This window comes from Pristiophorus japonicus, chromosome 9, assembly GCF_044704955.1.
Source record: "Pristiophorus japonicus isolate sPriJap1 chromosome 9, sPriJap1.hap1, whole genome shotgun sequence".
In the NCBI taxonomy this organism is placed as follows: Eukaryota; Metazoa; Chordata; class Chondrichthyes; family Pristiophoridae; genus Pristiophorus; species Pristiophorus japonicus.
The window spans coordinates 219,437,438-219,706,702 of NC_091985.1; the positions used below are offsets into that span (position 1 = coordinate 219,437,438).

Genomic DNA, 269,265 nt, shown 5'->3' on the forward strand with positions numbered 1-269,265 from the left:
ATTATAAACATATACATTCATTACAACTTTATTTTATATTTTCCCCATCAGTTGTCCATATCATAACTAATATTTTTCTGGTATTATTATTCTCAAAGCAAAATACTTCATTGAGCCAGTATAAATATGATATTTCTTCCACCCAGAACACAAGACAAAGTGCAGGCAGCTCCTTCTCGCATACAGTAAGTACATTATCACTCACAGAGCGCAGAGACACAGAACTGACCTCAATCCTGTTATCACAGGCAGCAGAAGCTGTCAGTCCAACAGTGATCCGAAGTGGCTGAGTTTCATTGTGAATCTTACAGCCACACAGAGCGGTAGGATCAAATGCTGTTTCACTATTGAAACATATCACATTCATATACCAGATACTGAAATATACAGAATAAAACCCACACTTGCACACCAGAAACTGATGGGTATAGATTAAACCCACACTCATCGACCAGAAACTGACAGGTACAGATTAAACCACACACTTTTTACCAGAAACTGATGGTTACAGATTAAACCCCACACATAGACCAGAAACTGACAGGTATGGGATAAAACCAACACTCAACTACCAGGAACTGACAGGGACAGATTAATCCCCACTTTCACATATCAAAGACTGAAAGGTACATCTGAAAACCACTCTCTCATACCAGAAACAGACAGATACAGAATATCACCCACACTCTCACACCAGAAACTAATAGGTACAGATTAAAGCCCACAATAATAGACCAGAAATTGATAGGTGCAGATTAACCCCACACTCATATACCAGAAACTGATATGTACAGATTAAACCCACACTCACATACCAGAAACTGACAGGTACAGATTAAACCCCACATTCGCATACCAGAAATTGAAATGTATAGAATAAAATACACACTCACATATAAACTGACAGTTACAGAAAAAATACACAGTCACGTACCAGAGACTGACAGGTACAGATTAACTCCACAGTCATATACCAGAACCGAGAGGTACAGAATAAACCCACACTCACCTAGCAGCTGATAGGTGCAGATTAACCCACACTAACATACCAGAGACAAATGGATACAGAATAAACACCACACTCAAATACTAGGGAGTGACAGGTACAGATTAAAACCCACAATCACATAACCGAAACTGAGAGGTAGAGAGTAACCCCAACAATCATATACCAGTAACTGACAGGTACAGATTAAATGCCACATTCATATACCAGAGATAGACAGTTACAGAATAAAATGCACACTCTCATACTATAATCTGACACCATCAGTTCCGGTGAGATCCAGACCACAGTGCGCCTGCTGCTGCTGCCCGGGGAGCTGGCCAAGCACGCCATGTCGGAAGGGACAAAGGCGGTGACCAAGTACACCAGCTCCCAGTAAAACTCCACGCTGTCCTGAGAGAACAAACCAGAAACACAACGGCTCTTTTAAGAGCCACCCACATCCTCTCTGAAAGACCTAAAGCGCATCACCCTTTAGACTCAATTTACTGTAATTATTTCCTGAACAAGTGTGTTTGGGAACCTTTGCAGTTCCAGCTGTGGATTTAGTTTTGAATTCTCATAAGCAGCTTCACTGTCTGGTTCGACGTTAGGACCGCTGTTGAATTTCCCGCCATTCATGCTACAAACACGATTCCTTGACGCTCATTCCCATTTACAGTGCCTGCCGAGGAATTAAGAGCTTGTTTAGGGAATGAGGCTCAGATTTCAGTCATTCTCTCGCAAGCCCTTTACAAGTTTATTTTTCAATTCCTGTTACGGTCAATCCGTTTATTAACCCGGGACTCCCTGCAGTGTAAAAACCCAGAATGGGAGTTTGTACAGAGACCAGAACGGGAGCAGTGTGAACATTCTATCCTTCTTCCCTTTTCACAGAAGGGCTCCCAGTTCTGGTCTCACTCCCGCCTATGCGGAAGATCAATCCATGATTTGTGATTCCCAACTTTTACACAGTTTGAGCTGGAATGTGCCCTGTTACAGAATCAGTGGGGATTGATTGCCATCTGTTGCAGACAGATTGACAGTGAACGCGAATTTAATTTTGATTGTAACAGCCTGGAATTAGTAAGGGAAATATGGAATAAAATAAAAGGAAGTAAAACCTGTTTGTAAACCTTTGGCTAATGGTGCATTTATTAACATAATCCGCACTTTAAAAAATTATTGGCGGTGTTTTTGAAATTAGTAATCGTTCGAGGTGTGACTGTTGAGGACAGTAATTTCCGCCCTCGTTTCATTGGTGGTCTCAACAGACAATGGGTAAGGCGAGAGATTAACATTCAGCGGCGATTTCAGTAAAGAATCATCATGACTGGAGAGGAGGTAAAGGAGGCAAAAGACTGGGTAAAGGCAGAGCCAAAGTGCTCCGTAATAACATCCAGGGCATCACCAAACCAGCCATCCGCCTCCTGGCTCGCCGTGGCCGTGTCAAGCGGATCTCGGGCCTGATCTACGAGGAGACCGTGGGGTGCTGAAGGTTTTCCTGGAGAATGTGATCAGGGATGCGGTCACCAACACTGAACACGCCAAGCGCAAGACGGTCACTGCCATGGATGTGATGTACGCTCTGAAACAGAGCCGCACTCTCTATGGATTCGGCGGCTGAATAACGTGACCCTTTCCCCCAAACACAACACAAAGGCTCTTCTCAGAGCCACCCACCTCCTCACAGAGAGAGCAGTGATTTGGGGAACGGGGGCGAGATAGTTGATTTACATTTTGTTCTGTATAGATATGTTTTTTGCCAAGATCTATATTGTGGTGTTGGGTGTTTTAAATCATCATATACACGATGGACAGAATGTCCTTTTAGTCTTCAAATCATAGACATTTACGGGGCATTCCAGATGAAGGTAATACTGAAAAAACTAATGTAGTTAGAACATAAGAACATTAAAAACATAACATAAGAAATCGGAGCAAATGTAGGCCATACGGCCCCTCGAGCCTGCTCCGCCATTTAATACGATCATGGACTCTGGTCTACTTCCCTGCCCCATATTCCCTTATCATTAAGAAACTGTCTGTTTCTGTCTTAAATTTATTCAATGTCCCAGCTCTCTGAGGCAGCGAATTCCACAGATTCACAGTCCTCAGAGAAGAAATTTCTCCTCATCTCAGTTTTAAATGGGCGACCTCTTATTCTAAGATTAAGCCCTCTCGTTCTAGTTTCCCCTAGCAGTGGAAACATCCTCTCTGCATCCACCTTGTTAAGCCCCCTCATAATCTTATATGTTTCGATAAGATCACACCTCATTCTTCTGAATTCCAATAAGTAGAGGCCCAACCTACTCAACCTTTCCTCAAGTCAACCCCCTCATTCCGGAATCAACCGTGTGAAACTTCTCTGAACTGCCTCCAAAGCAAGTATATACTTTTGTAAATATGGAAACCAAAACTGCATGCAGTATTCCAGGTGTGGCCTCACCAATATCCTGTACAACTATAGCAAGACTTTCCTGCTTTTATACTCCATCCTCTTTGCAATAAAGGCCAGATTCCATTGGCCTTCCTGATCACTTGCTATACCTGCATACTAACCTTTTGTGTTTCATGCACAAGTACCCCCAGGTCCCGCTGCACTGCAGCACCTTGCAATCTTTCAACATTGAAGTAATAACTTGCACTTTGGAAGAAAAAAATCAAACAGCATGACCTCACACTTTCCAATATTATACTCCATCTGCCAAATCCTTGTTCACTCTCTTATGTCCTTTTGTAGAATTTTTGTGTCCTCCTCACCCATTGCTTTGTATCGTCAGCAAACTTGGCTGCGTTACACTCGGTCCCTTCTTCCAAGTCGTTAATATCGATCATAAATAGTTGGGGTCCTAGCACTGATCCCTGTGGCATCCCATTGGTTACTGATTGCCAACCCGGGAATGAACCATTTATTCCCACTATCTGGTTTCTGTTTGTTAGCCAATCCTCTATCCATGCTAATATATTACCCCCAACCCTGTGAACTTTTATCTTGTGCAGTCAGTAACCTTTTATGTAGCACCTTGTCAAATGCGTTCTGGAAGTCCAAATATACCACATCCACTGCTTCCCCATTATCCACCCTGTTCGTGACATCCTCAAAGAATTCCAGCAAATTTGTCAAACATGACTTCCCCTTCATAAATCCATGCTGTTACATCCATGTTACAGCAGTGACAGATAAGAAAGGTGTTGAATTAAACGATGGGAGGAAGGCAGCATCAGGGCGGAAGGACAGTGAGGGTCCCTTGCCCTCATAGAAGGACTCCCAAGTCCTGATCAGAAGTGACCCTCAGGCAATCTCGGTAACAAACCGGTCAATGTCTCGAACATGTAGAAATGTAGATCGACAAACACAGCTGTTCAGATTATTGAATGTATATATGGAAAAAAACGTGAATGAACCTTCCTCATAAGTCCGGCCGTCATTAACCATTTTTGCCTGAGAGCAGAATAGAAACATAAAGAACGGATTATAAATCAGGAGGGGATGTAATTGATGACCTAATTTAAGAATTTGAGATTGTGGCGAGCAATAAATCTGATTGAATGTTTAAAGAGACCAATCAGAGAGATAGAGAACAATGGAAATTGACAACGTGGCCAATGAACCAATCACAGTCATTGCCTTCACTTATCCCTCATAAGCATAAGGTTGTGGGCGGAGTGTGAGGCTGCCTATATAATGCGAGCCCGGAACAAAATTTCCTTCATATCTACGTGACTGAACAAGACGATGCCTGAGGAAAAGAAGCCAGCTTCGAAAAAGGTTGCAAGAAAGTCATCAAGAAAACATCACCAAAGGGCGGCAAGAAGCGCCGAAAGTCGAGGAAGGAGAGTTATGCTATCTACATCTACAAAGTGATGAAGCAGGTTCACCCCGACACCGGCATCTCCTCCAAGGCCATGGGCATCATGAACTCGTTTGTGAACGATATTTTCGAGCGCATCGCGGGTGAGGCTTCCCGCCTGGCCCATTACAACAAGCGCCGCACCATCAGCTCCCGGGAGATCCAGACCGCCGTGCGCCTGCTGCTGCCCGGGGAGCTGGCCAAGCACGCCGTGTCGGAAGGGACAAAGGCGGTGACCAAATACACCAGCTCCAAGTAAAATTCCACGTTGTCCTGACAGAACAAATCCCAAACACAACGGCTCTTTTAAGAGCCACCCACAACATCATTGAAAGAGCTGCACAATCACATCTCCCTTTAGACTGAATTTACTGTAATTATTTCCCGAACAATTGTGTTTGAGAACCTTTGTAGTTCCAGCTGTAGATTTAGTTTTGAATTCTCATAAGCAGCTTCACTGACCGGCTTGACCTTGGTGTCGCTGGAATTTCCTTCAGTGAATAAACTACAAACACGGTCCCTGGTCGCTTTCCCTTTGTTCTCAGACCCGTTCATTCACAGCGCCTACCGACGAATTTATTTTTGGGGGGCAGGGAAACTCTGATTTCAGTCACATTCTCACTCAAGCCCTTTTCACGAGTTTTTTTATTCCGTTGCGCTCAGTCCGTTTATTAACCCGAGACTTCCCGCAGTGTAACGACCCAGAATGGGAGTTCTTAGAGACTGGAACAGGGGCAGTTTGAACACCCTGTCCCTCTTCTCTTTTTACAAAAGGACTCTCGGTTCTGGTCTCACTCCCACAGCAGCTCCTGTGAAAAGAAGTTCACTTTTACAAAGATTGAGCTGGATTGTGTCCCGTTACAGAATCAGTGGGGACTGAGTCCCGCCCGTTTCAGACAGTTTGAACCTGAAGCCGAATTTAATCCTGATTGTAACAGGCTGGAATTTGCAAGGGGAACATGGAATAAGACAAAAGGAAACAAAAAGTGTTTTGAAGTATTTGGCTAATGGTGAAGTTACTAACATAATCCGCAATTTTAACAATTTTTGGCGGGATTTTTGAATTTAAAAAATCGTTAGGTTCTGGCTGTTGGGAACCAGTAATTTCCGCCCTCCTTTCATTGGTGGACTAGACAGACTGTGATTGGTCATCGGAAACAGCCAATGCAATCCACGACAGAGTGACCAATCACAAGTTTGCTCCCTGCATCCCTCCAGAAGGTATAAGAAGGGCAAATATGGGAGGAGTTTCTCATTCCTTGTCTGAACCTGCGGATTGTGGAAATGTCTGGAAGAGGAAAAACCAGCGGTAAAGCTCGGGCCAAGGCCAAGTCTCGCTCCTCCCGGGCCGGACTGCAGTTCCCTGTGGGCCGTGTTCACAGGCTCCTGCGAAAGGGGAACTACGCTGAGCGTGTGGGTGCCGGAGCCCCGGTCTACATGGCTGCTGTGCTCGAGTATCTGACCGCTGAAATCCTGGAGCTGGCCGGCAACGCGGCCCGTGACAACAAGAAGACCCGCATCATCCCCAGACACCTGCAGCTGGCCATCCGCAACGACGAGGAACTCAATAAGCTACTAGGAAAGGTGACCATCGCTCAGGGCGGGGTGCTGCCTAATATCCAGGCTGTGCTGCTGCCCAAGAAAACCACCACTTCGTCCAAGACCAAGTAAAGCAGACAAGATATAAACTAATAACCCAAAGGCTCTTTTCAGAGCCACTCACAGTATCTGTGAAAGGGCTGCTTACTGTCTTAATGGAGACCTTCAGTTCAGGTACCAATAAATTGGTCTATTTCAGACCTGTATGCGGGAGTTCCTGGTATCTGCATTATGGTTTTCTGCTCACACAAACTGTTCTAGTTAGGAGCTAATAATTAAACTACAGTTGTCAGAGACTCAAAAATTGTATAAATAGCGCAACCGGTTCCCTAAATATTATTTAATCTTATCAATGAAAGCTGTATGAAGAAAGTCGGCGGTTATTAAAAGGGCCTAGTTTAATTCTGGTCTGGTTTGAGAGTTTGAATGCTGGTTCTGTTCCCGGGATCTCCGGTCGTTCCGTGCTGTGTATTTCTCTCCTCAGCCGGTCAGTTTAGGCCTACACTGAGCAGCCAAGCGCAAGACGGTCACTGCCATGGATGTGGTGTACACTCTGAAACGGCAGGGCCGCACTTTCTATGGATTCAACGCGACCCTCTCCCCCAAGCACAAAGCAAAGGCTCGTCTAAGTGCCACCCACCGCCTCACGGGGATGCAGGGAGGTTGATATAGTTCATTTACATTTTGTTCGGTATAGATATATATTTTTCGCCAAGGTCTATACGTTTTAAATCAGCATATGCACGATGGACGGAATATCCTTTTAGTTTCAGAATTATAGACATTCATCATAGAAGCATACAACACGGAATGAGGCCACTTCGGCCCATCGTGTCCGTGCCGGCCAACAAAAGGCTATCCAGCCGAATCCCACTTTCCAGCTCGAGGTCCGTAACCCTGCAGGTTACGGCACTTCCAAGTGTACGTCCAAGTAGTTTTAAATGTGGTGAGGGTTTCTGCCTCTACCTCCCTTTCAGGCAGTGAGTTTCAGACCGCAGCCACCCTCTGCGTGAAGATATTTCCCCTCTAAATCCTCTATCAATTAATAGAAATTTATGCCTCCTGTGCTAAGGGAAATAGGCCCTTTACGGCACAGAAGGTACGGCATATTCCAGGTGAAGGTAACACTGAAACAACTAATGTAGTGACAGATAAGAAAGGTGTTGAATTAAACGGTGGGAGGAAGGCAGCATCAGGGCGGAAGGACAGTGAGGGTCTTTTGCCCTCATAGAAGGACTCCCAAGTCCTGACCAGAAGTGACCCTCGGGCAATCTCGGTTACAAACCGGTCAATGTCTGTCGAACATGTAGACATCTCGATCGATAAAGAACAGAATATGGCTCGGGAGGGGATGTAACTGATGACCTAATTCAAGAATTTGAGATTGTGGCGAGCAGTAAATCTGATTGGATGTTTAAAGAGACCAATCAGAGAATTACAGAACAATAGAAATTGACAACGCAGCGAATGAACCAATCACAATTGTTGCCTTCACCCATCCCTCATTAGCATAGGGCTGTGGGCGGAGTGTGGGGCTGCCTATATAATGCGAGCTCCGAGCTAAGTTTACGTCATGTCTGGGTCGGATTGAACAAGACGATGCCTGAAGAGAAGAAATCAGTTACTGCCAAGAAAGGCGCCAAAAAAGTGATCAAGAAAACACCACCGAAGGGCGGTAAGAAGCGCAGGAAGTCGAGGAAGGAGAGTTACTCCATCTATATCTACAAAGTGATGAAGCAGGTTCACCCCGACACCGGCATCTCCTCCAAGGCCATGGGCATCATGAACTCGTTTGTGAACGATATTTTTGAGCGCATCGCGGGTGAGGCTTCCCGCCTGGCTCATTACAACAAACGATCCACCATCAGCTCCCGGGAGATCCAGACCGCCGTGCGCCTGCTGCTGCCCGGGGAGCTGGCCAAGCACGCCGTGTCGGAAGGGACAAAGGCGGTGACCAAGTACACCAGCTCCAAGTAAAACTCCACTCTGTCCTGATACAACAAACCAGAAACACAACGGCTCTTTTAAGAGCCACCCACAACGTCTCTGAAAGAGCTGCACAAACACATCACCCTTTAAACTCAATTTACTGTAGTTATTTCCTGAGCAAGTGTTTGACAACATTTAAAGTTCCAGCTGTAGATTTAGATTTGAATTCTCAGATAAGCGGTTTTACTGTCCGGTTCAACCTTAGCTTCTCTGATGAATTTCCCTCCCAGTAAACTGCACACACTGTCCTTGGCCGCCTGCCAATGAATTATGATCTTGTTTTAGGAGGTGATACTCAGACTTTAGTCACCTCATTCTCTCTCAAGCCCTTTACAATATAAAAAAAATTCTAGTTCGGGTCAACCCGCTTATTAATCCGAGATTCCGAGTGCAACAGCCCAGACTGGGAGTTCTTACAGAGACCAGAACAGGGAGTTTGAACCCTGTGTCCCTCTTCTCTTTTCACAGAAGAACTCCCAGTTCTGGTCTCACTCCCGCCTGTGCGGAGGATCGATCCATGATCTGTGATTCCCAAATTGTACAAAGATTGAGCTGGAATGTGTCCCGTTACAGAACGTATGAAACTGAACCCGAATTTAATCCTGATTGTAACATCCTGGAATTTTGAAGGTAATACGGAATACGGCAAAAGGAAATAAAAAGTGTTTGGAAATCTTTGGCTAATGGTGAATTTATTAACATAATCCGCATTGTAAAAATTATTGGCGGGGTTTTTGAAATTGAAGATTCGTTGGAAGTCGAACAGTAATTTTCGCCCTCTTTTCATTGGCGGGCTAAACAGACGGTGATTGGTCAGCGGAAAAGACCAATGAAATCCACCTCAGAGCGACCAATCACAAGTTCGCTCCCTGCATCCCTCCAGAAGCTATAAGAAGGGCAGATGTGGGAGGAGTTTCTCATTCTTTGTCTGAACTTGTGAATCGTGGAAATGTCTGGAAGAGGAAAAACCGGCGGTAAAGCTCGCGCCAAGGCCAAGTCTCGTTCCTCCAGGGCCGGACTGCAGTTCCCTGTGGGCCGTGTTCACAGGCTCCTGCGAAAGGGGAACTACGCTGAGCGTGTGGGTGCCGGAGCCCCGGTCTACATGGCTGCTGTGCTCGAGTATCTGACCGCTGAAATCCTGGAGCTGGCCGGCAACGCGGCCCGCGACAACAAGAAGACCCGCATCATCCCCAGACACCTGCAGCTGGCCATCCGCAACGACGAGGAACTCAACAAGCTGCTGGGAAAGGTGACCATCGCTCAAGGCGGAGTGCTGCCGAATATCCAGGCTGTGCTGCTGCCCAAGAAAACCACCACTTCGTCCAAGACCAAGTAAAGCGGACAAGATTTAATCTAATAACCCAAAGGCTCTTTTCAGAGCCACCCACAGTATCTGTGAAAGGGCTGCTTACTGTCTTAATGGAGTCAGAGCCCTTTAATTCATGTACCGATAGGTTGACCTGTTTTAGACCTGTAAACATAGAAAATAGGTGCAGGAGTAGGCCATTCGAGCCTGCACCACCATTCAATAAGATCATAGCTGATTATTCCCTCAGTACCCCTTTTCTGCTTTCTCTCAATATCCCTTTAGCCATAAGGGCCACATCTAACTCCCTCTTGAATATATCTAACGAACTGGCATCAACAACTCTGCGGTTGGGAATTCCACAGGGTATCAACTCTTGAGTGAATAAGCTTCTCATCTCAGTCCTAAATGGCTTACCCCCTTATCCGTACGCGCGAGTTTTCAGTTCCCGGTCTCTGCATTACGGTTCTCTGCTCACACATACACTCTTCCCGTTAACAGCGAATAATTGAACTACAGTTGTCACTCAACAATTGTATAAATACCGCCACTGGTTCTTTAAATATTCTTTAATCTGTCTGAAAACGAGAGAGTCGGCGATGATGAATTAATGCAGTAATAAAAGGGCCTAGTTTAATTCTGGTCTGGTTTGAGATAGTTTGAATGCTGATTTTGTTCGCGGGAGCTCTGGCCATTCCCGGGTTGTGTATTTCTCTGCTAACCCAGTCAGTTTCGACCGCACTGCATCAGCGAGCGATGTACACATACAGAACCCGGGTCCATTGCAGTGCTTCCCAGATCTGCCTGCCCCCATTCTCCGGCAACACCGAATGGGGAAATCTGTGCTCTGCCCCGGGGAACTTGGGGTCAGAGCGACGCAAAGCCGATGTCAGTTTCCGAAAATATTAAAGGGCTCATCAGTTAATCGTCAATAACTCCCATGTGAACCGAGCTGGTATATGAACACACGAGCAGTAATCAGTCCCACACCCTCTGCCCGTCCCTACAATGGGTTAATGAACAACACGAAGCTCTGGTTACAGGAGATCGCAGCTCTTTCCTTTGCTGATTTGGTGGCTCTGAAAAGAGCCGTTGTTGCACTTGGTGCTGAAGCTTCGAGCCGAGGCAGGGAGAGTCTAGGCGCGCTCCCCGCGGATGCGGCGGGCCAACTGGATGTCTTTGGGCATGATGGTGACTCGCTTGGCGTGGATGGCGCACAGGTTGGTGTCCTCAAAGAGCCCCACCAGGTAAGCCTCGCTGGCCTCCTGCAGGGCCATGACGGCCGAGCTCTGGAAGCGCAGGTCGGTCTTGAAGTCCTGAGCGATCTCCCGCACCAGGCGCTGGAAGGGCAGTTTGCGGATCAGCAGCTCGGTGGATTTCTGGTAGCGGCGGATCTCCCTCAGAGCCACGGTGCCGGGTCTGTAGCGATGAGGCTTCTTCACTCCGCCCGTTGCCGGAGCACTCTTCCGGGCCGCTTTGGTCGCCAACTGTTTGCGAGGAGCTTTCCCTCCGGTGGATTTGCGCGCTGTCTGCTTGGTCCTGGCCATTTTCTGAACGGATCTCAACACAATCTGGGATGCACGGACTGGAAATGCAGAGCCTCCTTTTAAAGTGTGTGAGGGTCCGCCCCGGGGCTCTGATTGGCTGCAGCCCGACCGCCAATCAAGTTTGAACCAAGCACCAAGAGTGAAAATGAAGGGCGGGGAATACTGGGCCCTGATTGGCTGAACTGAAACTGACAGTTGGTCAATTTCAAAAAGCCCGCCGATTTCAGAATATCAAACAGAGATTAAATAAAATCTAATTTCCCGCCAGCAATTTAAGAATCCCGCTCTTTATAACGGCAATTGTGCCCCATTGTAAGTCACCAATCCCATTCTGCCACATTCCGGTTTGAATTCTGTTCCATTCCCTGATAAGTCTTGTACCGGGCGGGAATAAATCCCCGGTCACTGCTTCCTGTAAACATAAAGTCCCGCATCGATTCCGCCAGTGCCGTCCCTTTTAACCGATTCTCACACAGAAACCTCACATGACAGGAATTATCTGTGAGGGGAGACTGTAATGTCTGGGACTGTGTATCCTGCCCGGTAGTTGTGACTGTCAGCCGGAGTTTTTGATCTCTCATATTTACAATAGTTGTAAAATATTTAATAATTTCTACAGCGACTACACTCCAAAAGTACTTCATTGGTCTTGTTCATTGGATGTGGTCCTTGCGGCTGAGGGGGGTCGGGAAGTGGAGGTGCTGGAGTGGGTGATCAGCTGTGATCTTGTTGAATGGCGGTGCAGGCTCGAAGGGCCGAATGGTCTATTCTACTCCTGCACCTATTTTGTTTCTATGTCTTGAGACGTTCGGTGGTCGTGAAAGGCGCTACATAAATCCAAACCTTTCTTTCCATTAATTAAACAGCCGAAACCATTTCCCAACCCAACTGTGCACGCTCCGATCCCCAGGTCGCTGCTCTCTCTGTGAACCGGTGGGTGGCTCTTAGAAGAGCCTTTGTGTTGTGTTTGGGGGAAAAGGGTCGAGTTATTCAGCCGCCGAATCCATAGAGAGTGCGGCCCTGCCTTTTCAGAGCGTACACCACATCCATGGCAGTGACCGTCTTGCGCTTGGCGTGCTCAGTGTAGGTGACTGCATCCCTGATCACATTCTCCAGGAAAACCTTCAGCACCCCGCGGGTCTCCTCGTAGATCAGGCCGGAGATCCGCTTGACACCGCCACGGCGAGCCAGGCGGCGGATGGCTGGTTTGGTGATGCCCTGGATGTTATCACGGAGCACTTTACGGTGCCGCTTGGCTCCGCCTTTACCCAGTCCTTTGCCTCCTTTCCCTCGACCAGACATGATAATGACTCTTCAGTTAAACTGCCGCTGAATGAGAAGTGAATTGCTGCCGGATCCTTTTTATAGAGCCGGAGCCGACCTGACTGAGAAAGCGCAGAGTGAGAGAGGCGGGAAGGGGAGGAGACAGAGTTAAGATTGACAGACAGAGCAGTGAGCGACCTCTGATCTTCCAGCTCCGCCTCCAGCTTTCTGCAGCCGCCAATTTCAAACCGTTTTCCGACAATAGAACCGAAACAGACTCGGAATTTATATTTAAAGCTTCCAGGAACCTGAAGCTTTTAAATAAAGTCCCGTTACAATTACTTTTAAATAAAGTCCCGTTACAATCAGACCTTGTTCCATCTCCCCACATTTCCTCTCACAGACGGGTTCAGCAGTTTACAAGCACCTTATTCCAGCTGATTTGGAGAATGTGGTGTTTGGGGTTTGAGTTGTGAGGCGGGGTATCTCCGCCAGTATCACCGTCTCACAGACTCTCCCCCTGAAAATGACAATGAGCAGGAACTAAGACTGGAACTGAACACATCCCCAGTTAGTGAGGCCCAGGCCGGACATCCCATTCTCTGTGTGTTTTATTGCAGACACTGGGGGAGGGGTGGGTGCAGCCAATATCAGCGAGTCACCAGGGATCCTGGCTCCATATTCAATGATTTCTGTCCGAAATCTGAGCCCGGCCCCGGGACAGGGATCATTTGATTCGGGGATCAGCTCTTTTCTGAGAGGTGTGGGTGGCTCTGAGAATAGCCTTTGGGTTCAGATGTTTACAAGTTGCACTTTTTATTTACTTTTTGAGCGCTGCTTTCTTGGGTTTTGCTGATTTGGCCTTGGCCCTCGGTTTTTCCACCTTTTTGGCCACCTTCACCTTTGCGCCCGAGGTCTTCTTGGGGCTCTTGGTCTTCGCCGCTGCCGTCTTCTTCCCAGCCGCAGCTTTCGCTGTCTTTTTTACTGTTGGCGCCTTCTTGGTGTTCGTTTTCTTGGCCGGAGATTTCTTGGCTGCTGGTTTCTTGGCCGGAGATTTCTTGGCTGCTGGTTTCTTGGTCGGAGATTTCTTGGCTGGAGATTTCTTGGCTGCTGGTTTCTTCACCTTCCTTCCCACTTTCCCCTGGTTTTCCTTCTTAGCGACTTTGAAGGAGCCCGAGGCGCCCGTGCCCTTCGTCTGCACCAGGAAGCCATTTGTCACATTCCTCTTGATACTTAACCTGATCTGGGACCCGCGCTTCTCCACATCCACGCCTTTGGCCGCCAGAGCCTTCTTTATCGCGGCCAGGGACATCCCCTTGCGATCGCTGCCATCGGCCACAACCTTGAGGATCTGTTCGCCCAACGTGGGGCCGGCTGGCTTGGAGCGGGGAGTCGCCTTCTTCTTCTTGCTGGGAGCCTTGGTTTGAGCGGCGGCGGCAGGAGGAGCCGTTTCAGCGGCTGCAGTGTCAGTCATGTCCGCGACTCTGTGGAAAATCTCTCTGACAGTCAGAGCTCGGTCAGAAAGGAAACGGGAGGCGGCGGCACAGAGCAACTTAAAGGCAGCGAGCGGACGGGGCGGAGATTCCTGCTGTCAGCTCCCCGCCCCTCCAGCCTCTCTGTGTTTCTCTCTCCTCATTAACTGTCCGATTCCAATTCAACCCGGGCCCTCCAGATTCCCAGACTGGCCTCTTTCTGTCCCGAACCGGGATGTTTGTTGTCGAGAAAGCTTCCTCCGAACTGAAGGCAGCAATTTGGATTTAAACCCGTTTCATTGCTGCACTGATCGCGCTCTCTCACCCGATCGCGGACATTTTCTTCGTTTTTCGATTGAAATTTAAAATCACTTCAAACTTGACGTTTAATTCCCACTTTAGACCTGAGCAGGGCAGCAGGGCGATCCTGTGACAGGGAAATCTTTGAATTTTACACAAGAGGGACTCTGGAATCCGGCGATGAGACGGACACACAAACACAGTGACATTAGTCTCACCGGGCCGCCCCTTTAACACACTCTCATCACACAATGTTCACATCTGCACATTCACAGCACAAACTGTCCCAGATTTACAGCTCCCAGCACAGGGTTTCCTCTCCGCTCGGCCTGTGCTGCCGATTCTCGGGGTTAGTTGTAGTTTCCCAGCTCAGTAAGTGTTAAACACTCTGAGGTCGGCGCTCCTCAGTGTCTGTTCCCCAGATTCAGGGGCAGGAGCCAATCACAGCAGTGGCTGGCTTAACTCATATCTGCTGCTAAGTTATTACATTGTTCGCACGCAGAAATATGTTTGATTAACGTGAAAATAGAAATTATGAGTTCACCGCCCCTCCACCCTCTCTTTGTCTCTCTCTCTCCTCCGAAAATGAGGGACATATAACAGTAACTGGTGAACTATCCATACCATGCTCACCACCCAGAGATGGCTATCAGAGAGAGCGACAGAGAGACAGACACAGAATCAGTCTTAAACTCCCTAACTGTGTCTCCATATTACGCTCAATAATAGTATCAATCATTCATGTACAGCACACCGAAAGAGAGAGAGACAGACACATTATCAGTCTTACACTTGGTATCAGTGTCTCCATATTACGCGCAGTAACAGTGCCACACCGTCATGTATAGCAACAGAGAGAGAAACAGAAACAGTATCATAGAAACATAGAAAATAGGTGCAGGAGTAGGCCATTCGGCCCTTCAAGCCTGCACCACTATTCAATATGATCATGGCTAATCATGCAACTTCAGTACCCCATTCCTGCTTTCTCTCCATACCCCTTGATCCCTTTCGCCGTAAGGGCCATATCTAACTCCCTTTTGAATATATCTAACGAACTGGCCTCAACAACTTTCTGTGGTAGAAAATTCCACAGGTTCACAATTCTCTGAGTGAAGAAGTTTCTCCTCATCTCGGTCCTAAATGGCTTACCCCTTATCCTTAGACTGTGACCCCTGGTTCTGGACAACCCCAACATCGGGAACATTCTTCCTGCATCTAACCTGTCCAATCCCGTCAGAATTTTATATGTTTCTATGAGATCCCCTCTCATTATTCTAAATTCCAGAGAATATAAGTCTATTCTATCCAGTCTTTCTTCATGTGTCAGCCCTGCCATCCCGGGAATCAGTCTGGTGAACCTTTGCTGCACTCCCTCAATAGCAAGAATGTCCTTCCTCAGATTAGAAGACCAAAACTGTACACAATATTCAAGGTGTGACCTCACCAAGGCCCTGTACAACTGCAGTAAGACCTCCCTGCTCCTATTGTGTTGTACTCATAAGTGTTTCCACATCACGCGAAATAACAGAAACCCGCCTTCACAGACAGTACAAGAGAAAGGGGAAAGCGACAGAGAGAGAAAAGTGGGCTGAGAGAGAGAGAGAAAGAGAGAGACAGGGGAGTGCGAGGCAGGACGGTGAGACACAGAAACATGCACAGTATCAGTTCTAGACTGACCTGTGAGGTCCAGTTTTATCCTGAAAGATCCCATTGAAGAGACAGAAGATGCAGTCCCCTCTCTCACTGATATTGTACCACAGACAGACACATTATTAGTCCCACACTGCGGGACAGTGTCAGAGAGTGAGAGAAACAAGGTCCCACATTTAACCTTCGCTTGCCTGTTGTACTCTCTCTAATCTTGCAGCTCAGGGCCGTTCGGTATTACTCTCAGTGACCGAATGTTTCACTCTGATTAAATTAAACTGGGACAGTTTCTGTCAGATATTAACTCCTGCACAGTTCCAGCAAACACTCCTGCTCCCTCGTCCCTCCGATGTTTCTGCAGGATTGCTTTGTGAGGACAGGCTCACGAAGAGAAAAATCCCTGCACGGAATGATCCCAAATTGAGTATCTCAAAGGGGCAAGGCCCCCAGCTTTAAACATTCTCTGTCCTTGCCCCCCAGGCCCAGTTCCTTTGCTCAGATTCTGATAAAAGTAAATCGAGAAAAGTGCACTTTGCTTTTTGAAGGCTGAATTATTGCAGAGCTGCGCATGCGCGAATAAGCCCCGCCCCTCGAGTCGATTTCCAGTGAGCAGAAGAGCGCATGCGCCCTCCCCGCTCCCAGCCCTGCCTGTGAGCGCCATTCACTCAGTGAGCGGAAGAAGATGGTTTAAACAGCCAGGAATGGAGACTTCGCGGCCCCGGGGTAAGGCAGCGAGCAGTAGCCTCCTTACAGCAGCACATCGCTTTGGGAGCGTGTCCGCAGATGGGCTCAGAGATCGGCACTGAGTCCGGGGGAAGTTCAGGGGGAGTCGGGGTCTGTGTGTAACAGGCGGAGTGGAGCAAGAACTGGTCTCAGTGCGTGGAGTGAGTGGGGGAAGGGAGAGGCCATTCTCGGGCTGTGTGTGGACAGCGTGTGTCCCGGGTAAGGGAGACAGAATGGGAAGGATCTGCTGTTGACAATCATTGCTGCTTTCTCTCTCCAAACCAGTAGTAAACGTTCCTGCTTTAGTTCCAGTCTCACCGTGTTTGTTGTCATTGGACAGCGAGCAGTGGAAGCAGAGCCGGACACTGAGGATTTATACAAGGAGCATCTATTGCAGGCACCGGGTGAGAAATGTGAAGGACATGTTTTAAACAGCGGCTCTTTGTTTTTGGTTGAACGGTTAGTGCCCTGGGAGAGGAGAGCAGCAATCTTGGCTGTGTAAAAGTCCGTGCTCCATCGGGTCGTCCCATTCCTGAAACAGGGCAGGGGTTGGGTTGTGTCTGGATGTCAGTAAATTGCTGTAAATCTGCCCAACACACCTGGTGTGCAGAAGCCGAGTGCTGCAGTACTGGAGTGGAGTCAGACACTGACACTGTTTGTATCGCTGGCTTCCCTTTGTGAATGTTCATAATGAATATTAATTGAACGATTACATTCATCACTTTAGTCTTTTCTACCTCTCCTATTCTTGAATGATCAGAGATACCTTCTCCTCCTACAGGCATGGAATTGAAGGAACTGGAACAAATGTGAAGTTTCCTCCACCTGAGACATAAGGAACAGTGCAACCAGCTCCTTCACACACACAGTAGGTACGGTACCGATCACAGTGTGCGGATACACAGACAGGTTATCCAAATTAAACATGTTTGTGGTGCTGAATGGCCTCCTCCTATTCCTGTGTAACAGGCCCGAGGGGGCTGATGGCCACCTCCTGTTCCTAAATTAACAGACTGGAGATACTGAGTGGCCTTCTCCTGTTCCTAATGTAATAAACACGAGGGTGTTAATGGCCTCCTCCTGTCCATATGTAACAAACTCTAGGGGCAGATTGACCTTCCCCCTGTACCTATGTTTCGGGCTAGAATGGGATGAATGGCCTCCTTTAGTTCTTATGTAACAGGTTCCAGGGGCTGAATAGCCACTTCTATTCCTGTGTAACAGACTCCAGGGGCTGAATAGCCTCCTCCAGTTCCTATGTAACAAGTTCGAGGGGCTGAATGCCCTCCTCCTGTTCCCATGAAACAATCCCGTGGGGATGATTGTCCTTGTCCTATTCCTATTCCTAATGTGACAGACCCGGGGGGCATAATTGCGTCATCCTATTGCTTTTTAACTCCAGTTGCTGAATGGCCCTCTCCAGTTCCTAATGTAATCCGCTCGAGGAGCTGAATGGCCTCCTCCAGTTCCTAATGTAATAGGCTCGAGGAGCTGAATGGCCCTCTCCTGCTCCCATGTCACAGGATCAAAGGGCTGAATGGCCTGCTCATGATCCTAATTTAACGTGCTCGGGGGGCTGAATGTCCTCCCCCAGTTCCTATACAACATGCTCGGGGGGCTGAATGTCCTCCCCCAGTTCCTATACAACATGCTCGAGGGGCTGACTGTCCTCCCCAGTTCCTATGTAACATTCAGGAGAGGCTGAATGGACTCTTCCAATTCCTCTGTAACAGGCTCGAGGGGCTGAATGGCCACCTCCTGTTCCTGGTTAACAGTTCCGAGGGGTGGAATTGGCCTACTCCTGTTCCTATGTAACAGACCCGAGGGACTGAGTGGTCTTCTCCTGTTCCTAATGTAAGAAGTTCGAGGGAATGAAAAACGTCCTGCTGTTCCCATGTCACACAATCAAAGGCTGAGTGATCTGCTCATGTTTCTAATGTTAGAGAGGCTGAATTTCCTCTTCCCACGTAACAGAATGGAAGGGCTGAATGGCATACTCTTGATCCTATCTAATAGGCTCGAGGGGAAGAATCCTGTTCCTGTCTAACAACTCTAGGTGCTGAACAGCCACCTCCTGTTCCTGTGTAATGTTAGGTGGGATGAGTGGCCTCCTCCAGTTGCATTATAAGATGTGCGACTGGCTTATTGGCCTCTTCCAGTTCCTATAACATTCTCGGGGGGGGCTGAATGGCCTCCTCCAGTTCCTATGTAACATGCTTGAGGGTCTGAATAGCCTCCTCCTATTCTGATGTAAAAGGTTCCAGAGGATGGATGACTTCCTCTATTCCTGTGTAACAGTATCCAGTCGATGCATTGCCTCCACCAATTCCTTTATAGCAAGGCTAAGGTGCTGAATGCCCACCTCCTGTACCTATGCAACAATCTTGAGGGATTGAATGGCTGCCTGTTCATTTGTAACAGGTTGGAGGGGCTGAATGGCGTCCATCTATTCCTGTAAAGCAGATTCCAAGGTTGAACGGTCAACTCCAGTTTCTAATGTAACAGAGTCGAGGGGCAGAATAGCTCACTGTTCCTATGTAACAGGGACTGAATGGCCTCCCCCTGTTCCTTTTGTAACAGGCTCGAAGGGATGATTTGCCTCCAGGTTCCATGTGCTCCTCAAATTCCCAGATCCAGGGACTGTTCTTCCCTGTTGTTTTGGAAATAGCATCGGGCAGTAAACAGGAGCTCAATGCTTCTTGCCCACCAGCTCTCTGATCGGGCTCCTCGCGCTGATTATGTTTTCTCATCTCGCTCAAACGTCCCCAAATGTTGCTTTCTTTTCCATCACCTCTAGAGTTATTAGTCAAGTTTACATCGAGCAAATCGTGATCTCACCAGTAACAGCACTTTCCCGATGGTTATCCACGAGGCTGCTTCTGACAATTTCTTCTGCGTAAATGTTAACCACCGTAAGTAACTGAAAAGCTTAATTTCTACAGCAACAACAAACACTTGCATTTATGACAGATACAGAGTGAATCCCACACTCACGCACTGTACCACAGACTGTCAGATACAGAATAAATCCCACACTCACTCACTGTACCACAGACTGACAGATACAGAATAAATCCCACACTCACTCACTGTACCCCTGACAAATATGGTTTATATAACGTATTAATAGCTCGTCTCTACTCCAAATATTTTTGAATCACATTTGTCCACTATAATGTTAAAAACTGTTGTCTGTTGGGGCTGTCTCTGATCTGTAAATTTCACAGATATAGGATAAAACACACTCTCACATACCAGAAACTGACCGGTACAGAATAAAAGCAACACGCAGATATAGAAACTGACAGATACAGAATAAATCCCACACTCACATACCAGAAACTGACAGGTACAGAGGAAACACACACTCGCTTACCCCAGATTGAGAGATACGGAATGAATCCCACATTCACATAGCACAAACTGACATATAAAGGTAAAAATCCACACTCAGATACCAGAAACTGACACCCCACAAATCTACCACAAACTGACAGGTACAGAAAAAAAACACAATCGCATCCCAGAAACTGAGAGGTACATATTAATTCCTACACTCACATAGCAGTAGCTGAAATAAAACCCACATTCACATAGCAGAAACTAACAGGTATAGAATAAAACCCACACTCACATATCAGAAACTGATGTACACAATAAAACCCATACTCACATCTCAGAAATTGACAGGTACAGAATAAACCCCATACTCGCATATCAAAACTTGACAGGTACATGATAAATCTCAAATCACATAGCAGATACTGACAGGTACAGAATAAATCTCACCTTCACCGCCAAATCTGACAGGTACAGAATAAAATACACACTCAGATAATAGAAACAGAGAGTTACAAAATAAATCCCACGTTCACATAGCAGAAACTGACAGGTACAGTATGGAACCCACACCCACGTATCTGAACAATAATATGCAAGTAAAACCCATACTCGCCTATCGGAAACTGACAGGGTAACATACACACCAGAGACTACGGAATGAGTAGAATAGTTTAGGCACTCTTACCCCAGTGTCAGGCTCACACAATCGTTGTTTCAGTAATTCGGATGATAACTAACATGTTCTCAATGTGGCCCATTTAATTAGTGATAAAAGCAACTTGCGAAACAATCCCATTTTTGCTAATTTAATTTGAGACAAAAAGATGGTCTGAGCGTGTGCTAAATACATGCTGCTCCTCTCCTCCCCACACAGTGTTTAAACTGACGGGAAGGGCCCAGGCGAGCTCCCCTCCTCCAGCTCTGTCAGCGGCTGCCGTTTCCTCTGTGCTGGGCTGATGATCGTTGAACACATCAGGGAGCGGAGATATCCCGGGCCCGAGTAAGGGAGCAAACAGCAGCCTCCTTACAGCAGCTCATCGCATTGGGACTGTGTCCACAGATGGGCTTTGAGTCGGGGTAAGTTCAGCGGCTGTCGGGGGCTGTCTGTAAGAGGCAGAGTAGAGCAGGAACTAGCTCTGGAACATGGAGTGAATGGGGGAAGGGAGAGGCCATTCTTGGGCTGTGTGTGTACAGTGTAAGGTAACAGAGAAAGTAAATCACCTCGCTCTTTCAAATCATTGCTGCTTTCTTTCCCCAAATCAGTAATGAATGTTCCTGATTCAGTTCCAATCTCAGTGCTTGTTGTTCTTGGACATTGAACAGTGGAAACACAGCCTGAGAGTGAGGATGTGAGGAGTGTCACAAAGTGCATCTATTGCAGGCACCAGAAGAGGAGTGTGAAAGGAGACATTTCAAAAATGGGTTATTTTGTTTTGGTGCGTTGAATTCTCAGAACCGTGTTGCTGGTGATCGAGAGATACATTGTCGTTCCCTCAGATACATCAGAATCCGGTCACTGTGACATTCTGTTAATGACACAGGCCCTCAACTTGGTTTCAATAGAATGAGAACAATTGTTGTACAGACTAGGTACCTGTGATTATATTCCAGGAAGGAATTCAGAATTTTACAGGTAGCCTCATGGGAGTGGGAGATATAAACCTGGACTGTGCCAATCGGGTGGTCCCATTCATGGACCAGTGCTGGGTTTGGGTTGTGTCTGGATGCTGATAACTTACTATAGAACCATCCTACACACCTGGTGTGGGGAATCTGAGTGCCGCTGCACTGCAGTGAGATCAGGCAATGACACTGTTTGTATCACGGATTCCTCTCTCCAGATACTTTACTTTATTACAAACAAACGCATTGTAATAAATAACTTTATTTTTATATTCTCTCCATATTCTGTCCATATCATAACTAATAGTGTTCTCCTATTATTATTCTCAGCAAAATACTTCAAGCCAGAATAAATGTGATCTTTCCTCAACCCGGAACACAAGGAACAGTGCAGACAGCTCCTTCTCACCCACAGTAAGTACATTATCACTCTCCGTGCGCAGAGACACAGAACTGACTTCAATCATATTGTCACAGGCAGCAGAAGCTGTCAGTCCCACAGTGATCCGAATTTCCAGAGTTATATTATGAATCCCACAGTCACTTGGAGTAGTACAATAATATGTTATTTCAAAATCCAATCATATCGCACTGAAAGGCAGACCCAATTTCACTCCCTTACTCTCACCCACGATCAGTTAGACACTGACACGGTGTCAATCCACACTGGTGTCTGTACACTGACTCTCAAACCCAACAGCTAACTTACAAGAGCAGAGAAACGGAGGTAATGGACTGAACGAAACCTCCTCCTGAGACAGTCATCGATAATCTCAAACTATCATCCGCCTACAGCAGGTGGAGACGGAACCAAATCCAACACTCACACAGAGCAAGAATAGCTCAGTACAAGAGACTGTCAATTACATAATGAATCTCACACTCACACACATCACCAGTCTAACAGATACATAATCAATCCCACACTCTCTCACATCACCAGTCTAACAGATACATAATCAATCCCACACTCTCACACATCACCAGTCTAACAGATACATAATCAATCCCACGCTCACACACAACACCAGTCTAACAGATACATAATCAATCCCACGCTCACAAACAATACCAGAGGCTGAGAGAAACATAATGATTCATACACTCAGACACATTGAATGACAGATTGAGAGAGAATCACAATCACTTCCAGTACCTGAGATTGACTGACTGACAATGAAACCCACATTCCCATACCAGGCCCTTACAGCTACAGACAAATTCTCACACTCACATTCCAGAGACAGATAGTTAGTGAACTCCACAGTCATTCACCAGAAACTGACAAGTACAGAAAAAACACTTTTGCTTTCCAGAGACTGATAGATACAGAGTAATACCCACACTCACATGCCAAAGACTGAGAAATACAGACTAAAAACCACACTCCCATAACAGAAACTTACAGGTGCTGATTAAAACCCTTACTCAAATATCAGAAACAGATAGATACAGAATAAAACCCACACTCACTTCCCAGAGATGGACTGATACAGAATAAAACACACAGTCACATACCAGAGAGTGACAGGTAGAGAGTAAAATCAACATTCACCTGAAAGTGACTGACTGATTCAATGTCAAACCCACAATACCACAGCTGTACCAGACACTTAAAGGCACAGAATGAAATCAACATTCATATAGTCATTGACAGGTACAGAAAACATACACACATTAACATACCAGTGACAGACAGGTAGAATGTGGTAAACTCCACACTCACATAACAGAAACTGTGATGTATAGAATATAACTGCACTCATAACAGAAACAGACAGGTACAGATAAAAAGTGCCACACACTCACACAAGAGACTGACAGGTACAGAGTGAAATCTACATTCACACACTTGAATAAAACACACGTTCACATAACATGCAACTGACAGGAGGAAAACCCACATACACATCCCAGAGACTTACATTCACAGAATAATACTCACACTCACATACCATAGACTGATGGATACAAAATAAAACTCACACTCACGTACAAGAAACTGCCAGGTACAGATTAAAGCCCACATTACCTGAAATTGATTGAGAGTAAAACCCACACTTGCCTACCAGAGATTGAAATTTACAGATAAAATCCACACCTATACCAAAAACTGAAAGGTCAAGAGTGTGAAAACCACACTCGCACACCAGTAACTGACAGATACAGATTACAACCCACACTCACATATCAAACGCTGAAAAATAAAGAGTAAAACCGCGCTCACAAAGAAAATCAACACTCAAATACCAAAAATTGATAGTGCCAGAGGAAAACCCACAATCGCAGAGTAGAACCAGATATGGACAGATTAAAATGCACACTCACATTTCAGAAACCAATAGGTACAGAATACAGCTTGCATTCACATAACAGAAACTGACTGGGATAGAGGAATCACAAACTAACATACCAGAGACTGACGAGAATAGAGTGAAATCCACACACACACCAAAAACTGTTATATACAGAGAAAAATTCACACTCACATACCATAGACTGAGAGATAGCGTGTAAAACCCACACTCGCATATCAGAAAATGACAAGGACTGTGTAAACCCAACACTTGCATACCAGAGAATGAAAGATACAGAATGAACCCCACACTCACTTACCAGTAATTGACAGGCACAGAGTGAAAACCTCTCTTCCATACCATAAACTTACAGATATAAAGGAAAAGCCATACTCGCTAACCAGAGATTGACAGATACAGAATAAATACTACACTCACTGGTGGGCAAAGTCTATAGCTACATTGTTAATCAAGAAATAATGGAGGCTTGTAAAAAAGGAACGGGAATAATCATGGGCAATTTTAATCTTTAGCCTTGAGGAAGAATTCATCGTGTGTATCTGGGATAGTTTACTTGAACAGTACTTTGTGGAACCATTCAGGGAGCAGGCTATCTTAGATCTGGTACTGTGTAATGGGAACATAAGAACATAAGAAATAGGAATAGGCTATTTGGCCCCTCGAACCTGCTCTGCCATTTAGTAAGAACGTGGCTGGTCTGATCATGGACTCACTTCCACTTCCCTGCCCGCTCCTCATAACCCTTTATTCCCTTATCGCTCGAATATCTGTCCATCTCCGCCTTAAATACATTCATTGGCCCAGCCACCACAGATCTCTGGGGCAGAGAATTGCACAGATTTACAACCACCTGAGAGAATAAATTTCTCCTCATCTCAGTTTTAAATGGGCGACCCCTTATTCTGAGACTATGTCCCCTAGTTCTAGTTTCACCCTATGTGTGGAAATATCCTCATTGCATCCACCTTGTCAAGCCCCCTCATTATCTTATATGTTTCAATAAGACCACCTCTCATTCTTCTGAACTCCAATGAGTATTGGCCCAACCTACTCAACCTCTCTTCATAAGTCAACCCCTTCATCTCCGGAATCAACCTCGTGAACCTTCTCTGAACAGCCTCCAATGCAAGTATATCCTTTCTTAAATACGGAGACCAAAACTGTACACAGTACTCCAGGTGTGGCCTCACCAATACCCTGTACAGTTGTAGCAGGACTTCTCTGCTTTTATTCTCTATCCCCCCTTGCAATAAAGGCCAACATTCCATTTGCCTTCCTGGTTACTTGCTGTACCTGCATACTAACTTTTTGTGTTTCATGCACAAGGATGCCCAGGTCCCTCTGTACTGCAGCACTTTGCAATTTTGCTCCATTTAAATAATAATTTGCTTTTTAATTCTTTCTGCCAAAGTGGACAACCTCACACTTTTCCACATTATACTCCATCTGCCAAGTGTTTGCCCACTCACTTAGCCTGTCTATATCCCCTGCAGATTTTGTGTGTCCTCCTCACAACTTGCTTTCCCACCCATCTTTGTATCATCAGCAAACTTGGCTACATTACACTTGGTCCCTTCATCCAAATCATTAGTATAGATTGTAAATAGTTGAGGTCCCAGCAACGATCCCTGTGGCACCCCACTAGTTACTGTTTGCCATCTGGAAAATGACCTATTTATCCCGACTCTCTGTTTTCTGTTAGTTAGCCAATCCTCTAGCCATATTACCCTCAACCCTGTGAACTTTTCTCTTGTGCAGTCACCTTTTATGTGGCACCTTATAGAATGCCTTATGGAAACCCAAATACACCACATCCACTGGTTCCCCTTTATCCACTCTGCTCATTACATCCTCAAAGAACTCCAGTAAATTTGTCAAACATGATTTCCCTTTCGTAAAAACATGCTGACTCTGCTTGACTGAATTATGCTTTTCCAAATGTCCTGTGACAGATGTTAGGCTAACTCGTCTTGTAACACTGTTGTGAATCACCTTGGGACGTTGGACTACATTAAAGGTGCTATATCAATAAAAGTTATTCTTATTATTGTTATTAATAAAGGAAAGCTGCAGGTTTGTTTGCCACCACCGAGATTCATCAAGATGTAGAGCGCATGCGTGGCCATCTTTGCAAAACAGCAAAGTGTGGGCGGGGCTACACGGTCCCAGTGAACCCAGCCAGAGTCAGCACCTTCAGGGGAGGAGAGGGAGGGGAACCAGTGAGTGTAGAACTGAACCCTGACAGAGTCAGCACCTTCAGGGGAGGGAGAGGGAGAGGGGAACCAGTGAGTGTAGAACTGAACCCAACCAGAGTCAGCACCTTCAGGGGAGGAGAGGGAGGGGAACCAGCGAGTGTAGAACTGAACCCTGACAGAGTCAGCACCTTCAGGGGAGGGAGAGGGGAACCAGTGAGTGTAGAACTGAACCCAGACAGAGTTGGTGGTGAAAACTGGTAGTGGAGAATACGGTGTCTTCAGACGTGCGATGTGTTTGAATTTCAGCACAGGGAGGACGGAGAGTGTATGGGATGAGGATTTACAGCTTTGGAGGAACAAGAGAGGCAAGAATGTTCCATGGATTCTACAATTGTCTGTTCTGAATTTGTGTCCTGTACTTGCAGTAATGGTTTCTGTAAACTCCTTTCCAGGGTATTAGAAGGGCAGGATTTGCAGACTGGAAACTCAAACCAAACTTCGCATCAAGTTCTGACTGAATCACTCGATTCCTCAGTGTCGAGGAAATATTTAGCTTAAATTAACTCAGGCGGAGACTTTCAGAAGTGCACTCCGAGAGAATTTATTTTTAAAAAGCGAGATATATCTTGGAGAGCCTGCTTGGACCGTACCAAGGCAAAACTCTGCTGTACAAGCAAATTGTCCCTATCTTTATACAGAAATTGAATACAGAAATAGAAAAGGAATCTTATTCATTAGTCCCGCGAGTACAAAGGTCGTCTCGGGAGGTACACACTCTATCTGTCCTTGCATAGTTTCTCTCTGTTCACAGTCTGATAAGCAGAATAAAAGGAGACTCCCTTTTAATACCAGATGGTCATTTAATTGCATCTCTAAGTTTCAAGGCTAAAAAAGCGTGGCTATTTTTCTAGTCCTATTATTTCTTTAAGCATAACAAAAACAGAATTTAACCCTTCCCTTTTCCATAAGCCATAGATTCATAGATTCTTTCTTCCACAATTCCCTCCTTGTTGATCTTTTTATTTTTTAGATCAACACAATTTCCTGTATTCTCTTCTTGAGCAAAAGTGGGTGTATACCCTTCAGGATAGGGTCGCATTTGGAGATATTCGTCTTCATCAACCTTTTCCTCTAAGCGACTTAACCTTCCTTTCATGTATATACCTTTTCTTTCTATTTCGGAGAGCAGGCCTATTACTTGACTAATTACATTTTTTAATTTTATCCACATTCCGCAAAGGATTATTAATAATACAAGCATAATCACACCTACGATTACTATGGGGTGTATAGCAAGCTTCAGTACTGCTGTAATCCTTCATCCCAGGCATTTCTGATTTTTATATCTTCCCCTACCAGTCCTCCGACGGCCTGGATTTTATTTTGTAGGGTCTCGATATCCATGGAGTTCAATGCTCCTATTCCTGCTCCCACTCCACCTAACACAGTCTCTAATACATCCCGTTTCTTTCTTTGGGGTCTTTCTTTTTCAAAAGATACCTTAACACTGGTTGTGTGGCAACCATCTTCTTTCTTTGGGGGATATTTAATTCGTATTGTTAGATTTAATACACCTGGGGATCTTACCACTGGGATGCAAGTGGTCAGTATCCTTTTTAGATGTCCCGGGTCTTGGTCTTCTGGGTGGCCGGATTCTTTTACTGACCATTTTACCACAAATGGGTCTCCTCCATTCACCGGGGTGTTATTCATGCACAACATCCGCTGCCCTTCTACCACCATACTTGTATATGAATAACGGAGGAAGTCTTTTCTCTCGTCCGGCCCTCCTATGTACCCCCATCTCTTGTTTTTCCTCGTGCTGTGGGTACACTTCATCCACACATCGGCCTGGTATTCTATGAACAACTGATATCCTTTCCCCAATATAAACTGGAACTCCCCTCTTTCTTCCTTCATTCCACATGCCTCACATCGTGCCGTAAAATTCCCTACCTTACAACTTTCCCTTCCATACTCTTCCTTCTTTTAGGACTTCTTCCTCCTGCCGGGAGTTCCCTGTCGCTAAAATGATCAGTATACCTAACGTCCATTTATAATTTTTCCAAGAGTCCCATCCCATCTTCCCTTTCTTGTTTGTTTCTATACCACTCTTGAAATAAGTCGTTACAATAACAACACGTCCACACGATAGTAACAGTGACCCAAATAATAAAGGCCCAAACTGGCACACAAATGAGCTCTGACATCTGTCCGTGAATTTTGGGCAATATTTTCAAGTCCAAATATTTAATATAAGAGCAGGTACAGTTCTTCAGCGAGAAGATGGCTGTTTTCTTAGTCGAGCGACCGTAGTATGTCCTGGTTCAATGCCTTTTCCTTCGGCTGTAATTCGTCGGGGAAATAATATTTACAGCGGGTTGCATGCACCCAGTTCGGGTGCTTTTCCAACTTCAAAGTGGTTCGTGTTGTGAGAATTATCTGATACGGTCCTTTCCACCTAGGAGAAAAGGATTCTTTATTTAATGTTTTTACTAACACTTGATCTCCAGGTCTGAAAGGGTGCATATTTCCTTCCGACGGGGGCACCTGTGTCTGCTTTATTTGTTCATGCAGACTTCTTGCTATTTCACACATGGCCTGAGCATACTTTAGTGATTTTTCATCATTCCAAATTAATGCTATTTTTTCATCTGCCAGTGGTGGTTTTACGCCAGTAGGCATTGGTCTTCCCAATAAGGCTTCATGTGGTGTGAAATCAGTGTTTCGGTTTTTCTGGTTTCTCATTGTATACAATACTAATGGTAAGGCTTCTGGCCACTTCAGTCCAGTCTCCTGACATACCTTGGTAAGGGTAGATTTTATTATCCCATTTACTCTTTCTACCATTCCCGAGGACTGTGGCTGATATGGTATATGTAACTTCCACTGGAACCCTAACGCTTCTGCAAGGTTTTGCACTATTTTTCCGGTGAAGTGGGTTCCCCTGTCACTGTTGATTCCCATAGGTATCCCATATCTTGGTACTATTTCTTTAAATAGAATTTTTACTACTGTTCGGGCATTTTCAAAGGGCATACTTGGTTGGGGTAGATGATCATATCCAGCAGGTGTTTTACCTCTGTTATTTTGTTGACAAATTTGGCATGTTCTAGCAACTTTCTCAATTACTACTGTTATTCCTGGTGCATACCACTGTGCATTAATAGCATGTATCATCCCTCCTTTGCCCATGTGAGCCTGACCGTGTGCTAGGCGAGACAGGGGCAAAAATAGAGATCTAGGGCAAACAGTTCGCCCATCAGGGTGAAACCAAATGTCATTTTTTAGAAAACAACCCTGGTTTTCCCAAGTTCTTCCTTCCTGCATGGTAACTTGTTGTTGGGCTGTTTTAAGTTGTTGGATGTCAAGTACCTGTGGAGGGGAAACTGAGACTGCTTGAAGGCAGTCTGCCTGTGCCGAAGCGGCCTGTTTGGCTGCTTTGTCAGCCCTCCTATTTCCTACTGATACTTCATCCTCACCGGTTGTGTCAGCTGCACATTAGATAATGGCTATCTTACTTGCCAACTGAATGGCGTCTAATAGATTAAGCACCAGTTGAGAGTGCTTAATATGCTTTCCACCAGAGGTGATAAAGCCTCTGTTTTTCCACAGTTGTCCAAAATCATGGACCACACCGAATGCATATCTAGAATCAGTATAGATATTAGCAGTATGATCTTTAGCTATTATACAAGCTCTAGTGAGGGCAAACAATTCAGCAGCCTGAGCCGAGGTTCCGGGAGGCAGGGCGAATGCTTCAACAGTTTCGTGGGGATTTACAATAGCATAGCCTGCCAAAAACAAATCATCCGACGGCCTATGTGATGATCCATCCGTACAGAGAATAAGATCAGGATTGTCCATGGGCTCTGTGAGCAAATCTGGTCTTGGTAAGGTGGCTACTTCCACCGTTAACAGACAATCATGCTGGTCTGGATCCTCTACTTCTTTAGTAGGGAGGAAGGTGGCTGGGTTCACTACCGGTGCACGTCGAAAGGTATAGTTAGGGTGTGACAGCAGTAATACTTCATAACCTGTTCTTCGAGACGCTGTAAAGTGTTGTGTGGCAGCTGAATTCAAAAGTAATAACACAGCATGGGCTGTAATGACAGTACATGGATGATCCAAAACAATAGGTACCGACTTTTCCACCATGACCGCAGTAGCAGCTACAGCACGTAGACATGCTGGCATTCCCCTTACTACTGGAGGCAGCAAAACCGAATAATAAGCAACTGGTTTATTTCCCCCACCATGTTCTTGGGTTAGTACTGCTGTTGCAAATCCTTCTTTCTCATTCACATACATCTGAAAAGATTTACCATAATTCGGAAGTCCCAACGCCGGAGCATTAGTAATGGCTTTCTTTAACTGTTTAAATGCCTCCTCTCTCTTTGGGGTCCACTCCACCTTGGGTGGGGCATCATTTAGGGCAGCTGTTCTTAGGACCGCATCCCATTCTCGATAATTGTCTGAATTCTTTCTGGTCCTAGCTGCCTCTGCCCTTTAGATATGTGAAAACCCAGGTACTGGACTTGAGTCTGACAAAATTGTAACTTTTGTAATGACACTCGGTGCCCTCTTTCACATAGGTGCTGTAACAGTTTCAGGGAATCTTGCATGCATCTGTATCCGTGGCTAGAAGCCACAAGCAAATCGTCCGCATACTGCAGCAGTAAAGACTGGTCTGATAATGAACAGTCTTCGAGGTCTCTTTTTACTGCTGCTGCATATACTGCGGGGCTTTCGGTGTATCCTTGGGGCAACCTGGTCCATGTGTACTGCTGCTTCTTGTGGGTGAAAGCAAACAGATACTGACTTTCTTGATTTAACGGGATAGAGAAAAAAGCTGAACACAGGTCTATTACAGTAAAGACAGTTGCTGTTGGTGGTATAGCAGATAGTATAATGTTGGTGTCCGGTACCACAGGGGTGATAGGGACTACTATCTTATTAATAGCTCTCAGATCTTGCACAAATCTCCATTCATTCGGCCTATTAACCTTTGGTATGGGCAGTATCGGAGTGTTACACGGGCTCTGTGTCTTTTCGAAAACTCCTTGTTCCAACAATGCAGAAATGACTGGCTCTATCCCATCTTCTGCCTCTGGAGGCAGTCTGTACTGCCTAATGCTTGGTAACACAGCGTTCTTTATCAATTGTACCCGATGGGGTACTGCAGAATGTACTTGCCCAACATGATTCTTATGCTTTGCCCAAAGTTTAGGAGATACTTGATTCAATGCCATTGGCAGCTTAGGTTGTTCAGGGGGTTGCTGTTTTTCAAAAGTGGAGGCATGATTTTTACCTTTCCACTGGAGAATCCCCCTGGTGCAGGTGACAAATTCTATCTGAATATTTTACAATTTTATTACTGCCCAAGGTTGATAGCCGTGTTGCTGTTTTTCTCTTTCTATTCCTACAATCATCGGACCCATATCTTTAGGTTTCGCTGGCGGTTTTACAGCCAATGTCAGATGGGGTGTCGAGTTCTCTTCTCTATACCGCTACTGCTGTAAGAGTGTCAAATCCATGGCTACCCCCAATCCTTCTGGTCCAAAATAAATGCGGGGCGTAGCTTCTACTATTTCTTCTCTATTTAAAAAGGATTGTACCAAACACTGGTAAGTTTCAGCTTTTTGGCGAGTGTACCAGGCTGTACAGTGAAGCTGAACTGCCTCAAAGCTTGTCAAAATTATATACATCAATTCTTCAGTATTAGAGTCAAATTTAGCTTTTAAGTTTTGTATAACTTCATGTATCAAGGGGGAATAGAAGTTGCCAATCAATTGCCAACAATAGAGGGCAGCCTTTTCTTTGTTATCCTCCCTTTTCTCTTCTTTAATCCCATTAAAGAACTGCTGAATATTATTTGGAGGGAGCTCCATGAACATTCCTTCCTTTGTGCAATAAATTGTGGCTCCTAGTTTGCACAAAGTCTGTCTTCCCAATAAAGGGAGCGGTGTTGTTTTAGAGACTATCAAAGTCTCATCATTAACTGATTGACCTTCAATTATCAATTTGGTAGGTTCAGATAAAAATTCTTTCATGGGGATACCGGCCACACCCATACTTAAGACGGTGGTGTTGCTGACAGGTAATCCCACAGAGGATGGTACAGAAGACATAGTAGCACTGGTATCCACCAGGAATTTCACATAAGTGTCTCCTATTTTTACTACTGCCAGAGGGTTTTCTTCTATGTCTGCTGATAAGCGGAGGGCTGCCGCCTGTACCACTAAGCCTCCGGGGCATCCCTATGCTGATTATTCTGTGCCTGTCCTCGTCCCTTTTGCTGATTTACTGACCTGTTTTAGCCTTATTTTCCTTATAGGTAAATAGTCCCTCTCTATCCATGTTAGCCAGTACTGTAACTGTCTCTTTCCAACTTTTTCCTTGCCAGTCTAAAACCCTTATTTTGTATGTTCTTGCTTGTTGTGGCAACATACAATTTAACAAGGTTTGCACTGCCAAAGGTTCATTTTGATCCATTGGTATTCCTGCATGCTCGTCCCAACTATTTTTCCATCTGCCTGCAAAATCTATTCTTCTGCTTTCTGCAAGCAGCGGGTGACTTCCCCTATATCTCCATGCTTTTTAGCTCCCTTTAATATGGCATCCTTGCCCCGGTGCTGCAACCAATGTTCCCGGGACTCATTTCCTTCTATTTTCCCGCCAATCTCCGTTTTCGCCGGCGGGTATAGGGAACATATCTTTTACCCCTTGCCAAGAGGACCCATATGCTGCCTGCAGTAATAATTTCACATCTCCGGGGAGGGGGTTATAAATGGTACAGGTTTGCTCAAGCCAGTTGTGAAAGGCTACTGGCTTATTAACAGGATTAGGGGCAGCTGATATCATATCCCGAGCTTCTCCCGGTGTCCAGGGCTTTAGGACAGCCATTGTTCCGATCATTACACGGGGGGCTTGTGTCGTGGGGGTAGTGGAGGAATCGGCCTGTCTTGTGGTATTCCTGGTATTCATTCCTGGGGCAGGGGTTGTGCTATCATCCACGACTCCTCCCCCCCGCCCCCCGTCTCCATTTTCATTTTCTAGTGGGTTTTGTGGATTTTCTGGTGTGTTTTGTGGATTTCCTGATGGGTTTTGTGGATTTTCTCGTCGCCTAGAGGCCTGATCCAGCTGAGCGGCCACTATTTCTATAATCTCCTGCCAATCATCCGGCTTGGTGGTTGGAAGACGGGGGTATAAGCCGACAGGAGAAGCGGTCAAAACCGGGGCACTCGGGGGGCTGTAAGAGGGAGGGGGCTTCTCCTTACCCTCCTCCTCTTTCTTTTTATTTTTAGGGGGCTGGTGCCTCTTTGCCACCTCTGTCCATTTTTTAAAACAATTCTCCATATAATCTTTATCCCAAGTGGGGTCCCCCGCCCCATTTTTGGTGGTCTGTCTCCATTCCTCAATTAAGGACAATTTAAAACTTCCTCCATATGGCCAATCCCCATCAGACCAACCGTACAAATCGCTACTAAACATTACCGCGTATCTGTCGTATCCTGTTTCTTTAATTACAGTGTCCGCCGGCGAGCCGGGCGGCACAATGGGATCTCCTACCTTCTCTCGTTGCTTTACTACCTTACTGATTCTTTTCTCAGTCTTGGGATGTACTTTCATTCTTTCAGTTGAGAGGTCGTCCTTCTTTCCTTTTCTAGGAGCTGGGCGCAAGCACCCTGCTCGACTTGAGCCGTTTCCCATTCTGCCGGGTGCAACGTCTCGCGATCTTTTCTGAAATGAGAGTTAGGACAATCCTACAAAATATACAATAATTTACAAAGCGCTCACCGGTGTTCTCTTTTCTGCTCAGCTCGGGGTCTCCTTTTGCCTTTTTGTTATTTTAGCTTCTTTGTGGTAGCTACCTTATGCCTCACCCCCTCCAGGGGATCTCGGCGGCCTGTCCCCCTTTCAGCTAGGACGGCCTAGGCACCTTCCTCCTTTCAGCTAGGAAGGTCCTTAAAATTCCTCTTTTCTCTTTAAAAGTTAAATTTAGTTCTTTTGGATCTCGTTTTTTTTTAGAGATCCTGCCGGACTACGCCAGAATCTGTCAAGGAAATATTTAGCTTAAATTAACTCAGGCGGAGACTTTCAGAAGTGCACTTCGAGAGAATTTATTTTTAAAAAGCGAGATATATCTCGGAGAGCCTGCTTGGACCGTACCAAGGCAAAACTCTGCTGTACAAGCAAATTGTCCCTATCTTTATACAGAAATTGAATACAGAAATAGAAAAGGAATCTTATTCATTAGTCCCGCGAGTACAAAGGTCGTCTCGGGAGGTACACACTCTATCTGTCCTTGCATAGTTTCTCTCTGTTCACAGTCTGATAAGCAGAATAAAAGGAGACTCCCTTTTAATACCAGATGGTCATTTAATTGCATCTCTAAGTTTCAAGGCTAAAAAAGCGTGGCTATTTTTCTAGTCCTATTATTTCTTTAAGCATAACAAAAACAGAATTTAACCCTTCCCTTTTCCATAAGCCATAGATTCATAGATTCTTTCTTCCACACTCAGGACCTGAATATCATCGGACTTTGAATGCTGAAGGAGAAATGTTTGTCTGTTTTGTCTGTGGGAATAGATTTCAAACATCAGTGTGACTGGAGAAGCACTGAGACACACACACCCGAGTGAGATTGTTCCAGTGCACTGACTGTGGAAAGAGCTTTAACCAGTTTCACAGCCTGAAAAAACATCGCACCATTCACAGCGGGAAGAAACCATACATGTGCTGTGTGTGTGGATGAGGCTTCAACTGATCGCCCAACCTGGAGAGACACAATGACACCCACACCACGGAGAAACCGTGGGAATGTGGGGATTGTGGGAAGGGATTCAATTACCCTTCTGATCTGGAAGTTCATCAGTGCAGTCCCACCGTGGAGAGACCGTTCACCTGCTCTGAGTGTGGGAAGAGATTCACTCATTCATACTACCTGCTGATACACCAACGCATTCACACTGGGGAGAGGCCGTTCACCTGCTCCATATGTGGAAAGGGATTCACTCATTCATCTGACCTGCTGACACACCAACGCATTCACACTGGGGAGAGGCCATTCATCTGCTCCACATGTGGGAAGAGATTCAGTACCTCATCCAACCTGCTGGTACACCAGCGAGTTCACACTGGGAAGAGACCGTTCACCTGCTCTGAGTGTGGGAAGGGATTTACTCATTCATCCCACCTGCTGGTACACCAGCGAGTCCACACTGGGGAGAGACTGTTCACCTGCTCGGAGTGTGGGAAGGGATTCACTGTGTCATCCGACCTGCTGACACACCAGCGAGTTCACAAGTGACTGCAGGGGTTAGATTCTGCTGTTGTTGCTGCTTTTATTCACATCCTAATGAACAGTGTTCATTCTGTTAGTTAGTGTTTGTTTCTGCTGATAACCCTTCAACTAGGCAGGAGTTTAATATTTTGATATTTCAAATAACTGTTGTTACTTGATGTCTCCAAGATAAGAGGAGACCAATTAATGACCTGTTTCTGACTGCTCCATTTTTGATTGGGGCGGAGGAGCAGTGAGAGATCGGGGCCCAGGAGCGTCGTGAGGTGAGGGTTCGGGGCCCAGAAGAGGCGAGGGCCCAGGGGCAGCATGGGCCAGCCCACACTGCGATCTATGGATAGTAGGAGCATATGTGTGCACTAGGTCCGTGCAGCAGAGTCTTGGTTAACCCTTGCCACTGGATCAAGACCGAGCTCTGTCAAGCCTATGTGGTGGCTGGTGTACAACGGCCACCCCATGTTAAAAGAATCCATGCACAGGCATTTTCCACCCTTCAGCATGGAGTTTGGGACCTAGAATGTCAGTTCCCTCATTGAAACACCTGTGAACTCATGTATTTTTGGTGTGGAAGTGGGTCATCCTCGATACGAGGGACGGCCTAATAATATACTATCATTTTTGAGCCTTTTCTCCTTTCTGACTCCAGATTATTTCAGTTCTCAGACCTTCGGTTACTCTCCGGGAAAAGTCCCAGCTTTCCATACCTTCCAGAGTGCCTCTCCTAGCCTTGCTATCCAGGGAAGGTATCGGTAACACGCCCGAGATCACTGAACACAAAACCCAGTCTGTTAATCACTTTCAGTTGCTGGACTTAGTATGTGCCTCACAGCATCTCTCTCACCTTCGATGTGTGATTGGGGCATCACGCCTCAAACCTGGGTTCAATTTAAATTTGAATCCATTCAGCAATTGTATTTAAAAAAAAAAACTACATTCAAGTATACAGATCACATCAAATAATTGGCAATGATTTAGTGTCAACAAGATGAACAAGTAAACACATCACGGCCCACTACTCCAGCTCTATAATCACAGGAGAAAGTCTGTTATCTTACTCCTCAAGTGATAGAGAAAGATCAGGACTCTAAGAACATCTAGAATCTGTTGTAAATATATTTCAAATCCTCACTGGTACAACCTGTCTATCTCTTTTCAATTGAAGTGAATGGAAGATGAGGAGGGGTTAGAGAGTAGGGGTGAAAGAGGAAATGGGGGTGAGGAGGGTTGGAGAGGAGGGAGGGGGTTTGGAGAGTAGGGGTGAAAGGAGTTGCGGTGAGGGGTTTGGAGAGTTGGGGTGAGGGGGGTTGGAGAGTAGGGAGGGGGATTGGAGAGTTGGGGTTAAAGAGGAGTTGGGGTGAGGGAGGGTTGGAGAGAAACATAGAAAATAGGTGCAGGAGTAGGCCGTTCGGCCCTTCGAGCCTGCACCACCATTCAATAAGATCGTGGCTGATCATTCAACACAAGACCACTTTCCTGCTTTCTCACCATACCCCTTGATCCCTTTAGCTGTAAGGGCCATATCTAACTCCCTCTTGAATATATCTCACGAACTGGCCTCAACAACTTTCTGCAGTAGAGAATTCCACAGGTTAACAACTCTCTGAGTGAAGAAGTTTCTCCTCATCTCGGTCCTAAATGGCTTACTCCTTATCCTTAGACTATGGCCCCTGGTTCTGGACTTCCCCAACATCAGGAACATTCTTCCTGCCTTTAACCTGCCCAATCCCGTCAGAATTTTATATATTTTTATGAGATCCCCTCTCATTCTTCCAAACTCCAGTGAATACAGGCACAGTCGATCCAGTCTCTCCTCATATGACAGCCCAGCCATCCCTGTACTCCTTCAATAGCAAGAATGTCCTTCCTCAGATTAGGAGACCAAAACTGAACACAATATTCCAAGTGAGGCCTCACCAAGGCCCTGGACAACTGCAGTAAGATCTCCCTGTTCCTATACTCACATCCTCTAGCTATGAAGGCCAAAGTACCATTTGCCTTCTTCACCGCCTGCTGTAGCTGCATGTCAACTTTCAATGACTGATGTACCATGACACCCAGGTCTCATTGCACCTCCCCTTTTCCTAATCTGCCTCCATTCAGCTAATATTCTGCCTTCCTGTTTTTGCCACCAAAGTGGATAACCTCACATTTATCCACATTAGATTGCATCTGCCATGCATTTGCCCACTCACCTAACCTATCCAAGTCACCCTGCAGCCTCCTCACAGCTCACACTGCCACCCAGCTTAGTGTCATCTGCAAAGTTGGAGATATTACACTCAATTCGTTCATCTAAATCATTGATGTATATTGTAAATAGCTGGGGTCCCAGCACTGAGCCCCGTGGCACCCCACTAGTCACTGCCTGCCATTCTGAAAAGGATCCTTTTATCCCGACTCTCTGCTTCCTGTCTGACAACCAGTTCTCTATCCACATTAATACATTATCTCCAATACCATATGCTTTAATTTTGCACAGTAATCTCTCGTGTGGGACCTTATCAAAAGCCTTTTGAAAGTCCAAATACACCACATCCACTGGTTCTCCCTTGTCCACTCTACTAGTTACATCCTCAAAAAATTCTAGAAGATTTGGCAAGCATGATTTCCTTTTCATAAATCCATGCTGACTTGGACCGATCCTGTCACTGCTTTCCAAATGCGCTGCTATTTCATCTAAATAATTGATTCCAACATTTTCCCCACCGCCGATGTCAGGCTAACCGGTCTCTAATTCCCTGTTTTCTCTCACCCTTTTTTAAAAAGTGGTGTTACATTAGCTACCCTCCAGTCCATAGGAACTGATCCAGAATCGATAGACTGTTGGAAAATGATCACCAATGCATCCACTATTTCTAGGGCCACTTCTTTAAGTACTCAGGGATGCAGACTATCAGGCCCTGGGGATTTATCGGCCTTCAATCCCATCAATTTCCCTAACACAATTTCCTGACTAATAAGGATTTCCTTCAGTTCCTCCTTCTCACTAGACCCTCAGTCCCCTAGTATTTCCAGAATGTTATTTGTGTCTTCCTTCCTGAAGACAGTGCCAAAGTATTTGTTCCATTGGTCTGCCATTTCATTGTTCCCCATTATAAATTAAACTGATTCTGACTGCAAGGGACCTACGTTTGTCTTCAATTTCAGGGGTGAAACAGGAGTTAGGCTGAGGGGGGGGGGGGTTGGAGAGTAGGGATGAAAAAGGAGTTGAGGTTAGGGAGTTGGAGAGTACTAGTGAAAGAAGAGTTGGGGTGGAGGGTGAATGGAGAGGAGATGTAACGTAGGAAATGCCGCAGCCAATTTGTGAACAGCAAGATCCCATAAGCAGCAATGTAATGATGACAAGATAATCCATTCTCAGTGATGTTAGTTGAGGGATACACATTGGCCAGGACACCGTGGAGCACTCCACCTGATCTTCCTCAGAATCGTGGCCGTGGGATCTTTTACATCCAACTTAGGGACTAGACAGGGCGTTGGTTCAATGTCTCCTCTGAAAGATGGCACCTCTGACAGTGCAGCACTCCCTCTGTATTGGCACCTGGAGTCTCGGCCTAGATTATGGGCTCGGGTCTCTGGATTGGGAATTGAACCCCCGATCCCCAGACTCAGGGCCGAGAGTGGTACCACTGAGCCAAGGCTGACATGATCTGTTCCCTGTTCCCATTACACTAGACCGTGCCTGTGTTATTACACTAACCCCACCCATTCTTACTGCAGTGGACCTTCACTGTGTTATTAGATATTCGGCAAAGCATTTACTACAACAACAAAACAACCAGAACTTACATTAATATAGCGCCTTTAATGCAGTGAAACATCCCACAGTGCTTAACAAAATCGATTCAATAAGAAAACATTTTTGACACAGAGCCACAGAGAAAGATATCAGGACAGATTCTCAAAAGTTTGATCGAAGAGGTAGTTTTTAAGAAGAATCTTGAAAGAGGAGGTGGAGATTTAGGGGGAATTCCAAAACTTAGAGCCTCGGCAGCTGAAGGCACGGCCGCCAATGGTGGAGCGATTAAAATCGGGGATGACCAAAAGGACAGATTTGGAGGAGCAGAGAATTCGTTGGGTTGTGGGGCTGGAGGAGATGACAGAGATAGGGAGGGGCGAGGTCATGGAGAGTTTTGAAACCAAAGATTACAATTTTAAAATTGAGGCTTTGCTTAACCGGGCGCCAATGTAGGTCAGTGAGCACAGGGGTGATGGGTGAATGAGAATATAGCAATAGGTCCTGACTTGCACACACTATTAGATGAGACCCAATCTTTGTTTGAGTGCACTAGATACTGCCTGTGTGATCATCACACAAGATCCAGCCTTGTGTTCAGTATAACACGAGAGTCTGCCTCGTTATTATTGGATCCAGCACTGTCTTTGTTACTCTCACAGTGGGCCATGCATTTGCTGTTATTACTCTGGACCCTGTCTCCACTCTTATTGTATGAGACCCTGTCTCTGGAATTGTTACACTAGACCTGGCCTCTGCGATGATTGGAAAATAACCTGCCCTTGTTGTTCCAGCTCTAGTGCACGCCTCTATTATTATAACTATAGATCTTGTCTCTGTTGTATTCAATGGAGTATGTTTCTGATATTGTTAAAGTAGACCCGGCTTCTGTGAGTGTCACACTATCACCTCTTTCAGTTATTGCAAAAAAACTGTTTCAATTATTAAAGACTTGTTTCTAGTGTAAAACTAGGCCTTTCTCAGTTATTAATGCACTATACCCTGTCTCTGTTTATATTACCCTAAACCCTGTCTGTTTATATTATACTAGACCCTGTCTCTGTTTATATTACACTAGGCCCTGTCTCTGTTTATATTACACTCGGCCCTGTCTCTGTTTATACTGCACTCGGCCCTGTCTCTGTTTATATTACACTACACCCTGTCTCTGTTTATATTACACTAGACCCTGTCTCTGTTTATATTACATTGGACCCTGTCTCTGTTTATATTACACTAGACCCTGTCTCTGTTTATATTACACTAGACCCTGTCTCTGTTTATATTACACTAGACCCTGTCTCTGTTTATATTACATTGGACCCTGTCTCTGTTTATACTGCACTCGGCCCTGTCGCTGTTTATACTGCACTCAGCCCTGTCTCTGTTTATACTGCACTCGGCCCTGTCTCTGTTTATACTGCACCGGCCCTATCTCTGTTTATACTGCACTCGGCCCTGTCTCTGTTTATACTGCACTCGGCCCTGTCTCTGTTTATACTGCACTCGGCCCTGTCTCTGTTTATACTGCACTCGGCCCTGTCTCTGTTTATACTGCACTCGGCCCTGTCTCTGTTTTTTGACACTCGACCATGTCTTAGTTATTGCGGCACTAAACAATGTCCACAAATATTGGCAATGGTTTGGGAGGAAACAGTGAAAGTAACAGTCAAGAAACAGAAGACTGGAGACAGAAATAGAGCAAATTTTGCTGGATAGTTGCAAGTGTTGCATTCCTTTCCAAACGAAGGATAGAACCAGTGAGAGAATAAGAGATTTATTAACCTCACGGCAGGTTTAGGTACAGCTTCACTTTTACCATCACTGGCACCAATCATCACACACCGGAGGTAAATCTCAGGAGCTTCTGTGTGATGGTGAGGTGATCACTGAACAATAAAGCTCAGAGACTGGTGGGGGGTTGCTCATTATCCTCGGTGTGATTTAATCCCTTTTCCCACTGAGTACTGCGGACAGATATGGTCAGTGTGACATCACTTTCTAAACAAGAGACACACAAGACAATGGGTTATCAATCAATGGTAAAAGTATTAAACACTCTGCAATTACATTTTACATAAAAGGAAATACAATGCTGGAAAAGAATTGCTGAAGAGAATAATTTATCTCTGGGGAATTGACTAGCAAACATTAAGAATGATGTGTTTTGTTTACACACACACACACAAATATATAAATTATAGCAAAGACAGTGTGTGTGCTCTTTTCCATTGTTCTGCTACACCCGAGGTGTTATACTTTCTGTGGACTTTAGGAGCCTGCGGCAGCCCATCCGGCAGTGCTTACTGGGTCAGGATATAAAGAGACCGAGCACTGTTCCTCCTCCCACTGCCTGGGGGAATGGGTCAGATATTTAAAGGGGCAGGGACTCCCCCTTTCTTTGCATATTTATAGTTAAAGGGACAGTCCAGTTTATCTTGGGGTGTCGGAGGACTTCACCAACCGAGCTCCCATTAACAGTCGCTCCCTTCTGTACTGTGCGGCGATTGTAAAGCTGTCTATTTCAGTTACTTAAGCCTTTCTAAATTGTGCTGGCCCAATAGGGTGAGCCCGGCTGGCCCAATAGGGTGAACGCTTGCTGGCCCAATAGGGTGAGCCTGGGTTGGCCCAATAGGGTGAGCCTGAGCTGGCCCAATAGGGTGAGCCTGAGCTGGCCCAATAGGGTGAGCCTGAGCTGGCCCAATAGGGTGAGACTGTGCTGGCCCAATAGGGTGAGCCCGGTCTGCCCAATAGGGTGAGCCCGGTCTGGTCAAATAGGGTGAGCCCGTGCTGGCCCAATAGGGTGAGCCCGAGCTGGCCCAATAGGGTGAGCCTGGGCTGGACCAATAGGGTGAGCCCGAGCTGGCCCAATAGGGTGAGTTTGGGCTGGCCCAATAGGGTGAGCCTGGGCTGGACCAATAGGGTGAGCCTGGGCTGGACCAATAGGGTGAGCCCGGGTTGGACTAAAGTCAGCAGACAACAATCAATACAACAAGGCTCCCTTTCAGGGGCCACTGACCTGGGCATAAACATGTGTCCAATCAAACTGACAGACAGCCTGAAGCCCCGCCCACCCCTTGTCCCTGCCCAAAGGACCGCGCATGCGCCGCGATACCCGCCCTGACCAAGATGGCGGAAGCTGAGTCCGCTCCCCTGCCCTGACCAAGGTGGCGCCCGCTGAGCCCGCTTTCCCGGGCGCTCACTAACTGGGCCTGGAACCGGTGGGCAAATACAGGGCCTGCAGGCTGTGATTCGGGGCCTGGGGCTGAGCCCGGATGTGTGTGAAGCGGATGGTGCGGAGTGTTGTCTCTCGGGCCTGGGCCCGCACTCGGTGTGTGTGAAGCCCACGTCCCCCCCGGGGTTTATTAACCCATGGAACTATTTGTACTGCACTTTTTTGACTGACAGGCAACAAGCCCCGCCCCCTCAGAGAACTGTGGAAGTTGGGTCATTGAATAAATTTAAGACAGAAATAGACAGTTTCTTAACCAATAAGGTAATAATGGGTGATGGGGAGCGGGCAGGGAAGAGGACCTGAGTCCATGATTGGATCAACCATGATCGTATTAAATGACGAAGCGGGCTCGAGGGGCCATTTGGCCTACTCCTGCTCCTATTTGTTATGTTCTTTATGTCAAGCTCCCGCCCCCCCATCTCCCCCCCGCCTCCCGGACCAAATCATTCCATGCAGATGGTGCCGAGAAGCAGGACTGGGGAGGCATGCACGTGGACGGGGGTAAGGCACTTTGGCTGGGGGGGCATGCATTTGGACTGGGGTAAGGCACTTTGGCTGGGGGGGGCATGCATTTGGACTGGGGTAAGGCACTTTGGCTGGTCCTTGCTGACTTCTGGGCAGCTCTGTCCTGTGTTGCTTCAGGAAGTCAAAGTGGATCAAGTTACAATTTGCAAAGTCAGTGCGACCTTGCGATGGGCTGTTCCAGTTACACATTCCTGTGAAACTTCAGGGTGTGGCTTATCCTCCAAGGGGACCAATTAAAGACAAAGGGAGGAGCATGGTGGCCATTTTTGCAGTACAAATAAGCGCGTCCTTTATTAACCTGCTCCCTCCCTCCGCCCATCTTTCACCCGCTGCCTCACCCAATGCGCATGCTCAGCTCACACTGCCCGGCTGATTGATGGCAGCTCCCGACCAATAGAAGAGCGGGGGCGGAGCTGGAGGAATGGGCAGGCAGTTGGCCATCCAACCAATTGGAGTGTGTGTGGGCCGGGGCTTGTGACCCCCGATGGATGGGGCTGAGCCCGGATCTACCTCATTGGCTTAAACTCTGCCCCATTGTTAAAGCTGGTTTCTCTCAAACTGCAGGAGGATACTGGACCTTTCTGTTGTGATTTTAAACAGATGGAACCATGTGAGGTGGAGGAAACATTGCAGCATTTGGTAGTGAAATGGATTAATTCAGGCTGGACAGTGGGTATTATTTCAGGAAATAACACAGTGTAGATGTTTCTGTTTAAACAGATGGAACCCTGTCGTGGAACAACCACGCTTCTCATGTTCTGGTCAACCATGTGCGCAACAAGTGTCGTCATCTGGAGGAGCTCAAGCTCCGGGTTTCGGAGCTTGAGCAGCAGCGAGTGTCACTGCATCTGTGAGACTGAGAGCTGCGTGGCTAGCACCTTCCAGGAGGTCATCACCTCGCAGCATAAGAGTATGCAGGCAGAGAGGGAATGGGTGACTGCCAGACAGACATGGAGGACCAGGCAGGTAGTGCAGGAGACCTCGAGTGCATCTCACTCTCTATACTGGTGGTTCCTCAGGGAGTACAGTCAAGTCCAAGGCTTCATGGGTGGCTCAACTGTATGGGAGAGGGGGGAGGTGCACGGTTAGGAAGGCAATATTGAAAGGGGCTTCAATAGTTCCGGGGACAGACAGGCCTTTCTGCGGCCGCTGACATAACTCCAGGACGGTAGGTTGTCTTCCTGGTGCCAGAGTCAGGGATGTCATTGAGAGGCTGCAGGACATTCTGAGGGGCGAGTGTGAACAGCCAGATTCCTGAGGGGGTGGGGACTGTACAAGCCGGATAAGGTCACATCTCAACAACGCCGGTACCCTTACCTCCCTGGGGGTTTGCTAATACAGTTGGGGAGGGTTTAAACTTGCTTGGCAGGGGGATGGGAACCTGAGTGTAGATTCAGAAGGGAGAGAAGCAAAGCTTGGAAATGGGAACAGAAAATTCCTCAATGAGTTTGGTAGGCAGAGGCTAGAATATCAACCACAAAGGAGTTTGACAGTGCTTAATGGTACACACTTCAATGCAAGAAAGACTAGGGAATAAGGCAGATAAGCTGAGGTGTTGTTACAGCAGTGAGGAGGGATGATATGTTGGCAGGATCATCAAATGAGGCCATATGTGTTGAACTGATAAACAAAAAAGGGGCAATCACAATGTTGGGAGTGTACTATAAACAGTCAGAGGGAGATAGAAAAGCAAATATGTAGGAACATTTGAGAATTAGGCAGCAATAGTCGGAGATATCAACTACCACAGAATCAGAGAAATTTATGGTACAAAAGGAGGCCATTCAGCCCACTGTGTTTGTGCCGGTCAAGAAAGAGCTATCCCGCCTAATCCCACTTTCCAGCTCTTGCTCCACAGCCTTGTAGGTTATGACACTTCCAGTGCATATCTAAGTATGTTTCAAATGTTGTGAGGGTTTCTGTGTCTACCACCCTTTCAGGCTATGAGTTCCAGAGCCCCACCACCCTCTGTGTGAAAAGTTTCTCCTCAACTCTCCTCTAAAGCTTCTACCAATTACTTTAAATCTGTGCCCCCTGGTAATTGACCTCTCTGCAAAGGGAAATAGGTCAGTTCAGAGAAGGTTCACGAGGTTGATTTCGGAGAAGGGGTTGTCATGTGAAGATAGGTTGAGCAGGTTGGGCCTATACTCATTGAGTTTAGAAGAATGAGAGGTGATCTTATTGAAACGTGTAAGATTCTGAGTAGGCTTGACAGGGTTGATGCAGAGAGGATGTTTCCCCTCATGGGGGAATCTAGAACTAGGAGGCATAGTTTCAGAATAAGGGGTCGCCCATTCAAAACGGAAATGAGGAAGAATTTCACTCTCGGAGGTTCGTGAATCTTTGGAATTCTCTACCCCAGAGAGCTGTGGAGGCTGGGTCATTGAATATATTTAAGGTGGGGATAGACAGATTTTTGAATGATAAGGGAGTGAAGGGTTATGGGGAGTGGGAAGGGAAGTGGAGTTGAGGCCAAGATCAGATCAGCCATGATCTTATTGAATGGTGGATCAGGCTCGTGGAGCCAGATGGCTTATTCCTGCTCCTATTTGTTTGTCTTATAGAAACATCGAAAATAGGTGCAGGAGCAGGCCATTCAGCCCTTCTAGCCTGCACCGCCATTCAATGAGTTCATGGCTGAACATGAAACTTCAGTACCCCCTTCCTGCTTTCACGCCATACCCCTTGATCCCTCGAGTAGTAAGGACTTCATCTAACTCCCTTTTGAATATATTTAGTGAATTGGCCTCAACTACTTCGTGTGGTAGAGAATTCCACAGGTTCACCACTCTCTGGGTGAAGAAGTTTCTCCTTATCTCAGTCCTAAATGGCTTACCCCTTATCCTTAGACTGTGACCCCTGGTTCTGGACTTCCCCAACATTGGGAACATTCTTCCTGCATCCAACCTGTCCAAACCCATCAGAATTTTAAACGTTTCTATGAGGTCCCCTCTCACTCTTCTGAACTCCAGTGAATACAAGCCCAGTTGATCCAGTCTTTCTTGATAGGTCAGTCCCACCATCCCGGGAATCAGTCTGGTGAATCTTCGCTGCACTCCCTCAATAGCAAGAATGTCCTTCCTCAAGTTAGGAGACCAAAACTGTACACAATACTCCAGGTGTGGCCTCACCAAGGCCCTGTACAACTGTAGCAACACCTCCCTGCCCCTCTACTCAAATCCCCTCGCTATGAAGGCCAACATGCCATTTGCTTTCTTAACCGCCTGCTGTACCTGCATGCCAACCTTCAATGACTGATGTACCATGACACCCAGGTCTCGTTGCACCTTCCCTTTTCCTAATCTGTCACCATTCAGATAATAGTCTGTCTCTCTGTTTTTACCACCAAAGTGGATAACCTCACATTTATCCACATTATACTTCATCTGCCACGCATTTGCCCACTCACCTAACCTATCCAAGTCACTCTGTAGCCTCATAGCATCCTCCTCGCAGCTCACACTGCCACCCAACTTAGTGTCATCCGCAAATTTGGAGATACTACATTCAATCCCCTCGTCTAAATCATTAATGTACAATGTAAACAGCTGGGGCCCCAGCACAGAACCCTGCGGTACCCCACTAGTCACTGCCTGCCATTCCGAAAAGTACCCATTTACTCCTACTCTTTGCTTCCTGTCTGACAACCAGTTCTCAATCCACGTCAGCACACTACCCCCAATCCCATGTGCTTTAACTTTGCACATTAATCTCCTGTGTGGGACCTTGTCGAAAGCCTTCTGAAAGTCCAAATATACCACATCAACTGGTACTCATTTATGTTCGGATGTCATTCCTATCCACTCCATCTGGGACCCTTATAATTTTGTACACAATTAAGCCTACCCTCAGCCACCACTCTTCCAAAGAAAACAACACCAGCCCACCCAAACTTTCTTCATAGCTCAAATTCTTCAGTCCAGTTAACATCCTCGTAAATCTCCTTTGTACCCTCTCCAGTGCAATCACATCGTTCTGGGGACTGGGAGAAATTTAGAACTCAGCAGAGGAGGACAAAGGGTTTGATTAGGGCAGGGAAAATGGAGTACGAGAAGAAGCTTGCAGGGAACATTAAGGCGGATTGCAAAAGTTTCTATAGGTATGTAAAGAGAAAAAGGTTAGTAAGACAAACGTAGGTCCCCTGCAATCAGAATCAGGGGAAGTCATAACGGGGAACAAAGAAATGGCAGACCAATTGAACAAGTACTTTGGTTCAGTATTCACTAAGGAGGACACAAACAACCTTCCGGATATAAAAGTGGTCAGAGGGTCTATTAAGGAGGAGGAACTGAGGGAAATCTTTATTAGTCGGGAAATTGTGTTGGGGAAATTGATGGGATTGAAGGCCGATAAATCCCCAGGGCCTGATGGACTGCATCCCAGAGTACTTAAGGAGGTGGCCTTGGAAATAGCGGATGCATTGACAGTCATTTTCCAACATTCCATTGACTCTGGATCAGTTCCTATCGAGTGGAGGGTAGCCAATGTAACCCCACTTTTTAAAAAAGGAGGGAGAGAGAAAGCAGGGAATTATAGACCGGTCAGCCTGACCTCAGTAGTGGGTAAAATGATGGAATCAATTATTAAGGATGTCATAGCAGCGCATTTGGAAAATGGTGACATGATAGGTCCAAGTCAGCATGGATTTGTGAAAGGGAGATCATGCTTGACAAATCTTCTGGAATTTTTTGAGGATGTTTCCAATAAAGTGGACAAAGGAGTACCAGTTGATGTGGTATATTTGGACTTTCAGAAGGCTTTCGACAAGGTCCCACACAGGAGATTAATGTGCAAAGTTAAAGCACATGGGATTGGGGGTAGTGTGCTGACGTGGATTGAGAACTGGTTGTCAGACAGGAAGCAAAGAGTAGGAGTAAATGGGTACTTTTCGGAATGGCAGGCAGTGACTAGTGGGGTACCGCAGGGTTCTGTGCTGGGGCCCCAGCTGTTTACATTGTACATTAATGATTTAGACGAGGGGATTAAATGTAGTATCTCCAAATTTGCGGATGACACTAAGTTGGGTGGCAGTGTGAGCTGCGAGGAGAATGCTATGAGGCTACAGAGTGACTTGGATAGGTTAGGTGAGTGGGCAAATGCGTGGCAGATGAAGTATAATGTGGATAAATGTGAGGTTATCCACTTTGGTGGTAAAAACAGAGAGACAGACTATTATCTGAATGGTGACAGATTAGGAAAAGGGAAGGTGCAACGAGACCTGGGTGTCATGGTACATCAGTCATTGAAGGTTGGCATGCAGGTACAGCAGGCGGTTAAGAAAGCAAATGGCATGTTGGCCTTCATAGCGAGGGGATTTGAGTACAGGGGCAGGGAGGTGTTGCTACAGTTGTACAGGGCCTTGGTGAGGCCACACCTGGAGTATTGTGTACAGTTTTGGTCTCCTAACTTGAGGAAGGACATACTTGCTATTGAGGGAGTGCAGCGAAGGTTCACCAGACTGATTCCCGGGATGGTGGGACTGACCTATCAAGAAAGACTGGATCAACTGGGCTTGTATTCACTGGAGTTCAGAAGAGTGAGAGGGGACCTCATAGAAACGTTTAAAATTCTGACGGGTTTGGACAGGTTGGATGCAGGAAGAATGTTCCCAATGTTGGGGAAGTCCAGAACCAGGGGTCACAGTCTAAGGATAAGGGGTAAGCCATTTAGGACCGAGATAAGGAGAAACTTCTTCACCCAGAGAGTGGTGAACCTGTGGAATTCTCTACCACAGGAAGTAGTTGAGGCCAATTCACTAAATATATTCAAAAGGGAGTTAGATGAAGTCCTTACTACTCGGGGGATCAAGGGGTATGGCGTGAAAGCAGGAAGTGGGTACTGAAGTTTCATGTTCAGCCATGAACTCATTGAATGGCGGTGCAGGCTAGAAGGGCTGAATGGCCTGCTCCTGCACCTATTTTCTATGTTTCTATGTTTCTATGTTCCTGTAATGTGGGGACCAGAACTGTGCAAGTACTCTACCTAACCGTGGCCTAACTTGTATTTTACACAGTCTGAGCATAACCTCCAGAATCTGGAACTTACTACCTGAAAGAGTGCTGGAGACAGAAACCCTCATTGCATTTACAAAATTACTTGGATATGCATTTGAAGTGTCATAACCTACAGGGCTACGGACCAAGAGCTGCAAAGTGGGATTAGGCTGGATAGCTCTTTTTCAGCCACACAGACACGATGGGCCAAATGGCCTCTTTCTGTGTTGTAAACTGCTATGATTCCATGACACCAATCTCCTCGTGTCTGATATAAACCAACCCCACAGTCACTGACACCAATCTCCTCGTGTCTGATATAAACCAACCCCACAGTCACTGACACCAATCTCCTCCTGTCTGATATAAACCAACCCCACAGTCACTGACATCAATCTCCTCCTGTCTGATATAAACCAACCCCACAGTCACTGACACCAATCTCCTCCTGTCTGATATAAACCAACCCCACAGTCACTGACACCAATCTCCTCCTGTCTGATATAAACCAACCCCACAGTCACTGACACCAATCTCCTCCTGTCTGATATAAACCAACCCCACAGTCACTGACACCAATCTCCTCCTGTCTGATATAAACCAACCCCACAGTGATTGACACCAATCTCCTCCTGTCTGATATAAACCAACCCCACAGTCACTGACACCAATCTCCTCCTGTCTGATATAAACCAACCCCACAGTCACTGACACCAATCTCCTCCTGTCTGATATAAACCAACCCCACAGTCACTGACACCAATCTCCTCCTGTCTGATATAAACCAACCCCACAGTCACTGACACCAATCTCCTCCTGTCTGATATAAACCAACCCCACAGTCACTGACACCAATCTCCTCCTGTCTGATATAAACCAACCCCACAGTCACTGACACCAATCTCCTCCTGTCTGATATAAACCAACCCCACAGTCACTGACACCAATCTCCTCCTGTCTGATATAAACCAACCCCACAGTGATTGACACCAATCTCCTCCTGTCTGATATAAACCAACCCCACAGTCACTGACACCAATCTCCTCCTGTCTGATATAAACCAACCCCACAGTCACTGACACCAATCTCCTCTTGTCTGATATAAACCAACCATCATCATAAAAGTCAGTCTCTTGGAGTTGAGGATGACTTGCTTCCACATTAAAAATTAGATCTCAGTTGTCTGTTAAGTCCAATGCGGGAGCTCCAGTCTCTGTCGCAGGTTGGTCAGACGGTGGTCGAAAGTACGTTGGTTGAAGTGTCGGTTTGTTGCAGTACATGGGTTGTTGTTTGCTCCTTCCGCCGTATGCGCTTGGTCTCTGCTTACTCCTGGTGATGAGACTCAAAGTGTTCAATGCCCTCACGGACTATTCTCTTCCATTTTCAGTGATCTTGTGCCAGGGATTCCCAGGTGTCGGTGGGGATGTTGAACTTCTTCAAAGAAGCCTTGAGGGTGTCCTTGAAGCGTTTCCTTTGCCCCCCTGGGGCTCGCTTGCCGTGTCGAAGCTCCAAGTAGAGTGCTTGCTTTGGGAGTCTCGTATCGGGCATATGGACAATGTGGCCCGTCCATTGTAGCTGATCGAGCGTGGTCAATGCTTCAATGCTGAGGATGTTGGCCTGCGTGAGGATATTGATGCACCTATCCTAGCAATGTATTTGCAGGACCTTTCACAGGCAACGCTGATGGTATTTCTCCAGTGCTTTGATGTGCCTACTGTATAGTCCATGTCAGAGAAGCACATATGAGGGCAGGTATCACTACTGCTTTGTAGACCATGAGCTTTGTGCCGCTTTTAAGGTTCTGGTCTTCAAACACTCTATTCCTTAGGCGACCAAAGGCTGCACTGGCACACTGAAGGTGGTATTGGACCTAGTTATCAAAATCTGTCCTTGTTGACAGTAGGCTCCCGAGGTATGAAAAATGGTCCTAATTGTTCAAGACCTCAGCATGGATTTTGATAATTGGGGGAGGAGGGGGATGGGGGTGATAGTGCTGTGTGGCGGGAGCAGGTTGATAGAGCACCTTTGTTTTACGGATGTTTAGTGTAAGGCCTATGCTCTCAGTCGCTACGGTGAAAGTGTTGATGATGGTTTGGAGCCTGTCCTCCAAGTGAATGCAGATACAAGCGTCATCTGCATATTGTAATTCGAGGACAGAGGATGGCACGACCTTGGATCTGGTCTGAAGGTGATGGAAGTTGAACAGTTTCCCGTTTGTTCTATAGATGATCTCCACTTCAGCAGGAAGCTTACTGATGGTGAGAAGTGGCTTTGCAGCAAGGAAGATCGACAAGAGCGTCGGTGCAATGACACAGCCTTGCTTCACCCCGGTTCGGACATGAACTGTGTCCGTGGTGGATCCATTGGTCAGGATCATGGCTTGCATGTTATCATAAAGCAAGCGGAGGATGGTGACAAATTTTTGAGACAGCCAAATTTGTAGAGTACACTCGATAATCCCTCACAGTTGACCATGTCAAAGGCCTTGGTCAGGTCAAAGAAGGATGAACCAACCCCACAGTCTTGACACCAATATCCTCCCATGTGATATAAACCAACCCTCGTCACTGACACCAAGTGGACTGGGAAAATATGTTAAAGGGTAAGACTGTAGAAACGCAGTGGCAAACATTTAAGGAGATATTTCATAACTTCTCAGCAAAGATTTATTCAAGTGAGAAATAAAGATGCTAAGAGAAGGATGAACCATCCCTGGCTAACTAAGGAAGTAAAGGATGGTATCAAATTGGAAAAAAAAGGCATATAATGTTGCGAAGGACAGTGGAAGGCCAGAGGATTGGGAAATTTTTATAAACCAGCAAAGGACGACTAAAAATATGATAAAGACAGAGAAGGTAGCATATGAGAGCAAACTAGCAAGAAATATAAAAACAGAGAGTAAGAGCTTCTACAGGTATATAAAAAGGAAACGAGTAGCTAAAGTAAATGTTGGTCCCTTAGAGGACGAGACTGGAGAATTAATAATTGGGAACTTGGAAATGGCAGATTTTAAACAAATATTTTGTATCAGTCTTTACGGTAGAGGACACCAAAAAAATCCCAACAGTTGATAATCAAGGCACTATTGCAGTGGGGGGGGCAGGGGGCGGGAGAGCGGGGAGGAATAACTTAAAACAAACACTATCACTAGAGATAAGGTACTAAGCAAACTAATGGGACTAAAGGTGGATAAGTCCCCTGGACCTGATGACATGCATCCTAGGATTTTAAACGAAGTGGCTGCAGATAGTGGCTGCATTGGTTGTAATCTACCAAAATTCCCTGAATTCTGGAGAGGTCCCAGCGGACTGGAAAAGTGCAAATATAACACCCTTATTCAAGAAAGGAGGGAGTCAGAAGGCAGGAAACTATAGACCAGTTAGCCTACCATCTGTCATTGGGAAAATACTGGAGTCCATCATTAAGGAAGTAGTAGCAGGACATTTAGAAAATCATAAAGCAGTCACGCAGTCAGCATGGTTTTATGAAAGGGAAATCATTTTTGACAAATTTGCTGGAGTTGTTTGGGGATGTAACAAGCAGAGTAGATAAAGGGGAACCAGTTGATGTCGTATATTTGCATTTCCAGAAAGCATTCGATAAGGTGCCACACAAAAGGTTACTGCACAAGTTAAAAGCTCACGGGGCTGGGGGTAACATATTAGCGTAAATAGAGGATTGGCTAACTAACAAAAAGTTGGGATAAATGGGTCATTCTCAGATTGGCAAACTGTAACTAGTGGGGTGCCGCAGGGATCAGTGCTGGGGCCTCAACTATTTACAATTTATATTAATGACTTGGATGAAGGAACCGAGTGTAATGCAGCCAAATTTGCTGGTGATACAAAGATAGGTGGGAAAGCAAGTTGTGAGGAGGACGCAAAGAATCTACAAAGGGATATAGATAGGCTCAGTGAGTGGGCAAAAATCTGGCAGATGGACTATAATTTGGTAAAATGTCAGGTTACCTCCTTTGGTAGGAAAACTAAAAAAGCAAATTATTTAAATGGAACAATTACAAAATGCTGTAGTACAGAGGGATGTGGGGGTTCTTGTACATGAAACTCAAAAGGTTAGCAGGAAGTAATCAGGAAGGCAAATGGAATGCTGGCCTTTATTGCAAGGGGGATGGAGTGTAAAAGTAGGGAAGTCCTGCTACAAAACTGTACAGGGCGTTGGTAAGACCACACCTGGAGTACTGCACACTGGTTTGGTCTGGACTTGTCTACATTCCTGTGCCGAGGGGATTGCTACACCAGACGGGAAGGGCAATATTTGGGGACACTGATTCCCCACCAATTCCCATTGCCCTTCTTTCTGGTGGATAATGGAGGGGCCACTGTGTGTAATGTGCAAGTCAGTAAGAATTGTTAACAAGCTCTTTGTAATTGGAGATTTTATTCAGTGGAAACTTTCACACACTATTGTAGATTTTGAACCAAAGATCAATTGAGGATTAAAGTAAAAGTTCATAATTTTATTGCACACTAAATTTCTGTTGAGAGTCGCTGAATTAAGGGGAAAGATAACACACAGCGTTTCTTAAAATGGACACTGCAAACCCGAGAACACCATCAGCAATATATCCAGAATATTAAAGTCCAGCCCAGTTATAGGGTTATCAGCAGAAACAAACCCCAAATGTCAGAATGGACATGGTTCAGTCGAGATGTGATTAACAGCAGCAATAACAGCAGATTCCAACCCCTGCAGTCACTTGTGAACTCGCTGGTGTGTCAGCAGGTTGTATGACCGAGCGAATCGCTTCCCACACTCAGAGCAGGTGAACGGCCTCTCTCCAGTGTGAACTCGCTGATGTGTCAGCAGGGTGGATGACTGAGTGAATCGCTTCCCACACTCAGAGCAGGTGAACGGCCTCTCCCCAGTGTGAAATTGCTGGTGTCTCATCAGGTTGGATGACTGAGTGAATCCCTTCCCACACTCAGAGCAGGTGAATGGCCTCTCCCCAGTGTGAACTCGCTGGTGAGCTACAAGCTGGGATGAACAAATGAATCCCTTTCCACACTCAGAGCAGGTGAATGGTCTCTCCCCAGTGTGAACTCGCTGGTGTTTCAGCAGGTCGCATGACTGAGTGAATCCCTTCCCACACTCAGAGCAGGTGAACGGCCTCTCCCCAGTGTGAACTCGCTGATGAGTTACAAGGTGCGATGATGTAATGAATCCCTTTCCACATTCAGAGCAGGTGAATGGCCTCTCCCTAGTGTGAACTCGCTGGTGAGTTACAAGGTTGGATGAATCAGTGAAACCCTTCCCACACTCAGAGCAGGTGAATGGCCTCTCCCCAGTGTGAACTCGCTGGTGAGTTACAAGTTGGGATGACCGAGTGAATCCTTTCCCACACACAAGGCAGGTGAACGGCCTCTCCCCTGTGTAATTGCGTCGATGAATTTCCAGCTCAGACGGTGATCTGAATACCTTCTCACAATCACCACATTTCCACGGTTTCTCCATGGTGCGAGTATCCTTGTGACTCTCCATGGTTGGACAATCAGTTGAAGCCTCGCCCACACACACAACACATTTACAGTTTCTCCGTGGTTTGAATGGTGCGATGTTTTTTCAGGCTGTGTAACTGGCTAAAGCTCTTTCCACAGACAGTGCACTGGAACATTCACTCGAGTGTGTTAGTCTCGATACTTTTCCAGTCACACAGATATTTGAAATCTATTCCCACAGACAGAACAGACAAGCATTTCTCCTTCCACTTTCAAAGCCCGATGATATTCAGGTCCTGATGAAACGATTGACTCCGTCAGATCTTGACACGATGTATGGTCTGAAAATCTCCCCTCCTGTAAAAGGAGATAACAAAACTCATCACTGTCAGTACAAGACAGAAATTCAAAATAGACAAATCTAGTTTCCATGGAACTTTCTTTCCTCTCTTGTTCTTCCAAAGCTGTAAATCCCTGTCCCACACATTGATCCTCCTGCTGTGCTGAAATCCAAACCCATCACACATTTCGGAAGGAAAAGGAGGTGGGCTAGCACTGTTAATAAAGGATGGGATCAGTGCGTTACTGAGAAACGATATTGGCTCAGAGGATCAAGATGTTGAAACAGTTTGGGTGGAGATAAGGAATAATAAGGGGAAAAAGTTGCCGGTGTGCTTAGTGCATAGGCCCCCTAACAGTAGCTGCACTGTTGGACGGAGTATAAATCAAGAAATAATGGAAGCTTGTAATAAAGGAATGGCAATAATTATGGGTGATTTTAACCTTCATATTGATTGGACGAAGCAAATTGGTCAGGGAAGCCTTGAGGAAGAGTGAATCCAGGATAGTTTCCTTGAACAGTACATTGCGGAACCAACCAGGGAGTGAGCTATCTTAGAACTAGTACTGTGTAATGAGGCAGGATTAATAAATGACCTTGTAGTAAAAGATTCTCGAGGAATGAGTGACCATAATATGTTGAATTTCAAATTCAGTTGGAGGGTGAGAAAGTTGGTTCTCAAACCAGGGTCCGAAGCTTAAATAAAGGGGACTACAAAGGTATGAGAGCAGAGTTGGCTAAAGTGGACTAGGAAAATAGACTAAAGAATGGGACGATTGATGAGCTATGGCAGACATTTAAGGAGATATTTCATAACTCGCAACTAAAATATATCCCAATGAGAAGGAAAGACTGCAAGAAAAGGGATAACCATCCATGGCTAACTAAACAAATAAGGGATGGTATTAAAATGGAGAACAGGGAAATGGCAGCGACGTTGAACAAATATTTTGTATCAGTCTTCACGCTAGAAGACACTAAATACATCCCAATAGTGGATAATCAAAGGACTATAGGTAGGGAGGAACTTAATACAATCACCATTACTAATGAAGTAGTATTAAGTAAAATAATGGGACGAAAGGTGGACAAGTCCCTTGGACCTGACGCCTTACATCCTGGGGTCTTAAGAGAAGTGGCTCCAGAGATAGTGGATGCATTGGTTGTAATCTACCAAAATTCCCTGGATTCTGCCGCGGTCCCAGCAGATTGGAAAACCACAAATGTAACACCCCTATTTAAAAAAGGAGGCAGACAAAAGCAAGAAACTATAGACCAGTTAGCCTAAGATCTGTCATTGGGAAAATGCTGGAGTCCATCGTTAAGGAAGCAGTAGCAGGACATTTGGAAAAGCAAGATTCAATCAAGCAGAGTCAACATGGTTTTATGAAAGGGAAATCATGTTTGACAAATTTGCTGGAGTTCTTTGAGGATATAACGAGCAGGGTGGATAAGGGGGAACCAGTGGATGTGGTGTATTTGGATTTCTAGAAGGCATTCGATAAGGTGCCATATAAAAGGTTACTGCACAAGATAAAAGCTCATGGGGTTGGGGGCAATATCTTAGCATGGATAGAGGATTGGCTAACTGACAGAAAACGGAGTCAGGATAAATGGGTCATTTTCCGATTGGCAAACAGTAACTAGTGGGGTGCCGCAGGGATCAGTGCTAGGCCCCAACTATTTACAATCTATATTAATGACTTGGATGAAGGGACCGAGTGTAATATAGCCAAGTTGCTGATGATACAAAGATGGGTGGATCAGCAAATTGTGAAGCGGACACAAAAATCTGCAAAGGGATATAGACAGGCTAAGTGAGTGGGCAAAAATTTGGCAGATGGAGTATAATGTGGGAAAATGTGAGGTTATCCACTTTGGCAGAAATAATAGAAAAGCAAATTATAATTTAAATGGAGAAAAATTGCAAAATGCTGCAGTACAGAGAAACCTGGAGTTCCTTGTGCATAAAACATAAAAAGATAGTATGAAGGTACAGCAAGTAACCAGGAAGGCAAATGGAATGTTGATGTTTATTGCAAGTGGGATAGAGTATGAAAGCAAAGAAGTCCTGCACCAAGTGTACAGAGTATTGGTGAGGCCACACCTGGAGTACTGCTTGGAGGCTGTTCATAGAAGGTTCACTACATTAATTCCAGAGATGAGGCATTTGAATTATGAACATAGGTTGAGCCTATACACATTGGAGTTTAGAAGAATGAGGGGTGATCTTATTGAAACATATAAGATAATGAGGGGGCTTGACAAGGCGGATGCAGAGAGGATGTTTCCACTCACAGGGGAAACTAAAACTAGGGGACATAGTCTCAGAATAAGGGGCCGCCTATTTAAAACTGAGATGAGGTGGCGTTTATTCTCTCAGAGGGTTGTAAATCTGTGGAATTCTGTGCCCCAGAGAGCTGTGGAGGCTGGGTCATTGAATATATTTAAGGTGGAGATAGACATATTTTTGAGCGATAAGGGAGTAAAGGGTTATGGAGAGCAGGCAGGGAAGTGGAGTTGAGTCCATCATCAGATCAGCCATGATCTTATTGAACGGCAGAGCAGGCTCGAGGGGCCAAATGGTCTACACCTGCTCCTATTTCTTATATTCTGGAGTGTTTCTCCTCCACTACCAGTTTTCACCACCAATTCTGGCTGTGTTCAGTTCTACACTCACTGGACCCCCTCCCCTCCCCTGAAGGTGCTGACTCTGGCTGGGTTCAGTTCTACACTCACTGGTTCCCCTTCCCTGAAGGTGCTGACTCTGGCTGGGATCCTGAAACCCCGCCGACACATTGTTCTTTCACAAAGATGGCCACGCATGCGCTCTACTGCTCGGTGAATCACGATGGCGGCGCAGAAACCTGCAGCTGTCCTTTACAAAGATGGCGACCGTCAGTTTGGGCCTGTTACCGCGAAAACGCCCCAGAGCTGCAAATTCGAGACCTGTTGTTTCTTAGTCCGGGTTGGCGACCTGCAGCAGGTGTTTATAAAGCCCACCTGTCGAGCACGTTGCTCCCCTTATCCCGCTGATTCAAATTCGACTCCAAACTACATGTCAGACCTTCGCCCGCTCACAGCCCGCGTCCCCGCTGATCAAAGTCACACTGCGCATGCTCCACATACAGCCCACGCCTGCGCACTGGGCTTCCCCCAGTGAGACGACCTCCTGACGTAACAGAAAAGCGGCGATGTTTAAAATAGAAAAGCAACCTGGCATTTGTTGATTTTATAATAAAATGCTAAAACGGAGAATGGTATCATGAAAATAAATTGACTGCTGCAAACTTTTCATGAATTAATCGCGGTTTTTAAAGGTCTCTCCACAGTTGCCAGGGGCGACGCGTCAGGTTCGCCAGCCGCCGAGCACAGACGCCGGAGGTGGGGTTTGCCAGGGGCGACAGCGAGGCTGGGCCGGGGGACAACGTCGTCGCGGGAGAGAGGCGCAACTGTGGGTTCCGCTGGTGGGCGGGGCCACAGGGGGAGGGGCTACAGGAGGAGAGGTTACAGGGGGAGTGGGATAGAAGGGAGGGATTACAGGAGGAGTGGTTACAGGGGGAGGGGGATAGAGGGGAGGGGTTACAGGGGAAGGGGTTTCAGGGCCGGGCTATAGGGGGAGGGGCTACAGGAGGAGCTACAGGGGGAGGGGGATAGAGGGGGAGGGGTGACAGGGATGCAACTCCTTGTTAATACCATCCCCTTCAGTCCCAACCCCGCCCCCATTTCGAGCCCAGTATAGCATGGTGCTGACCGACCTGGGGAGGCCTCACAGTTTCACTTCTGGTCTGTGCTGAGTTAAGGGGCGAAGGCCGCAATTAGCAGAGACCGGTTGGGCCGAATGGCCTGTTTCTGTGCTGTGCCATGTTGTGAGAGGGCGGGTAAATGGAGCTGAGGGCGTGCTCTGATTGCGGGATCTTTCTATGCTTGCAATCAGAACAATAAAAAGCGGAACAGATCGAGGCCGCGGGCTATAGGAGGGATCGGAGGTCCCGTCCCACTCCTGCCTCCGCCTGGCAGAAAGGTCATCACCCCTGACCAAACAAAGGTTTGCCCGCTTGGGTCACCCTGACCCCGCCCCCTCAGCCCAGCAAGACAGCAACGCACGTACTGGCGGAGGGGAAGGAGAGGGTACGCCTGGAACCTGTCCACACAGCGCTCGCAGGGAAGGCCCAGCCTCCATCCCCGACCCAGTGCTGAATTAACCTGATCTTGGCTAGTATGCAGGAATAGGGACATGATTGGAGCTTGATATCCCTGCGCTGGGGGGCAGGGGTTTGAAAATCAGCCAGGATCGCAGCTCCTTCTCGCTATCCAACGGTCGAATAATTCAAGAGCAGGGAGGTTATGCTTGAACTGTGTAAAACACTAGTTAAGCCACAGCTAGAATACTGCGATCAGTTCTGGTCACCACATTACAGGAAAGATGTGATTGCACTGGAGAGGGTACAGAGGAGATTTAAGCGGACGTTGCCTGGACTGGAGAATTTTAGCTATGAGGAATGATTGGATAGGCTGGGTTTGCTTCCTTTGTAACAAAGGAGGCTGAGAGGAGACTTTTCTGCGGTGTATAAAATTAAGAGGGGCCTCGATAGAGTGAATAGGATGGAGCTATTTCCCTTAGCAGAGGGGTCAACAACCATTCGGCATAGATTTACAGTAATTGGTATGAGGGTTAGAGGGGATTTGCAGGGAAATTTCTTCAACCAGCAGTTGGAGGGGGTCTGGAACTCACTGCCTGAAAGGGTGGTAGAGGCAGAAACCCTCACCACATTTAAAAAATGCTTGGATGTGCACTTGAAGTCCCGTAACCTACAGGGCTACGGACCAAGAGTTGAAAAATGACATTTAGCTGAATAGCTCTTTGTCGGCCTGCGTGGACACGATGTAGCAAAATGAATTCCTTCTATGTTGTAAATTTCTATGATTCTATGACCCTTGAGGGGGTAAGCGTGAATGGACCATTTGCATAGAGCCTGCACGCGGGAGAGACAGTGTTTAGGGTTGGTTGTGAAGCCCCTCACAGCAGAATAGCTCATCAGCAAAACCTTACATCTCAGTGTGGGAGTCATTGTCTCGATAAGGAGATCTTGGAGCATTATTGGAGAACACCGGGAGTTAGTTGAAGGAAGACATTTATTGCTGACTCCTCTGTGACACCAGTCTCTATCTGATCTTTTACAGATATCAGGCTCGATGTCACTCCCGTTTCCTTGTGCCCAGCCCAGGCTCACAGCCAGTAGAGGGTTCCCCCAACATCTGGGGTGAGTTCACCTCAGTCACCAAGTAAGTAAATACCGACACACTCCCCAGGGACTCCCTGTAAAGACCAACACACTCCACAGGAACTCCCTGGAAATACTGACACACTCCCAGGGACTCCCTGTGATACTTACACACTCCCCGGGGACACCCTGCAAAAACTGGCACATTCCCAGGGACCCACTGAAAATACCGACATACCCCTTGGGACCCCGTGTAAACACAGACACTCCCATGGACCCCCTGTTTATACAGACACACTTGTGGGGACCTCCTGTAAAAACTGACACACTCCCCGGGGACCCCTTGTAAACACTGACACACTCCCAGGGAACCCCTGTAAATACAGACACACGATTGGCGGTCCTTGTAAATATGGGCTCACTCACTTGGATCCCCTGTTATTACTGACCCACTCCTGGGTTCTCGCTGTAAACACTGACACACTGCCGGGAACTCCCACTAAAAACCGACACACTCCCGGGGATCCCCTGTAAATACAGACAAACTCCCTGGGACACCCCTTGTAGACACTGATACATTCCTTGGGGATCCCCTGTATTGGTCCAAGTCAGCATGGATTTATGAAAAGGAAATCATGCTTGACAAATCTTCTAGAATTTTTTGAGGATGTAACTAGTAAAGTGGACAAGGGAGAACCAGTGGATGTAGTGTATTTGGACTTTCAAAAGGCTTTTGACAAGTTCCCACACAACAGATTAGTATGCAAAATTAAGGCACATGCTATTGGGGGTAATGTATTGATGTGGATAGAGAACTGGTTGGCAGACAGGAAGCAAAGAGTAGGAATAAATGGGTCCTTTTCAGAATGGCAGACAGTGACTAGTGGGGTGCCACAGGGTTCAGTGCTGGGACCCCAGCTATTTACAATATACATTAAAGATTTAGACAAAGGAATTGAATGTAATATCTCCAGGTTTGCAGATGTCACTAAGCTGGGTGGCACTGCGGGCTTCGAGGAGGATGCTATGAGGCTGCAGGGGGACTTGGACAGGTTAGGTGAATGGGCAAATGCATGGCAGATGCAGTATAACGTAGATTGTGAGGTTATCCACTTTGGTTGCAAAAACAGGAAGGCAGATTATTATCGTAATGGTGACAGATTAGTAAAAGGGGAGGTGCAATGAGATCTGGGTGTCATGGTACATCAATCATTGAAGGTAGGCATGCAGGTGCAGCAGGCAGTAAAGAAGGAAAATGGCATACTGACCTTCATAGCGAGGGGATTTGAGTATAGGAGCTAGGAGGTCTTACTGCAGTTGTACAGGGCCTTGGTGAGACCACACCTTGAGTATTGTGTGCAGTTTTGGTCTCCTAATCTGAGGAAGGACATTCTTGCTATTGAGGGAGTGCAGCGAAGGTTCACCAGACTGATTCCCGGGATGGCAGGACTGACATAGAAGAAAGTCTGGATTGACTAGGCTTATATTCACTGGAATTTAGAAGAATGAGAGGGGATCTCATAGAAACTTATAACATTCTGATGGGATTGGACATGTTAGTTGCAGGAAGAATATTCCCAATGTTGGGGAAGTCCAGAACCAGAGGTCACAGTCTAAGGATAAGGGATAAGCCATTTCGGACCAAGGTGAGGAGAAACTTCTTCACTCAGAGAATTGTGAACCTGTGGAATTCTCTACCACGGAATGTTGTTGAGGCCAGTTCATTAGATATATTCCCTTTCATAAATCCATGCTGACTTGGACCGATCCTGTCACTACTTTCCAAATGCGCTGCTATTACATCTTTAATGATTGATTCCAACAATTTTCCCCGCCACCGATGTCATGCTAACTGGTCTAAAGTTCCCTGTTTTCTCTCCCTCCTTTTTTAAAAAGTGGGGTTACATTAGCTACCCTCCAATCCATTGGAACTGCTCCAGAGTCTATAGAATGTTGAAAATGACCACCAATGCATCCACTATTTCTAGGGCCACTTCTTTAAATACTCTGGGATGCAGACTATCAGGCCCTGGGGATTTATCAGTCTGACGCACTCTCGGGGATCCCCTGTAAATATTGACACACTTTCGGGGACCACCTTTTAATACTGACATACTCCCAGGGATCCAATCATTTGACAGCGAGCATTCCTTACCGGAAAAACATCGACTTTTCCTGATCAGGTGATCTAGCCATTCCTCCAAGATCAATAAGCTTCTTGAAACGTTCAGGTTAAGCATTTGATGATTTATTGAGCGTACAGATCATGCAGTAGCTCTTCAAAATACACTCAAAAAATGGGGCTTACAAACACACCCAATGGTCAGGAGCTCAAAGGCATTACAGTTCTGGGCTCAGTATTCAGACCCTACAAACCCTTGTAATCCAAATCCTCGTTCTCATCTGCCACTTTCTAAGCTGCAGGTTTCCTTGTCCAAATGTCCATCACTGGAAGCTACAACTGTCCTGACCATGTTGTGCTCACCTCTGCAGGTCTCCACCTTTGGCTTTCCACTTCCTCCGGAATAAAACTCCATATCAGGAGAATCTCACTGGACCCGCCCCTTACCAACTTTGGTTAATAAAGCTGGTGCCCTTACTTATTTACACTGGGCTCATGAGCTCGGTATAACTCCTTTACATCATCGTCTTATCCAACTAATTCTTCCCACTCTAGAGAAACCCTAATTAAAATGATGATATCTACCCAGAGGTTCTCCTTTTGCCAGGACTATCTGTTGCCCTTGCACCCATTATCAGCGCTGATAGCTCCCTGAAGCTCAGAAGCCTCTGCACAATGGTAGGTCTTTCCTGATATTCCCTCATTGAGCAGGAGGTCACCTCATGTTGAAACAGGCCAGAGCTAGATGGTCAGTCTCAGTTCAGCAATCCAGTGGTCACTACTTAAAAATGTGATGGTATTTCCCACAGCAAATGCTCAAAGCTCCCACGCCCTTGCAGTGTGAAGAGGAATCAATCGCGATACAAGAATAGCACACGTCTAGTTGGAGATTAACCCTTTGCTGAGCGTTTTCTTGGGTTAAACAAGGCGACGGTCAGGCAGAGCCAGAATTGTGCGAGACTGTCACACACATGGAGACGGGATCACGGGCACTGGCTGACACGCTCGGTCACTTTCATTCTGGCGGAGAGCCCACATCCGAGCAGTCAACATCCTCCGGTTTCAAATCAAACTCCTTGTTCGAACATTGTCCCTGAAACATCTTCTTCAGCTGCATCGCAGACAGGATAAAGGATGAGTGTTGGAGCAAGGATGGGAGAGAGCGAGACATAGAGAGAGCGAGACAGAGAGGAAACGAGACAGAGAGAGCGAGACAGAGAGAGAGAGAGAGACAGACAGACAGACAGAGAGAGAGAGCGAGACAGACAGAGAGAGAGAGAGGGAGACAGACAGAGAGAGAGAGCGAGACAGAGAGAGCAAGACAGAGAAAGAGAGAGAGAGAGAGTGAGACAGAGAGAGCGAGACAAAGAGACAGAGAGAGAGAGACAGAGACAATGTGAGAGAGACAGGCAGTCAATGAGAGACGGAGACAATGAGAGAGAGAGTGAGTCAATGAGAAAGGGAGAAAGACAGAGATATAATCAGTGACTAAAGGCTAACAAGTCCCTTGGACCTGATGCCTTACATGCTAGGGTCTTTAGAGAAGTGGCTGCAGAGATAGTGGATGTATTGGTTGTAATCTACCAAAATTCCATGGATTCTGCCGCAGTCCCAGCAGATTGGAAAACTGCAAATGTAACGCCTCTATTTAAAAAAGGAGACAGAAAAAAAGCAGGAAACTATAGACCAGTTAGCCTAACATCCGTCGTTGGGAAAATGCTGGAGTCCATTATTAAGGAAGCAGTAGCGGGACATTTGGAAAAGTATAATTCAATCAAGCAGAGTCAGCATGGTTTTATGAAAGGGAAATCATGTTTGATAAATTTGCTGGAGTTCTTTGAGGATGTAACGAGCAGGGTGGATAAGGGGAAACCAGTGGATGTGATGTATTTGGATTTCCAGAAGGCATTCGATAAGGTGCCACATAAAAGTTTACTGCACAAGAAAAAAGCTCACAGGGTTGGGGGTAATATATTCGCATTGATAGACGATTGGTTAACTATCAGAAAACAGAATCGGGATAAATGGGTCATTTTCTGGTTGGCAAGCAGTGACAAGTGGGGTGCCGCAGGGATCGGTGCTGAGTCCTCAACTATTTACAATCTATATTAATAACTTTGATGAAGGGACCGAGTATAATGTAGCCAAGTTTGCTGATGATAAAAAGATGGGTGGGAAAGCAAATTGTGAGGAGGACACAAAAAATTTGTAAAGGGATATAGACAGGCTAAGTGATTGGGCAAAAATTTGGCAGATGGAGTATAACATGAGAACATGTGAGGTTATCCACTTTGGCAGAAATAATAGAAAAGCAAATTATAATTTAAATGGAGAAAATTGCAAAGTGCTGCAGTACAGAGAGACCTGGGGGTCCTTGTGCATGAAACACAAAACGTTAGTTTGATGGTACAGCAAGTAATCAGGGAGGCAAATGGAATGTTGGCCTTTATTGCAAGGGAATAAAAGCAGAGAAGTCCTGCTACAACTGTACAGGGTATTGGTGAGGCCACACCTGGAGTATTGCGTACAGTTTTGGCCTCCGTATTTAAGGAAGGATATACTTGTATTGGAAGCTGTTCAGAGAAGGTTCACTAGGTTGATTCCGGAGATGAAGGTTTGACTTATCAGGATAGGTTGAGTAGGTTGAGACTATACACATTGGAGTTCAGAAGAATGAGAAGTGATCTTATTGAAACATAAGATAATGAGGGGGCTCGACAAGGTGGGTGCAGAGAGGATCTTCCCACATAAGGGAAACTAAAACTAGGGGACATAGTCTTAGAATAAGGGGCTGCCCATTTAAATCTGAGATGAGGAGAAATTTTCTCTCTCAGAGGGTTGTAAATCTGTGGAATTCTCTGCCCCAGAGAGCTGTGGAGGCTGGGCCATTGAATAAATTTAAGGTGGAGATTGACAGATATTATAGCGATAAGGGAAGAAAGGGATATGGGGAGCGGGCAGGGAAGTGGAGCTGAGTCCATGATCAGATCAGCCATGATCTTATTAAATGGTGGAGCAGGCTCGAGGGGCCAAGTAGCCTACTCTTGCTCCTATTTCTTGTGTTTCTTGTACCTGGTTCGAGGGGCTAAAGGCATCATCCTGTCCCTATCAAACAGGGTCAATAGGCTGAATGAGCTACTGCTGATCTCATGTTACAAGCTCGATGGGCTGAATGGTCTTGGTTTCTTCCTGTGTGGCACATGGGAGTGGCTGAATGGCTGACTCCTGTTCCCATAACACTGCTTCGAGGAGCTGATTGGCGTGCTCCTCTTCCTATGTGTCAGGCTCAGGGGATGCATGGCTTTCTCCTGTTTTTTTATTTGTTCACGGGATGTGGGCGTCGCTGGCAAGGTCAGCATTTATTGCCGATCACTAATTGCCCTTGAGAAGATGGTGGTGAGCCACCTTCTTGAACCGCAGCAGTCTGTGTGGTGATTGTACTCCCACAGTGCTGTTAGGGAGGGAGTTCCAGGATTTTGACCCAGCAACAATGAAGGAATGGCGATATGCTTCCAAATCAGGATGGTGTGTGACTTGGAGGGGAACATGGAGCTGTGCTCAGGCATTCTTTGCGTATCGATGTTTTAACCAATTTCTTATCAAAAGTTAATTGGGCCAGTGTCTATATATGGTCTTCAACAAAATCACCTTGTTTAATTGGTTCTCGTGGTCAAAATACCATTGGCATTCAAAACCAGAGCTAGCATGTGGCCACTCCTGTCTCCAGTAATTTCCTTATCAATGCCTGCTTGTCCATGTTATCTTGTTTATAAATTCGTTCATCTCCTCAGAACCTGTCTTATTTATGCTCCTGTATTCAAACTGTTAGCTTTGATGAAGCTGACTCCAATTAATACTTTGTTATTATAATAATGTGACCTTGGCTCTCAGCTTGTGTTAGTTTGTTATTTGAACCTAGTTAAAACTGAGTTCTGCATACATTCAAGAAGCGCCTAACATTCCAATGCCCACAGATAATCATGGGTAAGATTAATTTGGTCAATGACTAAAAATTTAATATTTATTTATGAATCTCTAATACCAATGTTTTGTACAATTCCAAGGTCCCTTTGTTCCTCGACACTTCTCAGTATCCTACCATTTGATGTATATTCCCTTTCCTTGTTAGCCCTCCCCAAATGCGTTACCTCACACTTCTCTGGATTAAATTCCATTTGCCACTGTTCTGCCCACCTGCCCAGTTGATTGATATCTTCTTGCTGTCCACAGCTTTCTTCTTCATTATCAACCACACAGCCGATTTTAGTGTCATCTGCAAACTTCTTAATCATACCCCCTATATTCAAGTCTAGATCATTGATGAAGATCACAAAAAGCAAGGATCCTAGTACTGAGCCCTGCAGAACCCCACTAGAAACATCCTTCCAGTCGCAAAAACATCCATCAACCATTACCCTTTGCTCCCTGCCTCTGAGCCAATTTTGGATCCAATTTGCCACTTTGCCCTGGATTCCATGGGCTTTTACTGTTGTGACCAGTCTGCCATGTGGGACCTTTTTAAAAGCTTTGCTAAAATCCATATACACTATATCATACGCTTTACCTTCATCGGCACTCCTGGTGACCTCCTCAAAAAATTCAATCAAGCTAGTCAGACACGACTTCCCCTTAACAAATCCATGCTGACTGTCCTTGATTAATCCGTGTCTTTCTAAGTGAAGATTTATCCCGTCCCTCAGGATTTTGCTGGGTTAAAAACCCCGCCATTGAAAGACCACATTAGTGAATTGAACAGGATTTACTGTGATTGCACTGAGCACTGAACCATGTTCATTCTGGCAGTTATGGTTTGTTTCTACTGATCTTAATAACCCCAATAACTGGACTGGTGATTAATATTCTGTATAAATGTTGAATGTGTTCCAAATACATAGTGCGTTTAATATTTGATTTCTCCATGATAAGAGGAGACTAATTGATGTTCTGTTACCAACTGTTACATTTTGGGCCTTTTCTTACTCTAGATTATTTCAGTTCTCCTCTCGTTCGCCTTCAACCATATCAAATCCCAAGCCTGTTCTGTTTGAGAACACGGCTTGTAGGAGACATAGTCTGAACTGTTATGTCTCACTTTACACTCATCTGAAATTACTTTGAACTACCCCTTTATAGTACCTTCTTGTATCAGATTTGAAATCTGTTATTATCTGTATCATTTAACACTTTTTGTATCCGGATTTGTAAAAGTTCTCCACACATATTGCATGTAATTGCCTTTGAAATGTATGATATTTGTCATTCTCATTACTAATTTTGATGGTTTCGTTGGTTTAATCTCTTGTTACTAACATACATTGCACTATTTCTTTAAACATGATAATTGGTTCAAACATTTCCTTTATCAGGTCTTTGGCTCAATTGAGCCCTGTCAATAATCTTTGGTTGGGGATAGGATTAGTGTTTAGTGGCTGGGGTTAAGGATGGGTTTTGAGGCTGGTGTCAGAAGCTGGGGTTCGGGTTACAATGTTAGGCTTATGAGATAGTGATTAGAATTACAAACCACTATTAACAACGCCCGTGTCACTAGATGCCTCCTTTTTCATTTGTTGTTTTTTAACCTCATACAGGTAAAGCGCAAAACAACCTTATGAATTGTTCATTCAAGGAATCTTCGTTCTGGCCTGAGTCCGATCTGCTGCCTTTTTTCACACCTCTACATTTCCCACAGAAAAGACATCAGGGACAGGAGGGGAAATAATGTTTTATAGAATCCAGAATTGTCTGTTCTGAATTTCTATCCTGTATTTAAAGTAACAACTTTTGTAACCACCATTTCCAGGGTATTAGAAGGGGAGGATCTGCAGCAGGGAAGCTCAAAACAAACATTACGTCAAAATTTGACAGATTCAACCTGAAGAATCAATAGTGTAAATGTGGGGACTGGATCCGGATTCGGTTGCCCGTCTGAGGTGATAACATATCAGGGAGAGGCCGTTTATCAGCTGAGTGTGGAAAGAGATTCACTCGCTCATCTCACCAAATGACACTCTGGCATGTTCATAATGGGCAGAATCCATTCACTGCTCTGTACGTGGAAAACGATGAAATCGACTACACCCATTTACTGACACACCAACAGAGTCACACCGGGAAGAGACCGTTTAGATATTTCACATGTGGAAAGGTAGTCACTCCGTTGTCCCAACTGTTTACACTCCAGATTATCCACATTGAGAACATTTGCTTTAAATGTGAGAAAAACTTTCAAAGTTCAAAGCAGCTGATGCACGATCACCGCACTGATACTGGAGAGAAGCTGTTTCAATACCCACTGTATGGAAATAAATTCACCCCACCTGCTGAGACGCTAGTGGCTGTAGGGGTTATTAATCACATCCAGAACTGACCCGTGGCAGAGTGCCCGTTCATTTGGGGTTTTTTGTGTATGATTTATTAGTTTTCACTCAATCAGATCACAGAAAATCAATCCCCATTCACTAACTGGGGTTTTCAATGGCGGGACTGTGACCCAGCATAGCCCGCGGGGGAGAATGTACCCTATTCGCACTGCACAGGCACAGGACCAGGTGGTTTTTGGAGCATGCACAGTGTCACTTTGATCAGAGCTGGACGAAGAATGGAAACGGGAAGAGCCGGAGACGCAGGTGAGTAGCTCACACGGCGGGTATGCTTCATGAAGACCTGTATAGGCCGCAAACCCTGACGAAGAACTTCCAGGTCCCGCGTTAGCAGCTCCGGGGATTTATTCCTGGTGACAGGCCCAGGCTGACGGCCGCCAGCTTTGTAAAGCACAGCGGAAGGTTTCTGCACCACCATCGTGATGCACTGAGTAGCAGAGCGCATATGCGGCCATGTTTGTACAGGGACCATTAGTAGGCAGGGCTTCAGCGTCCCAGTGAATGTGGAACTGAACCGAGCCACCGTTCGGGGAGGAAAGAGAAGGAAACCAGTGAGTATAGAACTGAAATTCACTGCCACTTCTCTTCCAGTTACTTCACTGCCACTTCTCTTCTAGTTGCTTAGTGTAATTTCAGGGGTGGACAGTGAGGGGAACCAGTGAGTGTAGAACTGAACCCAGCCAGAGTCAGCATCTTCAGGGGTGGAGAGTTAGGGGAACCAGTGATTGTAGAACTGAACCCAGCCAGAGTCAATACCTTCACGGGAGGAGAGGGAGGGGATTCAGTTAGTGCAGAATTGAACCCAGCCAAGGTCAGCATCTCCGGGGGTGGGGGGGACCAGTGAATGTGGAAATGAACCCAGCCAGAGTCAGCACCTTCACGGGAGGAGAGGGAAACCAGTGAGTGCAGAATTGAACCCAGCCAGAGTAAGCATTTCCAGGGGAGAGAGGGAGGGGAACCAGTGAGTGTAGAACTGCACCCAGCCAGAGTCAGCAATTTCAGGGGTGGACAGTGAGGGGAACCAGTGAGTGTAGAACGGAACCCAGCCAGAGTCAGCATCTTCAGGGGTGGAGAGTTAGGGGAACCAGTGATTGTAGCACTGAACCCAACCAGACTTGGTGCAGGATAAACAGTCTTGAGCTGTGCGATGTGTTTGGATTTCAGCACAGGGCGGAGGGGCAATGTGTGGGATGGTGATTTACAGGTTTAGAGAAACAGGAAAGAATGATACATAGAAATTAGAATGGTCTGTTCTGAATTTCTGTCCTTTACTTACAGTGATGAGTTTTGTCATCTCCTTTTACAAGGTATTAGAAGGGAAGATTTACAGACGGGAAACTCAAACAAAACATCACGTCAAGATCTGACAGATTCTCTCGATTCCTCAGGACCTGAATTTCATCGGCCTTTGACTGTGGAAGGAGAATTGTTTGTTCTGTCTGTGGGAAAAGATTTCAAACATCATTGTGACTGGAAAAGCATTGCTACGCACATGCCCGACTGAGAGTGTTCCAGTGCACTGACTGAAAAGAGCTTTAACCAGTTACACAGCCTGAAAAACATCACACCATTCACAGCGGGGAGAAACCATACATGTGTTCTGTGTGTGGACGAGGCTTCAACTGATCGTCCAACCTGGAGGGACACAAGGACACCCGCACCATGGAGAATCCGTGGAAATGTGAGGACTGTGGGAAAGGATTCAGTTACCCATCTGAACTGGAAATTCATCAGCGCATTCACACTGGGGAGTGGCCGTTCACCTGCTCTGAGTGTGGGAAGGGATTCACTTGTTCATCCAACCTGCTGATACACGAGTGAGTTCACACTGGGAAGAGGCCATTCACCTGTGCTGAGTGTGGGAAGGGATTCACTTGTTCATCCACCCTGTTGACACACCAGCGAGTTCACACTGGAGAGAGGCCATTCACCTGCTCTGAGTGTGGGAAGGAATTCACTAAATCATCCAATCTGCTGATACACCAGCGAGTTCACACTGGGGAGAGGCCGTTCACCTGCTTTGAGTGTGGGAAGGGATTCATTTCTTCATCCCACCGTCTAAATCACCAGCGAGTTCACACTGGGGAGAGACCGTTCACTTGCTGAGTGTGGGAAGGGATTCACTTGTTCATCCAACCTGCTGATACACGAGTGAGTTCACACTGGGAAGAGGCCATTCACCTGTGCTGAGTGTGGGAAGGGATTCACTTGTTCATCCACCCTGTTGACACACCAGCGAGTTCACACTGGAGAGAGGCCATTCACCTGCTCTGAGTGTGGGAAGGAATTCACTAAATCATCCAATCTGCTGATACACCAGCGAGTTCACACTGGGGAGAGGCCGTTCACCTGCTTTGAGTGTGGGAAGGGATTCATTTCTTCATCCCACCTTCTAAATCACCAGCGAGTTCACACTGGGGAGAGACCGTTCACTTGCTGAGTGTGGGAAGGGATTCACTCAGTCATCTGACCTGCAGAAATACCAGCGAGTGCACACTGGGGAGAGGCCGTTCATATGCTCCGTGTGTGAGAAGGGATTCACTCAATCATCCCACCTGCTGAAACATCAGTGAGTTCACACCGGGAGAGGCTGTTCACCTGCTCTGAGTGTGGGAAGTTATTCACTCAGTTATCCAACCTGCTGATTCACCAGTGAATTCAGACTGGGGAGAAGTTATTTACCTGCTCTAAGTGTGGAAAGGGATTTGCTCAGTCACCCTACCTGCTGAGACACCAACAAGTTCACAAGTGATTGCAAGGGTTACATCCTGCTGTTATTGCTGCTGTTAATCTCATCCCGACTGAATCATCTTCATTCTGACAGTGGATTTTGTTTCTGCTGATATTAATAACCCCTGTAACTGGGCTGGAGTTTAATATTTTGATATTTCAAATAACAGTCTGTTGATATTTGATGTCTCCATGATGAGAGGAGACAAATTGTTGTCCTATTACCAACTGCTCCATTTTGGGGCCTTTTCTCCTTCCTAACTAGATTATTTCAGTTCTCATACCTTTGGTTACTCTTATGGACAAGTTCCAGCTCCCCATACCTTCCAGTGTGCCGCTCCTAGCCTTGGTATCCAGGGAAGGTCTCAGTAACAAGCCTAGGATCACAAAACCCAGTCCTATCTGCACAGGAGAAAGTCTGTTATCTAACTCCTCGAATAGGCAAAATAGAGAATGATCCCAACTCTAAGAACATCTAGAATCTGTTGTAAATATCTTCCAAATCCTTACTGGTACAATCTGTCAATTGAAGTGAATGGAAGATGAGAGCGGTGAGGGAACTTGGATTTTTTCATCATAGAATGTTTAGATTCAAAATATTACATTAGGATAAGAAAAGACTAAAGACCAGTGGTTTGTGCTTGCCACAGGAAGGCCACAGTGTTTTTATGTGCTTCTAACGTTGTTGATGTATGTTGAAGAAAATGTAGACTTGTGTCTCTGGACTATGCCGTATCCAGAGACTACCATATTGGGCAATGCCCAATTATTGGGATAAATTATTATAAAATTGAATTGTTATAGAATGGAAAAGTAGTGAAGTTATGCTAAGCTTACATCAAACCTTGGTTAGAACACAGAGGGTGCAAAGAAGATTTACAAGTATGATACCAGAAATGAGAGTGTATACCTATCAGGAAAGGATAGGCAAGCTGGGTCTCTTTTCTCTTGAAAAAAGAAGGCTGAGTGGTGACCTAATAGAGGGCTTTAACATTATGAATGATTTTGATAGACTAAATACAGAGAGAGTGTTTCCACTTATGGGAAAGAGCATAATTAGAGGCCATAAATATAAGATAATCACCAAGAAATCAAATAGGGAATTCAGAAGAAACTTCTTTACCCAGAGAGTAGTGAGAATGTGGAATTCACTACCACAGGGAGTGGTTGAAGCGAATAGTATAGATGCATTTAAGGGGAGGCTAGACAAGCATATGAGGGAACAGGGAATAGAGGATTGTGCTGATAGAATTAGATGAGGAAAGACAGGAGGAGGCTCGAGTGGAGTGTAAATGCCGGCATGAACTGGTTGGGCCGAATGGTATGTTTCTGTGCCGTATATCCTACGTAATCCTAAAGTAAAATACTGCAGATGCTGAAATCTGGAATAAAAACAAAATGCTGGCTATCTCAGCAGGTCAGGCAGCATCTGTGGAGAGAAAGCAGAGTCTCGGGTCGATGACCCTTCATCAGAACTGGAGTGTTTGGAAAGAACAGTTTCTTAACAAGCGCTGAAAGGAGGAGGGGAAGAAAGAAAAAAGGGAAGGTCTGTGATAGGTTGGAAGACAGGAGAGATTAGAGAAACAGAATGGATGATGGCCCAAATTCAAATGGCAATGCCAGGAGTTAGAAAAACATGAGTCAAGATAGGGTGTGAATGGCAGGATAATGACCAACTACCATTAGAGACAAGGAGAAAAAAAGAAACAGGCTGAGGGGGGGCGGGGGGGGGGGGGGGCGGGTGCGCGGAAAGAGAGCCAAAGGTTGGCTCTGAAATTTTTGAACTCGATGTTGAGTCCCGAAGGCTGTGAAGTGCCTAAACGAAAGATGAGGTGCTGTTCCTCGAGTTTGCATTGAGCTTCATTGGAACAGTGTAGGAACCGAGTATGGAGAAGTCAGAGTGGGAATGGAGTGGAGAATTAAAGTAACAGGCGACCGGAAGCTCGGTCACACTTGCGGACTGAACAGAGGTGCTCCACAAAGCAGTCACCCAATCTACGCTGTAGAGGAGACCACATCGTGAGCAGTGAATACAGTATACTAAATTGAAAGAAGTACAAGTAAATCGCTGTTTCACCTGGAAGGAGTGTTTGGGACCCTGGATAGTGGAAAAGGAGGAGATAAAAGGGCAGGTGTTGCATCTCCTGTGGTTGCATTGAAAGGTGCCGTGGGAAGGGGAGGGGTGCTAGGGGTGACTGTGGAATGGACCAGGGTGTCGCGGGGGAATGGTCCCTTTGGAATGCTGAGAGGGGAGGGGAGGGGAAGATGTGATTGGTGGTAGGACCTATCACAGACCTTCCCTTTTGTTCTTTCCCTCCCTCCCCCTTTCAGTGCTTGTTAAGAATCTGTTCTTTCCGAACACTCTCCAGGTCTGACGAAGAGTCATCGACCCGAAACGTTAACTCTGCTTCCTCTCCTATGTAATCCTATTTTTCAAGACACATTGGTCGAAGGGGAAGATAAATAGCTTGCATCCAAATGTAATTGTTACTTTTGTCTTCTTTGTAAAATCACAAAGTCTGGGCATAATTTTTTGTAAAATTAAAATTGATGATATAAATTGATAAGAGTTGCTGGTCAAGCACATGGGAAGGGAAATTTAGCTGAAATTTAAGGGGATAATCAAGTTTTATTTTTGAAAAGGTCCAGTCTATGTGGTTCCGTCCAAACTATGTATTCAGGAAGAAGTTTTGGGGGGGAAGGTTGTTGTGTTAAAGGTAACTAACATCCTTCATCTTGCAGACTGACGTGCTCTCTAGCATATTTTGGGGAATAAAAGGTCCAAGAAGAGGTTCGTTTAAATAAAATTAAATAAACAAAATGGGTTGAAACTTGGAGCAAGTGGGAATGTTTGATCTATATTTTAACATATTATGATAATATTGTATTAGACAGTAAAGTTCCTCTGGGGCCCAGTGAACACTCCATAAAATTGAATGAGAGGACATGAGTGAGGATATAAGATGAAACCAGGAAAATTACACCATCAAATGGGAATTTTTAAAAATCATTGATATTTGGTGAATTGGCATAAATCACCTGGGTGCAATCTAATGTTAATGTAAATTCTTGTGAAAGTCAGAGAAGTGTGGTAAATTGATAAGCTTTCTCTTGGGGTGTTTGTCTCATTGCCTATACTGAACAATAAGGAAACTGAATTTGATAGCTTGGCCATTACCCGAGACATCGGGACCATGCAAAGGGAGATGAGCAAAGATCTGCAGACACCCTACGATCTTTTGATAAGATCACCTGAAAGCCCGAGAATGGCTTGGATCAGATGTTATGGCATGATATTAAGATACTCGTGTGTGTGTGTGTGTGTGTGTGTGAACAAACGAGTCTCAGACGTGCTCAGTTATCGACAACAGCACAACATGAAATGGCTACTGTGGCTCAGGTGAGACAGATTTTTAAACCATTCTCCAGAGAGAAACCAACTTTGAAATAATCAGGATAGAGTTAAACACATTGCTACCTGCCAGAGGCATTAATATTAAAAGTAAAGAGCATGCTGATCAAATTAGGATTTCCTTACAGCGAGAATGGTCAACAGTTTCAAGGCCTCCACTAAGTACTGAACAAAGAAAGCTTGTAGGGAGGCCAAAAACAAAAAATATCAGTCTGTCTTTGTCTGGACAAAGTGGCCATGGCTGTATAAAAATCAGCTACAAGCTGAAGGTGGGAGACAAGGAGGCCATACCTAACAGGTTCCATATCAAAGCATGGATCCAAGTGAGTGGTGTATTTGGACTTCCACAAGGCATTTGTTAAGGCGCCACATAAAAGGTTATTGCACAAGATAAAAGTTCATGGGGTTGGGGGTAATATATTAGCATGGATAGAGGATTGGTTAACTAACAGAAAACAGAGAGTTAGGATAAATGGTTCATTCTCGGGTTGGCAAACAGTGACTAGTGGGATACCGCAGGGATCAGTGCTGGGACACCAACTATTTACAATCTATATTAACGACCTGGATGAAGGGACCGAGTGTAATGTAACCAAGTTTTATGGTGATACAAAGATGGGAGGAAAAGCAATGTGTGAAGAGGATACAAACAATCTGCAAAAGGACATAGATAGGCTAAGTGAGTGGGCAAAAGTTTGGCAGATGGGGTATAATGTTGGAAAGCGTGAGGTCATGTACTTTGGAAGAAAAAAAATCAAAGAGCAAGTTATTATTTAAATGGAGAAAAATTGCAAAGTGCTGCAGTACAGCGGGACCTGGGGGTGCTTGTGCATGAAACACAAAAGGTTAGTATGCAGGTACAGCAAGTGATCAGGAAGGCCAATGGAATCTTGGCCTTTATTGCAAAGGGGATGGAGTATCAAAGTAGGGAAGTCTTGCAACAGTTGTACAGGGTATAGGTGAGGCCACACCTGGAATACTGCATGCAGTTTTGGTTTCCATATTTACGAAAGGATATACTTGCTTTGGAGGCAGTTCAGAGAAGGTTCACAAGGTTGATTTCAGAGATGAGGGGGTTGACTTATGAGGAAAGGTTGAGTAGGTTGGTCCTCTACTCATTGGAATTCAGAAGAATGAGAGGTGATCTTATTGAAACATATAAGATTATGAGGGGGCTTGACAAGGTGGATGCAGAGAGGATGTTTCCACTGATAGGGAAGAATAGAACTAGAGGGCATAATCTTAGAATAAGGGGCCACCCATTTAAAACTGTGCTGAGGAAGAATTTCTTCTCTCAGAGGGTTGTAAAATAATATGGTAGAATTCTTTATTAAGTTGGAGAGTGACACAGTTAATTCAGAGACTAGGGTCTTGAACTTAAAGAAAGGTAGCTTTGATGGTATGAGACGTGAATTGGCTAGGATAGACTGGCGAATGATACTCAAAGAGTTGAAGGTGGATAGGCAATGGAAGACATTTTAGATCACATGGATGAACTTCAACAATTGTACATTCCTGTCTGGCATAAAAATAAAACGGGGAAGGTGGCTCAACCGTGGCTAACCAGGGAAATTAGGGATAGTGCTAAATCCAAGGAAGAGGCATATAAATTGGCCAGAAAAAGCAGCAAACCTGGGGACTGGGAGAAATTTAGAATTCAGCAGAGGAGGACAAAGATTTAATTAGAAGGGGGAAGATAGAGTATGAGAGTAAGCGTGCAGGGAACATAAAAACTGACTGCAAAAGCTTCTAAAAATATGTAAAGAGAAAAAGATTAGTGAAGGCAAATGTACGTCCTTTGCAGTCAGAATCAGGGGAATTTATAACGGGGAACAAAGAAATGGCAGACCAATTGAACAAATACTTTGGTTCTGTCTTCACTAAGGAAGACACAAATAACCTTCCAGAAATACTAGGGGACCGAAGGTCTCGCGAGAAGGGGGAACTGAAGGAAATCCTTAATAGTCAGGAAATTGTGTTGGGGAAATTGATGGGGTTGAAGGCCAATAAATCCCTAGGGCCTGATAGTCTGTATCCCAGAGTACTGAAGGAAGTGGCCCTAGAAATAGTGGATGAAATAATGGTCATTTTCCAACATTCTATAGACTCTGGATCAGTTCCTATGGATTGGAAGGTAGCTAATGTAACCCCACTCCCAAAGGAGGGAGAGAGAAAACAGGGAATTATAAACCAGTTAGCCTGACATTAGTAGTAGGGAAAATGTGGAATCAATTATTAAAGATGTAATGCAGCACATTTGGAAAGCAGTGACAGAATCAGTCCAAGTCAGCAAGGATTTATGAAAGGGAAATCATGCTTGACAAATCTTCTAGAATTTTTTGATGATATAACTAGTAGAGTGGACAAGGGAGAACCAGTGGATGTGGTGTATTTGGACTTTCAAAAGGCTTTTGACAAGGTCCCACACAAGAGATTAGTGTGCAAAATTAAAGCACATGGTATTGGGGGTAATGTATTGATGTGGATAGAGAACTGATTGGCAGACAAGAAGCAAAGTGTAGGAATAAACGGGTCCTTTTCAGAATGGCAGGCAGTGACTAGTAGGGTACCACAAGGTTCCGTGCTGGGACCCCAGCTACTTACAATATACATTAATGATTTAGACGAAGGAATTGAATGTAATACCTCCAAATTTGCAGATGACACTAAGCTGGGTGGCAGTGTGCGCTGTGAGGAGGATGCTAAGAGGTTGCAGGGTGACTTGGACAGGTTAGCTGAGTGGGAAAATGCATGGCAAATGCAGTATAATGTAGATAAATGTGAGGTTATCCACTTTGGTGGCAAAAACAGGAAGGCAGAATAATATCTGAATGGTGACAGATTAGGAAAAAAGGAGGTGCAATGAGACCTGGGTGTCATGGTACATCAGTCATTGAAAGTTGGCATGCAGGTACAGCAGGCGGTGAAGAAGGCAAATGGCATGTTGGCCTTCATAGCGAGAGAATTTGAGTATAGGAGCAGGCAGGTCTTACTGCAGTTGCAGAGGGCCTTCGTGAGGCCACAGCTGGAATATTGTGTGCAGTTTTGGTCTCCTAATCTGAGGAAGGACATTCTTGCTATTGAGCGAATGCAGCGAAGGTTCACCAGACTGATTCCCGGGATGGCAGGACTGACATATGAGGAAAAACTGGATTGAGTAGGCTTATGTTCACTGGAATTTAGAAGAATGAGAAGGGATCTCATAGAAACATATAAAATTCTGACGGGATTGGACAGGTTAGATGCAGGAAGAATGTTCCCGAAGTTGCGGAAGGCCAGAACCAAGGGTAAGGGGTAAGCCATTTAGGACCGAGATGAGAAACTTCTTCACTCAGAGAATTGTGAACCTGTGGAATTCACTGCCACAAAAAGTTGTTGAGGCCAGTTCGTTAGATATATTCAAAAGGGAGTTAGATGTGGCCCTTACAGCTAAAGGGATTAAGGGATGTGGAGAGAAAGCAGGAAAGTGGCACTGAAGTTGCATGATCAGCCATGATCATATTGAATGGTAGTGCAGGCTAGAAGGATGGAATGGCCTACTCTTGCACCTATTTTCTATGTTTCTATCTATCGTGTGTAGCTTCTGTGTGACCTTTGTGATGAATGTGGTACAGAATGGACTGGGCAACATAGAGGGTAGTCAAACCCCTTTGTTTATTCAAGAAGAACAAATGCTTTAAAGGAACCAAGACATAAACTATGATGTGATGCAGAAAATGAGAATGGGGTCTTTGGCCCCCAGGGAACGGGAAAGAAATGAAGATATTAGACTAGTGGGATCGGTCTTGTCTTTGTTAAGGAAAAATGGAAATGAAACGACACATTGGAAGGTGTAAAGGGTAGAATCGGTTGCAATGTTGGTAGACTCTGAGCTAGGTCTGATCCATAAACAGTATGAGGAGTATCCAAGATATCTGATTAAGAAGGGAGGAACTTGGATAGCACCAGATATGCAGTGGTGTACTCTGAAAGGGATAACATGGGTTTGTAGTTGTGACAAAGTCCATCAACACACTGTTCCAGCTTGTGGGTTCACCCTCAACAAAGAATCATCAAAATGCCAGATTGGAATAATTAAATGGGGCGAAGACCAAACTAATACCATGTATAAAGGAAAAGGACAGTTTTGTGTGGCTACTGCTGCCACATATATGATTGTGGGTTCAACCCGAAGCCCCATGCTAAAACATTGGTACTGGTACATCATCATAATGCCACTAGTCTGTAGATAAGACAGCCTCTGGAGGATGAAGCCATTCGAGCCATTCCGCATCTGGGACACTATACACCTCCCCTGTCGATGACTTTAAAGCTCATAATTGAGTGAATTAAGATACCCCAGAAACACATAGTGCAAATGATACAGACAAATATCGAGACAGAAAAGGCAATCCTGGGCCTTGGGAATCATGAATGGTGTGAAGTAGGATCTAATGTTGAACTACATCCTTGGGCTAGACTGTTCCAGATGGGATTGGTGAGTAGTGGTGCGACCGAGTCAGCCTTAGTGATGGACTTTGGACTAATAAAGTTACGCACCAAACTTATGTATCTTTGTGAGTTTGTTGAATCGATTGACGTGCCACCTGGTGAGCGCGATAACGTCAAATCAATCAGCGTTAAGAAAGAAAAAGAGCACGTTTCATGGCCACAGGATGTCCCAAAGTGCTTTACAGCCAATTAAGTTTAGAAATGTAGGAAATATGACATACAATTTGTGCTCACAGCAAGCTCCCACAAACAGCAATGTGATAATATCCAGATCACCTGTGGTATTGGTTGTCATTTCGCTGTCATTCTGCCTTTGAAACTGATGGTAATTCAGGATTTAGCGCATCTGCAACATAATGCGTAAATACTAAAGTTGTGGTCTGTCATTCACTGCTCCACCACAGGATGTGATGTTCCCCCCCAGCGCAGAGTTGGCAATCATGGAATTCTCTCGACTCTGGGAAACTGATGAAAACTACTGCTCTTCCGCAGAAATACAGCTGTTAAATTCTCCATTAAAAGTTAGGTATAACTGGGATTTTAACAGCGTGCTGACTGCTTAAGAAAGAAAAAGGTTGGGCAGTGTCAAATTTATCCATTTTAATAAAAAAATAAAACTGTTAAGTAACTTTAAAAAAAAGTTAGTTCACCTTTATTTCAGATTTGTCATTTCCCCATGTGCAAGCCACAATCTTTGTTTTGCTCTAACATTTTTTAAGTTATAATTTGAAGAGCTTAGCCACCTCCTTGTTCACGGCCTGTGAAAATTCTGCATTTAGATTGGATGTTTAGACAGCTTGTTGACATTGCAGCAGCTCGCGCTAGGAGATTCCCACTGTACTCTCTTGATTTGAATTACATGTCAGAAAACCCAAACTTCTTGACACAGAGATCGCCACATTTTTGTGTGAAGCTTACTTCGGGGCTGGGGGTGAAAGTCTTCGCTTCGCCACTGGCCGCAAATTCCGAGCCATTATGGAACAGTTTTTGCAGAGTGACCGAGGCTGCCTCTGAAACTGCATACAATTAGTATTTAAATAAGCTCGTATGGTGAAGCTGCTATCTCTTTGGCCCTTCGAAAAGCTGCTCATTGTGGCCCCTCTCCCAGATTCCAGCCCCAGCTCTGTGCTCAGTGGCCTCTCTCCCAGATTCCAGCCCTGTGCTCACTGTGGTCCCTCTCCCAGATTCCAGCCCCAGCTCTGTGCTCACTGTGGCCTCTCTCCCAGATTCCAGCCCAGCTCTGTGCTCACTGTGGTCCCTCTCCCAGATTCCAGCCCCAGCTCTGTGCTCACTGTGGCCTCTCTCCCAGATTCCAGCCCCAGCTCTGTGCTCACTGTGACCCCTCTCCCAGATTCCAGCCCCAGCTCTGGGCTCAGTGGCCTCTCTCCCAGATTCCAGCCCCAGCTCTGTGCTCACTGTGACCTCTCTCCCAGATTCCAGCCCCAGCTCTGTGCTCACTGTGGCCTCTCTCCCAGATTCCAGCCCCAGCTCTGTGCTCACTGTGGTCCCTCTCCCAGATTCCAGCCCCAGCTCTGTGCTCACTGTGGCCCCTCTCCCAGATTCCAGCCCCAGCTCTGTGCTCACTGTGGTCCCTCTCCCAGATCCCAGCCCTGTGCTCACTGTGGCCTCTCTCCCAGATTCCAGCCCCAGCTCTGTGCTCACTGTGACCTCTCTCCCAGATTCCAGCCCCAGCTCTGTGCTCACTGTGGCCCCTCTCCCAGATTCCAGCCCCAGCTCTGTGCTCACTGTGACCTCTCTCCCAGATTCCAGCCCCAGCTCTGTGCTCACTGTGGCTCCTCTCCCAGATTCCAGCCTCAGCTCTGGGCTCAGTGGCCTCTCTCCCAGATTCCAGCCCCAGCTCTGTGCTCACTGTGACCTCTCTCCCAGATTCCAGCCCCAGCTCTGTGCTCACTGTGGCCTCTCTCCCAGATTCCAGCCCCAGCTCTGTGCTCACTGTGGTCCCTCTCCCAGATTCCAGCCCCAGCTCTGTGCTCACTGTGGCCCCTCTCCCAGATTCCAGCCCCAGCTCTGTGCTCACTGTGGTCCCTCTCCCAGATCCCAGCCCTGTGCTCACTGTGGCCTCTCTCCCAGATTCCAGCCCCAGCTCTGTGCTCACTGTGACCTCTCTCCCAGATTCCAGCCCCAGCTCTGTGCTCACTGTGGCCCCTCTCCCAGATTCCAGCCCCAGCTCTGTGCTCACTGTGACCTCTCTCCCAGATTCCAGCCCCAGCTCTGTGCTCACTGTGGCCCCTCTCCCAGATTCCAGCCTCAGCTCTGTGCTCACTGTGGTCCCTCTCCCAGATTCCAGCCCCAGCTCTGTGCTCACTGTGGCCCCTCTTCCAGATTCCAGTCCCAGCCCTGTGCTCCCTCTCCCAGATTCCAGTCCCAGCTCTGGGCTCACTGTGGCCCCTCTCCCAGATTCCAGCCGCAGCTCTGTGCTCACTGTGGCCCCTCACCCAGATTCCAGTCCCAGCTCTGGGCTCACTGTAGCCCCTCACCCAGATTCCAGCCCCAGCTCTGGGCTCACTGTGACCCCTCACCCAGATTCCAGTCCCAGCTCTGGGCTCACTGTGGCCCCTCACCCAGATTCCAGCCCCAGCTCTGGGCTCACTGTGACCCCTCACCCAGATTCCAGCCCCAGCTCTGAGCTCACTGTAGCCCCTCACCCAGATTCCAGCCCCAGCTCTGGGCTCACTGTGGCCCCTCTCCCAGATTCCAGTCCCGTGCTCACTGTGGCCCCTCTCCCAGATTCCAGTCCTGTGCTCACTGTGGTCCCTCTCCCAGATTCCAGCCCCAGCTCTGTGCTCACTGTGGCTACTCTCCCAGATTCCAGCCCCAGCTCTGGGCTCACTGTGACCTCTCTCCCAGATTCCAGCCCCAGCTCTGTGCTCACTGTGGCCACTCTCCCAGATTCCAGTCCCAGCTCTGTGCTCACTGTGGCCCCTCTCCCAGATTCCAGCCCCAGCTCTGTGCTCACTGTGGCCACTCTCCCAGATACCAGCCCCAGCTCTGTGCTCACTGTGGCCCCTCTCCCAGATTCCAGTCCCAGCTCTGGGCTCACTCAGCTGCTCTCACCTGGGGACAGCGCGTCACAATCGGCCCACGCGCACCTGAGCTGGGCACCAGGCCCCGCCCCCTTGCTGCGCCGCCATTGGTTGAAGGACCCGCCGCCAGCTCGTTCCGCCCATCTCCGCCGGGGCTCTTCCTATTGGTCCGAGCTCCCGTCAGTCAGGCCGAGCACACGTGGTGCTGGGCGGGCAGTTTGAGGCGGTTTGTTCTGGAACTTTCCTTCAGCAGGATGGTGTGATTGACGGATGGGACAAGGATCCCGCAGCCTCTGCTGTTCAGGCCTGAATCATTGGGCCGGTTAGCAACTTATTGAGGGCCCGCGGCCGGGGAGTGAGAAGCTGCTGCGATCCCGGGGGAACATCTTGTGGCGCCGCCCAGGTCCTCAGTCTGGTCATCGGCGGCAACACCCGGGCTCGGCCCCGCCCACAACCAGGCTCAGCCCCGCCTCTCGCACACTCCGATTGGTTGGAGGACCAACTGCCCGCTCGATCCTCCAGCCCCGCCCCCGCTCTTTCTATTGGTTCGGAGCTGCTGTCATTCACCCGGGCAATGTGAGCTGAGCATGCGCGGTGGGGCGGCTGTGTCTGAGGCAGCAGGTGAGAGATGGGCGGAGGGAGGGAGGGAGCGGGTTAATAAACCCCGGGGGGGCCGCGGGCATCACACACACCGAGTGCGGGCCCAGGCCCCGCCCGTCCAAGAGACAACATTCTGCATTATCCGCTTCACACACACCCGCTGTGGGCCTCAGGCCCCGAACAACAACCTGCGGCTCCGGCTCCGGCTCGAGGTTGGTTGCTAGGCACTGCAGTGATGTCATAAAGCAGGGCCATTCAGCCCAGCGGGTCCTCTCCTTGTCCCTTTAAAGGTGGAGAGCTGGGACATCCTGTCTCAACACACATCCCCCTGTTCATACTGAGAATCCCCGGGGAAGGGCCAGGGCCCAGAGTGTGGAACACAACCAAGGGGGAAAGAGAAGGAGAGCTGGGACATCCTGTCTCAACACACTTCCCCTGTTCATACTGAGAATCCCCGGGGAAGGGCCAGGGCCCAGAGTGTGCAACACAACCAAGGGGGAAAGAGAAAGAGAGCTGGGACATCCTGTCTCAACACACTTCCCCTGTTCATACTGAGAATCCCCGGGGAAGGGCCAGGGCCCAGAGTGTGCAACACAACCAAGGGGGAAAGAGAAGGAGAGCTGGGACATCCTGTCTCAACACACATCCCCCTGTTCATACTGAGAATCCCCAGGGAAGGGCTTGGGCCCTGAGTGTGCAACACAACCAAGGGGGAAAGAGGAGGCGAGACGGTGCAGTGTGGGAAATGAGAGAGGAATCTGCTCATTCCCAGGGGCAGATCGAAGTGCTTTGAGTGGTGGGTCCAGCAATGAAAGTGAAACCAAACCAGAGGGAACAAATAAAAATGCAATCCAAGGGAAGCGGGAAGAAACCACAACCAGCCCAAAAGTGGGACTAATCACCCAAAAAGGTCACTCTAGACCGTTAGAAACTGCTCCTAGTGACTGTGTGCCTGCAGGACTCGGCTTCACACCAGTATTTAACGGCACAGAGTGCTGGCCTCACACCCAGGGGTCAATGTGTTAGAATTCCAGGGGCAGTGAGAACATGCTTGGAAATATCCTGGAGAATATAAGAAATAGGAGTAGGCCATTTGGCCCCTCGAGCCTGCTCCGCCATTCAATAAGATCATGGCTGATTTGATCTTGGTCTCAACTCCACTTCCCTGCCCGTTCCCCAAGCCCTTGACTCCATTCTCCTTCAAAAATCTGTATCACCACCTTAAATATGTTCAAAGACCCATCCTCCACAGCTCTCTAGGGTAGAGAATTCCAAAGATTCACGACCCTCTAAGAGAAGAAATTCCTCCTAATTTCTGTTTTAATTGGGCGACCCTTTATTCTGAAACTATGCTCCCTAGTTCTGGATTCCCCCATGAGGGGAAACATCCTCTCTCCATCTACCCTGTCAGGAGCAGTGAAAGCTCACTGGGCCCCAGCATATGCTCATCGCAAAACACCGGGAAAGGGAAAAGTCAGCTCTGAAGCCAGTTTGCTGCTCCTTCTGCCCAGCACTGCCTGCACCCCCGGCACACGGAGGGGGAATTTTAGCCTCAGTATTACAGGTTTCATTTACAGGCTGGTGAGAGAAATAGTTCATACTGACACCGAGCTGTGTGATTGGTTCAGTCTATATGTGACTGACGGGCTCTTTTAAATTTGAGTGGTCATGTATTCGAATTCCCCGTAACTCTAATGGTGGATATAAAAGAGAGATGTGTTCAAATCAAAGAGTCTCCTTGGAGATTCTCAGAGAAGTAACGGGTCAGCTTAAAACTCTGAAAAAGAGAAAATTTTTTAGAAGTTTCCAATCAGCAGTTTTTGACCGATATTGACTCCCACAGGGATGGAGAATTCTACAATAAGAAAGAACTGGTCACGATTTGAAAGGTATTAAAGGATTCGAGGGGCTCTTACATTTGGGGTCTTTATTTTGTTCACTCGAGGAGTTAGATAACAGACTTCCTGCTGTCAATAAGGAGTTGGATTATTGGACCATGATGTATTTACTTGTTCATATTTTGTTAAATACATTTGCTGAGTGGATTTAAATTCAAGACGAGGTTTGCAGGCATGATGATTTATTCACACATCGAAGGTGAGAGAGATGCTGTGGGGCACATGCTAAGTCCAGTAGCTGAACGTAATTAACAAACTGTGTTTTGTGTTTAATGATCCTGGGCATGTTACCGAGACCGTCCCTGGATATCAAGGCAAGGAGAGGCACTCTGGAAGGTAGGGGGAGCTGGGACTTGTCTATGAGAGTAACGAACAGATTTGAGAACTGAAATAATCTAGAATTAAAAAGGAGAAAAGGCCCAAAATGGAGCAGTCAGTAACAGGACATCAATTAGTCTCCTCTTATCTTGGAACATTAAATATCGACACTGTTTTATTTGAAATATCAAAATATTAAACAGCAGCCCAGTTACAGGGGTTATTAACATCAGCAGAAACAAACCACAACTGTCAGAATGAATATGGTTCAGCCGGGATGTGATTAACAGCAGCAATAATAGTAGACTCCCACCCCTGCAGTCACTTGTGAACTTGCTGGTATGTCAGCAGGATGGATGAATGAGTGAATCCCTTCCCACACTCAGAGCAGGTGAACAGCCTTTCCCCAATGTGAACTTGCTGGTGAGTAAGAAGTCTGGATGACTGAGTGAATCGCTTCCCACACTCCAAACAGGTGAATGGGCTCTCCCTGGTGTGAACTTGCTGGTGCGATAGAAGGTTAAATGAACTAGTGAATCCCTTCCCACACTCAGAGCAGGTGAACAGTCTCTCCCCAGTGTGAATACGCTGGTGCGTTAGAAGGTTGGATGACTGAATGAAACTCTTTTTGGAGTTCATCTGCAAAACAAAAAAACATTAAACGGTGCCACCCGACCTGGGTGACACTCCAGACATTTACAAGGCCCTTTTTTTTCCCCCTTTTTTTTTGTTTTTTTTTTGTGTTTTTCTTTTTTTTTTGGGGGGATGACTGAATGAATCCCTTCCCACACACAGAACAGGTGAATGGTCTCTCCCCAGTGTGAACTCGCTGGTGTGTCAGCAGGTTGGATGAACTGAGTGAATCCCTTCCCACACTCAGAGCAGGTGAACGGTCTATCCCCAATGTGAACTCGCTGGTGCTTTAGCAGGTCGGATGACAAATTGATTCCCTTCCCACACTCACAGGTGAACTGTCTCTCTGTAGTGTGAGCTCCCTGGTTTGTCAGCAGGTGGGATAACTGAGTGAATCCTTTCCCACACTCAGAGCAGGTGAAAGGCCTCTTCCCAGTGTGAATACGTTGGTGCTTTAGAAGGTTGGATGACTGAGCGAATCCCTTCCCACACCCAGAGCAGGTGAAAGGCCTCTCCCCAGTGTGAACTCGCTGGTGTGTCAGCAGGCTGGATGACTGAGTGAATCGCTTCCCACACACAGAGCAGGTGAATGGCCTTTCCCCAGTGTGAACTCGCTGGTGTGTCAGCAGGGTTGATGATGAAGGGAATCCCTTTCCACACATGGAGCAAGTGAATGGGCTCGCCCCAGTGTGAACTTGTTGGTGTGTCAGCAGGTTGGATGACTGAGTGAAAAGCTTCCCACAGTCAGAGCAGATGAACGGCCTCTCCCCAGTGTGAACTCGCTGGTGTGTCAGCAGATGGGATGACCGAGTGAATCCCTTCCCACACATGGGGCAGGTGAACGGTCTCTTCCCGGTGTGACTGCGTCGATGAGTTTCCAGCTCAGACGGGTAACTGAATCCCTTTCCACAGTCCCCACATTTCCACGGTTTCTCCGTGGTGCAGGTGTCCTTGTGACTCTCCATGGTTGGATGATCAGTTGAAGCCTCGTCCACACACACAACACGTGTAATGGTTTCTCCGTGCTGTGAATGGTGCGATGTTTTTTCAGGTTGTGTAACTGGTTAAAGCTCTTTCCACAGTCAGTGCACTGGAACACTCACGCGGGTGTGTGTGTCTCGGTGCTTCTCTAGTCACGCCGATTTGTGAAATCTTTTCCTAAAGACAGAACAAGCAAATAATTCTCCTGCCATATTCAAAGGCCGATGATATTCAGGTCCGGAGTAATCAAGTGACTCTGTCAGATCTTGATGTGATGTTTGGTTTTTGTTTCCTGTCTGAAAATCTCCCCTTCTAATACTCTGTAAAAGGAGATTACAGAACTCATCACTAAGTACAGAACAGACAATTCTAGTTTCTATGGAACATTCTTTCCTCTCTTGTTTCCCCAAAGCTGCAAATCCCCGTTCCGCACTCTCCCTCCTCCCTGTGCTGAAAGCCAAACACATCGCACGTCTCAAGACAGTTTGTCCTCCGCTCCCAGTTTTCACCACCAACTCTGGCTGGGTGCAGTTTTACACTCACTGGTTCCCCTCCCTCTCCCTCTCCTCCCCTGAAAGTGCTGACTCTGGTTGGGTGTAGTTCTATACTCACTGGTTCCCCTTCCTCTCCTCCCCTGAAGGTGCTGACTCTGGCAGGTTTCAGTTTGACACTCATGGTTCCCCTCCCTCTCCTTCCCTGAAGGTGCTGACTCTGGCTGGGTTCAGTTCTACACTCACTGGTTCCCCTTCCTCTCCTCCCCTGAAGGTGCTGACTCTGGCTGGTTTCAGTGCTACACTCACTAGTTCCCCTCCCTCTCCTCCCCTGAAAGTGCTGACTCTGGTTGGGTGTAGTTCTATACTCACTGGTTCCCCTTCCTCTCCTTCCCTGAAGGTGCTGACTCTGGCAGGTTTCAGTTCGACACTCACTGGTTCCCCTCCCTCTCCTCCCCTGAAAGTGCTGACTCTGGTTGGGTGTAGTTCTATACTCACTGGTTCCCCTCCCTCTCCTTCCCTGAAGGTGCTGACTCTGGCTGGGTTCAGTTCTACACTCACTGGTTCCCCTCCCTCCCCTCCCCTGAAGGTGCTGACTCTGGCTGGGTTCAGTTCTACACTCACTGGTTCCCCTTCCTCTCCTTCCCTGAAGGTGCTGACTCTGGCAGGTTTCAGTTCGACACTCACTGGTTCCCCTCCCTCTCCTCCCCTGAAAGTGCTGACTCTGGTTGGGTGTAGTTCTATACTCACTGGTTCCCCTCCCTCTCCTTCCCTGAAGGTGCTGACTCTGGCTGGGTTCAGTTCTACACTCACTAGTTCCCCTCCTTCTCCTCCCCTGAAGGTGCTGACTCTGGCAGGTTTCAGTTCGACACTCACTGGTTCCCCTCCCTCTCCTTCCCTGAAGGTGCTGACTCTGGCTGGGTTCAGTTCTACACTCACTGGTTCCCCTCCCTCCCCTCCCCTGAAGGTGCTGACTCTGGCTGGGTTCAGTTCTACACTCACTGGTTCCTCTCCTTCTCCTCCCCTGAAGGTGCTGACTCTGGCAGGTTTCAGTTCTACACTCACTGGTAACCTGAAATATAACAGAAAATAATGGAAATACTCAGGCAACATCTGTAGAGATAGAAATTAGAGTTAAGGTATCAGGTCACTTTCCTTTCATCAGAACTGGAAAATAGGAGCAGGGGTCGGCCCTCCGGCCCCTCGAGCCTGCTCCGCCATTCAATAAGATCATGGCTGATCATCAACCTCAACTCCACTTTCCCGCCCCATCTCCCTATCTCTTGATTCCTCGAGACTCCAAAAATCTATCTATCTCAGTCTTGAATATAAGTTTTAAATAAGTGCAGAGGCAGGGAAAGGGGAGGAAAGACAGGAGTGATTAAATGACAAAAGGGATGATGGAGCAAGGCAAAAGGAGATGGTGATGGGACAAGAAACAAAAGATGGGTCTGGAGGAGGTGTAAATGGCAATAGGAGATCATTACCAACAGCTGCTGTACTAAACAATGGGAGCGGTGGTTATGGTGAAATTGTGGAAATCAATGTTGAGTCCGGAAAATGAAATTCTGTGCCTCGAGCTTTATTAGAACAGTGGAGGAGGCCGAGGACAGCGAGGTCAGAGTGGGAGTGGTCCGGAGAATTTCAGTAACAAGCGATCGGAAACTCAGAGTCATGCTTGCGACTGAACGAAGGTATTCCGCGATGCGATCACCCAATCTGCATTTGGTCTCTCCAATGTCGAGGACACTGCATCACAAGCAGCGAATACAGTATACTAAATTCAAAGTAGTACAATAAATCGTTGTTTCACCTGGAAGGAGTGTCTGTGGCCCTGACGGTGGGAAGGGAGGAGGTGAAAGGACAGGTGTTGTATTTCCGATTTTAAAGTAGGAAATGAGGCAATTAATTTGTGCACAGAAAGCTCCCACAAACAGCAATGAACAGATAACGTATTTTAGTGATGTTGATTGAGGGATATATATTGGCCAGGACACCGAGGTAACTCCCCTGCTCTTCTTCGATATAGTGCCATAGGATCTTTTAAATCTACTCTCATTGCAGCCGGGTCCTCGGTTTAACGTCGCATCACAAGAGACGACACCTCTGACAGTGCAGTGCTGCACTGGAGTGCCAGCCTGGATTTTTGTGCTCAAGTCTCTGGAGTGGGACTTAAGCAGCTCTGAGAACAAGGGGATCTAAATCTGGGCCCATCTGTTACAATTCTATGGGCTGTAAACTGTCTCCCCAGCATTTACCAGCGCCTTCAGGAGAGATGCTAAGAAAGCCCCTGTGTGCAGAGTGAGAACAAAATCAATGAGTCAATGATTTTCTCTCCCGGTCACTGGGACCCTGAAGCCCCGCCCACTCTTTGTTGCTTTACAAATATGGACAAAGAAGTTCCTTTGAACCATCCCGTAATATAACTATATCACATAAGATGTGAAATCAGTTATTTTCTGCATAATTTATCTTTTTTGATCCGATTTCATAAAAATCCTCCACACACATTGCATGACAGGGGACAAGAGATAGAGAGGGAAACCAGTCTCCATTTCTCCTTCATTTACAGACCCTCCCTGGTCTGTCACCAATTCTCCTTCATTTACAGACGCTCCCTGACCAATCACCAATTCTCCTTCATTTACAGACACTCCCTGACCATTCACCATTTCTCCCTCAATGACAGATGCTCCCTGACCAATCACCAATTCACCTTCATTTACAGACCGGTCTGTCACCATTTCTCCTTCATTTACAGATGCTCCCTGACCACTCCATGTTTCTGCTTCATTTGCAGACGCTCCCTGACGAGTCACCGCTTTGTGGACCTTTCTGTTGTGGCTTTCAACAATAAAAACCCTGTGGGGTGGAGCAAACATTGCAACATTTGGTAGTGAAATGGATTAGTGCAGGACAGACAGCAGGGATTATTTGAGGAAATAACACAGTGCAGTGAGAAAGGAAATGCAGAGGATGTTGTGTAGATGGATTGTCAAAGGGTGTTTGATAAGGTGCCGGACAGGAGGCTTGTTGATCAAATCACGGTATTAAAGGGAGTGGGCAGCGTGGAGAGGATATTGGGTAAAGGGCAGAAAATAGAGAGTAGTGGTTCATGGATGTTTTTCAGACTGGAAGAATGTAAACAGTGGTGTCCCCAGGGTCAGTATTGGGACCATTGCTCTGCTCAATATAGAGAAATGATCTGGGCTTGGATATATGGGGCACACGATCAAAATCTCCAGAGGAGACCAAAAAAGGGACGATGGCCAACTGTGAAATGACTGTAAGTAGTTTCAGTATGAATACACAGGTTAGTAAATAGGGTGGGTAGATGTCAGATGAAATGTAACCGAGATAATTGTGAGGTGATATTTCTTTGTCCCAAAATGTGTGAGGAAAAGTACATTAAATGGTAAAAATGTAAAAGCAGTAGAGAAGCAGAAAAGGAAAGGGGTGTTAGATTCTAGCTAATGCCTTGTAACATCGGTGGTATGAGACGTGAATTGGCTAGAATAGACTGGCAAATGATACTTAAAGGGTTGGTAGTGGATAGGCAATGGCAAACATTTAAAGATCACATGGATGAACTTCAACAATTGTACATCCCTGTCTGGAGTAAAAATAAAACAGGGAAGGTGGCTCAACCGTGGCTAACAAGGGAAATTAGGGACAGTGTTAAGTCTAAGGAAGAGGCATATGAATTGGCCAGAAAAAGCAGCAAACCTGAGGACTGAGAGAAATTTAGAATCCAGCAGAGGAGGACAAAGTGTTTAATTCGGAGGGGGAAAATAGAGTATAAGAGGAAGCTTGCTGAGAACATAAAAACTGACTGCAAAAGCTTCTATAGATATGTGAAGAGAAAGAGATTAGTGAAGACAAATGTAGGTCCCTTGCAGTCAGAATCAGGTGAATTTATAATGGGGAACAAAGAAATGGTGGACCAATTGAACAAATACTTTGGTTCTGTCTTCACGAAGGAAGACTCGAATAACCTTCCGAAAATACTAGGGGACCGAGGATCTAGCGAGAAGGAGGAACTGAAGGAAATTATTATTAGTCAGGAAATTGTGTTAGGGAAATTGATGGGATTGAAGGCTGATAAATCCCCACGGCCTGATAGTCTGCAGCCCAGAGTACTTAAAGAAGTGGCCTTAGAAATAGTGGATGCATTGGTGATCATTTTCTAACAGTCTGTCGACTCTGGATCAGTTCCTATGGACTGGAGGGTAGCTAATGTAACACCACTTTTTAAAAAAGGAGGGAGAGAGAAAACGGGGAATTATAGACCGGTTAGCCTGACATCGGTAGTGGGGAAAATGCTGGAATCAATTATTAAAGATGAAATAGCAGCGCATTTGGAAAGGATTGACAGGATCAGTCCAAGTCAGCATGGATTTATGAAAGGAAATCATGCTTGACAAATCTTCTATAATTTTTTGAGGATGTAACTAGTAGAGTGGACAAGGGAGAACCAGTAGATGTGGTGTATTTGGACTTTCAAAAAGCTTTTGACAAGGTCCAACACAAGAGATTGGTGTGCAAAATTAAAGCACATGATATTGGGGGTAATGTATTGACGTGGATAGAGAACTGGTTGGCAGACAGCAAGCAGAGAGTCGGGATAATCGGGTCCTTTTCAGAATGGCAGGCTGTGATTAGTGGGGTACCATAGGGCTCAGTGCTGGAATCCCAGCTATTTACAATATACATCAATGATTTAGATGAAGGAATTGAGTGTAATATCTCCAAGTTTGCAGATGACACTAAGCTGGGTGGCTGTGTGAGCTGTGAGGAGGATGCTAAGAGACTGCAGGGTGACTTGGACAGGTTAGGTGAGTGGGCAAATGCATGGCAGATGCAGTATAATGTGGATAAATGTGAGGTTATCCACTTTGGTGGCAAAAACATGAAGGCAGATTATTATCTGAATGGCGGGCAGATTAGGGAAAGGGGAGGTGCAACGAGACCTGGGTGTCATGGTACATCAGTCATTGAACGTTGGCATGCAGGTACAGCAGGCGGTGAAGAAGGCAAATGGCATGTTGTCCTTCATAGCTAGAGGATTTGAGTATAGGAGCAGGGAGGTCTTACTGCAGTTGTACAGAGCCTTGGTGAGGCCACACCTCGAATATTGTGTTCAGTTTTGGTCTCCTAATCTGAGGAAGTACGTTCTTGCTATTGAGGGAGTGCAGCGAAGGTTCACCAGACTGATTCCCGGGATGGCAGGACTGACATATGAGAAGAGACTGGATCGACTGGGCCCGTATTCACTGTAGTTTAGAAGAATGAGAGGGGGATCTCATAGAAACATATAAAATTCTGACCGTTAGATGCAGGAAGAAAGTTCCCAATGTTGGGGAAGTCTAGAATCAGGGGTCACAGAGTAAGACTAAGGGGTAAGCCATTTAGGACCAAGATGAGGAAAAACTTCTTCACTCAGAGAATTGTGAACCTGTGGAATTCTCTACCGCATAGAGTTGTTGATGTCAGTTCGTTAGATATATTCAAGAAGGAGTTTGATATGGCCCTTATGGCTAAAGGGATCAAGGGGTATGGAGAGAAAGCAGGAAAGGGGTACTGAGGTGAATGATCAGCCATGATCTTATTGCATGGTGGTGCAGGCTCGAAGGGCCGAATGGCCTACTCCTGCACCTATTTTTTATGTTTCTATGTTTCCAGACTCCCACCACCCTTTGGGTAAATAAATTTCCCCTCATGTCTCCTCTATACTTCCATGCAATTACTTTAAATCTGGCCCTCTGGTTGTTGAACCCTCTGCCAAGGAACACAGGTCCTTTCTATCCACTCTATCCAGGCCCCTTATAATCTTATACACCTCAATCAGGTCTCCCCTCAGCCTGCTCTGTCCCAAAGAAAACAGACCTAGACTATCCAATCTTTCCTCATAGCCAAAGTTCGACAGATCAGGCAACAATCTGGTAAATCTCCTCTGCACCCTTTCCTGTAATATGGTGACCAGAACTGCACACAGTACTCCAGCTGCAGCCTAACCAGTGTTTTATGCAGTTCAAGCATACGTCCTTGCCTCTTGTATTCCATGCCTCGACTGATAAAGGTAAGTATTCCATATGCCTTCTTAATCACATTATCTACCTGGCCTGCTACCTTCAGGGATCTGTGAACCTGCACTCCAAGGTCCATTTGTTCCTCTACACCTTTCAATGCCGTACCAGTTAATGTGTATTCCTTTGTCTTGTTAGACCTCCCCAAATGCATTACCTCGCACTTCTCCGGATTGAATTCCATTTGTCACTGTTCTGCAGCTTTCTTAATTATCAACTACACAGCCTATTTTAGTGTCATCTGCAAACTTCATAATCATATCCCCAACATTCAAGTCTAAGTCATTGATACATACCATAAAAAGCAAGGGACCCTGCACTGAGCCCTGCAGAATCTCACTGGATACAGCCTTCCAGTCACAAAAACGCCCATCAACCATTACCCTTTGCTTCCTTCCTCTGAGCCAATTTTGGATCCAACTTGCCTCTTTACCTTGGATCCCATGGGCTTTTACTTTCGTAACCAGTCTGCCATGTGGGACCTGATCAAAAGATTTGCTAAAATTCACGTGCACGACAATATATGCACTGATCTCATCGACCCTCCTGGTTACCTCCTTGAAAAATTCAATCAAGTTAGTCAGGCACGACCTTCCCTTAACAAATCCATGCTGACTGTCCTTGATTAATCCATGTCTTTCCAAATGAAGATTTATTCTTTCCGTCAGGATTTTTTGCAATACTTTTCCCACCACTGAGGTTAGCTGACTGGCCTGTAATTACTTGGTCTATCCCTTTCTCCCTTTTTAAGCAAAGGTCTTGGTCGGCTGGCGCAGACACGATGGGCCGAAATGGCCTCCTTCCGTGCTGTACATTTTTATGATTCTATGAAAAAGTATCGTTTATTCCTACTCTGTTTTCTGTCCATTAACCAATCATCAATCCATGATAATATATTACCCTTAATCCCATGAGTGGTATTTTAGCCATGTTATGTTAAAGGAAGAGAGGTTGTTTCCACTGGTTGGGGAGACTAGAACTAGGGCACAGCCTCAAAATACGGGGAAGCCAATTTAAAACCGAGTTGAAAAGGAATTTCTTCTCCCAGAGGGTTGTGAATCTGTGGAATTCTCTGCCCAAGGAAGCAGTTGAGGCTAGCTCATTGAATGTATTCAAGTCACAGATAGATAGATTTTTAACCAATAAGGGAATTAAGGGTTACGGGGAGAGGGCGGGTAAGTGGAGCTGAGTCCACGGCCAGATCAGCCATGATCTTATTGAATGGCGGAGCAGGCTCGAGGGGCTAGATGGCCTACTCCTGTTCCTAATTCTTATGTTCTTATGTTATCTCTAAAACCTACAAGGGGTTCAGATACACAAATCTTTAAAAGTTGGAGGACAAGTTGATAAAGTGGTTAAAAAACACATGGGATCCTAGGTTTTATAAATAGGGCTGTGGAGTACAAAAGGGCAAAGGTCATGTAAACCTGTACAAATCATTGGTTGGACTGCAGTTCGAATATTGTGTCAGGTTTTGGGGATCTTACACCAGGAAGGATGTGGAGGCCATGGAGAGGGTGCAGAGAGATTCACTGAGACGATACCAGGGAAGAGAGGCTTTAGTTATCAGGGGAGATTGGAGAAACTGGGGCTCTTTTCATTAGAACAAAGGGTAATTGGAGATCTGAGGGAGGTGTTCAAAGTTTGATCAGGTAAATGAGGAAAAACTATTTCCACCAGTTGGAGAGTCAGTAACTCGAGGACATCAAATTCAAATCATCACCAAAAGGCTCAGACCCAGGGAGGAACTATCGAGCACACTGTACAACAATGTTTGGGACACTCACTGTCCCTCCGGATCTGTGTCCGGGGGAGGAACTGATGCGTTTTTCTTATCTTTGTGTTAAATGATGTTCACATCGAGGTGACAGATGTCAGTGCTGGGGTATTCTGAGATCATATTGTCTGCCTGAAGCACTCTGCAGTCAGGTACAGCATGGGTTAAATACAGAGTAAAGCTCCCTCTACACTGTCCCATCAAACACTGCCAACCCATAATGAGCAGAGCTCAGGGAGGTTGGTTGCTAGGCACTGCAGTGATGTCATAAACAGGGCCATTCAGCCCAGCTGGTCCTCTCCTTGTCCCTTTAAAGGTGGAGAGCTGGGACATCCTGTCTCAACACACATCCCGCCCTGTTCATACAGAGAATCCCCGGGGAAGGCCCAGGGCCCAGAGTGTGGAACACAAGCAAGGGGGAAAGAGGAGGAGAGAAGAGGAGGTAAATGAAGGAGTTGGGACTGAGGGCCACCAAGCTGAAGTTTTAGAGGAAGAGTGAGTTCAGTAGTTTAAGATCCAGGGAGAGAACAAGGCACATTGCACAAATTGCGACTATTTTACCCTTCTCTTCACTCTACCCCTGAAGGTGCTGACTCTGGCTGGGTTCGGTTCTACACTCACTGAATCCCCTCCCTCTCCTCCCCTAAAGGTGCTGACTCTGGCTGGGTTCAGTTCTGCACTCACTGGTTCCCCTCCCTCTCCTCCCCTGAAGGTGCTGACTCTGGCTGGGTTCAGTTCTACACTCACCAGTTTCTCTCTAATATGTGACCCATGTGCCCAATCTCCATGTGTGAACCTCGACAGTGAGTGTTGACAGGCTATTCCACTGTCCTCACCCGAGGCCTCATACGTGCATTTTCCAGCAGGGTCACTGATCCCTCCTCCCAATAGCTCAGTGGGTAAAGGTAATGCCCAGTGTGACTGAGTCACATTAACAGGACAGACCCAGGTTTAATCCCGTCTGCATATCCTCACCACCTAATCCCCTGTAAAAGGAGTTTACAAATGTCATCACTGTAGGAACATAGGAACAGGAAAAGGCCATTCGGCCCCTTGAGCCTGTTCCGCCATTCAATTAAATCATGGCTGATCAGTATTTTAACTCCGTCTACCTGTCTTGGTTCCATCGCCCTTAATACCCTTGCCTAAGGAGAATCCATCAATCTCAGTTTTGTAATTTTCAATTATCTCCCAGCCTCAGTTTTATTGGGAACAGAGTTCTGGATTTCCACTATCCTTGAAGAATATAAGAGGATATGAAATAGGAGCAGGAGTGGGCCATGCGATCCCTCGAGCCTGCTCCGCCATTCAATAAGATCAAGTCTAATCTTGTATTTCAGCTCCACTTTCCCGCCCTATCCCCGTATCCCTTGATTTCTTTAGTGTCCAAAAATCTATCGATCTCAGCCCTGAATATACTCAATGATTGAGCATCTGGGGCAGAGAATTCCAAAGATTCACTACCCTCTGAATGAAGACATTTCTCCTCATCTCGGTCATCTCTGGGCCTTAGCCTGAAACTGTGACCCCCTAGTTCTAGACTCTGAGCCAAGAGAAACAGCCTCTCAGCATTTGTGTGAGGAAGTGCTTCCTGACATCACCCTGAACGGCCTAGCTCTGATTTGAAGGTTATTTCCCCATGTTGTGGACTCCCTCACCACTCCTTGAGTGGTCTGCACAGAGCGGTCTTAAATGGAGTGCACTTAAACAGAATGGTTTATTTGGGAACTTGGAAAGAGTGGGAATTGGGAGAAGAGGGGGAAGGAGTTGCAGTTTTTTGCCCACACTGTTTGTAGTGTTTTGTGTTACAGGTAAATATTTAATGTCATTATCCATTACTAAATGCAGATCAAGTAAGAAGTCAAAGAACTAAACTGTAAACTAAGTTACTTTAAATACAAATGTAATTACATTTAATTAAATAGAACAAGGTGATACAAGGCTGACAGTGCTGGTGGTGTGCCACAATTGCAGCATGTGGGAGTTTGTGAGAGCATTGTGATATCCCGGACAAACACCTTTGCAGGAAGTACCTGCATCTTGAGGAGTTTCAGCTCAGAGTTGTTGAGCTGGAGTCTGAGGTGCAGATATTACAGGGTATCCGGGAGGGGGAGAGTTACCTGGACACTTTGAAAAGGAATGTCGTTGTGGCAGGGGACAGTATAGTCAGAGGGATAGATACTGTTCTCTGCAGACGCGACCGGGATTTTTGACGGTTGTGTTGCCTGCCTGGTGCCGGGGTTAAAGAATCTCCTCACGGCTGCAGAAGAATTTGGAGTGGGAAGGGGAGGATCAGTTGTCGTGGTCCATGTAGGAGCCAACGACATAGGTAGAACTAGGAATGAGGTTCTGCTGAAAGAGTTTCAGGAGTTGGGGTCCAAATTAAAAAGCATTTTCAGGTTGGCAGGCTGTAACTAGTGGGGTGCCGCAAGGATCAATGCTTGGGGCCTCAGCTATTCACAATATATATCAATGATTGGGATGAGGGGACCAAATGTAATATATCCAAGTTTGCTGATGACACAAGCTAGGTGGGAATGTAGTTGTGAGGAGGCTGCAAAGAGGCTTCAAGGGGATATAGACAGGCTACGTGAGTGGGAAAGAACATGGCAAGTGGAATATAATGTGGAGAAATGTGAGGTTATCCACTTTAGTAGGAAAAATAGAAAAGCGGAGTATTTTTTTAAATTGTGAGAGATTGGGAAATGTTGGTGATCGGGTGTCCTTGCATACAAATCACTGAAAGTTAACATGCAGGTACAGTAAGCAATTAAGAAAGGAAATGATATGTTGGCCTTTATTTCACGGGGATTTGAGCATAAGAGCAAAGATGTCTTGCTGTAATTATATAGAGCCACGGTGAGACCACACCGAGAGTATTGTGTACAGTTTTGGTCTCCTTACCTAAGGAAGGATATACTTGCCACAGAGAGAGTTCAACAAAGGTTCACCAGACTGATTCCTGGGATAGGGGGATTGTCCTCTGAGGAGAGATTGAGTAGACTAGGCCTATATTTTCTAGAGTTTAGATGAGATGCGATCTCATTGAAACATACACAATTCTTACAGGACTTGACAGGGTAGATACAAGGAGGATGTTTCCCCCCCTGGCTGGGGAGTCAAGAACCAGGCGTCACAGTCTCAGAATAAGGGGTCGGCCATTTAGGACCGCGATGAGAAGAAATGTCTTCACTCAGAGGGTGGTGAATCTTTGGAATTCTCTATTCTAGAGGTCTGTGGCGGCTCAGTCGTTGAGTATATTCAAGACAGAGATTGATAGATTTTTGAATATTAAAAGGAATCAAGGGATATGGGGACAGTGCAGGAAAGTGGAGTTGAGGCAGAGGATCTTATTGACTGGCGGAGCAGGCTCGAGGGGCTGAATGGCCTACTCCTGCTCTTATTTCTTGTGTCTTATCTCCTTACGGACCTGCCACATAAATACTGTGGCTACAAGAGCAGGTCAGAGGCTGGGTAATCTGCAGCGAGTGTCTTAACTCCTGACTCCCCAAGCCTTTCCACCATCGACAAGGCACAAGTCAGGAGTGTGATGGAATACTCTCCATTTGCCTGGAAGAGTGCAGCTGCAACACTCAGAAGCTCAACATCCAGGACAAAGCAGCCCGCTTCATTGACACCCCATCCACCACCTTAAACATTCACTCCCACCACCACCAGCGCACCGTGGCTGCAGTGTGTACCATCTACAAGATGCACTGCAGCAACTCCCAGCAGCTGCCAAACCCACAACCTCTACCAGCTAGAAGGACACAGGCAGCAGGCACATGGGAACATCACCACCTCCACGTTCCCTTCCAAGCCACCAAGACACCATCCTGATGGGAATATATCGCTGTTCCTTTATCGTCGCTGAATCAAAATCCTGGAACTCCCTCACTAACAGCACTGTGAAAATACCTTTGCCACGCGGACTACAGCGGTTCAAGAAGGCGGCTCACCATCACCTTCTCAAGGGAATTGTTTAACAGGGGTTCACACTGACTCACCTGACAGGCCGACTCAGGATCCACCCCTCAAGCACTGCGATTGGTTGTAGAACACGCTGCTCCCTGGGCCCTCCGGCCTCTGAGCTCTCTTCCTGTTGGTTCCCAGGGCAATCAATCACCACTCGCCAACATTATGCTGCCAGATGAAGTTGAGGGGCTCAGAGGAAGAAATAAAATGAGGCCGTGAATCTGAGTTAATAAATAAAATTAGAGAAGCATGATTACATTTATAAACAAAACTATTTAAAGTCAAATCAAATGGATTGTTGCACTTAATATATTCCTTTTGGGCCAAGTGAAAAACTTGTGATGTTTGGGCTGTGCAGAGTGTCTGTGCCCGGTTACACAGTGTGTCCCTGGCTCTCCGCTCCAAGTGCACATGTTTCAGCTCACATCCAACTGACTGGATAAACCTCGTCCGTCTAAACTCCATCACAGAAATATCAGCATTTGATGTTTGGTTATGCTAAACCTTTATAAAACACTGGTTAGGCCTCAGCTGACACATTGTGTTCAATTGTGGGCACCACACTTTCAGAAGGATGTCTATGCCTTAGAGAGGGTGCAGAAGAGATTTACTAGAATGGTACCAAGGATGAGGGACTTCAGTTATGTGGAGATACTGGAGAAGCTGCGGTTATTCTCCTTGGAGCAGAAAAGATATAGAGGAGATTTGATAGAGTGTTCAAAATCATGAAGAGTTTTAATAGACTAAATAAGGCGCAACACTTTCCAGTGGCAGAAGGTTTGGTAACATGAGGACACAGAGTTCAGGTGATTGGCAAAAGAAGCAGAGGCGACATGAGGAAACATTTTATAAGCAGCGAGTTGTTGCAATCTGGAATGCACTGCCTGATAGGGTGGTGGAAGCAGATTCAATAGTAACTTTCAAAAGTGAATTGGATAAATACTAAAGGGACAATATTTGCAGAGTTATGGGGAAAGAGCAGGGGAGTGGAACAAACTGGATAGCTCTACCATAGAGCCAGCACAGGCATGATGGGCCGAATGGCCTCCTGCGCTTTTTCATTCTATGAAAATGGAAGATGATCTTCCCCGAATGCTCCGACCACATATCCCCAGCATAACCAAGACCGCCTATTTCCACCTCCATAACATCGGCGGTCTCCGCCCTTGCCTCAGCTCATTCTCTGCTGAAATCCTCATTCATTCCTCGGTTACCTCTAGATTTGATTATTCCGACACAGTCCTGGCTGGCCTTCCACATTCAACCCAACATAATCTTGAGCTCAGTCAAAACTCAGCAGCCCGTGTCCTAACTCGCACCAAGTCCCGCTCACCCATCACCCCTGTGCTCGCTGACCGACATTGGATCCCAGTTAAGCAACATCTCGATTTCAAGATTCTCATCCTTGTTTACAATTCCTTCCATAGCTAACCCCTCCCTATCTCTGTTATCTCCTCCAGCCCCACAACCCGCCCCGCCCCCAGCCCCACCATGTCTGCGCTCCTCTAATTCTGCCCTCTTGAGCATCCCTGATTATAATCACTCAACCATTGGTGGCTTGTCTTCTGTTGCCGAGGCCCCAAGCTCTGGAACTCACTGCCTAAACCGCTGTGCCTCTCTACCTCTCTTTCCTCCTTTAAGATGCTCCTTAAAACCTACCTCTTTGACCAAGCTTTTGGTCACCTGCCCTAATTTCACCATATGTGGCTCAGTGTCACATTTTTTGAGAAAAGCAACATATTATATAATATAATACAAGATTACAAGATGTCGTTGGCAGGACCACACCGCGCATGGTCAGCACACGACCACACAGAGCATGGTCAGCACAAGACCACACCGCACATGGTCAGCACACGACCACACCGCACATGGTCAGCACACGACCACACCGCACATGGTCAGCACACGACCACACCGCACATGGTCAGCACACGAACACACCGCGCATGGTCAGCACACGAACAGAATGCGCATGGTCAGCACACGACCACACCGCGCACGGTCAGCACACAACCACACCGCACATGGTCAGCACACGACCACACCGCACATGGTCAGCACACGAACACACCGAACATGGTCAGCACATGACCACACCGAGCATGGTCAGCACACGACCACACCGCACATGGTCAGCACACGACCACACCGCACATGGTCAGCACAAGACCACACCGCGCACGGTCAGCACACGACCACACCGCGCATGGTCAACACACGAACAGAACGCGCATGGTCAGCACACGACCACACCGCACATGGTCAGCACACGAACACACCGCGCATGGTCAGCACAAGACCACACTGAGCATGGTCAGCACACGACCACACCGCACATGGTCAGCACACGACCACACCGCACATGGTCAGCACACGACCACACCGCACATGGTCAGCACATGAACACACCGCACATGGTCAGCACATGACCACACCGAGCATGGTCAGCACACGACCACACCGAGCATGGTCAGCACACGACCACACCGAGCATGGTCAGCACACGACCACACCGAGCATGGTCAGCACACGACCACACCGAGCATGGTCAGCACACGACCACTCCCCCATCCATCCGGCTCGCTCTCGCCTGCGCGCTGGCGGCCTTTACCCGAGGCTCTGTGGCGGGCGGTGATTCTCCGGGCGGGGGAGTGACGTTTGCTTAACATCCGAATGCAAGCAGGGCCGAGCCGGAAAATCGACCCCCAAGAGTCCCGGGTGGCCCACCCTGGCCACGAGCCGATTCTGTTTGACCACAGCCACGTGATCCGCACAGCGCCACAGTGAGTGGGCGGTGCCTGGAGGACAGGGAGCGCGGCGGGTCCTCCAACCAATCCGGGGGCCCAAGGGGCAAGGCTTCAGGGGCACTTCACTCAACATCAGTGCCGCACCTGCCCTGGGAGTGTTTGATGGGACAGTGTAGAGGGAGCTTTATTCTGCCCATCGTGTCTGCGCCGGCCGACCAAGAGCTATCCAGCATAATCCCACTTTCCAGCTCTTGGTCCGTAGCCCTGTAGGTTACAGCACTTAAGTGCACATCCAAGTATTTTTTAAATGTGTTGAGGGTTTCTGCCTCTACCACCCTTTCAGGCAGTGAGTTCCAGACCCCTACCTCTCTGGGTGAAGAAATTTGCCCTCATATCTCCTCTAAATCTTCAACCAATTACTTTAAATCTGTGTCGCCTGATTGTTGAGCCCCTCCGCCAAGGGAAACAGGTCCTTCCTATCCACTCTATCCAGGCCCCTCATAATTTTATACACCTCAATCAGGTCTCCCCTCAGCCTCCTCTATTCTGAAAAAAACAGACCCAGCATGTCCAATCTTTTCTCATAGCCAAAATTCTCCAGTCCAGGTAACATTCTTGTCAACCTTCTCTGCACCTGTTCCAGTGCAATCACATCTTTCCTGTAATGTGGTGATCAGAACTGCACACAGTACTCCAGCTTGCAGCCTGACCAGTGTTTTATACAGTTCAAGCATAACCTCCTTGCTCTTGTATTCCATGCCTCGACTAATAAAGGCAAGTATTCCACATGCCTTCTTAACAATTTTATCTACCTGGCCTGCTACCTTCAGGGATCTGTGAACTTGCACTCCAAGGGCGCTTTGTTCCTGTACACTTTTCAGTGTCGTACCATTTGATGCGTACTGCCTTGCCTTGTTAGACTTCGCTGAAGTGGGGCTAATGAGCTCTGTTATAATTAAAGCATTAAGAATGGATCTCGGAATTAAAACGAGCTGACATAGGCTTTTGTAGTGGTCAAATTTACAAGGGTGTTTAAAAGGAAATGACATATCAGAATGATTAATTGTTACAAGCTGTGTAACCTGAGGACAATTACAGGATGCCCAATTACAGGAGGCCCAACTGTTGAACCACCGGAAACCCAGAGGGGCAGATAAACAGGGCAAGGGGTCAAAAGTGACACAATGGAAAAACTCCATCTGGTCAAGGCAAGAGAGATAAGATAACATTCCAATGTGCTAATGAACTTTTGGGACACAGTGAGGTTTATGGAAAAATACTGGAGATAGGCGTGGTCAAGATTCTACCTTTTACTTTGAGTGACAAGGGTTTTGACCATTCAAATCAAAGTATGTCTCATATATTGAATGTCTGGCCATTATAGGCCGAGGAACTGTATTAAAAACCCTGTGTTTGCTTTGTTCTGAGGACAGCTCAGCAACCGATTGACTGCAGACTTGTCTCTCCCTTGCAAGAAATTAAAGACTACTTGAATCTTCGAATCCAGACCTGGCGTTGAGTGTTAATTTTAAAAATCCCACTACAATTGGCGCTGCGTGCAGGATCTCAAACAGGCGGCGGACACCAGCTGATGGAAGCCATGTCAAAGGTGTGAATATGCTTTAATTACCACGCACAGTTAGGACAAGGGCAGACATCTGTCTGATGTCAACTGCCTGAAAGATCTGAATCTGCAGATCTGGCCGAGACTTCCAAGTAGTCAGTGGAAGATCTCAGGTGAAACAATTATGATTGGTTATATAGAAGTATGACTGTGTAACGTTGCGATTGATAATTGATAAGATTGCAAGTAATGGTCTCACTCATGAGGAGTAAGTAAGGGACGTACTGCTGACAACCAATAAGGTTGCAAGTATTAGTCTCACTCAGGGCAAGTAAGTAAAGGACGTACCGCTTACAACCAATAAGGTTGCAAGTATTAGTCTCACTCAGGGCAAGTAAGTAAAGGACGTACCGCTTACAACCAATAAGGTTGCAAGTAATGGTCTCACTCGTGAGGAGTAAGTAAGTAACATAGAAACATAGAAAATAGGTGCAGGGGTAGGCCATTTGGCCCTTCGGGCTTGCACCACCATTCAATATGATCATGGCTGATCATGCAACTTCAGTACCCCATTCCTGCTTTCTCTCCATACCCCTGATCCCTTTAGCCGTAAAGGCCATATCTAACTCCCTTTTGAAAATATCTAATGAACTGGCCTCAACAACTTTCTGTGGTATAGAATTTCACAGGTTTACAATTCTCTGAGTGAAGAAGTTTCTCCTCATCTCGGTCCTAAATGGCTTGCCCCTTATCCTTATACTGTGACCCCTGGTTCTGGACTTCCCCAACATCTGGAACATTCTTACTGCATCTAACCTGTCCAATCCCATCAGAATTGTAATATGTTTCTATGAGATCCCCTCTCATTCTTCTAAATTCCAGTGAATTTAAGCCTAGGGATGTACCGCTGACAACCAATAGGTTACAAGTATTAGTCTCACTCAGGGACATACCGTTGATAATCTATAGCCATGGGAAGTGAGAAACTCGAGTGGGGACCAGGAATCCCTGACACGGTACCTAGCAGACAAAAATTGAAAACTAATTGAAATAATGATTAAACAAAATTGGAAACCAGACGACCCACCCGCTGAACAAAGAAAATGGTTGGAGTCGGAAAAGAAACAAAAGGAGGAGGAAGCCCTCATTTTAGTCACTCACATGTATTATCAATTAAGTAAATGGCCCAGACTATTGACTGAGAAAGTGACGAAATAAACTGACAGTAGATGTGATGATGACAGCATCCATCAGGACACACAAAAAGGAACAAGAGTTATAACAGACTTCGGGTGTTCTACCCCCGCCAGCAGCCCCCATCAATTAGAAACGTGGGGGGTGGGGAGAGCGGGGGTAGGACACCCGAAGTCTGTTATAACTGCAACAGACTGACAAATGTGGTGGAAATGTAGAGCGAGAGAGGCTCTTTGTAATGCAAAAAAATGAGGGGTCGAAGTTAGTTGCTATGGCGACCGTTTCAACAAAAAAAAGCAGGAAGCAATTCTAAAAGGAGATATTCATGAATTGTAGGCATTTAACAGCAAAAAGTGCTAAAATCTACAGGGGCTACAGATTATGGTGCAGATTATAAAACAAACATTAAATGGTACGACACTGAAAAGTGTAGAGGAGCAAAGGGACCTTGGAGTGTCGGTCCACCGACCCCTGAAGCTAGCAGGCTAGGTAGATAAGGTGGTTGAGAAGGCATATGGAATACTTGCCTTTATTAGTCATGGCATGGAATACAGGAGCAGAGACATCATGCTTGAACTGTAGAAAACTAGTTGGGCCACCACATTACAGGAAAAATGTGATTGCATTGAAGAGTGCAGAGGAGATTTACAAGAATGTTGCCTGGACTGGAGAATTTGGCTGTGCGGAAAGATTAGAGATGCTGGGTTTCTTTTCTTTGGAATAGAGGAGGCCTGAGGGGAGACTTTATTGAGATGTATAAAATTAGGTGGGGCTGAGATAGAGTGATAGGAAGGTCCTGTTTCCCTTGGCGGAGAGGTCAACAAGCAAAGAGCATAGGTTTAAAGTAATTGAAGGGAGGTTTAGAGGAGATATGATAGGGATCAGAAAATGAAAATTGATTTAAGGAATAATGGATAACTAGTTATGACCGAATCAAAAGCAGAAAAGGGAAGATCATGTTTCTTTCTTACTGTTCGTGTTTTTCTTTGATGTTTCAGCAAAGTTTTAAGAAAACATGTTTGGCTGTGGCTCCTCCCCCTTTTCCAAGTGGCATTGGGAAGTTTAATAGTGGAGTTGCTGAGGTTAATTAACCTATTAAAAACCAGACTTGTATTATGGCCATGATCAAATTCTGGTTGATGTAAATTGTGTGGAGAGTTTTTAGTTCCGGACATAAGGCATTTCACATTAATAATTGGTATGATTTTTTTTAAATTTTGACCAATGTGTAACTGGGGAGAAAACGATGAAATACTATTATGTGCAAATGTGTTTTACTGAATGTTCATTTTGAGAATAAAAACACGGAGACTTTATAAAAGTAAAATTTTTAACTGGAGAGTTTAAACTGAAAAAGGCTGCAGGCTGAAGTCGACAATGATTAATGGTGTCTGTGTTTGTCAGCTTTCGAAACAAAGGAAGTTAACTCTTCACAGGCAGCTGTGAACTGTTTTAACTCAGTGGGTAATACCTTTGAAACAGTATGATCCAAAGGGAAGTGGACAGGACACGGGAGCTGGAAGAATCTCCTTGGGTCCCAGATTTAGAACTATCTCCTGTCCACAGACATACCTCGCAAACCCCGCCAATCTCACAGAGTAGTAAGAGACATATCATGAATGGTAGAAGTAGGGAACGGCCGAGGGTATAGGATAGGGGTACATTTACAGCTGCATGGTAATCATACCGCTGTAACCGCCCATTATATCAAGGGGTGCAAGGACGGGAGCGCGGTTGTACAATCAGTAGTTTTAAAAAAGAAGACTCATCCAAAGGCTCCTTCTCCAACGAATAAACAGATTTGTGGGAAAAGCGAATTGTTTGTCATAAACACATCCCAGGGCCAACAAATGGGCTAATGGTAATCTCAACTCAGGTGATATTGTACCATGATGTGCATCACAAAGTGGCACGTGTAATATTGAATCTGACCAAAGTGGAACTACCTGGGTGGTGCAAGCCTAAAACAGCGCAGCTACATAGGAGAATGAGCAAGGGAGTTTGGAAAACAGCCAGTATAACCTGCACTGAATTCAGGGAGAGTGATGGGCTTGATCGTATCTTGTTAAGAATGATGCCGAGACTATTGGGGAGAATAACAGAAGGCAGTGAGGCCTGATTAATATGTTGCAACTGGTTTAATGCTAAAAGGGGGTAAACCAGATTATAGAAGGAGAACAAATAGTCTTCAACGAAACAGCTCGAAGTAATGTATGGATCTTGGTTAGTGGAACAAGCCCAAGGAAACCTGCAGCATATTGCAGAGGGAAAGCTCTCTTTCTGGGTAACTGATCAAGACCTAGGGCAATGTCCACTTATCAACTTACTAAGACTCTGTGCCAAGTCAGAAGGTTGGTACAGGTGTACCCGGTGGCACGAGTGTCATTTACAGGAACAGACTGACATCACCCTGTTAGAGATAGTAGGGTATTACTCAAGCATGCCGGAGAAAATTTAGTAGGATACAATGAACACGGAAAATTAACCCGGATGGATGGGATAACATGGAATTGCACCATGAAGGTAATTGCGGGACAGCATTTTCCTGTATGATCTGTATAAAGAGGGAAGGTGAATATTATGTCAGCACCATACACCGGGAATACCAGTATGGTACAAACCTGACTTGTCCCATTGCGACAGGAACCTTTTGTATTACCCCAGTCCAAACTGTGAGATTTGGGGCGCGGGTTTCATTAAGTAATTATTTGCGAAGGCAATAAATATCATGAGAAAGGAGTTAAAAGTTTAGCTGCCAAAGGGAAGATATAATGAATTTGGATAGTTAATTGGGCCAATTGAGGACCAAGTACAATGGGCATTAAGCGAAATGGGGACGAGAGAGTCACAACGGTTAGACGCTGAGGTGATACTTATGGAACATATGATCGAGATAGTCCGACAATGAACCATGAGACTGTGTGGTTTTTATGTTATCTATTGTCTATCAACAACCGACACACACTATTGGTATGCGACAAGGGTGGCAGCTGTTAACACATTTGACATAGCCAGTATAGACCAAGATGTTCAAGACTTAGCCCACCGTTTGAGAACCCTTTTGCGAAAGAAAAACGATCGGACTTCGCAGTTGTCAGAAATTGGGGACGAGGGTGCCAGAAAAATGCTGCAAATCGAGGAAATCCGAGAGCCTCATGCCCAAACTGTCAATAAGATAAGTGTGCGACTTAATGATCTAACCCAAGAAACACATAAAGACCTTGTATGTGCAATGTACATAGAACATAGAAAATATGTGCAGGAGTAGGCCATTCGGCCCTTCGAACCTGCACCACCATTCAATAAGATCATGGCTGATCGTTCACCTCAGTATCCCTTTCCCGCTTTCTCTTCACACCCCTTGATCCCTTTAGTCGTAAGGGCCACATGTAACTCCCCTTTGAATATATCTAATGAACTGGCCTCAACACTTTCTGTGGGAGAGAATTCCACAGGTTCACAATTCTCTGAGTGAAGAAGTTTCTCCTCATCTCAGTCCTAAATGGCTTACCCCTTATCCTTAGGCTGTGACCCCTGGTTCTGGTCTTCCCCAACGTCGGGAACATTCTTCCTACATCTAACCTGTCCAATCCCGTCAGAATTTTATATGTTTCGATGAGATCCCCTTTCATTCTTCTAAATTCCAGTGAATACAAGCCCAGTTGATCCAGTCTTTCTTGATAGGTCAGTCCCACCATCCCGAGAATCAGTCTGGTGAATCTTCGCTGCACTCCCTCAATAGCAAGAATGTCCTTCCTCAGATTAGGAGACCAAAACTGTACACAATATTCAAAGTGTGGTCTCACCAAGGCCCTGTACAACTGCAGTAAGACCTCCCTGCTCCTGTACTGAAATCTTCTCGCTATGAAGGCCAACGTGCCATTTGCCTTCTTCACCGCCTGCTGTACCTGTATGCCAACTTTCAATGACTGATGTTCCATGACACCCAGGTCTTGTTGCAGCTCCCCTTTTCCTAATCTGCCACCATTCAGATAATAGTCTGTCTCTCTGTTTTTGCCACCAAAGTGGATAACGTCACATTTATCTACATTATACTGCATCTGCCATGCATTTGCCCACCCACCTAACCTGTCCAAGTCACCCTGCAGCCTCTTAGCATTCTCCTCACAACTCACACTGCCACCCAGCTTAGTGTCATCTGCAAACTTGGAGATATTACATTCAATTCCTTCGTCTAAATCATTAATGTATATTGTAAATAGCTGGGGTCCCAGCACTGAACCTTGCAGTACCCCACAAGTCACTGCCTGCCATTCTGAAAAGGACCCGTTTATTCCGACTCTTTGTTTTCTGTCTGCCAACCAGTTCTCTATCCATGTCAATACATTACCCCCAATACCATGTGCTTTAATTTTGCACACCAATCTCTTGTGTGGGACCTTGCCAAAAGCCTTTTGAAAGTCCAAATACACCACATCCACTGGGTCTCCCTTATCCACTCTACTAGTTACATCCTCAAAAAATTGTAGAAGATTTGTCAAGCATGATTTCCCTTTCATAAATCCATGATGACTTGGACCTATCCTGTCACTGCTTTCCAAATGCGCTGCTATTACGTCTTTAATAATTGATTCCAACATTTTCCCCACTACCGATGTCAAGCTAACCCCTGTTTTCTCTCTCCCTCCTTTTTTAAAAAGTTGGTTTACATTAGCTACCCTCCAATCCATAGCAACTGATCCTGAGTCTATAGAATGTTGGAAAATGACCACCAATGTATCCAATATTTCTCGGGCCACTTCCTTAAGTATTCTGGAATGCAGACTATCAGGCCCTGGGGATTTATCGGCCTTCAATCCCATCAATTTCCCAAACACAATTTCTTGACTAGTAAGGATTTCCTTCAGTTCCTCCTTCTCGCTAGACCCTCGGTCCCCTAGTATTTCCGGAAGGTTATTTGTGTCTTCCTTAGTGAAGACAGAACCGAAGTATTTGTTCAATTGATCTGCCATTTCTTTGTTCTCCATTATAATTTCACCTGATTCTGACTGCAAGGGACCTACATTTGTCTTCACTAATCTTTTTCTCTTCCTATATCTATAGAAGCTTTTGCAGTCAATTTTTATGTTCCCTGCAAGCTTACTCTCATACTCTATTTTCCCCCTCCTAATTAAACACTTTGTCCTCCTCTGCTGAATTCTAAATTTCTCCCAGTCCTCAGGTTTGCTGCTTTTTCTGGCTAATTTATATGCCTCTTCCTTGAATTTCACACTATCTCTAATTTCCCTTGTTAGCCACGGGTGAGCCACCTTCCCCATTTTATTTTTACACCAGACAGGGATGTACAATTGTTGAAGTTCATCCATGTGATCTTTAAAAGTCTGCTATTGCCTATCCACCGTCAGCCCTTTAAGTTTCATTCGCCAGTTTATCCTAGCCAATTCACGTCTCATACCATCGAAGTTACCTTTCTTTAAGTTCAGGACCCTAGTCTCTGAATTAACTGTGTCACTCTCTATCTTAATGAAGAATTCTCCTGTATTATGGTCACTCTTCCCCAAGGGGTCTCGCACAACAAGACTGTTAATTAATCCTCTCTCATTACACAACATCCAGTCTAGGATGGCCAGCTCTCTAGTTGGTTCCTCGACATATTGGGCTAGAAAACCATCCCTCCATGCACTCCAGTAAATCCTCCACTGTATTGCTACCAGTTTGGTTAGCCCAATCTATATGTAGATTAAAGTCACCCATGATAACTGCTGTACCTTTATTGCACTGTTTGATGCCATCCCCAACCTCACTACCACTGTTCGGTGGTCTGTACACTTCTCCCACTAGCGTATTCTGCCCTTTGGTGTTCCGCAGCTCCACCCATACAGATTCCGCATCATCCAAGCTAATGTCCTTCCTTACTATTGTGTTAATTTCCTTTTTAACCAGCAACACTACCCCACCTCCTTTTCCTTTCTGTCTATCCTTCCTGAATATTGATTATCCCTGGATGTTGAGTTCCCACCCTTGGTCACCCTGGAGCCATGTCTCCGTAATCCCAATTACATCATATCCGTTAACAGCTATCTGCGCAGTTAATTCATCCACCTTATTACGAATGCTCTTCGCACTGAGACACAGAGCCTTCAGGCTTGTTTTTTTAACACTCTTTGTCCTTTTAGAATTATGTTGTAATTGTGGCCGCTTTTGATTTTTGCCTTTGATTTCTCTGCCCTCCACCTTACCTTATCTCCTTTCTACTTTTTGCTTCCGCCTCCATTTTACTCCCATCTGTCTCCCTGCATAGATTCCCATCCCACTGCCTTATTAGTTTAAACCCTTCCCAACAGTACTAGGAAACAATCCCCCTGGGATATTGGTTCCAGTCCTGCCCAGGTGCAGACCGTCCAGTTTGTACTAGTCCCACCTTCCCCAGAACTGGTTCCAATGTCCCAGGAATTTGAATCCCTCCCTCTTGCACCATTCCTCAAGCCACGTATTCATCTTAACTATCCTGCTATTTCTACTCTGACTAGCATGTGGCCCTGGTAGCAATCCTGAGATTACAACTTTGAAGTCCACCTTTTAATTTAATTCCTAGCTCCCTAAATTCAGCTTGTAGGACCTCATCCCGTTTTTTACCTATATCATTAGTACCTATATGCATCATGACAACTGGCTGTTCACCCTCTCCCTCCAAAATGCCAGGCAGCCACTCCGATACATCCTTGACCCTTGCACCAGGGAGGCAACATACCATCCTGGAGTCTCGATTGCGGCTGCAGAAACGCCTATCTATTCCCCTTACACTAGAATCCCCTACCACTAAAGCTTGCCCACTCTTTTTCCTGCTCTCCTGTGCAGCAGCGCCATCCATGGTGCCATGAACTTGGCTGCTGCTGCCTTCCCCTGATGAGTCATCTCCCCCAACAGTATCCAAAACGGTATATCTGTTTTGGAGGGAGATGACCGCAGCGGACCCCTGCACTACCTTCCTTCCACTGCTCTGCCTGATCGTCATCCATTCCCTATCTGCCTGAGTAACCTATACCTGCGGTGTGACCAACTGACTAAACGTGCTATTCACGACATCCTCAGCATTGCGGATGCTCCAGAGTGAGTCCATGCGCAGTTCCAGTGCTGCAATGCGGTCTGTCAGGAGCTGCAGCATTTATGAGAATGATTCCAGGGATGTGGGACTTCAGTAACATGGATTAACTGGAGAAGCTGGAGTTGTTCTCCTTAGAGCAGAGAAGATTTCATAGAGGTGTTCAAAATCCTGAGGGGTCTGGACAGAGTAGAGAGAAATTGTTCCCATTGGTGGAAGGATCGAGAACCAGAGCAAGTTGTCAGGATCCAGAATGCACTGCCTGAAGGGGTGGTGGAGGCAGAGTCAATCACTGCTTTCAAAAGGGAGTTGGATAAGTACCTGAAGGAGAGAAATCTGTCGGGCTGCAGGGAAAAGGCAGATGAGTGGGACTAGCTGAGGTGCTCTTGCAGAGAGCCGGCAAGGGTTCGATGGGCCAAATGGCCTCCTTCTGTGCTGTAACCATTCTATGATTCTAAAGACACCCAGCTCTACCTCACCACCACTTCTCTCAACCCCTCCACAATCTCTAAATTGTCAGAGTGCTTGTACGACATCCAGTACCAGGTGAGCAGAAATTTCCCTGTCACAAAATCTGTTCCCTAGCCACCGACTCCATCTCTCTCTCTAGCATCTGCCTGAGGCTGAACCAGACTGTTCACAAACTTGGTTTATATTTGACCCTGAAATGAGCTTCTGAGCACATATCTGGACCTTAACATCGCCCGTCTGCATTCCTGTCTCAGCTCATCTGCTGCAGAAGCCATCAAGCATGCCTTTGTTACCTCTCGACTTGACTATTCCAACAAACTCCTGCTGGCCTCCCACAATATACCCTACATTATCCTGAGGTCATCCAAAATTCGGCGTCCTAACTTGCACCAAGTCCCGCTTACCCATCACCCCTTTGCTCGCTGACCTACACTGGCTCAGTTTTGCAACACCTCATTTTCAAAATTCTCATCCTTGTTTACAAATCCCTCCATGGCCTCGCCCCTCCCTATCTCTGTAATCTCATTCAGCCTCACAAGCCCAACCCTCTCCCCATATATCTGATCTCCTTAAATTCTGCCCTCATGAGGATCCCAAATTATAAACAGTTCGCCACTGGTGGTCCTGCCTTCTGTTTTTAGGCCCCAAACTCTGAAACTCCCTCACTCTGCAGGTAGGGGGATTAGAGGGTAAATTTCTTCACCCAGAATTTAGTGGGAGTCTGGAACTCACTGCCTGAAAGGGTGGTCGAGGCAGAAACCATCATAACATTTAAAAAGTGCTTGGATCTGCACTTGAAGTGCCGTAACCTACAGGGCTACAGACCAAGAGCTGGAAAGTGGGATTAAGATGGATAGCTGTTTGTCGGCCGGCGCGGACACAATGGGCCGAAATGGTCTCCTTCCATGCTGTAAATTTCTGTGATTCTAAATCTCTCTGCTTCGGTGACAAACTATTCTCTTATAACGCTTCTCTCAAGCACCTTTGGATATTTTACTAGGTTGAAGGCGCTATATAAATCCAGGATGGTGTTGTGAGGTGATGAAGAGCCTGTGCCCTGGTTACTGTGGTGAGGTGATGACGCGCCTGTTGCCAAGGTTACTCCATCTCGCGGGCACTGGGACACTGAAGCCCCGCCCACTCTGTTTCTGGCCATGGAGATTGCGCAAGCGCCGTGACCCCGCCCTGTGCAAAATGGAGGCCAGTGACCGCGCTGCCCGGGCCTGTGACCGCGGGGCAAACCCGGGGCCTATGGGCTATGATTCTGCGCCTGAGGCCTACAGCGGGTGTGTGTGTGAAGCTCCCCGGCCCACCTGCGGATCCAGATCCTCCCTCGCGCCCACAATCTCCTACCGCCTACCTGAATAGTCCGGTCCAGTGACGTCCGTCTTCTCCGCTCGCGCATGCTCAGTGAGAGAGACACGGGCTCAGCCCCGCCCATTGGGGGGCGCCTCAAACCCCGCCCCTCACACACTCCGATTGGTTGGAGGACCATTACCCGCTTGGTTCTCCAGTACCGCCCCTGCTCTTCCTATTGGTCCGCAGCTGCCGTCAATCTCTCGGGCAGTGTGAGCTGAGCATGCGCAGAGCGAGCACTGGAGACACGGACGCTGAGACGAGCTCAGACGTATTCAGATTAGGTGAAACTCTTTTTGGAGTTCACCTGCAAAAACATAAAACATTAAACCGTGCCACCCGACCTGGGTGACACACCAGACATTTATAAGGCCCTTTTTTCCTTTTTTTTTTGTGTTTTTCATTTTTTTCTTTTGGTTTTTTTTTTGGGCGCTAAAATCACATTTTTCCAGTGCACCCTATAAAAGGGAAGGGGACACTAAAAGCACTGGCAATTAAAACAAATTAAACTTTAAAACGTAAAATCAAATTAAAATTTGGTTGCCGGGCGTGATGATGCACTCCAGTCCCTCCGGTGCCCACCTCTCGCGGAAGGCCGCGAGCGTACCGGTGGACACCGCGTGCTCCATCTCCAAGGACACCCTGGACCGGATGTAAGAGCGGAAGAGAGGCAGGCAGTCAGGTTGAACGACCCCCTCGACCGCCCGCTGCCTGGACCGGCTGATGGCACCCTTGGCCGTGCCCAGGAGCAGTCCTACGAGGAGGCCTTCGGACCTACCCGCTCCCCTCCGCACAGGGTGCCCAAAGATCAGGAGGGTGGGACTGAAGTGCAGCCAGAATTTCAGGAGCAGCCCCTTCAAATAATGGAACAGGGGCTGCAACCTCGTTCACTCGATAAAAACATGGAACACGGACTCCTCCAGACCGCAGAAATTGCAGGCGGCCTGGGAGTCCGTGAACCGGCTTAAAAATTTATTGCACGGCACTGCTCCGTGCACCACCCTCCAGGCCAAGTCCCCGATGAATAGTGGGAGGACCCCTGCGTAGAGTGCCCTCCATCGGGGACCCCCGCCTCCTCCGGACGGCAAGATGGTACGCCATGGCGTGTCCGGACGGCCGGCGAGGATGGCAAAGTTGAGAGTGTGCAGGAGCAGCCCGTACAGGAAACCCCTCCGCGTGGAACTGAAAGGCACGGAGGGGATTTCCCCGAGGCGGCTCAAGTTGTGAGGCGCCGGCCCCCGAGGGAGGTTCCGGGGTTTGGCGCCGATGAGGAATTCCGTCCGGACGGGGGTCAGTTCGGACGGGATCTCCCCACGTGCTTGAGCCTCCTCGATGCACCTAACGGAGTCAGGGCCCAGAGCTGTTTTTAGCGACTCGATGGCATCGGCCGCGCGGCGGACGTTGGCAGAGTTTAGGCGCCGCGCCAGCGTGTCTGGCACCATCCAGCCCGCTCCTCCGCCATCGAGCAGGTCCCTGACCCTGGTCACCTCACCAGCCACAGCCCTCTCTTCCGACCGCCACATAAAACCTCGGTCGTGGAGGTACGGATTCCCGAGCAGCGGCTCCTGCAGGACGGCCGCCACTCCAGCCGGCGGAGAGCTGCGCTTGGTGGAGACTTTGTTCCAGACCCTGATGAGTTCCCTGTAAAAGACAGGCAGCTCCCGGAGGGCGGTCCTGGCACCCCCCAAGTTCACAAACAGGAGCTGCGTGTCATAATTGAGGTCGCGCTGCTGGCGGCTGAGACGAGCTCAGGCTGGAGCGGGACTCTGCACCGGGTGAGAATCAGCGGTGCGCAGGGGAGTCATCGATCGGCAAGTGGGCGGGGAGGCTTCATAAACAAATGGTGTAGGCCGCCAGTCCCGAGTAATAACCCGGAACTCCCGCGTTTGCAACGACGGGTTTTTCTCCCAGTAACAGGCCCCGATTATCCGCCATCTTGGCACGGGAACACTGGGCGGGGCTTCAGTGTGTCATAAGAACCGGGTCATAAGAACATAAGAATTAGGAACAGGAGAAGGCCATCTAGCCCCTCGAGCCTGCTCCGCCACTCAAAAAGATCATGGCTGATCTGGCTGTGGACTCAGCTCCACTTACCCGCCCGCTCCCCATAACCCTTAATTCCCTTATTGGTTAAAAATCTATCTATCTGTGACTTGAATACATTCAATGAGCTAGCCTCAACTGCTTCCTTGGGCAGAGAATTCCACAGATTCACAATCCTCTGGGAGAAGAAATTCCTTCTCAACTCAGTTTTAAATTGGCTCCCCCGTATTTTGAGGCTGTGCCCCCTAGTTCTAGTCTCCCCGACCAATGGAAACAACCTCTCCGATTCTATCTTGTCTATCCCTTTCATTATTTTAAATGTTTCTATTAGATCACCCCTCATCCTTCTGAACTCCAATGAGTAAAGACCCAGTCTACTCAATCTATCATCATAAGTTAACCCCCTCATCTCCGGAATCAGCCTAGTGAATCGTCTCTATACCCCCTCCAAAGCCAGTATATCCTTCCTTGAGTAAGGTGACCAAAACTGCATGCAGTACTCCAGGTGCAGTCTCACCAATACTCAGTACAGTTGCAGCAGGACCTCCCTGCTTTTGTACTCCATCCCTCTCGCAATGAAGGCCAACATTCCATTCGCCTTCCTGATTACCTGCTGCACCTGCAAACTAACTTTTTGGGATTCATGCACAAACACCCCCAGGTCCCAATCTCCGGGAGTGAAAGTCATTGCCTCACTTATTTTATTCTCACTCTCCACACATCGGACTTTTCACCTTCTCTTCTGAAAGTGATGGTAAGTGCCCAACTTACAGTTTACATCACACAATTCTAACAGAAGAGCCCTCTTTCTACAGTCCCAGGCTTGGAATCCCCATGTAAAGTCCCAGGGTTAGACTCCCCATGAACTCCCAGGGTTAGAATCCCCATGTACAGTCCCGAGGTTAGAATCCCCATGTACAGTCCCAGGGTTAGAATCCCCATGTACAGTCCCAGGGTTAGAATCCCCATGTACAGTCTCAGGGTTAGAATCCCCATGTACAGTCCCAGGGTTAGAATCCCCATGTACAGTCCCAGGGTTAGAATCCCCATGTACAGTCCCAGGGTTAGACTCCCCATTACTCCCAGGGTTAGAATCCCCATGTACTGTCCCAAGGTTAGAATCCCCATGTACAGTCCCAGGGTTAGAATCCCCATGTACAGTCCCAGGGTTAGAATCCCCATGTACAGTCCCAGGGTTAGAATCCCCATGTACAGTCCCAGGGTTAGAATCCCCACGTACAGTCCCAGGGTTGGAATCCCCACGTACAGTCCCAGGTTTGGAACCCGGTGCACGGAAGTGAAATTTCAGCCTCAGTATTACAAGTTTCATTGGTTAGACGTTGGAGAGAGGAATAATTCGCTGAGGGGTCCTTTTAAATTTGTGTGGTCGGGAATTCAAATTCCCCTTAACTCTAATCCTGGATTTAAAGGAGGGGAGAGCTGTGCTCTTTGGAGATTTTCTGAGAGAAGGATCTGGTCAGCTTGAAACTCTGAGTGTTAGAAATGTACAATTAGGTTTTGACCAATATCGACTCCCACAGGGAGGGGGAATTCTGCAATAAGGAAGGAACCGGGTAAGATTTGAAAAATTTTAACACAGGATTTGAGGGACTCTTGCATTTGGCATCTTTATTTTGTACACTTGAGGATTTAGATAACAGACTCTCTCCTGTGAATATAGAGCTGTATTATTGGGCTGTGATCTGTTTACATGTTCATCTTCTGTTAAATAAATTTGCTGAGTGAATTTAAATGTAAAACCAGGTGTGCAGGTGTGATGCTCTATTCACATCAATGGTGAGAGAGATGCTGTGGGCACACGCTAAGTCCCTAACTGAAAGTAATTAACAGACTGGGTTTTGGATTAAATCATCCCTGGCATTTGAAGGAACATTGTATAGAAACCAGAGTTATCTGTTCTGAACTTCTATCCTGTACTTACAGTGATGACTTTTGTAAACTCCTTTTACAAGGTATTAGAAGGGGAGCATTTATCGATGGGAAACTCAAACGAAACAGTACATCAAGAGCTGCCAGAGTCACTCAATTCATCAGGACCTAAATATCATCGGCCTTTGTGGATGGAGAAATGTCTATCTGTTCTGTCTATGGGAACAGATTTCAAACATCAGTGTGACTGGAAAAGCACCGAGACACACACACCCGAGTGAGAGTGTTCCAGTGCACTGAATGTGGAAAGAACTTTAACCAGTTACACCGCCTGAAAAAACATCGCACCATTCACAACGGGGAGAAACCGTACATGTGTTCTGTGTGTGGGCGAGGCTTCAACTGATCTTCCAACCTGGAGAGACACAAAGACACCCGCACCATGGAGAAACCGTGGAAATGTGGGGACTGTGGGAAGGGATTCAATTAGCTGTCCCGGCTGGAGATTCATCGGTGCAGTCACACCGGGGAGAGGCCGTTCACCTGCTCCATGTGTGGCAGGGGTTTTACTCAGTCAGATACCGTGTTGACACATCAGCAAGTTCACACTGGGGAGAAGCTGTTCACATGCTCCATGTGTGATAAGGGATTTGCTTGGTTATCCAACCTGCTGACACACAAACGAGTTCACACTGGGATGAGGCCATTCACCTGCTCCGTCTGTGGGAAGGGATACGCTCGGTTAGCCATTTTCCAGAAACACCAGCGAATTCACACTGGAGAGAGGCCGTTCAGCTGTTCTGTCTGTGGGAAGTGATTCGCTGTGTCATCCAACTTGCTGGCACACAACAAGCAAATTCACACGAAGGAGAGGCCGTTCCCTTGCTCTGTGTGTGGGAAGGGATTCGCTGTGTCATCCGACCTCTTGAGACACCAGCAAATTCACACTGGGGAAAGGCCGTTCACCTACTCCGTGTATGGGAAGGGATTCACTCAGTCATCCGACTACCTGAAACACCAGCGAGTTCACAATTGACTGCAGGGGTTGGGTTCTGCTGTTAATCACATCCGGAACTGAACCATGTTCATTCTGGCAGTTGCCGTTTGTTTTTGCCGATGTTAATAACCTTGTAACTGGGCTATAGTTTGATATTCTGTAAATATCAACTACATCAGCTTTCTTTTAGACATCCTGTGCCTCGTCCTTGATATCTCAATGATAAGACGAGCTGATTGACGACTTGTTATGAACTGGGTGGAATCTATCTTAGAATAGACTTCGCACAACTTTTTAAAAGATGGATCTACAAGATGTCCAAGTCTGACATTCGATTTCACCTGATGGGAAATATTCTGATAATCTGTTACTGTCACGGGGCAAAGCAGCATTGTTACTGTATCATCAGTTTAATCAAACTCAATGGGCAATCCGATCTCCAAAGGGAAATGTCTCCTTAAAGCTCATGGTGTCGGCAGTTCTGCAACTCATTTCTCACTGTGTTTGTTCTTTATTTATTCATTCTCGAGATGTGGGCGAACCAGCCTGCATTTATTGTTCATCCTTAATTGCCCCTTTAGAAGGTGGTGGTGAGCCGCTGCCTTCTTGAACCGTGCTGCAGTCTATGTGGTGAAGGTGCTCCCACAGTGCTGAGGTCAGGATGCTGCGTGACTTGGAGGGGAACTTGGAGGTGCCGGTATTCCCATACACCTGCTGTCCTTGTTCTTCTACACGGAGGAGGTTGTGGGTTTGGAAGGTGCTGTCAAAGAAGCCTTGCTGACTTGCTGCCGTAGATGGTGCACACTATAGCCATAGTGGCCTCATGTTTTTATCCAAGGCAGGCCTCAGCCCAGTCATTTGTTCCCAATGTTGATGCACTGGTTGAAGAGGTGCCGGGTATCAGGAGCAGTATCGAGGGATGGGTGGGACAGTAAACTGTGAGGAGAACACAAAGCATCTGCAAAGGGATATGGACAGGTTAAGAGAGTGGGCAATGAGGTGGCAGATGGAGCATAATGTGGGAAAATGTGAGGTTATTAGGAAGGTCAGAAAAACTGAATTTTTTAAATTGTGAGAAAATGTTAAATGTTGGGTGTTCAGAGAGGCTTGGGTGTCCTCGAACAGGAAACACACAAAGTTAGCATGCAGGTACAGCAATCAATTAGGAAGGTGAATGGCATGTTGGCCTTTATTGCAAGGGGGTTGGAGTACAAGAGTAAGGAAGTCTTACTACAATTGTACAGGGCTTTGGTGAGACCACAGAGGCGGTTCAACGAAGGTTCACTAGATTGATCCTTGGGATGAGAGGGTTGTTGTATGAGGAGAGATTGAGTAGATTATAATCTCTGGAGTTTAGAAGAATGAGAGGGGATCTCATTGAAAAATATAAGATTCTGAGGGGCATTGACAGGGTAGATGCTGAGAGATTGCTTCCCCCAGCTGGAGAGTCTAGAAATAGGGGGCATCGTCTCAGGATCAGGGGTGGGCCATTTCAGACTAAGTTGAGGAATGTCTTCACTCAGAGGGTTGTGAATCTTTGGAATTCTCTACCTGAAAGGACCGTGGATGCTGAGTCGTTGAGTATATTCAAGGCTAAGATAGATAGATTTATGGACTCTCGGGGAATCACGGGACTATGGGGAACAGGGGGGAAAGTGGAGTGGTGGTCGATGATTGACAATGATCTTATCAAGTGACGGAGCAGTCCCAAAGTGCTGTATGGCCTACTCCTGCTTCAAATTCTTATGCTCTTATGTTCTTAAATAGTTTCCAGAGGCTGAAGGGTCTGTAACCAGAGGACACAGATTTAACTAGCACAAGAATCAGAGGCAAAATGAGGAAATAAATACGCAATGAGCTGTTATGATCTGGAATACACGGCCTGAAAGGGGGCCAGGAGCAGATTCAGTAATAAGTTTCAAAAGGGAATTGGAAAATTGCAGAGATATTGGGAAAGAGCAGGGGGAGTGGGACTAATTGGGATATTGGGAAGGAGCAGGGGGAGTGGGACTAATTGGGATATAGGGAAGGAGCAGGGGGAGTGGGACTAATTGGGATATAGGGAAGGAGCAGGGAGAGTGGGGCTAATTGGGATATAGGGAAGGAGCAGGGGGAGTGGGGCTAATTGGTATATAGGGAATGAGAGGGGGAGTGGGACTAATTGGGATATAGGGAAGGAGCAGGGGGAGAGGGACTAATTGGGATATTGGGAAGGAGCAGGGGAAGTGGGACTAATTGGGAAGGAGCAGGGAGAGTGGGACTGATTGGGATATAGGGAAGGAGCAGGGGGAGTGGGACTAATTGGGATTTCGGGAAGGAGCTGGGGAAGTGGGACTAATTGGGAAGGAGCAGGGGAAGTGGGACTAATTGGGAAGGAGCAGGGGTAGTGGGACTAATTGGGATATAGGGAAGGAGCAGGGGGAGTGGGACTGATTGGGATATAGGGAAGGAGCAGGGGAAGTGGGACTAATTGGGATATAGGGAAGGAGCAGGGGAAGTGGGACTAATTGGGATATAGGGAAGGAGCAGGGGAAGTGGGACTAATTGGGAAGGAGCAAGGGAAGTGGGACTAATTGGGATATAGGGAAGGAGCAGGGGGAGTGGGACTAATTGGGAAGGAGCAGGGGAAGTGGGACTAATTGGGATATAGGGAAGGAGCAGGGGGAGTGGGACTGATTGGGAAGGAGCAGGGGAAGTGGGACTAATTGGGATATAGGGAAGGAGCAGGGGGAGTGGGACTAATTGTGATATAGGGAAGGAGCAGGGGGAGTGGGACTAATTGGTTAGATCTTTCAAATGAGTGCCGGCACAGGCACCAGTGGGCTGGATGTACACAATCTGAAATGTTTCATTCTTCGACTCTCTGATTCTATAACTACATCATGTCTCAGTTTATATTACACTAGGCCCTGTCTCTGCTTGTATTACATTACACCCTGTCTCTGTTTATATTACACGACACCATGTCTCTGTTAATATTACACTAGGCCCTGTCTCTGCTTGTATTACATTACACCCTGTCTCTGTTTATATTACACTACACCCTGTCTCTGTTCATATTACACTAGACCCTGTCTCTGTTCATATTACACTAGACCCTGTCTCTGTTCATATTACACTAGACTCTGTCTCTGTTTATATTACACCAGACCCTGTCTCTGTTTATATTACACTAGGCCCTGTCTCTGTTTATATTACACTAGACTCTATCTCTGTTCATATTACAATAGACCCTGTCTCTGTTTATATTTCACTGGACCCTGTCTCTGTTTATATTACACTAGACCCTGTCTCTGTTTATATTACACTAGACCTTGTCTCTGTTTATATTACACTAGACCCTGTCTCTGTTTGTATTACATTACACCCTGTCTCTGTTTATATTACACTAGACCCTGTCTCTGTTTATATTTCACTGGACCCTGTCTCTGTTTGTATTACATTACACCCTGTCTCTGTTTATATTACACTAGACCCTGTCTCTGTTTATATTTCACTGGACCCTGTCTCTGTTTATATTACACTGGACACTGTCTCTGTTTATATTACACTAGACCTTGTCTCTGTTTATATTACACTAGACCCTGTCTCTGTTTATATTACACTAGATCCTGTCTCTGTTTATATTACCCTAGACCCTGTCTCTGTTTATATTACACTAGACCCTGTCTCTGTTTATATTACACTAGACCCTGTCTCTGTTTATATTACACTAGACCCTGTCTCTGTTTATATTACACTAGATCCTGTCTCTGTTTATATTACACTAGATCCTGTCTCTGTTTATATTACCCTAGACCCTGTCTCTGTTTATATTACACTAGACCCTGTCTCTGTTTATATTACACTAGACCCTGTCTCTGTTTATATTACACTAGACCCTGTCTCTGTTTATATTACACTAGACCCTGTCTCCGTTTATATTACACTAGACCCTGTCTCTGTTTATATTACACCAGACTCTGTCTCAGTTTATATTACACCAGAGTCTGAGGGGCATTGACAGGGTAGATGCTGAGAGATTGCTTTCCCCAGCTGGAGAGTCTAGAAATAGGGGGCATAGTTTCAGGATCAGGGGTGGGCCATTTCAGACAGGGTTGAGGAATGTCTTCACTTAGAGGGTTGTGAATCTTTGGAATTCTCTACCTGAAAGGACCTTGGATGCTGAGTCGTTGAGTATATTCAAGGCTAAGATAGATAGATTTATGGACTCGGGGAATCACGGGACAAAGGGAACAGGCGGGAAAGTGGAGTGGATTTACAATGATCTTATCGAGTGACGGAGCAGGCGTAAAGTGCTGTATGGCCTACTCCTGCTTCCAATTCTTATGTTCTTATGTTCTTAAATAGTTTCCAGAGGCTGAAGGGTCTGTAACCAGAGGACACAGATTTAACTAGCACAAGAATCAGAGGCAAAATGAGGAAATAAATACGCAATGAGCTGTTATGATCTGGAATACACGGCCTGAAAGGGGGCCAGGAGCAGATTCAGTAATAAGTTTCAAAAGGGAATTGGGTCAATGCTTGAATTGGAAAATTGCAGCGATATTGGGAAAGAGCAGGGGGAGTGGGACTAATTGGGATATTGGGAAGGAGCTGGGGAAGTGGGACTAATTGGGATATAGGGAAAGAGCAGGGGGAGTGGGACTAATTGGGATATTGGGAAGGAGCAGGGGAAGTGGGACTAATTGGGATATAGGGAAGGAGCTGGGCGAGTAGGACTGATTGGGATATAGGGAAGGAGCAGGGGGAGTGGGACTAATTGGGATATAGGGAAAGAGCAGTGGGAGTGGGACTAATTGGGATATAGGGAAGGAGAAGGGGGAGTGGGACTAATTGGGATATTGGGAAGGAGCAGGGGGAGTGGGACTAATTGGGATATAGGGAAGGAGAAGGGGAGTGGAACTAATTGGGATATAGGGAAGGAGCAGGGGGAGTGGGACTAATTGGGAAGGAGCAGGGGGAGTGGGTCTAATTGGGATATAGGCAAGGAGCAGGGGGAGTGGGACTGATTGGGATATAGAGAAGGAGCAGGGTGAGTGGGACTAATTGGGATATTGGGAAGGAGCGGGGGGAGTGGGACTAATTGGGATACAGACAAGGAGCAGGGGGAGTGGGACTAATTGGGATATAGGGAAGGAGCAGGGGGAGTGGGACTAATTGGTTAGATCTTTCAAATGAGTGTCGGCACAGGCACCAGTGGGCTGGATGTACACAATCTGAAATGTTTCATTCTTCGACTCTCTGATTCTATAACTACATCATGTCTCTTTTTATATTACACTAGACACTGTCTCTGTTTGTATTACACTAAACCCTGTCTCTGTTTATATTACACTAGACCCTGTCTCTGTTTATATTACACTAGATCCTGTCTCTGTTTATATTACACTAGACCCTGTCTCTGTTTATATTACACTAGACCCTGTCTCTGTTTATATTACACGAGACCCTTTCTCTGTTTATATTACACTAGACCCTGTCTCAGTTTATATTACACGAGACCCTTTCTCTGTTTATATTACACAAGGCCCTGTCTCTGTTTATATTACACTAGACCCTGTCTCAGTTTATATTACACAAGACCCTGTCTCTGTTATATTACACAAGGCTCTGTCTCTGTTTATATTACACTAGACCCTGTCTCAGTTTATATTACACAAGGCCCTGTCTCTGTTTATATTACACTAGACCCTGTCTCAGTTTATATTACACAAGATCCTGTCTCTGTTTATATTACACAAGGCCCTGTCTCTGTTTATATTACACTAGACCATGTCTCTGTTTATATTACACAAGGCCCTGTCTCTGCTTATATTACACTAGACTCTATCTCTGTTTACATCACACTGGGCCCTGTGTCAGTTGTTACTGCACTAGACCCTGTCTCTGTTTATATTACACAAGACCCTGATTCTGTTTACTTGACACAATTTCCTTTCTCACTTTATATTACAATAGAACCTGTCCCTGCTAATACTGCACTCGACCTTGCATCTGTAAGATAGAGACAGATGATAGAGCAATAGATAAATATCGTAAAGATATATATTTGCATGTGTGGGAGAATGCAATTTTTTTTTTTACTGAGAAGCAGATTTATTCTTGTTAATAGCTATCAGCAGCTGTGGGCAATGTCTAATTTATCTAGTATTGTGTGGGTAATCTTTGTGTTGAGAGGATAGGGTGAAGCTTGTAACAATCTCCCAGAGATGGACTGGGATTGAGGGACAGGACTGAAGGGGAGCAATTCACTGCACTTTGCACTACTTAGTGGCACTTTGTGTGTTAAAGGTTACTAATTCACACTTGTGTTGTCCTATGCCTACTGCTGACAGATTTTAATGCTAAGGATTGTTTTTTCTGCAGTATTTTCCATTGAGCTTTGTCTGGCCCACTGATTGTGTCAGACAGAGCCTGGAACCGTGACCACACAGCACCATCGGATGGGCAGCCGCTGGGTCCTAATGTCCTAAAACTCTCATCTGGTTAATAGGAACAACTGAAAAAAAACACACACCTCGCTCTATATATGTGTGATATGTGGTTGTACAAAATAATGTTTGCAAGTGCATTCTGCAAAAATAAATGATTAACCTCACCAGTTATCTTTCACCATTTTATATCCTTTTATTCAAAATGTAATTGCAGAGTGTTTAATATCATTACCATTTATTGATAATCCATTGTCTTGTGTGCTCTTGTTCAGAAAAGATGTCACACTGACCATTCTGTTACCAAGGTGACCATGTCTGTCCACAGTATTCAGTGGGAAGGGGATTAAATCACACCGAGGATAATGAGCAGCCTGCCACCAGTCTCTGGGCTTTATTGTCCAGTGATCATATCAGCATCACCCAGAAGCTCCTGATATACACGTGGAGTGTGTGATGATTGGTGCAAGTGATGGTAAAAATAAAACTACCTGTGCCTGACATGAAGTTAATAAACCTGTTATTCTCTGACCGAGTATTTCCCTCATTTGAAAAGAATGAAACACTTGTTACTCTCCAGAGAATTGTGCACTATTTCTGTTTCCGCAGTCTCCTTTCTTTTGATTGTTACCTTCACCGTTTCCTCATCAACCTCTTCCAACATTTGTGGGAATGGTCTAGTGCAGTAATAATTGGGGCGAGGAAGAAATGAGTTTTTGTGATAATAATAGAAACAATATTTGCGCAATGATAACTGAAAGATGTCATAGTACTGTGTGTGGTCTAACCAAGGTTCGATACAGGTTTAGCATAACTTCCCTACTTTTCAATTCTATTATTTTTTTCCTATGTATCAAAAGAAAATTGAAATTTAGATGCTTCATCAACCACCCCCCATCTTTTAATCAAAAGCAGCAGTCATCAAATGCTCCCATGACTGTGCCAGTAGCTTGACGTTGCTCCCAGGTGGTGTCCCAGAGCAGCCACCCTCTTGCTCAGGTAAAATTGTTTTGCCGCATTTCCTATACTACAACAGTGAATGCAGTTCAAATGTACTTTGATGTTGTTGTACTTCATTGGCTGTAAAGCACTTTGGGACATCCTGAGGTCACGTAAGGTGCTACATAAGGACAAGTCTTTGTTCCTTTTTTGGAACTTTTCTCCTTCATTTAACAGTCAGTAACGTTATCAATTAGTCTCCTCTTATATTGGAGATATCAAGGAATCGACACAATGTGTGCTTGAACCAAAGCTGATTTATTTTCAGATATCCAGAAAATTAAAATCCAGCCCAGTTGCAGGGGAAACACAACCCAACTGTCAGAATGAATATGGTTCAGTCCTGATGTGATTATCAGCAGAATCCAAACCCTGCAGTCGCTTGTGAACTCGCTGGTGTTTCAGCAGGGTGGATGACTGAGTGAATCTCTTCCCACACATGGAGCAGGCGAATGGCCTCTCCCCAGTGTGAACTCGTTGGTGTTTCCTCAGATAACTTCTGCTTTTAAAGCTCTTCCCACAGTCAGAACATTTAAATGCTCTCCTATTGGTATGAACAACTTGGTGTGCAGTGAGGTTGGATGAACAAGTGAATCCCTTCCCACACTCAGCAGTTAAACGGCCTCTCCCCAGTGTGGATATGCTGGTGAGCCAGAAGATGAGGTGAATTTGTGAATCCCTTCCCACACACGGAGCAGGTGAATGGCTTCTCGTCAGTGTGAAAATGCAGGTGTCTCAGATGGTGAAATGATTTCATGAATCGTTTCCCACACACACAGCATATGAACGGTCTCTCTCCAGAGTGAACTCGCTTGTGATCAGTGAGGTGAGATGAACAAGTGAATCTCTTCGCACAAACGGAACTGGTGAACGGCCTCTCCCCAGTGTGAACCCGCTGGTGTTCAATGAGGTTGGATGAACAAGTGAATCCCTTCCCACACACAGAGCAGGTGAACGGCCTCTCCCCGGTGTGACTGCGTCAATGAGTTTCCAGCAGGGACGGGGAATTAAATCCCTTTCCACAGTCCCCACATTTCCACGGTTTCTCCGTGGTGCGGGTGTCCTTGTGTCTCTCCAGGTTGGACGATCTGTTGAAGCCTCGTCCACACAGAACACGTGTACAATTTCTTCCTGCTGTGAATGGTGCAATGTAACTGGTTAAAGCTCTTTCCACAGTCAGTGCATTGGAGCACTCACTTGGGTGTGTGTGTCTCGATGCTTTTCCATTCACACTGATGTTTGAAATCTTTTCCCACAGACAGAACAGACAAACATTACTCTTTCCACATTCAAAGGCTGATGATATTCATGTTGCGTGGATCGAGTGACTGTCAGATCTTGGTGATGTTTGGTTCGAGTTTCCCTTCTGCAAATCCTCCCCTTCTAATCCCCTGTAAAATAAGTTTACAAAAGCCATCACTGTAAGGACAGGATAGACATTCAGAACAGTCAATTCTAGTTTCTATGGTACGCACATTCATAGAAACAAGAAACATAGAAAATAGGTGCAGGAGTAGGCCATTCGGCCCTTCTCGCCTACACCGCCATTCAATGAGTTCATGGCTGAAAAATGCAACTTCAGTACCCCATTCCTGCTTTCTCGCCATACCCCTTGATCCCCCTAGTAGTAAGGACTTCATCTAACTCCTTTTTGAATATATTTAGTGAATTGGCCTCAACAACTTTCTGTGGTAGAGAATTCCACAGGTTCACCACTCTCTGGGTGAAGAAGTTTCTCCTCATCTCGGTCCTAAATGGCTTACCCCTTATCCTTAGACTGTGACCCCTGGTTCTGGACTTCCCCAACATTGGGAACATTCTTCCTGCATCTAACCTGTCTAAACCCATCAGAATTTTAAACGTTTCTATGAGGTCCCCGCTCATTCTTCTGAACTCCAGTGAATACAAGCCCAGTTGATCCAGTCTTTCTTGATAGGTCAGTCCCACCATCCCAGGAATCAGTCTGGTGAACCTTCGCTGCACTCCCTCAATAGCAAGAATGTCCTTCCTCAAGTTAGGAGACCAAAACTGTACACAATACTCCAGGTGTGGCCTCACCAAGGCCCTGTACAACTGTAGCAACACCTCCCTGCCCCTGTACTCAAATCCCCTTGCTATGAAGGCCAACATGCCATTTGCTTTCTTAACCGCCTGCTGTACCTGCATGCCAACCTTCAATGACTGATGTACCAGGTCTCGTTGCACCTCCCCTTTTCCTAATCTGTCACCATTCAGATAATAGTCTGTCTCTCTGTTTTTACCACCAAAGTGGATAACCTCACATTTATCCACATTATACTTCATCTGCCATGCATTTGCCCACTCACCTAACCTATCTAAGTCACTCTGCAGCATCTTAGCATCCTCCTCGCAGCTCACACTGCCACCCAACTTAGTGTCATCCGCAAATTTGGAGATACTACATTTAATCCCCTCGTCTAAATCATTAATGTACAGTATAAACAGCTGGGGCCCCTCTCTGGTATCCCCACAACTGTAAATCCCAGTCCCACACACTATCCCTACTCCTCGTGCTGAAATCCAAATCCATTACATCATCTCCAACATTTTTTCCTTCTTGCTGAAGATGCTGACTCTGGCTAGGTTCAGTTCTGCACTCAATGGTTTCCCCCTCCCTCTCCTGCCCTGAGGGTGCTGACTCTGGCTGGGTTCAGTTCTACACTCACTGGTTCCCCTCCCTCTCTTCCCCTGAAATGCTGATTCTGGCTGGTTTCTAGTTAGGCCACAGCTAGAGTATGTGTACCAGCCAGAGTCCGCACCTTCAGGGGAGAAACTATGCTCAGAATTCCCCGGCACTGACATCCATCACCTCGGTGAGAATAATATTTAACCCAAAGATAAGAGAAACCCATCAGATCCTCCCCTGAACACAGATCCGGAGGGACAGTGAGTGTCCCGAACATTGTTATACAGTGTGCTCAATAGTTCCTCCCTGGGTCTGAGCCTTTTGGTGATGATTTGAACTAAACCCAGAAAGAGTCAACACCTTCAGAAGAGGGAGAAAAGTCAACTTAAAAGAAAAATGTTGGGATGTCTGCACAGGGTGGAGGGATTTACAGATTTGGGGGAACAAGAGAGGATAGAATGTTCCATAGAAACTAGAATGATCTTTTCTGAATTTATATCTTGTATTTAGTGATGAGTTTTGTAAACTCCTTTTACAGGATATTAGAAGAGGAGGATTTGCAGACGAGAAACTCAAACCCAATATCACGTCAAGATCTCACAGAATCATTCAATACATCTGGATCTGAATATCATCGATGTTTGAATGTAGAAGGAGAAATCTTTTAACCAGTTACACAGCCTGAAATACATCGCACATTCACAGCGGGGAGAAACTGTACACGTGTTCTGTGTGCAGGTGAAGCTTCAACTGATTATCTAACCTGGAGAGACACAAGAACACCCGCATCATGGAGATACCGTGGAAATGTGGGGACTGTGGGATAGGATTTAATTACCCATCCCTGCTGGAAACTCATCGACGCAGTCACACCGGGGAGAGGCTGTTCACCTGCCCTGTGTGTGAGAAGGGATTTACTCAGTTATCTGGCCTACTGGCACACCAGCGAGTTCACACTGGGGAGAGGCCGTTCACCTGCCCTGTGTGTGAGAAGGGATTTACTCAGTTATCTGGCCTACTGGCACACCAGCGAGTTCACACTGGGGAGAGGCCGTTCACCTGCTCTATTTCTGAGAAGGGATTTACTCAGTTATCTGACCTACTGGCACACCAGCGAGTTCACACTGGGGAGAGGCCGTTCACCTGCTCTATTTGTGGAAAGGGATTCACTCAGTTATTTGACCTACTGGCACACCAGCGAGTTCACTCTGGGGAGAGGCCGGTCACCTGCCCTGTGTGTGAGAAGGGATTTACTCAGTTATCTGACCTACTGGCACACCAGCGAGTTCACACTGGGGAGAGGCCGTTCACCTGCCCTGTGTGTGAGAAGGGATTTACTCAGTTATCTGACCTACTGGCACACCAGCGAGTTCACACTGGGGAGAAGCCGTTCACCTGCTCTATTTGTGGGAAGGGATTCACTCAGTTATTTGACCTACTGGCACACCAGCGAGTTCACTCTGGGGAGAGGCCGTTCACCTGCCCTGTGTGTGAGAAGGGATTCACTCAGTTATCTGGCCTACTGGCACACCAGCGAGTTCACACTGGGGAGAGGCCATTCACCTGCTCTATTTGTGGGAAGGGATTTACTCAGTTATCTGGCCTACTGGCACACCAGCATGTTCACTCTGGGGAGAGGCCATTCACCTGCTCTGTGAGTGGGAAGGTATTCACTCAGTCATCCAATCTGCTGAAACACCAGCGAGTTCACAAGTGACTGCAAGGGTTGGAATATGCTGTTATTGCTGCTGTTAATCACATCCCGACTGGACCATGTTCATTCTGACAGTTGGGGTTTGTTTCTGCTGATGTTAAAACACTATAACTGGGCTGGACTTTAATATTCTGGATATATTGCTGATTGTGTTGTCCGGGCTGCAGTGTCCATTTAAGATCCGCTATCTGTGATCTTTCCCCTTAATTTAGGGACACTCATCAGAAATTAGTTTAAAATAAAATTATGAACTTTTACTTCAATCCTAAATTGATCTTTGGTACAAAATCTAGAATTCACTGTCTGAAAGATTTCACTGTTTAACTTCTCCAATTAGAAAGTGTTGATTAATCCTTGCTGACAATTCTTACTGACTTGCACATTACACACAGTGGCCCCTCCATTATCCACCAGAAAGAAGGGGAATGGGAATTGTTGGGGAATCGGTGTCCCCAAATGTTGCCCCTCCGTCTGGTACAGCAACCTCCTCGGCACGGGAATGGAGATGTCCAGACCAAGTAACGGGCTGAGTTTAAACTTTCTGGGCCTGTGGGGTTGGTTTATATCAGACAGGAGGAGATTGGTGTCAGTGACTGTGGGGTTGGTTTATATCAGACAGGAGGAGATTGGTGTCAGTGACTGTGGGGTGGGTTTATATCAGACAGGAGGAGATTGGTGTCAGTGACTGTGGGGTTGGTTTATATCAGACAGGAGGAGATTGGTGTCAGTGACTGTGGGGTGGGTTTATATCAGACAGGAGGAGATTGGTGTCAGTGACTGTGGGGTTGGTTTATATCAATCAGGAGGAGATTGGTGTCAGTGACTGTGGGGTTAGTTTATATCAATCAGGAGGAGATTGGTGTTAGTGATTGGGCTTGGTTTCTATCAGACAGGATAAACTAATCACATTTGGAGAAGAGATATAATTTTTATATCTAATGTTATTCTTATATTTTAGAAGGGAGACACAACAAGTGCAGTAAACCACAGACCAGCTTAATGCAGTCAGCATGGATTTCAAAAGGGAAGGTCATGCTTGACCAACGTTAGTGAATTCTTTGAAGAAGGAACAGAAACGGTAACCAAGGGTAATGTAATATGCTTGGATTTTCAAAAGGCTTTCGATAAGATACCACACAGTGGATTCATGACTAAAGTCAGAGCATGTGCCCCTGGTTGTTGACCCCTCTGCTAAGGGAAATAGGTCCTTCCTAGCCATTCTATCTAGGCCCCTCATAATTTTATACACCACAGTTAAATCTCCCCTCAGCCGCCTCTGTTCCACAGAAAACAACCCCAGCCTATCCAATCTTTCCTCATAGCTAAAATTCCCTCGTCCTAGCAACATCCTCGTAAATCTCCTCTGTACCCTGTCTAGTGCAATCACATCTTTCCTGTAATGTGGTGACCAGAACTGCATGCAGTACTCTAGCTGTGGTCTAACTAGTGCTTTATACAGTTCAAGCATAACCTCCCCGCTCTTATATTCTGCGGCTAATAAAGGCAAGTATTCCGTATGCCTTCTTAATCACCTTATCTACCTGGCCTGCTACCTTCATGGATCTGTGCACTCCAAGGTCCCTTTGTTCCTCTACACTTCTCAGAGTCCTACCATTTAATGTGTGTTCCCTTGCCTTGTCAGCCATCCCCAAATGCATTACCTCAAACTTCTCCAGGTTGAATTCCATTTGCCACTTTTCTGCCCACCTGACAGGTCCATTGATATCTTCCTGCAGGCTACAGCTTTCTTCTTCATCATTAACCACATGGCAATTTTTGTATCGTCTGCAAACTTTTTAATCATGCACCCCTACATTCAAGTCTAAATCATTGATGTATACCACAAACAGCAAGAGACCCAGTACTGAGCCCTGTGGAACCCCACTGGAAACAGTCTCACAGTCACAAAAACACCAGTTGACCATTACCCTTTGCTTCCTGTCCATGAGCCAATTTTGGATCCAACTTGCCACCTTCCCTTGGATCCCAGGGCGTTTACTTTTCTGACCAGTCTGCCATGTGGGAACTTGTCGACAGCCTTGGCCAAGGGCAGGGGAGTGGGACTTGCTGAGGTGCTCTTGCAGAGAGCTGGCACAGGCTCAACAGGCCGCATAGCCCTCTTCCGTGCTGTAATCATTCTATGATTCAATGGGAAGATCCTTGTAGACTACATCAAATGCGCTCATCGACCTTCCTTGTTACCTCCTCAAAACATTCAATCAAGTTAGACACGACCTTCCCATAACAAATGCATGCGTACTGTTCTTGCTTAATCGATGCCTTTCTAAATGACAATTAATACTGTCCCTCAGAAATTCTTCTATCAATTTTCTCACCACTGAGGTTAGGCTGACTGGCCTGTAATTACTCGGTCTATCCGTTGCTCCCTTTTTAAATAACAGTACAACGTTAGCAGTCCTCAGCACCACACCAGTAGCCAGAGAGGATTGAAAATGATGGTTAGAACCTCTGCTATTTCCTCTCTTGCTTCTCATAACTGCCTGGGATACACTTCATCTGGGCCTGGGGATTTATCCACTTTCAAAAGATGTTACCTTAATACTATCTCACTATATTTATCTCACCTAATATTTAACACTCCTCCTCCTCCTTAACTACAATGTCTGCATCGATCCTCTCTTTTTTGTAAAGACAGACACAATATATTCATTAAGAACCATTCCCACATCTTCCGTCTTCACACACAACCTTCCTTGTTGGTCTCCTACTCATTCTTTAGTTATCCTCTTCCTCTTAATGTATTTATAAAACATCTTTGGGTTTTCCGTGATTTTACTTGCCAATATTTTTTCATGCTCTCCTAATTTCCTTTTTAGTTTCACCCCTGCACTTTCTATACTCGTCTCGGGTTTCTGCAGTATTGCACTCTCGGTATCTGACATAAGCTTCCCTTTTTTGTCTTATCAAAACCTTTATGCCCCTTGATATCCAGGGGACTCTAGATTTGGGAGTCCCACCCTTTTTCTTGTGGGAACATATTTGATCTGAACCCTCAGGATCTCCTCCTTGAATGCCTCCCACTGCTCTGACATTTCAAGTAGTTGTTTCCAGTCCACTTTTGCTAAATCACATCTCAGCTTATTAAAATTGGCCTTTCCCCCAATCGAGAACTTTTACTCCTTGTCTACTTTTGTCCTTTTCCATAACTACCCTAAATCTAACTGAATTATGATCACTACCACCAAAATACTCTCCCACTGATACCCCCTTCCACCTGTCCAGCTTCATTCCCTGAAACTAAATCCCTCACTTGTTGGGCTTGCTAGGTACTGGCTAAAAAAGTTCTCCTGAATGCATTTTAAGAATTCTGCTCCCGCTATACCTTTCACACTGATTCCATCCCAGTTAATGTTAGGGTAGTTGAAATGCCCTACTCTTATTGCCCTATTATTTTTGCACTTCTCAGAAATATGCCTACATATTTGCTCGTCTATCTCCCTCTGTCTATTTGGGGGTCCCAGCAGTGTAACTTTCCCTTTACATGATGTTTGGTTTGCACTTCCTATCTATAAATGCTCCACTTCTAAAATCCTGTCGTGAGTTTAGAAAGGGGTAACAAGGAGAATGTTGCCTTGTGTCCCCCTTTCCCAGCCCAGGGGCAGTGAAGCTGATTTTCAGGCCCCAGCTGCTGCACAGGTTGGTTGAAAGTATAAAAATAGTAATGGCGGCTGCAATACCCACAAGCCCCCACGTTCCAGCCGCCATGCTAAGTTGTCGCTGACAACACAAATGTGCCATTATCGATAGAACTTTCTCGGTGCCGCGCATGCTCACTTTCACATGGTTCATCTCCGACTCTTCCCTTCCCTTCCTCGACTTCTCTGTCTCCATTTCTAGGGACAGGCTATCGACAAACATCCACTATAAGCCCACTGACTCCCACAGCTACCTGGACTATACTTCTCCCACCCCACTTCCTGTAAGGACTCCATTCCATTCTCCCAGTTTCTCTTGTCTCTGTTCTGATGACGCCACCTTCCTTACTCGTGTTTCTGATATGTTTTCCTTTTTCCTCAACCATGATTCCGTAGACTGTGGCCGTGCTATTTCCCGCACCTCTGCTCTCACCCCTTCCCCTCCCTCTCAGAACCACGACAGGGTTCCCCTTGTCCTCACCTTTCACCCCACCAGCCTCAATAGATCATCCTCTGCCATGTCTGCCACCTCCAGTGTGATCCCACCACTAATCATATCGTCCCCTCCCCTCTCAGCATTCTGAAGGGACCGCTCCCTCCACAACACCCTGGTCCACTCCACAATCACCCCAAACACCCCCTCCCCTTCCCACGGCACCTTCCCGTGCAAGCACAGCAGATGCAACACCTGCCCTTTTCCCTCCTCCTTTCTCACTATCCAGGGGCTCAAACACTCCTTCCAGGTGAAACAGTGATTTTCTTGTGCTTTTTGCAATTTCGTATACTGTATTCATGATCACGATGCATAGGATTATATAGGATATACGGCACAGAAACAGGCCATTCGACCCCAGCAGACCATGCCGCTGTTTATGCTCCACTCCCGTCTTTCCTTATCTAAATCTGTCAGCATAACCCTCTATTCCCTTCTCCCTCATATGCTTGTCTAGCCTCCCCTTAAATGCATCGATACTATTCGCTTCAACCACTCCCTGTGGTAGCGAGTTCCACATTCTCACCACTCTCTGGGTAAAGGATTTTCTGAATTCTCTATTGGATTTCCTGGTGACTATCTTATATTAATAACCTCTAGTTATGCTCTTCCCCACAAGTGGAAACACTCTCTCTCTATCCACCCTATCAAAAATGTTCATAATTTTAAAGACCTTTATTATGTCATCCCTCAGCCTTCTTTTTTCAAGAGAAAAGAGACCCAGCCTGTTCATCCTTTCCTGATGTGTATACTCTCGCATTTTTGGTATCATCCTTGTAAATCTTCTCTGCACCCTCTGCAGTGCCTCTATATCCTTTCTACAATATGGCGACCAGAACTGTACGCAGTACTGTGTGTGGTCTAAGCAAGGTTCAATACAGGTTTAGCATAATTTCCCTATTTTTCAATTCTATATCTCCAGAAATAAACCCGAGTGCTTTGTTTGCATTTATATGGCCTTGCTAACCTGGGTCACAACTTTTTGTAATTTGTGTACTTGTACTCCGAGATCCCTTTGTTCCCCTACCCCGCCCTTCTCACACCCTTCATAAAATAAATGAATTCCCTCTTCTTCCTACTAAAATATAATACAGGTACAACGTCTGAAATCCAGCAACCTCGGGACTGAATCCGTGCCGGTTTTTGCCTTTTACCAGATTTCGGACCTCGCTGTTGGCACTCCTCACTGGCTGCCGATTCATGCCGCCCGCGGCCCCCGGCACTGTGTTTTTTACCGGTTTCCTCGTCCCTCGCCGCCCGATGTTGCCATCTTGGCCGCCTCAAAAATGGCCGGTTTTCGGATAATTACGGTTTTCAGAATTCCGGATTCAGGACATTGCACCTGTACCTCACATTTATCCGTGCTAAACTTCATTTGCCAAATATATGCCCATTCTGCAAGTTTAGTAATGTCCTCCTGTAATTTGTTGCAGTCCTCCTATCTCCCCCAATTTGGTGTCATCCACAGATTTGGAAATTGTGTTTTTGGTTTCAAATATAAATTGTTATTATAAATTGTGAACAGCAGTGGTCCCAGCATTGATCCTTGTGGGACACCACTACCCCATTCTGCCACTGTGAATAGCTATCCTTTACCCCTATTCTCTGCTTTCTGTCTTGAAGCCAGATTGCTATCCATTCTGCTGCTTGTCCCCTGACTCTGCATTCTCTGACCTTGTTCATCAGTCTATTATGGTGTACATTATCGAAGGCCTTTTGAAAATCTAGATAAATTACATCAACTACATTATCATTGTCTACTCTCTTACCTCTTCAAAAAATTCAATGTTGATCAAGCAAGACTTTCCCTTTTGAAATCCATGCTGACTATTCATAATATATTTTGAGAAACATAGACATAGAAAACATAGAAAAATAGGTGCAGGAGTAGGCCATTCGGCCCTTCGAGCCTGCACGACCATTCAATAAGATCATGGCTGATCATTCACCTCAGTACCCCTTTCCTGCTTTCTTTCCATACCCCATGATCCCTTTAGTCATAAGGGCCATATCTAACTCCCTCTTGAATATATCTAATGAACTGGCATCAACAACTCTCTGCGGTAGAGAATTCCACAGGTTAACAACTCTCTGAGTGAAGAAGTTTCTCCTCATCTCAGACCTAAATGGCTTACCTCTTATCCTTAGACTGTGTCCCCTGGTTCTGGACTTCCCCAACATTGGGAACATTCTTCCTGCATCTAACCTGTCCAGTCCTGTCAGAATTTTATATGTTTCTATGAGATCCCCTCTCATCCTTCTGAACTCCAGTGAATACAGGCCCAGATGATCCAGTCTCTCATCATATGTCAGTCCAGCCATCCCGGGAATTAGTCTGGTGAACCTTCGCTGCACTCCCTCAATAGCAAGAACGTCCTTCCTCAGGTTAGGAGACCAAAACTGAACACAATATTCCAGGTGAGGCCTCACCAAGGCCCTGTACAACTGCAGTAAGACCTCCCTGCTCCTATACTCAAATCCCCTAGCTATGAAGGCCAACATACCATTTGCCTTCTGCACCACCTGCTGTATCTGCATGGCAACTTTCAATGACTGATGTTCTTCTATTTTTTCCTTTAGCAGGGTATCCATTATTTTTCCTACCTCCGATGTTAAACTGCCTGGTCTATAATTATCTGGACATGTTCTGTCCCCTTTCTTAAATATAGCTATTACATTAGCTATCCGCCAGTCATCTGGCACTACACCTTTTTCTAACGAATTACTAAACATGTATAGTAATGCCTTTTCTATCTTTTCCCTAGATTATTTTAAAATGCGTGGGTGCAATCCATCCGGACCAGGGGTTTTATCCTCTTTGAGCTTGATTAGTTTATTTAATATATCCCCTTTTTTAATTTAAATGCACTTATCTAATTTCTAATCTCATCATCCAATGTCATGTCCACCTGTTCTATCTCCCTGGTAAATATTGAAGCGAAATAATTATTTAATATTGCTGCCGTCTCTCCACCGTTACCTATGGTATTATCCTGTCTATCCCTTAATGGCTCTATTCCCATCCCAGCCTTCCTTATTTTATTGATGTGCCTGTAAAATATTTTACTATTTTGTTATTTAGCTGGTTCTGATTTGTCCCCATTTTTGAAAATGGGAACTACGTGCGCTATCTTCCAATTTTAGGCAACAATCCCTGACTCTGTTGAGCTGTTGAGGATACGGGCAAGGCGCTAACTCCTGGAGGCCCCACTCCATGAGCCTACAACCTTCAGCGGGGTCAGTGGTGGAGTTCCGCAGTGGGAGTGATCCCAGAGTAACTGTCGGGATCACACACCCGTGGAGGTTCCAGGTTGTGTATTTTTAGTTATCCTGGTGTCTAACTTGCACACATCACTAAAACAGGGAATTCCTGAAAACACACTGCAGGTCCTTTATTTGGAGATAAAATGTCTTGTTGTATAATTGTACTAGCAGTTAACAGGCTCCTGTGAACTTCTCCGTCTGCTATTTTAATGCAGACTTTAACCAATTTATTTTAAACGGATTTGTTTTAAATGTGTTAATGCCTGCCTTAAAATGGTAGACTCAGGACTGTCCCACAAACACATTAAATCTTCCTAGAATAATTACCACAGTCATCTTTATACTGGAAACATAAACCTGCCGTTCCACTTTCAGTCAGGACCAAATCGCAGTTTTACACCAATCTCTGATTGGACAGCACGTTCCCAGCATTCACCGTTGTTCTTCCCGACTCTAAACACTATTGTAAAGGAGCCTTCTGTTCCATGCCCAGGAACTCTGAACCATGGACGAGATGGCTGGAACACTTTTCTTATACACCTCAAGATTACCTCGCACGGCGACTTTGCTGTCAGTGAAGAGAGCTGAGAAAGACCAAAGTGCCATTTGCTCCTCTCAGTGTGGCTCTGAAGGACTGTGTCCAGGCTGAAGTTCTGTTCCCGCCGTACAATCCTCCCCCCAGATTGTTCTCTCTGAGCTCCAGCCATGTGATGCTAAACACTCAGGTGGGAAAGTCAAAAATCTACAGCAAAGCTGATTTATTTGACTTCTATCCAGAATATCCTGGCCACCTACTCATCATCTTCTTCTTTTGTATAGCAGTAGCAAAGCAAATCAAATGTCAATATCTAAGTTGGATATCCAGGCCAAAGCTTCCTGTGTATCAGTGTGGATATCTTGTAGGCTGCCTGCGAATGTCCTCTGATGGCAGTGGGAAGGATAGAGAGGAGCAAATTTGCAGGGAAATTACAGAGAGGTGCAAGAACTATAGAATAGTGATAACAGGGACTTCAATTATCTTAATATAGACTGGGATAGTAATAATGTAAAGGGCAGAGAGGGGGAAGAATTTCAAAAGCATGTTCAGGTGAACTTTCTTGATCAGTATGTTTTCGGCCCAATGAGGAAGGAGGTATTGCTGGATCTGGTCCTGGAGAATGAGGTGGGTCAAGTGGAGCATGTTTCACTAGGGGAACATTTAGGGAACAGTGATCGTAGTATCCTAATGTTTTGGTTAGCTATGAAAAAGAACAGAGAGCAATCTATAGTCAAAATACTTAATTGGAGGAAAGCCAATTTCAGTGGGATGAGAATGGATCTGGCCCAGGTAAATTAGAATCAAAGCTTGGCAGGCAAAACTGTAATTGAACAATTGAGATGGTTCGGACAAGTGTGGATTAATTAAGGAAAGCCAACATGGATTTGTTAAAGGCAAATCGTGTTGAAATAATTTGATTGAGATTTTTGATGAGGTGACAGAGACAGCTGATCAGGGCAAAGTGGTTGATGATCTGTACATGGACTTCCAATTTGTTTGTTAAAGTTCCACATTATAGGCTTGCCAGCAAAGTTGAAGCCCATGGAATAAAAGGGACAGTGGCAGCATGGATACAAAACTGGTTAAGTGACAGGAAAGAGAGAGTAGTGGTGAATGGTATACAGTGGTGTTCCCCATAGGTCGGTACAAGAACCACTGCTTTTCCTGATGTATATTAATGATTTGGACTTGGATGTAGAGGGAGGTATTTCAAAATTTGCAGATGACTCAAAACTTGGAAGTCTAGTGAACAGTGAGGAGGATGGTGATAAACTTCAAGAGATCATAGACAGGCTGGTGCAATTGGTGGACACTTGGCAGATGAAGTTTAACACACAAAAGTGCAAAATGATACATTTTGGGGGGAAGAATGAGAAGAGGCAATATAAATGAAAGGGTATATTTTGAGAGGGGGTGGGTGCAGGAACAGGGAGACCTGCTGGTATATGTGCACAAATTATTGAAGTTGACAGGGCAAGATGAGAAAGCAGTTTACAAAGTATAGGGGATCCTGGGCTTTATAATTTGAGATGTAGAGTATAAAAGCAAGGAAGTTATGATGAACTTTTATAAAACACTGGTTCAGCCACAATTGGAATATTGTGTCTAATTCTGGGCACCACACTTTAGGAAGGATGTGAAAGCTTTAGAGAGGGTTCAGAAAAGATTTACAAGAATGGTTCCAGGGAAGAGTGACTTCAGTCACGTGGCTAGACTGGAGAAGTTGTGGCTGCTCTCCTTAGAGCAGAGAAGATTGAGAGGAGAATTGATAGAGGTGTTCGAAATCATGAGGGGTCTGGACAGAGTGGATAAAGAGAAACTGTTCCCATTGGCTGAAGAATCGAGAACCAGAGGACACAGAGTTAAGGTGATTGGGCAGAGGAACCAAAGGCGACATGAGGAAAAACTTTTTAATGCAGCGATTGGCTAGGATCTGGCCTGAAAGAGTGGTGGAGGAAGATTCAATCGTGGCTTTCAAAAGGGAATTGGATAAGTACCTGAAAGAAATATATGTGCAGGGCCATGGGGAAAGGGCGAGGGAGTGGGACAAGCTGAAATGCTCCTGCACAGGTACAGGCTTGATGGGCTAAATGGCCTCCTTCTGTGCTGTAAGAATTCTATGATTAAACTCCAGCCCAGTTACAGGAGTTATTAACATCAGAAGAAACAAAGCCTAACTATCAGAATGAACAGCAGCAATAACAGCAGAATCCAACCCCTGCAGTCACTTGTGAACTTGCTGGTGTGTCAGCAGGTGGTATGACCGAGTGAATACCTTCCCACACTCAGAGCAGTTGAATGGCCTCTCCCCAGTGTCAGTGCGCTGGTGTACAGTGAGTCCAGATGATCGCCTGAACCCAGTCCCGCAGTGAGAGCACCTGAATGGACTATTGTCAGTGTGAACACGTTGATGACAGCTCAGTTCCCTGGAAGTTTTATAACACTTCCCACAGTCCGAGCATTTAAAAGGTCTATCCTCAGTGTGAACTCGCTGATGATTTTCCAGCTCAGATGGGTAATTGAATCACTTCCCACAGACCCCACATTTACACGGTTTCTCCCCGGTGTGACTGCATTTGTGTTTCGCCAGGCCAGAGGATCGACTGAAGCCTCGTCCACACAACAAACATGTACACGGTTTCTCCCCGCTGTCAACGCTGCTTTTTGATTCCATGTTCAAAGACTAGTGATAGTTAGGTCATGATGACACGAGTGACTCTGTCAGATCTTGATGTGATGTTTGGGTTGAGCTTCGCGTCTGCAAATCCTCCACTTCTAATGCCCTGGGAAATGAATATAAAACAGGAAAAAGGGAGTATGAGAGAGAAAAAATGAATGGCAGGTTGTGAAATTGAGCTGAGTGAATCTGGTCATTTATGGGGTCGCACTATAAAAAAGTGACCACCATTGGTGGAAGGGTCGAGAACCAGAGGACATAGATTCAAGGTGCTTGGCAAAAGAACCAAAGGTGACATAAGAAAAAAAATTTTTACGCAGCGAGTGGTTAGGATCTGGAATGCACGGCCTGAAAGGGTGGTGGAGGCAGACTCAACTGTGGCTTTCAAAAGGGAATTGAATAATTATCTAAAATAAAACTATTTGTAGGGCCACGGGGAAAAGATTGGGGAGTGGAACTTGCTGAAGTGCTCTTGCAAAGAGTCAGCATGGGCTCGACGGGCTGAATGGTCTCCTTCCGCGCTGTAACCATTCTATGATTCTAACATCTCCAAGTTCCCCTCCAAGTCACACACCATCCTGAATCAGACATATATTGCCATTCCAGGTACTCCCTATCTAACTGTGGGAGCAAATGCGGACTGCAGCAATCAACGGGAAACTGGGGAGTGGCAATATATTGCCAGTGACTGCCACATCCAAAGAATGAATTAAAACAAATCTGTATATGTAAAAAGGACGTAAAGCCTCTGCAGAAATACTTAATCCTAAAACTCTTTTCTATTGTGCACAGTGTCTGTTTAACAATCTAATCTCCCCCAGAACCCATCACCCCGGACAGCCCCACATGGGCAATTGTTGGTCCCACTAGGCCCAGGGCCCAGAGCCCACCTCCCCGGACAGCCCCACATGGGGAATTGTTGGCCCCACTGGGCCCAGAGCCCACCTCCCCGGACAGCCCCACATGGGCAATTGTTGGTCCCACTGGGCCCAGAGCCCACCTCCCCGGACAGCCCCACATGGGCAATTGTTGGTCCCACTGGGCCCAGAAGTACCTGGGGTGAAACCCAGCAGCTTCTACTCCATCCCCACTCCCGCTCAAACTGCTGCAACAAACAGAGCCCCACAGGAGACCCGGCAGCGCCTCCTACCCGCACCGAGTGCCCACCCCTGGACAGAGCGGCCTGCAATTGCTGGGCCTGCTGTATAAATACAAGGTGTTGTTGTCCTTGTGTGGGGGAGCCTCTCACTGCCCCCGGGCGGGTGGGCTCTGACTCGGGCCTGAGATCCGCACTTGGTGTTGCTGAGGCCGCGCTCAGTTTCCAGGAGCCGCACCGTGCATGCTCCACGCAGGGAGACGGTCTCCGGGCAGCAGCCCTTCACGCGCCTGCACGTTATGCCCCCACTGATGGAGATAGGGCCTATTCAACCACGCGGAGCCCTCTGCGTAAGGACATCCACCATAATCGCTTTTTGCTCTAGCAACACTGAAAGAAGTTAATTTGGAGTGGAGACATGCTGTGTAATCGGGCGCAAACGCTCCTGCACAGCCCAGACATCACTTGTTTCCCACTTGGCATGAGATGAATATATTAATTGTAACAATTGATTTGATTTTAAATAATTTAGATTACATATTGAACCATGATTCTCTAATTGTATTTCCCAACTCAGATTCAACTCCTCGTTTATTTTCTTCCTCTCAACTAGACAGGTGTTGAAAAGATCATTCAGTTCCCTCTTTCCATGTCACTGTTAGTTAAAGATACAGAGGTTGATTGATTGTGGAAAACAGTGACTGGGCCCCCCACCCCCCATCCCCATCATGCAGCACCTTCAGTATTGACCCACAAGCTCAGAATTACTACTTGGCAAGGTACTGGAGGACAAACAGTGACTGGGACTAAACGCCAGCATCACGCAACAAGTTCAGAAGTGAAATGGAGAAAAATCAGAAATGTGATGAATCTGGATTTTAAACAGCTAGGATGTGACGAGGAGGGTGTTATGCTCATAATAAATGGTCAGACCGAGTACTGTGTGTAATGAGCAAGTGTGACCGTAGCTCCTTTACTGTAGTTCCAGAATGCAGGCACCTCGTGGGTGGCCTGTTTATATACTGTGCTCCCAAGGGATGCTGGGATCCCTTGGGACTCCCAAAAGGTAGGCCCTCTGGTGGACAGGTATGATACAGGTTACAAGGTGTTAAATACATAACATCACTTCCCCGTAAAGTCAACAATATACACTTATTAACAAGGTGAGACGATCTGGGGCTTTGCGTTCCCTTGTCAATCGTCTCGGTACAAATACTGGTGTGGTTGGGTTGGTCAGTTCTTCATTGGGCTGTTGGGCAGCCAGCCTTGCCGGGCTGCTGGGGATGATGAGTTCTGTTTCGTGGTCAACTTGATGTCAGTTACCACGTGTGTGTGTGTGTTGGAAGGTCAAAGTTGGTGGTGTCCTCTTCAGGTTGTACGTAGCTGTTGGTGAACTGCAGCTTAATTTGGTCCAAGTGTTTTCTGTGCATTTGTCCATTGGTCAGTTTGACCTGAAACACCCGATCCCCACTTTGGCTGTGACTATGCCAGCAAGTCATTTGGGCCCATGTCCATAATTGAGCATAAACACAGGATCATTGATCTCAATATCGCATGACAAGTTTGCGCAGTCATGGTACACACTTTGTTGAGGCCGCTTGTCCTCCACGTGATCATGTAGATCAGGGTGGACCAGTGAGAGCCTTGTTTTAAGCACCCTTTTCATGAGCAGCTCGGCGGGGGAATCCCTATGAGTGAGTGGGGTTTGGTGCGGTAGCTGAGCAGTACTCGGGACAACTGGGTCTGCAGGGAGCCTTCCGACACGCGTTTCAAACTTTGCTTGATGGGCTGAACTGCCCGTTCTGCCTGGCCATTGGATGAGAGCTTGAACGGCGCAGATGTGACATGTTTGATCCTATTGCAGGTCATGAACTCTTTGAATTCGGCAATGGTGAAGCACGGCCCATTGTCGCTGACTAGGACATTGGGCAGGAAATGCGTGGCAAACATAGCTCGTAGACTTTCAATGGTGGCCGTGGACGTGCTTACACAAATTATTGCACATTCATTCCACTTTGAGTAAGCATCTACGACAACCAAAAACATTTTGCCTCAGAATGGGCCCGCATAGTCTACATCGATCCTCGACCACGGTTTGGATGTCCAGGACCATAAACTTAGCAGTGCATTTTTCAACTGAGAGCAAGTGTTGCTCTGGTGCACACATGACTCTAAATCTGAGTCGATGCCTGGCCACTAACATGGGATCTGGCTATGACTTTCATCATCACGATGCCTGGGTGGGTGCTGTGCAGTTCACAAATAAATGTGTCTCTGCCTTTCTTGGCCAAAACCACACGATTGCCTCACAAGAGACAGTCCGCCTGCAGGGACAGCTCATCTTTGCATCTGTGGAATGGCTTAATCGCTTCCTGCATCTGCACTGGGACACTGGACCAGCTCCCATGGAGGACACAGCTTTTTTTACCAGGGACAAGTAAAGGATCCTGGCTGGTCCAGGTCCTAATCTGGCGGGCCGTAACAGGGGATTTCTCGTTCTCAAATGCCTCCATGACCATAAGCAAGTCCACTGGCTGTGCCATTTCCACCCTGGTGGTGGGCAATGGTAGCCAACTGAAAGCATCTGCGCAGTTCTCTGTGCCCGGTCTGTGGCGAATTACATAGTTGTATGCCGACAACGTGAGCGCCCATCTTTGGATGTGGACAAAGGCATTGGTATTAATCCCTTTGCTCTCCGAGAACAGTGATATGAGCGGCTTGTGGTCAGTTTTAAGCTCGAACTTGAGGCCAAACAAGTACTGGTGCATTTTTTCTACCACATAAATGCACGCCAGAGCCTCTTTTACAACCATGCTGTAGGCCCTTTTGGCCTTGGACAAACTCCTGGATGCATACGCAACCGGTTGCAAAATTCCCGATTCATTAGCCTGTTGTAACACACACCTGACCCCATATGATGATGCATCACAAGCTAACACTAGTAGTTTACATGGGTTATACAGGACAAGCAGTTTGTTGGAACACAGTAAATTTCTGTCTTTTTTAAAGACAGCCTCTTGTGAATTCCCCCATACCCAGTCATCTCCCTTGTGCAATAGAGCATGCAGGGGATCTAGCAGGGTGTTTAACTCAGGTAGGAAATTACCGAAGTAGTTAAGGAGTCCCAGGAACGACCGCAGCTCCGTCACGTTCCGTGGTTGTAGCGTGTTCTTGATGGCCTCCGTCTGAGCATCAGTGGGTCTGATGCCATCAGCTACAATCCTCCTTCCTAAGAATTCAACGTCCTGTGCCAGGAAAACACACTTTGAGCATTTCAACCTGAGCCCAACGCAATCCAACTGACTCAGAACCTCCTCCAGATTCTTCAAGTGCTCCATGGTGTCCCGACCTGTACCAATATGTCGTCCTGGAAGACCACTGTGCAAGGAACTGACTTTAGCAGGCTTTCCATGTTTTGCTGGAAGATTGCTGCAGCCGACTGAATCCTGAAGGGGCACCGGTTGTAAATAAACAGACCTTTGTGCGTGCTGATGCAGGTGAGGCCCTTCGAAGACTCCTCCAGCTCCTGCATCATTCCAGCTTGGTGAATGTCTTTCCTCCAGCTAGGGTCGCAAATAGGTCGACTGCCTTGGGTAGCGGGTACTGGTCCTGCAGCGATAAACGGTTAATCATTATTTTATAATCCCCACAAATTATAACCGTACTATCCTCGAGTACCGGAACAATCAGACTGGCCCAGTTGTTGAATTCCACCGGTGTGATGATATCTTCATGTTGCAGCCTGCCCAGCTCGATTTCCACTTTTTCACGCATCATGTACGGTACCACCCGAGCCTTGTGATGGATGGGTCGGGTACCGGGAACCAAATGGATCCGCACTTCCGCCCCTGACAAACTTCCAATGCCTGGCTCAAATAACAAAAGGAATTTGCTTAGAAACTGGGTACATGCAGTGTCGTCGACTGCCGAGAGCGCTCGGATGTCGTCCCAGTTCCAGCGGATTTTTCCCAGCCAGCTTCTGCCAAACAATGTGGGGCCATCCCCTGGCACAATCCACAGCATGAGTTTGTGTACTACTCCATCATAGGAGACTATGACTTCAGCACTACCATTTACAGGGATTAGTTCCTTTGTATAAGTCCTTAGTTTGGTGTGAATGGGGCTGAGCTTTGGCCTGTGTGCCTTATTCCCCGACAGCCTGTCGAAGGCCGTTTTACTAATTATGGACTGGCTTGCCTCTGTGTCCAGCTCCATAGACACAGGAATACCGTTCAGTTCAACTTTCAACATTATTGGTGGGTATTTCGTCATGAACATGTGTACCCCCGTACACCTCTGCCTCCTCTGTACGAGTTTCCAATTCCGTCTGATCCACTGAGGACTGATCTTCCCCTGCAACGTGGTAGTTTGCAGGGTTTGCAGCTCACCTGCACATTCGTTGGAGGTGTCCCATTGTTCTGCAACCATTGCGCACATAGTTCTTAAAGCGGCATTGATGGGGCCAATGATCACCCCCGCAGCGCCAACAGGGTGTTAACTGCCTCGCATTAATAGATGATGGCGGACTCTGGGTCAATTGAGGTCGGGCCACAGCAGCCAGCGTGTACATTCTGCCCTGTACATTTCTGCTCAAAATCGACGTTACTTTATGCACAGTACTGGCCGATACTTCTGCAAAAGCTGCTTGGTGTTGTCGCTGGTGGACATAGAAACATAGAAAATAGGTGCAGGAGTAGGCCATTCGGCCCTTCTAGCCTGCACCGCCATTCAATGAGTTCATGGCTGAACATGCAACTTCAGTACCCCATTCCTGCTTTCTCACCATACCCCTTGATTCCCCTAGTAGTAAGGACTCCATCTAACTCCTGTTTGAATATATTTAGTGAATTGGCCTCAACAACTTTCTGTGGTAGAGAATTCCACAGGTTCACCACTCTCTGGGTGAAGAAATTCCTTCTCATCTCGGTCCTAAATGGCTTACCCCTTATCCTTAGACTGTGTCCCCTGGTTCTGGAATTCACCAACATTGGGAACATTCTTCCTGCATCTAACCTGTCTAAACCCATCAGAATTTTAAACATTTCTATGAGGTCCCCTCTCATTCTTCTGAACTCCAGTGAATGCCTGGGCCTGGGCTATCGTTATGGCTTTACTCAGATTTGGAGTTTTAACAGTCAACAGTTTGCAAAGAATTGTCTCATGTCCGATGCCCAGTACAAAAAAGTCTCTGAGCATTTGTTCTCGGAATCCCTCAAACTCACAATGTCCTGCAAGGCGCCATAGTTCAGCGACGTAGCTCGCCACTTCCTAGCCCTCCGATCATTGACATGTGTAGAACCGATATCTCACCATTAAAACACTTTCCTTAGGATTTAGGTACTCCCGGACCAGCGTACACAGTTCTTTGTAGGATTTCTCTGTTGGTGTAGCCGGGGCCACGAGGTTCTTCATGAGGCCATAGGTTGTTGCCCCACAGACAGTTAGGAGGATCGCCCTTCGTTTGACCGCGTTCTCGTCCCCTTCCAGCTCGTTGGCTACGAAGTATTGGTCGAGTCTCTCGACGAAGGCCTCCCAATCGTCCCCCTCTGAGAACTTCTCCAGGTTGCCGACTGTTCTTTGCATTTTTGCGCGGTTCATTACCTCGTCACCAATTGTTATGCTCATAATAAATGGTCAGGCAGAGTACTGTGTGCAATGAGCAATTGTTACTTTCCCATCCGCTGGGACTGTTCTAGAATCTAGGGAACTTTTCTAACATCACAGGGCAGGTACAGCATGGGATAAAATCAGAATAAAGCTCCCAAAACATCTATGGTGGTCCGATATCTTGGCACTTGGCATGGCTCACATTCAGAAAAAGTTATTAAAATATGAATAAATGAAGATAATCCATGTCGGTCCTGATACCCGGCACCTCTGGATACTGCTCCTGATACCTGGCACCTCTGGATACTGCTCCCGATACCTGGCACCTCTGGATACTACTCCCGATACCTGGCACATCTCAATACTGCTCCTGATACCTGGCACCTCTCGATACTGCTCCTGATACCTGGCACGTCTTGAACTACTGTATCAACATTGGGAACAAATGACTGGGCTGAGGCCTGTCTTGGATTAAAAAGATGAGGACCACTATGTCTGTAGTGTGCACCAACTAGAGCAACAAGTCACCAAGGCTTCTTCGACAGCACCTTCTAAACCCATAATCTCCACCGTGTAGGACAAGGAGAGCAGGTGTATGGAAAGACCAGCACCTCCAAGTTCCCTTCCAAGTCACGCACCATCCTGACCTCAGAAACATAGAAAATAGGTGTAGGAGTAGGTCATTTGGCCCTTCGAGCCTGCACCACCATTCAATATGATCATGGCTGATCATGCAACTTCAGTACCCAATTCCTGCTTTCTCTCCATGCCCCTTGATCCCTTTAGCCGTAAGGACCATATTTAACTCCCTTTTGAGGTCAGTTCGTTAGATATATTCAACAGGGTCACAACTCTCTGAGTGAAGAAGTTTCTCCTCATTTCAGTCCTAAATGGCTTACCCCTTATCCTTAGACTGTGACTCCTGGACTTCTCTAACATCGGGAACATTCTTCCTGCATCTAACCTGTCCAATCCCATCAGATTTTTATATGTTTCTATGATATCCCCTCTCATTCATAGACTGCAGCACGATTCAAGAAGGCAGCGGCTCACCACCTCCTAAACAGGCAATTATGGATGGGCAATGAATGCCAATCCGGCTCGCGCACCTCCCGAGAATGAATGAATAAATAAAGAATGAACACTGAGAAATGAGCTGCAGAACTACCGACACCGTCAGCTTTAAGGAGACGTTTAACTGTGGGGATCGGATTGAGATCATTGAGTTTGATTAAACTGATGTTAAAGTAACATTGCTGCTTTGCCCTGTGACAGTAACATATTATCAGAATATTTCCCATCGGGTGAAATCGAATGTCAGACTTGGACATCTTGTAGATTCATCTTTTGAAAAGTTGTGGGAACTCCGTTCCAAGATGTATTCCACTCAGTTCTGAACAAGTCCTCAATCAGCTCGTCTTATCATTTGAGATATCAAGGACTAGGCACACGGTGTTTAAAAGAAAGCCTATTTATTTGACATTTACAGAATATTAAACTATAGCCCAGTTATAGGGTTATTAACATCAGCAGAAACAAACTCCAACTGCCAGAATGAACATGGTTCAGTAACGAATGTGATTAACAGCAGATTCCAACCCCTGGAGTCAATTGTGAACTCGCTGGTGTCTCAGGAGGTCAGATGACACAATGAATCTCTTCCCACACACGGAGCAAGAGAATGGCCTCTCCCCAGTGTGAACTCGCTTGTTGTGTACCAGCAGGTCGGATGACTGAGCGAATCCCTTCTCACACACGAAGCAAGGAAACGGCCTCTCCCCAGTGTGAAATCGCTTGTTGTGTACCAGCAGGTCGGATGACCGAGTGAATCCCTTCCCACATTTGGAGCAAGTAAACAGTCTCTCCCTAGTGTGAACTCGCTGGTGTTTCAGGAGGCCGGATGACAGAGCGAATCCCTTCCCACATTCGGAGCAAGTGAATGGCCTGCCCTCAGTGTGAACTTGCTTGTTGTGTGCCAGCAGGTTGGAGGACTGAGTAAATCCCTTTCCACACTCCGAGCAGGTGAACAACCTCTCCCCAGTGTGAACTAGCTGGTGTTTCTGGAGACTGGCTAGTGCAGTGAATCCCTTCCCACAGACGGAGCAGGTGACCGGCCTCTCCCCAGTGTGAACTCGTTTATGCGCCAGCAGGTTGGATGACCGACTGAATCGCTTCTCACACACGAGGCAGGTGAACGGTCTCTCCCCAGTGTGAACTCGCTGGTGTTTCAGCAAGCTGGATGAATCAGTGAAACCCTTCCCACACTCGGAGCAGGTGAACGGCCTCTCCCCAGTGTGAACTCGCTGGTGATTCCGCAAGGTGGATAACTGAGCAAATCCCTTCCCACACTCGGAGCAGGTGAACGGCCTCTCCCCAGTGTGAACTCGTTTGTGTGTCAGCAGGCTGGATAACTGAGCGAATCCCTTCTCACACACGGAACAAGTGAACGGCCTCTCCCCAGTGTGAACTTGCTTGTTGTGTGCCAGCAGGTTGGATGACCGAGTGAATCTCTTCCCACATTTTGAGCAAATGAATGGCCTCTCCCCAGTGTGAGCTCGCTGGTGATTCAGGAGGCCGGATGAATGAGTGAATCCCTTCCCACACTCAGAGCAGGTGAACGGTCTCTCCCCAGTATGAATTCGTTGGTGTTTCTGCAGGGTGGATAACTGAGTGAATCCCTTCCCACACTCAGAGCAGGTAAACGGCCTCTCCCCAGTGTGAACTCGTTTATGTGCCAGCAGGTTGGATGACAGAGTGAATCCCTTTCCACACACACAGCAGGTGAACGGCTTCTCCCCGGTGTGAATTCGCTGGTGCATCAGCAGTTTGGATGACTTAGTGAATCCCTTCCCACACACGGAGCAGATGAACGGTCTCTCCCCACTGTGACTGCGTCGATGAATCTCCAGCTCAGACGGGTAATTGAAGCCCTTCCCACATTCCCCACATTTCCACGCTTTTTCCGTGGTGCGGGTGTCCTTGTGCCTTTCCAGGTTGGACGATCAGTTGAAGCCTCGTTCACACACAGAATACGTGTATGGTTTCTCCCCGCTGTGAATGGTGCAATGTTTTTTCAGGCTGTGTAACTGGTTAAAGCCCTTTCTACAGTCAGTGCACTGGAACACTCTCACTCGGGTGTGTGTGTCGGTGCTTTTCCAGTCACACTGATGTTTGAAATCCTTTCCCACAGACAGAACAGACAAGTATTTCTCCTTCCACATTCAAAGGCCGATAATATTCAGGTCCTGATGAATTGAGTGACTCTGTCATATCTTGATATGATGTTTGGTTTGAGTTTCCCATCTATAAATCCTCTCTTTCTAATATCCTGTAAAAGGAGTTTACAAAAGTCATCACTGTAAGTACAGGATAGAAATACAGAACAGACAATTCTAGTTTCTATACAATGTTCCTTCACATGCCTGGGATCATTTAACCCATAACCTAGACTGTTAATCACTTTCAGCTAGGGACTTAGCATGTGCCCCACAGCATCTCTCTCACCTTTGCTGTGCGGATAGAGTATCACGCCTGCAAACCAAGTTTTAAATTTAAATTCACTCAGAAAATGTATTTAACAGAAGATGAACATGTAAACAGATCACGGCCTAATACTCCAGCTCTACATTCACATGAGGAAGTTTGTTATCTAACTCCTCGAGTGGACAAAATAAAGATCCCAAATGTAAGAGTCTCTCGAACTCTTTGTTAAAACCTTTCAAATCTTGCCCGGTTCTTTCCTTGTTACAGAATTCCTCCTCCCTGGTCAAAAACAACTAATTGGAAATTTCCAACCAATTATTTCACTTTCAGAGTTTCAAACTGACCAGATTCTTCTCTCAGAAAATCTCCAAAAAACTATTTGATTTAAACACAGCTCTCCCCTCCTTTAAACCCAGGATTAGAGTTATCCGGGAATTTGAATACCTGACCACAAACATTTTAAAAGGCTGTAACTGATGAAACTTGTAACACTGAAGCCTAATTTCCACTTCCGTGCGCTGGATTCTAAACCTGGGACTGTACATGGGGATTCTAAGCCTGGGACTGTACATGGGGAGTCTAACCCTGCGACTGTACATGGGGATTCAAACCGTGAGACTGTACGTGGGGATTCAAACCGTGAGACTGTACGTGGGGATTCTAATCCTGGGACTGTACATGGGGAGTCTAACCCTGGGAGTATACAAGGGGACTCAGCTCTGGGGCTCTTCTGTTAGAATTGTGTGGGATGTAAATGATAAGCTGGGCACTTACCAACGCCTTCAGGAGAGATGGTGAGAAATACGATTTGTGGAGAGTGGGAATAAAATAAATGAGACAATGATTTCAGTCCTGGGCACTGGAGCCTTGCCCACTAATTGTTGCCCTGCCAAGTTGGCTGCGCATGCGCGGTTACGCCATGAAGCGAGCGGGCTGCACTCTGAACCTTCCCGCCTTCCTGCACAAAGATGGTGGTTAATCTGGGCCTGTTACCGGAAGAAAAAAATCCGTCGCTGCAAACGCGGGAGTTTCGGGTTATTACTCGGGGCTTGCGGCCTACACCAGTTGTTTATGAAGCCTCCCCGCCCACTTGCCGATCGATGACTCCCCTGCGCCCCGCTGATTCTCACCCGGTGTAGAGTCCGGCTCCAGCCTGAGCTCGTCTCACCGTCCGTGTGTCTCCAGTGCTCGCTCTGCGCATGCTCAGCTCACACTGCCCGGGAGATTGACGCCAGCTCTGGAACAATAGGAAGAGCGGGGGCGGAGCTGGAGGACCTAGCGGGCGGTTGGTCCTCCAACCAATCGGAGTGAGTAAGAGGCGGAGCTTCCTGCGGTGGGCGGAGCTGAGCCCGGATCTCCCTCAATGAGCATGCGCGGCTGGTACAGCAGACGTTGGTCGAAGAGACGCTTCGGGTAGGCGGTAGGAGATTGTGGGCGCGGGGGAGGATGTGGACCCGTGGTTTGGCCGGGGAGCTTAATAAACACCCGGTGTAGGCCTCAGGCGCGGAATCAGAATGCACAGGCCTCGTGTTTGCCCCGCGGTGACAGGCCCGGGTCAGCGGGATCACTGGCCGCCATCTTGCACAAGGCGGGGTCACAGCGCATGCGCGGCCACCTTGGGCAGGAACAATGAGTGGGCGGAGCTTTGGGATCCCAATGCTCGCGAGACGGAGCAACCTGGGCAACAAGCTCTTCATCACCTCACAGCAGTAACCTGGGCAACAGGCTCTTCATCACCTCACAGCAGTAACCCGGGCAATAGGCTCTTCATCACCTCACAGCAGTAACCTGGGCAACAGGCTCTTCATCACCTCACAGCAGTAACCTGGGCAACAGGCTCTTCATCACCTCACAGCAGTAACCCGGGCAACAGGCTCTTCATCACCTCACAGCAGTAACCCGGGCAACAGGCTCTTCATCACCTCACAGCAGTAACCTGGGCAACAGGCTCTTCATCACCTCACAGCAGTAACTTGGGCAACAGGCTCTTCATCACCTCACAGCAGTAACCTGGGCAACAGGCTCTTCATCACCTCACAGCAGTAACCTGGGCAACAGGCTCTTCATCACCTCACAGCAGTAACCTGGGCAACAGGCTCTTCATCACCTCACAGCAGTAACCCGGGCAACAGGCTCTTCATCACCTCACAGCAGTAACCTGGGCAACAGGCTCTTCATCACCTCACAGCAGTAACCTGGGCAACAGGCTCTTCATCACCTCACAGCAGTAACCTTGCCAACAGGCTCTTCATCACCTCACAGCAGTAACCCGGGCAACAGGCTCTTCATCACCTCACAGCAGTAACCTGGGCAACAGGCTCTTCATCACCTCACAGCAGTAACCTGGGCAACAGGCTCTTCATCACCTCACAGCAGCAGCCTCTATTTATATTGCGCCTTTAATGTAGTAAAATATCCAAAGGCACTTCACAGGAGTGTTATAATTTGTCACCGAGGCGAAAAGATTTAGAATCATAGAATCACAGAAACTTACAGCATGGAAGGAGGCCATTTCGGCCCATCGTGTCCGTACCGGCCGACAAACAGCTATCCAGGCTAATCCCACTTTCCAGCTCTTGATCTGTAGCCCTGTAGGTTACGGCACTTCAAGTGCAGATCCAAGTACTTTTTAAATGTTATGATGGTTTCTGTCTCGACCACCCTTTTAGGCAGTGAGTTCCAGACTCCCACTAAATTCTGGGTGAAGAAATTTACCCTCTAAACCTCCTACCTGCAGAGTGAGGGAGTTTGAGTTTTGGGCCTAGGCAACAGAAGGCAGGACCACCGATGGTTTAAGTGTTTATAATTAGGGATCCTCAAGAGGGCAGAATTTGAGGAGATCAGATAAATGGGGAGATGTGAGCTTATGAGGCTGAAGGAGATTACAGAGATAGAGAGGGGCGAACCCATGGAGGTATATGTAAACAAGGATGAGAATTTTGAAATTGAGGTGTTGCAAAATGGAGCTAGTGTAGGTCAGCGAGCACAGGGATGATGGATGAACGGGATTTGGTGCGAATTAGGACATGGGCTGCCGAGTTTTGGATGACCTCAGGATAACGTAGGGTAGATTGTGGGAGGCCAGCCAGGAGTTTGTTGGAGTAGTCAAGTCTAGGGGTAACAAAGGCCTGCTTGAGGGCTTCTGCAGCAGATGAGCTGAGGCAAGGGCGGAGACGAGCAATGTTATGGGGGTGGAAATGGGTGGTTTAATTAAGGTGCAGATATGTGCTCGGAGCCCATTTCAGGGTCAAATATGACACCAAGTTTGCGAACAGTCTGGTTCAGCCTCAGACAGATGCTAGAGAGAGGGATGGAGTTGGTGGCTAGAGACCGGAGTTTGTGATGGGGAAATTTCTGTTCACCTGGTACTGGATGTCGTACAAGCAGTCTGACAAATTAGAGACTGTGGAGAGGTTGAGAGAAGTGGTGGTGAGGTAGAGCTAGGTGTCGTTAGAATCACAGAATGGTTACAGCACTGAAGGACATTCGGCCTGTCAAACCCTTGCCGGCTCTCTGCAAGAGCACCTCAGCTAGTCCCACTCACTTGCCTTTGCCCCCTAGACCTAAAGATTTCCCTCCTTCAGGTACTTATCCAACTCCCTTTTGACTCAGCCTCCACCACCCCTTCAGGCCGTGCATTCCAGATCCTGACCACTTGCTCTGGTTCTTGACCCTTCCACCAATGGGAACAGTTTCTCTCTATCTACTGTGTCCAGACCCCGCATGATTTTGAACACCTCTGTTAAATCTGCTCTGCTCTAAGGAGAACAACCCCAGCTTCTTAGTTTATCCACATTACTGAAGTCCCTCATCCTTGGCATCATTCCCATAAATCTTTTCTGCACCCTCTCTTAGGCCTTCACATCGCTCCTAAAGTGTGGTGCCCAGAATTGGACACACTACTCCAGTTGAGGCCGAACCAGTCTTTTATACAGGTTGATCATAATTTCCACGCTTTTGTACTCTAAACCTCTATTCATGAAGCCTAGGATCCCGGAAGCGTTTTGAACTGCTTTCATAACCGGTCCTGCCACCTTCAATGATTTGTGCACATAAACCGTTAGATCTCTCAGATGTATTCTCGACCTGACATCTGTCATACGCATTCTTTTTCTGCTTCATCCTACTCCCGGGCCGTCTGTGATGTTTGTGGCCTAGAGGAGTCCATGGGCCATGTATATATTCAGTGTGAGAGGTTGCAGCCCCTCAATAGTTACCTGAAGGGGCTGCTCCTTAACTCTTGGTTACAATTTAGCTCCGTGCTCCTAATCTTTGGTCGCCCGGTGCGGAGTGAGGGTGAGTAAGACAGAGGTTCTTCTCCTGGGCCTGGCTAAAACAGCAACTTGTAGGTCCAGAATGGGCGGGGCCCGGGGGTGGGTCACTCTGGCTGCCTGCCTCACTTCCACGGTCAAGAAAGGAGGGAGAGCGAAAACGGGGAACTGCGGGCCAGTTAGCCTGACATCAGTCATTGGGAAAATGCTGGAATCCATTACTACAGAAGTGGTAACAGGGCATTTAGAAAATCATGGTCTGGTTATGCAGAGTCAACATGATTTTATGGAAGGGAAATCGTGTTGAACAAATTTATTACCTTTTTAGTAGGGTGGATGAAGGGGAACCAGTGGATGTAATATTGCAGGATTTCCAAAATGCATTTGATGCGCCACATGGAATTGGGGGTAATATATTAGCATGGATAGAGGATTGGTTAACGGATGGAAAACAGAGATTAGGGATAAACGGGTTATTATCCGGTTGGCAGGCTGTAACTAGTGGGGTGCTAGTGCTTTGGTCTCAGCTATTTACAATCTATATTAAACATAATAAGAACATAACATAAGAACATAAGAATTAGGAACAGGAGTAGGCCATCTAGCCCCTCAAGCCTGCTCCGCCATTCAAAAAGATCATGGCTGATCTGGCCGTGGACTCAGCTCCACTTACCCGCCCGCTCCCCATAACCCTTAATTCCCTTATTGGTTAAAAATCTATTTATCTGTGATTTGAATACATTCAATGAGCTAGCCTCAACTGCTTCCTTGGGCAGAGAATTCCACAGATTCACAACCCTCTGGGAGAAGAAATTCCTTCTCAACTCGGTTTTAAATTGGCTCCCCCATATTTTGAGGCTGTGCCCCCTAGTTCTAGTCTCCCCGACCAGTGGAAACAACCTCTCTGCCTCTATCTTGTCTATCCCTTTCATTATTTTAAATGTTTCTATAAGATCACCCCTCATCCTTCTGAACTCCAATGAGTATAGACCCAGTCTACTCAACCTATCATCATAAGGTAACCCCCTCATCTCCGGAATCAGCCTAGTGAATCGTCTCTGTACCCCCTCCAAGGCTAATATATCCTTCCTTAAGTAAGGTGACCAAAACTGCACGCAGTACTCCAGGTGCGGCCTTACCAATACCCTGTACAGTTGCAGCAGGACCTCCCTGCTTGGATGAAGGGATCAAGTATAGTGTATCCAAGTTTGCTGACGATACAAAGCCAGGTGGGAAAGTACGCTGTGAGGAGGACGCAAAGACCCTGCAAAGGGATATGGACAGTTTCAGTGAGTGGGCAATAAGGTGGCAGATGGAACATAATGTGGGGAAATGTGAGGTTATTCACTTTGGTAGGAAGAATAGAAAAACAGAATATTTTTTAAAAAGTGAAAAACTAATAAATGTTAGTGTTCAGAGAGATTTAGGTGTCCTCGCACAGGAAACACAGAGAGCTGGCATGCAGGTACAGTAAGCAATTAGGAAGGCATGTTGGCCTTTATTGCAAGATGGTTGGAGTACAAGAATAAGGAAGTCTTGCTACAACTGTAAAAGGCCTTGGTGAGACCACACCTGCAGTGCACAGTGTTGGGGTCCTTATCTGAGGAAGGGTCTACTTGTCTTAGAGGGAGTGCAATTCACCAGATTGATTCCTGAGTTGGGGGGATTGTCCTAATAGGAGAGATTGAGTAGAATGGGCCTATACTCTCTGGAGTTTAGAAGAATAAGAGGGGATCTCATTGAAAGATGTAAAATTCTGAGGGGCATTGACAGGGTAGATGCTGAGAGGTTGTTTCCCCTGGCTGGAGAATCTAGGAATAGGGCCCACAGTCTCAGGATAAGGGGGTTGGCCATTATAAGACTGAGATGAGGAGGAATTTGTTCACTCAGAGGGTTGTAAATCTTTGAAATTCTCCACCCCAAAGGACTGTGGGTGCTGAGGTGTTGAGTATATTCAAGACTGAGATAGATAGATTGTTGGACTCTGGGGTATCAAGGGATATGGAGATAGGGCAGGAAGGTGGAGCTGAGTTTGAAGACCAGCCATGAGCTTATTGAATAGTGGAGCAGGCTCGAGGGGCCGTATGGCCTATTCCTGCACCTAATTCTTGTAGTCTTTTGCCTTGTCGGTGCCCGGATGGCCCTGGAGAGGGAGCATGTGGTGTGCACTGGTTCCTTGATGCCTTCCGCGACGGTGGCACCTCAGGGTATAGAGTGTCTCATACACACTGGGAACAACATTCTGGTTCAGTTGGGAAGGTGCCCTTTGCTTTTGTTGCTTATTTTGGCTTCTTTTAGTTTGATTGGATCACATGTTTGTGGGAACAAAAGAGGAAAGAATATTCCATAGAAGCTGGAATTGTCTGTTTAGATTTTCTACCTACCCTGGACTTACATTGATGACTTTTGTAAACTCTTTTACAGCGTATTAGAAGGGGAGGATTTACAGACGGGAAACTCAAACCAAACATCACATCAAGATCTGACCGAGTCACTCGATTCATCGTTACCTGAATATCATTGGCCTTTGAATGTGGAAGGAGAAATGTTTGTCTGTTCTATCTGTGAGGAAAGATTTCAAACATTAGTGTGACTGGAAAAGCACCGAGACACACGAGTGATAGTGTTCCAGTGCACTGCCTGAGGAAAGAGCTTTAACCAGTTACGCAGCCGTAAAAAACATTGCACCATTCACAGCAGGGAGAAACCGTACACGTGTTGTGCGTGTGGACAAGGCTTCAACTGATCGTTCAACCTGGAGAGACACAAGGACACCCGCACCACGGAGAAACCGTGGGAATGTGAGGACTGTGGCAAGGGATTCCGTTCCCCGTCCCTGCTGGAAATTCATCGGCGCAGTCACACCGGGGAGAGGCCGTTCACCTGCCCCGTGTGTGGGAAGGGATTCACTATTTCTTCCCAGCTGAAGACACACCAGCGAGTTCACACTGACGAGAGACCTTTTAAATGTCCGGACTGCGGGAAGTGCTTTAAAAGCTCCGGGGAGCTGAGGCGCCATAAACTTGTTCACTCTGACGAGAGGCCGTTCACCAGCTCCGTGTATGGGAAGGAATTCACCTGTTCAGCGAATCTACTGTCACACCAACTTGTTCACTCTGATGAGAGGTCGTTCACCAGCTCCGTGTGTGGGAAGGGATTCACCTGTTCAGCGAATCTACTGTCACACCAACTTGTTCACTCTGATGAGAGAGCTTTTAAATGTTCTGACTGTGAGAAGAGCTTTAAAACCAAAATTGATCTGCTGAGACACCAGCGAGTACACACTGGGGAGAGGCTGTTTACCTGCTCCATGTGTGGGAAGGGATTCACTCAGTCATCCCAGCTCACTACACACCTCCTTGTTCATACCAGTAAGAGGCCTTTTAAATGTTCTAACTGTGAGAAGAGCTTTAAAAGCAGAAATAGTCTGATGAGACACCAATCTTTTCACACAGGGGAGAGGCCGTTCACCTGCTCTGTGTGTGGGAAGGGATTCACTCAGTCATGCAATCTCACTACACACCAAGTTGTTCACACCAATAAGAAGCCTTTTAAATGTTCTGACTGTGAGAAGAGCTTTAAAAGCAGAAATCAGCTGATGATGCACCAACGCACTCACACTGGGGAGAGGCCGTTCACCTGCTCAGAGTGTGGGAAGAGATTCACTCGTTCATCCAGCCTCACTGCACACCAAGTTGTTCACTCTGATAAGAGACCATATAAATGTTCTGACTGTGAGAAGAGCTTTAAAACCAAAATGGAGCTGATGATACACCAACGTATCCACACAGGGGAGAGACCATTCATCTGCTGTGTGTGTGGAAAGCGATTCACTCAGTCATCCAACCTCACTGTACACCAGCTTGTTCACACCAATAAGAGACCATTTAAATGTTCTGACTGTGAGAAGAGCTTTAAAATCAGAAATCATCTGATGATGCACCAACGCACTCACACTGGGGAGAGGCCGTTCACCTGCTCTGTGTGTGGGAAGGGATTCTCTGATCCATCCAACCGGCTGAAACACCAGCAAGTTCACATGTGATTGCAGGGTTGGATTCTGCTGTTAATCACATCGGGACTGAACCGTGTTCATTCTGACAATTGGGCTGTGTGTCCCCTGTAACTGGGCCGGAGTTTAATTTTCTGGATATCTGACATAGCTTTCTGGATATAGCTTTGGTTCCAACACACAGTTTGTCGATTCCTTGATTTCTCCAATATAAGAGACGACTAATTGTTGTCCTGTTACCAACTGTTCCTTTTTTGGAGCTTTTCTCCTCCATTTAACAAAGACCTGTCCTTATGCAGCACCTCACATGACCTCAGGATGTCCCAAAGTGCTTTACAGCCAATGAAATACCACAACATCAATGTACATTTGAAGTACATTCACTGTTGTATCAGAAATGCAGCAGATGATTTGTGCACAGCAAGCTGCTATGAACAGCAATGGCCAGATAATCAGTTTGAGTGATATTGGTTGAGAGCTGATGGGGCCTCGGTTGAAATCCTGTGCTGTACCTGCCCTGGGAGTGTTTGATGGGACAGTGTGGAGGAAGCTTTACTCTGTATCTAACCCGTGCTGTACCTGACTGGAGAGTGTTTAGGCACACACTAGGTGCTCAGAATATCCCATTTCCCCAGCACTGACATCCATAACCTCGATGAGAACAAAATTTAACCCAAAGATAAGAGAAACCCATCAGCTTCTCCCTGGACACAGATCCGGAGAGACAGTGAGTGTCCCGAATATTGTTGTACAGAGTGTTCGATAGTTCCTTTCTGGGTCTGAGCCTTTTGGTGATGATTTGAATTTGATGCCCTCGAGTTACTGACTCACCGACTGGTGGAAATAGTTTATCCTCATTTACCTGATCAAATTTTGAACACCTCCCTCAGATCTCCAATTCCCCTTTGTTCTAATGAAAAGAGCCCCAGTTTCTCCAATCTCTCCAATAACTAAAGGCTCTTGTCCCTGGTATCATCTCAGTGAATCTCTCTGCACCCTCTCCATGGCCTTGACATCCTTCCTGGTGTAAGATGCCCTAAAGCCTGACACAATATTCGACCTGCAGCCTAACCAATGATTTGTGCAGGTTTACATGACCTTTGCCCTTTTGTACTCCACACCCCTATTTATAAAACCTAGGATCACATGTGCTTTTTAAACCACTTTATCAACTTGTCCTCCTACTTTTAAAGGTTTCTGTATCTGATCCCCTTGTAGGTTTGAGAGATATTAACATAACATGGCTAAAACACATTGACATAAACTGGCTGATATAATGTGTATAGCGTGAAAGAGAAGTTTAGTCTGAGTTAGAAACTCAAACAATCGATTCACTGCAGACAGGTCGCCATGGCAACACTGATGAGACATTCCATTCACTGAACCCACTGTTGGAATCTGTAATCAGATCAGGGGAAAGAACAGGGTTTGTCTGTTAGTAACCACAATGTAAGCTCAAACCAGAGTGAGTAACACAATAGATTAGATTATAACATGTGATGTTTATACCTATAATTGTGAAACTATAAAAAATAACAACTAACAGCAGGCAGGGGAGTTTAGGGATGATGAGAAAATTACTGAAGAAAAGTAACTGCTGTGAACCAGGGAAAGTGTCCTTGTAAATCACAGATTAGAGAAATTCCAGCTGTCTTTTCCCAGCTTCCTGCCAAAACCCAGCAGAGAAGAAAAAGAAGAGTCTGGTGCCAGAGGTGGATCACTGCAGGGTATAAAAGTGACGGGAGACTGATGTAAGGGGGCAGTCAGGACTGGAGACACCGGAGATCAAGCTCAGGGCACCCGAGGTTCTATCCAGTGGGCTGACATCGTGTCAGTTACTGTGGACATGCAGGACTTGCATGTTTACTCTGATAGAAACATAGACATAGAAAATAGGTGCAGGAGTAGGCCATTCGGCCCTTCAAGCCTGCACCGCCATTCAATGAGTTCATGGCGGAACATGCAACTTCAGTTCCCCATTCCTGCTTTCTCGCCATACCCCTTGATCCCCCTAGTAGTAAGGACTACATCTAACTTCTTTTTGAATATATTTAGTGAATTGGCCTCAACAACTTTCTGTGGTAGAGAATTCCACAGGTTCACCACTCTCTGGGTGAAGAAGTTTCTCCTCATCTCAGTCCTAAATGGCTTACCCCTTATCCTTAGACTGTGATCCCTGGTTCTGGACTTCTCCAACATTGGGAACATTCTTCTTGCATCTAACCTGTCTAAACCAGTCAGAATTTTAAACGTTTCGATGAGATCCCCTCTCATTCCAGTGAATACAAGCCCAGTTGATCCAGTCTTTCTTGATATGTCAGTCCCGCCATCCCGGGAATCAGTCTGGTGAACCTTCGCTGCACTCCCTCAATAGCAAGAATGTCCTTCCTCAAGTTAGGAGACCAAAACTTGTACACAATACTCCAGGTGTGGCCTCACCAATGCCCTGTACAACTGTAGTAACACCTCCCTGCCCCTGTAGTCAAATCCCCTCGCTATGAAGGCCAACATGCCATTTGCTTTCTTAACCGCTTGCTGTACCTGCATGCCAACATTCAATGACTGATGTACCATGACACCCAGGTCTCGTTGCACCTCCCCTTTTCCTAATCTGTCACCATTCAGATAATAGTCTGTCTCTCTGTTTTTACCACCAAAGTGGATAACCTCACATTTATCCACATTATACTTCATCTGCCATGCATTTGCCCACTCACCTAACCTATCCAAGTCACTCTGCAGCCTCACAGCATCCTCCTCGCAGCTCACATTGCCACCCAACTTAGTGTCATCCACAAATTTGGAGATACTACATTTAATCCCCTCGTCTAAATCATTAATGTACAATGTAAACAGCTGGGGCCCCAGCACAGAACCTTGCGGTACCCCACTAGTCACTGCCTGCCATTCTGAAAAGTACCCATTTACTCCTACTCTGCTTCCTGTCTGACAACCAGTTCTCAACCCACGTCAGCACACTACCCCCATTCCCACGTGCTTTAACTTTGCACATTAATCTCTTGTGTGGGACCTTGTCGAAAGCCTTTTGAAAGTCCAAATATACCACATCTACTGGAAACACCCTCAAACAATTCCAGAAGATTTGTCAAGCATGATTTCCCTTTCACAAATCCATGCTGACTTGGACCTATCATGTCACCTCTTTCCAAATGCGCTGCTATGACATCCTTAGTAATTGATTCCATCATTTTACCCACTACTGATGTCAGGCTGACCGGTCTATAATTCCCTGTTTTTAAAAAGTGGGGTTACATTGGCTACCCAACACTCCATAGGAACTGATCCAGAGTCTATGGAATGTTGGAAAATGACTGTCAATGCATCGCTATTTCCAAGGCCACCTCCTTTAGTACTCTGGGATGCAGACCATCAGGCCCTGGGGATTTATCGGCCTTCAATCCCATCAATTTCTCCAACACAATTTCCCGACTAATAAGGATTTCCCTCAGTTCCTCCTTCTTACTAGACCCTCTGACCCCTTTTATATCCGGAAGGTTGTTTGTGTCCTCCTTAATGAATACCGAACCAAAGTACTTGTTCAATTGGTCTGCCATTTCTTTGTTCCCAGTTATGACTTCCCCTGATTCTGACTGCAGGGGATCTATGTTTGTCTTTACTAACCTTTTTCTCTTTACATATCTATTGAAGCTTTTGCAGTCCGTCTTAATGTTCCCTGCAAGCTTCCTCTTGTACTCTATTTTCCCTGCCCTAATCAAACCCTTTGTCCTCCTCTGCTGAGTTCTAAATTTCTTCCAGTCCCCGGGTTCGCTGCTATTTCCGGCCAATTTATATGCCACATCCTTGGCTTTAATACTATCCCTGATTTCCCTTGATAGCCACGGTTGAGCCATCTTCCCTTTTTTATTTTTACGCCAGACAGGGATGTACAATTGTTGTAGTTCATCCATGCGGTCTGTAAATGTCTGCCATTGCCCATCCACTGTCAACCACTTAAGTATCATTCGCCAGTCTATCCTAGCTAATTCATGCCTCATACCTTCAAAGTTACCCTTCTTTAAGTTCTGGACCATGGTCTCTGAATTAACTGTTTCATTCTCCATCCTAATGTAGAATTCCACCGTATTATGGTCACTCTTCCCCAAGGGGTCTCGCACAATGAGATTGCTAATTAATCCTCTCTCATTACACAACACCCAGTCTAAGATGGCCTCCCCTCTAGTTGGTTCCTCGACATATTGGTCCAGAAAACCATCCCTTATGCACTCCAGGAAATCCTCCTCCACCGTATTGCTTCCAGTTTGGTTAGCCCAATCTATATGCATATTAAAGTCACCCATGATAACTGCTGCACCTTTATTGCCTGCACCTCAAATTTCCTGTTTGATGCCCTCCCCAACATCACTACTGCTGTTTGGAGGTCTGTACACAACTCCCACTAACGTTTTTTGCCCTTTGGTGCTCTGCAGCTCTACCCATATAGATTCCACATCATCCAAGCTAATGTCCTTCCTAACTATTGCATTAATCTCCTCTTTAACCAGCAATGCTACTCCACCTTCTTTTCCTTTTATTCTATCCTTCCTGAATGTTGAATACCCTTGGATGTTGAGTTCCCAGCCCTGATCATCTTGGAGCCACGTCTCTGTAATCCCAATCACATCATATCTGTTAACATCTATTTGCAGTGTTAATTCATCCACCTTATTATGGATACTCCTTGCATTAAGACACAAAGCCTTCAGGCTTGTTTTTTTAACACCCTTTGTCCTTTTAGAATTATGATGTAGTGTGGCCCTTTTTGTCTCTTGCCTTTGTTTGCCTGGCCTTCCACTATTGCTTTTTACCTTTCTACCATCTGTTTCTGACTCCATATTATTTCGCCCTGTCTCGCTGCATAGGTTCCCATCCCCCTGCCATATTAATTTAAACACTCCTGAACTGCATTAGCAAATGTTACCCCTAGGATATCAGTTGTGGTAGAGCACAGAGAATCTGGTCAAATTATATTTCTTAAGATATTAAAATTGCTAATAATAATCATTGAACATATTTAAGGTGGAGATAGACAGAGTTTTGAAAGATTAAGAGAGTCAAGGGTTATGGGGAGAGGGCAGGGAAGTGGAGTTGAGGCCAGGATCCGATCAGCCATGATCTTATTGAATGGTGGAGCAGGCTCGAGGAGCCAGATGGCCTACTCCTGCTCCTATTTCTTATGTTCTTATGTTCTAACACTAGACTCTCAGTCCTTAATAAGATAAGGAATTAGCTAGAATCTTACAACCGTAAATCTCTCTGCTCCTCTACTCCATTGAAAGTTTTACCATTTCCTCCCAAAATCTATCACAGCACATTTCTCTGAATTAAATTTCATTTCACATCTACCTGCCCCAATTACTAACCTGTGTATTGACAATGAAGGCACTTAAAGTACTCTTCACAGTTGGCCATAGGTCCTTTTTGGTGTTCCCTGGGGATTTTTATCGTGTGCCCCATATACCCAAGCCCAGATTATTTCTCTATATTAAGAAGAGCATTGGTCCCAACACTCTCCCTGGGGACACCACTGTTTACATCCCTCCAGTCTGAAGAACATCCATTAACCACTACTCTGTTTTCTGCCCTTTATCCAACTTCCTCTCCACACTGCCCCACTCCCTTTAATACCGTGAGCCTTAATTTGATCAACAAGCCTCCTGTCTGGTACCTTATCAAACACCTTTTGACAATCCATCTACACAACATCCACTGCATTTCCTTTCTCACTGCATTGTGTTATTTCCTGAATCCCTGCTGTCTGTCCTGAATCAATACATTTCACAAACAAATGTTGCAATGTTTGCTCCACCCCACAGGGTTCCATCTGTTTAAAGCCACAACAGGAAGGTCCCGTTTCCTCCTGGAGTTTGAGAGAAATCAGCTTTAACAATGGGGCAGAGTTTCAGCCAATCAGGGAGATCCGGGCTCAGCCCCGCCCACTGGGTGCCGCAAGCCCCGCCCCTCGGACACTGATTGGTTGGAAGACCAGCCGACGACTTGCTCTGGCCCCGCCCCCGCTTTTCCTAACCCCTGGGGGGTCTTCACACACACCAAGTGCGGGCCCAGGCTCGAGAGACAACACTCCGCATTATCCACCTCCCCACAACTACCCGCCAGTTTCAGACACAAACTCCAGGTCAACCAGGAAGTGCCAGGAAATCCCCAGCGAGTCAGGAGCGTGTGTAAATATAGGAGAAATGGGGACTGGTCAGGGAGTGTCTGTAAATGGAGGAGAAATGGGGACTGGTCAGGGAGCATCCGTAAATGGAGAAATGGGGACTGGTCAGGGAGTGTCTGTAAATGGAGGAGAAATGGGGACTGGTCAGGGAGCATCTGTAAATGGAGGAGAAATGGGGACTGGTCAGGGAGTGTCTGTAAATGGAGGAGAAATGGGTACTAGTTAGGGAGCATCTGTAAATGGAGAAATGGGAACTGGTCAGGGAGCATCTGTAAATGGAGAAATTGGGACTGGTCAGGAAGCGTCTGTAAATGGGGACTGGTCAGCGAGCGTCTGTAAATGGGGACTGGTCAGCGAGCGTCTGTAAATGGAGAAATGGGGACTGGTCAGGGAGTGTCTGTAAATGGAGACTGGTCAGGGAGTGTCTGTAAATGGAGAAATGGGGACTGGTTAGGGAGCGTTTGTAAATGGAGGAGAAATGGGGACTGGTCAGGGAGCGTTTGTAAATGTAGGAGAAATGGGGACGGTCAGGGAGTGTCTGTAAATGGAGAAATGGGGACTGGTCAGGGAGCGTTTGTAAATGTAGGAGAACTGGGGACGGTCAGGGAGTGTTTGTAAATGGAGAAATGGGGACTGGTTAGGGAGCGTTTGTAAATGTAGGAGAAATGGGGACTGGTCAGGGAGCGTTTATAAATTAAGGCAAAATTATTATTTTAGTTATCAAATGTACCAGTGATTTGAATGGGACTCTTTCCTTGTCCCAGCTCTTGTAAATACAAGCTGTAATGGGGCCGGACTCTCAGGAGGCTCCCACGCTGGCTGTTCATGTGTCAGTGATCTCCCATTAGATTAATGTGCTTCTGCTGGGTATATGTTTAATAAAGTGCCCAAAGCATTTCACAAAAGGTGGGGAACCAGTGAGTGTGGAATTGAACCCACCAGAGTTAGCACCTTCACGGGAGGAGAGGGAGGCGAACCAGTGAGTGTAGAACTGAACCCAGACAGAGTCAGCACCTTCAGGGGAGGGAGGGAGAGGGGAACCAGTGAGTGTAGAACTGAACCCAGCCAGAGTCAGCACCTTCAGGGGAGGAGAGGGAGGGGAACCAGTGAGTGCAGAACTGAACCCAGACAGAGTCAGCACCTTCAGGGGAGGAGAGAAGTCGACCAAAAGGGAAAACGTTGCAGATGGTGCAATGGATTTGGGCTTCAGTACAGGGAGGAGGGAGAGTGTGTGGGACGGGGATTTACAACTTTAGGGGAAAGAAGAGAGGAAAGAATGTTCCATTTAAACTAGAATTGTCTCTTCTGAATTTCTATCCTATACTTAGTGATGATTTTTGTAAACTCCTTTTACAGTGTATTAGAAGGGGAGGATTTGCAGACGAGAAAATCAAACCAAACATATAGTCAAGATCTGAGAGAGTCACTCGTTTCATCACCACCTGAATATCATCGGCCTTTGAATGTGGAAGGAAAAATGTTTGTCTGTTCTGTCTGTGGGAAAAGATATCAAACATCAGTGTGACTGGAAAAGCACCGAGACACACACATCCGAATGAGAGTGTTCCAGTGCACTGCCTGAGGAAAGAGCTTTAACCAGTTACACATCGCACCATTCACAGCGGGGAGAAACCGTACAGGTGTTCTTTGTGTGGACGAGGCTTCAACTGATCATCCAACCTGGAGAGACACAAGGACACCCGCACCACGGAGAAACCGTGGGAATGTGTGGACTGTGGGAAGGAATTCAGTTACCTGTCTGAGCTGGAAACTCATCACTACAGGCACACTGGGGGGAGGCTGTTCATCTGCTCCATGTGTGAGAAGGGATTCACTAATTCATCACACCTTCTGAAACACCAACAGGTTCACAATGATGAGAAACCTTTTAAATAATCCGACAGTGTGAACTGGTTTAAAAGCTCTGAGGATCTGATTCAACACCAGCGAGTTCACACTGACGAGAAACAGTTCAGTTGCTCTCACTGTGGGAAGAGGTTCAGTCATTCACCCTCATTGCACAATAATGCACTCACACTGGGGGAGGCCATTTACCTGCCCCATGTGTGGGAAGGGATTCGCTTGCTCATCCACGCTGCTGACACACCAGCGAGTTCACACTGGGGGAGGCCGTTCACCTGCTCTGTGTGCGGAAATCGATTTGTGTGCTCATCCACGCTGCAAAATAAGGGGTAGGACATTTAGGACAGAGATGAGGAGAAATTTCCTCACTCAGAAGATGGTGAATCTTTGGAAATCTCTACTCCAGAGAGCTGTAGATGCTCAGCCATTGAGTAGATTCAAGACAGAAGGCGATCATTTTTGGGGAACTAAGGGAATTAAGGGATATGGGGATAGTGCAGGAAGATGGAGTTTAGGTAGAAGATCAGCCATGATCTTCTTAAATGGCGGAGCAGACCCGAAGGGCCAAAATGACCTACTCCGGCTCCTATCTGTTATGTTCTTATGCACCCTGCATGGAGAGCCCTCCACTGGGGATCCCCGCCTCCACTGGACAGCAAGATGACCCGCCATTCGACTGAGACTGGGCAATGAACAAAATTCATCAATGATACAGAGACCTGAGTGCCCAGGTTCTCAGCCCTGGGGCCAAGTACGCTGGCCACCACATTTCCATCACTAACTCGCACCTTAGGCCCGGCCCAGTCTGGCTCAGTCACTAAATGCTTTCTAGCTGTGATTCTAACTCTGATAGAAAGCTATCAGGCCTCATTGTATTGTACGACCTATCGGAGAGGCTTTTAATGGCTTTAATAAACTGGCAATAAGATTATTTTAAAAACTGGAAAGAGGTGAAAATGCCACTAGCGCTGCCTCAAAACTCAGAGAAATCCACTTCATCAATGTCCCTGTCCAGGACTCAATCTCCACCCCCTCCCACCACTGGTTCACTGTGTCTGCAGTATGTACCGTCTGACAAAATGACCACGGTCAGGTCGTGTGGAGTCAAAGGTCAGGTAACACAATGGATGAAAATATGGCAACAAACTGCCCTCAACTCCAACAAATGATTTCTGTTTAGCAGCCATTTTTCCATCCACTCTGCTGCCTGGCCCTTCACTCCACGCGGCCTGACTTTGGTCATCTTGTAGATCTTACATACTGTTGTGGATAGCAAGCTGGTTATAAAACAAGAAACAGAGAGTAGGGGTTAAGAGTAGCTACTCAGACTGGCAAAGGGTGGGAGTGGTGTTCCACAGGGATCTGTGCTGGGACCACTGTTCTGGCAATAGGTGGGAGGTGGTGTTCCACAGGGATCGGTGCTGGGACCATTGTTCTGGCAATAGGTGGGAGGTGGTGTTCCACAAGGATCGGTGCTGGGACCACTGTTCCGGCAATAGGTGGGAGTTGGTGTTCCACAGGGATCGGTGCTGGGACCACGGTTCTGGTAATAGGTGGGAGGTGATGTTCCACAGGGATCAGTGCTGGGACCACTGTTCTGGCAATAGGTGGGAGGTGGTGTTCCACAGGGATCGGTGCTGGGACCACTGTTCTAGCAATAGGTGGGAGGTGGTGTTCCACAGGGATCGGTGCTGGGACCACTGTTTTTCACCATTTAAATAAAGGATTTGGACTCAGGAATCAGAAGTACAATTTCCAAATTTTTAGATGACACAAATTGGGAGGTAGAGTTAATACTGAGGAAGACTGTGACAAAATGCAAGACATTAATAAGTTTGCAGAATGCGCGTGTAATTGGCAAATGAATTTCAGTATAGATCAGTGTGAGGTGGTGCGTTTTGGTAGGAAGAATAAGGAGGCCACATTCTGTTTGGGAAATAAGAGTATAAATGGGGTTGAGCGGCAAAGGGATCGAGGGGTACAGATACACAAATCACTAAAAGTAGCGACGCGGGTTAATACAGCCATTTAAAAAGTAAACAAAGCACTGGGGTTCATTTCTAAAGGAGTCTGAACCATGGAAGAGAGCACTGGGAACATTTCTTACACAGCTCAAGATTAACCTGCATGGCGACTTTGCTGTCAGTGCAGACAGACGAGAAAGACCAACGTGCTGTTTGCCCCTCTCAGTGTGGCCCTGAAGGACTGTGTCCAGGCTGAAGTTCTGTTCCCACCGTATGATCCTCCCCCCAGATTGTCCTCTCTGAGCTCCAGCCAGGTGATGCTAAACACTCAGGTGGGAAAGACAAAAATCTACAGCAATGTGTTTAAAGCAAAGCTGATTTATTTCCCATTCATCCAGAATATTAAACTCCAGCCCAGTTATAGGGTTATTAACATCAGCAGAAACAAACCCCAACTGTCAGAATGAACAGCAATAACAGCAGAATCCAACCCCCGCAGTCACTTGTGAACTCGCTGGTGTGTCAGCAGGTTGGATGAACGAGTGAATCCCTTCCCACACTCAGAGCAGGTGAACGGCCTCTCCCCTGTGTGAACACGTTGATGGCAGCTCAGTTCCTGGAACTTTTATAGCACTTCCTGCAGTCTGGGCATTTAAAAGGTCTCTCGTCAGTGTGAACTCGCTGGTGTCTCAAAAGGTCGGATGACTGAGTGAATCCCTTCCCACACTCAGAACAGGTAAACGGCCTCTCCCCAGTGTGAGTGCGCTGGTGTACAGCGAGTTTAGATGATTGACTGAACCCAGTCCCGCAGTGAGAGCACCTGAATGGTCTCTCCCCATTGTGAACATGTTGATGGTATGTCAGTTCCCCAGATCTTTTATAGCAGTTCCCACAGTCCGGACATTTAAAAGGTCTCTCGTCAGTGTGAACTCGCTGGTGTATCAGAAGGTGGGATGAACGAGTGAATCCCTTCCCACACTCGGAGCAGGTGAATGGCCTCTCCCCAGTGTGAACTCGCTGGTGTGTCAGCAGGCTGGATAACTGAGTGAATCCCTTCCCACACTCGGAGCAGGTGAACGGCCTCTCCCCGGTGTGACTGCGCTTGTGTCTCGATAGGCCAGAGATTCGGCTGAAGCCTCGTCCACACACAGAACATGTGTACACTTTCTCCCCACTGTCAACGGTGCTTTTTGCTTCCATATTGAGAGGCCGATGATATTCAGGTCCAGATGAATCGAGTGACGCTGTCAGATCTTGATACGGTCTGCGATTTGAGTTTCCCGTCTGCAAATCCTCCCCTTCTAATATCCTGTAAAATTAATTTAAAACAGGAAAAAGGGAGTTTGAGAAAGAACCCACAAAGAGGCAGATTAGTAATTTGAATTTAATGAATCTGCTAATTTGTGGGGCATGCATGACAAGAAAGTGACCTTGAAAGCGGCCGGATTGTCGTAAAAACCCAACTGGTTCACTAATATCTGACTCTGGCTGGGTTCAGTTCTGCACTCACTGGTTCCTCTCCCCCTCCCCCCCTGAATGTGCTGACTCTGGCTGGGTTCAGTTCTACACTCAGCAGTTTCTCTCCAATATGTGACCCATGTGCCCAATGTCCATGTGTGAAACTCGACAGTGAGTGTCGACAGGCTATTCCATTGCCCTCGCCTGAGGCCTCACACGTGCATTTTCCAGCAGGGTCACTAGACTATCCTCCCAATGGCTCAGTGGGTACAGGCACTGACCAGTGTGACTGAGTCATAGGAACAGGAGGGACCCAGGTTTAATCCCCTTGGTGTATCCTCCCCTTCTAAACCCCTGTAAAAGCTGTTTACAAAAGTCATCACTGTAAGTAGGAACATAGAAAGAGGAATAGGCTATTCGGCCCCTTGAGCCTGTTCAATTGGCCCCCAGCCTCAGTTATATGGGCAACATCGAGTTCTGCATTTCCATTAGCCTTTAAGAACACAAGAAATTGGAGCAGGAGTAGGCCCATTGGCCCCTCGAGCCTGCTCCACCATTCAGTAAGATCATGGCTGATCTTCTACCTCAACTCCACTCTGGTTACCGACCCTTCTGACACTGAAAATTGTTTCTCCTTATTAAGAGGGTTGGCAGGCTGGAGGAGGTTACAGAGATAGGGAGGGGCGAGGCCTTGGAGGGATTTGAACAAGAGGAGGAGTATTTTAAAGGCTGAAGTCACCAGCCATCTCCCCCAGTGCAGAATGTGACTCACTACGAACAGGAAGGATTTTTGTTTAACTACTAAAGATGCATAATGAGGGGGAAATCAATCTCTGTACCTTTAACTAACAGCAACATGGAAAGAGAGAAATCTTTAAACACCTGGTCCACTTGGCACCGAAGTTTCTGAAACTCATAATAGGAACTCCAGGGAAACAAAATAGCTGTGTTGATAAAGGATGGAATCACTGCAATAGTGAGAAACGACATTGGCTCAAATGATCAGGATGTTGAAACAGTTTGGGTGGAGATAAGGAATAATAAGGGGAAAAAAGTCACTGGTGGGCGTAGTCTTTCGGCCCCCTAACAGTAGCAACTCTGTTGGTCGGAGTATAAACCAAGAAATAGTGGGTGCTTGTAAAAAGGGAACAGCAATAACCATGGGTGATTTTAACCTCCGTATTGATTGGACAAATCAAATTGGTCAGGGTAGCCTTGAGGAAGAGGTTCATAGAGTGCATAAGGGACGGGTTCCTGGAGCAATATGTAATGGAACCAACCAGGGGGCTGGCTATCTTAGATCTAGTCCTGTGTAATGAGACAGGATTAATAAACAATCTCCTGGTAAAGGATCCCCTTGGAATGAGTGACCATAGCATGGTTGAATTTCAGATTCAGATGGAGGGCGAGAAAGTTGGATCTCAAACCAGCATACTAAGCTTAAATAAAGGAGACTACAAAGGTATGAGGGTAGAGTTGCCTAAAGTGGACTGGGAAAATAGAGTAACGTGTAGGACGGTTGATGAACAGTGGTGTACATTTAAGGAGCTAGTTCATAACTCTCAAGAAAAATATATTCCAGTGAGGAGGAAAGGGTGTAAAAGAAAAAATAGCCATCTGTGGCAAAATAAAGAAATAAAAGACGGTATCCAATTAAAAACAAGGGCATACAAAGTAGCCAAAACTAGTGGGAGGACAGACGATTGGGAAGCTTTTAAAAGCCAGCAAAGAATGACTAAAAAAATTATTAAGAAAGGGAAGATAGACTATGAAAGTAAACTCGCACGAAATATAAAAACAGATAGCAAAACTACGACAGTAATAATATAACAGAACCAACCCCTAAACAATAACAAAAAACAAAACAAAAAATGTATTTATAAACATTTTTTTTAAATTATTTAACTCAAAAACAAAAATTTATGGAAAGTAAGGGAAAAGGAGATATAAGGCAGAAAAGAAACAAACAAACCACGAGGAAATTAAAACATTAGCCCCCCCCCTACAAAAAATCCCCACCCCAAACCACGGACATTGAACGAGGTAAGGCATCACATGCTACACACTAACAAAGAGAAGGCGGACTCTACATTTTTACAGAACAAACAGATAGGACAACAGACCACACAGAGAGAACACATCAGAAGGAGAAATAAGAACCAGAAGACCAGACAAAGCAAACAATTAACACCACATCACTGAGAAAAACAGTAGGTTTAAATAGTTCTTGTCCCTCCTCACAGCCCTTCTCGTTTTGACCGACCTAGTGGAAGGTAAGGAGTTCTAAACCCTCCATAACCTCTCACTAAGCTTTTCGATCTAATACTCTCTGACTGTTGAATCCCCACCACCCGCCTGTTTGCTTTCCCTGGCCTCAGATGAAGCCCCAGTAAGTGTGAAACGTTAGGTCTACAGACTACAATCAGCCACCTTGACGACGGATCGTGAAGTGAGTTTCAATCCTCCCCACTAAAAATCCCCCTCTGACCTTTTTCTCCCCCCTCCCTGGTGGATTTCTCTCTCACTCTATCCAGATTTCAGACCCACGGTGCTGTCTTTAAAAAAACCTCTCTCTCATTTTTCTCCACTTCTAAATAAAACCTTTCCTGTACCAGCTCTAACTGTACCATTAGTTAGAACTAAATAATGTAAGTGTATGCTGCGGTGCCGTGATTTCCCTGTTCCCCCTTGTCCCCCCGCCCCCCCCTCACACACCCCCAACCGATAATTATTGCTGTTGACCCGTAGTGTACACATACAAAAATAAATTGAAAAACAAGAAAAAATTGCGTCCTAAATTCACCCCCCCGTCCAGCCCCAACACGGCACAGACCCTGATCAACCCACCAAAACCATTCACAATTTAAGGGCCATAATCCCCCTTCCCCACCCTACAGCCCAGTCATTGATAATCCCCTTCCCCACCCTACAGCCCAGTCATTGATAATCCCCTTCCCCACCCTACAGTCCAGTCATTGATAATCCCCCTTCCCCACCCTACAGCCCAGTCATTGATAATCCCCCTTCCCCACCATACAGCCCAGTCATTGATAATCCCCTTCCCCACCCTACAGCCCAGTCATTGATAATCCCCTTCCCCACCCTACAGCCCAGTCATTGATAATCCCCTTCCCCACCCTACAGCCCAGTCATTGATAATCCCCTTCCCCACCCTACAGCCCAGTCATTCATAAAAATACTCACGTAAAAATAGTTTTTTAAAATTCTTTTAAAAATAATTTAAAAATTACAATTAATTAATTTAAAAATCCCAAAATAAAAAGCAGTCCACCAAAGTACAAAACTCAATCTCTGCAAAGAACATAACAGCGACTTAAAATCAACCCCCTAAAAAAACGCGGAGACTGATCCCTTCCTCGGGAACAACAGGACCTCCGCTCCAACCCGCCTCCCTCCCGGGCCACACAGAAATCCTGCCCGAGGCCCATCATCGGCACTAGGCCCAAACACACAAACCACCGATTGACCCGAGGCACCATCCCGAAAACCACCACAATTAACCCACCGCTCAAACCCGGAAACACCCCCCCCCCACTGCCCAAACCCGGTAACATCCCCCCCCACTGCCCAAACCCGGTAACACCCCCCCGCACTGCCCAAACCCGGTAACACCCCCCCGCACTGCCCAAACCCGGTAACACCCCCCCCCACTGCCCAAACCCGGTAACACCCCCCCCCCCACTGCCCAAACCCGGTAACACCCCCACCCACTGCCCCAAACACAGAAACCTCCCCCCCCACTGCCCAAAACACAGCAACAACCCCGCCCTCCCCCCACTGCCCAAAACACAGTACCCCCCCCCTCACTGCCCAAAACACAGTACCCCTCCACTGCCCCAAACACAGAAACCTCCCCTCCCCACTGCCCAAAACACAGCAACAACCCCGCCCTCCCCCCACTGCCCAAAACACAGTAATACCACCCCCACTGCCCAAAACACAGTAATAACCCCCCCCCCCCACTGCCTAAAACACAGTAATACCACCCCCACTGCCCCAAATATAGTAACCCCCCCCCACTGCCCCAAACATAGTAACCCCCCCCCCACTGCCCAAAACACAGTAACACCCCACCACTGCCCAAAACACAGTAACACCCCACCACTGCCCAAAACACAGTAACATCCCCCCCACACTGCCCAAAACAAAGTAACACCCCCCCCCACTGCCAAAAACACAGTAACCCTCCCACTGCCAAAAACACAGTAACACACCCCCCCCACTGCCCAAAACACAGCAACAACCCCCCCCCTCCCCCCACTGCCCCAAACACAGTAACCGCCCCCCCCACTGCCCAAAACACAGTAACACCCCCACCACTGCCCAAAACACAGTAACCACCCCCACACTGCCCAAAACACGGTAACACCACCCCCACTGCCCAAAACACAGTAACACCCCTCCCACTGCCCAAAACACGGTAACACCACCCCCACTGCCCAAAACACGGTAACACCACCCCCACTGCCCAAAACACAGTAACACCTCCTCCCCCCACTGCCCAAAACACAGTAACCCCCCCACCCCCACACTGCCCAAAACACAGCACCTCCCCCACCACTGCCCAAAACACAGTAACCCCCCCCCCCACTGCCCAAAACACAGTAACCCCCCCCCACTGCCCAAAACACAGTAACCCCCCCCCACTGCCCAAAACACAGTAACCTCCCCCCCCCCCACTGCCCAAAACACAGTAACACCGCCCCCACTGCCCAAAACACAGTAACCCCCCCCCCACTGCCCAAAACACAGTAACCCCCCCCCCACTGCCCAAAACACAGTAACCCCCCCCCCACTGCCCAAAACACAGTAACACCACCCCCCCACTGCTCAAAACACAGTACCCCCGCACTGCCCCAAACACAGTAACCCCCCCCCCCGCGCTGCCCAAAACACAGTAACACCACCGCCCCACCACCGCCCAAAACACAGTAACACCACCACTGCCCAAAGCACAGTAACACCCCCCCCACTGCCCAAAACACAGTAATCTCCCCCCCACTGCCCAAAACACAGTAACACCGCCATTCAACAAGATCATGGCTGATCTTCTACCTCAACTCCACTTTCCCGCCCTATCCCCATATCCCTTGATTCCTTTAGTGTCCAAACATCTATCGATCTCAGCCCTGAATATACTCAATGACTGAACATCCACAGCTCTTTGGGGCAGAGAATTCCAAAGATTCACAACCCTTTGAGTGAAGACATTTCTCCACATCTCAGTCCTAAATGGCCGTCCGTTATCCTGAGACTATGACCCCTAGTTCTAGACTCTCCAGACAAGAGAAACAGCCAATCAGCATTTGTGTGAGGGAGTGCTTCCTGACATTAGCCCTGAATGGCCGAGCTCTGATTTTAAGGTTGTGTCCCCTTGTTGTGGACTCCCTCACCAGAGGAAATAGTTTCTCTCCATCCACCCCATCAACTCCTTTAATCATCTTAAACACCTCAATTACATCACCCCTTAATCTTCTATATTTCTCATAATTTACAAACTTCATCACTGTAAGTACAGGACCATAGAATCACAGAAGTTTACAGCATTGAAGGAGCCCATCGTGTCCATGCCGGCCGACAAAGAGCTATCAAGCCAATCCCATGGTAGATAGGCAACGGCAGACATTTAAAGATCACATGGATGAACTACAACAATTGTACATCCCTGTGTGGTGTAAGAATAAAATTGAGAAAGTGGCTCAACCGTGGCTAACAAGGGAAATTAAGGATAATGTTAAATCCAAGGAAGAGGCATATAAATTGGCCAGAAAAAGCAGCAAACCTGAGGACTGGGAGAAATTTAGAATTTAGCAGAGGAGGACTAACGGTTTAATTAGAAGCGGGAAAATAGAGTATGAGAGTAAGCTTGCAGGGAACATAAAAACTGACTGCAAAAGCTTCTATAAATATGTGAAGAGAAAAAGATTAGTGAAGGCTAATGTAGGTCCCTTGCAGCTAGAATCAGGTGAATTTATAATGGGGAATAAGGAAATGGCAGAACAATTAAACAAATTATTTGGTTCTGTCTTCACTAAGGAAGACACAAAGAACCTCCCGAAAATACTAGGGGACCGAGGGTCTAGCGAGGAGCGGGAACTGAGGGAAATCCTTATTAGTCAGGAAATGGTGTTAAGGAAATTGATGGGATTGAAGGCCGATAAATCCCCAGGATCTGATAGTCTGCATCCCAGAGTACTTAAGGAAGTGGTCCTAGAAATAGTAGATGCATTGGTGGTCATTTTCCAACATTCCATGGACTCTGGATCAGTTCCTATGGATTGGAGGGTAGCTAATGTAACACCACTTTTTAAAAAAGGAGGGAGAGAGAAAATGGGTAATTATAAACCGGTTAGCCTGACATCAGTAGTGGGGAAAATGTTGGAATCAATCATTAAGGATGAAATAGCAGCGCATTTGGAAAGCAATGACAGGATCGGTCCAAGTCAGTATGGATTTATGAAAGGGAAATCATGCTTGACAAATCTTCTGGAATTTTTTAAGGATGTAACTAGTAGAGTTGACAAGGGAGAACCAGTGGATGTGGTGTATTTGGACTTTCAAAAGGCTTTTGACAAGGTCCCACACAAGAGATTGGTGCGCAAAATCAAAGCACGTGGTATTGGGGGTAATGTACTGACATGGATAGAGAACTGGTTGGCAGACAGGAAGCAGAGAGTCGGGAAAAACAGGTCCTTTTCAGAATGGCAGGCAGTGACTAGTGGAGTGCCGCAGCTCTCAGTGCTGGGACCCCAGCTCTTTACAATATATATTAATGATTTAAATGATGGAATTGAGTGTAATATCTCCAAGTTTGCAGATGACACAAAACTGGGTGGCGGTGTGAGCTGTGAGGAGGATGCTCAGAGGCTGCAGGGTGACTTGGACAGGTTAGGCGAGTGGGCAAAAACATGGCAGATGCAGTATAATGTGGATAAATGTGAGGTTATCTACTTTGGGGGCAAAAACACAAAGGCAGAATATTATCTGAATGGCAGCACATTAGGAAAAGGGGAGGTGCAGCGAGACCTGAGTGTCATGGTTCATCAGTCATTGAAAGTTGGCATGCAGGTACAGCAGGCGGTGAAGAAGGCAAATGGTATGTTGGCCTTCATAGCTAGGGGATTTGAGTATAGAAGCAGGTAAGTCTTATTGCAGTTGTACAGGGCCTTGGTGAGGCCTCACCTGGAATATTGTGTTCATTTTTGGTCTCCTAATCTGAGGAAGGATGTTCTTGTTATTGAGGGAGTGCAGCGAAGGTTTACCAGACTGATTCCAGGGATGGCTGGACTGACATATGAGGAGAGACTGGATCAACTGGGCCTTTATACACTGGAGTTTAGAAGGATGAGAGGGGATCTCATAGAAACATATAAGATTCTGACAGGACTGGACAAGATAGATGCGGAAAGAATGTTCCCGATGTTGGGGAAGTCCAGAACCAGGGGACACAGTCTTAGGATAAGGGGCAGCCCATTTAGGACTGAGATGAGGAGAAACTTCTTCACTCAGAGAGTTGTTAACCTGTGGAATTCCCTGCCGCAGAGAGTTGTTGATGCCAGTTCATTGGATATATTCAAGAGGGAGTTAGATATGGCCCTTATGGCTAAGAGGATCAAGGGATATGGAGAGAAAGGGATACTGAGGGTAGGATCAATCATAATCTTATTGAATGGCAGTGCAGGCTCGAAGGGCCGAATGGCCTACTCCTGCACCTATTTTCTATGTTTCTTTGTTTCCCTATCTCTGTAACCTCCTCCAGCCCCTACAACTGTCCCTATCTATGTAAACTCCTCGAGCACCTACAAACCTCCCTATTTCTGTAACCTCCTCCAGCCCCTACAACCCTCCCTATCTCTGTAATCTCTTCCAGCACCTACAAGCCTCCCTATCTCTGTAACCTCCTCCAGCCCTACAAACTTCCCTATCGCTGTAAACTCCACCAGCCCTACAACCCTCCCGATCTCTGTAACCTCCTTCAACCTCTACAACCCTCCCTATCTTTGTAACCTCCACCAGACCGACAACCCTCCCTCTTTCTGTAACCTCCACCAGCCCTACAACCCTCCCTCTTTCTGTAACCTCCACCAGCCCGACAACCCTCCCTATCTCTGTAACCTCCTTCAACCTCTACAACCCTCCCTATCTCGGTCACCTGCTCCAGCCCTGACAACCCTACCTATCTCTGTAACCTCCTACAGTCCCTACAATCCTCCCTATTTCTACATTAATGATTTAGATGAAGGAATTGAATTAAATATCTTCTAGTTTGCAGATGACACTAAGCTAGGTGGCAGTGTGAGCTGTGACGAGAATGCTAAGAGGCTGCAGATTGACTTGGACAGGTTAGGTGAGTGGGTAAATGCATGGCAGATGCAGTATAATCTAGATAAATGTGAGGTTATCCACTTTGGTGGCAAAAACAGGAAGGCAGAATATTACCTGAATGGTGACTAGGAAAAGGTGAGGTGCAATGAGACCTGGGTGTCATGGTTCATCAGTCATTGAAAATTGGAATGCAGTTACAGCAGGCGGTGAAGAAGGCAAATGGCATGTTGGCTTCATAGCGAGAGGATTTGAGTATAGGAGCAGGCAGGTCTTACTGCAGTTGTACAGGGCCTTGGTGAGGCCACACCTTGAATATTGTGTACAGTTTTGGTCTCCTAATCTGAGGAAGGACATTCTTGCTATTGAGGGAGTGCAGCAAAGGTTCACCAGACTGATTCCCGGGATGGCAGGACTGACCTATGAAGAAAGACTGGATCGACTAGGCTTATAGAATTTAGAAGAATGAGAGGGGATCTCATAGAAACATAAAATTCTGACGGGATTGGACAGGTTAAATGCAGGAAGAATGTTCCCAATGTTGGGGAAGTACAGAACCAGGGGTCACAGTTTAAGGGTAAGGGGTAAGCCATTTAGGACCGAGATGAGGAGAAACTTCTGAACTCAGAGAATTGTGAACCTGTGGAATTCTCTACCACAGAAAGTTGTTGAGGCCAGTTCGTTAGATATATTCAAAATGGAGTTAGATGTGGCCCTTACGGCTAAAGGGATCAAGGGGTATGGAGAGAAAGCAGGAATGGGATACTAAGTTGCAAAAATGATCAGCCATGATCTTATTGAATGGTGGTGCAGGCTTGAAGGGCCGAATGGCCTATTCCTGCACCTATTTTCTATGTAACCTCCTCCACCTACAACCTTCTTATCTCTGTAACCTCCTCCAGCCCCTACAACCCTCTCTATCTCTGTAAACTGCCCCCAGTCCAGCTTAGTGTGGGCTGTTTAAGGTATTGGGAATGTTTGTTGTGTTTTTAGTTGCGATTTACTTTTTGTCGCAGAAGCCTCTCTTCGGGAGCTCCGAGGCCGGCTCTTTAACAACAGATTTTCCGTTGCTCAGCCGACCTTGCGCCCTATAAGAGGTGTGTAATGCCTCCCTTAGCACTCCACTCCACCCAGGGCTCAGCTGATGAATTTTACTGACTGAGGCGCAAACTATTCCCGGGTACTGTAATTACCGCCCCGCCATGATTAACACCCTGAAATAGACAGTAATGAAAATCCAGCCCTTAAAAACTATTTCCATTTTTTAGAGTCAATTTAAAAGTCTTTAAACTGGTCTAAAGGATTACAATAGTCTTTAAAAACAAGAAAGAAACATCTCACTCTAATGTTTTACCAGCCACGTTCATTGCTGCAGGCTGTGAACAGTTAAAACTACAGTGGCCTGGACTTTTCCGTTGTGCATTTTGACAGGTTTTGAGGTGGAACTATTTTACGGAAGAAGCCACAGACTTTGCGTGTGCAGTGTTCCCGGGCAGTGTGACGCCATCCGCTGCCCAGGATCTGCCGGTTGAGAACGCAATTCTCCGAAGGCACAGGATCAAAAGGTTGGTGCGGATCGCATTCAGTGGTCAAGGCAAAGGCAGGCAGGAAGCCTCCGACCGGAATTGTTGGGTCAGTGTGTGTGAGAGACGCAGAGAGAGAGAGAAAGAAACAAACAGTGTAGGTAAACATGTCCCACTTCCGTAACATTGCCTGTCTCCGCCCCTGCCTCAGCTCATCCGCTGCTGAAACCCTCATCCATGCCTTTGTTACCTCTAGACTTGACTATTCCAACTCACTCCTGAATGGTCTCCCACATTCTACCCTACGTAAACTAGAGGTGATCCAAAACTTGGCTGCCTGTTTCCTGACTTGCACCAAGTCCTGCTCACCCATCTCCCCCTGTGCTCGCTGACCTACACTGGCTTGAGGTTAAGCAACACCTTGATTTCAAAATTCTCATCCTTGTTTACAAATCCCTCCATGGCCCTCGCCCCTCCCTATCTCTGTAATCTCCTCCAGCCCCACAAGCCCCAAGATGTCTGCGCTCCTCTAATTCTGCCCTCTTGAACATCCCTGATTATAATCGCTCAACCATCGCTGTCCGGGCCTTCAGTTTTGGGCCCCAAGCTCTGGAACTCCCTCCCTAAACCTCTCCTCTCTACCGCTCTTTCCTCCTTTAAGGCGCTCCTTAAAATAGAGAGTCAGGATAAATGGTTCATTTTCTGGTTGGCAAACAGTAACTAGTGGGGTGCTGCAGGGATCAGTGCTGGGACCCCAACTATGTACAATCTATATTAGCGACTTGGAAGAAGGGACTGAGTGTAACGTAGCCAAGTCTGCTGATGATACAAAAATGGGAGGAAAAGCAATGTGTGAGGAGGACACAACAAATCTGCAAAAGGACATAGACAGGCTAAGTGAGTGGGCAAAAATTTGGCAGATGGAATATAATTTTGGAAAGTGTGAGGTCATGCACTTTGGCAGAAAAAAATCAAAGAGCAAGTTATTATTTAAATGGAGAAAGATTGCTAAGTGCCGCAGTACAGCAGGACCTGGGGATACTTGTTCATGAAACACAAAAGGATATTATGCAAGTACAGCAAGTGATCAGGAAGGCCAAAGGTATCTTGGCCTTTATTGTTAAGGGGATGGAATATAAAAGCAGGGAAGTCTTGCTACAGCTATATAAGATATTGGTGAGGCGACACCTGGAATACTGCATGCAGTTTTGGTTTCCATATTTACAAAAGGATATACTTGCTTTGGAGGCAGTTCAGAGTAGGTTCACTAGGTTGATTCTGGAGATGAGGGGTTGACTTATGAGGAAAGGTTGAGTAGGTTGGGCCTCTACTCATTGGAATTCAGAAGAATGAGAGGTGATCTTATCGAAACGTATAAGATTATGAGGGGGCTTGACGAGGTGGATGCAGAGAGGATGTTTCCACTGATGGGGGAGACTAGAACTAGAGGGCATGACCTTAGAATAAGGGCTGCCCATTTAAAACTGAGATGAGGAGAAATTTCTTCTCTCAAAGGGTTGTAAATCTGTGGAATTTGCTGCCTTAGAGAGCTTTGGAAACTGGGACATTGAATAAATTTAAAACAGAAATAGACAGTTTGTTAAACAATAAGGGGTTATGGAGAGCGGGCAGGGAAATGGAGCTGAGTCCATGATCGGATCAACCATGATCTTATTGAATGGCGGAGCAGGCTACAGGGGCCGTATGGCCTACTCTTGTTCCTATTTCTTAGGTTTTAACATAAGAACATACCACTTTAATCAAGCTTTTGGTCATCTGCTGTAATTTCTTCTTGTGTGACTCAGTGTCACATTTATCTGTTTTGCCTTGTAACACTGCTGTGAAGCCCCTCGGAATATTTTACTATGTTAAAGGCATTACAGAAATAAAAGTTGCTGTTGTTGTGAGAGAGAGAGAGACAGACACGGGCCTAGAAATCCCTCTTGGGCGATGGACCCACGAGCTTGTTACACAGGAACAGGAGGAGGACCATTCAGCCCCTCGAGCCTGTTACACAGGAACAGGAGGAGGACCATTCAGCCCCTCGAGCCTGTTACACAGGAACAGGAGGAGGCCGTTCAGCAGCTTGAGCCTGTTACACAGAAACAGGAGGAGGCCATTCAGCCCCTCGAGCCTGTTACTCAGGAACAGGAGGAGGCCATTCAGCCCCTCGAGCCTGTTACAGAGGAACAGGAGGAGGCCCATTCAGCCCCCTTGAACCTGTTACACAGGAACAGGAGGAGGCCGTTCAATCCCTTGAGCCTGTTACACAGGAACAGGAGGAGGCCTATTCAGCCACTCGAGCCTGTTACACAGGAACAGGAGGAGGCCTATTCAGCTGCTCGAGCCTGTTACACAGGAACAGGAGGCCCATTCAGCCGCTCGAGCCTGTTACACAGGAACAGGAGGAGGCCTATTCAGCCCCTCAAGCCTGTTACACAGGAACAGGAGGAGGCCCATTCAGCCCCTTCAAGCCTGTTACACAGGAACAGGAGGAGGCCGTTCAGCCCCCTCGAGCCTGTTACACAGGAACAGGAGGAGGCCCAGTCGGCCCTTTGAGTCCCGATCATAATTGCAAACTGGGCATTAAACTCTCTGTCATCAGAACCGGGGAAGTAGGTGTTTAAAACCGCAACTCAGGAAATGGATCAGTGTGGTGCTGAAAGATGAGGGCCCAATGCTCAGGCTCCATCCCTGGCCTGTTCTGAGTTAGCCTGATCTCACACCCAGTGTGGTACTGAGCCTGACCCACACACACACACACACACACACACACACACACACAGCAGGAATGGCCCAGGCTCCCTCCCTGGCCTGTGGAGTGTTCACTGGTCCTGATCAGGATCCAAGAACTCCAAGCTCGAAAGTGTGTGACTGAGTGAGCAGAAGTATGGCGATCGGCTGTGATTCACCCCCCAGTTGAATACCCTGCTGACCCTGAGCTAAGGGAGGGCAGCCAGTGCCCGTGGAACCCGGACCCCCAGTGGGAATTGGCACCATTACCTCCAGACTCAACTCTTCCAAACCACTTCTGGCCCACCACCCACTTTCCACCCGCCATGAACTTCAGCTCATCCCGAACTCCTGCTGTCCCCTATCCTATCTCGCACCGATTTCCATTCACCCATCACCACCACACCCTCCACTCCCACACACCCCACACCACCCATCCCAGCCCTGTGATCGCTGACCTACATTGGCTTCCGCTCCGGCAACGCCTCAATTTTAAAATTATCCATCCTTGTTTTCAAATCGCTCCATGGCCTCGGTCCCCCCTCCCTCTCTCTGTAATCTCCACCAGCCCTACAACCCTCCCTATCTCTGTAACCTCCTCCAGCCCTACAACCCTCCATATCTCGGTCACCTCCTCCAGCCCGACAATCCTCCATATCTCTGTCATCTCCTCCAGCCCTACAACCCTCCATAACTCTGTAACCTCCTCCAGCCCTACAACCCTCCATATCTGTATCACCTCCACTAGCTCTACAACCCTCCCTATCTCTGTAACCTCCTCCAGCCCGACAACCCTCCATATCTCTGTCACCTCCTCCAGCCCTACAACTCTCCATATCTCTGTAACCTCCTCCAGCCTGACAATCCTCCATATCTCTGTCACCTCCTCCAGCCCTACAACCCTCCATAACTCTGTAACCTCCTTCAGCCCTACAACCCTCCATATCTGTGTCACCTCCACTAGCTCTACAACCCTACCTCTCTGTAATTTCCACCAGCCCTACACTCCTCCCTATCTCAGTCCCTTCTCCAGCCCTACAACCCTCCCTATCTCTGTAACCTCCTCCAGATGTACAACATTCCCAGATCTCTGTAACCTCCCCACCGCAACAACCCTCCGCAATCTCTGAGCTGCTCCAATTCTGGCCTCTTGCACATCCTTGGATTACCATCACTCCACCATCAGTGGCCCTGCCTTCAGCCGCCTAGGCCCCAAGCTCTGAAATTCCCTCCCTAAACCTCTCCACCTCTCTCTCTCATCCGTTAAGATGCTCCTTAAAACCTACCTCTTTGACCAAGCTTTTGGTCACCTCCGAATAGCTCCTTATATTTATTTATTCATGATAATCGCTCCTGTGTCAGCTGTGGTTCAGTGGGTAGCACACTCGCCTCTGAGCCCAGAAGGTTGTTGATTCGAATCCCATTCCAGCAACCTGAATATTTAAATCGAGGCTGACCCTCCAGTGCAGTGCTGAGGGAGTGCTGCACTGTTGGAGGAGCCGTCTTTTGGATGAGACGTTAAACTGAGGATCGTTCTGACCTCTCAGGTGGATGTAAATTATGTCATGGATCTATGTGGAAGAAGAGCAGGGGAATTATCCACAGTGTCCTGGCCAATATTTATCCCTCAATCAACATAACAAGAAACACAATATCTGGTCATTATCATATTGCTGTTTGTGGGAGCTTGCTATGCACAAGTTGCCTTCCGCGTTTCCCACCTTGCAACAGTGACAACACTTCAAAAGTATTTAATTGGCTGTAAAGTGCCTTGAAACGTCTGCTGGTCTAGAAAGGCATCGTATAAATGCAAGTTATTGTCAATGAGCAAAATAAATACAAGTTGTTTGGTTGTTAAATGTGCTATATAAATACTAGTGTTGTTATTGTTGGTTTGGTGCTATATAAATGCAAGTTGTGCTTGTCAGGATAGCCAAAAAAAAGACAGCAGGATTTGCGGGCCGACATAAGAAGCAGCAGGGGAGGGCTACCCCTTTAAGGAGGATATCCAGTGGGATGGGAAGCAGTTTTTTTAAAACTCATGTTTCTATAGCAACAGTTTCCTGTATCACCCAACTGTGACTCTCACCGGATGAGACTTTGAGATAAGCTCTTCCTTTACAGTTGCAGTAACACTGATTATTTCAATAAGCGTGGCTTAGTAGGCAGCCTCCGAATCAGAAGGTCATGGGTTCAAGACCCACTCCAGAGACTCAAGCCCCATAATCCAGGCAGGCACTCCCCCCGGTACCAGTACTGAGGGATCGCTGCACTGTCAGAGGGGCAGTACTGAGGGAGCATTGCATTGTCAGAGGGGAAGTATTGAGGGAGCGCTGCACTGTCGGAGGGGCAGTACTGAGGGAGCACTGCATTGTCAGAGGGGCAGTACTGAGGGAGCGCTGCACTGTCAGAGGGGCAGTACTGAGGGAGCGAGGGGCAGTACTGAGGGAGCACTGCATTGTCAGAGGGGCAGTACTGAGGGAGCATTGCATTGTCAGAGGGGAAGTATTGAGGGAGCGCTGCACTGTCGGAGGGGCAGTACTGAGGGAGCACTGCTTGTCAGAGGGGCAGTACTGAGGGAGCGCTGCACTGTCAGAGGGGCAGTACTGAGGGAGCGAGGGGCAGTACTGAGGGAGCACTGCATTGTCAGAGGGGCAGTACTGAGGGAGCATTGCATTGTCAGAGGGGAAGTATTGAGGGAGCGCTGCACTGTCGGAGGGGCAGTACTGGGGGAGCACTGCATTGTCAGAGGGGCAGTACTGAGGGAGCACTGCATTGTCAGAGGGGCAGTACTGAGGGAGCGCTGCATTGTCAGAGGGGCAGTACTGAGGAAGCGCTGCACTGTCAGATGGGCAGTACTGAGGGAGCGCTGCACTGTCGGAGGAGCAGTACTGAGGGAGCACTGCATTGTCAGAGGGGAAGTACTGAGGGAGCGCTGCACTGTCGGAGGGGCAGTACTGAGGGAGCACTGCATTGTCAGAGGGGCAGTACTGAGGGAGCGCTGCACTGTCGGAGTGGCAGTGCTGAGGGAGCGCTGCACTGTCGGAGGGATAGTGCTGAGGGAGCGCTGCACTGTTGGAGGAGCAGTACTGAGGGAGCGCTGCACTGTCGGAGGGGCAGTACTGAGGGAGCGCTGCACTGTTGAAGGGGCAGTGCTGAGGGAGCGCTGCACTGTCGGAGGGGCAGTACTGAGGGAGCACTGCATTGTCAGAGGGGAAGTATTGAGGGAGTGCTGCACTGTCTGAGGGCAAGTGCTGAGGGAGCACTGCATTGTCAGAGGGGCAGTACTGAGGGAGCGCTGCACTGTCGGAGGGGCAGTACTGAGAGAGCACTGCATTGTCAGAGGGGAAGTACTGAGGGAGCGCTGCATTGTCAGAGGAGAAGTATTGAGGGAGTGCTGCACTGTTGGAGGGGCAGTACTGAGGGAGCACTGCATTGTCAGAGGGGCAGTACTGAGGGAGCATTGCATTGTCAGAGGGGAAGTATTGAGGGAGCGCTGCACTGTCGGAGGGTCAGTACTGAGGGAGCACTGCATTGTCAGAGGGGCAGTACTGAGGGAGCGCTGCACTGTCAGAGGGGCAGTACTGAGGGAGCGAGGGGCAGTACTGAGGGAGCACTGCATTGTCAGATGGGCAGTACTGAGGGAGCACTGCATTGTCAGAGGGGAAGTACTGAGGGAGCACTGCATTGTCAGAGGGGAAGTATTGAGGGAGTGCTGCACTGTCGGAGGGGCAGTACTGAGGGAATGCCACACTTGGAGGGGCAGTATTGAGGGAGCGCTGCACTGTCGGAGTGGCAGTGCTGAGGGAGCACTGCACTGTCGGAGGGACAGTGCTGAGGGAGCGCTGCACTGTTGAAGGGGCAGTGCTGAGGGAGCGCTGCACTGTCGGAGGGGCAGTACTGAGGGAGCACTGCATTGTCAGAGGGGCAGTACTGAGGAGCGCTGCACTGTCGGAGGGACAGTACTGAGGGAGCACTGCATTGTCAGAGGGGCAGTACTGAGGGAGCGCTGCATTGTCAGAGGAGAAGTATTGAGGGAGCACTGCATTGTCAGAGGGGAAGTACTGAGGGAGCGCTGCATTGTCAGAGAAGAAGTATTGAGGGAGCGCTGCACTGTTGGAGGGGCAGCACTGAGGGAGCACTGCATTGTCAGAGGGGCAGTACTGAGGGAGCGCTGCATTGTCAGAGGAGAAGTATTGAGGGAGCACTGCATTGTCAGATGGGCAGTACTGAGAGAGCGCTGCACTGTCTGAGGGGCAGTACTGAGGGAGCACTGCTCTAAATTGAAAACAGAAATGAAAATGAAAGGTCATGTTTTTTTAAACCCATACAAGCACCTGCCAGTTTTGGAGACACACATGTTGACCAATTGAGTTTTTACAACCTACAAGCAGTGCATCACAGGTACATGTAAACAAGCCGTTTCACTGAACCCAGGCCATCAAACTCTCTCTTCTTAGGCAGTTCCCCGGAGCCGAGGATGACTTGCTTACACACCAGAGTGAGTTCTAAGGTGACTGATGAGAGCAATGCGGACCAGGTTCCGAACGTCATTTTAAAGGGTGGAAGATGCCTGTGTGTGAATTATTTTAACGTGGGGTGGCCGTTGCACACCAGCCACCACACGGGCTTGACAGAGCAAGGTCTTGGTCCAATGGCAAGGGGATCCAAGACGCTTGGAGACCAGGCTCTGCTGCATGGGCCCAGCACACACACACATATTCCTACTGTCCCGCTCCGTCCTTCCCACAGGTCCTCTCCCTGGAAGTACTTACATACAAAGGTTCATTTTCACAGAGGAATCCATCCAAGGAGCTGTACACAGGACCACTGTTCAGCCACAGGACCAGAGGGTCTTTGAGTGGATCTTGCTGAGATGTCACAAACCAAGTGCTGCATCAAACTTTACAATGAGCTCATGTGGCAGGAGGAGTATGTCAGTTCACAATGGACTTTTAAATAATTACATTTTAACAAACTTAACATTTGAGATTTGTTATAACTATACTAACCCAGGCTGATCTCATCAAGTTGTGACATTTTGTGCGGCATTATTCCGCTGTCCGTGGAACGGTGGAGTTGCCGCTAACAAACAACGCAACTTCTGTCTGTCCTGCCATTTGTCCTTTGCCGCTGCTTCCGACTTCGCGGTCCCAACGATCCGCAGTTGCTTCACCTGAACCTCACGGAGCAGTGTGGTGAAATTCTCAGCTCTTTTCATGAGGGCGACGCTTGATCCTTCCATTTCACTCATCCGTTTCATTATAATTATTGCAAAATTATTTCAAGGTTTTTAAATAGTTTTGAGATTGCTTTAAATCGAAGGGCTGGATTTCCGTTATGTTGTCGCCTCTGGTCATGCCCAAAGGGGCAGTAATGGTGGAGGGAATGCTTTCCGGGCGGATGACCAGCTTCCAGCACCACCGGTTTTGACTGCACGATGAAATCTGTTGTGCACTGACCCTATAGCGCCCTGGAGCGCACCGTGGTGGGACCGCCTGGAAAACCAGAGCTGTCCCAGCGGCGGTCAGAGATGGAATTGGTGAATGAGGAAAGTTTGAGTGTTTTGTTCAGTTTTATTTTCGCGTTGTAGCTTAGTGTGGGGTGTTTAAGGTACTGGGGATGTTCGTTGTGTTTTTAGTTGCGATTTACTTTTTGCCGCAGATGCCTCTCTTCCAGCCCTCCGAGGCCGGCTCTTTAGCAACAGATTTTCAGTTGCTCAGCCGGCCTTGCACCCTATAAGAGGTGTGTAATGCCTCCCTTAGCACTCCGCCCCACTCAGAGCTTAGCTGATGAATTTTACTGACTGAGGCACAAACTGTTCCCGGGCACTATAATTACTGCCCCGCCATTATTAACGCCCTGAAATGGACGGTAATGAAAATCCAGCCCTTAAAAACTATTTACATTTTTTAGAATCAATTTAAAAGTATTTAAAATAATCTAAAAGATTACAATAGTCTTCAAAAACTACAAAGAAACATCTTACCTTAGGGTTTTACGAGACACTTTCATTGCTGCAGGCTGTGAACAGTTAAAACAAAACAGTGGCCTGGCCGATTCAGATAAGCTTTTTGACAGGTCTTGCGGTGATACTATTTTATGGAGGAAGCCACAGAATTTGCCTGCGCAGTGTTCCTGGGCGGTGTGAAACCATCTGCTGCCCAGTTCCAATGTAATAGATTCGAGGGGCAGAATGGCCTATTGTTCCTATGTAACAGGATCCGGGGATTGAATGGGCCTCCCACTGTTCCAATGTAACAGGCTCGAGGGACTGAATGGCCTCCTCCTGTTCCAATGTAACAGACTCGAGGGACTGAATGGCCTCCTCCTGTTCCAATGTAACAGGCTCAAGGGACTGAATGGGCCTCCCACTGTTCCAATGTAACAGGCTCGAGGGACTGAATGGCCTCCTCCTGTTCCAATGTAACAGACTGGAGGGACTGAATGGCCTCCTCCTGTTCCAATGTAACAGGCTCGAGGGACTGAATGGCCTCCTCCTGTTCCAATGTAACAGACTGGAGGGACTGAATGGCCTCCTCCTGTTCCAATGTAACAGACTCAAGGGACTGAATGCCCTCCTCCTGTTCCAATGTAACAGACTCGAGGGACTGAATGGCCTCCTCCTGTTCCTTATGTAACAGGCTCGAGGGACTGAATGGCCTCCCCCTGTTCCAATGTAATAGGCTCGAGGGACTGAATGGCCTGCTCCTGTTCCTGTGTAACAGGCTCGGGGGACTGAATGGCCTCCTCATGTTCCTTATGTGACAGGCTCGAGGGACTGAATGGCCTCCTCCTATTCCTTATGTAACAGGCTCGAGGGACTGAATGGCCTCCCCTGTTCCTTATGTAACAGACTCTAGGAACTGAATGGCCTCCTCCTGTTCCTTATGTAACAGGCTCGAGGGACTGAATGGCCTCCCCTGTTCCTTATGTAACAGACTCTAGGAACTGAATGGTCTCCTCCTGTTCCTTATGTAACAGGCTCGAAGGGATGATTTGCCTCCAGGTTCCATGTGCTGAAAGGCCTCCTCAAGTTCCCAGATCCAGGGACTGTTCTTCCCCATTGTTTTGGAAATAGCATCGGGCAGTAAACAGGAGCTCAATGCTTCTTGCCCGCCAGCTCTCTGATCAGGCACCTCGCACTGATTATGTTTTATCATCTCGCTCAAACATCCCCAAATGTTGCTTTCTTTTCCATCGCCTCTAGGGTTATTAGCCAAGTTTGCATCGAACAAATCGTGATCTCACCAGTAATAGCACTTTCCCGACGGTTATCCACGGGGCTGCTTCTGACATTTTCTTCTGCGTAAATGTTAATCACCGTAAGGAACTGAAAATCTTCATTTCTACAGCAACAACAAACACTGTATGACAGATACAGATTGAATCCCTCACTCACTCACTGTACCACTGACTGTCAGATACAGTGAATCCCACACTCACTCACTGTGCCACAGACTGTCAGATACAGAGTGAATCCCACACTCACTCACTGTACCACTGACTGTCAGATACAGTGAATCCCACACTCACTCACTGTGCCACAGACTGTCAGATACAGAATAAATCCCACACTCACTCACTGTGCCACAGACTGTCAGATACAGAGTGAATCCCACACTCACTCACTGTGCCACAGACTGTCAGATACAGAGTGAATCCCACACTCACTCACTGTACCACAGACTGTCAGATACAGAATAAATCCCACACTCACTCACTGTACCACGGACTGTCAGATACAGAATGAATCCCACACTCACTCACTGTACCACTGACTGTCAGATACAGAATAAATCCCACACTCACTCACTGTGCCACAGACTGTCAGATACAGAGTGAATCCCACACTCACTCACTGTGCCACAGACTGTCAGATACAGAGTGAATCCCACACTCACTCACTGTACCATAGACTGTCAGATACAGAATAAATCCCACACTCACTCACTGTACCACGGACTGTCAGATACAGAATGAATCCCACACTCACTCACTGTACCACTGACTGTCAGATACAGAATAAATCCCACACTCACTCACTGTGCCACAGACTGTCAGATACAGAGTGAATCCCACACTCACTCACTGTACCACTGACTGTCAGATACAGAATGAATCCCACACTCACTCACTGTACCACAGACTGTCAGATACAGAGTGAATCCCACACTCACTCACTGTACCACAGACTGTCAGACACAGAATGAATCCCACACTCACTCACTGTACCACTGACTGTCAGATACAGAGTGAATCCCACACTCACTCACTGTACCACTGACTGTCAGATACAGAATGAATCCCACACTCACTCACTGTACCACAGACTGTCAGATACAGAATGAATCCCACACTCACTCACTGTAGCACAGACTGACAGATACAGAGTGAATCCCACACTCACTCACTGTACCCTTGACTGACAGATACAGAATGAATACCACACTTACACACTGTATCACTGACATATATGGTTTATATAATGTACTAATAGCTCGTCTCTATTCCAACTGATTCTGAATCGCATTTGTTCAATATAATGAGAAAACATTTTGTCTGTTGGGGCCGTCTCTGATCTGTAAATTTCACAAATATAGAATAAAATACACTCACATACCAGAAACTGACAGATACAGAATACATCCCAAACTCACATACCAGAAACTGACAGATACAGAATAAATCCCACACTCACATGCCAGAAACTGACAAATACAGAATAAATCCCACACTCACATACCAGAAACTAACAGGTACAGAGGAAACACACACTCACCCCAGAATGCGAGATACAGAATGAATCCCACATTCACATTGCACAAACTGACATATAAAGGTAAAAATCCACACTCAGATACCAGAAACTGACACCCCACACATCTGCCACACACGGACAGTCACAGAAAAAAAAACACAATCACATCCCAGAAACTGACAGGTACATATTAATTCCTACACTCTCACAGCAGCAACTGACAAGTACAGAATAAAACCCACATTCACACAGCAGAAACTGACAGGTACAGAATACAATCCACACCCGTGTACCTGAACAATAATGTGCAAATAAAACCCATACACTCCTGTCGGAAACTGACAGCGAAACACTCACATACCAGAGACTGACGGAATGAGTAAATAGTTTAGGCACTCTTACTCCAGTGTCAGGCTCACACAATCGTTTTTTCAGTAATTCGGATGATAACTAATATGCTCTCAATGTGGCCCATTTAATTAGTGATAAAAGCAACTTGTGAAATAATCCCATTTTTGTTAATTTAATTTGTGACAAAAAGATGGTCTGAGCATGTGCTAAATACATGCTGCTCCTCCCCTCCCCACAGTGTTTAAACCGACGGGAAGGGCCCATGTGAGCTCCCCTCCCCCAGCTCTGTCAGCGGCTGCCGTTTCCTCTGTGCTGGGCTGGTGATCATTGAACACATCAGGGAGCGGAGATATCCCGGGCCCGAGTAAGGGAGCAAACAGCAGCCTCCTTACAGCAGCTCATCACATTGGGACTGTGTCCACAGATGGGCTTTGAGTCGGGGTAAGTTCAGCGGCAGTCGGGGGCTGTCTGTAAGAGGTGGAGTGGAACAGGAACTAGTTCTGGAACATGAAGTGAGTGGGGGAAGGGAGAGGCCATTCTCGGGCTGTGTGTGTACGGTGTAAGGTAACAGAGACAGTAAATCACCTCGCTCTTTCAAATCATTGCTGCTTTCTTTCTCCAAATCAGTAATGAATGTTCCTGATTCAGTTCCAATCTCAGTGTCTGTTGTTCTTGGACAGTGAACAGTGGAAACACAGCCTGACTGAGGATGTCACAAAGTGCATCTATTGGCAGGCACCAGAAGAGGAGTGTGACAGGAGACATTTCAAAAATGGGTTATTTTGTTTCGGTGCGTTGAATTCTCCAGAACCATGTTGCTGGTGATCGAGAGATACATTGTCGCTCCCTCAGATACATCAGGATCTAGTCACTGTGACATTTTGTTAACTACACAGGCCCTCCGCTTGGTTCCAATAGACTGAGAACAATTGTTGTACAGCCCAGGTAGCTGTGGTTATATTCCAGGAAGCAATTCAGAATTTTACAGATAGTCCCATAGGATTGGGAGATATAAACCTGGACTGTGCCAATCGGGTGTTCCCATTCATGGACCAGTGCTGGGTTTGGGTTGTGTCTGGATGCTGATAACTTACTATAGAATCGTCCTACACACCTGGTGTGGTGAATCTGAGTGCCACTGTACTGCAGTGAGGTCAGACAATGACACTGTTTGTATCAAGGATTCCTCTCTCCAGATACTTTACTTTATTATAAACAAATACATTAATTATAACTTTATTTTTATATTCTCTTCATCATCTGCCCATATCATAATTAATAGTGTTCTCCTATTATTATTCTCAGAGCAAAATACTTCACCAAGCCAGAATAAATTTGATCTTTCCTCAACCCGGAACACAAGGAACAGTGCAGGCAGCTCCTTCTCACACACAGTAAGTACATTATCACTCACAGAGCGCAGAGAGACACAGAACTGACCTCAATCATATTGTCACAGGCAGCAGAAGCTGTCAGTCCCACAGTGATTTGAATTTTCAGAGTTATATTATGAATCCCACAGTCACTTGGAGCAGTACAATAATGTGTTATTTCAAAGTCCAATCATATTGCATTGAAAGGCAGATCCAATTTCACTCCCTTACTCTCACCCACGAACAGATAGATACAGACACAGTATCAATCCACACTGGTGTCTGTAAACTGACTCTCAAACCCAACAGCTAACATACAAGAGCAGAGAAACGGAGGTAATGGACTGAACCAAACCTCCTCCTGAGACAGTCATCGATAATCGCAAACTATCATCCGCCTACAGCAGGTGGAGGAGGAACCAAATCCAACACTCACACAGAGCAAGAATAGCTCAGTACAAGAGACTGTCAATGACATAATCAATCTCACACTCACACACCACCAGTCTAACAGATACATAATCAATCTCACACTCACACACCACCAGTCTAACAGATACATAATCAATCCCACACTCACGCATCACCAGTCTAACAGATACATAATCAATCTCACACTCACACACATCACCAGTCTAACAGATACATAATCAATCCCACACTCACACATCACCAGTCTAACAGATACATAATCAATCCCACACTCACACACATCACCAGTCTAACAGATACATCATCAATCCCACACTCACACATCACCAGTCTAACAGATACATCATCAATCCCACACTCACAAACAGTAACAGAAACTGACAGCTACAGAATTAATTCCACACTCACAAACAGTACCAGAGACTGAGAGACACATAATGATTCATACACTCAGACACATTGACTGACCGATTGAGAAAGAAACACAATCACCTCCAGTACCTGAGATTGACTGACTGACTGATAGTGAAACCACACTCACATACCAGGCCCTTACAGCTACAGACAAATAATCACACTCACATACCAGAGACAGATAGTTAGAGAATGAACTCCACAGTCACTCACCAGAAGCTGACAGGTACAGAAAAAAAACACTTTTGCTTTCCAGAGACTGATAGATACAGAGTAATACCCACACTCACATTCCAGAGACTGATAGATACAGAGTAATACCCACGCTCACATTCCAGAGACCGATAGATACAGAGTAATACCCACACTCACATTCCAGAGACTGATAGATACAGAGAAAAACCCACACTCACATTCTAGTGACTGATAGATAGAGTAATACCCACACTCACATTCCAGAAATTGATAGATACAGAGTAATACCCACACTCACATTCCAGAGACCGATAGATAGTGTAATACCCACACTCACATTCCAGAGACGGATGGAGTAATACCCACACTCACAATCCAGAGACCGATAGATACAGATAATACCCACACTCACATTCCAGAGACTGATAGATACAGAGTAATACCCACACTAACATTCCAGAGACTGATAGATACAGAGTAATACCCACACTCTCATTCCAGAGTCCGATAGATACAGAATAATACCGAAACTCACATTCCAGAGACTGATAGATACAGAGTAATACCCACACTCACATTCCAGAGACTGATAGATACCGAGTAATACCCACACTCACATTCCAGAGACTGAGAGATACAGAGTAATACCCACACTCACATTCCAGAGACTGAGAGATAGAGTAATACCCACACTCACATTCCAGAGACTGATAGATACAGAGTAATACCCACACTCACATTCCAGAGACTGAGAGATACAGAGTAATACCCACACTCACATTCCAGAGACTGAGAGATACAGAGTAATACCCACACTGACATTCCAGAGACTGATAGACAGAGTAATACCCACACTCACATTCCAGAGACTGATAGATACAGAGTAATACCCACATTCACATTCCAGAGACTGAGAGATACAGAGTAATACCCACACTCACATTCCAGAGACTGAGAGATACAGAGTAATACCCACACTGACATTCCAGAGACTGATAGACAGAGTAATACCCACACTCACATTCCAGAGACTGATAGATACAGAGTAATACCCACATTCACATTCCAGAGACTGAGAGATACAGAGTAATACCCACACTCACATTCCAGAGACTGAGAGATACAGAGTAATACCCACACTCACATTCCAGAGACCGATGGAGTAATACCCACACTCACAATCCAGAGACCGATAGATACAGAAGTAATACCCACACTCACATTCCAGAGACTGATAGATACAGAGTAATACCCACACTCACATTCCAGAGACTGATAGATAGACTAATACCTACACTCACATTCCAGAGACTGATAGATACAGAGTAATACACACACTCACATTCCAGAGACCGATAGAGTAATGCCTACACTCACATTCCAGAGACTGATAGATACAGAGTAATACCCACACTCACATGCCAGAAACTGAAAATACAGACTAAAAACTACATTCCCATAACAGAAACTTATAGGTACTGATTAAAACCCTTACTCAAATTTCAGAAGCAGACAGATACAGAATAAAACCCACACTCACTTCCCAGAGATGGACAGATGCAGAATAAAACACATACCAGAGAGTGAAAGATATAGAGTAAAATCACCTGAAAGTGACTGATTGATTCAATGTCAAACCCACAATGCCACAGCTGTACCAGACACTTAAAGGCACAGAATGAAATCAACATTCATATAATAGCAACTGACGGGTACAGAAAACATACACACATTAACATACCAGTGACAGACAGGTAGAATGTGGTAAACTCCACACTCACAAGTGAGGTATAGAATATTACCCCACTCATAACAGAAACAGACAGGTACAGATAAAAAAGTGCCACACTCACACACAAGAGAGTGACGGGTACAGAGTGAAATCCACACTCACACACTTGAATAAAACACACATTCACGTAACAGCAACTGACAGGAGGAAAACCCACACTCACATACTACAGACTGACATTCACAGATTAACACCCACACTCATATACCATAGACCATCAGATTCAGAGTAAAACCCACACTCACATACCATAGACTGACAGATACAGAGTAAAACCCACACTCACATACCATAGACTAACAGATCCAGAATAATACCCACACTCACATACCATAGACTGACACATGCAGAATAAAACCCACACTCACATACCATAGACTGACACATGCAGAATAAAACCCACACTCACATACCATAGACTAACAGATCCAGAATAATACCCACACTCACATACCATAGACTGACACATGCAGAATAAAACCCACACTCACATACCATAGACTAACAGATCCAGAATAAAACCCACACTCACATACCATAGACTAACAGATCCAGAATAAAACCCACACTCACATACCATAAACTGACAGATCCAGAGTAAAACCCACACTCACATACCATAGACTTAGATACAGAGTAAAACCCATACTCACACCAAAGACTAATAGATACAGAGTGAAGATCACATTCACATCCCAGAGAATGACAGCTGTAGAGTAAAATCCACACACACATAAAAGTGAGTGACAGATAAAAAATAAAATGCACATTAACATCCCAGAGAGTGAAAGATACAGACAAAAATCCACATTCATGTTAACGATATTGACACATACAGATAATACCCAAACCCATATACCAGAAACTGACAGATACAGAGAAAAACCCACACTCAAATCCCAGAGATTGACCGATAAAGAATAAAACTCACACATACATCCTCGAGAGTGATAGATACAGACTAAAATATGCACTCCCTTACCAGAAACTGGGAGTTATTGTATTGAGTAAAATCGTTACTCATATAACACAAGCTGCCAGGTACAGAGTAAAATCCACATTCACCTGAGATACTGAAAGATGCCAAATGAAACAACAACAAAAACAACTTATATTTATATACTGGAAACTAACAGGTATAGGACAAAACCCACACTTACATATCAGAAACTGACAGATACAGAATAAAACCCACACTCACGTACCAGAAACTGACAGATACAGAATAAAACCCACACTCAAATACCATAGACTGACAGATACGGAGTAAAACCCACACTCACATACCAGAGACTGACAGATACAGAGTAAAACCCACAATCTCATACCAGACACTGACGATTACAGATTAAATCCCACTTTCACGTCAGAGAAACTGAAAGGCGCAGAATGAAGCCCCACTCAAATACCAGAAACAGACAAAAGCCCACATTACCTGAAACTGACCGAGAGTAAAACCCACACTCGCCTACCAGAGATTGAAATTTACAGATAAAATCCAGACATACACCAGAAACTGAAAAATAGAGAGTGAAAACCCACACTCACACACCAGTAACTGACAGATACAGATTACAACCCAACTCACATATCAAACACTGACAAATAAAGAGTAAAACCGCACTCACAAAGAAAATCAACATTCAAATACCAAAAATTGACAGTGCCAGAGGGAAACCCACAATCGCAGAGTAGAAAGAGACATGAACAGAGTAAAATGCACACTCACATTTCAGAAACCGATAGGTACAGAATACAGCTCGCATTCACATAACAGAAACTGACTGGGATAGAGGAATCGCAAACTAACATACCAGAGAATGACGAGAACAGAGTGAAATCCACACACACACATACCAAAAACTGTTATTTACAGAGTAAAATTCACACTCACATACTATAGACTGAGAGATAGCGTGTAAAACTCACACACAAATATCAGAAACAGACAGACACAGGTAAAACCCACACTCGCATATCAGAAAATGACAGGGACTGTGTAAATCCGACACTCACATGAAAGATACAGAGTGAAACCCACACTCATTTACCAGTAATTGACAGGTACAGTGTGAAAACCTCCCTTCCACACCATAAACTTACAGATATAAAGGAAAAGCCACACTTGCTAACCAGAGACTGACAGAAACAGAATAAATACGACACTCACTGGTGGGTGTAGTCTATTGGCCCCTAACAGTAGCTACACTGTTGGATGGAGTATAAATCAAGAAATAATGGAGGCTTGTAAAAAAGGAGCAGGAATAATCATGGGAAATTTTAATCTTCTTATTGATTGAAAAAATCAAATTGGCCAAGGTAGCCTTGAGGAAGAATTCATAGCGTGTATCCGGGATAGTTTCCTTGAACAGTACTTTTCGGAACCAGCCAGAAAGCAGGCTATCTTAGATCTGGTATTGTGTAATGAGAACATAAGAACATAACAATAGGAGCAGGAGTAGGCCATTTGGCCCCTCGAGCCTGCTCCGCCATTTAATAAGAACATGGCTGATCTGATCATGAACTCACCTTCACTTCCCTGCCCGCTCCTCATAACCCTTTATTCCCTTAACGCTCAAAAGTCTGTCTATCTCCGCCTTAAATATATTTAATGACCCAGCCACCATAGCTCTCTGGGGCAGAGAATTCCACAGATTTACAACCATCTGAGAGAATAAATTTTTCCCCATCTCAGTTTGAAATGGGCGACCCCTAATTCTGAGACTATGTCCCCTAGTTCTAGTTTCCCCTGTGAGTGGAAATATCCTCATTGCATCCACCTTGTCGAGCCCCCTCATTATCTTATATGTTTCAATAAGACCACCTCTCATTCTTCTGAACTCCAATGAGTATTGGCCCAATCTACTCAACCTCTCTTCATAAGTCAACCCCTTCATTTCCGGAATCAACCGAGTGAACCTTCTCTGAACAGCCTCCAATGCAAGTATATCCTTTCTTAAATACAGACACCAAAACTGTATGCAGTACTCCAGGTGTGGCCTCACCAGTACCCTGCACAGATGTAGCAGGACTTCTCAGCTTTTATACTCTGTTCCCCCTTACAATAAACACCAACATTCCATTTGCCTTCCTGATTACTTGCTGTACCTGCATACTAACTTTTTGTGTTTCATGCACAAGTACCCCCAGGTCCCTCTGTACTGCAGCACTTTGCAATTTTTCTCCATTTAAATAATAATTTGCTTTTTATTTTTTCTGCCAAAGTTGACAACCTCACACTTTCCCACATTATACTCCATCTGCCAAATGTTTGCCCACTCACTTAGCCTATCTATATCCCCTGCAGATTTTGTGTGTCCTCACAACTTGCTTTCCCACCCATCTTTGTATCATCAGCAAACTTGGCTACATTACACTCGGTCGCTTCATCCAAATCATTAGTATAGATTGTAAATAATTGAAGCCACAGCACATAAGAACATAAGAATTAGGAACAGGAGTAGGCCATCTAGCCCCTCCAGCCTGCTCCGCCACTCAACAAGATCATGGCTGATCTGGCCGTGGACTCAGCTCCACTTACCCGCCCGCTCCCCATAACCCTTAATTCCCTTATTGGTTAAAACTCTATCTGTGATTTGAATACATTCAATGAGCTAGCCTCAACTGCTTCCTTGGGCAGAGAATTTCACAGATTCACAATCCTCTGGGAGAAGAAATTCCTTCTCAACTTGGTTTTAAATTGGCTCCCCCGTATTTTGAGGCTGTGCCCCCTAGTTCTAGTCTCCCCGACCAGTGGAAACAACCTCTCTGCCTCTATCTTGTCTATCCCTTTCATTATTTTAAATGTTTCTATAAGATCACTCCTCATCCTTCTGAACTCCAATGAGTCAAGTCCCAGTCTACTCAATCTATCATCATAAGGTAACCCCCTCATCTCCGGAATCAGCCTAGTGAATCGTCTCTGTACCCCCTCCAAAGCTGGTATATCCTTTCTTAAGTAAGGTGACCAAAACTGCATGCAGTACTCCAGGTGCGGCCTCACCAATACTCTGTACAGTTGCAGCAGGACCTCCCTGCTTTTGTACTCCATCCCTCTCGCAATGAAGGCCAACATTCCATTCGCCTTCCTGATTAACTGCTGCACGTGCAAACTAATTTTTTGGGATTCATGCACAAGGACCCCCAGGTCCCTCTGCACCGCAGCATGTTGTAATTTCTCCCCATTCAAATAATATTCCCTTTTACTGTTTTTTTTTCCAAGGTGGATGACCTCACATTTTCCAACATTGTATTCCATCTGCCAAACCTTAGCCCATTCACTTAACCTATCTAAATCTCTTTGCAGCCTCTCTGTGTCCGCTACACAACCTGCTTTCCCACTAATCTTTGTGTCATCTGCAAATTTTGTTCCACTACACTTTGTCTCCTCTTCCAGGTCATCTATGAATATTGTAAACAGTTGTGGTCCCAGCACCGATCGCTGTGGCACACCACTAACCACTGATTGCCAACCTGAAAAGGACCCATTTATCCCGACTCTTTTCTTTCTGTTAGTTAGCCAATTCTCTGTCCATGCTAATACATTTCCTCTGAATCCGCGTACCTTTATCTTCTGCAGTAACCTTTTGTGTGGCACCTTATCGAATGCCTTTTAGAAATCCAAATACACCACATCCATCGGTACACCTCTATCCACCATGCTCGTTATATCCTCAAAGAATTCCAGTAAATTAGTTAAACGGTGGGAGCACCGATCCCACTAGTTACTGTTTGCCAACCGGAAAATGACCTATTTATCCCGATTCTCTGTTTTCTGTTAGTTAGCCAATCCTCTAGCCATATTACCCTGAACCCCATGAACTTTTATTTTGTGCAGTCACCTTTTATGTGGCAACTTATCGAATGCCTTTTGGAAATCCAAACACAACACATCCACTGGTTCCCCTTTATCCACTCTGCTCATTACATCCTCAAAGAACTCCAGCAAATTTGTCAAACACGATTTGCCATTCATAAAACCATGCTGACTTTGCTTGACTCAATTATGCTTTTCCAAATGTCCTGCAACAGATGTTAGGCTAACTCATCTTGTAACACTGTTATGAATCACCTTGGGACATTGTACTACATTAAAGGCGCTTTATAAATAAAAGTTATTATTATTAAAATAACATAAAGCTGCGGGTTTGTGCACCGCCACAGAGATTCATCACGATGTAGAGCGCATGCGTGGCCATCTTTGCAAAAGAACAATGTGTGGGCGGGGCTACAGGGTCCCAGTGAACCCAGCCAGAGTCAGCACCTTCAGGGGAGGAGAGGGAGGGGAACCAGTGAGTGTAGAACTGAACCCAGCCAGAGTCAGCACTTTCAGGGGAGGAGAGGGAGGGGAACCAGTGAGTGTAGAACTGAACCCAGACAGAGTTGGTGGTGAAAACTGGGAGCAGAGGGCATGTTGTCTTCAGATGTGTGATGTGTTTGAATTTCAGCACAGGGAGGATGGAGAGTGTATGGGAGGAACAAGAGAGGAATGAATGTTCGATGGAATCTAGAATTATCTGTTCTGAATTTCTGTTCGGTACTTGCAGTAATTATTTTTGTAAACTCCTTTTACAGGTATTAGAACGGCAGGATTTGCAGATGGGAAACTGAAACCAAACATCACGTCAAGATCTGACGGAATCATTCGATTACTCAGGACCTGAATATCATCGGACTTTGAATCTGGAAGGAGAAATGTTTGTCTGTTCTTTCAGTAGGAACAGATTTCAAACATCATTGTGACTGGTAAAGCACTGAGACACACACACACCTGAGTGAGAGTGTTCCAGTGCACTGCCTTGGAAAGAGCTTTAACCAGTTATACAACCTGAAAAAACATTGCACCATTCACAGCGGGGAGAAACCGTACACGTGTTCTGTGTGTGGACGAGGCTTCAACTGATCGTCCAATCTGGATAGACACAAGGACACCCCCACCACGGAGAAACCGTGGAAATGTGGGGACTGTGGGAAGAGATTCAATTATCCATCAAGGCTGGAAATTCATCGACGCAGTCACACTGGGGAGAGATCGTTCACCTGCTGCATATGTGGGAAGGGATTCACTCATTCATCCCAACTGCTGACACACCAGCGAGTTCACACTGGGGAGAGACCATTCACCTGCTCTGTGTGTGGGAAGGGATTCACTCAGTCATCCAACCTGCTGACACACCAGCGAGTTCACACTGGGGAGAGACCATTCAACTGCTCTGTGTGTGGGAAGGGATTCACTCAGTCATCCAGCCTGCTGATACACCAGCGAGTTCACACTGGGGAGAGGCCGTTCACCTGCTCTGTGTGTGGGGAGGGATTCACTACCTCATCCAACCTGCTGACACACCAGCGAGTTCACACTGTGGTGAGGCCGTTCACCTGCTTTGAGTGTGGGAAGGGATTTACTACCTCATCCTATCTGCTGGCACACCAGCGAGTTCACACTGGGGAGAGGCCGTTCACCTGCTCTGAGTGTGGGAAGGGATTCACTCATTCATCCAACCTGCTGACACACCAGCGAGTTCACACTGGGGAGAGGCCATTCACCTGCTCTGTGTGTGGGAAGGGATTCAGTATCTCATCCAACCTGCTGGTACACCAGCGAGTCCACACTGGGGAGAGGCCGTTCACCTGCTCAAAGTGTGGGGAGAGATTCACTTGTTCATCCAACCTGGTGAAACACCAACAAGTTCACACCAGCGAGAGGCCATTCACCTGCTCTGAGTGTGGGAAGGGATTCACTCACTCTTCCAGCCTGATGACACACCAGCGAGTTCACACCAGCGAGAGGCCGTTCACCTGCTCTGATTGTGGGAAGGGATTCACTCACTCTTCCAACCTGCTGACACACCAGCGAGTTCACACTGGGGAGAAACCGTTCACCTGCTTGGAGTGTGGAAAGGGATTCACTCAGTTATCCAACCTGCTGAAACACCAGCGAGTTCACACTGGGGAGAGGCCGTTCACCTGCTTAGTGTGTGGGGAGGGATTCACTCAGTCATCCAACCTACTGAGACACCAGCGAGTTCACAAGTGACTGCAGGGTTTGGATTCTGCTGTTGTTGCTGCTGTTATTCACATCCTACTGAATCATATTCATTCTGTTAGTTGCCGTTTATTTCTGTTGATGTTAATAACCCTTCAACTAGCCTGGAGTTTAATATTTTGATATTTCAAATAACAGTGTGTTGATATTTGATGTCTCCAAGATAAGAGGAGACTAATTGATGTCCTGTTACTCACTGCTCCATTTTTGATCGGGGACAAGGAGCGTCGTGATCGGGGCCCAGGAGAGGCGAGGGCCCAGGGGCAGCACGGGCCAGCCCACACTGCGATCTGTGGATAGTAGAAGCCTGTGTGCGCACTAGGTCCGTGCAGCAGAGCTTGGTCTCCAGTCGTCTTGGTTAACCCTTGCCACTGGATCAAGACCTAGCTCTGTCAAGCCCGTGTAGTGGCTGGTGTACAACGGCCACCCCATGTTAAAAGAATCCACGCACAGGCATCTTCCACCCTCCAGTATGTAGTTCGGGACCGAGAATGTCAGATTCCTCATTGAAACACTTGTGAACTCATGTATTTTTGGTGTGGAAGTGGGTCATCCTCGATACGAGGGACGGCCTAATACTATACTACCATTTTTGAGCCTTTTCTCCTTTCTGACTCTAGATTAGTTCAGTTCTCAGACCTTCAGTTACTCTCAGGGACAATTCCCAGCTCCCCATACCTTCCAGAGTGCCTCTCCTAGCCTTGGGATCCAGGGAAGGTATCGGTAACACGCCCGGGATCACTAAACACAAAACCCAGTCTGCCAATCACTTTCAGTTACTGGACTTAGTATGTGCCCCACAGCATCTCTCTCACCTTCGATGTGTGAATGGAGCATCATGCCTGCAAATCTGGGTTCAATTTAAATTTGAATCCACTCCAAGTGTATTTAAAAAAAAATACATACAAGTAAACTGATCACATCAAATAATTGGCAAAGGTTTAGAGTCAACAAGATGAACAAGTAAACACAGCACGGCCCAATAACCCAGTTCTATATTCACAGGAGAAAGTCTGTTATCTAACTCCTCGAGTGATAGAGAAAGATCCCAACTTTAAGAACATCTAGAATCTGTTGTAAATATATTTCAAATCCTCACTGGTACAACCTTTCTATTTTCAATTGAAATGAATGGAAGATGAGGAGGGGTTAGAGAGTAGGGGTGAAAGAGGAGTTGGGAATGGTTAGAGAGTTGGGGTAAGAGAGGGTTTGGAGAGTAGGGGGAAAAGAGGAGTTGGGGTAAGAGAGGGTTTGGAGAGTATGTGTGAAAGAGAACATGGCCTTAAGCTCTGTAATTCCCTCCCTAAGATTCTTCGCCTCTCCCCCTTTCTCTCCTCTTTTAAGATTCTCTTAAAACCTGCCTCTTTGGTGAAGCTTTTGGTCATCTTTCCTCCTATCTCATTCTGTGACTCGGTGTCAAACATGTTTTTTTATATGTGCCTTGGGACACTTTACTATGTTAAATGTGCTATATAAATGTAAGTTGCTGTTGACACCAAATTCAGGGACCACTTACACTGAGACGCCAAATACAGGGACCACTTACACTGAGACACTAAATCCAAGGACCACTTACAATGAGACATCAAATCCAGGACTACTTACACTGAGACACCAAATTCAGGGACCACTTACACTGAGACACCAAATTCAGGGACCACTTACACTGAGACACCAAATTCAGGGACCACTTACACTGAGATGCCAAATACAGGGACCACTTACACTGAGACACTAAATCCAAGGACCACTTACAATGAGACATCAAATCCAGGACTACTTACACTGAGACACCAAATTCAGGGACCACTTACACTGAGACACCAAATTCAGGGACCACTTACACTGAGACACCAAATTCAGGGACCACTTACACTGAGACATCAAATCCAGGGACCACTTACACTGAGACACCAGATCCAGGGACCACTTACACTGAGACATCAAATCCAGGGACCACTTACACTGAGACACTAAATCCAGGGATCAGTTACACTTGATACCAAATTCAGGGATGGCCTACAGTAAGACAACAAAGTCAGAGATCACTTACAATGTAACACCAAATCCACAGACCACTTACACTGAGACACCAAATCCACGGACAACATGCACTGTGACACCAAATCCAGGAACCATTTACCCTGAGATATCAAATCCAGGGTCCACATGCAGTGTGACTCCAAATCCAAGGACCATTTACACTGGGATGTCACGGAACAGCTGCAGGACATTCTGGGGGGGGGGGGGGGCGTGAACAGCCAGAAGGTGTGGTCCATATCGGTACCGACGATATGGGTATAAAAAAGGGATTAGGTCCTGCAGGCAGAGTTTAGGGAGCTAGGAGAGAGATTAAAATACAGGACCTCAAAGGTAATAATCTCTGAATTAATCCTGGTGCCATGTGCTAGTGAGTACAGAAATAGGAGAATAGAGCAGATGAATGTGTGGCTGGAGAGATAGTGTAGGAGGGAGGGCTTTAGATTCCTGAGGCATTGGGACTGTTTCTGAGGAGGTTGGAGCTGTACAAGCTGGATGGGTTGCACCTCAACAGAGCCGGGACCAATAACCTCATGTGGGGGAGGGGGGGGTGGAGGCATTGCTAGTGCTGTTGGAGAGGGTTCAAAACTAGCTTGGCAGGAGGTTGGGAACCTAAGAGTAGCTTCAGAAGGGAGGAAAGTAAAGCTGGAATGGAAGGCAGAAAATTAGAATGTGAATTTGGAAGGCAGAAGAAACAAAGGATGGAAAATAGACAACAAGGCAGTTTGGCAAAGCTAAATGGTATATACTTCAATGCAAGGAATATAGCGAATAAGGCAGATGAGCTGAGAGAACAGATAGCATGTAGGAGTATTATATTGTAGCTATTACAGAGACATGGCTGGAATGGCAGCTCAACATTCTTGGTTACAGGATTTTCAGACGGGAGAGAGAGGGGGATAAAAAAGGAGGAAGGGTCGCAGTATTGAGTAAAGAAATAATTACAGCCATGAAGAGGGATGATATGTTGGAGGGGTCATCAAATGAGACCGTATGGGTTGAATAGAACAAAAATGGGGTGATCACACTGCTGAATGTACTATAGACCCCCAAACAGTTAGAGGGAGATAGAAGAGCAAATATGTAAGCACATTTCTGAAAAGTGCAAAAACAATAGGGCAGTAATAGTAGAGGATTTTAACTAACCCAATATTAGGATAAAACAGTGTAAAATGCATAAAGGGTTCAGAATTCTTAAAAAGCATTCAGTACATAGCAAGCCCAACAAGAGAGGGGGTGGTTCAGGACATAGTTTTAGGGAATGAAGCTGGACAGTGGAAGAGGCAACAGTGGGAGAGCATCTTGGTGGTAGTGATCATAATTCAGTTAGATTTAGCATAGTTATGGAAAAGGAAAAAGATAGACCAGGAGTGAATTTTCTCAATTGGGGAAAGGCCAATCTTTCTAAGCTGAGATGTGATTTAGCAAAAGCAGACAGGAAACAGCTACTTGAAGGTAAATCAGTGTCAGAGCAGTGGGAGGCTTTCAATGAGGAGATAGTGAGGGATCAGTCCAAGTATGTTCCCACAAAAGAAAAAGGGTAGGATAAGGAAAGAAAGGGAAGCTGCTGTCAGATACTGAGAGCTCAATACTGCAGAAAGCGTAGAGGAGTATAGAAAGTGCAGGGGTTAAATTAAAAGGGAAATAAGGAAAGCAAAGAGAAGGCATGAAAAAAATCGATGCAAGACCACGAGGTTTTATAAATACAAATAGAGCAAGAGAATATATAAGAAAAGAGTACGGCCTGTTAGAGACCAAAAAGGTAACCTGTGTGTGGAAGCGGAAGATGTGTGTATGGATTCCAAATTAATACTTTTCATCTGTTTTCAAAAAAGAGAGGGTTGATGCAGATATTGTAGTTAAAGAGAACTGTGAAATATTAGAAGAGATAAACATCATGAGAGAGGAAATATTAACGGGTTTAGCAGGTTTGAAAGTGGATAACTCCCCAGGCCTGGATGAAATCTATCCCAGGCTGTTGAGAGAAGCAAGGGAGGAAATAGCAGAGGTTCTCACCATCAGTTTCCAATCCTCTCTGGTTATAGGCGTTGTGCTGGTGAACAGCTAATGTTCTACCATTGTTTAAAAAAGGAGAAAGGGATAGACCAAGTAATTGCCAGTCGGTCAGCCTAACCTAGGCGTGGGTAAATTAATGGAAAAAATTTTGAGGGACAGTATTAATCATCATTTAGAAAGACATGGATTAATTAAGGACAACATAGATTTGTTAAGGGAAGGTCGTGTCTGTAATATATATAGCTCCACCCAGTGGACTACTGTGGCATTGCAGCCATTGCTGTTTCCATCAATAAAGCTGGAGTCACCCGACGACTTCCTGAAGTTATCAGCCATCTTAAAGCCTGTTTGTGAGGTCATACCAAAAACATAACATTGGCGATGGAGAATGGAATAATCAGATAACCTCACTGAAATTTTTGTTGGTGGATGATTCAGCCATCTGACAGAGCTACTTTGACAGTTTCTCTGTTTTGACTAACAGCTAAAACTCCAAGGTAAATTACAAGCACACTTGGCTGAACTTCCAGAGTCCAGATGGCTGTGCCTATGGGAATAATAGGGAGCTTTGGGGGGTTTCAATGCGACCGTGAAAGTTTCGGAGAATATGTGAAGCGGCTAGAAATGTTTTTCATTGCAAACAGTATCATCGAAGTCCCCAATGATGAAAACCATAACCGGGTGATGTTGGAAAAAAAACAGTCTATTTTCTTAACTGAAGCAATGCCCGAGGTGTATGAAACCCTGAAAAATGTGCTTGTGCCTGTCGAGCCAGAGGACACATCACTTAAGCAGATTCATACAAGTTAGAACAGCACAGCCCCTGGAAATTGCTAAAAGTTACCGTTTCGGAATACGAGTTCAATTAACCGACAAAAGTATCATTGTAGCATTAAAAAAGCTATCTATTCACTGTAACTTCGTAAACTTTCAGGACCGAGCATTGTGTGACTGCTTTGCGGGATGAAAAATGATACGATGAGAAGAAAATTATTGACAACTCCTAACTTGATTTTGGTTTAGCTTGTCAGACAGCTATGTCAATGGACATGGCCAACTAATATTCCTGAGAATTTCATACCATTTCCAGTGGTCAGACAACCAAGGTAAATCGCCTGCAGGTTAAAAGTAAAGGCAGTTGGGCCCCAAGGTCTCAGCAACTGGTCATGGTAAAAGAGCATTGAAGTCATGCAATCGGTGCCTGCAACAACACATTGCTCAAAGTTGTTCATAAATGAAGGCAGAGTGTTTCTTCTGCAGGAAAACTGGGCATCCTGCAAAGGCATGCCGACTGAAGAGTAAACCAACTTTCAAAGCTATAAGTAGAAATCCCCAGAGACTACATAGCATGGAAGAAAAACAACAGGACGAGGAGGTTTTCGAGCTATGCATCATCAGGAGCACGAGGGTATCTATCAGTGATTCGAAAAGTATCGTCATCCACGTAGATGTTGCAGGAACCAAGATACCCATGGAAATCGACACTGGTGCATCCATGAGTGCAGTACTGGAATTGCTATGCCTTGACCAAATTGTGTGATTTTCCCATTGGAGAAATCCAAGATAGAGCTGTGAGGCTACTCGGGAGAGAATATTCCTGTGGTAGGTCATATCACCATACTGGTGAAATACAAGGATCAATTTCAGAACTTGCCTCTCTTAGTAATGACAGGAGACAATCCTGCCTTACTAGGAAGAAATTGGTTGGGGTCACTGAAGCTGGATTGGAGTGAGTTTTTTCTTGTTGAAACGATATTAGCATCAAAGGATGAATTCATCAAGAAGTATCCGAAGGTGTTCTGCAAAACAGGAAGTCCAATCCAAGGCTTCACGGCGAGTGTCAGGGTACTGAAGAACGCTAGACCGGTTTACTGTAAGCCACGTCCCATACCATATGCACTCAAGGAGAACGTTGAGCAAGAGCTCAAAAGACTAGAGACTGAGAACATTATCTATGTAATTGTGCTACACCCATTGTTGTTGTACCTAAGTCTGATGGTAAGGTAAGGTTGTGTGGTGATTATACAGTAACCGTAAACCAGATTCTAGAGGGTAATCTCCCCAGTACATTGCCGAATGTAGGAGATTTGTTCACAACACTGACAGGTGGTCAGTTATACGTCTTGGATAAAAAGAGTCAGACTAGATACTGCAAGCTCAAAGTAAGGGGTGACCGTAGTCCTTTATTACAGATCTCAGAGTGCCTCTGCAGCCTGTGAGGCCTCCTTATATACAGGTGCTCCCAAGGGATTGTGGGATCCCTTGGGACTCCAGGGGATAAGCCCTCTGGTGATTAGTCATGGTAGTTACAGGTTTACATACATAACAACACTCCCCCCCCCCCAAGTCAATGGTGTAACTATTTACAATGTGAGTTGATCTGGGGCCTTCCTTTCACTGGTTGATCATCTCGGTGCAAATGCTGGTTTTGGTGAGTCATTTGTTGGGCCCTCGCTGGGCTGCTGTACAGCTAGCCTTGCTGAGCTGCTGGGGTTGGTGAGTCCTGCTGGGCTGCTGCAGGTGATGGGTTCTGCTTCGTGGTCAACCACTGGGTCGGTTGCCACTTGTGTGTGTGCGTTGGAGGGTCGAAAAGGGTGGAGTCTATTGTGGGTTGTTCTGGATAGTCCATAAATCCGAGTTTGGTTTGGTCCAAGTGTTTCCTGCAGGTGAATCCATTTGAGAGTCTGACCACGAACACCTTACTCTACTCTTTGGCCAAAACAGTGCCAGGGAACCATTTGGGACCTTGTCCATAGTTCAATACAGATACAGGATCATTTATCTCAATTTCGCGTGACACATTTGTGCGATCATGATATGTATTATGCTGAAGCTGCATGCTCCCTATCTCTTCATGTAGATCAGGCTAGACTATTGAGAGCCTTGTCTTAAGTGCCCTTTTCATGAGCAGTTCAGCGGGAGGGACTCCAGTGAGTGAGTGGGGTCTTGTGCGGTAATTAAGCAGGACTCGGGATAAGCGAGTCTGCAGTGAGCCTTCCATTACCCTTTTCAAGCTCTGCTTGATTGTTTGAACTGCTTGTCTGCTTGACTGTTAGACGCTGATTTAAACAGGGCAGATGTGACATCTTTGATCCCATTGCGGGTCATGAACACCTTGAAATCGGCACCGGTAAAGCACGGTCCATTGTCACTTACAAGGACATCAGGCAGGCCATGCATGGCAAACATGGCCCGTAGGCTTTCAATGGTGGCAGCGGATGTGCTTGCCGGCATTATCACACAGTTAATCCATTTGGAGTATGCATCTACAAGCACTAAGAACATTTTTCCCAAGAATAGGCCTGCATAGTCGACATGGACCCTGGACCATGGTTTGGAGGGCCAGGACCATAAACTTAGGTGCGTTGCTTAACTGTGAACATGTATTACATTTGTGCACGCAGGACTCTAAGTCTGCATCGATACTGGGCCACCTCATGTGGGATCTGGCTATCGCTTTCAGTATTACGATGCCTGGTATGCTGTGGTGATCACTAATGAAAGTGTCCCTGCCCTTTTTTGGCACCATGACCCGCTTACCCCATAGGGGGCAGTCTGCCTGTATAGACATTTCATCTTTGCGCCGCTGGTACGGTTTTATTTCTTGCTGCATCTCTAATGGGACACTAGACCAATTCCCGTGGTGCACACAGTTTTTTTTACTAAGGACAGTAAGGGGTCCTGGCTCGTCCAGGTTCTAATTTGTCGGGCGGTAACAGGTGATTGCTCACTCTCGAATGCTTCCATTACCATGACTAAATCTGCGGACTGTCCATTTCCACCCCTGTAGTGGACAATGGCAGCCTACTGAGAGCATCGGCACAGTTTTCTGTGCCTGGCCTGTGGTGGATGGCATAGTTGTATGCGGACAACATGAGCGCCCATCTTTGGATGCAGGCCGATGCATTCGTATTTATCCCCTTGCTTTCAGAAAAGAGGGATATGGTCGGTTTCCAATTCAAATTTGAGCCCAAACAGCTTTTGATGCATTTGCTTTACCCCGTAAACACACGCTAGCGCTTCTTTTTCTATCATACTGTAGGCCCTCTCAGCCTTAGACAGACTTCTGGATGCATAAGCAACCAGTTGCAATTTCCCAAATTCATTAGCTTGCTGCAATACACACCCGACCCCGTACGACGATGCATCACATGCTAGTACCGAACGCTTACATGGATCGTACAACACAAGCAAATTTTTTGAACATCACAACTTCCTAGCTTTCTCAAAGGCGTTTTCTTGGCTTTTACCCCATACCCATTCATCTCCTTTACGCAGTATAGAGTGCAGGGTTCTAACAATGTATTAAGACCCGGTAAGAAGTTACCAAAATAGTTCAGGAGTCCTAGAAACGACCGGAGCTCCATCACGTTCTGTGGTCTCGGTGCATTCTTGATTGCCTCTGTCTTCGAATCGGTGGGCCTGATGCCATCCACCGTGATTCTTCTCCTCAGGAACTCCACTTCAGATCCCAGGAAAATGCACTTTGAGCGTTTTAGCCTGAGCCCCACATGATTAAGCCGACTAAAAACCTCCTCCAGGTTCTGCAGGTGCTCGACGGTGTCCCGACCTGAAACCAAGATTCATCCTCGAAGACCACAGTGCGCGGGACCAACTTCAGCAAGCTTTCCATAATCCTCTGCAATATCGCCACGGGCGGTCAAATCCCAAATGGGCATCAGTTATAAATGAAGAGACCTTTGTGCGTGTTGATGCATGTGAGGCTTTTCGATGATTCCTCCAGCTCCTGCATCATGTAGGCCGAAGTCAAGTCCAGCTTTGTGAAGGTTTTCCCTCCCACCAGCGTCACAAATAGGTCGTCTGCCTTTGGTAGCGGGCATTGATCCTGCAGTGAGAAACGATTGATAGTTACTTTGTAATCACCACAAATTCTGATGGTGCCATCTCCCTTGAGGACTGGAACAATCGGACTGGCCCAGGCATTGAATTCGATTGGTGAAATGATGCCCTTTCGTTGCAGCCTGTCCAGTTCGATCTCCACTCTCTCTTATCATGTAAGGTACCACTCTGGCCTTGTGATGGATGGGTCGCGCCTCCGGAATCAAATGGATCTGTACTTTTGCTCCTTGGAACTTCCCAATGCCTGGTTCGAACAGCGAGGGGAACTTGTTTCGGACCTGGGCACATGAGGCATCGTCAACAGACGAAAGCGCTTGGACATCGTCCCAGTTCCAGCATATCTTTCCCAGCCTGCTCCTGCCGAACAGCGTGGGGCCATCGCCCGGTATCACCCAGATTGGTAACTCGTGCACTGCTCCATCGTAGGAGACCTTTACGGTAGCACTGCCGATTATGGGAATCCGTTCCTTTGTGTACTTTCTCAGTTTAGTATGAATGGGAGTCAGGACTGGCCTGGAGGCCTTGCTGCACCACAATTTATCGAAAGTCATTTTGCTCATTATGGACTGGCTTGCACCCATGTCCAGCTCCATGGACACCGGGAGTCCATTTAATTAAACCTTCAGCATTATCGGGGGATACTTTGTAATAAATGTGTGCACCCCATATACCTCTGCCTCCTCAGTCTGAGGCTCTGGTTCATCGTGATCCACCGTGGATCTGTCCTCCTCTGCAACATGGTGGTTTGCAGGATTAGCAGGGTTTGCAGCTCTGCTGCACATACGTTGGAGTTGTCCCATTGTTCCACAGCCTTTGCAAATATATCCTTTGAAGCGGCATGAATGGAAACAATGATCACCCCCGCAGCACCAATAAGGTGTTAATGGCCTTTTATTCACCTTGATGGTGGATTCTGACTCATCTGTGGACGTGCAGCTGCAGGCGTGTAATTCTTGCCCTGAATATTTCGATTCAAAAACAAGGTTATTTTGTTCACAGTACTTGTAGCAGCACTCGTGTGCTGAGAAATTTGTTTGGTATTGTCACTGGTGGCAATAATCGCCTGGACTATCGCTATAGCTTTACTCAAGGTTGGGGTCTCTACAGTCAAAAGTTTGCGAAGTATTATTTCATGGCCAATGCCAAGTACAAAGAATTCCCTGAGCATGTGCTCCAAGTGTCCTTAGCTCGGCGACGTAGCTCACCACTTTCTGGCCTTCAGACCTCTTGTACGTGTAGAACCGATACCTCGCCATCAGAATGCTTTCCTTTGGGTTAAGATGTTCCCAGTGTGCACAATTCATCATACAACTTATCTGTGGGTTTCGCTGAAGTGAGCAGATTTTTCATGGGGCCATACGTTGGTGCTCCACAAACGGTGAGGAGGATCGCCCTTTGTTTAGCAGCGTTCGCTTCTCCTTCCATCTCGTTGGCCATGAAGTATTGGTCGAGTCACTCCATGAAGGTTTCCTAATCATCTCCCTCCGAAGATTTCTCCAGGATGCCCACAGTTTTCTGCATTATTGCGGTGGGGTTCGTCATTTGTATCTCATTGCCAGTTGTTATGACTTGAGTAAAGAGTCAGACTAGATACTGCAAGCTCAAAGTAAGGTGTGACCACAGTCCTTTATTACAGATCTCAGAGTGCCTCTGCAGCCTGTGAGGCCTCCTTATATATAGGTGCTCCCAAAGGATTGTGGGATCCCTTGGGACTTCAGGGGATAAGCCCCCTTGTGGTTAGACATGGTATTTACAGGTTTACATACATAACAATGCTTGACTATAAATATATATGTAGGCCTATATCAATTAAATAGGCTACCATTTGGAATGTCTTCCGCTCCACCATATTCTGAGGGATGGTGAACCAGATTTTGCAAGGTATTGAAGGGGTAGTATATTATTTAGATGACATACTAATTTCAGCACCAAACAGGCAAATTAATAATAACATATTGAATGAAGTCCTCAAACGGTTAGAGAAGCACAGAGTATGAGTGACTGCTCGCAAGTGTAAGTTATTTCAAAACTCAGTGAAATACTTAGGGTACAGAGTAGACAAAGGTGGTTTACATCCAACCAAGTGAAAGCTGGATGCAATCAGAAATACACCCACTCCCAAGAATGTCACTGAACTTCAATCATTTTTGGGTCTTTTGAGTTATTATGGGAAGTTCCTACCAAATTTGACTACAGTGTTACATCCATTGAATGAACTATTGAAAAAATAGGTCCATTGGAAGTGGTCAGAAGAATGCAACACAGCATTCAAGGAGTGTAAAAGCAAATTGGCATAGAGCACCATGTTAATTCATTATGACGTATGTAAGGAGATCAAGATGGCATGTGATGCCTCTCTGTATGGAGTTGGGGCAGTGATCCCTCATGTATTACATAGTGTGGAGGATAGACCAATTGCTTTTGCTTCACACACTCTTAGTGCCAGTGAGCGTAATTATGCGTAAATCGAAAGGGAAGCTTTGGCATTAATTTTGGGGGTCAAGAACATAAGAACATAAGAAATAGGAGCAGGAGTACACCTTGCAGACCCTCGAGCCTGCTCTGCCATTTTATACGGTCTTAGTTGATCAGATCATGGACTCAGGTCCAATTCCCTGCCCTCTCCCCATAATCCCTTATTCCCTTATCAGTTAAGAAACTGTCTATCTCTGTCTTAAATTTATTCAATGTCCCAACTTCCACAGCTCTCTGAGGCAACGAATTCCACAGATTTACAACCCTCTGAGAAAAGAAATTTCTCCTCTCATTTCAGTTTTAAATTGTTGGCCCCTTATTCTGAGATTATGCCCCTAGTTCTAGTCTCCCCCATCAGTGGAAATATTCTCTCTGCATCCACCTTGTCAAGCCCCCTCATAATCTTAAACGTTTCGATAAGATCACCTCTCAATCTTCTGAACTCCAATGAGTAGAGGCCCAACCTATTCAACCTTTCCTCATAGGTCAACGCTCTCAACCCCGGAATCAACCTAGTGAACTTTCTCTGAACTGCCTCCAAAGCAAGTATATCCTTTCATAAATATGGAAACCAAAACTGCACGCAGTATTCCAGGTATAGCCTCACAATACCCTGTATAGCTGTAGCAAGACTTCCCTGATTTTATACTCCATCCCCTTTGCAATAAAGGCCAAGATTCCATTGGCCTTCCTGATCACTTGCTGTACCTGCATACTGACCTTTTGTGTTTCATGCACAAGTACCTCAAGTATACAAATACTTGTATGGTCCTAAGTTTACCATTGTTACGGACCATAAGCCCTGACACCAATCCTCCATCCAAAGTCCCCAGTTCCAACATTAGCTGCAGACCAAATGCAGAGATGGGCTTTCAGTTAGTCAGCATATACATATGGTATTGAATACAGACGATCAGCTGATCACAGTAATGCTGCTGCTATGTCTAGATTCCCTTCCCCATCACAAGTTACACCCAATAGTGAAGAAGTGTTCTGTTTTTCATACATTGATGAACTGCCAGTCACGGCTGAAGAGATTGGTAGAGCAACCAAACGTGACCCAGTTATGTCAAAAGTGTATGATTACATCGCAAATGGCTGGCCAAACCATGTGACAGACACAGAGAAGTAGTGGCGGGGATTGTGGATGGATTGGTTGTAATTTACCAAAATTCCCTGGATTCTGGGGAGGTCCCAGCAGATTGGAAAACTGCAAAAGTAACGCCCCTGTTTAAAAAAGGAGGCAGAAAAAAGCAGGAAACTATAAACCAGTTAGACTAACATCTGTGGTTGGGAAAATGTTGGAGTCCATTATTAAAGAAGACATTTGGAGAAGCAAAATTCGGTAAGGCAGAGTCAGCATGGATTTATGAAGGGGAAGTCATGTTTGACAAATTTGCTGGAGTTCTTTGAGGATGTAACGAACTGGGTGGATAAAGGTGAACCAGTGGATGTGTTATATTTGGACTTTCAGAAGGCATTTGACAAGGTGCCACATAAAAGGTTACTGCACGGGGTTGGGGGTAATATATTAGCATGGATAGAGGATTGGCTAACTAACAGAGAACAAAGAGTCTGGATAAATGGTTCATTCTCTGGTTGGCAATCAGTAACTAGTGGGATGCTGCAGCAATCAGTGCTGGGACGCCAACTGTTTACAATCTATATTTATGACTTGGAAGAAGGGACTGAGTGTAACATAGCCAAGTTGGCTGACAATACAAAGATGGGAGGAAAAGCAACGTGTAAGGAGGACCAAAACATCTGCAAAAGGACATAGACAGGCTAAGTGAGTGGGCAAAAATTTGTCAGATGGAGTGGCAGAAAAAATCAAAGAGGAAGTTATTATTTAAATGGAGAAAGATTGCAAAGTGCCACACTACAGCGGGACCTGGGGGTACTTGTGCATGAAACACAATAAGGATAGTATGCAGGTATAGCAAGTGATCAGGAAGGCCAATGATATCTTGGCCTTTATGGCAAAGGGGATGGAGTATAAAAGCAGGGAAGTCTTGCTACAGCTATGCAAGATTTTGGTGAGACCACACCTGGAATACTGCGTGCAGTTTTGGATTCCATATTTACGAAAGGATATACTTGCTTTAGAGGCAGTTCAGAGAAGGTTCACGAGGTTGATTCCGGGGATGAAGGGATTGATGTATGATGAAAGGCTGAGTAGGTTGGCCTGTACTCATTGGAGTTCAGAAGAATGAGAGGTGATCTTATCGAAACATATGAGATTATGAGGGGGCTTAACAAGGTGGATGCAGAGAGGATGTTTCCACTGATGGGGGAGACTAGAACTAGAGGGCATGATCTTAGAATAAGGAGCCACCTATTTAAAACAGAGATGAGGTGAAATTTCTTCTCTCAGAGGGTTGTAAATCTGTAGAATTTGCTGCCTCATAAAGCTGTGGAAGCTGGGACATTGAATAAATTTAAGACAGAAATAGATAGTTTCTTAAACGATAAGTGGAGAAGGGGTTATGGGGAGTGGGCAGCGTGCTGAGTCTATGATCAGATCAGCCATGATCTTATTGAATGGCCGAACAGGCTTGAGGAGCCATATGGCCTACTCCTGTTCCTATTTCTTATGTTCTTATATTCAACCATTCTTCATTTTTAGGAATGAATTATCAGTCGATAAAGATTGTATCATGGGGGTACCAGAGTGGTTATACCAAATAAATTCAGGTCTAAATTATTAGGAGATCTTCATGACCAACACCTGGGAATGTGCTTGACCAAGAGTTTTGCACGCAGTTACTTATGGTGGCCAGGTCTAAATAAAGATATAGAATACATCGTCAGTCGGTGTATGACATGTCAATCGATAAGCACGAAACCACCATCAGTACCATTACAACCATGGAAATGGCCTCCCAGGGTGGGGCAAAGTTTACATATCGTTTTTGCTGTGCTAGAAAGACAACAATTGTGGTTCATAGCCATTCAAAGTGTGTCGAGGTGTTTCCAATGCGGAAGATAACAACAAGTAAAACATTAGACATTTTGCGAAGATTATTTTCTTCATTTGCCCTCCCAGAAGAAATTGTTTCTGATAATGGACCACAATTTTGTTCAGAAGAATTTTGAAAGTTCACGAACAAAAATGGTGTGAAACATACCAAGGTTCCACCATACCAGCCTGCTTCAAATGGTGCAGCAGAATGCACAGTACAAATTGTAAAATGTGCCCTCATCAACAGATGTTGGATCCAAATTCAAAGAAACGACATTGGACCACAAATTAGCTCATTTTCTAATTACGTATAGTAATTCTCCTCATACAACTACTGGTAGAACACCAGCAGAGTTGTTTCTCAAACGACAGCCACGAACCAGATTCTCATTGTTAAAACCAAACTTGGCACTGTCCGTAGAAGATAAATAATTAAGATAGAAGGAGAATCATGATAGAGGTAGAGTAAAATAAAGAAGTGTGAATTGAAATCAGAAGGTGAGAGTGAAGAACCATCACCATAAATGGTTAAAGTGACAACAGGAAGAGTGGTGAAGATATGTGGTCCTCGCACATATTTGTTCAAGATGTTTGATCATGGACAGGTTAGGTTTCTTCACATTGATCATATTTTACCGACAGACATGGAAGGAGTTGAAGGTTCACATGATTCGATTATTTCCGACTCATTAGATAGTTTTGATACAAGTAACGTACCAGTAGTATATCTTACATCAAATGTACTGGAAATAAGTCCAAGAGGTAGTCAGAATTTAAGTCTGAGTCCGAGTCAGGCAGACAAACAGTCTGAAGTTGCAGAGAGTTCAACTGTAAATCAAGGGCATCCCTTGGAGAAAAACATTCCCTGGGATCAGCCTAGAATGAGTCTAAGTTCGACACCATATTTGGAAGGTTCTGTTAAAGAACGAAGGTATCCTTTTCGAAACAGAAAACAAGTGGTTAAGCTTGATTTGTAAATATGGCAAAATAAGTCCATATCTTTTCTTATGTATAACCATGCAAGTTATGTATGATGATTGTTTGTTTTAATTACTACTTCATTAAGGAGGGAGAAGTGTAATATATATAGCTCCACCCAGTGGACTACTGTGCCATTGCAGCCAGTGCTGTTTATAAGAATAAATAGTTCAGGTCACCTGACAGGCATTCCTGAAGTTATCAGCCATCTTAAAGCCTGTGTGTTTGTGAGTTTGTACCGAAAGCATAACAATGGGGAGACTCCCTCTTTAAACAGGGTCCCTGACAGTGAGACTCCCTCTTTAAACAGGGTCCCTGACAGTGAGAGACTCCCTCTTTAAACAGGGTCCCTGACAATGAGAGACTCCCTCTTTAAACAGGGTCCCTGACAGTGAGAGACTCCCTCTTTAAACAGGGTCCCTACAGTGAGCGACTCCCTCTTTAAACAGGGTCTCTGATGGTGGGACTCCCTCTTCAAACAGGGTCCCTGATGGTGGGACTCCCTCTTTAAACAGGGTCCCTTATGGAGATAGGCCCTCTTTAAACAGGGTCTCTGACAGTGAGAACTCCCTCTTTAAACAGGGTCCCTGACAGTGAGACTCCCTCTTTAAACAGGGTCCCTGACAGTGAGAGACTCCCTCTTTAAACAGGGTCCCTGACAGTGAGAGACTCCCTCTTTAAATAGGGTCCCTGACAGTGAGAGACTCCCTCTTTAAACAGGGTCCCTGATGGAGAGACTCTCTCTTTAAACAGGGTTCCTGATGGAGAGACTCCCTCTTTAAACAGGGTCCCTGACAGTGAGAGACTCCCTCTTTAAACAGGGTCCCTTATGGAGATAGGCCCTCTTTAAACAGTGTCCCTGACAGTGAGAGACTCCCTCTTTAAACAGGGCCCTGATGGTGGGACTCCCTCTTTAAACTGGGTCCCTGACAGTGAGAGACTCCCTCTTTAAACAGGGTCCCTGACAGTGAGAGACTCCCCCTTTAAACAGGGTCCCTTATGGAGATTGGCCCTCTTTAAACAGGGTCCCTGACTGTAAGAGACTCCCTCTTTAAACAGTGTCCCTGAGGAAGAGACTCCCTCTTTAAACAGGGTCGCTGATGGAGCGACTCCCTCTTTAAACAGGGTCCCTGACGGAGACAATATTGGAAGCGGCTTGCCCTCCTTGCTGCTCTCACACCAGCCATGCTCCACGTGAACTCCTTCTCCTCTCGGGGCCAAGCTACAAACCCTGACTTTAAGGCGGCCAGGGAGCAGTTGACTTGTTGCAAACACATTACCAGCATGTTGAATTTCTCCGTAGGGATTCCGCTTCATGAACACAGCCACACCGCTGCAAACTGCACTTTGGAAGGGCTCCTTAGCACTGGAACCCACTTTTCAACTTTTTAGGCTGAAAATCGATTGGGCCTTTCGGTAATGGCCCCACAAATTCAGGAGGAGCGCCTTCTTTCTTGCGTGACAGAATTTCGGCGCCACTGCAATTGCTGACAGGGCAGGTTCCAGGATCTTGTGCAATGTGTCTCTACCTCCTGCTGATCAAGTTGTGCTCCACCCATTCGGGGTTGGTGCAATTCTGGGTGAAGCTTTTGGTGATTCACCTATGGACGCTGAGCAGTGGTTATAATGTGCTGTGTCAACAGGGAGATAGTGAATATAAGGCCAGGCATCAAGCTGCAAACCACTGAATGTTTGCAGTGTCACTGATCACCCACCGAATCCGCAGTCAAGATGACCGGCAGGATTATCCTGTTCGAGAATCCCAACTTTGTCGGCCCTGCGTACTGCTTTAGGGACAAACTGAATAACCTTGCGGATGTTTCGTGGAGTGACCGTGCTCAATCCCTGACGGTGCAAGGCAAACACTGGGTTGCATACACGGATATGGAGCAAGAAGGAGAGGGACTCCGTGGCAAGGGAGAATTCGTGGTTTATGGAGAAGGGGACCATGTGCTGTCTGACAAGATGAAGGAACGGATCAAATTCTTGCGCCTGGTGACAGAAGCGCTAGATGTGAGAAAGATTGAACTGTACCAACACACTGATTATAAAGGTAGGAAGCACATTGCCCAGAATGATGAAACAGATCTGAAAAATTCTAAGTTCGACAATATGGCCTCGTCCCACAAGGTGACGGGAGGCGTGTGGATCCTATACGACGGTCCCCATTTCACAGGCGATTGTTTCATCGCCTTTAAAGGTGACGACATCCAAGACTACGGAAAATATAAATACAATGACAAGGTGTCTTCACTGCAACCCTTAAACAGCGACGATTTTATTCTGCCAAAATCAGCTGCGGAAAACTGTGCAGACCCAGCCACCGAAGAGTTGAGCAGACCCAACGCCGGGCCCTCTGCTCCGAATTCTGCCCTCCCCTCTACTGATTGACTGTCCTTCCTGTGCTCAACCTGTTGGAGAAGAGAATCTGCACCAAACCTCTTTCACTGAATGCTCAATGCAAGCTGCTTACCGGAAAAGCTCCCGCTTGCTGTTCCGCGGTGCAGATTGTGGGGTGTGGCTTTTTGTGGGTGTACCGTCGCTTGGCTCTGTATGCTCAGAATTGCAATCCAATAAAACTACAATGCTTGAATAATGATTGCCAATGTTTCCGTCTGGATCATTCTCCCCTTTTAAAATCTCGAGAAATTGGTCTCGGGCGCTGGCGCGGATCGGGTGGGATCAGATCGGCTGCCCACTGCAGGCAGAGCCTGAAATTGAACTGCGGTAACTGCGGTGCTGTGCATAATCCAACTGGGAAATGTTTCACAGTGTAGGTATGGGAATGTCGCAGGGCATGGTCAACCCTGGAGGTGCCGAGGGAGAAGTGAATTACCAGGTCATCAGGGAACCTTGTCCTGAGGCCAATATTATCCCCCAGTCAACATTACAAAACAACAGATGATCTGGGCCATTATCACATCGCTGTCTGTGGGAGCTTGCTGTGCGCAGATTAGCTGCTGTGTTGCCCACATTGCAACAGCGACTACACCGCGAAAGTACTTCGTTGGCTGTAAAGCGCTTTGAGAGGTCGATGGTCATGAAAGGCGCTATAGAATTGCAAGTCTGTCTTTTCTCTGTGCTGTTCGACCTCACTCCCCCAGGCATTGCATGGTGAGAGTGAGCTCACTGACTTTATCCCGGTGATATCTATCTGCCAGGCTCTCGGCGCGGGTCTCTGCACACTGTTGTTGAAACTGCTTCCTACCGATCTGGACGGAGGCCTGTAAAGGGGGCTGTATCCACCGGAGCACAGCGGGCTGACAGGGGGTTTCATAGAGGGTTTTTCTTAAGCTACATGCAGGTATCTGTTTGAGCACGGGTCGGGACTGCTTCACCACAGGGAGCGGAGGAGGCAGAGAATGCCGCAACTTTGAAGGAACAAAGTGATTATCTGCACGAACATTGTTGTGCCCTTCTGCGTGTGCCCCCCCCCCCCCCCCAATTCGCAATATGAGGGGGCTCGACAAGGTAGATGCAGAGAGCATATTTCCACTCATGGGGGAATCTAGAAGTAAGGGCCATAGTTTCTGAATAAGTGGCCGCCCATTAAAAACTGAGATAAGGAGGAATTTCTTCTCTCTGAGGGTTGTAAATCTGTGGAATTCTTTGCCCCAGAGAGCTGTGGAGGCTGGGTCATTGAATATATTTAAGGCAGAGATAGACAGATTTTTGAATGAAAAGGGAGTCAAGGATTATGGGGAGTGGGCAGGGAAGTGGAGTTGAGGTCAGGATCAGATCAGCCATGATGTTATTGAATGATGGAGCATGATCGAGGAACCAAATGGCCTACTCCTGCTCCTATTTCTTATGTTCTTATGGTCCAGCTCCATGGGACAAGGCCACTCCCACTGGATCTGTATCAAGAACAGAGGAACAGGGGTCGGGAGAGAGGGAGAACATAAGAAATAGGAACAGTAGACCATTCAGCTTATCGAGCCTGCTCTGCCATTCAATACGATCATGGCTGATCTGATCCTGGCCTCAACCCCACTTCCCTGTCCGCTCCCCATAACCCTGGACTCCCTTTTCATTCAAAAATATGTCCATCTCCATCTTAAATATATTCAACGACCCAACCTCCACAGCTCTCTGGGGCAGAGAATTCCAAAGATTCACGACCCTTTGAGAACAAATTCCTTCTCATCTCCTTCCTAAATGGCCGATCCCTTATTCTGAAACAGTATGCCCCCTAGTTCTAGATTCCCCCACGAGCGGAAACACCCTCTTTGCACCTACCTTGTCGAGTTCCCTCAGAATCTTATACGTTTCAATAAGATCACCTCTCATTCTTCTAAACTCCAGCGCATATAGGCCCAACCTGCTCAACCTTTTTTCATAAGACAACCGCTTCATCTCAGGAATCAACCTCGTGAACCTTCTCTGTACTGCCTCCAGTATATCCCTCCTTAAATAAGGAGATCAAAACTGCACACAGTACTCCAGGTGTGGTCTCAATCTATATGAAGATTAAAGTCGCCCATGATGATTGCCGTATCTTTCTTACCAGCCCCCATTATTTATTGATTTATACTCTGTCCTACAGCGTAGCTATTGTTAGGGCCTATAGACCACTCCCACCAGTGATTTATTTCCCTTATTGGGAGGAAAATGGTGGTTGGAGGCTTCCTTTGGACGAATGCCTCCAACCTGAAAAAATTGAACAAAAATACCTGGTGGTCACGATGGCACTTTCGATTCCAGTCGAAGACCTTCATTCGCTGCACAGTGTACGGAGAGATGACTTCCACGTACGTACGGAAATGCTGGAGTCACAATGGCCCGGACCACCAATCACTAGTAGCATTCTCATTGATAAAAATGAGATCTTCTTTTGGGCGAGTTCCCATTACTATCAATGAGAAAATGCTCGTAAAACATCAAAACACAGCATAATAAATTCTACAAACCACCTCACATATTTAAAATGAATTGAAATTAAATGTAATTAAATGTTTTAGAAAAAGAAAATATTTTTTGGAAATTTTTTGATGTGTTTTAATAGGGTTAAAAATAAACTTACCTTAATGGACAGGATTTTTTAAACATAAAAATGATTGATTACATTTATTTTTATATATATATGTTTTAAAACTCTTACGCTGGTAAAAGTAAGCTATGTGCCTGCTTTTACCAGGAGTAAAAGTTTGAAGGACATTTGTTGGGCATGAGTTGAGCAAATAGCCCAATCTCTCCCATGCAAATGTCCTTCTAACAGGGATGTGGAGGATCTATCCAGAGAAATCTTGACAGATCAGAAAAGCCGGTTTTCAGCGCATCCGCATCGCGCCCTGAAAATCGGCTTTTGCGAGGCCTTGCGCAAGATCCCTTGGCACAATTTGATTAGCCTAAAGCCCACGTGCACAGTGGCTGATTGGTTACCTCCCTTCCACGTCACCTAATCACTCGCCTATGTTTTATGTCTAGCTCATGTAACAGTAAGGTACCGTCTCCATTACCGAAGAAGCATATGACTGATGTGACCACAATCTGTTGTTGCTACTAGGAACCTTGCTTAGGCCAGATGTAATCCTGTTAACATTTCATCTCTGCCCATTGTTCGACTTTCCTGCTCTCCTAGGCCCCCGTGGTGCAATCTCCAAGTCACACAGCTTACATCCGTTGGTCATTGCAAAGTCAACATGTTATTCCTAACGTTATCTCAACTGCCCATTAAGCCACCAGAAAAGCTGACCACTGCAAAAGCCTATTAGCTCAATTGAATCCAGAGACCCATTCTAAACCGTTTAATTATAGCAGGGCTCGAAAGCCCCACTTCAGTCCCCCATTTTGGTTCTGGGCTACCCAGCCCAAGATTACCAACCTAATTCTGCTTCGTCCTGTGTCCCCTGCTTCGTTCTGTGGTGATCAGCCACGCAGTTTGGGGGACTCGGGACATAACCTACGTCTCAGAATATTTCAGGGTGCGTGGCTAGTACTTTTTGCTGTTTAATAATTAAAGCCTTTGCTTTCCTTTGCCTCTTTCTGCATGCCATGCATAACCCAATTCCCCATCCAACAGCTAGCCCTAACTGTATGACCACCAAACGCAAGAGAATATATGAAATTCATTCCACAATTCCATACATGTTCCCACCATTGAGTATCCTTCAGGGATTCCTCAATGTCGTTCGAATGCTGTATGGTATCTTCCAAAATCTCATGATAATGCCATATGCTTTTCTCAGTGTCCTTTTTCAACTGTGTCAAATGTTCTTCGAGATGGGGAATGTCTTCGTGATCATCATAGGCAGTCCCTCGAAATCGAGGAAGACTTGCTTCCATTCCAAAAGGGAGTTCTCAGGTGACTGAGTTGTCCATGAGAGTCCTGACGTTCCAGGTCCCGAACTTCACTTTGAAGGGTGGAAGATGCCTGTGCGTGAGTTCTTTTAACATGGGGTGGCCGTTGCACACCGGCTGCCACAAGGGTTTAACAGAGAAAAGTCTTGGTCCAGTGGCAAGGGGGTCCAAGACGACTGGAGGCCAGGCTCTGCTGTATGAGCAGAGGGGAATGTCTTGCCAACTTGATATCTCATATTGTTTCATTTCATCATCCCATCTCGGATTGTTTAAAGTGATGTTCTTGACGTGTTCCTTTCTTTGCGGGAATAGGTATACCACAGTTTTAGGCATAAAGCTGAAATTAGGTTGTGGGATCGCACATTCGGCACTATCATACTCGGACTTAGTTTTTTTGGTATATATGCAGTAAGTCCCTTCATCCTGGCTGCCACCTCAGTCCCTCCATGACTAAGGGGACTAATTTCCAACATGCAATTAACCATCTGTGTGAACCTGCACGTTGTGCATTGCCCTCCTTCCATGGGGTGCATGCACACTACCACATCCAAATATTGCATGCAGCCATCAATGTGCACCCCTTGGAATGTGCCACTGGGTTTTACTGCATAAGGGGGCATATTGTGGAATTGATCCCAAGATTGACCTTGTATTTCACGTTTGTTATGTACTGCCCACAAATACACTTCTCTGGTAATACAATTATTTGGGAATAAGAACACTGTGTTGTCTTACGAACATCGCAGAGGGTAATACCTTCTTTAATCCATTTGGACAACTGCTCATTACTTATCCAATCAGGTATTTTTCCCTGTTTCATCTGGTTTACATTGTGTTGGATATTCCCCAGTAACCATGTATATTACATTGCACATACGAGTTCCTATGTGTCTTGTGGGTTAACTCATGCCATCGCGTACTTATCTTATTGACAGTCTGGGCATGGGGCTCTAGGATTTCCTCGACTTGCAACATTTGTCTGGCAACCTTGTCCCCCGTTTCCAACAACCAGGAAGTTAGATTGTTTCCCTTTTGTAGAAGGGTTCTTAAGTGTTGCGCTAAGTTCTAAACTTCTTGGTCTATACCGGCTATGTCAAATGTGTTAAAAGTTTCCATCCCCACCGCATACCGATAGTGTGTGTCGGTTGTTGTTAGACAACAGATAACATGAAAACCACACATCGTCTCATTGTTCTTTGTCGGACTATCTCGATCATATGTACTGTAAGTATCACCTCAGCGTTTAGCTTTTGTGACCCTCTGCTCTCCATTTCGCGTAATGCCCATTGGACTTGGTCCTCAATTGGCCCAATTAACTATCCAAATTCATTATATCTGACCTTTGGCAGTTACACCTTTAACTCCTTTCTTACAGTGATATTTACTTGCCTATGCAAATAAATATTTAATGAAACCCACGCCCCAATTCTCACAGTTTGGACTGATATAAAACAAAATTCCCAGCAAGCCCATCACTCTACCTGAATTCAGTGCAGGTTGTACTGGCCCTCTGCCAAAATCCCTTGATCATTCTCCCATGTAGCCGTGCTGTTTTAGGTTTGCACCACTCCCACTCTGATCAGATTCAATATTACAGGTACCACTTTGTGATGCACATCATAGTACAATATCATCTGAGTTGGGATTACCATTAGCCCATTTGTTGGCCTTTGGACGTGTTCATGACAAACAATTTGTTTTCCACACAAATCTATTTATTCACAGGAGAATGAACCTTTGGATGAGTCTTTTTTTTTAACTCTACAGCTGTACAACCGTGCTCCCTTCCTTGCATTCCTTAATATAATGGACGGTTACAGTGGTATGATTCCCATGCCACTGTAAATATATCCTTATCCTATACCCTCGGCCGACCCTACTTCTATCATTCACGATATGTCTCTTACTACTTTGTGAGATTGGAGGGGTTTGCGAGGTATGTCTGTGGACAGGAGGTAGTTCCAGATCTGGGACCTGAAGAGATTCTTCCAGCTCCCGTGTCCTGTCCACTTCCCTTTGGATCATACAGAACCTGATTAGGTGGGGGTATCCCATTCTTCCTTATCCCCCTGGAGGGGACGAATCCAGCTCCCCATGTTCATAACCATTTCTTCTCATCTCGGTACCTGCTGGTGAATTAAAAAAAACGTAAACTGGTTAATATAAAACTATTTAATTCTCTTTGGTAAGCGGACTGCATATTCCATGGGACTAGCTTTCTCAACAAAGTTATACGGTCCCTTGTACCGGAGTTCAAAACTTACACCCTGGCATAGTTTTGTTCATTTACCTGCAGCACCCATCCCCCGCCAACCTCCCACTCCCGAGGCTTACTTGGGGCTAGATGTAGTCGGTTATGGTGCCCTCCTGATCCCTCAGGCACAATCCATTAACCCCATTAAACAGCATCGCTTCTTCCCGATGGTCATCTACTTAAAACAAAAGAAACAGAGAATCCCTGGTGACCCTGCTTAAGAGCCTGAGGGGTTAATTTGTAACATGATCCTAAAATTCCTTCTACCCCAGGAGCAAATATTCTCTTCAAATTAAGAAAATTTCCAATATTCAAAAGGTATCGCCCACTGAATTAAAAGAGAGTCCACAGCTGGCTTTGTTTCAAAAGCTGACAAATACAGACACCATCAATCGATGTCATCTTCAGTCACACAGCTTGCAGCCTTTCCAGTTTAACTTTCCAGTTAAATAAATTTTTACTTTTGTAAAGTCTCTGTGCTTTTACTTTTAAAATAAACATTCAGGAAAACAACTTCGCACACAATTGCATTTCATCCTTTTCTCCCCAGTTACACAGTAATTCCAATCTTAAACTAACCAATGGCACTTGGAAAAAGGGGAGGAGCAACAGCCACACAAAGGAACATGCCTTCCCAAAAACTTTAAACACCCAAGAAAAACATCAGAACAGTAAGACACATGATCTTCCCTTTTCATTGAGTCATAACTATCCATTATTCCTTGAACCAGTTTCCATTTCTGATCCCCGTACACTCTAAGTGCACATCCAAGTATTTTTAAAATGTGGTGAGAGTTTCTGCCTCTATCACCCTTTCAGGCAGTGAGTTCCAGACCCCCACCACCCTCTGGGTGAAAAAAAATCTTCTCTAAACCTCCCCCCCGCCGCCATTACTTTAAACCGATCCCCTGTAGATTCCAGCACTTTTCTCTGATATATGTCTATAATTTCATTCCCACTAAACATCTTTAAAAAAAATTCCTCCCTGCTTCTTTTAAACAGTCACCATAGCAACTAACTTCCCCTTATCTCTCCTTCAGCACAAAAGAGGGGCCTCTCTACATTCCATCCATCACTTTTGCCCGGGTTTGTTGCAGTTATAACAGACTTCGGGTTTTCCTACTACCCCCACGGTTTCTAAATCCTCTGCAGCGGCTCTCTTTATTTTCTGTTGTCTAGTCCGTTTGCCCATCGCATTAGTTCGTCATAACCTTGCATGGTGACTAATCCGGTTTTAAGAAAAGCTTGGTGTGCGCCGCTGAGCCCATCTTTCAACATTTTTAGGAAGGCTGCATTATTTCTGTTGGGTTGGGCTATCCCTGAGTATGCTAGGAAGCTGGTGTATTTTCTTTCACTATAGTCGTGTGCGGATTCACCTTTATTTTGGGTAACTCCCATTATCAATCCCCAATTTACAGTGACTACTCCCATTGCGCGTGTTACTTCAGCTCTGAATAGCGTGTGTTCGCCCTCGCATTCTGCCACCGTGTGCTACCTCCACGCTCTAGGTTCTGTCCCAGAACCGTTGGCCCAACTGTTCCTACATACTTTCCTGCATTTTTGCCTTTACCAGCCCCTCCACATCTCGGCTATGTAGAGATTGGCAGATACGCATTTCTCTTTTTTTTTTGCTAAAATTTGGTGTTACTCTGCTTTTATTTCTGGGAGTAATTGCAGCAACTTCAACTTGACGGCGGGGAGAGAACGGTACATACGTAGTCCGGATTAAATCTGGTCCTGCTGTCTTCTTCCCCAAGTCTCCCCAGGCTATGGATTCGCCATCGTCCTTGTCATTGTCGGTCATGTCTGGTGCTGTCGGCACCGTTGGTGACTGATACAGTCGCACTTGCGCACGGTTTCTTAGCGTTTGCTTGCGTTATTTTTGTGGCAGCTTTGGTAACTTTTTGCTTAATTCATAATGTGCGCAAGCTAATATCCCGCATGTGTTTTCTTCCTTATGTTTCTTTTCGTTTCTTACCACTTCTCTTGTTTGGCGGGAATTGCACTGCGATCCCATTTAGTTTTCAACATCTTTTCTATAATCTACTTATTTCTATCAGCTGCATACTTGGTTAGGGATCCCCTTGGATTCCCACTCCCAAGTCCTCATTCCCCATGGCTCTTTGTTGTCAGTGGTGTCTCCCTTTCTCTGGCTCCTCTTGAGCGGGACCGACACTTGCAACTTATACTCTATGCTACCGATTCAATCCAGGTACCGCAATACTATGGAAGTTGCTTTACCTGGGGTAAGTAGCCGTGGACTGCGTGTAGCCTCGTTCAGACCTGCAGGATCAGATCTCTCAGTCAGCTGACACCAGACAGATTTCTGCCTTTGTCCTAACTATGCGTGGTAATTAAAATGTTCTCACGCCTTTGGCATGGCTTCCATCTGCCGGTGTCCGCTTAAGATCCTGCCGACTACGCCAGTTGTAGTGGAGTATTTGAAATAAACATTGGACACCAGGTCTGTGTTCTGAGATTCAAGCAGTCTTTATTCACACCGGTGGGGAGACTGCCTACTCTGTCTGTAGTCAGGCTTCGTCGATACAAAGTTCTAAGCAATCTTTTACACACTTAAATCATACATCAGTCTCATGCAGAATTCCTTTACGCAGTTTGATTGGCCTAAAGCCCGCATGCACAGTTGCTGATTATGTGACGCGAAAGGGAATTAGTTAATCTTTCACCTATGTTTCATGCCTAGCTCACGTGACATTAAGGTACCGCCTTCTTTACCGAAAAGAGTATGCTGCAATCTGTTGCTAACATGACCTTTGCTCATGCCAGGTGGAGTTTCTCCAATGTTTTACTTCTGACCACTTGTTCTGCTTGTCTGCCCCTCTCGGCCTCTTGGTTCAACGTTCGGCTATTTGTAATTGTCTCCAATTTACACAGCTTACAACAGTTAATCAAACTGACATGTAATTCTCAGCATTATCTCTTCTGCCCGATAAGCAACTTAAAAAGCTGACCACTACAAAAGCCTATTAACTCATTTGAGTCCCGTACCTTTTAATTATAGCAAAGCTTGAAACCCCACTTCATACATAAGTCAACAATGCATGGATTATTCCTCAGTCTCCTCATCCCACTCCCCTCAGTAAGAGACTGGATGAATATCTGGGACTGAGGATTTCAGCATTTACTTTGGGTGAGAATTGTTTCGAATTTCAAATTCAGTTTGAGGGTGAGAAAGCTAGGTCTCAAACTAGTTTCCTGAAATTAAATAAATTCAATGACAAAGGTATGAAGGCAGAGTTGGCTAAAACAGACTGGGGAAACAGATTAAAGGCAAGATGGTAGATGAGCAGCGGCAAACATTTAAGAAGATATTTCATAACTCTCAGTGAGAAAGGATCTAAGGGAAGGATGAACCATCCATGGCTGGCTAACTAAGGAAGTAAAGGATAGTATCAAATTGAAAACAAAGGCATACACAATGTTGCAAAGAATAGCAGAAGGACAGAGGATTGGGAAATTTTTAGAAACCAGCAAAGGAGGCCTAAATAAATAGAGGGAAGATAGTTTTTGAGAGTAAATTAGCAAGATATAGAAAAACAGGCAATAAGAGCGTCTACAGAGTGTCTATATAAAAAGAAAGAGAGTAGCTAAAGTAAACATTGGTCCCTTAATAGTGGGAAACAGGGAAATGGCAGAGATTTTGAACAAATATTTTGTATCTTTCTTCACAGTATATGACACTAAAAGTATCTCAGTAATTGATAATCAAGTGGCTATTGGGAGGGGGGAGCTTAAAACAATCACTATCACCAGTGAAAAAGTACTCGGTAAATTAGTAGGACTAAAGGAGGACAAGTCCCCTGGATCTCATGGCCGGCATCCTTGGGTCTTAAAAGAAATGGCTGCAGAGATAGTGGATGCATTGGTTGTAATCTATCAACATTCCCTGGATTCTGGAGAGATCCCAGCAGACTGAAAAGCCCCTATTTAAGAAAGGAGAAAGATAGAAAGCAGGCAACTACAGACCAGTTAGCCTAACATCTTTCATTAAGAAAATGCTGGAGTCCATGATGAAGGAAGCAGTAGCAGGACATTTAGAAAATCTTAATACATTAAATAGATCCATAGATTTACAACTCTTTGAGAGAAGAAATTTCTCCTCATCTCAATTTTAAATGGGCGGCCCCTTATTCTGAGACTATGTCCTCTAGTTTTAGTTTCCCCTATAAGTGGAAATATCCTCTCTGCATCCACCTTGTCGAGCCCCCTCATTATCTTATATGTTTCGATAAGATCATCTCTCATTCTTCTGACCTCCAATATGTATAGGCCCAACCTAATCAACCCATCTTCATAAGTCAACTCCCTCATCTCCGGAATCAACCTAGTGAAACTTTTCTGAACAGCCTCCAATGCAAGTATATCCTTCCTTAAATAAGAAGACCAAAACTGTATGCAGTACTCTAGGTGTGGCCTCACCAATACCCTGTACAGTTGTAGCAGGACTTCGCTGCTTTTATATTCTATTCCCCTTGCAGTAAAGGCCAACATTCAATTTGCCTTCCTGATTGCTTGCTGTACCTGCATACTCACTTTTTGTGGTTCATGCATAAGGACCTCAGGTCCCTCTGTACTGCAGCATTTTGTAATTTTTCTCCATTTAAATTATAATTTGCTTTTCTATTTTTCTGCCAAAGTGTATAGCCTCATATTTTCCCACATTATATTCCATCTGCCAAATTTCTGCCCACTCACTTAGCCTGTCTATATCTCTCTGCAGATTCTGTGATTCCTCCTCACAATTTGCTTTCCCACCCATCTTTGTATCATCAACAAACTTGCCTTCATCACAGTCAGTCTCTTCATCCAAGTAATTAACATAGATTGTAAACAGTTGAGGACCCAGCACCGATGCCTGCGGCACCCGACTAGTCACTGTTTGCCAACCAGAAAATGTCCAATTTATCCCAGCTCTCTGTTAGTTAACCAATCCTCTATCCACGATAATATATATTTTCCCAACCCTGTGAACTTTTATCTTGTGCATTAACCTTTTATGTGGCATCTTATCGAATGCCTTCTAAAAATCCAAATACACCACATCCACTGCTTCCCCCTTATCCACCCTGCTTGTTACATCCTCAAAGAACCCCAGTAAATTTGTCAAACATGATTTCCCTTTCATAAAACCATGCTGAATCTTCTTGATTGAATTATGCTTTTCCAAATGTCCCGCTGCTGTTTCCTTAATAATGGACTCCAACATTTTCCCAAGACAGATGTCAGGCTAACTGGTCTATAGTTTCCTGCTTTTTGTCTGCCTCCTTTTTTAAATAGGGGCGTTACATTTGTGATTTTCCAATCCACTGGAACCACCCCAGAATCCAGGGAATTTTGGTAGATTACAACCAATGCATCCACTATCTGATGATGGCAATTATCAACTGAAAGACTGGGACCAGCAGAAAGTACCAGAAACTGGGCCCATCCTTTACTCTCTGTCTCCATTCTATATTCTCCTCTATCCCGGGTACCTCCCTTTATTCTCTGTCTCCGTTCTATATTCCCCTCTATCCCGGTATCTCCCTTTACTCTCCCTCTTGCTCCCTATAGGGTCCAGTTGTTTCTCCTTTCCCTGTATCCACTCCCTGCCCCATGGTTCTAACTGATGCTCCCGGTCTCCCTGCAGAGTCTGTTCCTAATCTCAAGCTTTGGTCTCTTTTGTTCACTTACTCCTCACTTATCAACTAGTTTATCTGTAATTTCCCTTCATGTTACCTTCTAAATCTGTACCATCATTGGACAAGGTATTGATGACAGTGATTTTAGCCACCGCACTCAGTCCCACTACAATCCGTGCTCCTCCAGGGGTCTTTCAGGACTGTGTGATGCTCACACGGGTCAGTGAGAGCACAGTCTGCGACTGAGTGACACAAAGATGTTTAATGTTAATATAACACAGAGTTAATGTTACACAGCGGCTTGTAACCCCCAACTACTCCCCCCCTCCCCGAAACACCATAACCTCATTCTCACTCTCCGCCCTGGTAGAAAATCCCCAAATTAAAGCTGGAACCTTCCCTCCTTCTCCAAACCAGTTTTTCATGTGTCTCCCAGTTCAGTCTACCCTCTAACTGGTTGGCTGGTTGATTGGTGAGTATTTTTTCTTTTTTTTTTTATCAGTAGGAAACCTTTGGCATTGTTGCCAAATTAAGTTAATCTAAGGGTTAAGTCATGGCAGGAGAGTCCAGAGCCATGTCGTGCTCCTCCTGTGCTATGTGGGAAGTCAGAGACACTTCCAGTGACCCTGGCTACTATGTGTGCGGGAAGTGTGTCCAGCTGCAGCTCCTGTCAGAACGCATTGTGGCACTGGAGCTGTGTATGGATTCACTCTGGAACATTTGCAATGCTGAGGACATCATGGCTAGCATGTTTAGTGAGCTGGTCACACCGCAGGTAAAGGTTACACAGTCAGATAGGGAATGGGTGACCATCAGGAAGAGCAGGGGAAGGACAGTCATGCAGGGGTCCCCTGTGGTGACCTCCCTCCAAAACAGATATACCGTTTTGGATACTGTTGAGGGAGGTGGCTCATCAGGAGAAGGCAGCAGCAGCCAAGTTCATGGCACCAGGGGTGATTCTGCTGCACAGGAGGGCAGGAAAAAGAGTCTGTGAGCTACAGTGATAGGGGATTCTATTGTAAGGGGAATAGATAGTGGCCGCAAATGAGACTGCGGGATGGTATGTTGCCTCCCTGGTGCAAGGGTCAAGGATGTCTCGGAGCGGCTGCAGGGCATTCTGGAGGGAGAAGGTGAACAGCCAGCTGTCGTGGTGCATATAGGTACCAAAAATATAGGTAAAAAAACGGGATGAGGTCCTACAAGCTGAATTTAGGGAGCTAGGAGTTAAATTAAAAAGTAGGACCTCAAAAGGTAGCAATCTCAGGATTGCTACCAGTGCCACGTGCTAGTCAGAGTAGGAATAGCACGACAGTTCAGATGAATACGTGGCTTGAGGAATGGTGCAAGGGGGAGGGATTCACATTTCTGGGAGATTAAAACCAGTTCTGGGGGAGGTGGGACCAGTACAAACTGGACGGTCTGAACCTGGGCAGGACTGGAACCGATGTCCTAGGCGGAGTGTTTCCAGTGCTGTTGGGGAGGGTTTAAACTAATATGGCAGGGGGATGGGAATCTATGCAGGGAGGCAGTTGGAAGTAAAAAGGGGGCAGAAGCAAAAGATAGGAAGCAGAAAAGTAAGAGTGGAGGGCAGAGAAATCAAGGGCAAAAATCAAAAAGGGCCACATTACAACATAATTCTAAAAGGACAAAGAGTGTTAAAAAAAACAAGCCTGAAGGCTCTTAGTCTCAATGCGAGGAGCATTCGTAATAAGGTGGATAAAGTAACTGCGCAGATAGCTGTTTAACGGATATGATATAATTGAGATTATGGAGACATAGCTCCAGGGTGACCAAGGCTGGGAACTCTACATCCAGGGGTATTCAATATTCAGGAATGATAGACAGAAAGGAAAAGGAGGTGGGGTAGCGTTACTGGTTAAAGAGGAGATTAACCCAATAGTAAGGAAGGACATTAGCTTGGATGATGTGGAATCTATATGCAATAGAGCTGCGAAACACCAAAATGCAGAAAACATTAGTGGGAGTTGTGTACAGACCACCAAACAGTAGTAGTAAGGTTGGGGATGGCATGAAACAGGAAATTAGGGATGTGTGCAATAAAGCTACAGCAGTTATCATGGATGACTTTAATCTACATTTAGATTGGGCTAGCCAAACCGGTAGCAATACTGTGGAGGAGTATTTCCTGCAGTGTATAAGGGATGGTTTTCTAGACCAATATGTCAAGGAACCAACTAGAGAGTAGGCCATCCTAGACTGGGTCTTGTGTAATGAGAGAGGATTAATTAGCAATCTTGTCGTGCGAGGCCCCTTGGGGAAGAGTGACCATAATATGGTAGAATTCTTTATTAAGATGGAGAGTGACAGTTAATTCAGAGACTAGGGTCCTGAACTTAAAGAAATGTAACTTCGATGGTATGAGACGTGAATTGGCTAGGATAGACTGGAGAATGATACTTAAAGGGTTGACGGTAGATAGACAATTTAAATATCACATGGATGAACTACAACAATTATACATCCCTGTCTTGCGTAAAAATAAAACTGGGAAGGTGGCTCATCCATGGCTAACAAGGGAAATTGTGGATAGTGAAAATCCAAGGAAGAGGCATATAAATTAGCCAGAAAAAGCAGCAAACCTGAGGTCTGGGAGAAATTTAGAATTCAGCAGAGGAGGACTAACGGTTTAATTAGGAGGGGGAAAATAGAGTATGCGAGTTAGCTTGCAGGGAACATAAAAACTGACTGCAAAAGTTTCTATAGATACTTGAAGAGAAAAAGATTAGTGAAGAATAATGTAGGTCCTTTGCAGTCAGAATCAGGTGAATTCATAATGGGGAACAAGGAAATGGCAGACCAATTGAACAAATACTTTGGTTCTGTCTTCACTAAGGAAGACACAAATAATCTCCAGAATATACTAGGGGACCGAGGGTCTAGCGAGAAGGAGGAACTGAGGGAACTGAGGGAAATCCTTATTAGTCAGGAAATGGTGTTAGGGAAATTGATGGGATTGAGGCCGATAAATCCCCAGGGTCTGATAGTCTACATCCCAGAGTACTTAAGGAAGTGGCCCTAGAAATAGTAGATGCATTGGTGATCATTTTCCAACAGTCTATCAACTCTGGATCAGTTCCTCTGTACTGGAGGGTAGGTAATGTAACACCACTTTTTACAAAAGGAGGGAGAGAGAAAACAGGGAATCATAGACTGGTTAGCCTGACATCAGTAGTGGGGAAAATGCTGGAATCAATTATTAAAGATGTAATAGCAGCGCATTTGGAAAGCAGTGACAGGATCGGTCCAAGTCAGCATGGATTTATGAAAGGGAAATCATGCTTGACAAATCTTCTAGAATTTTTGAGGATGATAACTAGTAGAGTGGATAAGAGAGAACTAGTGGATGTGGTGTATTTGGACTTTCAAAAGGCTTTTGACAATGTTCCACACAAGAGATTAGTGTGCAAAATTAAAGCACATGGGATTGGGAGTAATGTATTGACGTGGATAGAGAACTGGTTGGCAGACAGGAAGCAAAGTGTGGGAATAAACGGTGCTTTTCAGAATGCCAGGCAGTGACTAGTGGGGTACCGCAAGGTTCAGTGCTGGGACCCCAGCTATTTACAATATACATCAATGATTTAGATGAAGGAATTGAATGCAATATCTCCAAGTTTGCAGATGACACTAAGCTGAGTGGCGGTGTGAGCTGTGAGGAGGATGCTAAGAGGCTGTAGGGTGACTTGGACAGGTTAGGTGAATGGGCAAATGCATGGCAGATGCAGTATAATGTGGATAAGTGTGAGGTTATCCACTTTGGTGGCAAAAACAGGAAGGCAGATTATTATCTGAATGGTGACAGATTAGTAAAAGGGGAGGTGCAATGAGACCTGGATGTCATGGTACATCAGTCATTGAAACTAGGCATGCAGGTACAGCAGGCAGTTAAGAAAGCAAATGGCATTTTGGCCTTCATAGCGAGAGGATTTGAGTATAGGAGCAGGGAAGTCTTGCTGCAGTTGTACAGGGCCTTGGTGAGACAACACTTTGAGTATTGTGTGCAGTTTTGGTCTTCTAATCTGAGGAAGGACATTCTAGCTATTGAGGGAGTGCAGCGAAGGTTCACCAGACTGATTCCCGGGATAGCAGGACTGAAATATGAAGAAAGATTAGATCGACTAGGCTTATAGTCACTGGAATTTAGAAGAATGAGAGGCGATCTCATAGAAGCATATAAAATTCTGATGGGATCGGACAGGTTAGATGCAGGAAGAATGTTTCCGATGTTGGGGAAGTCCAGAACCAGGCGTCACAGTCTAAGAATAAGGGGTAAGCCATATAGGACTGAGATAAAGAGAAACTTTTTCACCCAGAGAATTGTGAACCTATGGAATTCTCTACCACAGAAAGTTGTTGAATCCAGTTCGTTAGATATATTCAAAAGGGAGTTAGATGTGGCCCTTACGGCTAAAGTGATCAGTGGGTATGGAGAGAAGGCAAGAGTGGGGTACTGATGTTGCATGATCAGCCATGATCATATTGAATGGTTTGCAGGCTTGAATGGCCTGCTCCCGCATCTATTTTCTATGTTTCTAACTCACAGTTCTCATCGGGTATCTCAGTCCCAGGTGAACACTGAGTGCAGATGGTGGGGGACACTCGATGCTCAGTGAGAGCTATCATTGGGTATTTCAGTTCCCAGGTGAACACTGAGTGCTAATGGTAAGGACACTCGATGGTCAGTAACTCAGTACTGGTGTGAAATTAGATTATAAATAATTTGCTGTTGCTGGTTCTTCATTGATAAAATTATAACTTTATAAATATATATATATATATATATATATCAATAAACAATATATTAATACTGAATATATACATAACTTAGAGGCTGAATATCAAAAGTATTTTCATAATATATTACACAAATTGTGTGACAAATATTCTGATAGAATTACTGAGTATATAAATATCATAGAATCATGGAATAGTACAGCACAGATGGAGGCCATTCGCCCCATCGAATCTGCACTTGCTCGTTCAAACAGTAATCCAGTTAGTCCCACTACCCCGCTCTTTCCCCATATCACTGCAATTCATTTTCCATCAAGTATTTATTCAGTTCCCTTTTGAAGGTTACTATTGAATCTGTTTCCACCACCCCATCGGACAGTGCAATCCAATTTCTTTTAATATTCGTTGATAGGATATGGGCGTCACTGCTAAGGCCACCATTTATTGGCCACCCCTAATTGCCCTCGAGAAGGTGGTGGTGAGCCGCCTTCTTGAACCATTACAGTCCTTGTGTTACTCCCATAGTGCTGTTAGGGAGTTCCAGTATTTTGATCCAGCGGCGATGAAGGAACAGCGATATTCTTCCAAGTCAGGATGGTGTGTGACCTGGAGGGGAAGTTGGAGATGATGGTGTTCCCATTTGCCTGCTGCCCTTGATCATCTAGGTGGGGGAGGTCGTGGATTTGGGAGGTGCTACCGAAGAAGCCTTGGCAAGTTGCCACAGTGCATCTTGTCGATGGTACACACTACAGCCAGGGAACTCATGAATTTGGAATCTAAATTTTAAGATAAATTTAAGAATTGAATGAAAAGATGACAAATAAATGGCAATGGGAAATACAAATAAACATACGAATGTAAATGATAATTTAAAAGTATAAATACATAAGTATCAGTATTACATTAAAAAAAACAAATGCAGCTGGCAAAAATATTAGAAAACAGTATGTAAATATAACTATAATATTTATAGTAAATATCAGATTGTGCATGCAAAGAATAATGATTTAGGGGCATCTTAAAGAATGAAAACTCTCCCAATTCTCCTGTGTTGAACACAGATGGCAGGAAGGAGGGGAATAAATATTATCAAACATTAATGCAAATATTACATATCTATCATAAATGCATAATGAATATATGAATCTATAATACAAATATTAAAGATCTATTACAAATCTATAATAAATAATATGAATCAATAATACAAATATTAAATATCTATGACAAATGCATAATGAATAATATGAATCAATAGTGCAAATATTAAATATTTATACAGATACATAATAAATATCAATAATACAAATATTAAAGTACATTACAAATGCATAATAAATAATATAAGAACATATGAACATAAGAAGTAGGAGCAGGAGTAGGCCATACGGCCCCTCGAGCCTGCTCTGCCATTCTATAAGATCATGGCTGATCTGATCTTGGCTTCAACTCCACTTCCCTGCCCGCCCCCTATAATATGAATCAATAATCCAAATACTAAAGATATATTACAAATTCATAATAAATAATATAAATAATTTGTGCAAATATCTATTACAAATGCTTAATAAATAATATCAATGAATAATGCAAATAATATCTATTAAAATTACATAATTAATATTAATCAATCATGAAGATATTAAAGATATATTATAAATGCATAATAACTTATATCAGGAATGCAAATAATATATATTACAATTGCATAATAAACACTATAAATCATTAATGCAAATATTAAATACTGTAACTAAGGCATAATAATTCATATAAATCAATGCTGCAAATGTTAAATATCACAAATACAAAATAAATTATATTAATCAATAATGCAAATTATCAAGAACTATTACAAATTCACAATGAATATGAATCAATATTATAAATATTAAAGATATATTCCAAATGCATAATAAATAATATGAATCAATGATGCAAATATTAAATATCTATTACAAATGCTTAATAAATAATATCAATCAGTAATGCAAAAATTAAAGATATATTACAAATGCATAATAATTAATATAAATCCGTAATGCAAATATTAAATGCTTTTGGCGCCTCAACTATTTACAATCTATGTTAATGACTTGGATGAAGGAACTGAGTGTAAAGTAACCATATTTTCTAATGATAGAAAGATAGCTGGAAAAGCAAGTTGTGAGGAGGACGCAAATAATCTGCAAAGGGATATAGACAGACTAAGTGAGTGGGCAAAATTTTGCAGATGGAGTATAATGTTGAAAATTGTGAGGTTATCCACTTTGGTAGGAAGAATAGAAAAGCAAATTATTATTTAAATGGGGAGAGATTACAAAATGCTGCAGTACAGAGGGATCGGGGGGTCCTTATACATGAAACACAAAAAGTTAGTATGGACCATATAAAGTAGGCACCTCAATTTGCTGGAGAAATACCACCAACGATGTCTCCGCAAGATCCTGCAAATCCCCTGGGAGGACAGACGCACCAACGTTAGACTCCTCAACCAGGCCAACATCCCCAGCATTGAAGCACTGACCACACTCGTCCAGCTCAGTCTACCACAAATGCAAAAAAATAATAATCAATAACGGAAATATTAAATATATATCAGAAATGCATAATAAATAATATAAATCAATAATTATAATGTTAAATATACATTACAAATGCTTAATATGTAATAGGAATCAATAATGCAAGTATTAAAGTCTACTACAAATGCATAATAAATATCAACCAGTAATGCAAATATTAAATATGTATTACAAATGAATCATAACAACCACAACAGCAACTTATATTTATATAGTGCCTTTAACCTAGTAAAACACCCCAAGATGCTTCACAAGTGTGTTAGAAAACACAAATTTGACACCGAGCCAAAGAAGAAGAAATTATGGCAAATGACCAAAAGTTTGGTCAAAGAGGTAAGTTTTAAGGGGCATTTGAAAGGATGAGAGAGGAAGAGAGGCAGGGAGGATTAGGGATGGAATTCCAGAGCTTGGGGTCCAGGCAACAGAAAGCACGGCCACCGATGGTTGAGTGATTATAATCAAGGATGCTCAAGAGGGCATAATTAGAGGTGCCCAGATATCTCGGAGAGAGGTAGTGGGTGATTGTGGGCATGGAGATTACAGAGATAGGGAGGGGTGAAGCCACGGAGGGATTAGAAATTAAGGATGAGAATTTTGAAATCGAGTCGTTCCTTAACTGGGAGTCAATGTAGGTCAGCGAGCGCAGGGGTGATGGGTGAGTGGGACTTGGTGTGAGTTAGGACACGGGCTGCCTAGTTTTGGATGACCTCAAGTTTACGTAGGGTAGAATGTGGGAGGCCAGCCAGGAGTGCTTTGGAATAGTCAGGTCTAGATGTAACGAAGGCATGGATGAAGGTTTCAGCAGAAGATGACTTGAGGCAGGGGCAGAGATGGGCAATGTTATGGAGGTGGAAATAAGCAGTTTTAGTTATGCCGCATGCAAGGGGAAAAAAGTACACTTGAGTAATAAAGTTAAAGGGAATTAGGAGGTTGTGAGGAATACATAGAAAAATAGAAAATAGGTGCAGGAGTAGACCATTTGGCCCTTAGAGCCTGCACCACCATTCAACAAGATCATGGCTCATCATTCACCTCAGTACCCCTTTCCTGCTTTCTCGCCATACCCCTTGATCCCTTTAGCTGTAAGGGCCTTATCTAACTCTCCCTTGAATATATCCTACAAACTGGCATCAACAACTCTCTGCAGTAGGGAATTCCACAGGTTAACAACTCTCTGAGTGAAGAAGTTTCTCCTCATCTCAGTTCTAAATGGCTTACCCCTTATTCTTAGAATGTGTCCCCCTGATTCTGGACTTCCACAACATCAGGAACATTCTTCCTGCATCTAACCTGTCCAGTCCCGTCAGAACTTTATATGTTTCTATGAGATCCCCTCTCATCCTTCTAAACTCCAGTGAATACAGGCCCAGTCAATCCAGTCTCTCCTCATATTTCAGTCCTGCCATCCCTGGAATCAGTCTGGTAAACCTTCGCTGCACTCCCTCAATAGTAAGAACACCCTTCCTCAGATTAGGAGATCAAAACCGAACACAATATTCCAGGTGAGGCCTCACCAAGGCCCTGTACAACTGCAGTAAGACCTCCCTACTCCTAGACTCAAATCCCCTAGCTATGAAGGCCAACATACCATTTGCCTTCTTCACCGTCTGCTGTACCTGCATGCCAACTTTCAATGACTGATGTACCATGACACCCAGGTCTCATTGCACCTCCCCTTTTCCTAATCTGCCACCATTCAGAAAATATTCTGCCTTCGTGTTTTTGCCACCAAAGTGGATAACCTCACATTTATCCACATTACACTGCATCTGCCATGCATTTGCCCACTCATCTAACCTGTCCAAGTCACCCTGCAGCCTCTTAGCATCCTTATCACAGCTCACACCGCCACCCAGCTTAGTGTCATCTGCAAACTTGGAGATATTACACTCAATTCCTTCATCTAAATCACTGATGTATATTGTAAAGAGCTGGGGTCCCAGCACTGAGCCCTGCGGCACCCCACTAGTTACTGCCTGCCATTCTGAAAAGGACCCGATTATCCCGACTCTCTGCTTCCTATGTGCCAACCAGTTCTCTATCCACATCAGTATATTACCCCCAAAACCACGTGCTTTAATTTTGCACACCAGTCGCAGGTTTTTTGTTGGACCTCGGCCTTCAGCCGTCTATACAACTGCTTTGCTGCTTCCGAGTTGGGTTGTTGCTTTAGGTTCAGAAATGCCCTGCGCTTGCGGTTTATTAGCTCCTGGATCTTCTGGTCATTCTCATCAAACCAGTCCTGGTGTTTCCTGGTTGAGTGACCAAGCGTCTCTTTGCAGGTACTGGTTATGGTGACCTGGATGGCAGACCAAGTGTTGTGGGCATTCTGCGTCTTGGGATCATCAAGGGTCACTAGGTTGGCAGAAACGCGCTGGCTGTATAGGGCTCTCTTAGCTGGGTCTTTCAGTGCTCTGGCGTTGATTTTTCTGTGGCATTGCTTCTGTTGCCGTCGTCGCTTTGAGGCTATATTGATGTTGATGAAGGAACGAATTACATCTTCACCGAGTCATACGAAAGTATGGGCCTTACAGTAAACATCCGTCAGACCAATCACAGCACTGCCCCCATCATCAAAATCCACGGCTCGGCCTTGGACAATGTGGACCACTTTCCATACCTCGGGAGCCTTTTATCAGCAAGGCAGACATCGATAACGAGGTCCAACACCGCCTCCAGTGCGCCAGCACAGCCTTCAGATGCCTGAGGATGAGAGTGTTCGAAGCCCAGGCCCTCAAATCTGGCACCAAGCTTATGGTCTATAGGGCTGCAGTGATACCCGCCCTCCTGTATGGCTCAGAAATGTGGACTATGCACAGTAGACACCTCAAATCACTGGAGAAATACCCCCAATGTTGTCTCCACAAAATCTTGCAAATCCCCTGGGAGGATAGATGCACCAACATCAGTGATCTCAATCAGGCCAACATCTCCCACACTGACCACACTCGACCAGCTCTGTTGAGCGGGCCACATTGTCCACATGGCGGACACAAGACTCCCAAACCAAGCGCTCTACTTGGAACTCCTACATGGCAAGCGAGCCCCAGGTGTGCAGAGGAAATGTTTCAAGGACACCCTCAAAGCCTCCTTGATAAAGTGCAACATCCCCACAGACACCTGGGAGTCCCTGGCCAAAGACTGCCCTAAGTGGAGGAAACGCATCCGGGAGGGCGCTGAGCACCTCGAATCTCGTCACCGAGAGCATGCAGAAAACAAGCGCAGGCAGCGGAAAGAGCGTACGGCAAACCAAATGGGAATGATCTGTGTGTGTATTAGAACTGGAGAGTGTCTGAGCAAGTTATGGTCAGTATTGGGGAATGGTCTATGTGTGTATTGGGACTAGGGAGGGTTTGAGTGTGTTATGGTCAGTATTGCAGACTGGTCTATGTGTGTATTGGAACTGGGTTGGGGGGTCTGAGCATGTTATGATCAGTATTGGGGAATGGTCTGTGTATGTATTGAATCTGGGGAGGGTCTGAGTGTATTATGGTCAGTATTTGGGTATGGTCTGTGTGTGTATTGAGACTGGGGAGGGTCTGAGCTTGTTATGGTCAGTATTGGGGAATGGGCTGAGTGTGTATTGGAACTGGGGAGGGTCTGAGTGTGTTATGGTCAGTGTTAGGGAATGGGGAGGGTCTGAGCATGTTATGGTCAGTATTGGGGAAAGGTCTGTGTGTGTATTGGGACTGGGGAGGGTCTGAGCATGTTATGGTCAGTATTGGGGAATGGTCTGTGTGTGTATTGGAACTGGGGAGGGTCTGAGTGTGTTATGATCAGTGTTGGGGAATGGTCTCTGTGTGTATTGGGACTGGGGAGGGTCTGAGTGTGTTATGGTCAGTATTGGGGTATGGTCTGTGTGTGTATTGGGACTGGAGAGGGTCTGAGCATGTTATGGTCAGGATTGGGGAATGGGCTGTGTGTGTATTGGAACTGGGGAGGGTCTGAGTGTGTTATGGTCAGTGTTGGGGAATGATCTGTGTGTGTATTGGATATGGCGGGCGTGGGGGGGGGGTCTGATCATGTTATGGACATTATTGGGGACTGGTCTGTGTGTATATTGGAACTGGGGAGGGTCTGAGCATGTTATGGTCATTATTGGGGATTGGCCTGTGTATGTATTGGAACTGGGGAGGGTCTGATCATGTTATGGTCAGTGTTGGGGAATGGGCTGTGTGTGTAGTGGAACTGGGGGGTCTGAGCATGTTATGGTCAGTATTGGGGAATGGGCTGTGTGTGTGTTGGAACTGGGGAGGGGGTCTGAGCATGTTATGGTCAGTATTGGGGAATGGGCTGTGTGTGTATTTGAACTGGGGAGGGGGTCTGAGCATGTTATGGTCAGTGTTGGGGAATGGGCTGTGTGTATATTGGATATTGGGGGGGGTCTGAGCATGTTATGGTCAGTGTTGGGGAATGGGCTGTGTGTGTATTGGGACCTGGGGGGGGATTGGGAGGGTCTGAGCATGTTATAGTCAGTGTTGGGGAATGGTCTATGTGTGTATTGGGACTGGAGGGGGGGGGGGGAGGGTCTGAGCATGTTATGGTCAGTATTGGGGAATGATCTGTGTGTGTATTGGAACTGGGGAGGGTCTGAATGTGTTATGGTCAGTGTTGGGGAATGATCTGTGTGTGTATTGGATATGGCGGGCGTGGGGTGGGGGTCTGATCATGTTATGGTCATTATTGGGGACTGGTCTATGTGTATATTGGAACTGGGGAGGGTCTGAGCATGTTATGGTCATTATTGGGGATTGGTCTGTGTATGTATTGGAACTGGGGAGGGTCTGATCATGTTATGGTCAGTGTTGGGGAATGGGCTGTGTGTGTATTGGATATTGGGGGGGGGAGGGTCTGAGCATGTTATGGTCAGTGTTGGGAATGGGCTGTGTGTGTATTGGGACCTGGCGGGGGTTGGGAGGGTCTGAGCATGTTAAAATCAGTGTTGGGGAATGGTCTATGTGTGTATTGGGACTGGAGGGGGTGGGAGGGTCTGAGCATGTTATGGTCAGTATTGGGGATTGGTCTGTGTGTGTATTGGGTATTGGGGGGAGGGTCTGAGCATGTTATGGTCAGTGTTGGGGAATGGGCTGTGTGTGTATTGGGACTGGAGGGGGGGGTCTGAGCATGTTATGGTCAGTATTGGGGAATGGGCTGTGTGTGTATTGGAACTGGGGAGGGTCTGAGCATGTTATGGTCAGTATTGGGGAATGGGCTGTGTGCGTATGGGAACTGGGGAGGGTCTGATCATGTTATGGTCAGTATTGGGGAATGGTCTGTGTGTGTATTGGAACTCTAATGGGCATGACAACATAAGAAATAGGAGCAGTATTAGGTCATTCGGCCCCTCGAGCCTGCTTCACCATTCAATAAGATCATGGTTTATCTTCTCCACTTTCCCGCCCGATCCCCATATCTCTTGGTTCGCTTCGTGCCCAAAAATCTATCAATCTCTATCTTGAATATATTCATCGACGAAGGATCCACAGCCCTCTGTGGTAGAGAATTCCAAAGATTCACAACCCTCTGAGTGAAGACATTTCTCCTCATATCAGTTCTAGATGGCCGATCCCTAATGGTGAGACTATGAGCCCTAGTTCTAGACTCTCCAGCCAGGGCAAAGAATCTCTCAGCATCTACCCTGCCAAGCCCTCTAAGAATTGTATACATTTCAATAAGATCACCACTCATTATTCTAAACTCCAGAGAATATAGGCCCATTCCACTCAATCTCTCCTCCCAGCAATCAATCTGGTCAACATTCCTTGCATCCATCGAAGGCAAGTGTATCCTACCTTCGGTAAGGAGACCAAAGCCGTACACAGTGCTACTGGTGTGGTCTCACCAAAACCCTATATAGTTGCAGCAAGACTTCCTTACTATTATACACCAACCCCCTTGCAATAAAGGCTAACGTACCATTTGCCTTCCTAATTGTGTGCTGTACCTACATGTTAACTTTCTATGATTCGTGTGAGCTCTATGCTGCCTCTTTGTATCTCTTTACCGTTCACATTCCCACCTAGCTTTGTATCATCAGGAAACTTGAATATATTACGCTCAGTCCCCTCATCTAAGTCATTGATATCAATTGTAAATAGCTGAGGCCCAAGCACTGATCCCAAAATTGACCCGTTTATTCCTACTCTCAGTTTTCTGTCTGTTAACCAATTATCAATCCATGCGAATATATCACCCCCAATCCCATCAGCCTTAATCTTGTGTAAAAGCCTCTTCCATTGCACTTTATCAAATTCCTTCTGAAAATTCAAATACACTACAGCCACTGGTTCCCACATACATGCCCTGCTAGTTACACCCTGAACAACTCTAATATACTTGTCCAACAGGATTTTCCTTTCATAAACTATATTGACTCTGCCTAATCATATTGTGACTTTACAAGATCCCAGTTACCACATCCTGGATAACTGGGCACTGAGTGTTGGAGAGAGAATATTCACACCAACAACTTTTATTTATATAACGCCTTTAAACAAGTACAACTTCTGAAGGCGCTTTTACAGGGTAAGTGCTTCCCATACCAGTAATAGGTCAGTAATGGAAAATGGTCTATCAGTAATTCCATCCCATATACAGATTATACTAATCCTTTGACATACACAGTCTTGGTAATTTTTGACATTTAATTTAAAAACACAGACCATCGCAGTCCCGTTCCTGTCCCGGTGTTAGTGGGTGAGCAGCAGACAGGGTCTGGAACATTGCTACCTGGTCAGAGCCTCAGAGTATTGAATGTCCTGGTTACACAAACATTCTCCCAGCTCTCGCCCTGCTCACTACAGTTTGCAAATGTTGCTAAATGTGCTCCCTTTAAAAGATCTGATGAAGCATCTATTGTTCTCAGTCTGTGAGCATCATATGACAAACATTACATCATATAATCACAGAATGATACAGCACAAAATGAGGCCATTCGACCCATCATGCCTGTGCTGGATTTATGAAAGAGCTATCCAATTAATCCCAAGCCCCTGTATTCACCACACAGACCTGTAAATTGTATCACTTCAAGCACTTATCCAATTCTCTTTTGAATGTTACTATTGAATCTGCTTCCACCAACCTTTCAGGCAGTGCGTTCCAGATCACAACAACTCATTACATGAATAATGTTTCCTCATGCCGCTTCTGGTTCTTTTGCCAATCACTTAAATTTTACGTCCTCTGATACCGACCCTTCTGCTACTGCAAACTGTTTCCCCTTATTTACTCTACCTATTCATGATTTTAATAGCCTCTATCAAACCTCACCTTAACCCTCTCTGCTCTAAGCAGAACCACCCCAGCGTCTCCCCATAACTGATATCCCTCATCCCTGGAACCATTCTGGTAAATCTGCTCCGCTCCCTCAACCAGGCCTAGACATTCTACCTGAATGGCGGTGCCCAAATTGGGCACAATACAACAACTGAGGCCTAACCAATGTTTCATAAACATAGAAACACAGAAAATAGGTGCAGGAGCCTGCACCACCATTCAATATGATCATGGCTGATCATGCAACTTCAGTACCCCATTCCTGCTTTCTCTTCATACTCCTTGATCCCTTTAGCCGTAAGGGCCACATCTAACTCCCTTTTGAATATATCTAACGAACTGGCCTCAACAACTTTCAGTGGTAGTGAATTTCACAGGTTCACAATACTCTGAGTGAAGAAGTTTTTCCTCAGCTCGGTCCTAAATGGCTTACCCCTTATCCTTAGACTGTGACCCCTGATTCTGGACTTCAACATCGGGAACATTCTTCCTACATCTTACCTGTCCAATCCCGTCAGAATTTTATATGTTTCTATGACATCCCCTCTTATTATTCTAAATTCCAGTGAATATAAGCTGAGTCGATCCAGTCTTTCTTCATATGTCAGTCCTGCCATCCCTGGAATCAGTCTGGTGAACCTTCGCTGCACTCCCTCAAAAGCAAGAATGTCCTTCCTCAGATTAGGAGACTGAGATCTGGCAACATCTCCCTTGGTTTTGTATTCTATGCCTCTATTAATAAAGCCCAAGATCCCGTGTGTTTTTTTTTAAACAGCCTTCTCAACTTGTCCTTCCAAGTGTTGAGTACAGACACCCCCTGATCTCCCTGTTTCTGCACCCACTTTAAAATTGTACCATTTGGTTCACATTGCCTCTCGATGTTCCTCCTACCAAGATGTAGCACCTCACAACAAACTCCCACTTTTTGCAGGCTGACACTGTCTTACCCTCTGACGTGTAAAGAAAAAAAATGGAAGTCCTTCCAGTTGCCTTCCTGGATCAATCTGCTTCTGCCTGATTCTATTACCCAAAAAATGTCCTCTCAGCCTTAACTCAATACTGACACATTACTGGCACGGAAAGGATCAAGCTGTGAATATTCTCTCGCTAACACTGAGTACCCATTAAAGTTACAGCCTCGGTGATGCTTGACTTTCAATTTAAATACAGAGATCACCGCAGTCCCTTCACTGTCCCAATGTTAGCGGGTGAGCAGCAGTCAGTGTCTCGGACATTGACATCTGGTCAGCGGCCTAACAGTGCCCGTGTCCTGGTTACACAAACACTCTCCCAGTAAGACCCGATTCAGAGTCTGTGTTCAGTTCTGGATACCGCACCTCAGGAAGGATCTGTTTGGCTTTGGAGGGTGTGCAGTGCAGATTCACCCAGGGCTAAAAGGATTAAATTATGAGGACAGGTTGCATAGACAAGGCCTGTATTCCCTTGAAACTTTTAAAAACAATGCCATGAAACGATGCACTTAATGCACATCATGAGGGCCTTAAAAAAACATGCACTTTTTTTGGTGTACAATGTCATCAATCATTTAAAATTTTGAAGAATAAGGTGTTTAAGATGATTAAAGGAGTTGATAGGGTAGATAGACAGAAATTATTTCCTCTGGTGGGGATGGGAGAGCGAGACCAGAACAAGGGGGCATAACCTTACAATTAAAATTAGAGCCAGGCCATTAAGGGATGATTTCAGGAAGCACTTCTTCACACAAAGGTAGTGGACATCTGGAACTCTCTACCCCAAAACGCTGCTGAGGCTTAGGGGTCAATTGAAAATTTCAAAATTGGGATTGATATATTTCTGTTGGGTAAGGGCATTAAGGGTCACGGAACCAAGGCGGGTAGTTGGAGTTAAGGTACAGATGATCGATGATCTGATTGAATAGCGGAACATGCCCGAGGGGCTGAATTGTTTCTTCCTATTCCTGTTTCCATGTTGCTGTGACTCTCAGAATTCTCTCTCTGTCTCTCCTCACTGTAGTTTGCATTAGTTGTGAAATGTGCACCTGTGACAGTTAGCAGAACGTATCCGTGTTTCTGATCTGAACAGTGCATTGTTCTCAATCTCTCAGCATCCTCCAACAAACACAAATAGCTCCCACCTTTTTGAAGGCTGGTATTGTCCTACTTGCAACACACAGCGTGCAACATGCAAATCTGCTGGCCACAGGGGATGCAAATATCAGGATGACTCAGAATTGACAATGGGTGCAGAATGGCTTCGAGAAACTTCCTTGTATGCTGGTGCTCACTCACTGGGATTCACAGATTCGGCAATCTGGGAAGAATGGAAACTGTGGAGACTATCGGAGACTAGGTCCTCAATGCGAGCTGGTTGGGAGTAAGACGGAAACTCAGTCAGCCCTTTTCACACACATTAACACTGAGCAATCAGGTGCTACAACGGGATTGAGATCATTGAGGGGAGGATAGCACAGTGGTTATGTCACTGGACTATTGATTCGGAGAATGTGAGTTCTGGGGACCTGTGACAAAATTGAGAGAGCTGTCCCACAGACGAGACAGTCTGACATAGTCATACTCACAGAATCATAGCTTTCCGCCAATGTCCCAGACTCCTCCATCACCATCCCTGGGTATGTCCCTACCCACCGGCTGGACAGACCCACAAGAGGTGGTGCTACAATGATATAGGGGAATTTAGAAGGTTAAGGGGTGATTTGATCAATATTTCAAGATATTAAGGGGAACTGATAGGGTAGAAAGAGAGAAATTATTTCTGCTGGTTGGGGACTCTAGGATTTGGGGGCATAGTCTGAAAATTAGAGCCAGGCGTTTCAGGAGTGAAATTAGGAAACACAAAGGGTGGTAGAAGTTTGGAACTTTCTTCTGCAAATCACAATTGATGCTAGGTCAATTGTTAATTTTAAATCTGAGATTGATAGATTTTTGTTAACCATGGTATTAAGGAATATAGGGCAAAGGCGAATATATGGAGTTAAGTCACAGATCAGCCAAGATCTCACTGGCTCGAGGGGCTAAATGGCCTCCTCCTGTCCCTGTGTTGCTATAAAGAGTCTGGTTCAGTCTCACACAATCGACATGGAGAGGAATGGAGTCATCGGTTAGGGAGCGGAGTTTGTAGAGGAGACTGAAGACAATGGCATCAGTCTTCTCAATATTTCATTGATGGAAATGTTTGCTCATCCTCTGTGTGATAACTCTGACTTTATTCAAGTGTGCATTGCTTATCATGTCCAAGTTAACAACTAACAGTGACTTTATTTCCCTTTGTATCCGTCATCAGGTCCAAGTTAACTATTATCTGTGATTTTATTCCCCTGTGTTTTGGTTATCATGTTCAAATTGACCAGTGAATAGAGTTACAGAACAAGAGATTAAAGTGAGTGGAACTGCTATTACATAATCACATCAACACTCCCAGGGGAGGTACAGCACGGGTTAGATATACTGCGATGTGTGCGCGCACTAGGTCCGTGCAGCAAAGCTGGTTTACAGACGTTTTAGTTCATCTTGCCACTGGACTGAGACCAAGCTCTGTCAAACCGGTGTGGTGGCTGGTGTGCAATGGCCACCACACGTTAAAAAAATCGACACACAAGCATCTTCCACCCGTCAATGTGCAGTTCAAGACCTGGAATATTAGGTCCTTCATTGAAACGCCTGTGAGCTCATTGAACACATCCCTTTTTGGCATGGAAGCAAATCATCCTCGATTCGAGGGACCGCCTAAGTGAGAGAGAAAGATACTGAGTAAAGCTCCCTCTACACTGTCCCATCAAAAACTCCCAGGGCAGGTACATCACGGGTTAGATACCCTGTCTACACTGTCCCATCAAACACTCCCAGGGCAGGTACACCACGGGTTAGGTAAAGAGTAAAGCTCCCTCTACACTGTCCCATCAAACACTCCCAGGGCAGGTACACCACGGGTCAGGTAAAGAGAAAAGCTCCCTCTACACTGTCCCGTCAAAAACTCCCAGGGCAGGTACAGCACGGGTTAGATACAGAGTAAAGCTCCCTCTACACTGTCCCATCAAACACTCCCAGGGCAGGTACACCACGGGTTAGGTAAAGAGAAAAGCTCCCTCTACACTGTCCCATCAAACACCCCCAGGGCAGGTACACCACGGGTTAGGTAAAGAGAAAAGCTCCCTCTACACTGTCCCATCAAACACCCCCAGGGCAGGTACAGCACATGTTAAATATATAGTAAAGCTCCCTCTAATTTGTTCATCAAACACAACCAAATCAGACACAGCATGTGTTCAATGCAGCGTACAGCTCCCTTGACACTACCAAATGAAGCACAGCCAGCTCAGGTTTAGCACGGGGTGAATAAAGATCCCTCTACATGCAAGTGTCAAACACTCCCAGGTGAGGTAGGGGCAAGGTTTATCTACGAGTTAAGCTCCGCTCAATGTCCCACATCAAAGGCCGAGCCTGACGGCAGATGTTGAACAGCTTCCAGTATCTGGTTAGACTCTCACCTCGGCAAATTCCTGGACTGATGGGACTCTCAGTAAAGTCCCTCACCTTCCCGATCATTGTTGAATCTTCCCGTTTTGTCCCGTCTCTGACACTGGGCGTCTTGGTCCCACCAGATCTGTGAGCCCAGTGACATTTCTCCAGTCCCAGTGAGTGTGGCGATGGTTTGATTTATCTCTCTCCACCTCCCTGAGATATTGCTCACTCCCAGAAACTGTCAATAGAAACATGATTCACATTCCTCCCAGAATCTGTAACTGGAATACAGTGGGACTGTTTTTATGACTGTGATTATACCTCATTTGAATATATTTGAAATGGACAACATTTGTTTGAATTACTTACTTTAATATGAAATTGTTCCTTTCTGTCCTTTCCCTGTTTATTATGACTAAACTCACCACCAGTGTCAGCTGTCACTCCAGCTCCTCCCACACTGACATCCCACTGATGGGCCGTAACCAGGGGCAGAAACCTGTCACCAGGTTGACATCACAAAGTAGCCAGGAGCCAATCACACAGCAGCCAGGAGCGATGTTACAAAGCGGCTGGAGCCCCTCCCACTCGAGGTGTCAAAGGGTCACATGGCCAGGTTCTGCTCCTGATGTGCAGGCTCACTGGGCATGAACACAGGATGTACAATCAGTCCTGTCTCTGATCCCACTCCCATCATAGATTCATGCAGCACAAGAGGAGACCATTCAGCCCATCAGGCCTGTGCTGGCTGTTTGAAGGAGCTATCCAATTTGTTCCACTCTCCTGCTCTTTCCCCATAGCCCTCCAGATTTTTCAACTTCAAATATTTATTCAATTTTGAAAGTTACTGTTGAATCTGCTTCCACCGCCCTTTCAGGCAGTGCATTCCAACTCGCTACGTACATAAGAAAATAAGAACATAAGAAATAGGAGCAGGAGTTGGCCATTTCGCCCCTGGAGCCTGCTCCACAATTCATTAAGTTCATGGCTGATCTGATCTTAGTCTCAACTCCACTCCCCTGCTTGCTTCCCATAAACCTTTACTCCTTTATTATTCAAAAATCTGATTATCTCCGCTTTAAATATATTCAATAACCCAGCCACCATAGCTCTCTGGGACAGAGAATTCCACAGATTTACGACCCCCCCGAGAAGAAATTCCTCCTCATCTTCGTTTTAAATGGGCAACTCTTTATTCTGAAACTAAGACCCCTAGTTCTAGATTCCTTCACGAGGAAAAAACCTCTCTGCATCTACCCTGTCAAGTCCCCTCATAATCTTACAGATTTCAATAAGATTCTTCTCTCATTCTTCTAAACTCCAATGAGTATAGGCACAAACTGCTTAACCTTTCTTCATAAGACAATCCCTTCATCTCAGGAATCAACCTAGTGTACCTTCTCTGAACTGCCACCAAAGCAAGTATGTCCCTCCTTAAATAAGGAGACCAAAACTGTACGTAGTACTCTAGGTGCGCTCTTACCACCTGTACAGTTGTAGCAGGACTTAACTGCTTTTATAGTCGATCCCAAAATTCCAAAGGCCAAAATTCCATTTGCCTTCCTAATTACTTACTTAACCTGCACAACTAACTTTTTGTAATTCATGTAAAAGGACCCCAGATCCCTCTGCACCGCAGCATTTTGTAATCTCTCTCCACTTAAATAACAATTTTATTTTTTATTTTTCTTACCAAAGTGGATAGCCTCACATTTTCCCTCACCTCGCATTATACTTCATTGGCCAAAATTTTGCCCACTCACTTAGCCTATCTATATCCATTTGTAGATTCTTTGTGTCCTCCTCACAACTTGCTTTCCCACCTATCTTTGTATCATCAGCAAATTTGGATACATTGCACTCGGTCCCTTCATCCAAGTCATTAATACAGATTGTAAATAGTTGAGGTCCCAGCACTGATCCCTGTGGCATCACACTCGTTACATTTTGCCAACCTGAAAATTACCCATTTATCCCGACTCTCTGTTTTCTGTTATTTAGCCAATACTCTATCCACGCTAATATTACCCCCATACCCATGAACTCTTATCTTGTGCAATAACCTTTAATGTGGCACCTTATTGAATGCCTTCCGGAAATCCAAATACACGACATCTACTGGTTCCCCTTTATCCACCCTACTCGTTACATCCTCAAACAACTTTAGCAAATTTGTCAAACATGACTACAGTCTGCTTGACTGTATTATGATTTTCTAAATGTCCTACCACCACTTCCTTAATAACGGTCTCCAGCATTTTCCCGACGACAGATGTTACGCTAACTCGTCTATAGTTTCCTGCTTTCTATCTGTCTCCTTTCTTAAATAGGGGCTTTACATTTTCGGTTTTCCTCTCCAGAATCCAGGGAATGTTGGTCAAGTAGAACCAATGCATCCACTATCTCTGCTGCCACTTTTTTAAGATCCTGGGATACAGGCCACCAGGTCCAGGAGACTTGTCCACCTTTAGTCCTATTAATTCACCTAGTAAACTTTCTCTAGTGATAATGATTGTTTTAAGTTCTCCCCTCCCTGTAGTCCCTTGTTTATCTATTATTGGGATGCTTTAAGTGTCTTCTACCATGAAGACCGCTATAAACCGTTTGTTCAAATTGTCTGCCATTTCTCTGTTTCCCATTATTAATTCCCCAGTCTCATCCTCTGAGGGACCAACGTTTACTTTAGCTACTCTCTTCCTTTTTATATACCTATAGAAGCTCCTAGTGTCTGTTTTTATATTTCTTGCTAGTTTACTCTGATAATCTATCTTCTCTCTCTTTATTATCTTTTTAGTCATCCTTTGTTGGTTTCTAACATTTACCCAATCCTCTGGCCTACCACTAATTTTTGCAACATTATATGATTTTGTTTTCAATTTGATACCCGTCTTTACTTCCACGGATGGTTCATCCTTGCCTTAGAGTCTTTCTTTCTCAATGGAGTAAACCATGTTTTCCTCATGATGCCTCTTTTTCCAATGACCTTAAATCTGTGTCCTCTTGTTACCAACTTTTCTGTCACTAGAAACAGTTTCTCCTTATTTACTCATTCAAAACTCTTCATGATTTTGACCAACTATCAAATCTCCCCTCAATGCAGATTGAAGAACTGGAAAGTAGGATTAGGCTGGATAGCTCTTGGTCGGCCAGTGCGGACACGATGGGCCGAAATGGCCTCCTTCCGTGCTGTAAATTTCTATGATTCTATGAAATCATTATTCCAAGGAAAGCAGTTTCTCCAGTCCCTCATCCCTGGTACTATTCAGTAAATCTCTTCTACACCATTTCCAAGGCCCCACATCCTTCCCAACGTGTGATGCCCAGAACTGGACACAATACTCCAGCTGTGGCCTAACCAGTGATTTTTATAAGTTTAACATAACTTCCTTGTGTTTGTATTCTACCTCTATATATAAAGCTATGGATACCATGTGTCTTTTTAATAGTCTTCTGAATTTGGCCGGCCACCTTCAAGCACTTGTGTACGTACATCCCCAGATCTCTCTGTTTCTGCACCCTCTTTAAGGCCCCACGTTTCCTCATGATTTGCTCCTGATTTTTAGGAGCAACTGGTGTAGAACGGAGTAACTTAGAAATCGGAATTCTCCACATTTAGTTTTCTGCAGTTCTAGTCAGGTAGAACAGTTTCACTTTGGAACAGAATTTTTTTTTCAAAAGGGGGCGTGTCCGGCCACTGACGCCTGATTTGAAAGTTTCCACAGTGAAAACGTACTCCAAACTAACTTAGAATGGAGTAAGTGAAGATTTTTGTACGCTTGAAAAAACCTTGTCTACATTTAAAAAATCAGGCGCAGGTTAAAAATTAGGCGTAGGGAATGAGGTGGGGGCGGGGGGGAGGGGGGGGAAGGGAAGTCATTAAATTCTACAATCAATCCTTAGTTATACTTATACAAATATTAGACAAATAAATCCAACCTGAATAAAAATCTATAAGCAAAGAAAAGATTAAATAAACCATGTTCCTACCTGTGTGAAAGTGCTTCAGGCAGGCCTTTCAGGCAGGGGTGTGGTGTCAGTGTCTCGACGGCAGCGGCAGGCAGCAAGCAGCCTTCGAGCTGAGCTGCGGTGCTTGAGGCAGGCCTTCATTCCCCGCGAAGATGCAGCACCCGGACGGACTTGAGGCCATTCGGCCATGGGATTGCAGCGGCGTCAGTGGCTGGCCGGGAGCCGAAGAATGAACACAGGACACACGCAGCTGCAGATTTAAAATTCTTTAGGCCGTTCGGCCACGCTTATGGGGCGGCGTCAGTGGCTCGAAGGTAGCCGAAGAATCAGGAGCGGACATGAGGCCATTCGGCCATGGGATTGCAGCGGCGTCAGAACAGAAGAAAGAACAGCAGCAGCTTTCGAGCTGTGAGGGGGACTGACTGAGGCGATTTGGACAGGGAGAGGCAGCCACATCGACATCTTTATATTTAAATTTGCAGAATGGGTGCACCACATATTATGCAATGGTTTGCTTCCTCATGCAAGAAATTCTTTGTTCTTGGTGGAAGTTGATCCATTGCAAACTTGAATTGGCACTTTTATTTCTTCAAACACACAGTCCTTAATTTGCAGGCACCGGTTCTGCAAGTTTAGCAGTGAAAAGCTGAACTCACTGATTTCAGCAGGTGATTTATTCAGCAGTGCTGCTAAAAGCACTCCCTCACACACAGAAATATCAAGAAAATTAAAATACAAGCCTTTGCAGGGGTCCAAGAAACAAATCTTCACTTTTTCTGCAGCACTTTTAAAAATGGCCGAGTGCCAATGTTTACTTCAGACTGCGCGTACGCGAATGCTCCAACGCGCACGCGCAGGGTTGCCGGCACCAAGAAGCCTCATTTCAATTGTACCCGCCCCCTCCTACTTACAAAATCGGCGCGAGTGGTAGGCTCCGCCCCCTGTGCGCCATGCCAAGCAGACATCGAGCTCCAAGGAGCTCGAGAATACCGCACTGTTTTTCCGGCGCCGTTTTCGGCGTGAAAAACAGGCGCCCAGCTCTGAGGTGCGCCTTTTTCGCTGCGTGTGGAAACTTGGGGACTAAAATTCTACCATTTTGTTTATATTGCCTCTCCTTATTCTTCCTAGCAAATTAATCACTTCACACTTAAGAACAGGAGTAGGCCATACGGCCCCTCGAGCCTGCTCTGCCATTCAGTAAGATCATGACTGATCTGATCATGGACTCAGCTCCACCTCCCTGCCTGCTCCCCATAACTCCTTATTCCCTTATCGTTTAAGCAACTGTCTATTTCTGTCTTAAATTTATTCAATGTCCCAGCTTCCACAGCTCTATGGGGCAGCGAATTTCACAGATTTGCAATCCTCAGAGAGAAGAAATTTCTCCTCATCTCAGTTTTAAATGGGCGGCCCCTTATTCTATGCCTTCTAGTTCTAGTCTCCCCCATCAGTGGAAACATCCTCTCTGCATCCACCTTGTCAAGCCCCCTCATAATCTTATACGTTTCGATAAGATCACCTCTCATTCTTCTGAATTCCAATGAGTAGAGGCCCAACCTACTCAACCTTTACCTACAAGTCAACCCCCTCATCTTCAGAATCAACCTAGTGAACCTTCTCTGAACTGCCTCCAAAGCAAGTATATCCTTTCATAAACATGGAATCCAAAACTGTACGCAATATTCCAGGTGTGGCCTCACCAGTACCCTGTATAGCTGTCACAAGACTTCCCTGCTTTTATACTCCATCCCCTTTGCAATAAAGGCCAAGATCCCATTGGCCTTCCTAGTCACTTGCTGTACCTGCATACTAACCTTTTGTGTTTCATGCACAAGTACCCCCAGGTCCCGCTGTACTGCAGCACTTTGCAATCTTTCTCCATTTAAATAATAACTTGCTCTTTGATTTTTTTTCTGCCAAAGTGCATGACCTCGCACTTTCCAACATTATACTCGATCCATCAAATTTTTGCCCACTCACTTAGCCTGTCTATGTTCTTTTGCAGATTTTTTGTGTCCTCCTCACACATTGCTTTTCCTCCCATCTTTGTATCATCAGCAAACTTGGCTATGTTACACTCAGTCCCTTCTTCCAAGTCGTTAATATAGATTGTAAATAGTTGGGGTCCCAGGACTGATCCCTGCGGCACCCACTAATTACTGGTTGCCAACCAGAGCATGAACTCTCTGTTTTCTGTTAGTTAGCCAATCCTCTATCCATGCTAATATTACACCCAACCCCGTGAACTTTTATCTTGTGTAGTAACCTTTTATGTGGCAACTTGTCAAATGCCTTCTGGAAGTACAAATACGCCATATCCACTGATTCCCCTTTATCCATCCTCAAGGAATTCCAGCAAATTTGTCAAACATGATTTCCCCTTCATAAATCCATGCTGACTCTGCCTGACCGAATTTTTATTTCCAAATGTCCTGCTCCTGTTTCTTTAGTAATGGACTCCAACATTTTCCCAACCACAGATGTTAGGCTAACTGCTTTTATTTTTTTATATTTATCTATAGTTTGCTGCTTTTTGTCTGCCTCCTTTTTTAAATAGGGGTGTTACATTTGCAGTTTTCCAATCTGCTGGGACCTCCCCAGAATCCAGGGAATTTTGATAAATTACAACCAATGCATCCATAATCCCTGCCACTATTTCTCTTAAGACCCTAGGATGCAAACCATCAGGTCCAAGGGATTTATCTGCCTTTAGTCCCATTATCTTACTGAGTACCACATCCTTAGTGATTGTGATTGTATTAAGTTCCTCCCTCCTACTTCTCTCTGTTAAATGTTATCTGGCCTGTGTCTGCCCATTTCTCCAGCCTGTCTATGTCCTCTTGAAGCCTGTTACTACTCTCCTCATGATCTACTATATTTCTGAGTTTCGTGTCATCTGCAAACTTTGAAATGGTGCCGTGATACCCAAGTACACGTCATTCATATAAATCAGAAAGAGCAGTGGTCCCAACACCGACCCTGGGAGGATACCACTGCACACTTCCCTCCAGTCTGAAAAACAAGCATTCACTATTACTGTCTGCTTTCTGTCTCAGCCAATGTTGTATCCATGCAGCCACTGCCCCTTTAACTTTTGCTAACAAGTCTATTGTGTGCTACTTTATCAAACGCCTTTGGAAAGTCCATATACACAACATCAACGTCACTGCCCTCATCCACCCTCTTCGTTACTTCAGCAAAGAACTCAATTCAGATAGTCAAACGTGATTTGCCATTAACAAATCCATGCTAGCTTTCATTTATTAACCCATATTTTTCCAAGTGCCAAATAACTTTTCCCGCATTCATGTCTCTAAAAGTTCCACCCCTACCGACTGGGTGACTGGCCTGTAGCTGTCAGATTTATCCCACTCCTGTTTATTGAACAGGGTGTAACATTTACAATCCTCCCATCCTCTGGCACCACTCACATATCCAAGGAGTATTGGAAGATTGAGACCAGACCCTCCACAATTTCAACCCTTACTTCCCACAGCAATCTAGGATGCATCCCATCCGGACTGGGTGACTTTTCTACTTTCAGCCCGTCAACCTTTCTAGTACCACCGCTTTTTCTTTTGTTATCCCATCCAATTCCTCTCCTACCTTGTCCTTTACTGTGACATTGGCATTCTCTTCTTCAGTGAAGACAGATGCAAAGTATTCATTTCGTACCTCAAACATGCCCCGTCTCTCCTCTTTGGTCCCTAATTGGCTCCACCTTTGCTTTGACTACCCTTTTGCTATTTATATGTTTATAAAAGACTTTTGAATTACCTTTTATGTTACCCACTAATCTATTCTCTTTTCCCTCTCGTATTTCCTTTTTTAGTTCTCCCCTGTAACTTTGTATTCAGCTTTGTTCTCCACTGAATTATGAACCTTACAATTGTCATAAGTCTCCTCTAACTCCTTCAATTACTCCCAATCTTTCCTCGACCAGGGAGCTCTAGCTTTGGACGTACTTCCTTTACCCATCGTGAGAATGTGTCTGGTCTGAACCCGAACTATCTCTTCTTTGAAGGCCTCCCATTGATCATTTACTGTTTTACCTGCCAAACTTTGATTCCAATCCACCTGGCCCAGATCCCTTTTCAACTCACTGCAATTAGCCCTCCTCCAGTTGCGTGTTCCTTGCCCTTTACCATAACTACTCTAAACATAATTATATTTTGATCACTGTTCCCCGAATGCTCCCCCACTGAAACACTCTCTGCTTGCTCCACTTCATTCTCTGCCTCCTTCCTCTGAATGGCGGCAGATTAGGAAAAGGGGACGTGCAACGAGACCTGGGTGTCATGGTTTATCAGTCATTGAAGGTTGGCATGCAGGTACAGCAGGCAGTGAAGGCGGCAAATGGTATGTTGGCCTTCATAGCAAGGGGATTTGAGTATAGGAGCAGGGAAGTCTTGCTGCAGTTGTACAGGGCCTTGGTGAGGCCCCACCTGGAATATTGTGTTCAGTTTTGGTCTCCTAATCCGAGGAAGGACGTTCTTGCTATTGAGGGAGTGCAGCGAAGGTTCACCAGACTGATTCCAGGGATGGCTGGACTGACATGTGAGGAGAGGCTGGATCAACTGGGCCTTTATACACTGGAGTTTCGAAGGATGAGAGGGGATCTTATACAAACATATAAAATTCTGACTGGACTGGACAAGCTAGATGTGGGAAGAATGTTCCCGATGTTGGGGAAGTCCAGAACCAGGGGACACAGTCTTGGGATATGGGGCAGGCCATTTAGGACTGGGATGAGGAGAAACTTCTTCACTCAGAGAGTTGTTAATCTGTGGAATTCCCTAGTGCAGAGAGTTGTTGATGCCAGTTCATTGGATATATTCAAGAGGGAGTTAGATATGGCCTTTACGGCTAAAGGGATCAAGGGGTATGGAGTGAAAGCAGAAAAGGGGTACTGAAGGAATGATCAGCCATGATCTTATTGAATGGCGGTGCAGGCTCGAAGGGCCGAATGGCCTACTCCTGCATCTATTTTCTATGTTGCTATGTTTCTTCGTTGGGCTGGAAACACATGGATCAAGAAAATTCTCTTATACACATCTCAAGAATTCGTCCCCATCTTTGACCTTTACACTTTTACTATCCCAATCTATATTAGGAGAATTACTACACTAAAGTTATTGCATATTCTTGCAATTTGCCTGAAATTTGCTCTTCTATCTCCTTTCCACTATTTGGTGGCCTACCCAGCAGTGTATCAGCTCCTCAATTGTTCCTTAATTATAACCTAATAGATTTTGGCTTTTAACTTCAAGTATATTCTCCATTTCCAGTGCTGTGATCAACACTGCCACCCCTCCTTTTATTCCCTCTTATCTTTCCTGAATATATTGCAGCCAGGAATATTAAATGAGCGTTCCTCCCCTTGTTTGAGCCTTGTCTCTGTTATCTCAACTATGAGATAATTCCACGTGACTACTTGTGTCTGCAGCTCAGCACCTTATTTGCCCCACTCCATGCAATAGCTCACTACAAACCTATCGTAGTCTGCCTCGCTTTCTCCCGGTCTAATCCTTCCTAACTACTCTTTACTCGAATGCTAGTTGTCTCTCCCAGTTCTCTGTGCACCTTGTATCTCCTCTCCAATGCTTCATCCTGGTGCCCAGCCCCCTGCCAAATTAATTTCAACCCTTCCCCGCAGCACTCGTTAACCGTCAGGACATTGGTCCCAGCCCTGTTCAGGTGCAACCGCCTGCTGTGAACAGGCCCCTCCTGCCCCAGAACTGGTCCCAGTGTCCCAGGAATCTGAAGCCCTCCCTCCTGCCCCAGAACTGGTCCCAGTGCCCCAGGAATCTGAAGCCCTCTCTCCTGCACCATTTCTCCAGCCACACGTTAACATCTCTATTCTTACTGTTCCTACACTTACGAGCACATGGTACTTGGGGTAAACCAGAGATTAGGACTTTTGAGGTCCTGCTCTTTAACTTCATCCTTAGCTCCCGAAACTCTGCCTGAAGGATGTCAACCATTTTCCTCCTTACTTCATTGGTTTCAACATGGACCACGAATTCTGGCTGTTGCCTTTCCCCTCTCAACATGTTCTGCAGCTGCTCAGTGATGTCCTTTACCCTGGCAGCAGGGCAGTGACACGCCATGCGGGACTCACGTCAGCAGTTGCAGAAACCCCTGTCTGTTCCCCTGACTATTGAATACCCACTGATCGCTGCATTTCTACACTTTGCTGTGCTGTGGATGTGCTCCAGACTGCAGTGCCCTGGGGCACTGTCATCCTCACTGGTGTTCAGCACTGGAAACCGGTTTGAGAATACCAGACTCCCGAGGATTCCTGCACTACCTGCCTCCTCCTCCGCTGCCGGATAGCCACCCACTTACTATCCTCCTGAACACCAGCTGCAGGTCGGGGCCATAAAAGGAGTGGTGCGGAGGCCTGGGGGAGCAGCGCGGAGGCCTCGGGGAGCAGGCCTCGGAGAGCAGTGCGGAGGCCCCGGGGAGCAGGCCTCGGGGAGCAGCGCGGAGGCCTCGGGGAGCAGGCCTCGGGGAGCAGCGCGGAGGCCTCGGGGAGCAGGCCTCGGGGAGCAGCGCGGTGGCCTCGGGGAGCAGGCCTCGGGGAGCAGCGTGGAGGCCTCGGGGTGCAGCGTGGAGGCCTCGGGGTGCAGCGTGGAGGCCTCGGGGTGCAGCGTGGAGGCCTCGGGGTGCAGCGTGGAGGCCTCGGGGTGCAGCGTGGAGGCCTCGGGGTGCAGCGTAGAGGCATACTATTCCAGGGAGCAGCGCGGAGGCCTCGGGGTGCAGCGTGGAGGCATACTATTCCAGGGAGCAGGGCGAGCTTGTGCAGGAGGGTAACGGCAGCGAAGAGTGACATCATCAAGGTCCAGGTCGGTGATTGGAGCGTGGGCAGATACAGCAGGAGCGGCAAGAGACTATGGAGGGATGTGATCAGGGTCCAGGAGAGGCACGAGTTCGGGGCCAGGGACAGCACGGGCTAGCCCACACGGCGATATGTGTGCGCGCTAAGTCCGTGCAGCAGAGCAGGTCTCCAGTCGTCCTGCTTTACCCTTGCTACTGGACCAAAACCTATCTCTGTCAAGCCCATGTGGTGGCTGGTGTGCAACGGCCACCACACGTTAAACAAATCCTCGCACAGGCATCTTCCACCCCCTCAATTGGAGTTCAGGACTGGAACATCGGGTCCTTCATTGAAAGACCTGTGAAGTCTTGGAAGCAAGTCATCCTCATTCAAGGGACCGCCTATGATGATGATGATGTGTGTGCACTAGGTCCATGTAGCAGAGCAGGTCTCCAGTCGTCTTGGGTAATCCTTGCCACTGGACCAAGATCTAGCTCTGTCAAGCCCGTGCGGTGGCTGGTGTGCAACGGCCACCACACCACACGATAAAAAAATCCACGCACAGCCATCTTCCACTCTTCAGGATGTAGTTCAGGTCCTTCATAGAAACACCTGTGAACTCATCCTTTCTTGGCGAGGAAGCAAGTCTTCCTCATTTCGAGGGACTGCCTATGATCCTCCTGAACTCTCTGTAGCTGTGGCGTGACCAGCTCCTGGAATGTGTGCTGCAGGAAATTCTCAGCCTCCCCTGTGCCCTGCAGTGACTCCAGCCGCTGCTCAATCTCAGAAAACCTGAGCTCGAGTTCCATCAGCTGGAGGCACTTCCTGCACATGGGGTTATCCCGGACAGATGAAGCATCCTGGAGATCTCACATGGCTCAGGAATGACAGGCAACAGGTTTCTGCTGTCCCATCATTTTACTTCAAAGTCTATCTGCTTATGGTCTATAACTATGTGTTTATTTTAGTATCCTCTTACTCCTACTTATTATTTAATAATTTCTGTACACCAGATTTTAATTTAATGCAATTCAGAGACAGTTAATGTTGGTATCTTCTATTTAGTTAATTTGAAGTTATCCTTAGAGCGAACTCAATGCACTGATTATTTATCAATTTACTGTTACCCCTTGGTTTCAATTACTCAGCAGCTCTTTCCCCCCTCTGCACCGAATTCCCACCTTCCATCCTTCCTGTGTAAAAATAAAACCTACTTATCGGTTCTGGTTCTTTTGCCAGTCAGCCTTAAGTCTGTGTTCTCTGAAAACCGACCCTTCTGCCACTGGAAACAGCTTCTCCTTATTTATCAAAATATTCATGATTTTGAATACCTCTATCAAATCTCCTCTTACCTTTCTCTGCTCTAATGAGAACAACCCCAGTTTATCCACTTAACTGAAGCCTTTCATCTCTAATGACATTCTAGTAAATCTCTTCTGCACCCTCTCCCAGGCATTGACATCCTTTCTAAAGTATGGTGTCCAAAATTGTCCACAATACTCCTGTGGCCGAACCAGTGTGTTATAAAGATCCAGCAAAACTTCCTTGCTTTTATATTCTATGCCTTTAAAATTGTACCGTTTAGTTTATATTTCCTCTCCTCGTTCTTCCTACCAAAATGCATCACTTGATACTTCTGTGTGTTAGATTGACAGGAGCACAGATTGAAGCTATTGAAAGGCTCATTTCGGACTGGATGAATGAACTAAGATCAGTGGAGGTCTTCATTTCTATCTATCTGGTGTATTATCCCCTGGGGGTAGGGGGGTCTCCATTATTGCCACACTAAACCAGGTTCCACACGTTGTGCAACATGACCTGGTCCCCAGGATTCCTTTCCCCCCCCCCAACACCAAGGACCTGCTCTTCATGGAGCACTCCTATGGCTCTTCCCTACAGCATGATGTTCTTTCTGGGGCGGAGCACATCATTGAAGGAAGACACTAGACTTTTACCAGCGAGTCGCAAGTCTCAGCATTCTCCTCTACTTTCCCAGCTTTCTTCATTCTCTTCAGCCTCTTCTTTTCGATAGCTTCTGTCCGATCGAAGAAAGGATCCTTGTCACTTTCATGGACATCCTCTGCCTCCCAGTGTTTAGATTTTCACTTCTAAGAAACTGGTAAGAAAGCAAATTATGAGGCTATTACTCTTAGTTTTGGAGCACAAAAAAAAATCACAGGAATTTCTATTAATGATAAAGGTACCTCCCTTTTAATCGTTATTATTACAGATTGTGTGCAATGCTGCAGTATTTTCAAATCTCTCCATGTCCTCGTGTTTCACAATTTCTGTAATCTTCTCCAGCCCCACATCCCTCCGAGATCTCTGCGCTCCTCTAATTCTGGCTCTTGAGTATCCCCGATTTGAATCGCTCCACCATTGGTGGCCGTGCCTTCAGCTGCCTGGGCCCTGAGCTCTGGAATCCCCACCCTGAACCTCTCTGCCTCTCTTTCCGCTGTTAAGATGCTCATTAAAACCTACCTCTTTGACAAAGGTTTTGGTCATCGACCCTAATGTACCTACTTCTTATGTGGCTCGGTGTCAAGTTTTGTTCTCTAACGCTCTTGTGAAGTGCCTTGGGACGCTATATAAATACAAGTTGTTGTTGTTAGCATTGAGTGTTAGCATTGAGCACTCCCAGGGCAGGGACAATACGGAGCTCCCTCTACATTAACCTGACAGTGTACCCCCACTGTCCCATCAAACACTCCCAAAGCAGGTATTGTACAGTGCTCCCTCTATATTACCCTAATGGTGTACCCCCACTTTATACCCAGTGTCAGCATCGAGCACTCCCAGGGCAGATACAATACTGAGCTCTCTATACATTACCCTGACTGTGTACTCCGAGTTTGTATACAGTCAGCATCAAGCACTCCCAAGGTAGGTACAATACAGAGCTCCCTCTACATTACCCTGACCGTGTACTCCCACTTTATACCCAGTGGCAGAATTGCACACACGCAGAACAGGTACAATACAGAGCTCCCTCTACATTACCCTAATGGTGTACCCCCACTGTCCCATCAAACACTTCCAAGGTAGGTACAATACAGAGCTCCCTCTACATTACCCTGACAATGTAACCCCACATTATACCCAGTGTCAGCATCGAGCATTCCCACAGCAGAAACAATACAGAGCTCCATTTCTACATTAACCTGACAGTGCACCCCCACTTTAAACCCAATATCAGAATCGAGCACTCCCAGGATACAATACAATATAGGTGTGTCTCTGATATGGGAGGGATGTGTCTCTGATATGGGAGGGATGTGTCAAGGGATATGGATATCGTGTAGGCAAGTGAAGTTGAGATAGAAGATCAGCCATGATCTAATTGGATGGTGGAGCAGGCTTGAGGGGCCAAATGTCCTACTCCTGCTCCTTTTAATGCAGTTTCTTAATGTAATCCTATGTCATTAAACTACAGTATGTGGACGACGCTTGCGTCTGTGCACATTCAGAGACTGAATTCCAAGCCAACGTCAACACATTCACCGAAGCATACGAGAGCATGGGCCTTACACTAAACATCCGTAAGACAAAGGTCCTCTAACACTCTGACACCTCCACACAGCACTGCCCCCCGGTTATCAAAATCCACGGCGCGGCCTTGGTCAACATGGACCATTTTCCATACCTCAGGAGCCTACTGGCAACAAGGGAAGACATTGCCGGTGAGTTCTAACACCGCCTTCAGTGCGCCAGTGCAGCCTTCAGTCACCTGAGGAAGAGAGTGTTTGAAGACCAGGACCTCAAACCCGGCACCAAGCTTATGGTCTACAAGGCTGTAGTGATACCCGTCCTCCGATATGGCTCAGAGACGTGGACAATGTAAAGCAGATACCTCAAAACGCTGGAGAAGTACCACCAGTACTGCCTCCGCAAGATGCTGCAAATCCACTGGCAGGATAGACGTACCAATGTCACTGTTCTCGCTCAGGCCAACATCTCCAGCATCGAAGCACTGACCACGCTCGATCAGCACCGCTGGGCGGGTCACATCACCCGCATGCCTGACACGAGACCCCCAAAGCAAGCGCTTTACTCGGAGCTTCGACATGGCAAGCGAGCTCCAGGTGGGCAGAGGAAACGCTTCAAGGACACCCTCAAAGCCTCCTTGAAAAAGTGCAACATCCCCACCGACACCTGGGAATCCCTGGCCAAAGACAGCCCTAAGTGGAGGAGAAGCATCCGGGAAGGCGCTGAGCACCTCGAGTCTCATCGCCGAGAGCAAGCTGAAGCCAAGCGCAGGCTGCGGAAGGAGCGCGCAGCAAACCAGGCTCCCCACCCACCTGTTTCTTCAATCACCATCTGGCCCACCTGTGACAGAGACTGTGGGTCCCGCATTGGACTCTTCATTCATCTGAGAACTCACTTCTAGTGTGGAAGCAAGTCATCCTCAACTCCGAGGGATTGCCTAAGAAAAAGAGGAGAAGAAGAGTTTCCCAAGCTAACTCGGCCCTCATACCTATGCAATTTGCTTTTAGATTTAAGGCTCTCATTTCGGATTTAATTAAGTCACTTTCAAACTCAATATAAAATGTTATCATATTATGGTCACTCTTCCCTAAAGACCCCTTTACTACAAGCTTATTAATGCACCATTTCTCATTGCACAATACTAGATCTAAATGAACCTGTTCCCTAGTTGCTTCCCTGTCAAGCCTTGTACAAACTGAGTATTTTCAATGAGCTCACCTCTCATTCTTCCAAACTCTAAAGAATATAGGTCTGGTCTACTCAATCTCTCCTCATAGCACAATCCCTGCCCCCATCCCAGGAATCAGTCTAGCAAGTATATCCCTCCTTAGGTAAGGAGACTAAAACTGTACACAATACACCAGGTGTGGTCTCATCAGAGCCTACATAATTGCCATGTCTTTACTCTTTTACTCAAACCCTCTTGTAATAAAGGCCAACATACCATTTCCTTTCTTAATTGCTTGCTGTACCTGCATGTTAACTTTTAGTGATTTGTGTACAAGGATACCCAAGTCCCTCTGAACACCAACATTTCCCAATCTCTCACCATTTAAAAAGTACTCTGCTTTTCTTTTTTACTACCAAAATGGACAATTTCACATTTCTCCACATTATATTCCATTTGCCATGTTCTTGCCCACCCTCTTAACCTGCCTATATCCCCTTGAAGCCTCTTTGCATCAACTTAAATTCCTACCTAGCTTTGTATAATCAAAAAACTTGGATATATTACTTTTGATCCCCTCATCCAAATTATTAATATGGATTGTAAATAGCTGAGACCCCAGCACCGATCCCTGCAGCACCCGACTAGTTACAGCCTATCAACCTGAAAAAGACCAGTTTATCCCTACTCTCTGTTTTCTGTCCGTTAACCAATTCTCAATCTATGCTAGTATATTAGCCCCAATCTTGTTTACTAACCTTTTGTGTGGCACCTTATCTAATGCCTTCAGAACATCCAAATACACCACATCCACTGGTCCCCCCTTATCTACCCTGCTAGTTACAGCCTCAAAAAATTCTAATAAATTTGTCAAACGTGATTTCCCTTTAATAAATCCATGTTGGCTCTGCACAATATTATTATTATTTTCTAAGTACCGATACCCTGTTACCATATCCTTGATAATAGATTCTCATATTTTCCATACTACTGATGTCAGACTAACTGGTCTGAAGTTCCCCGTTTTCTCTCTCCCTCCATTCATAAATATTGCCGTTACATTTGCTACATTCCAATCCGCGGGAACCGTTCTATAATGTATGGAATTTTGGAAGATGACAACCAATGCATCCACTATTTCTATAGCCATCTCTATCAAAGACCTAGGATGTAGGCCATCTTTAAACTAATACTAATTTATTTCAGTTCCTCATTCTCGCAAGACCCTTGGTTCTCCACTATTTCTGGCAGGTTTTTTGCTCTTCTTCTGTGAAGACAGACACAAATTATTTGTTTCTCTGCCATTTCCTAGCTCCCCATTATAATTTAATCGGGTGTCAGCCTGTAAGGGATCCACATTTACATCTCTAATCTTTATTTTTTACATACGCATAGAAGCTTTTACAGTCTGTTGTTATGTCCCTCGCTAGTTTACTCCCATATTCTAATTCCCCTTTCTTTATCAATTTCTTGGTCCTCTTTTGCTGAATGCTAAAATCCTCTTAATCCTCAGGCTTACTACTACTTTGGCAACATTATAAGCCTCTTCCTTTGATCTAATACTATTTTTAACTTCTCTTGTTAGCCACCATTGAACCACTTCTCCTGAGAGATTTTTATGCCTTAAAGGAATGTATATTTGT

The 269,265-nt window shown here is 46.0% G+C and overlaps 5 protein-coding genes, 2 long non-coding RNA genes and 2 pseudogenes across 10 annotated transcripts; 8 read left to right on the top strand and 1 right to left on the bottom strand.

Moving 5' to 3' along the window:
* The first annotated feature begins 6,123 nt into the window (after positions 1-6,123).
* Positions 6,124-6,661, top strand: LOC139272837 (histone H2A type 2-A-like). Its single transcript, XM_070888953.1, has one exon. It carries the CDS (start codon positions 6,124-6,126, stop codon positions 6,508-6,510), a length of 387 nt encoding a protein of 128 aa, XP_070745054.1. The 3' UTR covers positions 6,511-6,661.
* Positions 6,662-8,037: 1,376 nt separating this feature from the next.
* On the top strand, positions 8,038-8,415 carry LOC139272838 (histone H2B 1.2-like). The gene has a single exon (XM_070888954.1). The coding sequence runs from the start codon at positions 8,038-8,040 to the stop codon at positions 8,413-8,415; it is 378 nt and encodes a 125-aa protein (XP_070745055.1).
* Positions 8,416-9,376: 961 nt separating this feature from the next.
* On the top strand, positions 9,377-9,748 carry LOC139272839 (histone H2A type 2-C-like; the record flags this gene model as incomplete). The annotated part of the gene is made up of 1 exon (XM_070888955.1): positions 9,377-9,748. A coding segment is annotated over exon 1 (372 nt), but the record flags the coding sequence as incomplete, so codon positions are not given.
* A 6,856-nt stretch (positions 9,749-16,604) lies between these two features.
* LOC139273742 (uncharacterized) lies at positions 16,605-50,926 on the top strand. 4 transcript variants are annotated; one of them, XR_011595333.1, is made up of 5 exons: positions 16,605-16,688; positions 17,470-17,560; positions 19,486-19,600; positions 21,984-22,067; positions 50,347-50,926. It is a non-coding gene; the product is annotated as an uncharacterized lncRNA (long non-coding RNA). The 4 variants fall into 4 exon arrangements; XR_011595331.1 differs by lacking the exon at positions 50,347-50,926 and adding an exon at positions 34,692-36,677; XR_011595334.1 differs by lacking the exon at positions 50,347-50,926 and adding an exon at positions 26,619-27,300.
* A 2,414-nt stretch (positions 50,927-53,340) lies between these two features.
* LOC139274145 (zinc finger protein 721-like) lies at positions 53,341-180,375 on the bottom strand (annotated as a pseudogene).
* On the top strand, positions 103,192-124,850 carry LOC139273744 (uncharacterized). The gene is made up of 2 exons (XR_011595336.1): positions 103,192-103,277; positions 124,616-124,850. It is a non-coding gene; the product is annotated as an uncharacterized lncRNA (long non-coding RNA).
* On the top strand, positions 152,239-159,316 carry LOC139273722 (zinc finger protein 79-like). Its single transcript, XM_070890766.1, has 2 exons — positions 152,239-152,267; positions 157,550-159,316. Exon 2 carries the CDS (start codon positions 158,436-158,438, stop codon positions 159,168-159,170), a length of 735 nt encoding a protein of 244 aa, XP_070746867.1. The 5' UTR covers positions 152,239-152,267; positions 157,550-158,435; the 3' UTR covers positions 159,171-159,316.
* Positions 180,376-192,753: 12,378 nt separating the features above from the next.
* Positions 192,754-204,018, top strand: LOC139274146 (zinc finger protein 229-like; annotated as a pseudogene).
* Positions 204,019-220,639: 16,621 nt separating this feature from the next.
* Positions 220,640-221,299, top strand: LOC139274147 (epidermal differentiation-specific protein-like). The gene has a single exon (XM_070891188.1). The coding sequence runs from the start codon at positions 220,640-220,642 to the stop codon at positions 221,297-221,299; it is 660 nt and encodes a 219-aa protein (XP_070747289.1).
* The last annotated feature ends 47,966 nt before the right edge of the window (positions 221,300-269,265 follow it).

What these genes read in the sequence shown, in the direction of transcription:
- LOC139272837 (XM_070888953.1), top strand. Translation starts at nt 6,124, where the DNA reads ATGTCTGGAAGAGGAAAAACCAGCGGTAAAGCTCGGGCCAAGGCCAAG.
- LOC139273722 (XM_070890766.1), top strand. Translation starts at nt 158,436, where the DNA reads ATGTGTGGGAAGGGATTCACTCAGTCATCCCAGCTCACTACACACCTC.
- LOC139274147 (XM_070891188.1), top strand. Translation starts at nt 220,640, where the DNA reads ATGACCGGCAGGATTATCCTGTTCGAGAATCCCAACTTTGTCGGCCCT.
- LOC139272838 (XM_070888954.1), top strand. Translation starts at nt 8,038, where the DNA reads ATGCCTGAAGAGAAGAAATCAGTTACTGCCAAGAAAGGCGCCAAAAAA.